The 236,164-nt window shown below is 51.0% G+C and overlaps 6 protein-coding genes and 1 non-coding gene across 10 annotated transcripts in view; 3 read left to right on the forward strand and 4 right to left on the reverse strand.

Annotated features, from left to right (window-relative positions):
- Positions 1-228: 228 nt before the first annotated feature.
- On the forward strand, positions 229-48,706 carry PLA2G4E (phospholipase A2 group IVE). Its single transcript, XM_061158242.1, has 20 exons — positions 229-324; positions 7,437-7,509; positions 13,561-13,697; positions 15,705-15,836; positions 17,148-17,188; positions 22,219-22,261; positions 22,747-22,807; positions 23,689-23,849; positions 32,806-32,889; positions 33,244-33,281; positions 35,354-35,489; positions 36,768-36,904; positions 39,438-39,660; positions 42,195-42,309; positions 42,833-42,970; positions 44,372-44,479; positions 45,020-45,223; positions 46,554-46,720; positions 47,886-48,069; positions 48,489-48,706. The coding sequence occupies exons 1-20, from the start codon at positions 229-231 to the stop codon at positions 48,704-48,706; spliced, it is 2,496 nt and encodes an 831-aa protein (XP_061014225.1).
- A 7,939-nt stretch (positions 48,707-56,645) lies between these two features.
- On the forward strand, positions 56,646-141,566 carry EHD4 (EH domain containing 4). The gene is made up of 6 exons (XM_061157488.1): positions 56,646-57,014; positions 79,423-79,599; positions 89,025-89,122; positions 121,341-121,753; positions 130,165-130,329; positions 137,658-141,566. Exons 1-6 carry the CDS (start codon positions 56,782-56,784, stop codon positions 138,192-138,194), a joined length of 1,623 nt encoding a protein of 540 aa, XP_061013471.1. The 5' UTR covers positions 56,646-56,781; the 3' UTR covers positions 138,195-141,566.
- Positions 121,053-121,184, reverse strand: LOC133067543 (small nucleolar RNA SNORA72). Its single transcript, XR_009695326.1, has one exon. It is a non-coding gene; the product is annotated as a small nucleolar RNA SNORA72 (small nucleolar RNA).
- Positions 141,567-145,912: 4,346 nt separating the features above from the next.
- Positions 145,913-194,540, forward strand: SPTBN5 (spectrin beta, non-erythrocytic 5). Its single transcript, XM_061157489.1, has 69 exons — positions 145,913-146,023; positions 146,232-146,399; positions 147,632-147,748; positions 150,923-150,925; positions 151,859-152,013; positions 152,552-152,780; positions 153,600-154,231; positions 155,705-155,843; positions 155,958-156,190; positions 156,430-156,583; positions 156,671-156,871; positions 156,955-157,161; positions 159,504-159,704; positions 160,380-160,532; positions 163,638-163,768; positions 164,015-164,254; positions 164,544-164,831; positions 165,886-166,126; positions 166,278-166,417; positions 166,597-166,696; positions 167,444-167,614; positions 168,109-168,273; positions 168,729-168,943; positions 169,324-169,507; positions 169,728-169,928; positions 170,444-170,560; positions 171,644-171,801; positions 172,188-172,323; positions 172,540-172,685; positions 173,406-173,520; positions 173,621-173,731; positions 173,931-174,110; positions 175,292-175,495; positions 175,673-175,822; positions 176,031-176,135; positions 176,554-176,721; positions 177,223-177,372; positions 177,517-177,708; positions 177,904-177,999; positions 179,382-179,497; positions 179,582-179,696; positions 180,450-180,563; positions 180,761-180,879; positions 181,122-181,287; positions 181,529-181,717; positions 181,985-182,062; positions 182,330-182,502; positions 184,917-185,007; positions 185,145-185,291; positions 185,906-186,043; positions 186,116-186,378; positions 186,544-186,730; positions 186,953-187,165; positions 187,636-187,832; positions 187,932-188,136; positions 188,373-188,567; positions 189,466-189,621; positions 189,832-190,049; positions 190,190-190,379; positions 190,603-190,779; positions 190,933-191,037; positions 191,366-191,524; positions 191,684-191,755; positions 191,944-192,035; positions 192,169-192,251; positions 193,052-193,090; positions 193,344-193,437; positions 193,570-193,721; positions 194,420-194,540. The coding sequence occupies exons 1-69, from the start codon at positions 145,913-145,915 to the stop codon at positions 194,518-194,520; spliced, it is 11,151 nt and encodes a 3,716-aa protein (XP_061013472.1). The 3' UTR covers positions 194,521-194,540.
- Positions 192,919-205,249, reverse strand: PLA2G4B (phospholipase A2 group IVB). The gene is made up of 20 exons (XM_061157490.1): positions 204,321-205,249; positions 203,051-203,123; positions 202,646-202,782; positions 202,399-202,530; positions 202,034-202,074; positions 201,800-201,842; positions 201,484-201,538; positions 201,027-201,157; positions 200,735-200,818; positions 200,440-200,477; positions 199,509-199,644; positions 198,654-198,790; positions 198,241-198,463; positions 197,983-198,100; positions 197,554-197,691; positions 197,284-197,388; positions 196,967-197,146; positions 196,483-196,649; positions 195,732-195,918; positions 192,919-195,625 (listed from the first exon to the last, which is right to left on the reverse strand). The coding sequence occupies exons 1-20, from the start codon at positions 204,327-204,329 to the stop codon at positions 195,357-195,359; spliced, it is 2,403 nt and encodes an 800-aa protein (XP_061013473.1). The 5' UTR covers positions 204,330-205,249; the 3' UTR covers positions 192,919-195,356.
- Positions 205,250-205,387: 138 nt separating this feature from the next.
- JMJD7 (jumonji domain containing 7) lies at positions 205,388-211,901 on the reverse strand. Of its 2 annotated transcripts, XM_061157491.1 has the most exons (8): positions 211,804-211,901; positions 207,966-208,119; positions 207,637-207,890; positions 207,272-207,328; positions 206,665-206,760; positions 206,387-206,463; positions 206,007-206,166; positions 205,388-205,911 (listed from the first exon to the last, which is right to left on the reverse strand). In XM_061157491.1, exons 1-8 carry the CDS (start codon positions 211,865-211,867, stop codon positions 205,823-205,825), a joined length of 951 nt encoding a protein of 316 aa, XP_061013474.1. In that variant the 5' UTR covers positions 211,868-211,901; the 3' UTR covers positions 205,388-205,822. The 2 variants fall into 2 exon arrangements, with proteins under 2 accessions (XP_061013474.1, XP_061013475.1); XM_061157492.1 differs by lacking the exon at positions 207,272-207,328.
- A 185-nt stretch (positions 211,902-212,086) lies between these two features.
- The window catches only part of MAPKBP1 (mitogen-activated protein kinase binding protein 1), a 50,573-nt gene continuing 26,495 nt past the window's right edge, over positions 212,087-236,164 (reverse strand). Inside the window, exons 1-30 of one of the 3 annotated variants that reach the window (XM_061157515.1) lie at positions 236,034-236,086; positions 235,373-235,462; positions 229,127-229,189; positions 228,840-228,897; positions 227,719-227,889; positions 226,962-227,099; positions 226,510-226,692; positions 225,776-225,936; positions 224,797-224,986; positions 224,095-224,241; positions 223,714-223,889; positions 222,844-222,935; positions 222,455-222,580; positions 221,782-221,852; positions 221,500-221,621; positions 221,164-221,239; positions 220,944-221,055; positions 220,703-220,766; positions 220,363-220,497; positions 220,041-220,177; positions 219,803-219,858; positions 218,542-218,778; positions 217,919-218,085; positions 217,540-217,685; positions 217,236-217,433; positions 216,994-217,078; positions 216,427-216,710; positions 215,618-216,208; positions 215,087-215,172; positions 212,087-214,444 (exon numbers count right to left, since the gene is read on the reverse strand). In XM_061157515.1, coding sequence (XP_061013498.1) covers positions 214,217-214,444; positions 215,087-215,172; positions 215,618-216,208; positions 216,427-216,710; positions 216,994-217,078; positions 217,236-217,433; positions 217,540-217,685; positions 217,919-218,085; positions 218,542-218,778; positions 219,803-219,858; positions 220,041-220,177; positions 220,363-220,497; positions 220,703-220,766; positions 220,944-221,055; positions 221,164-221,239; positions 221,500-221,621; positions 221,782-221,852; positions 222,455-222,580; positions 222,844-222,935; positions 223,714-223,889; positions 224,095-224,241; positions 224,797-224,986; positions 225,776-225,936; positions 226,510-226,692; positions 226,962-227,099; positions 227,719-227,889; positions 228,840-228,897; positions 229,127-229,189; positions 235,373-235,389 — 4,317 coding nt within the window. In that variant the 5' untranslated portion in view covers positions 235,390-235,462; positions 236,034-236,086 and the 3' untranslated portion in view covers positions 212,087-214,216. Of the gene's footprint in view, positions 214,445-215,086; positions 215,173-215,617; positions 216,209-216,426; positions 216,711-216,993; positions 217,079-217,235; positions 217,434-217,539; positions 217,686-217,918; positions 218,086-218,541; positions 218,779-219,802; positions 219,859-220,040; positions 220,178-220,362; positions 220,498-220,702; positions 220,767-220,943; positions 221,056-221,163; positions 221,240-221,499; positions 221,622-221,781; positions 221,853-222,454; positions 222,581-222,843; positions 222,936-223,713; positions 223,890-224,094; positions 224,242-224,796; positions 224,987-225,775; positions 225,937-226,509; positions 226,693-226,961; positions 227,100-227,718; positions 227,890-228,839; positions 228,898-229,126; positions 229,190-235,372; positions 235,463-236,033; positions 236,087-236,164 lie in introns of those variants that run through there. The other 2 variants (XM_061157514.1, XM_061157516.1) reach the window with 2 other exon arrangements.

Genomic DNA, 236,164 nt, shown 5'->3' on the forward strand with positions numbered 1-236,164 from the left:
TGTTCTCCTGGGGGCAGCAGACTGTTGACCCTACCAGTCCCTGCATTTTCAGGATCTGAAGCCCTGAGGGTCCCTTGACACGAAGAGGCCTGGGTCCAGGACTCAACCCGTCTACCAACTTGAGCCCCTCCCAGAGCAATCCAGCCACTGCCGAGAATCCTTTGGAGGGCGGAGCTCTGAGTCAGAGTATAAATTCCCCATCTCACCAGCCAGCTACAGAGCCACATGATGCTCCAGAAGCAGATGCCCGTCTGGGTCTCCCACTACCCGCCAGACTCATGCCAAGAGGACGGGGACAGGCCCGCGGCCACCTGTGCCTTGGAGGTGAGGGAAAAGGGCTGGGTGGGTGGGCCAGGAGCCGAGGGCAGGAGACACACTCAGAGAGGGCTGGGGTCACGGCAGACTCCAGAGACACGGAGCACCTTGGCTAGGGCAGCCCCTGCTTGGCACTGGGGACACAGTCTGGCCCAGCTTCAGATACCCACAAACTTGACAAGATGCATGGGAGTGACTCAGGGCTGTCCTGGGGCCAGCAGCACCCAGGAAGTGCTCAGCATTGCCGGGGATGGGTCACATTTGGCCACTCCTAGCAGCGAGCAGGCTTTCACCCTGTGGACCTGCTGAACTGCCTGCCATGAGTGTGTGGTGTGGTGTCAGGTGAAGACCAGAGCCATTGTCGACCTGTTCCCACTGGCCATGAAGTGCCCCTCCTAGTTTTGTGGTCGAGACCCCTGGGTCCATGTAACAGCTCTCAGGGAGACCCCAGGTTCATGGGTCAAACCTCCAGGGCTCTGGACCAGTTCTGTCTGGGCTTTCCCACCTCATCTCAGACTCCCAGTTTGCTACCAGCATGCCATGGCAAGCACTGTCAGCAGTGGCATCTTCCTGTTGACCTTCCCCCGGCCCACACTAGATCATGGAACAAGATGAACGATGCCCTGGAAGTGTTTTGTCTTGGGGTGGGAGGTGGAGACCCTGCTCAGTCTCCAAGGATCCCAGGAGGGAAGTTCCAGGCTGTGTGGTGCCCAGTGCCCCGGTGACCGGTCCAGGATGGATGTCACCTTCTGGGCTGTTTCTATACAGCCCCTGGGGTGCTCAAAGAACCTCTAGTCCACACGTGCTCCTGTCTCCGTTGTCTCATTGAGCCTCCAGGAGCTTGAGTGAGGAGAAACCTCCACAGAAAGGACAGAGAGCTGCACTCTTCCCTCTCAGGTCCTGGGGGGTCCATAACTCAGAGCTAGGACTTCTTGCCCTAACTCCTCACCTAGTCTGAGTGATAAAAAGGAACGTGGTCTGGGGAGCTGCTCAGACTAGCAGGGAAACATTCTAGGGGCCCATAGAGTCCCCATCCACATGCTCTCCTTTTAGGGAGGGTCCTTGCCTCCTGGAAGCTACCACCAGGCTGTTCTGAACTATGACACAAGTGTTGCAGGAAACTGATGGATACAACCAGCTCTCCAGCAAGGAGGTGGCATCACCAGCCAGCCCTGACCTGAGAAGCCCTGCAGAGGGGAGCTCCCACAGGCTTCCAGGGAGCTGTCTTCCCTCATTAGCACCCAGACCTCGTGGGCTGGTTGGTTAGGGTAGGCTTGATCCTTACTACTTCTGAAATATGGTTGTCATACCCTCCTCCCAACTCTCACCCCTACCTGGGAGCCAGACCCTGGGAGCCAACCTGTAACTAAATATTCTTCTAATGTGTGGTGACAGCTAGTTTTCTGGGGTGTTAGGATAGCCCCCAAATGGGAGCTGAGGATTTTACTCCTGCCTCTGCTGTTAACTACTCTAGTGCATGACCTGGAGCAAGCTATTAACTGAGTTGGTTAATTCGCAGTGAGGGCCAGCCTCCAAGTGGGGGGAATGGGCCCTGCCCTGCAGCCAAGTACATCTACACCTGAGTCCTGGCCCCGCCCCTTCTGGGCTGTATGACCCGGTTTGAGATGCAAGCTCTTTGACCTTGGTCTTCTTCTCTGCAAAGAGGAAGAGTAGTGCCTTCCTCAGAGTCTCGTTGGGGCAGGGGCCCTAGATGAGAACAGATACAGTGCCCCCAGGTGGAGCAGAGCCTGGCACACGAGAGAAGGGTAATGAATTGTGTTCCCAACCTCCCCACCAAAGCCCTGTCTATAAAGTAAGGGGCTGGGAAGGGGTAATATTGGATTGCAAAATAATCAATCCTGAGAGTCAAGGTTTTTTCCACATGAACTGGCAAGATGCCCCTGTCCTTAAGGAGGTTTCAGGAGAAATAGAGTCCTGGCAAAACCAACCCCAAGGACCAAGGCCAGGAGGAGGCTGGAGCCAGGTGTGCCTACAGCCTGAGCCATGGTGTCCCAGAAACCTGCCATCCAGTCCCGTCCCCGCCTCCCCATCCCTACACAGCAGTCCTGGTTGTTAAAGTCTCTAAATACACTTCTCCACTGGTTGCCAAATCGTCCCTGCCTTGAGCTCCAACCTCCTGAGTGCTCTGTGGTCCTTGTCCCTGGACCCTCCAGTGCCCTCATGAGCTGGAGGATTACCATCCATCCCTGATCCTGGGCTGCAGACTAGCTGGTGCTTGGCCAAATCTGCTGTTAAACGTTCACTCTGATACCCAGCTAGCACATCCTATCAGAGGGATGAGCTTGTCCAAGCCCCTGAAGTTCTTACCCGGATCCCATAAGCCACCCCATACACTTGGGTTCCATAAACCCACCCGTTTCTAGTTCCCATAGTCACAGACACTATCCTTTGATCTATCACATCTTTCTAGTGTGTTTCATTAGCTCTGGGACCATGAAGTTTTGCCTATGCCTAGCATCACTCCAATTGAGCTAATTATATCAGGAGCAAAATATGTACACTCACTTTAATCCCAGAAGGTCATTTTTCATAGACTTAATTCCTGGAATCATCTGGCCCTAAGACCTGAGTCCCATGTTCCCGCTGCCTTCCTCCCAGCACGGCCCCTCTGGGCTCTCTCTCACACCCTCAAGGCTCTGTCTCCCTGCTGGCAGATGGATGAGTGCTTTGCAGGGTACTTTGCAACTGGGAGTCTCCTGAAAATTCCTGGGCTAAAGGTGTAAGCTGAGGCTCCAGACCACAAAGCAGCCCTCTGTGGCTGCTAGAAAATGGGAACTTCTCTTAAGAGCTCTTACAGTTCTGACATGCTCTGGTTGTTTGATAAAGGGAGAGATGATGGAATGTGTCAGAAGAATACTGAAAGTAGAAGGACTGCCAGTGTGTGGGGGTTATTTGGGGGCTTTGGGATAACTCAAGGTGAGACAAAAAACCTGCGAGGAAAACAGACTTTCAGAGAAGATTGGGGCAAGCAGCATCTGTCTTCATGTTTGTCGAGGGTCACTTTCAAGTTTAAGGCGACAATATAATCGTAGTTATGAACACAGGCTTAAGAATTAGAGCTAGGGGACTTCCCTGGTGGTCCAGTGGTCCACCAGTGACAAAGCTCATTGGAAGTTTTAACTTCGCCTTCCAATGCAAGGGACATGGCTTCAGTCTCTGGTTGGGAAGCTCAGATCCCACATGCCTCATAGCCAAAAAGCCAAAATATAAAACAGCAGTGGTCCACATCACACACACACACACACAAAAATCAGAACTGGATGCAAACTCAATTTCCTTTGATTCGAGCTGAGTGCCTGAAACAAAGGACTTAGGCTCAGAATCTTCATCTGTAAAGCGAGGCTAATAATAACTGCTTTTGGGGTGCTGTAAGGATTAGCGGTGCTGAATTAGAGTAGAAGAAATGGTCAACTTCGTCGGAAGGTACAGGGTTAGATGACAGCAGACAGCTTTTCCTGGAAGGCAGGGAGACCCCGAGTGAGGTCCTACAGGAAGCTGTGGATGCTCATTCCCTCCCAGGGAAGACACAAGGGAGCTGGGCAGGGCCAAGGACAGCCCCTCCTGGAGGCAGGAAAAGGGCTGTAGTGGCTGAGAGGACCGGGCTCCTGGGTTCAGAGACGTGGGGAGTGACCCCTGCCTGGGCCGAGGCCTTGGCTTGGAGTCTTCTAACTGTGCTCTGAAGAAGTGGGTCAGGCTTTACCGGAGCTGCTCTCCTGGATGAAAGCTGACTCCCGCCTCCTCTCCAGATCAGACCAGGACGCATGCTCTGCCCACGTGAGGACCCGCGTGCCTGGAAGGGGTCTGCCCAAAGGCACAGTCTTATTTCCAGAACCAGAAAAGAAGTGCTATGTGCAGCCTTTGGTCCAAGTGACAAAGCTCAAAAGGCAATCCCATTAGAGCAAGGGATTGACACGAAAATATTCAGTGTTTCAGAGTTAATCTCACAAAAAGAATCCTCAGACCTGTATGTGACTGTCAGTATGGCTTTGTTCAAACTTTGAGGCAGCTTTTGGGGAAAGAGGAGGAAAAGGCCCTAAAGCTGACTTATATGTGGATCTCAGGGACCAAGCAACAGCCTTCCCAGTCATTGTCCTATTGTTCTTGGTTAGAATAAAGCCTCAGGAAATTCCCTAGTGGTCCAGTGGTTAGGATTTTGCCTTCCAGTGCAAGCGGTGCAGGCTCGATCCTTGGTCAGGGAGCTAAAATCCCCCCGTGCCTCCTGGTCAAAAAACCAAAACACAAAACAGAAACAACATTGTAACAAATTCAATAAAAGTCTTTAAAAATGGTCCATATCAAAAAGAGAGAGAGAGAGAGAGAGGACGGGGACATATGTATATCTATGGCTGATTCATGTTGATGTTTGGCAGAAACCAACACAATTCCATAAAGCAGTTATCCTTCAATTAAAAAATAAAAAGAAAAAAAGAACAAATTAAGCCTCAGTAGAGGCTGGAAGGACAGACATCAAAATAGCAGTTCTCATGACAAGAAAAAAAATTTTAATTACCTGTGATGATGGATAACTAAACTTCTTGTGGTAACCATATGACAATTCTAAACACATATATCATCAAATACATTATGTTGTATACCTCAAACTCATGCAATGTTATATGTCAATTATTTAATTTTTAAAAAGACAGCAATACTGCTATTATAAAGGTTTTATGAAATTAGAAACTGTAAGAGAAGTGTCTGGAAAATAGTAATGTTACCAAATGCAAATCTGTGTACCTGATGCATGAATGTGCACCTGATGTGAGGCCAAACAAAACCAAAATGCTGGAGTCTGGAACAGAGAAAGGTTTGTTGCAGGGCCGTGCAAGGAGATGGGTCATGCCTTAAAAACTCCTGAGCTCCCCAAAAGCTTTCAGCAAAGCCCTTTCCTAGGAAAGATGAGGAAGGAGAGTGGTTAGTTGTTGCAAACTTTTTAGTGTCGGATCCTCTTTTTAAATTGGGGCTTACTTGTGTTTCAATGCTGTTAGTCTCTGCCATGCAGAAAAGTGAGTCAGCTGTTCGTATATCTCCCCTCTTTTTTGGATTTCCTTCCCAGTTAGGTCACCACAGAGCAGTGAGTAGAGTTCCCTGTGCTCACAGTAGGTTCTCATCAGTTATCTGTTTTAAACCTAGTAGGGTATATATGTCAACCCCAATTTCCAAATTCATCCCACCCCCTCTGCCCTCCTTGGTGTCCGTACATTTGTTCTCTACGTCTGTGTCTCTATTTCTGCTTTGCAAAATAGAGACCAAAATCTGTACCATTTTCTAGATTCTATATATATGCATAAATATATGATATTTGTTTTTTCTTTCTGACTTCACTCTGTATGACAGTTTCTAGGTCCATCCACATCTCTGCAAATGGCACAATTTCATTCTTTTTTCATGGCCGAGTAATATTCCATTGTATATATGTGCCTTTGTTCTTGAGGTCAGGTCATGGTCAGGTCACAGTGTTCCTGTAAATCTCCACCAAACCAAATGTTATCCTATTGGCTATACCCCAGTACAAAATGTTTTTGGTGTTAAAAACAAATATTATCCTCCATCCTGACAAGAAAGGGCAAGGTCTCAAGGCTCATCTTTTCCTCTCTGAGGTCCGGACTCTGCTAAGAGGTGGAAGCTCCCTAGGCAGGCCAGTTACCCTGCTTGGGAGCATTTGTCCAGCGCCCAGGCTAGGTCCTCCCACAGTGCAAGGCTCAATTGAGGAGGCAGATCTCAGCTGGTGGCCCTCCCAGGGCCAGGTCCCCAGACACCATCCAGGTGACATCACTCAGGGAGCCAGGCACCCAGGACCCAGCTGGGCCTCTGGCTCCTCAGCACACCCAAATGAAGGCAGGTCCCCTGGACTGTGACCGATGGAGAGAGCTACCACCATTAGGGCTTGGAGGGGGGGATCAGGGAGAGGTTTGCTGCTGCTTTAAGGACTGAACCTGACTGTCCCCAGCCCCCAGATCACCCACCGGCCTGAGGCTGGAGGGCCCTGGGGAGAAGGCCATGATCAGCCTGCACTGCACTCTCTGCCCAGGGACCCCTGCAAGGCCAACTAAGGGGGACGTCTCACCGGCCAAGATCAAAGTCTCCTGCTGTACCCACCCTGCCCCTATTAGAGTACGTGTTCAGTAGATTATATTACAAATATTATCTGACAATAGCCAAGGTAGATGAACTACTGTGGACAGTCTGAGTTTAAAATAAAAGTATTTATACATAGTGATCTTCTCTGAGTATTGGCATTTTGGGGACTCTTTTTTTTCTTCACACTCTCATGGTTTCCCCTAAACCCTAATATTATTTTAAACAGGGAAGAATTGCATTTTCTCAAAAGAGTAGAAGGTGACTCTTGTAACATGGAGTGGGTGACTCAGAGTGTAAAGGGTTCCAGTTCAGAGGCCTTTATAAACATCATTGGGTGGGTTGGAGGAGTCTGATGGTGTCTGCCATGGGCACGGGCTGTAAGTTGACAGTAAAAAGACTCGTGTAACGCAGACATGGACAGACTTTCGGACACAGTGAGGGAAGCAGAGAGTGGGATGATTTGAGAGAGTAGCATTGGAACATATACATTACTGTATGTAAAATAGATAGCCGGTAGGAATTTGCCATATGACATAGGGAACCCAAAGGCGGTACTTCATCACAACCCAGAAGGATGGGATGGGGAAGGAGGTTTAAGAGGGAGGGGACATATGTATACCTAGGGATGGTTCATGTTGATATGTGGCAAAAATCATCACAAGATTGTAATTATCCTCCAGTTAAAAAAAAGAAAAAAGACTCCTCTAAGACTTGGTAAAATGCTCAGGAAAAGGGCTTCCAACTCCAAGATCCAAATAGGAAAGACAAGGAAAGAAGAGGCGTGAAACTGTCCTTCCTCTGGGGTGTGTTGGCTCAGAGGACCGAGGACAAGGCCCCTCACCTCCAGAGCCTTGGACTCCCTGGGGACCAGAAGCGTTCTCCAGACTGCAGATGGTCCGAGGGGAGAGGTTACTGGAGTCTGGGCAGTGGGAGCCTGTGCCAGATTGACCTGCTCTCTCCGCCAAGGCCACCTGCCACCACTGCATGAAGAGTGAGTCCCGTGTGCTCTCCTTCCACAGGAGGGGCTGTCTCCATGCCACCTGCTGACAGTGAGGGTCATCCGCATGAAGAACGTCCGACAGGCCGACGTGGGTGAGTCTACCCCCTCCTTCTTCCCTTCCTCCTCTCTACTTCTGGGGCCAGGATGGAGACAGGCCTAGAGGGGAAATGGTCAGGGGTCGCTCTGTGTGTGTGTGTGTGTGTGTGTGTGCATATGTGTATCTCTGTGTGTTCTGTATTCAAGTTGTATTTCAGACTTTGAGGTTTGTATCATTTTTCCAGGCCCCTCCCTGTAGCTGCATCCTTGGCACAAGCAGTTCCTGCAGTCCTCGCTCAGCTATCCACCTCACTGTCTCCTCCCCACTTTCCCCTCCCTGGGACCCTTCCAGGAGTCAGCTTCCCCCACCCTGGGCATGGGTGTAGGGGCTGTTGGGATGGAAGGGAAGGGGAGGCCCTTGGGGACCATGGAGCCAGTCAGCCCCAGTGCTCTTCTCAGGACCTGGATCCCAAATGGGCCCGACAGTGCATGCCAGGGGCCCCAGTTCTGCAGTTCAGCCCGGGGATGTGGTTGACTCGCCAGGGCTCTTTGTGCAGGGTCTTCTTGCTACTTTAATTTCCCTTCCATCCTGGGCCCTGCTGCATTCCCAGGCCACGGGGGCCCAGGGAAGTCTCTGGTTTCAGGAAGAAATGTAGGCATCTGGGTGGGTAGAACAGAAGCCCCTCCCTATGCTGCCCTCATCTCCCCACCATCCAGGGAGGAAGCCTGGCCCTCAAGGAGGAGAAAGCTCTGTGTCAGGGCCCTTGACTGAGGGGGTCCCCACGTACTGGCAACCACACAGGAATGGCCCAAGGGCTTCAGGTTCCCCAAAGCTCCCTTATGTTGCCCTCACCTTGGGCTCGGCTGTGCTGGGAGAGCCGGACACGAGGGGAGGCATCTATATGCAAAGCAATCATGGAGCGGAAATAGAGGGTGGCGGGCTTCCCTGGGGGCTCAGACGGTAAAGAATCCACCTGCAGTGCAACAGACCTGGGTTTGACCCCTGGGTCAGGGAGATCCCCTCAAGAAGGGAATGGCTACCCATTCCAGTGTTCTTGACTGGAGAATTCCAAGGACAGAGGAGCCTGGCAGGCTACCAGTCCATGGGGCTGCAGAAGTGGAACATGACTGAGCACCTAACACTCTCACTTTCTTTAATAGAAGATGGCATTCTGATCTTGTCACCACAGGATTTAAAGGACACTGAAACCTGGGAGTAGCTAAGGAAGGCTGCTTCGAGAGCCTGAGGTCTGAGGGGACAAGCTGTGAGCATCCAGAGGTCTGGGAGCCCAATCTGGGGGAAGGCTCCTCCTGCGTTTCACCCCCAGCACTTGCTGGGGGCCTGCCTGGTGCCAGATGCCACTCATCCTCCCCAACCTGAGGGCAGTGCTGTGGGACCCATTTGTATATGAGGATTAACTGCCTAAAGCAGAATCAGTGTTTGATCCCAGGTCTGGCCTGCTGAGGGGTAGGAAGGACAAGCCAGGAGAAGGAGCCCGGGCTATTCAGAGGATGGATGAGAATCTAATGGCACCCTAGTCCTTGAGGCAGGGACTGTATGACCTCCCGAGGGCTTCTGTGCAGATGGCATAGGAGTGTTGGGGAAAGGCTGACAGCCTGCTGCAAAGCTGTCGCCGCAACACTGCAATGCCAGGATGAGTGCGGAGGTGGGGAAGGGAGGGCCCTACATCCCGGGAGAGAACAAAGGGACCAGGCAGGATTCAGACCCCGTCCCTGGCAGGGTGAGTGTCCAGAGCCCATGTCATCAATTGCAGCCAGCATGGCTCCATTCCCAGGTCAGCCAGGGGGCCAGGGACTTCTTGGGCTTCTTGGGGCCTCCCAGGCCACCAGTAAGTGATGTGAGGAGCCGGAAATGTCCCCTGGATCTGGAGCCTGGTTGCCTCTTGCCTTCATTTCCACGCCAGGGTGGGTCATCAGACACCTCACCCCACACCCCTTGGGGACAAGTCACAACTTTCACATGCCTGCAGTGGCCTCACCTGCCTTGGCTCCTCTTGAGGTGGCTCTGTCCCCGCCCTGCGTGTCATGTGGGCCTCACACTCTTGGGCAGGCCTATACCTGTGCTCTCAGACCCTCCCACCATCCAGGGCCCTTCCTGTTACACCCATCACCTGCGGGCCCCAGGGGTGGAGGTGAGGTAGGGAGCAGGCAGCCAGAGACACGGACTAAGGTCTGGCCCACCACCTCCTCTCTCTCTTCCCACACATGCCTCTGGTACACAGGCTGCCCTTTGGGGGTAGCTGGTCCCCTTTGGAACATGTCTGTGTTTTCCTCATTTCCCTGAGGAACAGAATTGGGGGCAGTCATGGTGTCTGGGGGTGTCAGCCCAGGTCACGCTGTATCTGGTTTCACAGTTGTCATGGGCTGGGTTCTGTTTCTGCCTCGCCTGGGTTGAGACTATCCTGACATCTTGCAGGTCCTGGGTCACCTTCGCCCCAAATCATTTCTCCTGGCTTAGATAAAAAATGAGCTCCTCTCTGGTTCAGTCCTGTAAGAGGCGCCTAAGTTTCTAAGATTTCCAGGAGCCCCAAAGGGATGAGATTCGGGGGTGGATCCCTCATCAAGGAGCTGGGTCAGGGCTGCAAGAGAATTGGCCTGGAAATCTTGCAGCTGTCCAGAGTTTTTATTCCTCTCGGGACAATAAATTAAAATTCAAACCAGCTGCCCAAGAGGTGGGAGGTGGGTGTCTCTAAGGAAGATAATGTTCTTGATATCAGTAGAGATGGTTAAGTCATCTTGGCCACCCACATTCCGGAAAAAGAGATATGTCATTCCGACAACCAAGCCCTTTTTCACTTCATGAGGAACAAAGGTTAGAACCAATGTGTGCTTAGGAAATTCCCCAAAGTTTTCAGAATTGGGTCATCCTTGCTTAAGCACTCTTAATTGCCACTACCTTAGAGTCAGCTCATGATGCCGCAGCTTGTCATCTGGGCTTGGCAGCCTCCCTCCACCATCCTCCCTCCCCAGGATTATCCTCTCTTGGGCTGCACTCCCCTTCCCAACCTTAGGGGGGACAGGCAGAAATTTATGGTTGACATGTGGGTGTCTGACCAATGCTGGCTCTTCCACGAGTTTTTTTTTTTTTTTAATCTTAATTAGAGATTTAAGCCTTAGGTCAAAAATTATGAGACTTCAGTGGATTTGTGTATGTTAGTCATTCAGTCGAGTCCAACTCTGCAACCCCATGGACTGTAAGCTACCAGGCTCATCTGTCGAAGGGATTCTCCAGACAAGAATACTAGAGTGGGTTGCCATTTCCTTCTCCAGGGCATCTTCCCAACCCAGGGATCAAAACTGGGTTTCCTGCAGTGCAGGCAGATTTTTTACCATCTGAGCCACCAGGGAAGCCCAGTGGATTTAATGGGACAATTTTAGGCATTGACTGGTTATAGAAAAGGAATCTTAGAGGAAAAGGGGCCTTTCCAGGGTTTGTGAAATCGTGCTAAGCAAGTGGGTGTAGGGTTGTGGGGTCCCTGCCTGCAGGCTCCCCCTGCATAGGAGACAGGCCAAGAGGAGGGGCCTTGGAGTCCAGGAAAAGTGAAGGGAGGGCCCAGGAGGGCTGAGCAGGTCCCCAGGGAGTCTCCCTCTGAACAGAGCCATTAGACATGCCAACTTATCTATCTATATCTGTGGTGACTCAGCCCAGAATTTCTGGGTTTACTGATGTAGCCCAATAGCGGAAAGTTGGGGTTTTCTCTCATTCATTTAGTCACAAATATCCAGCGGTGCCAACACTGAGCTTCCCGGGGTTCAGGCGGTGGTGGAGACACATGCACCAACCTGTCACTGTGGTACAGACTGTCCAGTGCTCCATCAGGAGAAGAGCAGAAGGCTCTGGGCTATGAGGGGCACCTGGCCCAGACTTGGGGGCTTAGGCAAGGCTTCCAGCCTTCTGTAACCTGAAAGGGTGGAGGCAGGGTAGTGTGAAAGAGGAAGAGGAGGGTGTTCATGGCAAGACGGCATGGCCTTCTGAGACCTACAGGGCACTGGGTTTGGCTGGAGTTTTAGAGTGTGAGTGTGAGCACATGCATGTAAGAGTGTGTGTGTGCATGCATGTGTGAATGCCTCTGTGTGTGTGTGTGTGTGTGTGTGTGTGTTTGCGGACAGGGCGGGGCTGGGATGATAGGGAGAAGGATGTGAGGCTGGGGAAGTGGGAGGGGGTAGCCGTGCTGAGTGGGTGGGACTTCTTGAAAGCAGGGAGCCACTGAAGGATCTTAAACTGTGGAGTGACAGACAGGAAAAGAGCCCTTTGGTTTCTCTAGAGAGAAAAGAAGAGGGTGGGGCAGGACAGAAGACAGGGTTCCCAGTGGAGCAGTGATGAAGAGATGGCAGAGATGAAGATGGCCTGCACCAAGGCAGTGGCCATGCAAGTAGGGAGAAGTGGACAGGCTGGAGAGCACCAAGGAGTTAAATTGACTCAATGTGAGTCTAGTCAGGACACCTGAGTTCACAGTGAGGAGGAACAAGTTGGGCATGGAAGGAATGGTAGGATGATGTCATCATTTTCTTTTGATTCTGCTGTGTTTGGATTAATGATGATTATGACATTTAAAGACAGTGTTATCTCACCTCTATTTGATGGGCGGAAGGCCATGAATTCCAGTTCATTGAATGGTGAAAGATTAGCCTGAAAGATTAACCAGACAGAGGGGATGAAATCAGAAACCAGGGATGCTCATGATGCAAGCCATGGTTATTAGGTCTGACGAAATTCTCAGTGCAGTAACAATGTAGGACTAAGTCAGTCTGGTGGGGAGGGGTCACCCCTGGTTCCATTCTCACAGGACATTATTAGTTATAATTAGGAACTAGTTTGGATCAGTCCTATCAGTACAGAACTCCCATCCCTGCCCTGCTTTATCATCTAGAAGAAGCTTCTCTAACACTGGAAACTGTATTGACTTTTCCCATTCTCTATGTATCTGGTGGGTGTCCTGGGAATTACCCCCAGCAGATTGCCAGAAGAGTGACAAGGGCCATTGTGGAACCTCTTCCTCCCTCCTCCCAGGTGGAATGGTGTCAAGACGCTGGGTTTTCACCCTATTCCTATCTCTGTGCCATTTTTCGCCCTATGCCTGCCACTGCTCCAAAGAGAAAACCCAGGAGACCTTTAACTTTAGGAGAGCCTGTTGGGGTCAGAGCCTTTGTCCTTCTCCCAAGCACACACAGCATCACCACGTTCAGGTTGTTCTTTTGAATGAAAAATAAAGTATGTGGTCTTAGATATGAGGGTTTCTTGGGCCACACAGTCCATGTGGGGAGACCAGTATAGATACAAAGAACCCAGATGGGTGCATCTGAGATGTTCAGTCACGTAAAGTTTGCATTCCCTGTCCCCAGATCCTGCTGAATAGCCTGTTCTGCTCCAGGCTGTCCCCACTGGGCCTTGGGGCTGACTCCCAGCAGATGGTGTCCCTTCTAATCCTTGCTTCTCTGCAGCCCAGAGCTGAGCCTTACTTTGGCTTCCCTGGTGCCCTGGGCTAAGGCAAGAGATAAACTTGACCTCTGGGTGGCTAGTCCTTCAGATCACCCCCTGGCAGAGAGACAACTGCCCAGTGATGTGTGTGTGTATGTTATTTGCTCAGTCGTGTCTGACTCTTTGTGACCCCATCGACTATAGCCCGCCAGGCTCCTCTGTCCATGGGATTCTCTAGGCAAAATACTAGAGTGGGTAGCTATTTCTTTCTCCAGGGGATTCTCCTGATCCAGAGATTGAACCCAGGTCTCCTGCATTGCAAGCAGATCTTTTACTGTTTGAGCCACCACGAAAGCCAAAAAAAACTGCACAGTCACAGCCATACCTTGTCCCAAACCAACAAGAGCCAGGGTGCTTCTGAGAAGAGCCAGAGGCCATCTCCATTCTTAAGAACAGGCAGGGGGGCCTGTGTCCCCTCTGAACCTCTAGCCTGTAGTCCATGACTTTCTCAGGGTTCTGGGACAAAGGTCTCTGGAGAGTTAGGGCCGTGAGTCAAGAGGGGACCTGAACCTGAGACGAGGCCTCACTCTGGCTTCTGCCTCCACACTCTCTCCTCCTCAGACCTGGGTTGGCTCCTCACCCCCTCACCCTTGTCTTCCTCGGACAGTGAGCCTGACAGACTGCTTCGTGAGCCTCTGGCTGCCCACCGCCAGTCAAAAGAGGCTGAGGACTAGGACCATCTCCAACTGCCGAAACCCAGAATGGAATGAAACCTTCAGCTTCCAGATCCAGAGCCAAGTGAAGGTGAGACGTGGGGACAGCACCTGCCCGCCCTGACTGCAGGTCTGTTCCCTCCTTGCCTGCTTGTCCTCTTTGTTCGTGCGGCCTTCTCACGCCTATTTGTCTTTCTTTCTACCGACTTCTTGTCCTATGTCTCCCCACTCACCCACTCCTTTCTTCTGCCTGTCTCATTCTTGTCCCTCTGGGCATACTTATCCTTCTACCGTCTTTCCTATTTCTCTGTCCCTCTCCCTAATTGTCACTGGAACTGTCTCCTGCCCCCAAATAGAGTGTGTTTCCAGAACATACGCCAAGCAGAAGGATACAAAGAGCCAATCTACTCAGTAGGTCCAAGGCCAGTCTAATCCCAAACAGAGGGCTTTCACTGTTGTAAATCCTTTTTGGATGGCTAATTTACTTCTAATGCCTTGGTTGTGTGCTCTTTCATTTGTTGAGTTGCTGATTCACGGTACAGGCCTTCTTCAGATATATGTGACTCTACATGGAGTTCACATCTCCTATGGGAGAGTCCTGTCCTGAACATCCTGAGTTGTGACAGCTGCCCCAGGGTGCCCTTCAGATAAATTTACCCTTATCATGGAGGCATCAAGAGCCAGTCCTGAGGCATCTGAGGCTTGACAGCTCCATCCAGGTTACCACTTTCATATTTTAGGGATGCATCTCCTTTTTTAGCTCATGATATATCCATTTTGTTTTCAAGTAGAGTTTTATATTTATTGTTTTAAAAATGCCTTTTCTATCATATATAATATTTTTGGTGAGAAAGGGGGAGTTTCAGTATGAGCTATGCAATCTTGAAACCAGAATTTGTTTTTTTTTTTTTCTGTAGATCTTTGGAGCCGCTGGGTTGGTTCTAGGTCACACCTGGCTTCCTTTTCTTCTTCTTTTTTTTTTTTTTGGCCACACCATGTGGCATGTAGCATCTTAGCTCCCTGACCACGAATTGAACTCACGCCCCCTGAATTGGGAGCACCAAGTCTTAACCACTGAACCACCAGTGACATCCCTCACCTGGTATCTAGCAATTACAAAGTCAACAGATCCCACTCATTGGGAAGCCCCAGAACCATCTCAGGTCCACTAGATAGGGACCAAAGAGGCAAATCCAGCCCCAACCTACATCTCCCAGGATCCTTGGAACAAGAGGCCTCAGAGGCTAATCCAGAGGCTAATCTTAGTTACCTAAGTCATCTCAGAGTTCAGTCAGATGACAGGGTAAGCTGCTCCACCCTTGACCTTCTGCTTTGAGACCACCCATGAGACCTCACTTAGGGACTGATGAGCCAAAGGATAGAGCTCCAACACTTCACCCCAACCCAATCAAAGCCTCTGTAATCTTTGCCACACCACTCCACCTGGAGTGTGAAAATGTAATGGCGTCCCTGAACTGGGTTTTCTGTACCAAAGGGACTGTCTTCAGCTCCTGGGTCCCAGCACTGGATACATGCTATATCTTGGCAAATATCTTGCTTGCTGTGTCCTTCCATCCTTCCCCCATGTGAAATGAAATCCCTCACACTTCACAGGCCCCTGCCAAGCTTACAAAAGAGCATAATTCCCCAGTAGGAGAATCAGAGAAGAAGGGCAGGAAGGCCTCAGACAGTTGCAAAGGAGGAAATAGACACGTTTCTCCCTTAATCCAGGGCTTCCTTGGTGGCTCAGATGGTAAAGAATCTGCTCGCAATGTGGGAGACCTGGGTTCAGTCCCTGGGTCGGGAAGATCCCCTAGAGAAGGGAATGAATGACTGAATGACGAATTCTCCAGTATTCTTGCCTGGGAAATCACATGGATAGAAGAACCTGGCGGGGTACAGTCCGAAGGGTCAGACACAACTAACACTTTCATTTTTCCCTTTATTCATGTCCCTACAAATGTCCCTCACACCTGAGCTATGCTCGCCCCCATCCCTCAGACCCACCTACTCACCAGGACTGAGGTCAGGCCCCTCATCCTGAGAATGGGTGGTTGTAGCCTCGGTGACCAGACTCACACCCTCCCTTCTCCCCTAGAATGTTCTAGAGCTGAGCGTCTGTGATGAAGACACAGTGACACCTGATGACCATCTCTTGACAGTTCTCTATGACCTCACCAAGCTCTGCTTCCGAAAGAAAACCCATGTGAAGTTCCCGCTCAACACAGAGGTGGGTGTGGGTGCCCTGGCCCTCAGCCTCCTGCCTCGCGAGGGGAAGCTGGTTATTCCTAAGATGATGTTTTACGGGATCTTCTCTCTGTAGCCAAGTGGAGAGAAGATAGTGCTACTGTGCAAATCCCAGCGCTTTGGCTTGCTGGCTGTGCAACCTGTAGATTTAATTCCTCCGAGTTCTATTTCCTTATCTCTTCCGATAATAATATCTACCATACAGGGTCACTGTGAGGCTTAAACGGGAATACATAATTAAGGCACCTAGCACTGTTCAGTGGCTAGGTGGCTCAGTGGTAAAGAATCCACCTGTCAATGCAGGAAATACAGGTTTGATCCCTGGGTTGGGAAGATCCCCTGGAGAAGTAAATGGCAACCCACTCCAGTATTCTTGCCTGAAAAATCCTATGGACAGAGGAGCCTGGTGGGCTACAGTCCATGGGTTTGCATCACAAAGGGTCAGACACAACTGAGCAGCTAAAACAACAACAAGCCCGATTCAGAGTACTAAATGGAGATGTAGTAAATGTTGGTTCCCTTCTTCACTCAGAGCCCTGCTGCTGGGATGGCCCCAGGGGACAAAGGACAGACAAGGCAAATGAGGGCAAATCTGCAGAAAGGCCCAGGATGTTATTGATTCACCCAACAAACATTTGAGTGCCCTATGGGAGAGGGGAGCCTGGTGGGCTGCAGTCCATGGGGTCACAAATAGTCAGACATGACTAAGTGACTAACACACACACACACACACACACACACACACACACAGGGCAGGCACTGTTCCAGGCACCTGGACACTTCAGGGGACGAGCATCCCTGAGCTCGCCTGGCTTGTGCTCCATGGAGGAAATTAAGGTCCCATGAGATCATGACTTCCTGAAGTTACCCAGCAAGAGATGCAAAGCAGAAGATGAAAGCAGGGGCCCCTAGCCTTCAGAGTTGGGCTTGCCGGGGGCAGCATCTCAGCTCTCCCTTGCTCCAAACAGTGAGCCTGTTGGGAAAGCCGGAGAGCGATGGAAGCTGGAGGGAGAAGATGAAAGGCAAAGGGATTTACCTCCTGGGGCTGAGGGTCAGCTCCATATCCTGACCTCCTCTGGGCGGTCAGTGATGTTCATGATAAAAAGACTTGGGGACAGAGAGAGAAAAGGGGGACAAAAAGAGTCAAGAGCAGCTGCCCCCACTCTAAGACAGCAGGACCACCAAATGGGATGGACATGGACATGTCCGCAGGGTCTCCTCGGGTAGCAAGGATCCTGGTTTAGAGAGAAGTGCAGACACAGCTCACAACTGCAGTCTCTTCCTCCCCCTGCAGGGCATGGAGGAGCTGGAAGTGGAGTTCCTGCTGGAGGAGAGGTGAGTAGGACCCAGCCCCCAGGCTTCCACCAAGGTCTGAACCCCAAAGCAGCTTCTGCGCACAGGCATTGCACCTTCTTCCTGCAGTCCCCCCTCTTCCACTTCCACCCCTGACGCCCCTCAAATGCATCGGAATCACTTGGGAATTCCGAAATAGTGTAGGTGCCTGGGCTCCACCCCTTCTCATCCAGGTCTGCTGATGTCAGTGCTGTTTTAAAGATCTAGTACTCTGGCCAATTCATCTGCCTCAGCAGCTAGCTCCCCAGCATTTCTGAGAGTGGCTCCTGGGAAGACTTCCTGTCACCATGAGGATGGGGCTTTCCCGAGGTCAGGCTAAGAAAGACATCAGGACTAAGGTGTCTCCTCCTGGACCCAGAACTGTTAGAACAAACTCCCCCCAAACCTGGGGCTGAAGCAGAAACTGTGCCCCTCTGCAGCCAACTCCAACTCTGGAACCAAGTCAAGGGGAAGCTCAGGGCCAAGGTGTGGGATTATTTCTCATCACTTCCAACTAAGAAAAAGATCCAGGCTCCTAGGGGTATGACTATGCTGTGGACTCACATGGACCTGGGTCACAGAGTTGGAATGTGGGAAGAAGGGGATGAAGACAGAGGAAGGAAGGGAAGGGACAGTGAGGGAGGGCCCCTTCCTGGAGGGGACAAGCCTGCCCTGGGACAGCAGGGTGCCTCGTGATTGGGTGGCTGGCTTCTTAGCCTTGGCAGGACTGAGTCCCCTGGACTTACAATCAGCCCAGGAACAGGGAGACAATGAGAGGCAGGAATTAGAACAGAGGGCTTGTTCCCTCTGTTCCCAACCAGAGAATCCTATGTGTAGGGGGTCTTGGGACTGAAGTGCCTCATTAAAATCAACTTAAAATTAAAATTTAATTTGGCAAGTTAAAATCAAGTTCATTTGTTTCACACTAAAGAAAATCTGAGCTCTCTCCTTTGGTTCTTGGTTTAATAGGACTTTTAGGGGAAAATGCATTCCTTGGGTGAATTAGCAAGTGGAGGAACTACGTCAGAATAAGGGTTGACATGGAGACACAGTCCTTTGGGGCTTAGGTTGATAAGGGAGGCTGTGGACTTCCCTAGACTAACTGTAACCATGAAGCTGTCTCAGATTTGTAACACACGGACATTTCACACTCACTAGGCCCCTCTCTGGCTGAGTCAGAACTATTTGTTAATGCACACATTAAAGCACAGAAGGGAGGAGAGGTCCGTTTTGCTACCAGAACTGTTCACATCTGTTCTAGGTGGCGGGCTCCAGCCTTTTCTTGCAACCTGTTTATCCTTATAACTCTGTGCAGTTGCGTCTGGTTGGACACAAAGAACAGTTATCCTTTAAATGAGAAAAAAAAGGAAACTCTTCTACTCCCTCTATCCTATAAATCTTTATTTCTGGATATTTTATTTAAAATGTATGCCAGTTTTCTCCTTGCCAATTCCTAAGGCTTCTTAAGCCAGCATTTTTCACAACCACTAAGAAGATTCTGCTATCTCCTTATTGGCCCTATATAGGCTCTTTGTCCCCTTTGTGAGAAATCAGTCAAGAATGATATGATTTAGAGAACAGACTTGTGGTTGCCAAGGGTGGCTGGGAGACTGGGGGAGGGTTGGATTGGAAATTTGGGATTTGTCAATGAAAACTAGTATGTTTAGAATGGATAAACAACAAAGTCCTACTGTATAGCTTAGGGAATTAAATATCCTATGATAAACCATAATGGGAAAGTATATGAAAAAGAATAGCATATACTTCAGTATATGGCAAACCACTTTAGCATTCTTGCTTTGAGAACCTCATAAACAGTATGAAAAGGTAAAAAGATATGACACTGAAAGATGAACTCCTCAGGTCAGTAGGTGCCCAGTATGCTACTGGAGAAAAGTGGAGAAAGAATGAAGAGATGGAGCCAAAGTGAAAACAACACCCAGTTGTGGATACAACTGGTGATAGAAGTCAAATCCGATGCTGTAAAGAACAATATTGCATAGGAATCTAGAATGTTAGGTCCATGAATCAAGGTAAATTGGAAGTGGTCAAACAGGAGGTGGTAAGACTGAACATCGACATTTTAGGAATCAGTGAACTAAAGTGGACTGGAATGGGTGACTTTAATTCAGATGACCATTATATCTACTACTGTGGGCAAGAATCCCTTAGAAGAAATGGAGTAGCCCTCATAGTCAACAAATGCAGTACTTGGGTGCAATCTCAAAAACAATAGAATGATCTCTATCTGTTTCCAAGGCAAACCATTCAATACCACAGTAATTCAAGTCTATGCCCCAACCAGTAACACTGAAGAAGCTGAAATTGAACAGTTCTATGAAGACCTACAAGACCTTCTAGAACTAATACCCAAAAAAAGATGTCCTTTTCATCGTGGGGGACTAGAATGCAAAAGTATGAAGTCAAGAGATACCTGGAGTAACAGGCAAGTTTGGCCTTGAAGTACAAAATGGAGCGGGGCAAAGTCTAACAGAGTTTTGCCAAGAGAACACACTAGTCATAGCAAACACCCTCTTCCAACAACACAGCAAACGACTCTACACATAGACATCACCAGATGGTCAATACCGAAATCAGATTGATGATATTCTTTGCAGCCAAAGATGGAGAAGCTCTATACAGAAGCAAAAACAAGAATGGTAGCTGACTGTGGCTCAGATCATGAACTCCTTATTGCCAAATTCAGACTGAAATTGAAGAAAGTAGGGAAAACCACTAGACCATTCACGTATGATCTAAATAAAATCCCTTACGATTATACAGTGGAAATGACAAATAGATGCAGGGGATTAGATCTGATAGACAGAGTGCTTGATGAACTATGGATGGAGGTGCGTGACATTGTACAGGAGACAGTGAACAAGACTATCCCTAAGAAAAATAAATGCAAAAAGGCAAAATGGTTGTCTGAGGAGGCTTACAAATAGCTGAGAAAAGAAGAAAAGTGAAAAGCAAAGGAGAAAAGGAAAGATATACCTATTTGAATGTAGAGTTCCAAAGAATAGCAAGGAGAGATAAGAAAGCCTTCCTCAGTGATCAGTGCAAAGAAATAGAGGAAAACAATAGAATGGGAAAGACTAGAGATCTCCTCAAGAAAATTAGAGATACCAAGGGAACATTTCCTGCAAATATGGGCACAATGAAGGACAGAAATGGTGTGGACCTAACAGAAGCAGAAGATATTAAGAAGAAGTGGCAAGAATACACAGAAGAACTATACAAAGAAGATCTTCATGACCCAGATAACCATGATGGTGTGATCACTCACCTAGAGCCAGACATCCTGGAATGTGAAGTCAAGTGGGCCTTAGGAAGCATCACTACGAACAAAGCTAGTGGAGGTGATGGAATTCCAGCTGAACTTTTTTAAACCCTAAAAGATGATGCTGTGAAAGTGCCTCACTCAATATGTCAGCAAATTTGGAAAACTCAGCAGTGGCCATAGGACTGGAAAAGGTCAGTTTTCATTCCAATCCCAAAGAAAGGCAATGTCGAAGAATGCTCAAACTACCGCACAATTGCAGTCATCTCACACGCTAGCAAAGTAATGCTCAAGATCTCGAAGCCAGGCTTCAACAGTACGTGAACCGTGAACTTCCAGATGTTCAAGCTGGATTTAGAAAAGGCAGAGGAACCAGAGATCAAATTGCCAACATCTGCTGGATCATCAAAAAAACAAGAGAGTTCCAGAAAAACATCTATTTCTGCTTTATTGACTATGCCAAAGCCTTTGACTGTGTGAATAACAACAAATTGTGGAAAATTCTTAAAGAGATGGTATATACCAGACCACCTTACCTGCCTCCTGAGAAATCCATATGCAGGTCAAGAAGCAACAGTTAGAACCGTACATGGAAGAAGGGACTGGTACCAAATTGGGAAAGGAGTATGTCAAGGCTGTGTATTGTCACTCGCTTATTTAACTTCTATGCAGAGTACATCATGAGAAATGCCAGGCTGGATGAAGCACAAGCTGGAATCAAGATTGCTGGGAGAAATATCAATAACTTCAGATATGCAGATGACACCACCCTTATGGCAGAAAGTGAAGAAGAACTAAAGAGCCTCTTGATGAAAGTAAAAGAGGAGAGTGAAAAAGTTGGCTTAAAACTCAGCATTCAAAAAACTAAGATCATGGCATCCAGTCCCATCACTTCATGGCAAATAGATGGGAAAACAGTAGAAACAGTGACAGGCTTTATTTTGGGGGGCTCCAAAGTCACTGCAGATGGTGACTGCAGCCATGAAATTAAAAAACACTCCTTGGAAGAAAAGCTATGACCAACCTAGACAGCATATTAAAAAGCAGAGACATTATTTTGTCAACAAAGCTCTCTCTAGTCAGAGCTATGATTTTTCCAGTAGTCATGTATGGATGTGAGAATTGGACTATAAAGAAAGCTGAGGGCCAAAGAATTAATGCTTTTGAACTGTGGTGTTGGAGAAGACTCTTGAGAGTCCCTTTGACTGCAAGGAGATCCAACCAATTGATCTTAAAGGAAATCAGTCCTGAATATTCATTGGAAGGACTGATGCTGAAGCTGAAACTCCAATCCTTTGGCCACCTGATGTGAAAAACTGACTCGTTGGAAAAGACCCTGATGCTATGAAAATTGAAGGTGGGAGGAGAAGGGGATGACAGAGGATGAGATGGTTGGATGGCATCACCGACTCAATGGACATGAGTTTGAGCAAGCTCTGGAAGTTGATGATGGACAGGATGGAATTGGTGATGATGATGGAGTTGGTGATAGAGTTGGTGATGGACAGGATGGAGTTGGTGATGGCATGCAGCAGTCCATGGGGTTGCAAAGAATTGGACACGACTGAACGACAACTGAACTGATTTGAAAAAGAATATATACATATGTGTGTGTATAACTGAATCACTTTGCTATACAGTGGAAATTAACACAATGTTGTAACTCAGCTATAGTTCAATAAAATAGGTTTTGAAAAAGAAAAAAAAAAGAATGACAAGACTGACCAGGAGTTCTCATTTTGTTTTTCAGCCCCTCTCCACCAGAGAGCCTCATCACGAATGGCGTGCTGGTGGTAACTGTCCTTCCAGTCTCCTGTGGCTCTAGGGCCACCTGTGGCTGCTGCTCTTAGAGAACAGAACTGTGGGAAGGAAAACCAGGCCCAACTGGGACCCTTGCCCCAGAGCCCACTAGGAGGCAGGCTAACTGAAGCCAGACAAAGGGAGCCAGGTCATGGTGGGAGAAAATATCTGGGCCATCACCCCATCTCCCACAACCATGTCCTAAGAACCCCCCAATAAAAGCACCCACTAGCCTGCAGCCTCCTCCCAGAATCAGTCTTGTCCCATTTCCCCCCAACTTCAATCCCTAAAAGCATAAGTTCAGAAGTTAGAAGTTTCCCATAATTAGGCTGTTAGTACAGCCATTTTAATTCAATGCAGCTAAAGCGTCAGGATTCAAGGAGCTCTCTCCCCTCAAGATCAGTCTCTGGGAATGTGTAGCCTGGTAGAGCATCCCAGGCAGCTTGGGCTCAAAATGACCCCCCTTCCTTTGTTTCAGTCTCGACAAATGTCCTGCCTGGAGGTTTGTGCAGAATCCAGGAGGCCAAAGAAGAGGAAAAGTGAGCCCTTCCACCGCTTCTGCCTGCTGGGGGGTGGGAGGGAGGAGCAGTGCTGTTTTCTGACTCTGTCAACATCAGAGTGGCCGCTCCATGGCCGCCCTAAGCTTGATGGGGAACCCAAAGCTAGGCTGAGTCCTCGGGATCATCTTACCCTCAGGGGTCATGAACCCCTGTCCCCCTCCACTGCCCTAAAAGGAGGCTGCTCTTCCAGGCCCCCAGGTGACCCTCAGAGCTTCCCAGCCTGGCCAGCGCCCTGGGCCAGGGATCAAGGGCACAGCACTGCCTATTTGCCCATACTGATCTGCGCTGCAGCCTGTCAGACCGGGGATTCCCTGGGTCTATCGTGGTGGTCAGCACCCAAGGCAGGCAGGGCCCCTCTAGATGCACCGCTTCCTCTCATCAGACTCCAGTTCATAGAGTTCTAGCATCTTATAGCTGACAGAGACCTAACATCCACAACTGCGAGACCCTCCAGTTCAGCGCTCCATCGCATCCCCCCACTCAAGCCCTGCTTGGAAAGAGGAGAGCCTCAGAGCCCCACAGGCGGGGGGTGGGGGGGAGGAAGAGGCTCTACCCCCAACCGGCAGAAAGGGGGCTGCTTCCAGTGCAGTGGAAGGGTGATTTGGGGGCACCTTGCAGAGAAGAAGGAGGATTAGTCCAGAGGACTCAGCATCTCAGATCTCACGCACAAGCCTGGTGAAGTGTAGGTTCCAGGGCCCTGCCCCGCCCTTCAGAACAAGGCCCTGGGGCATTTTAACCAGTGCCTTGGTCATTCTAAACCCCTATCCTGGGTGCCTCCAGCTAGGCCTTTTAGTGGGCCACGTGAGGGTGGGGAGCAAGAGGCTTCCTGGGGGTCTCAGCCCTCTCGTCCTCTCTTCCAGAGAAGGACCTCCTGGTGACAGTGACGGAGTCCTTCGAGCACACCCAGCGCATCTCACCCGGCCTGGAACCCTGTGGCACAAACCTCGCCTACTTCCAGTACCCCAAGCACTTCCAGCCTGAGGTGCACGTGGAGTTGCCCAAGAGCCCGTGGATCTGTGAGGTAGGGGCTGCAGAAGTATGTTGGGGGTGGGGGGCTGGGAGAGGTGTGGGGTATCGGGACTGGGAGAGGTGTGGGACATAGGGGACTGGGAGAGGTGTGGGGTATAGGGGACTGGGAGAGGTGTGGGGTATCGGGGACTGGGAGAGGTGTGGGACATAGGGGACTGGGAGAGGTGTGGGGTATCGGGGACTGGGAGAGGTGTGGGGTATCGGGGACTGGGAGAGGTGTGGGGTATAGGGGACTGGGAGAGGTGTGGGGTATCGGGGACTGGGAGAGGTGTGGGGTATCGGGGACTGGGAGAGGTGTGGGGTATCGGGGACTGGGAGAGGTGTGGGGTATCGGGGACTGGGAGAGGTGTGGGGTATAGGGGACTGGGAGAGGTGTGGGGTATCGGGGACTGGGAGAGGTGTGGGGTATCGGGGACTGGGAGAGGTGTGGGGTATCGGGGACTGGGAGAGGTGTGGGGTATAGGGGACTGGGAGAGGTGTAGGGGGTAGGGGGCTGGGAGAGGTGTGGGGTATAGGGGACTGGGAGAGGTGTGGGGTATCGGGGACTGGGAGAGGTGTGGGGTATCGGGGACTGGGAGAGGTGTGGGGTATCGGGGACTGGGAGAGGTGTGGGGTATCGGGGACTGGGAGAGGTGTGGGATATAGGGGACTGGGAGAGGTGTGGGGTATCGGGGGCTGGGAGAGGTGTGGGGTATAGGGGACTGGGAGAGGTGTAGGGGGTAGGGGGCTGGGAGAGGTGTGGGGTATCGGGGGCTGGGAGAGGTGTGGGGTATCGGGGACTGGGAGAGGGGTGGGGTATAGGGGGCTGGGAGAGGTGTGGGGTATAGGGGACTGGGAGAGGTGTGGGGTATCGGGGACTGGGAGAGGTGTGGGGTATAGGGGACTGGGAGAAGTGTGGGGTATCGGGACTGGGAGAGGTGTGGGATATAGGGGACTGGGAGAGGTGTGGGGTATCGGGGACTGGGAGAGGTGTGGGGTATAGGGGACTGGGAGAGGTGTGGGGTATCGGGACTGGGAGAGGTGTGGGGTAAAGGGGACTGGGAGAGGTGTGGGGTATCGGGGACTGGGAGAGGTGTGGGATATAGGGGACTGGGAGAGGTGTGGGGTATCGGGGACTGGGAGAGGTGTGGGGTATAGGGGACTGGGAGAGGTGTGGGGTATCGGGACTGGGAGAGGTGTGGGGTATAGGGGACTGGGAGAGGTGTGGGGTATCGGGGACTGGGAGAGGTGTGGGGTATCGGGGACTGGGAGAGGTGTGGGGTATCGGGGACTGGGAGAGGTGTGGGGGGTAGGGGGCTGGGAGAGGTGTGGGGTATCGGGGACTGGGAGAGGTGTGGGGTATAGGGGGCTGGGAGAGGTGTGGGGTATCGGGACTGGGAGAGGTGTGGGGTAAAGGGGACTGGGAGAGGTGTGGGGTATCGGGGACTGGGAGAGGTGTGGGATATAGGGGACTGGGAGAGGTGTGGGGTATCGGGGACTGGGAGAGGTGTGGGGTATAGGGGACTGGGAGAGGTGTGGGGTATCGGGACTGGGAGAGGTGTGGGGTATAGGGGACTGGGAGAGGTGTGGGGTATCGGGGACTGGGAGAGGTGTGGGGTATCGGGGACTGGGAGAGGTGTGGGGTATCGGGGACTGGGAGAGGTGTGGGGGGTAGGGGGCTGGGAGAGGTGTGGGGTATCGGGGACTGGGAGAGGTGTGGGGTATCGGGGACTGGGAGAGGTGTGGGGTATCGGGGACTGGGAGAGGTGTGGGACATAGGGGACTGGGAGAGGTGTGGGGTATCGGGGACTGGGAGAGGTGTGGGGTATAGGGGACTGGGAGAGGTGTGGGGTATCGGGACTGGGAGAGGTGTGGGGTATAGGGGACTGGGAGAGGTGTGGGGTATCGGGGACTGGGAGAGGTGTGGGGTATCGGGGACTGGGAGAGGTGTGGGGTATCGGGGACTGGGAGAGGTGTGGGGGGTAGGGGGCTGGGAGAGGTGTGGGGTATCGGGGACTGGGAGAGGTGTGGGGTATCGGGGACTGGGAGAGGTGTGGGGTATCGGGGACTGGGAGAGGTGTGGGGTATAGGGGACTGGGAGAGGTGTGGGGTATCGGGGACTGGGAGAGGTGTGGGGTATAGGGGACTGGGAGAGGTGTGGGGTATCGGGACTGGGAGAGGTGTGGGGTATAGGGGACTGGGAGAGGTGTGGGGTATCGGGGACTGGGAGAGGTGTGGGGTATCGGGGACTGGGAGAGGTGTGGGGTATCGGGGACTGGGAGAGGTGTGGGGGGTAGGGGGCTGGGAGAGGTGTGGGGTATCGGGGACTGGGAGAGGTGTGGGGTATCGGGGACTGGGAGAGGTGTGGGGTATCGGGGACTGGGAGAGGTGTGGGGTATAGGGGACTGGGAGAGGTGTGGGGTATCGGGGACTGGGAGAGGTGTGGGGTATCGGGGACTGGGAGAGGTGTGGGGTATCGGGGACTGGGAGAGGTGTGGGGTATCGGGGACTGGGAGAGGTGTGGGGTATCGGGGACTGGGAGAGGTGTGGGGTATCGGGGACTGGGAGAGGTGTGGGGGGTAGGGGGCTGGGAGAGGTGTGGGGTATCGGGACTGGGAGAGGTGTGGGGTATAGGGGACTGGGAGAGGTGTGGGGTATCGGGGACTGGGAGAGGTGTGGGGTATCGGGGACTGGGAGAGGTGTGGGGTATCGGGGACTGGGAGAGGTGTGGGGGGTAGGGGGCTGGGAGAGGTGTGGGGTATCGGGGACTGGGAGAGGTGTGGGGTATCGGGGACTGGGAGAGGTGTGGGGTATCGGGACTGGGAGAGGTGTGGGGTATCGGGACTGGGAGAGGTGTGGGGTATCGGGGACTGGGAGAGGTGTGGGGTATCGGGACTGGGAGAGGTGTGGGGGGTAGGGGGCTGGGAGAGGTGTGGGGTATCGGGGACTGGGAGAGGTGTGGGGTATCGGGGACTGGGAGAGGTGTGGGGGGTAGGGGGCTGGGAGAGGTGTGGGGTATCGGGGACTGGGAGAGGTGTGGGGTATCGGGGACTGGGAGAGGTGTGGGGTATCGGGGACTGGGAGAGGTGTGGGGTATCGGGACTGGGAGAGGTGTGGGGGGTAGGGGGCTGGGAGAGGTGTGGGGTATCGGGGACTGGGAGAGGTGTGGGGTATCGGGGACTGGGAGAGGTGTGGGGGGTAGGGGGCTGGGAGAGGTGTGGGGTATCGGGGACTGGGAGAGGTGTGGGGTATCGGGGACTGGGAGAGGTGTGGGGTATCGGGGACTGGGAGAGGTGTGGGGGGTAGGGGGCTGGGAGAGGTGTGGGGGGTAGGGGACTGGGAGAGGTGTGGGGGGTAGGGGACTGGGAGAGGTGTGGGGGGTAGGGGGCTGGGAGAGGTGTGGGGGGTAGGGGACTGGGAGAGGTGTGGGGGGTAGGGGACTGGGAGAGGTGTGGGACATAGGGGACTGGGAGAGGTGTGGAGTATCGGGGACTGGGAGAGGTGTGGGGTAGGGGGCTGGGAGAGGTGTGGGGTATCGGGGACTGGGAGAGGTGTGGGACATAGGGGACTGGGAGAGGTGTGGGGTATCGGGGACTGGGAGAGGTGTGGGGGGTAGGGGACTGGGAGAGGTGTGGGGGGTAGGGGACTGGGAGAGGTGTGGGGGGTAGGGGGCTGGGAGAGGTGTGGGGTATCGGGGACTGGGAGAGGTGTGGGGGGTAGGGGACTGGGAGAGGTGTGGGGTATCGGGGACTGGGAGAGGTGTGGGGTATCGGGGACTGGGAGAGGTGTGGGGGGTAGGGGACTGGGAGAGGTGTGGGGGGTAGGGGACTGGGAGAGGTGTGGGGGGTAGGGGGCTGGGAGAGGTGTGGGGTATCGGGGACTGGGAGAGGTGTGGGACATAGGGGACTGGGAGAGGTGTGGGGTATCGGGGACTGGGAGAGGTGTGGGGTATAGGGGACTGGGAGAGGTGTGGGGTAGGGGGCTGGGAGAGGTGTGGGGTATCGGGGACTGGGAGAGGTGTGGGGGGTAGGGGACTGGGAGAGGTGTGGGGGGTAGGGGACTGGGAGAGGTGTGGGGGGTAGGGGACTGGGAGAGGTGTGGGGGGTAGGGGACTGGGAGAGGTGTGGGGGGTAGGGGGCTGGGAGAGGTGTGGGGTATCGGGGACTGGGAGAGGTGTGGGACATAGGGGACTGGGAGAGGTGTGGGGTATCGGGGACTGGGAGAGGTGTGGGGTATAGGGGACTGGGAGAGGTGTGGGGTAGGGGGCTGGGAGAGGTGTGGGGTATCGGGGACTGGGAGAGGTGTGGGGTATCGGGGACTGGGAGAGGTGTGGGGTATCGGGGACTGGGAGAGGTGTGGGGGGTAGGGGACTGGGAGAGGTGTGGGGTATCGGGGACTGGGAGAGGTGTGGGGTATCGGGGACTGGGAGAGGTGTGGGGTATCGGGGACTGGGAGAGGTGTGGGGGGTAGGGGACTGGGAGAGGTGTGGGGTATCGGGGACTGGGAGAGGTGTGGGGTATCGGGGACTGGGAGAGGTGTGGGGGGTAGGGGGCTGGGAGAGGTGTGGGGTATAGGGGACTGGGAGAGGTGTGGGACATAGGGGACTGGGAGAGGTCTGGGGTATCGGGGACTGGGAGAGGTGTGGGGTATCGGGGACTGGGAGAGGTGTGGGACATAGGGGACTGGGAGAGGTGTGGGACATAGGGGACTGGGAGAGGTGTGGGGTATAGGGGACTGGGAGAGGTGTGGGGTATCGGGGACTGGGAGAGGTGTGGGGTATCGGGGACTGGGAGAGGTGTGGGGTATAGGGGACTGGGAGAGGTGTGGGGTATCGGGGACTGGGAGAGGTGTGGGGTATCGGGGACTGGGAGAGGTGTGGGGTATCGGGGACTGGTAGAGGTGTGGGGTATAGGAGACTGGGAGAGGTGTGGGGTATCGGGGACTGGGAGAGGTGTGGGTTATCGGGGACTGGGAGAGGTGTGGGGTGTAGGGGGCTGGGAGAGGTGTGGGGGGTAGGGGGCTGGGAGAGGTGTGGGGGGTAGGGGGCTGGGAGAGGTGTGGGGGGTAGGGGGCTGGGAGAGGGGTGGGGGGTAGGGGGCTGGGAGAGGGGTGGGGGGTAGGGGACTGGGAGAGGTGTAGGGGGTAGGGGACTGGGAGAGGTGTGGGGTATCGGGGACTGGGAGAGGTGTGGGGTATCGGGGACTGGGAGAGGTGTGGGGTGTAGGCGGCTGGGAGAGGTGTGGGGTGTAGGCGGCTGGGAGAGGTGTAGGGGGTAGGGGGCTGGGAGAGGTGTGGGGGGTAGGGGGCTGGGAGAGGGGTGGGGGGTAGGGGACTGGCAGAGGTGTAGGGGGTAGGGGACTGGGAGAGGTGTGGGGTATCGGGGACTGGGAGAGGTGTGGGGTATCGGGGACTGGGAGAGGTGTGGGGTATCGGGGACTGGGAGAGGTGTGGGGTATCGGGGACTGGGAGAGGTGTGGGGTATCGGGGACTGGGAGAGGTGTGGGGTATCGGGGACTGGGAGAGGTGTGGGGTATCGGGGACTGGGAGAGGTGTGGGGGGTAGGGGACTGGGAGAGGTGTGGGGTATCGGGGACTGGGAGAGGTGTGGGGTATCGGGGACTGGGAGAGGTGTGGGACATAGGGGACTGGGAGAGGTGTGGGGTATAGGGGACTGGGAGAGGTGTGGGGTATCGGGGACTGGGAGAGGTGTGGGGTATAGGGGACTGGGAGAGGTGTGGGGTATCGGGGACTGGGAGAGGTGTGGGATATAGGGGACTGGGAGAGGTGTGGGGTATCGGGGACTCGGAGAGGTGTGGGGTATCGGGGACTGGGAGAGGTGTGGGGTATCGGGGACTGGGAGAGGTGTGGGGTATCGGGGACTGGGAGAGGTGTGGGGTATCGGGGACTGGGAGAGGTGTGGGGTATAGGGGACTGGGAGAGGTGTCGGGTATCGGGGACTGGGAGAGGTGTGGGGTATAGGGGACTGGGAGAGGTGTGGGGTATCGGGGACTGGGAGAGGTGTGGGGTATCGGGGACTGGCAGAGGTGTGGGGTATCGGGGACTGGGAGAGGTGTGGGGGGTAGGGGACTGGGAGAGGTGTGGGGTATCAGGGACTGGGAGAGGTGTGGGGTATGGGGACTGGGAGAGGAGTGGGGTATCCGGGACTGGGAGAGGTGTGGGGGGTAGGGGACTGGGAGAGGTGTGGGGTATCAGGGACTGGGAGAGGTGTGGGGTATAGGGGACTGGGAGAGGTGTGGGGTATAGGGGGCTGGGAGAGGTGTGGGGTATAGGGGGCTGGGAGAGGTGTGGGGTATAGGGGACTGGGAGAGGTGTGGGGTATAGGGGACTGGCAGAGGTGTGGGGTATCGGGGACTGGGAGAGGTGTGGGGGGTAGGGGACTGGGAGAGGTGTGGGGTATCAGGGACTGGGAGAGGTGTGGGGTATTGGGGACTGGGAGAGGTGTGGGGTCGGGGACTGGGAGAGGTGTGGGGTATAGGGGACTGGGAGAGGTGTGGGGTATCGGGGACTGGGAGAGGTGTGGGGTATAGGGGACTGGGAGAGGTGTGGGGTATCAGGGACTGGGAGAGGTGTGGGGTATCGGGGACTGGGAGAGGTGTGGGGTATAGGGGACTGGGAGAGGTGTGGGGTATAGGGGACTGGGAGAGGTGTGGGGTATCGGGGACTGGGAGAGGTGTGGGGTATAGGGGACTGGGAGAGGTGTGGGGTATCAGGGACTGGGAGAGGTGTGGGGTATCGGGGACTGGGAGAGGTGTGGGGTATCGGGGACTGGGAGAGGTGTGGGGTATCGGGGCCTGGGAGAGGTGTTGGGTATAGGGGACTGGGAGAGGTGTGGGGTATCGGGGACTGGGAGAGGTGTGGGGTATCGGGGACTGGGAGAGGTGTGGGGTATCAGGGACTGGGAGAGGTGTGGGGTATCGGGGACTGGGAGAGGTGTGGGGTATAGGGGACTGGGAGAGGTGTGGGGTATAGGGGACTGGCAGAGGTGTGGGGTATCGGGGACTGGGAGAGGTGTGGGGTATCGGGGACTGGGAGAGGTGTGGGGTATCGGGGACTGGGAGAGGTGTGGGGGGTAGGGGGCTGGGAGAGGTGTGAGGTGTAGGGGGCTGGGAGAGGTGTAGGGGGTAGGGGGCTGGGAGAGGTGTGGGGGGTAGGGGGCTGGGAGAGGTGTGGGGGGTAGGGGGCTGGGAGAGGTGTAGGGGGTAGGGGGCTGGGAGTGGTGTGGGGTATCGGGGACTGGGAGAGGTGTGGGGTATCGGGGACTGGGAGAGGTGTGGGGTATCGGGGACTGGTGTGGGGTATCGGGGACTGGGAGAGGTGTGGGGTATCGGGGACTGGGAGAGGTGTGGGGGGTAGGGGACTGGGAGAGGTGTGGGGTATCGGGGACTGGGAGAGGTGTGGGGGGTAGGGGGCTGGGAGAGGTGTGGGGTATCGGGGACTGGGAGAGGTGTGGGGGGTAGGGGACTGGGAGAGGTGTGGGGGGTAGGCGACTGGGAGAGGTGTGGGGGGTAGGGGGCTGGGAGAGGTGTAGGGGGTAGGGGGCTGGGAGAGGTGTGGGGGGTAGGGGGCTGGGAGAGGTGTGGGGTATCGGGGACTGGGAGAGGTGTGGGGGGTAGGGGACTGGGAGAGGTGTGGGGTATCGGGGACTGGGAGAGGTGTGGGGGGTAGGGGGCTGGGAGAGGTGTGGGGTATCGGGGACTGGGAGAGGTGTGGGGGGTAGGGGACTGGGAGAGGTGTGGGGGGTAGGGGGCTGGGATAGGTGTAGGGGGTAGGGGGCTGGGAGTGGTGTGGGGTATCGGGGACTGGGAGAGGTGTGGGGTATCGGGGACTGGGAGAGGTGTGGGGGGTAGGGGACTGGGAGAGGTGTGGGGGGTAGGGGACTGGGAGAGGTGTGGGGGGTAGGGGGCTGGGAGAGGTGTGGGGGGTAGGGGGCTGGGAGAGGTGTAGTGGGTAGGGGGCTGGGAGAGGTGTAGGGGGTAGGGGGCTGGGAGAGGTGTGGGGGGTACGGGGCTGGGAGAGGTGTGGGGTATCGGGGACTGGGAGAGGTGTGGGGGGTAGGGGACTGGGAGAGGTGTGGGGGGTAGGGGACTGGGAGAGGTGTGGGGGGTAGGGGGCTGGGAGAGGTGTAGGGGGTAGGGGGCTGGGAGAGGTGTGGGGGGTAGGGGGCTGGGAGAGGTGTGGGGTATAGGGGGCTGGGAGAGGTGTGGGGGGTAGGGGGCTGGGAGAGGTGTAGGGGGTAGGGGGCTGGGAGAGGTGTGGGGTATCGGGGACTGGGAGAGGTGTGGGGGGTAGGGGACTGGGAGAGGTGTGGGATATAGGGGACTGGAGAGGTGTGGGGGGTAGGGGACTGGGAGAGGTGTGGGGGGTAGGGGACTGGGAGAGGTGTGGGATATAGGGGACTGGGAGAGGTGTGGGGGGTAGGGGGCTGGGAGAGGTGTGGGGTATAGGGGGCTGGGAGAGGTGTGGGGTATAGGGGACTGGGAGAGGTGTGGGACATAGGGGACTGGGAGAGGTGTGGGACATAGGGGACTGGGAGAGGTGTGGGGTATTGGGGACTGGGAGAGGTGTGGGATGTAGGGGACTGGGAGAGGTGTGGGGGGTAGGGGACTGGGAGAGGTGTAGGGCGTAGGGGGCTGGGAGAGGTGTGGGGGATAGGGGGCTGGGAGAGGTGTGGGGGATAGGGGGCTGGGAGAGGTGTGGGGTATAGGGGGCTGGGAGAGGTGTGGGGTATAGGGGACTGGGAGAGGTGTGGGGGGGTAGGGGGCTGGGAGAGGTGTGGGAACTAGGGGACTGGGAGAGGTGTGGGATATAGGGGACTGGGAGAGGTGTGGGGGGTAGGGGGCTGGGAGAGGTGTGGGGGGTAGGGGGCTGGGAGAGGTGTGGGGTGTAGGGGACTGGGAGGGGTGGGCAGCGGGAGGAATCCCTTCCCTCACACACCTGCCCTCCTCCCAGCTCTGCTGCTGCACGCGCCAGAAGGACCCTGTGTGCCAGTCGCTCCATTGCCTCCCCGACGGCGAGGCAGTGACCTTGCCTGTGGTGAGCGCCTGGGTCTGGGCAGCAGCCCAGCTTAGTCTGAAGCTCCTGCGACAAGGAGAGGGGGAGAGCCTGGGGGGCCGTGGAGGAGGACGATTCCTGGTGGGGTAGAGGAGTCTTGTGGGGTAGGAGACTGCTGGGCTGCAGTGTGGAGCCAAAGACAGTGTGTGGAGGCTGAGTCCAGGGTGGTGGGGAGGGTCATGTCCAGAAGAGAACACGTGTGTGTACCCACAAGCACACGCATATGTCCGGAGGCAGGTCGGGGTGGACAATGTGGTGAGTCTCTACTTCTTTGGTTGGAAACTCTTGGCTCTAAACTGGTCATCCCTGACAAAATTTTCATCTTTCACTTCCCAGAATGAGAACTGTGAATTACACATGAAGTCTACACCCTGGTAAAGTACCCTCTTTCTGTCTGTCCCTCTGACTCATTTCTCTTTAAGGATGTGGTATCTTCTGGTTTTGACTTGCATTTCAGTGATGGCCAGTGATGTTGAGCATCTTTTCATAGGCTTATAGGCCATTCGTGTATCTTCTTCAGAGAAATATTTATTCAAATCTTTTGCCCATTTTAAAGTGAGCGATTTGCCTTTTATTGTTGACTTGTAAAATTTCTTTGTATATTCTAGATACAAGCCCCTTGTCAGATATTTTTTAGCCTATTTTTTCCTATTCTGAAGATTGTCTTTCACATTCTTCATAGTGTTCTTTGAAGCACAGAAAATTTCAGTTTTGGTGAATTTCAGTGTATGTATGTTTTTCCTTTGTCACCTGTGCTCTTGGTGTCATATTTAAAACACCATTGCCTAATCTAAGGATGAAGATTCACTCCCATGTTTTCTTTTAAGAGTTTTATAGTCTTAGCTCTCACATGTGAGTCTATGATTGATTTTGAGTTAACTTGTATATATGTGAATATATATGTATATATTGTGAAATAGGGGTCCAACTTCACTCTTGGACTCCTGGCATGTGGATATCCATTGTCCCAGCATCATTTGGTGAAAAGATGATTCTTTCCCTTTTGAATTGTCTTGGCACCCTTGTTGAAGATCACGTGACTGTTGCTTCCAGTTACAGTCTGACAGCTATTTTGTCCTCAGTCAAGTTATTAAGCCCCTCTAAGTCTCTCCTTTTTTTTTTCATCTGCAAATTACAGCAATACCAAGGGCACAGTCCATGGTTGGGTTGATTTGAGGATCCAGTGAGATAACACATGTGAGGAAATCAGTGATCTGAGAAGTGGGACAGTCCGAAAATATCAACTAATGTTATTATTATTGCTGTTTGATTATTCATTCCTTGTTGAGACCAAGGGAAAATTTCCTGACAGCTGTGTCTGCAGGCCTGTACTAGACACAGACGGAATGGATGGGACAGTCCCCAGATTCTGCCTTCAAGGAGATATGACCTTGTTAATTACGCAGGTCACTAAGACTCAGGTCAGAAATTGTCAAGGTTCATTAGCCTGGGGACTTGGAGGATGCAAGGGATGTTGGTGGACAGAGGAAGGAGGCTCAGGACCCACACTGCTCCTGGGCTCTGGGAGCCAACAGACCCTTCGAGAAAGTAGCAGGAGGTGAGGCTGGACAGATCAGGTGGGGCTTGGATGCCAGGCCATAAGCCTGGACTTGCTCAGGTCAGGGATATGATAAAAAGAGGACAAGTGTTTGGACATGCTTCTTCGGCCCCACCCGCCTTGCAGACCTGTAGGGGTGACAGGATTACAGCAAGAGTGTGACGGAGGAGTCTTACTCTGGGAGCAGAAAGGAATATGAGCGCCATGAGAACAGGGCCTTGTTTATCCAGCTCAGGAGAGCCCTTATGGTACAGCCTTATTCAGAAGTGTGTGTGTGAGTATGTATGTGTATGCTCAGTCATGTCTGACTCTTTGAAACCCCAAGGACTGCAGTCCTCCAGGCTCCTCTGTCCATGGGATTTCTCAGGCAAGAATACTAGAGTGAGTTACCATTTCCTCCTCCAGGGGATCTTCCTGACCCAGGGATTGAACCCACATCTCTTGGATTTTCTGCATTGGCAGGTTCTTTACCACTGACCACATGGGAAGCCCTTGCCTTATTCAGAGGGATTGGCCAAAAGGGTCTCAAGGACCCTTGTCACCATGTCTGGCCTCAGGCTCTAGAAGGTGCCTGGGGAACGCCTTCCAGCACTTTCCAGAACTCATTGAGAAAGCATAGGGTTCAATGAATATCTAATAGTGTTAAGTACCTGCTCACAGAGCACCAGTTAAGGTTTTGAGTGCTTTACATTTGGTGGCTCATTAAGTGTCGGGAGTCAAGCACGATTAGCCCCATTTTACAGATGAGAAAGCAGAGGCCCAAGGTCACAGAGGTGACACCTGGCAGAACCAGGCCTCAAGCCTAGGTCCAACTGACCCTAAAGCCATGTCTTCTCCATGAAGATGGAATCTACAGGCCTGCTCAGCCAAGGTCCTCTTTCCCCATAGTTCCCAGGCGCTGGACGTGCGGCTGGGCTTCAGCCTGTGCCAGGCAGAACTGGAGTTCCTACAGAAACGAAGGGTGGTGGTGGCCCAGGCGCTGAAGGAGGTGCTGCAGCTGGAGGAGGATCTGCGGGCAGATGAGGTGGGTGAGCGGAGGTCCACTCCAAGTCAAACCTGTCCTTCCAAACAATGCCTGCCAGCTGCGCTCTGCAGTCCCTCCCATGCCCCGGGGCGGCACTGCCTTTCCCGTGGTCCTTAGTGCCAAGGTTCCAGGTGCCCAAGTGAGGGCTGTGCTTCATTACTGTAGGATGTGATTCAGTTGTGCATTCACAGGGGCAGGGAGGGTAGAGTAGAAGGAAAGGAAGGAGCCCAGCAGCTCCTCCCCTGCACTGACCTCCCGAGACAATGAGTGATGTCCTAGCTACACGGGGCCATGTGGCCTCCTTTTCCCAGCCAGGGAAACCTTGAGAGCTCCCCTAGCTCACACATGCCACACACCTCCTCCATAAGCTGTAGGCCCTTCATTCTTTAATTCTCCCTTCTCCCAAACGTGTGTGCATATGCGCACACACACAGAGAATGAACCGCAGTCGGGGACTGAAGAGAAGCAGCTTTCGCGTGGAGGGCCAGCTTCTGTGCACACAGCAGACGACAGTGCCTCTGTGCCCTCTGCAATCTGGTGTGGGCTGAGGCCCACACTCCCCTGAGCAGCAGTCAGCCCTCTGAGACTTCCCCTTCTGAGGCTAACCACTGGTGTGGACAGAGACCTCGTCACTTAGGACAGCTGTGACGGGGCTTCGGCTGACAGTTGTTCTCACAGTCCCCCCTCAAATGAAAACAAAGCGAGTCTTGGTAAAGACCCCACACCTCCCTCTCCCATCTGTAGGGAAACACACCAAGGGCATCTTAAACCTATGTAAGCCTACAGGTGACAACCTTGCTCCTTCCCATATCAAAAATCCATCGATTCCTGCTCCTACACATACTGTTTAATTCTGAGCACATATCATGTGCCGAGCCTGGCCTTGGTGTTCTAACATCAAGTCCCGTTATAGCAGATACTGATTTACAGCCATTAAAGAATCACACACTGGTTGGATTTTTGAGCAAGTCACCCAGCCCTCTGGCCCCAGTTCATCCTCTGTTAACTGAGGGCTAGATTCACAGTGCTAAGAGCTCCTATGTGACTTTCTGATTTACTAAGCCTAACACCAACCATTGGGTTTAGAGCTAAGGTCCAGCTCTAAACCTACCAAGTAGCCTGACACTCTGTGAAAACAGTTTTCAGTTTACTCAATTCCCCCTGCCCCTGCTCTCTATAGCCTGCTTTTCCTCCTCCACTGTTCTTTCTAAGCTCCTGTCACTCCAAGTCTTCTCCTGTGCAGCCTCATCCCAACAGCCTGCTTCCATGTGCCCCCAGGTCCCGCTGATAGCCATCATGGCCACTGGGGGTGGAACAAGATCTATGACCGCCATGTATGGCCACCTGCTGGCGCTGCAGAAGCTGAACATCCTGAACTGCGCCAGCTATATCACCGGCCTATCTGGGGCCACCTGGTAAGGAGCCGGGGACCAGTGTCTGGTGAAGCCCAGAGCAAGCAGCCAACAGGTTGGCCAGGAGGAGGGGGTCTCTGGTGAAGCTCCTCCACCCCAAGATAGAGTGACTCATGACACCTGTCACCACTAACAGCTGCGTGACCTTGGGCATACAGCTTAACTTCTCCGAGTCTCATTTTCTGTAGCTGTAAAGTGGGGATAGTAACAGCTCTGACCTCGTGGGGTTGTTGCGAGATGCTCTCCCAGGACTGGGTACACAAAGGACATGTGTTGGCCATGGCTCCATTTGCTACAGCAGGGGCCCAGGAGTGTGGTGGCCAACAATGAGTGAACCGATGCTGCCACCGACCCCATCCTGCCGGGGAGAGGCAGCTGTCCTCTTTCAGACCGACCGTGCAAGTCTCCTGGGGTGGGTGGAGCTCGCCCCGCTGCTCTGGCTGCCCACATTGCGGCCCAGCCCGCCCGTATGTGCTCCCTCTGCCCCGTGGGCCGCCTTGGGTCCCGGCTCCTCACTCTTGCCGGTGAGCAGTAATGTGAGCCCTCAGCTCTGCCACAGGAGAGGCCAACACGAGGACAGCTTCTCCACAGATGCCTGTGGCGGGGAGCGGGGCATAAAAATGTTTGAATTTCTTTTAAAATCAGGAAAAATAAAAAGAAGCTCTAGGTTGAAGAAAACGTTTTAATAAATAATATTACTATATTTGTCTTTACACAACAGTTATAAAAGGTAATTTTTTTTACTATTTTTTATGGTGGAAGGGGCCCACCAAAGTCATGATGCAGCCCTGGTCTAGGGTGACCCAGGCCTCATGACAGCCCAGAACCTCTCAGCCAAGGTTGTGTCTTATTCTGTGGGAACTAGTAAGCCCCAGAACCTTCCAGGCCCTAAACTGTGCCCCTCATCCTGGAGGACTCTGGGTAGCTTTCATTTGAGTGGACAGATGTGAGGAAAGCTAAGGGTTCCTAGTACACCAGAGGCCCTGAGGCTTCAGCCCAGAGGGGACAGAGGATAGCTGACAATTACCAGCATTGCCTCTACACAGAGTCCCGGGGAGACTGTTTCCCATGAACCTTCTCATTTCTTCTTAGCAAGAAGACTGTGAGGAAGATGTTGCCATTATGCTCATTTTACAGCTGGAGAAAGGAAGGGATTGCCCCAAGGTCACTCAGCTAATGAGTGGTTGAGCTGGGATTTCAACCCAGGTTAGGTCCAGGGCCTACATTCTCAATCCTCACTGATAAACTGCTGCCCATGGGAAGTGAGCTAAGGAGATAGACCTGCTTGCATCGAAGTAGAGGAGTGTCTGCCTCCTCCTGGCCTACCTCTGGATCAGGCAGGAAACCCGGAGGAACCCAGGCCGTGCTGGGGTAGGGGTGGGGTGTCTCCTGGCCTGGGAAAGCGCTGGGAAGGAGTTTTTAAAAAACAAAATCAATCCTTTGCAACATCTTTGAAAGCTTTTTAAAAGTATAAAAGTAACTGCGTGAAATTAATGGAGAACAGGGTACTTTTTTATTGAAGAAATCTCCTGAAGGCAGAGGCCACAGCTCAGACAGTTGGGCAGCTGTGGGCCAGATCCCCATGGGGAGAGGGATCTGGGTGCTGTCCTGACCTAGGCTGAAGAGAGCTGTGTCCGGGCCAAGCAGAGGCAGACAGAGGCAAAGCCCCAGGGCTGGGGGATCTCTATCTTTGTTCTACTCCTCCCCACTGCCCACATAGAAGAAGAAAAAGGGGAAATGAATCTTTAGCTGGCATCATAATTATAGAAATTAATGTGACAGCGTAGGAAGAGTCTAGAACTTGGAATCTGCCAACCCTGGGGTCAGTTGTGCTAGTGGTAAAGAACTTGTCCATCAATGCAGGAGATGTAAGAGATGCAGGTTTGATCCCTGGGTTGGGAAGATCCCCTGGAGGAGGGCATGGCAACCCACTCCAGTATTCTTGCCTGGAGAATCCCATGGACAGAGGAGCCTGGTGGACTATAGTTCACAGGGTTGCAAAGAGTCAGACACAACTGAAGCGACTTAGCACATACAAACCCAAGGCCAAATGTTGGCCCCACCACTCTATGGCCCACCACTTACTTCGGGCCAGGTACTGTCGTCACCATTTTACATTAATTCATGTCATCCTCATAGTAACACTGTGAGGTAGGTACAGTTATCATCATTCTCCCCAAGTCCACACAGATGGGGAAACTGACGTGAGGAGCAAGTAGGTAACTTGCCCAGATCACACAGCTGGTGAGTGGCAGAATCTAGTTTTGAACCCAGGCAGACCTGGGCCCAGAATCCTCACTGTTAAGCAATGTACTTCACCTGGCACAAGACAGGTAGTCAAGAAACGGCAGCAGTTGTGACGCTGAGTAAGAGACTGTTCTCCCCTTCCCCGCCAAGCCTCACCCCCTGTCCTCCAGACTCCTCTCCTGGCAGGTGAGGGTTTCCCATGACCTGCACACCTTCTTTCCTCCCAGAGCCCAGGGTCCAACAGACCAGGCCTGGCTCAGCTCTATCAGCCATGCCTGTCTCTCTCCAGGACCATGGCCACCTTGTACCGTGACCCTGACTGGTCCTCCAAAAACCTGGAGCACGCCATCTTTGAGGCACGGAGGCACGCGGTCAAGGACAAGATGCCTGCCTTGTTCCCAGACCAGCTCCTCAAATTCCAGGAGGAGCTCCAGCAGCGCAGGCAGGAAGGCTACAAGGTCACCTTCACAGACTTCTGGGGCCTGCTGATTGAGGCCTGTCTGGGGGATGAGGTAGGTGCTCAGCTTCCCTGGGGGCCCAACCTGCCCGGGGCTGATGCCCAGCCTTCTGCCTTCATCAGGGCATCGGGAGATGTGTCACAGTGTGAGGGAGTTAGACCTGCGTGTGGGTGCATCCTTGGGCTGTAAGAAGCTTGAGGCATCAGAAAGCATGATGGAGGAAGACGGTGGGATTGTCTTCCCACATCCTTTTAAATATGACAGGCCCTCCCCTGGGGGTGGCTTTGGTGCAACCCTGCAGAGAGGCAGCTTTCCTCTGAGAACCTGTGAGAGAAAATGGGGAGGGAGCTGTCAGACTGTGATACAAGCCTGACCCCAAGTGGAAGAGAGAGGGAAGAAAGGCTGGGTGGAAGCATCCTAGCCCACTATGTGGTCCCTTGGAGAGTCCTGACTCAGAATGGGCCTGACTCAGGATCCCTGCTGCACTCGGTCATGGCCTGGGCCCCTTCTCGTGGCTACCACACAGAGGATGAGCTCAGGGAGGTTCCTTCCAGCTCTGCTACCCAATGATCTGAGCAATGTGTGCTCATGAAGAGAACCTACTTGGACTAAGACCCAGTTGCTATGAGAGCCATGTCTGCCATGGTGGGGCAGTGGGATGCCCATGGGATGCTGTGGACCCAGACATTGCAGTGAGCTCAGCTACCACCTGGACACTTCTGACAGCATGGGCCCCAGGGAGGAACCAATTTTGGCTGTTGCTTGACGCCAAAATAGGGCTTCCCACCTAATTTCTATTCAGGCCTAGGACTGTCTGCCCCATTCCCGAAGGTGTCTGAAGAGTTCTGAATTCAAATAAGAACTTGCCAGAAGGAAGAGGGACAGCAAATTATTTTCTAGTAGACCCCCTCTTCCCTAAAACACAGAAAATTTGAGCAACCAAGGATGGCCCAGATCTCATCTTCAACATTCATTCATTCCCTCATTCATTCTTTCAACAAAATTAAGAACCTCCTGCAACTGGGGCCCTTACAGCTTTCAGTGGATCCCTGCCCCTTTTGATAACCCACCATCTACTCTGTCCCCATGATGGAAAAGGGCAGGCAGAGGCTGAGGGTGTCGGCTTTTGGTTTCCAGCAGGACAGGGTTTGAATTCTAGCTCTGCTCTGTGCTATTCCTTGAATGGGGATTTCATCACTAAGTGGTAGTTAGTATTTCTAACAGTGGTTACTGTCCCATGTGTTGAGGAGGAACGTGCCGAGGCCTTTGACATTAGAAGTCTGAGCATCGTCCAGGGTTTGGTGTGGGAAGGAGCCGAGGTTTCCAGGAAAGCAAGTCTAGGGCTGAAGGGAGGAGGCCTCTGCTCTTCCACTCTGTCCAAGGCAGGGGCCCCTTTCCCTCAGGACCCCTTGACAGTGAGTGTGGACTGGGCTCTTCCCTGAGTCTGCAATGTCTTCTCCTTCCAGGATGGTCAGCTCCGTGGTACCTGCATCTCTGGGCCCAGTTGTGATAGGTATCCTGTTGGCCTTTCAAAGGAGGCTTTCATCAGTCCTTCCAATCAACCCTGAATATTCATTGGAAGGACTGAGGCTGAAGCTGAAGTTCCAATACTTTGGTCACCTGATGCAAAGAGCCGACTCATTGGGAAAGACCCTTATGCTAGGAAAAATTGAAGGCAGGAATAGAAGGGGGTGACAGAGGATGAGATGGTTGGATGGCATTACCGACTCAATGGACATGAGTTTGAACAAACTCTGGGAGATAGTGAAGGACAGGGAAGCCTTGCATGTTGCAGTCCATGGGATCTGAGTGATTGAACAACAGTTGTTTGACCCACACGTGTGTTTACCATCCCATACAGGTTCCATGGTCTTCACACACTTGAACAACCATGGATGTCAGCCACCAGGCAGCTGCTTGGTCTGGGGTTAGAGCCTGGCCTTGTCTACACAGGCTGATTCACTTTGGGAGGTGGCCTATGGTCTAGGAGGATCTGCAGGACACCCACTCTGATCAGACTGCACTGTGCTTTGGGGACTTGGAACTTGACTGCCATCTGGTGCCCAGTTTCCAAGCCTTTTGTTTTTAAAAAAGAAAAGTCTTTTTTTCTTCTCAAACAAATTTGAGATCCCAACATGCAAAGCAGATTTCTTTTTTTTTTTTTTTTTGTAGGCTTTTTTTTTTTTTCTTCAGATTTCTTGTTTTTAATGGAGCTGGTCTAGTTTGAGTGGGGTGGAAGATGATGAGGATGAAAGGGGGCAGTGGTGGCCTCCTCTACCCCTACCCTTTCATTCTGTGGTCCCTGACACATGAGGAGAACCCGGGGACTCTGAGGGTCAGCCTTAAACTGCAGACCCAGTCCCACCGGGTCTGTGTGTCTGGGGTGGTGAACAGCCCAAGGACTAGTGAGCATTCTCCGGGTGCATTTTCAGAGCAGGTTTGGCTGGTGTCAGCTGAGACCTCCACAGAAGCCTGGTGGGCTCAGGAGCCAGGGAATGGGCTGCTGGAGGTCCAGACTGTTCTCTATTTTGCACTGCTTCCAGGCAGCTGGTCGTCTTCTTCCCCTTAACCATTATTTTTCCCCACAGAGAAATGAATGTAAACTGTCAGATCAGCGTGCTGCTTTGTGCCAGGGCCAGAACCCCCTGCCCATCTACCTCACCATCAATGTCAAGGATGATGTAAGCAACCAGGATTTCAGAGGTAACACTGGTGACTAGCAATTTTACAAAGGGGTCCCTTCTCAGCAGGCAAAGGCACTCAGTACCCCCAGCACACACCTCTCCACCACACCTTTGCCAACCTCCGCACCAAAATACTGTGCTGACAGCTGAAGAAGTCCACTTTGCTCCCTGCTTCTGCTCAGATGCATGTAGGGGATGGGTGGTAGGGTCCTGGGGCTTCCCTGAGCAGAGATTTGATGGGACAGAGGAAATAAAAGTCGTCAAGGGAAAGAATTCTAGATATTTCTTAAGCTGCCGGGATGGAGGGACTCTAGGGACCTGCCCTGCTTCCGGGTCCGTTTTTGGTCCTGGTTTATCCTATTTTGAGGAGCAAATGAGCCTGTACAGGTTGCAAAACTGTCTTACCGGCCCTCAGAAGCCTGCCACGGGCGCCCCCTTGTGTCGTGCAGGAGAACTGCGGCCTCCAGGTCCCAGGCTCCTCGAAGCAGGGTGGGCGGGGCCGTCCCGGCAGGAGACTGACATCTGCCCTTCTTCGTGCGCAGAGTGGTTCGAGTTCTCCCCCTACGAGGTGGGCATGCAGAAGTTTGGAGCCTTCATCCCCACAGAGCTCTTCGGCTCCGAGTTCTTCATGGGGCGGCTGATGAAGAGGATCCCAGAGTCGCGGATGTGCTACATGCTAGGTGACTCCTGGCTGGGGGAGGCCCCTGGGATCCCCGCCCCGTGCTGAACAGGCTCGGCCTTGGTTAGAGGACTAACAAACACTCTGTCTCCCCTAGGATCTTGTGCCAGGTGCGGGGGCTAGTGTGGGTTATTCCTTGGACATATGACCCTCCTGGCATCTGTCAGCATCCCCTCATCCCAAGAGAGGCTCCTGACCTACCCTGAGACTAGCCTCCCAGACTGCCCTGATCTGCCTGTGACCCTTTGAGCCCAGAAGGACCTAACAGGGTCCCTGGGTCACTGGGGACCAAAGGGGACTCTCCCAATGTCTTTGTCTCCGTTGTCTCCCTGGTGTCTGTTCAGAACCAGACTGGGAGTGGCAGGCTGAGATGGAAGTTTCTGGAACTTCTGCCCCTTTCCTCCATCTCCATCTCCAGGCAGCAATGTGCCTGTTTCCTGGCGTTGACTCAGCCCCTGGGATCTAAGAGGCCAGACAGGACCTTAGGGTGAAGACAGAGTCTCTGGGGAAGCCTTGCCCAGTTTCACTATGTGCCCAGGTCCTCCAGAAGGCAGGCCCATTGAGTGCATGGGCCTGACTGTGACGTCCACTTATAGAACCATCCCCTTCAGAGCCTGAACTATGTGCATCAAAGGGAGACTGCAGAAAACAGACCCATCTCTACAGCCTCAACAAGAGTTACACCCTTATTTAGGCTGGTTGTCTGCCTCCCCCTCCCTTCCATCTACCCCAAACCCAGCCCTCTTGGAAAGTCCCACTTAAGCCCTGTTTCTTAAGGGAAGTCCGCCCTGAAGCCCGCAGCCCCCAGCAGCCTCTCCTTTCTCTGAACACCTTTGCTATCCAGTATGTGGCTCAGAGGTCTGTAGGTAGGACACTGGGGCATGAACTCTGGTTTCTCATTTATTAGCTGCTCAAAGTTGGCCAATTTACCTAACCTTCCTGAGCTTCAGTTTTCTCATCTGTAAATTGAGCTTAAGAGTAAAACCAACCTTATCAGTTCAGTTCAGTTGTTCAGTTGTGGCTGACTCTTTGCGACCCCATGGACTGCAGCCCTCCAGGCTCCTCTGTCCATGGGGATTCTCCAGGCAAGTATACTGGAGTGGGTTGCTATGCCCTCCTCCAGGGGATCTTTCCAACCCAGGGATCTAATCCATGTCTCCTGAGTTGGCAGGTGGATTCTTTACCCACTGGACCACCTGGGAAGCCCCAACTGCCCTCTCCCAGTTCCAAGAGGAGAGGGGAAAAGAGCTGAGTCACTTATGTCGAGCTGCTCCGCAAGGAGAGGGAAGTCAAAGCCTGTCCCTCTCCCCAAGCATCCTGACTTGGAGAGTCATCAAAGCCAAAGTTCGGGTGGGCCTGGAGGTTCTTGGACAGAGCTGCTCATGACTGGTCCTGCCCCTAGGTTTGTGGAGTAGCATCTTCTCTCTGAACCTGCTTGACGCCTGGAACCTATCCCACACCTCGGAGGAGTTTTTTCACAAGTGGACAAGGGATAGAGTGCATGATATTGGTGGGTGATCTGCCGGCCTCCTCTCTTGGTTGGGAGACATAGGGGTGGGGAGGTGGGTCACAAACTGAGGACCAGACCACCTGCCACATGTTTTACCATCAGGCAGCTAGGACTAAAGAGTCTTCCCTGCCTGGAGAGGCAGGTGACTGTAGGTGGATACACTTGTGCCAGCTCTGGCCTGGCTGGGGCAGGGGGTAAGGGGACGCACCGCGTAGTAGGCTTGGCAGAGCTTCACGGCACCCAGGAAAGCTGAAGAGTATGGGGATATATGAATGCTGTTAAAGGCTGCCCTTCTGGACTCTGTCCTCTCGGGAACACCTCCTTGCCAATCACCCTGGCTCCCTCTCCACTACCTTATTCCTGTTGCATGTCTCTCCCCTGGGTCCTCCTAGCTCTAATGCCAAAGCCTTGAGAACTAAGCAAGAAAGGTGTGCACTGCACTTACAGATGGACCTCTGGGTGCCGGGCACCCAGGCAGTGCTTCACCTGGGAAGCCTGAGGACTCCAGCCCTGTGACCTCCATCTCCCCCTCCCCTGCAGAAGATGAGCCACTCCTGCCTGAAATCCCCAAATGTGATGCCAACGTCCTGGACACCACAGTGGTGACGCCAGCATCCTGGCTGTCCAACACTTTCCGCGACATCCTCACCCACAGGGCCTTTGTCTCCAAGTTCCACAATTTCCTGCTGGGGCTGCAGCCGCATGCCGACTACCTCCAGAACAGCCAGTTCTCCATGTGGAAAGGTATCCCTACCTGCTGCCTCTGTCTGGAGAAAGAAGGAGTGGGTATGGAGGCTGCCGGGGAGAAAGGATGAGAAAACACGTCTGCCCACGTTCATCCGGCCAAGTGGCAGGCTCTCCCCATGGCGTATTCTGAATTTGGTGAAGCTTTGAACAGTGGGTGGAGTAGTGGCCTATTTAATTAATTGAATCTATGCTATATCTCTATATAGCATCTATATAAGAACCCCAGCAGGTAGAAATTGGCCCCATTTTACAGGTGGGGAGTGCATGGGTTCTGACTTTCTACAGCTGTGTTCTGGGGGCCCCTTTTATGTGGGTATGGCCCCCAGAGTTGGGCGGTGATGGCCCAGTGCAAGATCCTCCTAATGGTGAGTGCAGAGCTGGATCTTAAACTGTGGTCTGGCAGCTTCCACTCCAGGCCCCATTCCACCCTGCCAAGGCTCTAAGGTTGATGTTCCACCATCTTTGGTATTTTACTTGGCCATGGTCCGCATATGACTGCTTGAGCCTGCCCTAATAATCTTTGTCCTGTCTGGCGCAGGAAGGGCAGCTGGCTCCTGGTCCACAGTCTGCACTCATTTATAGGATCCTCCTAAGCGCCTGCTCCTCACAAGCTCTGTGGCTGAGGCTTTGTGGGCTTTCTGTGCATGTTCCATAAAAGACTTGCTAAACCCTTTCAGTTCAGTTCAGTTCAGTCACTCAGTTGTGTCCAACTCTTTGCAACCCCATGGATTGCAGCACGCCAGGCTTCCCTGTCCATCACCAACTCCCGGAGCTTGCTCAAACTCATGTCCATTGAGTTGGTGATGCCATCCAATCATCTCATCCTCTGTCATCCCCTTCTCTTCTTGCCTTCAATCTTTCCCAGCATCAGGGTCTTTTCCAATGAGTCAGTTCTTCACATCAGGTGGCCAAAGTATTGGAGCTTCAGCTTCTGCATCAGTCCTTCTGATGAATATTCAAGACTGATTTCCTTTAGGATTGACTGGTTTGATATCATTGCAGTCCAAGGGCCTCTCAAGAGTCTTCTCCAACACCACAGTTCAAAAGCATCAATTCTTCGGCACTCAGCTTTCTTTATGGTCCAACTCTCACATCCATACATGACTACTGGAAAAACCATAGCTTTTTTTCCCTAAAAGCCCATGGATAAGGCTGTTCTTCCTCAGGCCACCCAGTGGGAGCACTGGGACTCACGGGGCACCCTGGAGGAGGGAGGGTGGGAGGCCAGGCTGAAGTAGAGGGGCTCCGGGCAGGGCACCAGGTGCCTTTGACTACCGGCGGAGATCAGGAGGTGAGGAGTGAGGATAACTGGAAGCCTGACTTTCAGACACTGTGCTGGATGGCTTCCCAAACCAGCTGACAACATCTGTGAAACACTTGTGCCTGCTGGACACCGCATTCTTTGTCAACTCCAGCTATGCGCCCCTCCTCAGGCCCGAGAGAAAAGCTGACCTCATCATCCACCTTAATTACTGTGCTGGGTCCCAGACAAAGGTGAGTGCAGCAGAGAAAGGCTCCCGCCCCACTCCCCACAGGCTCCTACACTTAGCATCAGAGTCGCTCAAGCCACTATGCAGGGGGTTAGGTGGAGGTTATGATGCAGGCTAGACATCCAAACCTCAGGGGCAGCCCACTGGCCCTCATGGGATGGGACCCAGGTTTACTAGATTCCCCAAGCTAATTCCAATTGTATTCTTACATTGAAGTATTTCCCATATTTGGAAATTCTTCCAGCTGCAAAGAGAAAAAAAGAGTTTTCAAAAATAACCTTAATAGAGCCCAGTCAATTCTAAAGAATTGTACCACCCCAGGAGTTTGTAATATCCTAGTTTCAAAATGATCACACGATTCCTCCAACCCCAGAGTATGAGCCTCCACGTAATTACACCAAAGAGTTAGGACCAGAGACTTTTTAAAATTTTATTTCCTTTTGAAAATTTCTGGATTTTCAAGGGAAAGACACTGTTTTGGGTCTACCTTAATACAGTCCTATCCTGAGGCCAGGGAAAGGGGCATGTAGACAGATGACAAGGATGACACCAGTGATAATGACTAAAGTTTGTAAACAAAGCTTACTTGATCGTTGTGCCAGCTGTTGGAGGTAGATGGTAACTGCTGTTCTTCCCATGTTATAGGAGAGGGAGGTGACGCACAGAGAGAGTCAGTGGCTTGCTTAAGATCATACAGCTGGTGAACATAGAACAGGGAGTAGAATGAAAGGGATACTGCTCTGAGTTAAAGTCTGCCGTTCTTGTTACATCATGTTTATAAAGACGCCCTTTCAGAGTTCTCTCTGGCCCTGTGGCACTTTGTCAGTTTCAAATCCCATGCATGTCCCGCAGGAGCCTGGCCGGCCGTGGCTGTCATCCTCTCCGGGGGCACCCACATCTCCAGGTCTGTGTTTGGGTGAAGCATCATCAAAAGGGCTTCTGTCCATTTCACTTGGGGCAGGAGCTTGTGGTTGGATACACGCCAACCTACTGCCTCAGGCTCTTCATCCTGACCCAGCTTTGTCCTAAAAATAGCACAGATAGGCAAAGCAGTGGGAGACCTGAGTTGTTAGCTGGGGAAATCAGGAAGCTGGAGCTAAGGACTCTGTGTTTCTGGTCTGCCCTCACCCCTTCTGATACTCACACAGTGTCCTCCTGTGATGTTCTAGCCCATGAAGCAAACCTGTGAGTACTGCGCTGTGCAGAACATCCCCTTCCTCAAATACGAGCTGCAGCAGGAGGAGGAGAACCTCAAGGAGTGCTACCTGCTGGAGAACTCCCAGGAGCCCGACACCCCCGTCGTGACCTTTTTCCCTCTCATCTGCGACACCTTCCAAAATTACAAGGCCCCAGGTAAGCCGCGGTGAGCTCAGGTCCCACCCGCCCCCGACCTTGGACGGCGAGCTCTTAGATGTGTGCGGTCTTCCGAGAGCACTAACAGAGGGAGCCTGGCTTAGCTCCAGTCTGAGCCAACCTTGGCTTTGGTGAGGAAGGACAACCCCCCAGGCCCCAGGCCCCAGCGATGTCCAGTTCCACTCTTGCAGTCATTCACAGCCTGGAGTTGTGCTAATACCATGGCGATCCTGAGATGGGCAAGCTGTGTCCCTGCCCTGGGGGACTGGGAGATGTGTGTGCGCATGTGCGTGTGTGAGTGTGCAACATGTGCCTGATTTCCTCTGAATGTGCTGGGGTGGGCCTTGCAGAGAGGGCCAGAAACAAGCCATTACAAGTTCACACATAAAGGGCTACAGTGATTCCTTCTGCTCCTCCAGGTGTGGAACGAAGCCCCGAGGAGCTGGAGCAGGGCCAGGTTGACATCTACGGTCCCAAAACTCCCTACGCCACCAAGGAGCTGACATACACTGAGGCCGCCTTCGACAAGCTGGTGAAGCTCTCCGAGTATAACATCCTGAATAACAAGGACAAGCTTCTTCAGGCCTTGCGACTGGCGGTAGAGAGGAAACGCCAGAAGAGCCAGTGTCCCCTCTAAAGTCCCAGGGCACCTCACCGATCCTGTGTCTGCTTCTAGCATCAGAGGTGTAGAACCCACCAGGGCTGACCAGCCACACAGCCGGCTCTGCTCTCTAGCATGGCTGGCTTGGGCTTTCTATCAAAAAAATTAAAAAGGAAAGTTGAGAGAGACAGAGATAAAGGAAAATAATAAAGGGATGTATGGGGGCCTTATATCCACTGGAATTTTTTAAAACCTTCCCTGCAGGGACGGGGTTCCAAAAGCCACAGGCGCCCACATACACCTAAAGAATAGATAATAAGAGCATGGCCTGACTTTATATAACAGGCTGGTTCTCCAGTAATCTCGAACTCACAGCGGGAACTCAAAACCCTCCCCTTACTACTCCACTCTGCTTGGGGAATGCACCAGAGGACTTGAGAAGCATTCTGCGTTCTCTGGAAAAATGTTTTTTTTTTAAGTGAAGGCAATTGTATTGTGATATTCATAGACAATTGTATTTTGTGACTTATTTTTATGAAGCCTCATATTAATAGGAAGTGTAATGCTCGAAGATCTAGATGGAACACTAGAGACATTCTGGTCTGTTCAGCAACAAACACGAAAAACTGGTGGGGTCTCAGCAGCCCCTCTGCAGCTGCTCAGAGCCCCAGGGCTGAGGATGCACCCTGTGATCTGTACTGGGCAGCCTTGCTGAGCAGCCAGCTCCAGTGTTATGCCAGGCTGAGTCCATGTCTGTAGCTCAGGCCCCCGAACAAGGATCTGGGATACAGCTCAGCAAGGTCTGGGCAGGTACATCAGGCATCAGGTGAGTGTGGCCGCCACTCACTGACCAGCCTGCTCCCTGAGCATATCCCCATCCTCTTACCACCTCCTGTCTGGTTCCCAGATGGGATTATTTATTTCTGAATTGCATTCCTCTTATTTATTATGTAAGCACCATGGCCAGTGCATCCCAGCTACTGAAGAGACACTCTGAGATAACAAAACTGGAAAGGATCAACCCAGAAAGGACCAGGTTAACCCTGAGGAAGACACTCATCCGTGGAGTTGGTTTCCAGATGAGTCACTGGCAAAGCCCCGGGACACAGAAGCTCACAGTATCCAGGTCTCCAATCAGGCCAGGAACTTAAGTGAAGAAATGTGTAACCTGAGCCATTGAGAAGCCAGGGCCATGGGAGATGTGACCAGAAAGGCGTGTGGCCCCCATGAAGCCCAGCACATCTGGAAGACACGGCCACTATGCTCCCTGAGCAGTCCTTTGGATGTTAGGAGATGCGTGGTGACAGGTGCCAAAATTTACCAGAATCGTCCTCTGATTTATATCCTTGCTACTCAAGGGGGTCCGATTAGAAATGCAGAGTCTCAGGCCACACCCCAGCCATACTGACTCAGAATCTACATTTTAGGAAGATTTTTCACCTCCTCTCCCCTGCCTCCAGGTGATACTTATGCATACTGAATTCTGAGAGAAGTGAATTCAGCTGTACTCTCCCATAAGCCGGAAAGCATGAGTCCATCACCTCCCTCGAGCCCTTGATAAACTGGACCTGGTCCTGCTGACTTGGGACCCCAGCCTCGCCTCCACCAGAGCAGCCAGCTGCCTCCACTCCGCCGTCTTTTCTTTCCATCTGCCAAGACAGGTTCTCCTCAAATTATCAGAGTGAGCCAGAAAACCTGTGTTTATCAAAAGACCTGTGTGTTTATTGTAAGGTGAAGGCAGCCCTGCCTTGGATTCATCAAAATATGTAAAACAAGGTTTATAAAATCATTGTGTTATTTGAACCTGGAATAAACTGGCCTTGTGGGTGAATGCTGTCAACTCACTGGCTTTTCATTCATGATGCTGCAATCTATGCATAACTCCTGCCCTCATCCCTGCCTGGGCTTCCCGCATGTGCTGCCAGAGGCGTGAGAAAGCCATGCGAGCCCTCCTACTTTCAGGGGTCCCTCCTTTCTTGTGGTGGGGTGCCCCTCTGTTGTTATGAAGCTGTGTCAGTGGCCAGCGGAGAACCAGCCCTTGCTGATATGTGCTGTTTGAAGCTCAGATGGTTTTCATGAAGCACTGATGGAGAGGAAAGAAGGGCAGCCAGTATCAGCCAAGCACCTACCCCATACACTACGATCCACGAGCAGCCTCTGCTTCCTAGAAACTTAGATTTGGGTTCAGGAGAAAACATGAAAACATAGTTGATGCTTTTTTATGTTGTCAACAGATGTGAGAAGTTAAATAGTGACTTAGCTTCTGAAACAATGCTGGCGATGTCATAGAGCTGGAGCTAAGGACCACACAAAGGATAAGGACCTGTGTCATCAGCTCCGAGAAGGGTGAGGGCCTAGGGTCCTGGGGAGGACAAGGAGGCTCTCTCCTAAGGTTCCCTGCTCTCCACCTAGAACACATTTTTTTAAATTTTATTTTATTTTTGGGTGCACTGGGTCTTCATTGATGTGCTCGGCTTTTCTCTAGTTGTGGTGCGTGGGCTTCTCGCTGTGGGGGCTTCTCTTGTTGCAGCGCACGGGTTCTAGTCACATGGTCTCAGTAGCTGCAATTCGATTTAATAGAAAAATTAAATAAAACTCCTCTCTCCCCCAGTCTTCCCAAGAGCAGCCATTATTCCACACTGCCATGCAGCCCAGGCACCCTGCCCCACAGATGCTTTCTGCCCCTCTGTCCCCATGAAAACACTTCTCCCCAAGGTCACCAATGTCGTCAGATAACTGCCAGATACGCTGAGCCAAAAGGCACCGGCTCTTTACAGGCCTTATCTTACTCGATTGTTCTCCACATTTGGCCCTGCAGACCACTCACTCCTTCCTGAAACCCTCCCTTCCCGAGACTTCCTTGCCAACAGCAGTTCAGTTCAGTTCCGCTTGCAAATATTTATTGCCTTCCCAACAACGTGCCAGTCACTGCTGTAGGCACTGGGGGACAATAAAAAGGATGAACAATTGACCCCGCACTTCAAGGAGCTTCCTTCTGGTCCCACACAGGAGGCCTACACGGAAACACGGGCTTGCACTACGCAGAGGAAGTTCCATATGAGCTGTGTACACAAGGGGCACACATCAGGGACTGCCAACCCAGCCCTCGAGGAGAGGGGCCTAATGTGCTGGACACCTTCTGTCCTGGATTTATTCCCACTTTCAGATCCCTTCCCTGGCATCCCCTCCCCTCTCTCCTTTAAGTGCTGCTATTACTTGAGGCTCTCTCCTCAGTTCTGCCCCCTTATCACTATACCCTCCTTAAAGCAATCTCATCCACACCCAGAATTTCTACTACTGCTTCTATTTTGAAAACTCTCAAACCTTTATTTCTAGCCAAAGTAATGTCCTGAGTTCTTGATTCATGTATTCAAATTCTGTATCAGTTAACATTGCTTTTGCTACACAATCTAAAGAGGCTTAAAGATCTAAAGATCTAAAAGATCTCTATTTCTAATCAGGAACCCAGGCTCCTTTCAGCTGTTGCTTCTGCCATCCTCAAGTTTTCCTTCTGGTCCAATATGGCTGTTGCATCTCTACCCGCATTCTAGGCAGCAGAAAGGATAAAGGATTTGGAGCATACATCATGTAGCATAATGTTTTCAGGTTTCATCCAGATTGTGGCAAGTGACAGGATTTCTTTCCTTTTTTAAGGCTGAATAACATTTCATTGTATGTATATATACACATTTTGTTTAAATGTTTATCCATTCATCTATCAATCAACACTTAGGTTGCTTTAACCTCTTGACTATTGTGAGTGGAGCTGCTATGAACATGAATGTGCAAATATTTCCTAGAGACCCTACCTTCAATTCTTTTGGATATATACCCAGAAATAGGATTGGTAGATACTATGGTTAGTTCTATCTTTGTTGGAAGAACTGCCATACTGTTTTCCATAGCAATTGCATGGATTCATTTCTGTCATCTGCTTTTTTCCACTTAAAAATATATTCTGAGCATTTTCTCAGGTGATTAATACTCTTCTCATATAACACGATTTTCAGAGACTACATAGGAACCCATCATCTGCTTAACTAGTCTTTTCATGGGAGAACAACTAGTCACAGCTTTTCACTGTTACAATGATACACTGTTAGACATTCCTTAGATAGAGCTTTATATTCATTATTCCTTCAGGATAAAATTCCTGAGAAGTGTGAGCATTTCTAACAATTAGGAAAGGTATAATTGACATATCATAGACTGTGCATAATTAAAGTACACAGTTTGATGAGTTTCAGCAGAGGTGTACTACTGTGAACCATCACAACAGTCAAGGTAATGAGTAAACCCTTCACCCCAACAAGCCTTCTCATGCCCTTTGTATCCTTCCCTTTGCTCCTCCCCTGCTGGGTCATGTGGTAGGTGCATGCTTCACTTTTTAAGAAACTGCCAAACTATTTCCAAAGTGATTGTTACTAGCTTACATTCCACTGACAATGCATGAGAGTTCTAGTTGTTCCACATCCTTACCAACAACTGGTATGATTCAGACATTCTAATAGATGTATAATGGTATCTTGGTGTGGTTTGTTTTTGTTTTTTTTTTAAGTCACTTTTTTTTTGGCCATGTCACATAGCTTGCAGGATCTTAGTTCTCCAACCAGAGACTGAACCCAGGCCATGGCAGTGAAAGCTCAAGTCCTAACCACTGGACTGCCAGGGAACTCCCTGTTTTCTTAATATTAAGCTTTAAGAAGTCTTTATATGTTTTGGATACAAGTCCTTATCAGATATCTGAAAATATAGTCTCCTAGTCTGTGATTTCTTTTCATTTTGTTTACATATCTATCAAAGGTCAGGAGTTCTTAATTTTGATCATCTAATTTATCAATTTTTTTCTTTTATGGATCATTCTTTTAGTATCATCTAAGAAACCTTTTCCTACACAAGTTCACAAAGGTTTTCTGCTTTGTTTTGTTCTTTACATCTACATTTATAATCATTTTGAGATCACTTTTACATATGGTGGAAGGTATAGATCAAAGTTCATCTTTTCACATATGGATGTCCAACTAGCATTATTAGTTGAAAAGACTTTCCTTATCCATTGAATTGCATTTGCACTGTGTCAAAAGGCAATTAACCAGTATGTGTGGGTCTATTTTTAGACTCTATTTGTTCTTTTGATATATTAGTCTATCTTTATACCAATATCATGTTGCCTTGATTTCTGTATCTTTACAATGAGTTTTGAAATTAGATAGTGTAAGTGTTCCAACTTTTTTTTTTTTCCAAATTGTTCTGGCTATTTTAGATTCTTTGCATTGACATGTGAATTTAGAATCAACTTGTCAATTAACAAAAATAAAAACATGCTAGGATTGAACTGAATATGTTTATAAGTTTGAAGAAAATTGACATCTTAATATTGAGTCTTCTGATCCACAAGCATATATACATACCCACAAGTATATATTTCCATTTATTTAGACCTTCTTTGTTTCTCTCAGAAATGCTCTGTAGCTATCCGTGTATAGACCTTGTATATTTTAATCAGATTTACCCCTAAGTATTTAATATATTTAATACATTGCAAATTATATTGATTTTTTACTTCATTGTCCAATTATTCATTGCTAGTGTATAAAAATAGAGGTTTTTGTCTTATACCTAGCAATCCTGCTAAACTCATTAGTTCTACTAGCTTTTTTGGTGAAGTAAGTGTGTGAAAGTCTGTTGTATCCAACTGTTTGCGACCCCATGGACTATACAGTCTGTGGAATTCTCCAGGCCAGAATACTGGAGTGGGTAGCCTTTCCCTTCTCCAGGGAATTTTCCCAACCCAGGGATCGAACCCAGGTCTCCTGCATTGCTGGCGGATTCTTTACTAGCTGAGCCACAAGGGAAGCCCCAGCTTTTTTGGTAGATTCCTTAGAATTTTCTAAATAGATGGTCATATTTTCTGCAAATAAAGATGGTTTTACTTTTTCCTATCCCATCTAGATACCTTTTCTTTTACTTGCCTTATTGTACTGACTAGAATCTTAGTAGGATGCTAAATGGGCTTCCCTGGTAGCTCAGCTGGTAAAGAATCTGCCCGAAATGCAGGAGACCTGGGTTCAACCCCTGGGTTGGGAAGATCCCCTGGAGGAGAGGGTCTGATAATCCATTACAGTATTCTTGCCTGGAGAAGCCGCATGGACAGAGGAGCCTGGAGGGCTGCAGTCCATAGAGTTGCAGAGTGAGACAAGACAGAGCAGCTAAGCACAGGCACAGCACAGGATGTTAAATAGAAGTGGTAAAAGCAGACATCTTTGCCCCGTTTCTGATCTTAGAAGGAAAGCACACACAGTCATTTCATCTTAAGTTTGATGTTGAGAAGCAGAAGTCTTGAATGTGCATTTTCAAGATTTTTGGTAAGTATGGACTCCAGAAAAGTGCCAATTTATACCATCTCCAGCAATGTATGAGAAGGTACCTTTTCCTACACCCTGGCTAACATTAGACATCATCTTAGAAAAAGAAGTCTGTAATTCTTAATGTTACCTGTTCATTTTAAATTTATTTGATTGTTAATGGAGATCAGCATCATTTAGTTTATTGGCCAACTATATTAGTTTTTCTAGTTGTCTATGTCCTTTGCTCATTGGTCTAATTGAGTATTTTCTTTCTTAATAATTTCATATAGATTTTTAAGGTTTTAATTCCTTAATTAAATATATATTATATAATATGTCTTTAATATTTTACCCTATTTATCTTTTGACCTTTACTTTGGCTTATGGATTTTTTTTTAATGTGGACTGTTTCAAAAGTCTTCATTGACTTTGTTACAATATTGCTTCTCTTGCACTGAAACCATTGAGACGTTCTAAAACTGTAATGTAGGACACCGAAAGTGATGGCTGATTATTTCTCCCTATCTCAGTTTAGATGCATCCTTCAGTTCAGTTCAGTTCAGTCACTCAGTAGCATCTGACTCTTTGCAACCCTATGGACTGCAGCACGCCAGGCTTCCCTGTCCATCCAACTCCCCAAGCTTGCTCAAACTCAGGTCCACTGAGTCGGTGATGCCATCCAACCATCTCCTCTGTCGTCCCCTTCTCCTCCTGCCCCCAATCCCTCCCAGCATCAGGGTCTTTTCCAATGAGTCAACTCTTCACATGAGGTGGCCAAAGTATTGGAGTTTCAGCTTCAACATCAGTCCTTCCAATGAACACCCAGGACTGATCTCCTTTAGGACTGACTGGTTTGATCTCCTTGCAGTCCAAGGGACTCTCTAGAGTCTTCTCCAATGATGTATTCTCATCATCTGAAAAAGACACTGTTACAGGCTAACAGTAACTCTTTTTATGTCAATATGTGGCAATGAGGTTGTAATAATGAGGATAACTAAACCTTCAAATTTACAGAAAATCACATGAATTAAACTAAGGGCAAAAAGCCTTCACTCGATCCAGAAGTAAGTGGAGGCAGCCTGGAGAAACATTTACCCAAGTAGACTGAAGTCTACCATCCCAACTTCAAATTTGGTCAATTACGTCCTTGAGTCAGGGTTTCGTCACAGATAAAGTCAGAGTAATAATAAGCTGCCAGTAGGTAGAAAGAACCCGCCTGTTAACCTTTTTAACTTTTGTCCCCAGCATCGTAGGGCTGGGATGAAAAAAACATCCCAGGAGACTAAGCAGCTTCCAGTGGCGCGCGGGTGTGTGTTTCTTTGCCAGCTCAGATTTGCCCGGAAATCTACGCCACCTGGCTAAAGGTGGGGCGCGGGCTACCAACCACACCCCGCCGCTCGGTTCGCCGGTCTGCACTGGCAAGTTGGAGAAACACCCTCTTCTTCGCCCAGTCCTCCAGAAAGACTCCGTCATCAATAATTCATTAAGACGCTTGTCTCCATTGGCTGGCGCCTCCACTCGCGCCGGCAGCGGTCCAATGAGAAAGGACTTGAGAGAGCCCTTCTGAATAATGAACACACTCCCGTGACGTGGAGGCCGGAGACTGGCTGAGATGGCGCGAGGCGGGGCCAGCTCGGGCGGCGGCGAGGGCTGTTGGGGCTGCTCAGTGCCAACTGGGGAGGGTCGAGCCCGGAGTGGGGTCGGAGCTCGGGACCGGCACTGAGAGGGCGAACGCGGGGCACAGACGAGCGGGCCGGCGGCAGGATGTTCAGCTGGTTAGGGCGGCAGGCGGGCGGGCGCGGAGGCACGGGCGCGGACCCGGTGCAGACGGTGACGGGTGGCCTGCGCTCGCTCTACCAGCGCAAGGTGCTGCCGCTGGAAGAGGCGTATCGCTTCCACGAGTTCCACTCGCCAGCGCTGGAGGACGCCGACTTTGAGAACAAGCCCATGATCCTGCTGGTGGGCCAGTACAGCACCGGCAAGACCACCTTCATCAGGTAACCCTCCCCGCCCCCTCCGCCCTCCTGCCTGCCCACCTGTCCCCGTCACCTAGGTGGAGGCGGTCCTCCTCCCCACGTGCGCGCCTGTTGTCACCAGCCTCCCGCCGGCTTCCTGCAGCGCCCCCTTCTCCTTCGAGGAATCCCCTCTCTGCCGCTTTCTCCGGCATCGGCGCGGCCTCAGGTTCCCCGTCCGAGCGCGGTGCCCGGGTGTCTGAAGCCCCGCCCCGGGACCGGCCGCCGAAGTGAGGGCAGGCTCTCCCTACGCGGCCTAGAGGGTCCTCAGAACGGCCCCCCGCCCCTTCTCTGCGTACTACGAGCCCTCCTTCCTTGCGTTTGGAAAGGCACTCCTCTGGCTGGCTTTATCTTGTCACCCTAGCCTGGGAGCCCCGGGATGGGAGGAAAAGCAAGGCTATAATAAGCACCTTCTTGACGAGCGAGTGAGACCAAGGGCTGGAAATGGGGACAAAAGTGTGGGGTATCAGAATGGATTATTGAGTCAAGTTGGAAAGTTAAGCCCTAGCACAGTGCCCGGCGTATAACTGCTTACTGAAAGAATGGCAACAGTAGACGGTATTGCCCACGCCCCCTCCCATTGCGGCCCTGCATCCCGCCCCCAACACTGGGTTCAGGGGGACGGGGCAGAGAGGCCGCCTTCATTCAGCTGGTGCACAGCCTCTCTTTATCCTGCCATAGGAAGTTAGCTGTGTGTAGCCGCCGAACCAGCCAGCGCCCAGTGGAGCTCAGGGGGAGTGTCATATTACTACTGGTTAGTTTCCATTTCTTAGGTGGGTCATTCCCTTCTCCGTCACCCTTGACAACTGAAAATATTTGTCATGCTTGCCGCGTCTCCAAAAGCAAACAATTACTGTGGATGCCTTGACATTCAAATCATATAGGTCCCTCGGAAGTGGTTTTTAATGGGAAATAATTTACATTGTAACAGATTGCTTTTTGAAGAGGCTATTTTACTTTTAAAGCAGCTGGCATATTAAGACTCTCTATGGTTAGGAGACTTGTTTTCCTGGCTTAAACTGTGTGTCCATTGAAACAAAGTGATCATTTTAGGTTTTGGGCCAGGGTTTTGGAAATCCTTAAGTTTCTTCATCATTGATGATCAACAGGTGTTCAGAAAACTGCTTCTATATTTGGATACATGCCATTTCTATTAAGTAGTGGCCTCTTTTTCTGGGTTCCAGTGACCTAAATAGTTCCTACAAATAGAGTAGTTGTCACTACAGAAAATATGTTCAATCCAAACCTGCAGGTACATGATGAATTAATTCAGCAAAGCTGATACACTATATTGAAATATAGTTCTCAAAAGTAAGTTGAATGTAAAGGAGGATGGAAGAAAATAATTTTAAATTGCTTTATTTGGTGCTTATTAGTAAGCTGAAAATAGTATTAAATACCTAAGACACTCAAAATGAACCTAGAAATATCACTTAAACTGTACCTTGAAAGATGTTATAAAACACACTTCAGGGCTCAGTAATACTAACCAATTTAAGTATATAGGGCTGTGAAGCATTATGTAGCACAAGAGTAGGAGGTAGACCTTTTGAAATATACAGATGAAGGATAAGAAGGTAAGCATTGTTATAATTAAAATAGTCTCAGCATTGGTGATGGCCTGTTCAGAGCACCCTGGGTAGTTCCTCCCATCTGTCCTTGCCTTGAGAGCTTTATTATGTGCTTAGGGAGCCTCTGTTAATACTGTGTCAGCCTGAATATGATTTGGTCCTCTCTCTGCTCCCACAGCCTGGATAATAAGCAAACCTAAGGAAGGAGAACAAACCCACAGAAACATGTATCCATCTTTTTTTCAGCTTACTGTTTTTCTGTTTCATCATTTGGGGGAACTTTGTGGAATAGCTCAGCATAGTTTGAAGGATTTGGTAACTCTATCCAGGGACTTCCCAGGTGGCTCAGTGGTAAAGAATTCACCTGCCAAGCAGAAGACGCGGGTTCAATCCCTGGGTCACTCCAGTATTCTTACCTGGGAAATCCCATGGACAGAGGAGCTGGGTAGGTTACAGTCCATAGGGTCGCAGAGTCAGACACGACTTAGCGACTAAACAATGACTCCATCCAAATGAACCACTTCTCAGGAGGCCCTGGAGCCCCCACGTGCAACACCACAGTGAGAGAGGAGTCATCCTATCAGGAAGTCACTTGCTCTTGAGACCTTCCCTGGCCTAAGTGACTTGGTTGTTAGGCACCAGACACAAAAGTGGACCTGTGAGGGCGGAAGAAACTCAGGGTATACCAGAAGGTTGGTGAGGCACCAGAGACCTGAGTTTGATTTCAGAGTGGGGCTAGGAGGAAAAGATTCAGCTTCTGGAAGGAAAGACCCAAGCAAAGGGCAGCTGCCCTCTAGAGTCCTACACTGTACTGGGAGCTGGAAGTGTTGACCCAGGTGCTGACCATCCTGGAACCTGCCTGCATCTGTGGCTGTCTGTTCTCTGAGGCTGGTTGGTGCCTGGGTGTTTTGTTTCTAGCCAGTAAGCATTGGAAGCTCATAATTGGCTATAGGATGCACCTGTCTGCATAGTCAGAGATTCTTATCCACCTGGCTTCCTGCAGAGGTCACTGGTTACACAGAGCCTACACTAATATGGAGGGAAACTTCTCTCCTTGTGAAGTCACTCAGCAAAGCCTTTGATATACATTCCACCTTTGATGAAACCTTACTCTTCCTTCCTTTTGTCCCATAACTGGGAAGAATTAAGAGCCCCATTGAAACACGGTGAGCCAGGACTTTCACCAGGAGTGAGGCATTTTAAGTGTGTGCTGTGTTCTAATTAAAAGGTCTCCTAGGGGCTTCCCTAGTGGTCCAGTGGTTAAGACTGTGCACTTCCACTACAGGGGGTGTGGGTTCGATCTCTGGTGAGGGAACTAAGATCCTGCTTGCCATGAAGATGGGCCAAAAAAAAAAAAAAAACCTCCTAAATAGAGTGGATGGAGAGTCTTGAGTGTCAAGAAGCTCTGCTTGCTATGGAAGATGACCATGAGGGGCCCAAGTGCAAGGAAGAGGAGAGATAGGAGAGTTTTAATAGACTTTCCTCACATGGGTCACAAAGCTGGCCCAGAACTTCAGGAGATGTTTGTCAAAGTCCTTTTGGGATGGAAGCAAAACAGTCTATTGTCTCATTGACAGTTTTATTTCTCAGAAGACTGAGGATGCAATGGGAGGAACTGGTGGTGCTCTGCCTCTGGGCAGCAAGAAAGAATTGGCCAAAGGAGAAGAAGAGATGGGCATGGGAAAAGTGGCCAAGTCATGGTAGACTGTTTAACAGCCAATGAAGGCTGAATATTGGGCTCAGCCAGACTTGTGTCCAAAACCTGAGGAAAACAGATTTCAGAGATTCCCCCAGAAAATCCCTGGGTCCAGATGCTTTGAGGGAAGACATTTCCCGTGAGAGAATGTGAGGTTCACCAAAAATCAATTCAAGCCACACAATTGCAACTTCTGATTTTTAAGAGCTCCACTTTCTCCTTCCTACACTCTTGTCCTGTTCTCTCAAAAAAAAATTATTCTAATGAGGAAAAAGAAGGAAGTCACTATAGGTTTTTAAAGGGTAGAGAATAAGGCAATAAGGCAAGAAAAATGGATAGAAGGCATGTAGATTGGAAAGAAGTAAAAACATCTCTATTCACAGAGAACATGATCTTGTATATAGAAAAAATCCTAAGGATTAGGAAAAGCCTTCAAGAACTCTTAAAACAAGTTCACTAAGCTGTCAGGATACATGATTAATATACAAAATCAGTTATATTTCTATTCACTATCAATGAACAATCTGAAAATGAAATTAAGAAAACAATTCCATTTATAATAGCACCTTAAAAAATAAAATACTTTAGGAATAAATTTAACAAAAGTAATGCAAAACTGTAAAACTTTGAAAGAAATTAAAAAACTTTAAAAAAAGGAAAGACATTCCATGTTCATGGGTTGAATGACAGTGTATTTTTTACTTATTTATTTATTGGCTGTGCTGGGTCTTTGATATTGTTCAAGGGCTTTCTCTAGTTATGGTTCGAGGGATTCTCACTGCAGTGGCCTCTTGTCTGGAGGCATGGACTCTAGAGCTCATGAGCTTCAGTATTTGTGGTGTATGGGCTTAGTTGCCCTACAGCATGTGGAATATTCCTGCACCAGAAATCAAACCTGTGTCCCCTGCATTGGCAGGCAGATTCTTAACCACTGGACCACTAGAGGAGCTCCGTCAATATTTTTAGAATGGCAGTAATACTCCAAGTGGTCTTTAGAGTCACTGTAATCCCTAGCAAAATCCCAACTGCCTTCTTTGTAGAAACTGACAAGCTGATCCTAAAAATTCATGTGGATTTGTAAGGGGTCCAGAATAGCCAAAACAATCTTGGGGGAAAAAACAACAATATTCAATTTCTCATACTTCTGATTTCAAAACTCACCACAAAGCTACAGGAAACAGGACAGTGTGATACTAGTGTGACAATAAGGAGAGACATATAAGTCAATTGAATAGAATTGAGAATTCAGAAATAAGCCAATACATGTTTGATAAATTTGTTTTTACAAGGTTCTAAGACAATTCAGTGGGGGGAAATATACTTTTCAACAAATGATAGTGGGACAATTGGATATCCACATTGCAAGAAGAATAGAAAGTGACTTCTAATGGGTACAGGGTTTCCTTTTTGGGTGATAAAAATGTTCTGAAATTAGATAGAGGTATTTAGTTGTACAACTTTGTGAGGATTCTAAAAACCACAGAATTGTGCCCTTTAAAAGGGTGAGTTTTATGGTATATGAATTATATCTCAATAAAAACATGAAACAATTCAGTCTTTCAGTATTAAGCATCCTATGATTTAATTTCCATAAATTCTACAATTAGTGCCCATCAAGTAATTTCTGCATCTGTGTGCAATAATTTAAAATGAAAATGGATGCCAGAAAGAAAACAAAAAACAAAAAGTGGAAATAAGCTAAAAGAAAACCAAGGACAAAAGGAACCAAGTAGACCTGAGAAAAAGCAGTGTACAAATAGCTACCGTGCAATTCCTATTTGTTTTTTTCTTTGTATATCCTTGTCAGTGTATAAACGTTCATTCTTCATAATGCTCAGTTTAGTAAAATCACGGTGTGATGTTTTCCTATAAAATACTTGATAAAGCAGTTATGTTTTAAACCTTTAAATATTAAATATAGCATTAATAGGGAAAAGGGGGGCAGGGTTTCCATGGACAAGGATGAAAACAAGGTTGGTGGATAGCACAAAGCATTAAGAAGCTGAAGTTAGGGGGCTGAGACAATATGCCCCCTCAGACAATTTTAAAAAAATGCCTCAGACAGTTAAAAAAAAAAAAAAAAAAAGGCCTTTTTAGGTATGATCAGAACAAGAAAAAAGAATCAGGAAGCGATAGGCTCAAGCCTGGGACTCTTGTTGGAACGTCAACAAAAAGCAGAACTACTCAGCTATTATTTTGCTTCCTCCTTTTCTCTCAAAGAAAGTGCTCCAGAGATGGTAGAAGGGAGCCCACGCGTGTTTGAGAGGGACTCAAACCAGACAACGAGGAGCTCTCTAGGGCCTGCCACAGGCAAGACCCAGGAAATACCCAGATGGATAGATGGATGGGAGGTCCTTGTAGGAAGAGCTTGCAGTTGTGCTCAAAGAAAACTGTGTTCTGTGATTTGTAAGAAATAATGAAGAATATGAAAAGTATCAGAAAGTTGGAAGCAGGCAAATGTTCCGGTTTTCTAAAAAGGGAAGAAATAGATCTTAAGGACAAAGCTCTACTCTGTTCCTTTGATAAGCTCTAGACTCAGCTATTAAAGAGAAGTGAAGATACTCAGTAGAAGGCAGGCTGGTTCACCCATTAAAAAAGAAAAATTCCTTTAGGGAAGTACTGGGGGCCCAGTTGGGTGGTTCTTACCTTCATTCAAGTGCTAGATCCCAAAAATCATAGTCTTTTGTGCCAGATACCATGCCTTTTGCAGTTCATTCTGAAATACTGAAATATTTAATTTTCACTGTATAGACTGTATTTACCGTATACAGTGTAAGCTCATACCTACACAGCCTAGTGTTCCTTTCCTCAGATAGTATTGATATCAGGGGTGGGCCCAGCTATCACAGACTGTGGAAAAGAATCGAGCCCTCAGGGCTCTGGGTGACAAGAGCTGTGACGCAAAGCATAGGGTGGGCTGGGACACTTCACGCGGGTTTGGAGATTGGAAGAGGCATCTGGGGATACAACTTGGAAGCCAAACCCTGCGGAAAGAGCAAAAATTCACAGCCCCAAGGAGATAGGGAAGTGAAAGTGAGAAAGTATCCATGGTGAGGCCCAAGTTTGGTTAACCAGGTGGGTGATGGAGCTGTCCACTGAGGCAAGGAAGAATAGGGGCATACTTATAAGTTTAGGTTTAAGCCTGTGCATAAGTGGACACCCAGGTGTAGAGTCCAAGAGAGGTCGGACATGTGGGTCTGGAATGAGAGGAAGAGGACCTTGGGGAGGTGCTGGGGAAAATATCACCACAGAGGTGGAGGTGATGCTAGGGAAAGATGGTGGTTCAGAGCCATCTTGGGACTCTCTTGGTTGCAAGTGACAGCAACTCAACTTAAAAAGCCTTAAGTAAAAAGATACACTTTTTCTCTTGAAATTAATTGGACCAGAGTGTGCTGGCTTCAGACCCAGCCTGGGACCCCATGGTCCCAGGACTTGGTCTCTCAGCTCTGCTGTCTTCTCACATTGGCTTCCTTCTCAGGCACTTACTCATGGGGCAGGCAGACCCTCTCCAATTCCAGACTCACGTTCTGCCAACTCAGCAACCCCAGTGGGAAAGAAGAGAACCCCTCCCCCCATAGTTTGAGCAACAAGTCTCAAGTTTGAGTTTCATTGGCTCGAGTTTCATTGGATCGGCTTTGGCCATCTGCCCATCCTTGAGCCAGCCCCTCAAGCTGGGGGGAATGAGTATCCGTGTCTGGAGTGGGGTGATCAGCCCCCACACCACATGGCTTGATGGTGGGGAGAGGTGACTCCTCAAAATACAATTATTGAAACGGGGAAATGGATGCTAGACAGGTGAAACAGCAGGTGGTCCCCACAAAAGCCAGGGAAAGAGAGGGAGTGGTCAGCAGCGTCAGCTGCCTTGAAGAAACAGAACCAGTGGATTAGCGATCAGAAGCCAGGGTGACCTTGACAAGAGTCAGTAAGTGGTGCTGATGGAAGCCAGGTGACAGTGGGTTGAAGAATGAGTGGGAGGTGAAGCATCAAATATAGAAAACTCTCAGCAGCTGGGCACTGAAGGCAAGGAACCATGCCCTGGTCACAGGCATTCTGGAGGTTTGGTTAATGATCATGATCCTCCAGAGTCAGAAGTTGATAGAAGGGGTGTGTGGAGGGGGAGCAGCTGGTGGTTCAGAAGCCCAGGCGGAGGCAGGACTTGGAGCAAGGGTTCTGAGGGATGGGGCTGGTGCAGGACAGGTTGAGTGTGGCGTTGGCGGCAGCAGTCCCTGCTTGGGCGATGCTGTCTGTTGGCCTCTTGTCCACTGATTACATTATCTACCTGACAAAGGGCAGCAGTCCCCGAGGATTAGAAGTGACATCTAGACACTTACTTCTAAACGACATTCAAAACACATTTCAAAACCTTGGAGAATTTTGAACTAGAAAGTTGTGGGTCCTGAATCTGTCTGGGGGTCAGAATCCCCAGAAGACCTTCTGAAACAGATTCCAGGGGCTCACCCCAGACCTTGTGAAGTGGAACCTCTGTGGGTCAGACTGAAAAAATCTGTTTTTATTATTATAAACTACCTCTCATGATGATTTTTAGGCAGCCTCTCCCAAGAAATGTTTGGGAACTATTGCTGGATGAATGTTCAGTTGGTGAAATCTATGACACTGGAACCATCAAGCCTGAAGAGAGGCTCACTCTGGTGGACCTTCCATGGCATGTGGTCCAAACTCTGTTCACATTTTTAACAGATGACATAGATGAAGACATAGAAGTCATGATTATAAAACTGGGGATTATGCAATAAATGCAATTTAATAAACAGCGTTTTTCACTTAAGATGATATAATGAACTGTTTCTTATATTATTAAGTCATCTTCAAAAATAGCTAATGTCTACATCATATTCTGTTGTACAGCTTGGAACGTTGTTTTTAATTTTTCCCCATTTTTTAAATTGAAACAATTTGTTTACAGTGTTGTGTTAATTTCTGCTGTAGAGCAAAGTGATTCAGTTATAACGCACACATTCTTTTTATATTCCTTTCCATTATGGTTTATCATAGGATACTGAATATGGTTCTCTGTGCTATACAGTAGGACCTTGTTGTTTATCCATTTCGTATGTAATAGCTTACATCTGCTAACCCCAACCTCCCACTCCATTCTTTCTCCAACCCCTTCCCCCTTGGCAACCACAAGTCTCTTCTCTACGTCTGCAAGTCTGTTTCTGTTTTGTACATAGATTCATTTGTGTTGTATTATAGATTCCACTTATGATATCATATGGTATTTTTCTTTCTTTGACTTAGTATGATCATCTCTAGTTGCATCCATGTTGCTGCAAATGGCATGATTTCATTTTTATGGCTGAGTAGTATTCCATTCTATATACGTACCACATCCTCTCCTCCATTCATCTGCCGATGGACATTTAGGTTGTTAACGTATCTTGGCTATTATGAATAGTGCTGCTATGAGCATAGGGGTGTGTGTATCTTTTTGAGTTATAGTTTTGTCCAGGTATATGCCCAGGAGTAGAATTGCTGGATCATATGATAATTCTATTTTTATTTATCTGAGGAACCTTCATACTGTTTTCCAAAGTGGCTGTATGAACTTCAGTTTCAGTTCAGTTCAGTTGCTCAGTTGTGTCCGACTCTTTGCGACCCCATGAACAGCAGCGCGCCAGGCCTCCCTATCCATCACCAACTCCCAGAGTTTACTCACACTCACGTGCATTGAATCGGTGATGCCATCCAACCATCTCATCCTCTGTCGTCCCCTTCTCCTCCTGCCCCCAATCCCTCCCAGCATCAGGGTCCTTTCCAATGAGTCAGTCCTGCGCATCAGGTGGCCAAAGTATTGGGGTTTCAGGTTCAACATCAGTCCTTCCAATGAGCACTCAGGACTGATTTCCTTTAAGATCAACTGGTTGGATCTCCTTGCAGTCCAAAGGACTCTTAAGAGTCTTCTCAAAAGCATCAGTTCTTCGACCCTCAACTTTCTTTATAGTCCAACTCTCATATCTATACATGACTACTGGAAAAACCATAGCCTTGACTAGATGAACCTTTGTTGGCAAAAGTATGTCTCTGCTTTTTAATATGCTGTCTAGGTTGGTCATAACTTTCCTTCCAAGGAATAAGCGTCTTTTAATTTCATGGGTGCAATCACCATCTTCAGTGATTTTGGAGCCCCCCAAAAATAAAGTCAGCTGCTGTTTCCTCATCTATTTGCCATGAAGTGATGGGGCTGGATGCCATGATCTTAGTTTTCTGAATGTTGAGCTTTAAGCCAACTTTTTCACTCTCCTCTTTCACTTTCATCAAGAGGGTCTTTAGTTCTTCTTCACTGTCTGCCATAAGGGTGGTGTCACCTGCATATCTGAAGTTATTGATATTTCTCCCTGCAATCTTGATACAAGCTTGTGCTTCATCCAGCCCAGCGTTTCTCATGATGTACTTCGCATATAAGTTAAATAAGCAGGATAACAATATACAGCCTTGACGTACTCTTTTTCCTATTTGGAAACAGCCTGTTGTTCTATGCCCAGTTCTAACTGTTGCTTCCTGACCTGCATACAGATTTCTCAAGAGGCAGGTCAGGTGGTCTGGTATTCCCATCTCTTTCAGAATTTTTCACAGTTTATTGTGATCCACACAGTCAAAGGCTTTAGCATAGTCAATAAAGCAGAAACAGATGTTTTTCTGGAACTCTCTCGCTTTTTTGATGATCCCGCAGATGTTGGCAATTTGATCTCTGGTTCCTCTGCCTTTTCTAAAACCAGCTTGAACGTCTGGAAGTTCACGGTTCACATATTGCTGAAACCTGGCTTGGAGAATTTTGAGCATTGCTTTACTAGCTTGTGAGATGAGTGCAATTGTGCGGTAGTTTGAACATTCTTTGGGATTGCCTTTCTTTAGGACTGGAATGCAAACTGACCTTTTCCAGTCCTGTGGCCACTGCTGAGTTTTCCAAATTTGCTGACATATTGAATGCAGCACTTTCACAGCATCATCTTTTAGGATTTGAAATAGCTCAACTGGAATTCCATCACATCCACTAGCTTGCTTTGTAGTGATGCTTCCTAAGGCCCACTTGACTTCACTTTCCAGGATGTCTGGCTCTAGGTGAGTGATCACACCATCATGATTATCTGGGTTGTGAAGATCTTCTTTGTACAGTTCTGTGTATTCTTGCCACCTCTTCTTAATATCTTCTGCTTCTGTTAGGTCCATACCATTTCTGTCCTTTATTGAGCTCATCTTTGCATGAAATGTTCCCTTGGTATCTCTAATTTTCTTGAAGAGATCTCTAGTCTTTCCCATTCTATTGTTTTCCTCTATTTCTTTGCACTGATCACTGAGGAAGGCTTTCTTATCTCTCCTTGCTATTCTTTGGAACTCTACATTCAAATGGGAATATCCTTCCTTTTCTCCTTTGTTTTTTGCTTCTCTTCTTTTCACAGCTATCCCACTAATAGTATTTGTATTCCCTCCAGCATTTATTTGTAGACAGCACTTATTTTTAATGATGGACATTTTGACTGGTGTGAATTGGTACCTCATTGTGGTTTTAATTTCCTTTTCTCTAATAGTTAGCGATGTTGAGCATATTTTCATGTGCCCACTGGCCATTTGTTTGTTTTCTTAGGAGAAATGTCTATTTTTTTATTGGGTTGGGTATTTTGTTGTTGGTGAGTTGTATGAGCTGTCTGTATATTTTGGAGATTAAGCCCTTGTCAGTCACATTATTTGCAAATATTTCTTCCCTTTCCATAGGTTGTCTTTCCATATTTTTGTTGTTGTTGTTCATTTGGTTGTTTTTGTTTTTTATAGTTTCCTTTGGCTATGCAAATCTTGTAAGTTTGATTAAGTCCCACTTGTTTATTTTTGTTTTTATTTCTATTGCCTAAGAAAACATTGGTCTGAATTATGTCAGACACTGTTTTGCCTATACCCATTTCTAGGAGTTTTATGATATCATGTCTGATGTTTAGATCTTTAAGCCATTTTGAGTTTATTTTTGTGCATGTTGTAAATCAGCTTCATTGATTTACATGCATTTGTCCATCTTTCCCAGCACCACTTCCTGAAGAGACTGTCAAAGATTAATTGACTATAGGTGTGTGGGTTTGTGTGCTCTCTGTTCTGTCCCGTGATCTGTGTGGCTGTTTTTGTTCCACCAGTGTTTTGATTACTGTGGCTTTGTAGTATTGTCTGAGATATGGGAGAGTTCCCTCAGGATTGCTTTGGCAATTCTGGGTCTTTTATGGTGCCATGGGGGGCTTCCCAGGTGACTCAATGGTAAAGAATCTGCCTGCCAAGCAGGAGACACATGTTCAATCCCTGGGTCAGGAAGATCCCCTGGAGAAAGAAATGGCAACCCACTCTAGTATTCTTGCCTGGGAAATCCCATGAGCAGGGGAGCCTGGTGGGCTATAGTCCGTGGGGTCACAAAAGAGTTGGACACAACTTTGCAACTAAACAACAACAAATAAATTTTGGGATTATTTGTTCTAGTTCTGTGAAAAATCTCATGGGTAATTTGATATGGATTGTATTAAATCTGTAGATTGCTTTGGGTAGTATGGCCATTTTAACAATGCTAATTCTTCTAAGAGCGTGATACTATCTTTCCATTTCTTTGAATCCTTTTTAATTTCTTGTATTAATGTTTTATAGTTCTCAACATATAATTCTTTACCTGTTTAGTCAGGTTTATTCCTAGGTGCGTATGTGTGTGTGTGTGTGTGTGTGTGTGTGTATGCATACTTCCTTTCTGATATTTCATTGTTAGTGTAAAGAAATGCAGTCAGTTTCTGAATGCTAACCTTTTATCCTGCTACTTTGCTGAATTCATTTATTAGAGCAGTAGTTTTTGTGTGGAGTCCTTAGGACTTTCTATATATAATATCATGTCATCTGCACATAGTGACAATTTTACCTGTTCTCTTCCAATTTGGATGTGTTTTATTTCTTTTTCTTGTCTGATTGCTGTAGCTGGGACTGCCAATACTATGTTGAACAGACATGAAAGTGGGCATTCTTGTCTTGTTCCAGATTTTATTGGAAAGATTCTTAGCTTGTTATCATTGAATATCATATTGGTTGTAAGTTTATCAAAAATGGGTTTTATTATGTTGAGGTGTAGTCCCTCTTTACCCACTTTGGTGAGAGTTTTTATCATGAATTGATGTTGAATTTGCAAAAAACAATTTGTCAAATGCTTTTTCTGTATATATTGAGATGATCATGTGGTTTTTTACTTTTATTAATGTGATGTATTACATTGATTGATTTGTGTATGTTGAACCATTCTTGTGAACTTGGGATGAATCCTACTTGGTCATGGTGTATGACCTTTCTTTATGTGTTGTTGGATTCAGTTTTCTAGTATTTTGTTGAGAATTTTTACATCTATGTTCATCAAAGACTTTGGCCTGTAATTTTCTTTTATGGTGGTATTTTTGTCTGGTTTTACTATCAGGGTGTTATGGCTTCATAGAATGTCTTTGTGAGTGTTCTCTAGTCTTCAGTCTTTTGGAAGAGCTTTGAGAAGAATCAATGTAAGTTCTTTGTTTATTTGGTAGAACTCACTTGTGAAGCTATCTGGTCTTGGACTTTTGTAGCGAGTTTATTTTAGAATCTATTTGGTCTATTTAAATTATCTGTTTCTTCTTGATTGGGTTTTGGTGGGCTGTATGTTTCTATAAAGTTGTCCATTTCTTTTAGGTTATTGAATTTGTTGGCGTATAATTGTTCATAGTATTCTTTTACGTTTTTTGTATTTCTGTGGTATTAGTTGAGATTTCTCCTTTTTCGTTTCTTATTTTATTTGGGTTCTCTCTCTCTCCTTGGTAAGTCTGGCCAGAGACTTGTCAATTTTGTTTACCCTTTTTGATTTATTGATTTTTTGTTCTTTTTTTAATTTCTATTTTATTTTTTTCTTCCCATTGTTTATTATTTCCTCCTCCTGCTGACTTTAGGTTTTGTTTGTTCTTCTCTGTCTGGTTCTTTTAAAGTGTTAGGTTAAGTTGTTTATTTGAGATTTTTCTTGTTTTTTGAAGAAAGGCTATATTGCTATGAACTGTCTACTAAGAACTGCTTTTGCAGTGTCCCATTGATTTTGTATAGCTGTGTTTTGTCATTTGTCTCAGGTATTTTTTAATTTCCTTTTTGATTTCTTTGTTGACACCTTGTTTTCTTAGTAGCATGTTGTTTAGTCTCCATTTATTGTTTGTTTCTCATTTTCCCGTGGTTAATTTCTAGTTCATGTTGTTGTGGTCAGAGAAGATGCTTGAAATCATTTCTGTACTCTTAAGTTATTTGTGGTTAGTTCTGTGCCTTAGTATGTGGTCAGTCCTAAAGAATGTTCCATGTGCACTTGAAAAGAATGTGTATTGTGTTCTGGGGGAGATATAATGTCCTAAAAATATGTTTAGTCTAACTGTATCACTTAGAATCTCTTTGCTTTATTGATTTTCTGTCTAGAAGATCTGTCCATTGATGTGAGTGGGGTGTTACAGTCTACTATTATTGTATTCTTATCAATTTCTCCCTTTGTGTCTGTTAGTATTTGTTTTATATATTTGGGTGCTCCTATATTAGGTACATATATGTTAATAAGTGTAAAATCCTCTTCTTGTATTAATCTTTTTATCGTTAAATAGTCTTTCTTTATCTTTCTTTATAGTCTTTGCTTTAAAGTATATTTTGTCTGATATTAGTATTGTAACTCCTGCTTTCTTGTCATTTCTGTTTGTATGAAATTTCTTTTTCCATCCTGTCACTTTAAATCTATGTGTGTCCTTTGTCCTAAAGTGGGTCTCTTGTAGGCAGTGTTTGTAGGCCCTTGTTTTTTATTTAGTCTACCATTCCATGTCTTTTGATTGGAGCATTCTGTTCATTGGCGTTGAAGGTAATTTTTGATGCGTATGTATTTATTCTCATTTTTAAACCTTCTTTTCCAGTTGATTTCTTGTTTCTTCTTTGTTCCTTTCTTTTTTTTCTTTTTGTGGTTTGATTTCCTTTTATGCTTCTGTTCTCTTTAGTTTTTGTGAATCTATCTTATATTTTTGATTTGTGGTTGTCCTGTTTTTCAAGTATATTAACCCTTTCCTATATCTGCTTGCTTTAGATTGATAGTCATATAGGCTCAAACATGTTCTAAAAAGAAAATCTGTTTTCTCTTTCTCTCCTCCCCCACATTTTATGATGTTGATCCCCTTTTGTACATCTTCATGTTTATCTTTTTGCTATTACTTGTGTTTATCATTGCTTCTACAAATAGTTTTTTTTTTTCTCTTTTTGATCTGAATACTGGCTAATTTAAGTGATTTACTTTCCAATTGTGATTTCCTCCTTCCTATATCTTTCTGCTTCTTTTCTAGTTAGAGAAGACCTTCCAATATTTCTTTTAGGACAGGTTTAGTATTGCTATATTCTTTTAGTTTTTGCTTGTCTGGGAGATTCTTTGTTTCTCCTCCTATTCTAAATTATTGTCTTGCTGGGTAGAGTAGTCTAGGTTGCAGATTTTTCCCTTTCAAGACTTTGAATATATTTTTCCACTTTCTGGCCTGCAGTGTTTCTATAGAGAAATCAGCTGATAGCCTTATGGGGGTTCCCTTGTAATTAACTTTTCTTTCTCTCTTGCTGCCTTTAGAATTCTCTATCTTTAATTTTTGCCATTGTTAATATAATATGTTTTAGTGTAGGTCTGTTTGGGTTTGTCTTGCTTGGGACCTCTGTGCTTTCTGTATCTGGACATCTGTTTCCTTCTTTAGGTTTGGGAAGTTTTCAGCCATGATTTCTTCAAATACATTTGCAATCCCCCTTTCTCTTTCTTCTCCTTCTGAATTCCTATCATGTGCAGACTAGCCCCCTTTATGTTATCCCATAGGTCTCTTATAGTGCTTTCAGTTTTTTTTCATCTGGCTTTCTGTCTGCTCTTTTGATTGAGTAATTTCTGTTATTCTATCTTCCAGATCACTTATTTGGTCTTCTGCATTATTCATTCTGCTGCTCAGTGCCTTTAGCTCAGCTTTTGTCTCAGAAAATTAATTATTTAATTTTTCTTGTCATCTCCTTGTAGTTTCTAGGTCCTTTGTACAGCAATCGTCATTTCTTAATTCCTTAAGAAATTTGAAGATAGCTGTTCTTAATTCCTTAAGTATTTTCATTATTTCTTTTTTGAACCCAGTGTCTACTAGACTGAAGAAGTCTGTTTTATTGTGTGTTCCTACAGGGGCATTCTCCTGGTCTTTAAAAACTTATTGACCAGAGACATACTAATATGTCTTTTGTTACCCGAACATTATTGACCAGAGATGTTTCAGTGTTCACATAACAAATCACTGGCCACAGGCATTAGTTTCTGGAGAAATCCTCTGGTCAGTAGTGTATTAACTGGGAGTGGTTCCTCTGCTTCTTCATTGTGCTTATATTTCTCTTACTCCATGAGTTTAGGAGAAGCAGTTATTTTCCGTAGTCTTGGAGGGCTATTTATATGAGGGAGCATCCCTGCATAACTTGTGTGGGTTTAATATATTTTTGGTGTGAGGACTGTTTTTGGTTTGGGTGCTTGCCTTCCCTTTCCTTGGCATGTGTTGGCTGTTATCCCCTTGACAGGGAGTGTAGATGCAGATGTGGGCCCTCCTCGTGGAAGCATGTTTGATTCCAGTAGACTTCCTTTCCCTTTTTTCTCCTTTCCTTCCTTTCCCTTTCCCACCCTCCTTCCAGAGCAGCATGGAAGGTGGAGAGGAATAGTTCCAGATTATGGCACAGACTAGATATCAGCGTGCTTTCAGCACATCCCAACCCCAAGGAATTTAAATTCCACTCATAGCTGGGAAAATAGAGTTGTAAAAGGCTTTACCTAGCAAATTCCAGATTCTTGGTCCAACAGGCCATTCCAGTTTCTTGCTCCACTCTCTTAGTAGGTAGATTAGTTACAAGGGTGATGTCATCTGAACAAGCAGTCTTGGTAATAATAAGTCAATGCTTTAGTTAAGGCAAAGACAGAAATGAAATGAAAACTTAGGTTTCACACTTAAGGAAGACATAGAGTTTTAAAATGGAAGTGAAAAAAAAATTTAAAAATAAATAAATAAAAATTAAAAAAAAAATAAAATGGAAGTGAAGTCTGGCCTGACTTAGTTTTTCAGTAACTCAAAGAAGATTAAATATTTAAAGTTATCTTGTAATAACCTTTCATGAAGTATTAAGGGCCACAAAAAAAAAGCTGGGCGCTGAAGAATTGATGGTTTTGAACTGTGGTGTTGGAGAAGATTCTTGAGAGTCCCTTGGACTGCAAGGAGATCAAACCAGTCCACCGTAAAGGAAATCAGTCCTGGATATTTGTTGAAAGGGCTGAAGCTGAAGCTCCAATACTTTGGCCACCTGATGTGAAGAACTGACTCACTGGAAAAAACCCTGATGCTGGGAAAGATTGAAGGCAGGAGGAGAAAGGGGTGACAGAGGATGAGATGGTTGGATGGCATCACCAACTTGATGGACACGAGTTTGGGCAAGCTCTTGGAGTTGGTGATGGACAGGGAAGCCTGGCGTGCTGCAGTCAATGGGGTTGCAAAGAGTCAGACACAACTGAGTGACTGAACTGAGCTTAATGAAGTATAATATGTAAAAATACTAAGTCACTATGCTGTACACGTGAAACTGATATAATGTTGTAAATCGGCTATACTTTAATAAAAATAAATAAATAGGCTAAAATTGTTTTGGGGAAAGACCCTAATGTTGGGAAAGATTGAGGGCAGGAGAAGAAGGGGGCAACAGAGGATGAGATAGTTGGATGGCATCATTGATACAATGGACCTGAATTTGAGCAGACTCCTGGAGATCGTGAAGGACTGGGAAGTCTGACATACTGTAGTCCATGAGGCCGCAAACAGTTGGACATGACTTAGAAACTGAACAACAACAGCAAAATTTTTAAGTGGATATTTGCCCAGAGATACTTATCTCAGCTTTATTTATTTGAAGTATAGTTAAGTTACAATGTTGTGTTACTTGCTACTGTACAGCAGTGATTCCCATATATATTTATATGTGTATGTGTACATGTTCAGTTGCATCTGACTCTCTGTGACCCCGTGGTCTGCAGCCCTCCAGGCTTCTCTGTCCATGGAAATTTCCAGGCAAGAATACTGAAGTGAGTTGCCATTTCCTTCTCTAGGGGATCTTCTCAACCAGAGGATCAAACCTGCATCTCCTGCATTGACAGGAGGATTCTTGACCACTGAGCCACCTGGGAAGACCTTATGTATATGTGTGTGTGTGTGAGTGTGCACACGCATGCACATGCACATGTGCACACGCAAATTCTTTTTAAGATTCTTTTCCATTATATGTTTTTATACGCCACTGACTATAGTTATCTGTGGTGTACCATAGCACCTGTTGTTTATGTATTTATATATAGCAGTATGTATCTGTTAATCCCAAGCTCCTGATTTACCCTCCCCCCTACCCTTTCCTTTTGGTAACTGTAAGTTTGTTTTCTATCAACATTATTTATAATAGCAAGAAATAAGAAGTTGTTTCAATACACAACTCTAAGGAAATGGCAAACTAAATTGATACATACTCACCTCAGAATAGTATGCAGCCATTAAAAATTTTTTCTTCCAATTTTTAATGGCATGAGGAATAACTAATGGTGAAAAGTCTAGATGCAAAGTTTAAATGCTTTGATCTCAATTTTATAATGAAAAATAATACTTGCAGAAAATGATGGGATGGAAATATATCAAAATGTTAAGAATTAATCATTATCCTATATTAATGTTCTGTGAAAGCTGCTTAGCTTGTCATAAACACAGTTTTTTTTCTTCTATAAGCTAGGGATAAAAATACCTCCTGCAGCAACAATGAGGGTGAAGTGATAAAGCCTATGTGTAAATTGCCTTATAAACTGTACGACGTAATTTCATCCATTGTTTGGTGGTATCGTAAGCAGTGGTGGTGGTAGAACTCATTGCTAGGAAATAATTATATATTCTGTACCATTTTAATAAGAGTTTTATGATAATGTTTGATTCTTCTCCCATTTCCATTTCTTGGTATTAAAAATGAAGATAGACAAAGGAAATTGCTTTAAAAGCATCATTTCTAGATTTAGGACAAATCAGAGTTGAAAAACAAACTTTTTCTTTTCAGTCCCTCTCCTAGTGAAATGGTGGATCAGGTATTATCAATAGAAAATACACTGTGTAAAACCCTCCAACACGTTAAAAATTGTTATGCATTTTAACTCACAGACCTGGATTTAGAAATCAGGAAATAAAACTGTTTCTCTGCTGAACTCAAAAGCCGTACTTCATATATGGTTTAAAACCTTAGTAATACTGAAAGGAACAATTGTTGGAGTTAAATGCGCTTTTGAAAAATGTCCCAGACACAGCAATGAATTGAGCCTCAAAACTCTCTGCACAGATGCCAATGTATGCACAAACATTTTAAAATCTTGTTTAGCATGACACAGGCCATTTCTCTAGAATTTGGCTTGAGAATGAAAATGTAATGCTCATGGGACTTCCTTGGTGGTCCAGTGGCTAAGACTCTGAGCTCCCAATTCAGGGGACCCAGGTTCAATCCCTGATCAGAGAACTAGATCCCATGTGCTGCAACTCAGAGCCGGTGTAGCCAAATAAGCAAGTAAATAATATCAATAATAATGTTCATAAAACACCCCAAATATATGTGCCTTGTTGCTTTTTGGAGTGCTTACTCAATGATTAAATACCAACTAAAAAGTCTTAGATTTGTGTATTTGTTATGATTCACAGAACCCATTCCTACAAATGTGCCTGTTGGAGACTTCTAGCCTCTCAAGTCTGATTTAAGACAGGTAGTGCTCTCATAGGACCAATAAGAAATCCTAGGTTCTAATCAACTATTAAATCTATTTGAGCCTTTGTTTTCTCATCTGTAAAATGGGGGGAGGGGCATAAAAATAGTACCTACCCCATAAGGAACTTACAATGAAATAAGGTTACATTCATATAAAGACTTTAGTACATAACAAGTTCTCAAACATTAGGTGTTTTTACTAAAATGATGAATGCCTTTTCCACTATTCCAAGCCCAAGTGTTTCAGACAAAACCCAGACAGAATGCATGGGTGAATACTCAGGGGAGATGGAGTTTGTGGCTCGAATTTTAGATATCTGTCATTGAATAATGTGCCTTTTTTAGTTTATTTGCTTATTTTTTAGTTATTCTTAAGCCCATCTTTGAGAAGATGGTGCTTGGGGATGTTGAGGGACTTTTTATTGTCTTGAAGATGTTTTTCTTCCCCGTGTCACAAATAACAATTTTTTCTATGAAGTCAAAGAGAAATTGTCAAACCTCAGCAATGGAAGAAGAAAGACACTGTCTACCTATATCCTTGCATGAAAACTACTCCTTGACACAGGTTGAGCAGGGTGCCAGGAGCCAGTTGGACAAGGCTGAACCATGACCCTCAGCAGACAGGGACAAAGTGATATCAGGTCTCCTGCCTGTCTTCCCCACCACCCCTTCTATCAGCTGCTTGGAATCCAAATGTCTATCTTGTTTTTCGTTGATGACTTGGCTGGAGATTCCTAGAGCAGTTACCTCTAGAGCTGGCAGCCCTCTTTGAGAACACAGGAAAAGGAGAGCGAGGTGGAACTGGGGACAAAACCCAGCCCAGCGCACAGGATGCCCATGCAGGGGGCTGTGGTAGAGTCTTTTCTGTAGTCTTCCTGTGGCCTCTTGTTCCTTTGAATTCTTGCTGTGGCAGAAAACACCACAAAGCCCCTTAAACTTGTAGCTTGGGAATGCCTCTGTGGTGTTCAAAAAAAAAGTGTCACAGTTTTCAGCCTCGTGCGTGTGGCTGGATGGGTAACTTGTCTCGGTGCATCACACCTCAGGGTCTGCTCAAATTTTTCCTTTCAAGGCTGCTGGGTTTGAACCTCATCTCCTCATTCATGTACTAAGTACTACAGTATTTACTACTGAAAAAAGAGCCATGTGTAAGTGGACCTGCGCAGCTCAAACCCATGTAATTCAAGGGTTGACTGTACTTCATAAATGCTGGGTGCTATTATCTGATTTTTTTCACATTTATTCTAAATTTAAGGGATGTATTTAAATGATGTATCTATTCTGGTGCTCCACAAGTTCATGGAAATGTTGAAACTTTGATGTAAAAAAAATTAATCAATGAAATATTTCAAGTACAGTCTGATGAGAGTGCTAAACAATTTCAGTTTTGTTTACAAAGAAAACATGAGTCTAAAGGGTGACTTAATTCCTTATTCTTAGAAAAATGGCAGGATGGTGTTGGATGTTTGGTAGTTCCCTTCTTTCCCTCTATCCCTGGGGATAAAATCACAGGTTCTGGACCTCAATTTGATCAAGACATTTTAGAAACAAAATGATTTAGGACCAAGTAGACTGTGAGATATAGGAATGGGGAGCTGGAAAATGTTGTACGGGTTTCTGCCCTTAAGCCTCCTCCCAGGGGGAAGGGTCATCTCCCTTGCAGGGCAGGGACACAGCTCTGTTACCTCAAGCAGGGACTCTCTTTCACTGTCCCCGCCCCTGGTCCCCATTCACTGTCCCTGCCAAGTGTCCTCTGAAGGTGTTGTGTTTCTACTTGTTGCTTGATAATGAGTAAAAAGTATTCCAAAACCTTCCTCCTTTATGTTCTCCTTGGTTGCAAAGGAAGGAGGGAGTGGTCCCCACCCCTACCCCCACCATTCCATATATGATAAACACACCTAAATGTGTTCCTCCATCATGGAAAGGAAGTCTTGGTGGGGAGGAAGGGAGGGGCTCTGTATGGCTGCCGCTGAATGATGTGCTGGTGGGGGTGGGGAGGAACCGTACTGGGACACAACCATTTCCCACAGAAAGTGCACTTTCCCCATCACTCTACCTCTGGCTCCCTTGCTCCACCCCAGCCATGTCACTCTAGCACAGGGATCCCCAGCCTCCAATATCTAATGCCTGATGATCCGAGGTGCAGCTAATGTACTAATCATAGAAATAAAGTGTGATAAATGTAATGCACTTGAATCATCCCAAAACCATCCTCCCTCCCCACCACCTTCCATGGAAAAATTGTCTTCCACGAAATTGCTTTCTGGTGCCAAAAAGGTTGGAGACTGCTGCTGTAGCACACCAATTTGTCTCCTCAGCCCCTGAAGGAGACCTCTCAATGGCATCTGCCAAGGCTGCAGTATACTGGTTAAACTGCATGCGGGTGCCTGGGCAACAGTGTATGTGAGGGTAAAATCCAGCTTAGAGTTCTGCTCACTAAGCTGTGAGCCGTGGTGCAGGGCTGGGTCTGCCTAAAGGAAGGGGCATCTTTTTCCAATTTGCACAGAGAGCTAGGACTGATACCTAATCCGGATACCTAATCCGAGCCCTCCTCTTATCAGCCTCTGGGTTGCTACTGAATTCTTTAGAGATTGTCTTCCATGGTTACCACCTCCAGGATCCCATGGGAGCTGTAAAATACTCAAGAGAGGATGTGGGGCCACATTGATTGCCAGGGACCAGGAAGGAGGTGGTTCCTTATTTCATTTGCTGCATTGGGTGCCCTCTGTGGGCAGGCGTGGTGCTGGGTGCTGGGAATGTATTAATATTAATACATCCAGCCATAGACATGGGCTTGCCTTCAAGACCCACGTACAGAGAAGTGCAGCATCCATAGTAATGGCTGCAGGCGCAGGGTGCCCAGGGCCCACAGAGCAGGTGACCCCAACATGCTCGAGGGACAGGAACACTTCCCTAAAGGAGGTGGACCTGAGCAGGGTCTTCCAGGATGCATAGGAGCTGACTGGGTCCTCTTCTCTGGAGTAGTAGCTATTGTGCCAATGGAACCTGACCGGAAATTGCTATGCCGAGCTAAGGTCCACTTTGAGAAGCCCAGCAAGTCTGCAGCACATCTGCCTCTATCACTAGGCTCCTTACACTGGAGAGAAAGTAGGTCTGCAGATTTTAAACTTTGAAAATTCATTATTTGCAAAAGAGTACAATGCCAATCATTCTGTTTTTCCTTGGGGGTTATATTCTGGGTTTTTAAATGATTATGTTCCAAGTTAGTGGCCCCAGCAAGCTTTTTAGCCCACTGCTGTGTCACACCATGCTAAGTTTGTTTTCTTTTTTTTCCCTCCTCTCTCAGATACTTACTGGAGCAAGACTTCCCAGGCATGAGGATTGGGCCAGAGCCCACCACTGACTCCTTCATCGCTGTGATGTATGGGGAAACCGAGGGCAACACCCCAGGGAACGCTTTAGTCGTGGACCCCAAAAAGCCCTTTCGAAAGCTTGGTCGCTTTGGAAATGCCTTCCTCAATCGGTAAGGACCGGCAGACTGCCATCTTTGGACCAGTTGTTTAAAGCTGTTCTTTGAATCCTTGTCAGTTATGTGTAAAAGTTCAAAACCAGAAAAACAGAATATGTGTATTCTGAAAGAGAGAAGTTATAAGAAAATACGCTTATCATATTCAAATATTGGGGAGATTCTCTTAGGAAGTGATCATTTATACCTACCCTGGGTGGCTTCAGAGGGCAGAGCCAAGGCCCAGGATTGGACATTACAGGGCCGCACAGTATAAGGAACAAATTTCTAATAATCTGAACCTCACGGGAAAGGATCAGGTTGCCTTGTGGGGTAGTGAGCTGCCTGTGCTGGCCACATTACATGGTGGCTGGATGGCTAACTCTCAGGCATTGTGTGCCAGGACCTCCTACACAGAGAACTAAGCCCAGAGGGCCACTGACGTTCTCCTGACACCCAGATTTAATCCTGGTTATTCCAGGACCAGTCACCCCACCTCGCTGGGTGTCTCTTTGGCTTCTCAGTCCCGTGCTTTGAGCTGCATCCTCATTCATTAGAGCCAGGCAGGGGAAACAGAGGCAGAACAGCCCAACATTACGTTTGTTGCATGGTCATTATTTCGCAGAGGTGAGGTTGTAGGATAGCTGAGGCTCTGTCTGGATTGCAGCAGTGTTGTATTTGTACTGCCTTTCTCCAGAGTTCCCAAGACGCAGTGAGGTCCAGGACCGAGGACAAGCCAGCGGGTTCTCTGGGACACAGCTCTGCACTTTCAGGCACCATCTGCTCCTACCACCCCCTCCTTCTTCCTTTTTGTCACTCCAAGCCTATTTTTTTAAAACCCGTTTCTCTTTCTTCTTTCTTGAGTTCCCCTCACTCCCCCATTTCCCTCTTTTATGAGTCTACCACCTGAGTCTCTTTAGTTGCAGGGAGTGGGCTATGGGAGGTTCAGAACCAGGGAGTGGTCTTCCAAACGCCTTTAGGGAGACATGGAACTAGAGATGACAGATGAAAGACTTGAAACTACACTTCTGCTTTTTAGATTAAAAAAAAAAAAGCGGAAAAGATCCTCCCAGCTGACAGCTGTTCTCCCAGAGGCTGAGAGTTGCGCCTGATTGCACAACTCCAGGGAGTGCCATTCACAAGGACCATGGAATGAATGATGTGCCAGAGTGCTGTGCGGTGGCTCTGCCAAGAGTGGCCCAGGCAACCTCCACAGGTGCCCTCTGTGAAAAACTCAACTCTCTGGGGATCGGTACTCTCCCCTAAGAGCTAATTTATGCTCCCAGAGCAAATCGAAGAAGGCGTCCAAGTGGCAGCAAGAGAACTTGGCAGCAGATTAAATAGAAATATACAGATGATGTAGATGGAGTCACAGAGAAATTCCATCTTGTTGCTGACGGTGACTGACAGAACACTCTCCAGATGATTTTTTCCACTTTAAGAGTTTCTCCTCTAGAAGAAGAACGCTTCTCAACCCCAGAGCAACCTTGCTTGGCACCACCCTGTCTCCTTGTAGGAAAAGTAGGGGTTGAGCCGTGGAGGGAGAACCCCAGGGGTCTCTCAGGACGAGTGGATCACAGCTGCGGGGGAGTGGGACTAGAAGCTCCCCCAGCAGGGCCTCCCAGGGGCCATGGTCTCGGGGCAGGCAACAGCCAGGTTTCCTGTCCCAGAACTGGCCCTGGAAGATTCCAGAGGCCCTGACAAGTGCGGGGCACAGGATCCTTCTCCGTGAAAGTCTACCTGGAATCCTTTGGTTCCATTGCTACTGTCCTTAGTCTTACTCTCTTTTTGCCTGACAAAGACTTAAGAAAGAAATAAGCTGCCACCTTTTTCAAATTCCCATTTTATAAAGTCTCTATTCACAAGGGAAAAACAAGGGAGAATGGCTGTTGGCTTTATTTTGGCAGATGATTTACTTCCCTAACATATTTATTTTTTCTCAAATCACAAGTGTATAGCAGATGAGTATGGAAAAGAAGCTTTCAGGAAAGATTCTGAATGACAAGATTCTTTATCTCAGAATTTAAAACTTGCTGAACATAATCCACCCATCAAGTGTTAATTGAATTCAGAATACACAGAAAAAGAATAGCGAATAATTATATGGCATTTACTATCTGTCTAAACTTTACTGGTGAATTAGCTCTAAATTCTCACAAAAATCCTGTGACATAGCTGCGGCTATTTTCCCCAATGTAAAGAGAAGAAATTGAGACATAGAGGCCCATTTAGCTTCCACGGGGCCACTTGACTGATAAGTGGCAGTTCTGGGATTGGAACCCAAGCCGTCTGGCCGAGGCCTGCTAGTGACCACTGTGCTCAGCAGCCAAACGGGAGGACATTGATCCGAGAATCACTGTCTTCTCTCCTCTATCTAACATTCAAGGCTGTCCTTTATATAGCCCACCAACAATGATAACGATTATAATAACAATGTCCCAAATGTGTTGTTCAGTCACTAAGTTGTGTCCGACTCTTTGCAACCCCTTGGACTGCAGCACGCCAGGCTTTCCTGTCCTTCACTATCTCTCAGAGTTTGCTCAGACTCATGTCCATTAAGTCGGTGATGCCATCCAACCATCTCATCCTCTGTTGCCTCCTTCTCCTCCAGCTTCAATCTTTCCCAGCACTGGGGTCGTTTCCAATCAGTTGGGTCTTTGCATCAGGTGGCCAAAGTATTGGAGCTTCAACATCAGTCCTTCCAATGAATATTCAGGGACCCAAAATCATTGATTAATAATTTCACATACACCTTCTTTTCATGGCTAATAAAATGGATGATACTGGGGCCATTTTACAGGTGAGAAAATTGAGAGTAAAGAAGTAAAATGACTTGCTCAAGAAAAGGCAGAGACAGGGCTAGAATTCAGGTTCCCTCTTCCCTTTTGTCTACCACCCTGCACCTCACAAAACACCAGCAAAGACGAGTTTCTGTCCTTCTAGCCACCTGGTGGCTATGTATACATGAGGCTCACATGTCAGGGATGTGTGTGTATGCTCAGCCACTCAGTTGTGTCCAACTCTGGACTATAACCCACCAGGCACTTCTGTTATTGGGATTGTCCCAGCAAGAATATTGGAGTGGGTTGCCATTTCCTCCTCCAGGGGATCTTCCTGAACCAGGAATTGAACCCGAGTCTCTTGCATCTCTTGCATTGGCAGGCAGATTCTTTATCACTGAGTTACCTGAGAAACCTGTCATGGATGTACCCCCTGGAAATTAATAGTGTATTTAAGAGTAAATAGCCTGATTAAGTTGTATGTATACATGACAGTGCTGCTATTTTACCTAGTACTGGCATAAAGAAGAGAGTCACTTAGTATGGTGTGCTCAGACTGTATACATAATTATAGCATCCCTTTGGGAACAGCAGCAGGCATGGCTCTAAAGGCAGGCAAACTTATTTTTACTTAGCATACTTTATGGGAACTAGGTAAAAAACCAGACTTCACAGAAAATAGATTCGGTTGTCTGCTATGAAGAACTTTCACCCCCTACTTCACTGAGCAACCACTGATTCCACCACCTCCACAGGATAGGTCTCATTATTCTGGCCCTCCCATTACAGGGCTTGGGCATCTGCCCCTTGGGGCATCTTTAAAAGAGTTTGGTTCTTTGTAAGATGGTACCAGCCTGGAAGCATTAAGCAAACCAGTGGAACTGAGCCTCAATCTCTAATGCTGGTTTCTAGGAAAGTTTTCAGTGGGCTTCTGAGAAATGAAGACAAATTCCCCCAAAGACAGTTTTGAATTATAGAAATGTCATACTTGAATGGATCCCCAGGTGGTGCAGTGGTAAAGAATCCACTTGCAATGCAGGAGACACAAGAGCCGAGGGTTCTATCCCTGGGTCAGGAAGATCCCCTGGAGGAGGAGATGGCAACCCACTGCAGTAATCTTGCCTGGAAAATCCCACGGACAGAGGAGCCCCGTGGGCTACAGTCCATGGGGTGGCAAAGAGTTGGACACGACTAAGCACAAGCACACATACTTGAACAATGAAAAGAAGTTGCATCTAGAACAAAGAGTTCTAAAATACCTTAATGAGACATTCTGAGACTTCACCATTCTGCTTTACTTTAGAAGAAAATTCCACAGGCAAGCGTGTCTCGGAGTTGCTCCAAGGGAGTGTGGTTCTTTAGGTTTCAAAGTCTGTTGTCACATCACAGTCTGTTCCACATCACGGAGGAGGGGACACCTCAACAGCACATTGAGGGCACAAGTCCTGGGAGACATGGCATGTTTTGGTTAGTTGAAGAAAGGGCAGGAGTTGGTGAGTTGGTCTCTGACCTTTCTTCCTACATTTGGATTAGTTATTTTATTTTCCCTCAATCTACTTTTCAGAAAATGGTGGTCTTTTTTTTTTTTTTTTTAATCCAGATAGCTACAGGCATCATTTTCTGTTTAGGAGCTAGTGTAATTTTAAACTGTCACATTCCACAGAAGAAGTTCCTAATCTCATTTACTTCTCCAGTTTCTCATTCTAAAATAACTCATCACTGGCCCTAAGGGATTGAAATTTTGAAACTTCCGTCTAAGTTGAAGGAATCTGAACAGTACTTCCAGTGCTCCTGTTATTTTAGCCAGGCCTGATGGGGGTGACAGTGTGATCAAAACACAAAAAACAGCCAGTCTTGAATTTGCAAAATGGCTTAGCAATAATAGAACACATATGTGTCTTTTTGTACTTATACTCTGTTTGTTACCTCTGTGCTTTTGATTAAGTGAGACATCATTAAATGGACTTTTTAAAGACTATGAATATTGCACGGTCACTTAGTACTGCTGGGAATTTTTTTTAAAAGCTGACTTAATACAAGTAAACAGCATCGGTCCAGACACATGCTGACTCCACCAGATAATTTAGCTGCAGAGATTAAGGAAAATAGGCTCTTGCCAAGAATCACTCTCGATTCATTAGCAAAACTGTGTGTGTTGTTTTTTTTTAAGCTGAGAGAGTAACTGGTTTGGGGAGCAGGGTTTTGTTTTGTTTTGGGTGGTGTGTTTTTCCCTAATAAACTCTCTGAAGCCCATCCTATTAACCTTTATCCTCAGGATTTGCGATGGCTCTTACGTCATTAAGCCATTGTTCTTTACCGGCCGCTGCCTGCACAGCCCTGGTCCTGTCATCCCAGAAAACCAGTTTTCCCCCCTGTGGTGGTTGGGAGAGGGAGACCTGATATAGAAAAGGCCACGTGGGGGTTGAGCTGCATGGGATTGCCCATGTTCAACCATCTTTTACTCTCAAAAGTGGTAATTCCATAAGACTCGACCAAAGGGGTAACCACAGGCTTTTTATAGTCTGGTTGTGAAATTAAATTCCTCCTGGGCAGTGGAAGTTTAGATCAGGCCTTTGTGGTAGGACCATGTGATAATAATTTCTCCATGTTAGTTGTCAAGGCCTTTTTGCACTCTGGGTGCTATTCACTGCCAATTTAGGAAGTATTTCATCTCTCTGATTTTGCTCTTATCAGTAAAGTGAGCCTGGGCAGGAACAGTGTCCTACTCTCTTCCATGGTAAACCTAGGTGAACCTAAAGGACTGCCTGGGAGTCCTCAGGCCAACAGAGTTGCTCAGACCTGACTGAGGTCACAGGGTGAGTGAGAAAAAAGAGGTTAAGAACCGGATCTTTTGCCTCCCAGTCACTGCTCCACCCTCCACTAGTAAATTGAGGGCAAGTCCCACAAAAGGGGCCTCTTTGGTGGAGTTCCAGGGCTGTGGCACATCACTTCTCTGTTCTAGGATGCTGCCCTCTGTGTGATAAAAGATACACAGTGCTGACTCAAATGCATGAAATGGCAACAGCAGCCTAACTGCCAGGTCTACATCCTAGCTCTGTCAGCTACCAGCTATGTGACTTGGCAAGTTATGGCATGTGACCCCTCTGTGCCCCTGCTGGGGAGGAAAAAATTTTCCTCTACCCTTCTAGGTTCATCTGGCTGGTCTAAGAATTAAGTTGACTTAAGACAGGTTAACAGGAGAAAATCAAACAAAACTTTAATTATGTATATACATGAGAGAGACCCAGGAAAACGGAGTAACTCCCCCAAATGGCTGAAGCCCTTCCCTTTCTAAATACCATCTCCAGTTAAAGACAGAGGAGAATGTTGGAGGCAGTGGTTTGGAATCTCATGGGGAAGAGGAAGGCAGTTGACATGGAGCTGGAAAAACAAATGTTTGGTAAACAAATGTTTGCTGGCCTGTGCAGAGACAATGGGACACAGTGAGGAGTTTTAATAAATAAAACTGTGCAAGGTTCCTATCGCCTCACCTCGTTGATACTATATTTATCTCTGGTGACAGCTCCCTTCCTGGAACAGATTCTCTGTCTGCTTTCCCTAGGCAGTTAGAAGGGAGGTCAGAGATGCTTCCTGAGTTCAGGGGGCCTTAAAAATAATTAGCCTAAATTAATCTTCATGCCAGTGAGACATATTTTTGGGGTGGCCGCATTTGCCCCCTTTGACCCTAGTCTTGTCCTTTGTAAAATGGAGATGTACAGCCCCACTGCTGAGGGTTGTGGCCAGGATTGAGTGAGTTAATGTGAGTTCATGGAAAGTACTCAGGACAGTGCCTGGCACATAGTAAGTGGTCAGTGATGTTTGTGCCATTTGATGATTGCTGCGGCTACTGGGTATCGCTGCACTGGAAATGGAATCGCTATTAAGCTACTGCCTGGCTCTTTTAAAATGCTGATCACTGGATTGGAATGTTAGTGTTTGGAGGCAACTTTTAAGAACCAGAACCCCCCTTCTGTGCTGTCTTACAGTGTGACCAGACTCTTAGCCCCTGGCCTGAGACCTTACAGCTGGGCCAATCCTTTATGCACCCCGTCTTTACTGCCACTCAGCCTTCCTTGGTTGAAGGGGTGACAGCCAATGGGGGTCCTGTAGGTTTGATCCCTTCCTTCTCTCCTTTTATCAGAAAATAAGATAGACCAACCCTGGATGAGGGACATACTTCATAAAGCTTATGTGAGGCTCTTGGGATTAACTGGCTGCATGTTTCACATGAAATGTACAAGACAAGGCAAGTCCGGAAGAAGTAGGAAATCCATCCCAGGACAGCAAATCCTGTGCTTGGAAACATTTCAGGAGACACATATCAGTGGGAAAGGCCTGACCCAAGGCTGGCTGTGTTATACCCGATAAATAACCCACGTTTCACCTTCCTTTCATGTTCCATGAAAGGAAGACCAGATTGTTCTAGCAGCATTGCATTAGGGTTTTTTCTGATTATAGTATAACTATTTAAGAAAACATGAATATAGTTCTAGCCCTTAGAGTGTGGGCTGTGCTCCCACATGAGGGTCTTGAAAGCTAATTTGTGCTCTGTGCTCCTTGGCCCACCTCCCCAAGCTGCCCCCCAGTGCATACTGGGCAGGGCTATGCAAAGTTCAACTTTGCACATTCAACCCTCGTCACCCTATTTGGGGTGCCCCTGGAGAGCACCCTCCTCCTCCTCTTCCCCTACCTCTTCTTTTCCACCCCCTCTTGTCTGCAGTCATCCTTCCTGGCCCCGGGCCTGCTTTCTTACATGTTGTGTGGTGATGTCACCACATCCGACTGTCTTGTTTTGTGGCTCACACGTTTTGGCTCTGCTGTTGCATCAGGAGGCATGTGAGTTGTTAAAGCTTTGTCTCTGCACTGCATAGAGGGCCTGGTGGTTTATAAATTTTGAATCCCTCTGTTAACTTCACATGAGAATCCAGGGCTTTTGTGTTTTGGGAAAATTGATATTTAGTGTGAGCTTGTGGTCTGGGAAAAAGGTTAACCTCTCACAGAAGTACTTTTTGCGAAATAGTTTTATATGTCCAGTGTTCTTAGCATCACCAGGTGTCTTGAGCTATCTGATAAAAAGGATGGGACTGTGATAAGAGACCAGATTACCCACAAGAAATTCGGTCTACCACAGATATGCTCAGAATTCTGTTTCTACCCGAGTTCTAGAGACACAAATATGGCATTTTTTTCTCTGTGAACTTAGAGAAGTTAGTGATCCCAGTGCACTTTACTCTCACAGATCTGTCTGAGTGTTGGACAGTGGGGTTTATAAAAGTGGAGGGACAGGAGAAAATCAGAAATGAGGGGCTTCACATAAATGAAATTGACCCCTTGTTTTTTTAATGTTATGAAGTTTTTATTTTAGGGGTTAAGTTCAACTCAACTGACATCAGAAATATTAGGCTGCAGTCCTCAGCCAGCCACCCATTAGAGGCATGGCCTCACATGTCATAACTGCACTGTACTTCAACATTTCCAGCTGTAAAATGATCATAGTCATCATTCTGACATCTTCCTGGGCTAACTTGAAAAAGTGGGAAAGAGTGTCTGAGAAACTTGTCCTGAGCACCTTGAACAAAAGTTCACTTGCTGTGTCAGTGATCCCATCTCATGCTCAGGGCTCCCGACCCTGAGCTGTGAGGGGGCTGTGCTGTCCACACTTGGGCTGGGACGGCTGGGCAGGCCTCCCTCTCGTGCATTCCCAGCATGTTTACATGCTGAGTAATCCCACCAGTTCCACTGAATGGAAGAATTGAGTTTTCCCCAAGGATTTTCGAGCCTTCTGCCTACACAGACCCTGAAGTTAGCCATTTACAATACAGGAAAAGGAGAGACACTCTGCAGTTTCTGGCTTAAAACATACACAATTCCTAACAGAGATCCCCCTGGGTTGCCTGGAGTGGAAGTAACAGAGCATTTCCCTCTGGTGCTCTGGAGTTACACAGTGTCAAAGCTAAAAGAGCCTCTCCAGCCTCTGGCAAGTGTCTGTATTTGCATGTGATGAAACTGAGGCCCAGTTCCCTGGGGAAGCCCTTGTCCAGGGTCCAAGCAGGTTATTGGCCTGAACCCAGGTCTGCTGACCCTCAGGCTGTGGTTTTCCTGCCATTTCACTCTGCTTCCAAGGCCTACACCAGGGCAGCTGATTGGAAGCATGGCAGAGGGATTGGGATGAGGAGGAGGAGGTGGTATCAGGGAGGTGATGGACAACGAAGGCAGCTTGGAGATGCCTGGCCAGGGCCCTGCTGACAGCTGCCCTTTTGTCTGTTCTTAGCACACCAAAGCACCTGGAGGATTTGGGGTGTTGCCCATTGGAGCTTGCCACACCCTGAGCCTGGAGCCATAGCATGGGCCCTGGGGCACCAGTACCCAGGGTGCCCTAGTACCTCTGCTGGCACACTGGGGAATGGGCACGGACTGGACAAGGCTCAGGACACTCCAGCCGAGTGAGGCAGTGACCCTGAAGGAAGCATGGGATTCCCTGGGAGGAGAAGCCCAGGACGCTTGTCTGAAGAGCAGCATAGAGGAGAGACAGGTGGGGCTGAGGGACTTTGCCATCACACTGACTCCAAAGAGAGGAGAGGCCAGGAGAGGCCAAGGAGATATGAGATTAGAGCAATCTGCAATAAACAGGCTCTGATCCCAACTTTGATTCCTTTCTTCCAGATTTATGTGCTCCCAGCTGCCCAATGAGGTCCTGAAGAGCATCAGCATAATCGACAGCCCTGGCATCCTGTCTGGAGAGAAACAGCGCATCAGCCGAGGTCAGTGCTTGCCCCGCCCATCCAAGTCCCCCCACCCCCACCCCCACCCCCAGGGCTGACTAAGTCTCTCTGTGATGTCAGCAGAGGATTTTTGCCCCTATTTAATTCCTTTAAGTATTGTCATCTTCTGTTAGTACCTGCCTCACATAAATCTTCAGACTTTAAGAGGAGGCCTGTCACTTGCTAACCACTCACTTGGACACATAACAAGAAATAAAGGTGGCCAACCAGTCACCCCAAGGGAGAGAGCCCTCCCTGCTGCTCTACTTCCCCAGAATACTGGCACACCTTCTACCCCAGTTGCCTCCGCAGCAGCCTTCCATTGAATGAGGCTTTATTGGTATTAGTATATATTTGGCACCAGACGCTGTAATGCACACTGGGGATGTGGAAAAAACAGATGCAGTTTCTGGCCTGGAGGATCTTGTCTTCTAATGAGGAAGATGGATATTAGTTATTTTATCACAGAAATAAATAGAAAACAAGAGTCGGAATAATCATTCTATGATGGGAATTGTCTGTCAGGCTGTAAGGGGGATATCTGGCCTTGGGTTGTTGGGAAAGGCTCTCCAGAGGAGACATTGGAGCTGGAACCCAGGGGATGAATTGGAATCACCTAAGGGAAGCTCTGGGCTTCCCAGGTGGTGCTAGCGGTAAACCTGCCTGCCCGTGCAGGAGACATAAGAGGCATGGGTTCGATCTGTGGGTTGGAAAGATCCCTTGGAGGAGGGCATGGCAACCTACTCCAGTATTCTTGCCTGGAGAATACTGTGGACAGAGGAGCCTGGTGGACTACAGTCCATAGGGTCACACAGAGTCAGACACAACGAAAGTTACTTAGCACGTACATGGATGGGAAAGGAGAGATGGTGAGGCATTCAAAGGAAATCTGTAAGGAAATCTGTGAAAGACAGAAAATGCTTGTAAAGAACAGTGACATCTGGGCTTCTTCAACCTTCACAATGAAAGGCTAAGGCAATACTGTTTCCAGACCCATGCACTGTGCTTCAACCAGTGAGCCTGTGGTTTCCCCCACCCTCCTAGTGAAGGGGCTGTCAAGAGCAGATCAGAAAACCATTTACTTACAGAGAGGAAATTCCTGACAGGGAGAGCACTAGGGTAGACTCCTGTGGTCCCAGAGGCAGGTCCAGAGGGCTTGTGCTGGCCTCTGAAACTAAGGGCAGTTCCTGGAGGCTTTGCTGGGAGGGAGAAGCCAGAGTGGATTAGTTCCTGCTGTCACTCCTCACTGGTAATTCTTCACAGCCCCTTGAACAGGACTCGCAGGATTATGGCCAGACAGTGCACTCCCCCAGCATTCCTGGAACAGAAGTGCAGTACACCAGCCCTGGGACACACCCGGGAGCCAGAAAGCAAGGGTCCTGTGACAGGGGTCAAGAAAGAGCATCCCATGTCTGTCAGCCCTCCCTTCTCATGGCATTTGAGAAATGCTGATTTTGCAGTCTCTGACTGCCTTGCTGTGCCTTCATCCATGTGTTCAGGGACTTGGTGGGCCATTAGGCTTCCCCAAGGCCTCCAAGAACATTGTACTTACAGAAAAGACCACAAATAACCATTATTATTTGTTTTCTCCAGCTCCTTAGAGACTTTTTTCTGTGTGTGTACAAACATACTGTTTTAATAGAAATGTGATTACCGTGCACATTTCTTACAACTTGACTTTTTAAAAAAACATGTTTATTTATTTGCCTGCATCATATCTTATTTGCATCATGTGGGACTTTTCATTGCAGGGTGTGGGCTCTCTAGTTGTGGCATGGGGGCTTCTCTCTAGTTGTGGTGCATAGGCTCCACAGCATATGGGCTCTGGTGCTCGAGCTTAGTTGCCCCACAACCTATGGGATCTTAGTTTACCTGCCAGGGATCAAACCTACGTCCCTGCATTGGAAAGTGGATTCTTAACCACTGGACCACCAGGGACATCCTATACAACTTGATTTTTGGTTGTTGGTCCTAAATTTTAGGACCTCTGGATTTTAGCTTCAGCCCTATCTATTCCTTGTTATTGGTAGGCCTCTGACCAATACTAATCATCTATATTCTTCAGGGTTTCTCCCTGGCTTAGTGATTCTAAGTGTCTTTCAACCTGTAGCTCCTTCAGAGAAATTAGCATGGTGTGATATGCTCAGGATGCCTTGAAGACAGTTTTTTTCAGCACTTTATAATAACTGACTCATATCCTAGTCTGACTTACTGTGACAAGTCCTTACTCACATCCTATGCCCAGAAATAGCACATATGGTTCCAGCCAGTCGGCCAGTCCCTGCCACCCTGACAGACAGCAGCTAGTACCATACCGTGCTGTGGCATTGTTGCTGGTTGGGGTCACTTAGTTGACAGTTTCAACATATTAACCCCAAAGAATGTGTGCTGTTTTAAAGCTGCTTCAGCTTTAACTATTGCAAATAGTGCTGCATTTTCGCACGTGTTCCTATCTGCTGCTGTCTCTCCAGCTCGTAGATCACAGCCCCACCTTTGCCAGTCCTCTGTGTCAACATTGGATCAGCCTCAGAAACAATCTGTGACCCCGCAGAATGTTTGAAACATCCACCATTGACCTTACTAGTGGGGCTTTGCCTCCCCGACGGATGTTTCATCTGTGAAAGAGAAAGGGGTGACTGTCGCGCCTCCTCCCTGTCCCTTGGTGTGATTGATTGATTAACCTTTGGCAGGCAGAGTCTCATCAAGCAGGTCCCTCTTACACACGTAGTGTCTCCTCAAAGTGTATATTCATAATAGCAGTATGAGAACAGCCACCAGAGGTTGAACCCTTGCTGTGTGTCTGCGCGGTGCTCTTCACTGAGGATTTGCTAAGCTAAACCTGCATACAGTCATGCACAGACAGGAGCCCAGCCCTAACCAGGAAACCACTCACCCTCACTTCTCTGGGGATGCTGAGCCTAACAGAGTTTGTAAGAATTCCTTCCCTAGTGGCTGGGCAGGTGGGCGACCAGGCTTGACAGCTGGGGAGTGGACAAAGCAAAAGCTATTAAGGCACCACTTTTGAAGAACAGGCTGGGGGTATGTATGCTTCAGGCAGTGGCTGCAGGCTGACACTACTGTGTGGACCCCATCCACCCTCTAGCCTGCAGGCTGTGCAGCCCCAGATGGGCACATTCTGGGCAGACCATGCAGTTGCAGGAGGAGGTAATGAGCATGGGGTGACTGCAGAGCACCCCCAGGAAGACCTACTGACTGCATCACACTCAGAATTCTGCCATCAGCATGGAATGAGGCAGATGGTGGGTGGGGCAGTGGAACATAGTGTTGCTTTGCTGGTGGTCAAACAGAGAAAGAGTGACCTAAGCTGGGGAGCAGACTTCATCATCACTGGTGGTCCTCAGGTGCCCCCAGGGCATAGCCCAGTCACCCCAGAGTTCTGGGAACCAGATGACCTAGTGCGGATATATCTCCAGGAAGGAGTCCTGAACCTGGGGTTTAGTCATGTGCCTCCCCTCCCCTGTGGCTCCCTTCTTCCTTGTTCATTCTTCTCTCTTGTGCCATCATAAACCTGCATCCTTTCTACTCTGTTGAGTAAAGAGAGCAAGTGTGATTACTAGGAGGACATGGCATTTCATGGTCATTGCTCTTCTCTTGGCCAAAGTCAGAGGTGACCAGAAAAACAGTTGACATTTCTACATGATGATTCATATTTTGGGGTGTTTTATTTGAGGCAAACTTGGCAAATCCACTCTTATGCTAGAAGTGATCTTTACCAATTGGAATGTGTCCCAGCACAGCCTTCTCATCAGCAGAATATTAACATGGACCCTAGAAGTCAGGTCCTGCTCTATGACCCAGAGTAAAACAAGAATGCAAGGTCTGCCTTGGGGGAAATAAATATCTAGATCTCTGCCTTGTTAGCTCTATAAATAAAACCCACTAGAGTAATTGGTTTTGGAGCAATTTTTAGAATACTACTTATGACTGTGATGTTTCTCAGTTTAATTATAGTTAACAAAAAATCTTCAGGAAAAAAAGGGTGAACTTAGGTACTAACCTGTAGCTTTCTTGTCTGACATAGAGAATTTTCATCAAGCAGGAATTAAAATATTCTGCAATCAATGTGATACACTATATTAACAATTTGAAAGATAAAAACCATATGTTCATCTCAATAGATGCAGAAAAAGCCTTTGACAAAATTCAGCACCCATTTATGATTAAAACTCTTCAAAAAATTGGCATAGAAGGAACCTACCTCAACATAGTAAAGGCCATATATGATAAGCCTACAGCAAACATTATTGTCAATGGTGAAAAATCGAAAGCATTCCCCCTAAGATCAGGAACAAGACAGGGGTGTCCACTTTTACCACTCTTATCTAACATAGTTCTGGATGTCCTAGCTACAGCAATCAGAGAAGAAAAATAATAAAAGGAATCCAGATCAGAAAAGAAGAATTAAAGCTCTCACTGTTTGCAGATGACATGATACTGTACATAGAAAACCCTAAAGATAGTATCAGATAATTACTAGGTTGTGAATTTCGCAAGTTGCAGGATACAAAATCAATACACTGAAATCACTTGCATTTCTATATACTAACAATGAAAAATCAGAAAGAGAAATTAAGGAATTGATCCCATTCACCATTACAACAAAAAGAATTAAATATCTAGAAATAAACTTACCTAAGGAGACAAAAGAACTGTACACAGAAAATTATAAGACACTAATGGAAAAAATCAAAAGATGACATAAGCAGATGGAGAGAGATTCCTGGGTAGGAAAAATCAATATTGTGAAAATGACTATACTACCAAATGCAATCTACAGATTCAATGAGATCCCTATCAAATTACCAATGGCATTTTTCACAGAACTAGAACAAGAAATTTCACAATTCATATGGAAACACAAAAGACCCTGAATAGCCAAAGCAGTCCTGAGAAAGAAGAATGGAGATGGAGGAATCAACCTTTCTGACTTCAGATTATACTACAAAGCTACAGTCATCAAGACAGTATGGTACTGGCACAAAAACAGACATATAGACCAATGGAACAAGACAGAAAGCCCAGAAATAAACCCATGCCTATGGGTACCTTATTTTTGACAATGGAGGCAAGAATATACAGTGGGGAAAAGACAGTCTCTTCAGTAAATGGTGCTGGGAAAACTGGTCAGCTATGTGTAAAAGAATGACATTAGAACACTTCCTAACACTATACACAAAGATAAACTCAAAATGGATTAAAGACTTAAATGTAAGACCAGAAACTATAAAACTCTTAGAGGAAAACCTAGGCAGAACACTCGATGACATAAATCAAAGCAAGATTCTCTATGACCCACCTCCTAGAGTAACAGAAATAAAAACAAAAGTAAACAAGTGGGGCACCTGATTAAACTTAAAAGCTTTTGCACAGAAAAAGAAACTATAAGCAAGGTGAAAAGACAGCTCTCAGAATGGGAGAAAATAATAGCAAATGAAACTGACAAAGGATTAATTTCCAAAATATACAAGCAGCTCATACAACTCAATGCCAGAAAAACAAACAACCTACTCAAGAAATGGGGAAAAGACCAAAACAGACATTTCTCCAAAGAAGACATGTAGATGGCTAGCAAACACATGAAAAGATGCTCAATATCACTCATTATTAGAGAAATGGAAATCAAAACTATAATGAGATATCACCTCACACTGGTCAGAATGGCCATCATCAGTCTACAAACAATAAATGCTGGAGAGGGTATGGAGAAAAGGGTATGTTCTTGCACTCTTGGTGAGAATGTAAATTGATACAGCCACTATGGAAGATGGTATGGAGATTTATTAAAAAGCTAGGAATAAAACCACCATATGACCCAGCAATCCCACTCCTAGCCATAGACCCTGAGGAAAGCAAAACTGAAAAAGACACATGTATCCCATTGTTCATTTCAGCACTGTTTACAATAGCTAGAACATGGAAGCAAACTAGATGTCCATTGACAGATGAATGGATAAAGAAGTTGTGGTACATATATACAATGGACTGTTACTCAGCCATAAAAATGAATGCATTTGAATCAGTTCTAATGAGGTGGATGAACCTAGAACTTATTATACAGAGTGAAGTGAGTCAGAAAGAGAAAGATAAATATCGTATTCTAACGCATATATGTGGAATCTAGAAAAATGGTACTGAAGAATTTATTTACAGGGCAGCAATGGAGAGATCCAAGTAGTCCATCCTAAAGGAAATCAGTCCTGAATATTCATTATAAGGAAGTTGAAGCTGAAACGCCAATACTTTGGCCACCTGATGCGAAGAACTGACTCATTTGAAAAGACCCTGACTCTAGGAAAGATTGAAGGTGGGAAGAAGAGGACGACAGAAGATGAGATGGTTGGATGGCATTACCAACTCAATGGACATGAGTATGATAAGCTCTGGGAGTTGGTGATGGACAAGGAGGCCTGGCATGCTGCGGTCCATGGGATTGCAAAGAGTCTGACATGACTGAGTGACTGAACTGAACTGAATGGAGAAACAGACAGACTTATGGACATGGGGAGAGGGGAGGAGAGGGTGAGATGTATGGAAAGAGTAACATGGAAACTTACATTACCATAAGTAAAATAAAGAGCCAATGGGAATTTGCTATATGACTCAGAAAACTGAAACAGGGACTCAGTATCAATCTAGAGGGGTGGGATGGAGCAGGAGATGGGAGGGAGTTTCAAAAGGGAGGGGATATATGTATACCTATGGCTGATTCATGTTGAGGTTTGACAGAAAACAATAAAATTCTGTAAAGCAATTATCCTTCAATAAAAAAATAAATATTCTGATGTATAATAATAATTTTATTCTACTGAAGTAATAGCTACCTGAAATTTTCTACAATTTTTCTAAAATTCTTAAGATTTTCTAAGTTCTTTTCTTGAAGCGGGTGGGTGAAATCTGACCAGGTTCACTCCTGAGACTATCCATTGCCTTGAAGATGGCATCCAGATTTTTGATTCTATGTGATGAGAAAAGAGCATTTATCCACACATCCTTTTCTTCATTCCCAATCTCTTGTTATTCCAGCTCCTGAACTGTTTGCTTGCTAAAGTACTGTCTATGTCGTGCCAAACCTAAACATCATCTAGAATTTATTTTTGGACCTGGCATGAACACAAGTGTGTTCCCAACTGCATGGTACAGACCTCTGGGTTCTGGCTCTAATCATGATGTCCCTGTCTGATGAGGAGAAGACTGGGAAAATTCTAAAGTGGCCGCTGGTATGCTTGTTCATCTGTTTACACATAAGTATTTGGAAGGTGCTGTTTTAGCAGCGAGTAATTGTGGTTTCTGAGAGTGTGGGGTTTTGTATAGCCTTCAACAGACTGACTTTGATAACAAAAATAGTACAATTTTCCCTTTTAAAAAATGTAAATAACTCTAGAAGAAGGGGGAAAAAACTCTTGATCTGAATTTTCCAGCAGAAAACAGATCTGCCAGCAGGTCGGACCTAGGATGTAGAACCAGCAGCTTGTCAAATGAAAGTCTGAGGGCCTCGTCTAATGTTTAATCCCTTCTCTCTATAAGTCTTTCTCATTATAAGTCAGTGAATAGAACTGAGAAGACAGTGAAAATTAGAAGGGCAGAAAATGTCCTGCTAGTAAAAGCAATCAATGATGATGATTCATGAAACAGAAGAGATATGACCACGCTTCAAATAACATAACAGGCAACAACATTACCTTCACAATCGTTGAGTAATGTCTTAATATTTATGCATAGACATCCTTAAGTCTTCCTGATTTTGGCAGTATAGTAAGGAAAGACTTCAAGAATTAAAAAAAGGCCTCTGAAGACTAACAGGTACACGTGAGCAGGCTGCCAACACAGCGGAGGTACACAAACATAATAGCACGAAAGAATTGACAGAATGTGAAATAGGGCATGGAAATCTAGCCAGTAATTATTAAAGCTGCTGAAAAAATAGTGATGATGAAAACAAACTGTAATCAGGGAAGTCCATTTTTTGAACTTGAAAGACAAAAGACCAGATTCTGAAGGCTGCCCGAGACAGGGGAAAGAACGTTTAGAGATGTCCTGATAAGAATGACGTCTGTGTAGTCATCTGGGTGACTTACTGAACGCTACTTTGTTAGTGTTAAAATCAAGGTCATTGCAGTCTTCAGTTACTAGGGAGTTGCTTTTTGTCCTAACATAGTGTGACCAGGAAATATGCAAGGGAGGAGAGTTTTTAATACTGGCATAGATAAAGTCAAAAAGAAGACGAAGATTTTAGGCTAATTCCCACTGTGCTTGTGGGGTGGGTGTGTCTTTCTGTCTGAGTGTTTGTTTTATCTAAATGTGCTAAATCAAAGTAAACAAATTTGGTTAAAAATGTAAAAAAAAAAAAGAATGACGTCTGCTCTCTGGCTTTGGGAACAGGGAGCATAAGAGCAGAAAACACACACTACACGGAGGAATGAGTCTTCTCCCTTAAAAGAGCAACAAGACTTGGAGCGAGATGTTAGCCAGGTCTGACCGAGCAAAGATCCTTCTAAGAAGCACCTGGAGAGCTGAGAGCTGGATGCTGACGAGGCCAGCGGCTCCCAGGGTGGGACAGAGGCAGCAAGTGCAGCCTGTCCTTCAAGTAGACCGCACAACCCAAGGCGGAACTTCATGGAGAGTTTCTGAGGGGGCCTGCTAATGACTGCCAAATACCCTCTAAGAGAAGTTCAGGCCTTACTTGTATAATGTTATAAATAAGCGTAGAAATAATAATTAAATAAAGGGGGAGGCAAGGGAGTACCCGTCTCCTTCGTTCTGTTCACCACACAATACAGACACGGCTCAGGATCGTGCCAGCATCTCAGACCTGATCACCTGAGCTCACTGGACATGTGACCATCATTATAGGTGCAGCTCGTGTCCCCACCTTCCCATCCTGTAGTTCTTACAGGGATTTTTTTTTTTTTTTACCCTGGTTTTGTTGAGATAGAATTGACATATGTCATTATATAAACTTGAAGAGTACCACATAATGATTTGACTTACATATGTCATGAAATGGTTACCACAATAGATTTATTGAGAATCTGTCATCTTATATAGATACATTAAAGAAATAGAAAAATTTTTTCCTTGTGATAACTTTTAACTTTCATTTATAGCATATAGCAAAGTTAATTATCTCTACTATGTTGTACATGAATCCCTCCCTAGTAGTTATTTATCTTACACTTGGAAGTTTTTTCGGTAGTCATGTATGGATGTGAGAGTTGGACTATAAAGAAAGCTGAGTGCAGAAGAATTGATGCTTTTGAACTGTGGTGTTGGAGAAGACTCTTGAGAGTCCCTTGGACAGCAAGGCGATCCAACCAGTCCATCCTAAAGGAAATCAATCCTGAATATTCATTGGAAGGACTGATGCTGAAGCTGAAACTCTTTTGGCCACCTGATGCAAAGAACGGACTCATTGGAAAAGACCCTGACACTGGGAAAGATTGAAGGTGGGAAGAGAAGGGGATGACAGAGGATGAAATGGTTGGATGGCATTACCAACTCAATGGACATGAGTTTGAGTAAACTCCGGGAGTTGGTGATGGACAGGGAGGCCTGGCGTGCTGTGGTCCAGGGAGATGCAAAGAGTCGGACATGACTGAGCAACTGAACTGACTGGAAGTTTTTACCTTTTGACTGCCTTTATCTAATTCCCTCTCCTCCCACCCTGGTACAGGGTTTCTTGAATTTTTTGTTGTGTTTCTGGGGTTTTGGCTTTATGACTATTCCAACTCTGTTAACTCCTCTCCCTGTCCCCTGTGTGGCTCCTCCCAGCTCTAGGGCATCCCCAGGCTTCATCAGCATGCCTTTACACCTTCACCCTTGGAACCAGAAGTTGAGTGATTAGGACTCAAGGTGGAGCCTTGAGGTACTCCAAACAGAGACCACCCTCTACATTGACAGTGTTTCATTAATGAACAAGTTCAGTCAAAATGCAGTGAGCTCCTCTGTGTCTGGTACTGAGCTGGGAACTGGGAGCATAAAGAGGAACAAGGTACCAGGTACCACCCCTGCCCTGGAATTGCTTCAGCCTAGTGTGGTCATCCAGCCAGTCACTGATGTTCCTGAATTGTTCTAAAAGAAAGGTGTCACCTATATAGACAGTTATTCTTCGTTGAACAAACTCCTGGCAAACAAAAACCCTGAAGAAGATGGTCATGGTCACCGCTCTTACCGAATTTACATTCTGATGGGAGAGTAAGACAAGAAGAGCAGGTAAACAAAGTCATTATAAATAGTGGTGAGTGCCCGGAAGGAAACAGATAAGACATTGAGCTCAATGCGATGGGGGTGAGGTGGGAGAGCTACAGTCTCAGAAGGTTGGGAGGCCTAGTGGCTGAAAGTTCAGAAGGTGCCAGCCTTGCACAGTGGGGCAGGTCAAGGTTTTGCAGTTTTTGTCTGACCATGTTGTCCATTCAGGTATTTTACACCTGTTGTATAAAGGAGCTATAAAATAGGAAGAAAATAGACTTTCAAGCATCAGATAGTCACACATGGATTTCAATTCCTGCATATCCATGTTTTTTCCTGAGGTTTTGTTTATAACCTACATTACTCAGTCTGTAAACCTAGAATCAAACAAATTGCTTTCCTAGGTCCACTCAAGGGATTGAAGTCCCTGTAAGCTTCCCTGTGTCCTTTAGCAGAAAGCGCGTGGGCAGGAGACTTCCTGGGTTCCAGTTTAGCTCAGCCATTTATCAACCATGCAGCCATGGAAAAGTTGTCTCTCTGGGAAATGAGGGTAATAACAGTACCTACTATTGTGCTATGCTGGTATAACTGAGTTAAAACCTAGAAAGCAGAATATAATACCCAGCCTAGTACATAGTAAATGCTCAATAAATGCTAGCTGTTACTATTACTTTCATCATCTCAATGTATTGTTGTTGAAGGCCAAAGAGTTTTCAAAAGCTGCATTTAATCATCCTTTTGTGTTGGTTGATATTGGTTTCTTGCCTCTTAAAGTCTTTTGTCTCAGAATAGGGGTAATTTTTGTCAAGTTATTTGAAATGCAGAGTTTGTTCAGGGACTGAATATACTATTTTTGACTGTTTCTAACTTTTCCCCATGTATCTATATCATTTTATTGATAATTAGCTTTTAAAATTTGAAATCATCTCTCTCTGAAAGTAGAAAAGGGACAACATCAATTGATTGTCTGGTTCAAAAAAAATATTTAGTGGAAAAAGAATTTTTAAATAATGAACAGATACTGTGTGTGTGATCTTTTTGGCACTCCTTTATTTTAGAAGTGATGGTATAAAAATGAATGAATAATATAAGGGGCATGCTAGAGATCAGATGGCTCAGTGGTAAAGAATCTGCCTGCCAGTGCAGGAGACGCAAGAGACATGGGTTCTATTCCTGGGTCAGGGATGATCCCCTGGAGAAGGAAATGGCAACCCACTCCAGTATTCTGGCCTGGGAAATCCCATGGACAGCGGAGCCTGGCGGGCTACAGTCACAGAGTCAGACACAGCTGACCAACTGAGCGCACACACACACACACAGAGACTATACATTCAACACACATTTATGTTGATTCCTACTGAGTGCCAAGCACTGTCCTGGATGCCAAGATTCAAAATGAATGAGACACAGGCTCCAGTCCATGTTCTCACACTTGGCTGCAATAAATGGACCTGTGTACAAGCCACTCTAACCCTGTGCCTTACAGGAATTCTGGTCAAGAAGCGGGGCATGGGAAGTAGCTGTCAGCAAAGCTGCGAAGAAAAAAGGCTCTTCTTCCCCATTTTAAAAAATTTTTGCATTCTCTCTATCTCTCTCTCTAAACAATTCAGTGGGTTTTATGTGTCTGTGTGTGTGGTATATTTACTGAGTTGTACAACTATCACCACAGTGAATTGTAGGACATTTTCATCATCCCAAAAAGAAACCTTGACTTTGTTAGCAATCATTGTCCATTTTTCTCCCTGCAGACCCTGGCAACCACCAGTCTACTTTCTGTCTCCAGATTTGCATCCTCTGAACGTTTCGTATAAATGGAATCATACAGCATATGGCCCTCGTGTCTGGCTTTGTTCACATAGCATAATGTTTTCAAGGTTCATCTGTGTTGAACAGTGCCTCATTCCTTTTTATGGTTAAATAGTGTTCCACCGTATGGCTGTACCACATTTTATCATTCAGGAGTTGATGGGCATTTGGGCTTTTCCCACATTTGGGGCTATTTTGAATAATGCTGCCATGATCATTCATGTATGAGTGTTTGTGAAAACATACATTCTTTTTTTTTTTTTCCATGTTCTTTTTTTATATATATTTTTTAATATATATTTATTTTAGTTGGAGGCTAATTACTTTACAGTATTGTAGTGGTTTTGCCATACATTGACATGAATCTACCACAGGTGTACATGTGTTCCCCATTCTGAACCCCCCTCCCACCTCCCTCCCCATACCATCTCTCTGGGTCATCCCAGTGCACCAGCCCCGAGCACCCTGTCTCATTCTCTTGGGTATAAACCTAGAAGCAGAATCACCTAATCATATAGTAACTCAGTAGTTAGTGTTTTGAAAAACTGCCAGGTTGTTTTCCAAAGTGACTGAGTCATTTTCTGTTTCTATCAGTAGTGTATGAAGGTTCCAGTTTCTCCACATCCTCATCAACACTATCATTTTGCTTAGAGCCATCCTTGTAGGTATGAAGTGGTATTTCACTGTGTTTGAATTTGCAATTCATGGCAACCCACTCCAGTATTCTTGCCAGGAGAATCCCATGGACAGAGGAGCCTGGCGGGCTACAGTCCATGAGGTCACAGAGTTGGACACCACTGAGTGACTAACACAACTGTATGGCCTATGTACTAGTCAAATATATGATTTGCAAACATTCTGTCTCATTTTCTGGATTGGCTTTTCACTTTGTTTATGGTATAGTCTGAGACATTCAAGTTTATAATTTTAATGAAGTCTAATTTACCTATTTAAATTTTTACTGCTTGAGCTTTTGCCCTAACCCAAACTCATGAAAAGTTACTCCTATATTTTTCTAAGAGGTTTATAATTTTAGCACTTATGATAAGTCACTATTCCATTTTAAGTTAATTTTTGTATATGGTGTGAGGTCGGGGTCAAGCTTGATTTTCACGCGTGTACATATCTAGTTGTCCTGGCATCATTTGTTGGAAAGATGATACTTTCCGCCATTGAATTGTCTTGGCATCATTATTGAAAATCTATTGGCTATAAATGTGGAGGTTTATTTCTGGACTCTTAATTCTATTTCATTGATCCATATGTCTGACTTTATGAAGCAGCTCTTCTTGATCATATGGACTCCAGGTGAGTTCACCAACCAGCAAAATCGGGGCCTTTCAGGATGGGTTGAGGATAAAGTGAGGTGATGTGGCACTCTTACCACAGTACCTATCTGGTGCACAATCAATGGACAGATAACCTGTCTGCCCTTACTGTTGTTATGTCCTTCCAGACAGCAGGAAGAGGCTGTAAGAACGGGAAGATGTCTGAGCTCAGGGCCCTTTAAAGTAATGTGAGTTGTGCGTGTGGTAGAGTGTGTGTGTCTGGTGGCTGGGTTTATCCTGGAGGCTGAATGGAAACACTGAGGGGTATGCGGTAGAGGATGACATGGAAGAGAATTCTGTAGAGTAGAACATAGGCCCACAGGCTCAGATCGTGAAGCCATTTTCATATTTAGAGCTTGAGCTCAATGACTTGTCTCTGAGCTTTGTTGGAATTTGGCAACAATAGAAAAGTGTGCATCCCCAGGGCCTGGGGCTGACCACTGATAATTTGTTGGCAGATCCTGTTTTCTGGCCAGAGCTGAGGCCAGTCTGAGGTTGGGTTGTGAAGTCCTGGACATCATTTGTTTCTTGGGCCTCCAGCAGGAAATCCTGGTTTCTTTTTGTTTGGGGGAAGTTTGCTGACAAACACATTCGGGGCTCCGTTTCCGCCGGTGCCACGGGAAATTCCACACTACGCGTGTGGCTGCCTCTGCCCCTAAAGTGAGCACGTCATCGCCGTGACTCAGAATGGCATTCGCCAAGCCCAGCAAGATATTTTTACTTTTTGTCGATATTTTAAATGCATACTTGATCTTGAGAAAGGGATACTTTTAGCCAAACTTTAAACCTACCTAGGTGTTTAAATGAAAAACAACTTTTTTTTTTTTAGTGGAGATTGGGTACTTCTCTTCACACAGAGAGCAACTCATGATCATAAAATATTTCATAGACCTTGGGACACAGAGATTAATCAGAGAAAAGATTTGCTCCTTACTCTTGTGAGTAGTGATAATAGCTGACACATGGTGCATTGTTAAGTATTTTCCATATTTTTTAAACTCATTTGCTGCTCGAAAAAGTTCTGTGAGATAGGAACTGTTATCCGCTTCTATAGGAGAGAAGACTGAGGCACACAGAGGTTAAGACCACAGTTTAACAGCAAATGTGGTAACTGGTCTCAAAAGATGCCTTTTGCTCCCACCACTGCCAACCAATACCTTCCCACCTGTGCCTTCCAGTATTCATGCCCCTGAATCTGGAATGACCTCTGGCTCACTTTGTGATCAGTAGAATTCAGCGGAAGTGATGCTTTATGACCTCCTAAGTCGTAAGAAGCCCTGAAGTTTCCACCTAGAGCTCTTGGCATGTGTGTTCTGGAGAAGCCAACCACTAAGAAATCCAGCTGCCTTGAGACCACCACACTGTGTGGGAAGCCCAAGCTAGTCACACGGGTGGCCAAGAGGCTCAGACTGCCTCCAACTGGCCCAGCTGAGATGGGAGCAAAGCCGTTGTGAATGACCAGTCCAGCTGAGCCTTCTGGTCGTCAGCCCCAGCTGCTGTCTGACTTTCACCTCATGACAAACTCCAATCGAGACCACCCAGCCAAGCCCAGTCAACCCTCAGATGGGCTGTTAACCATAGAGGCCAATGACATAAACTGGGAAACACACCTGCCAGTCTGTCTGTCTGTCTCACACACACTGAGAAGACAGCACTGGGGGAGGGTACCACATGGGGCATGTTCCCATGTAATCGGCACATCCCCCCACACACACCAAACCTCCTGGGTTTTTTTCCTTTAGTGTTTTTTGATCGTAGCCTTTAGGAAATATAGTACACACTGCCCTGCGTTCTCATCCAAGGGACAGTGGGAAGGGGAAGAGGCTTCCTTATGTGGAATGTCCACCCTGCTCCATGCTCTGCTAGGCCCTCTTGGCCCACCGTGTCCCCACGTACCATGTGTCAGGTGGCTTCGTCTTACCAGCACCAAGATAGAACCTGCCGCTGCTTCCTGAAGCATAGAGGGTAGAGAGGGGGGTTGGCGTAGATGGATGGCAGATAAAATGCAGAACAAATGGAGGTGACATGAAGACTTGAAGGAAGCAATTGCAGAGTCTCACAGCAGAGGTGGTCCTACTTTAGATGGGTAGTGAGGGGAGGTGTCTCTGAGGAGGGAGCATTTTGGCTCGGACCCACAGAACGGAGGGACTAGCCCGGCGGAGAGTTGGGAGAAGGGGACTGCAGGCAAAGACCAAATGGAGCTGGAGCCGGCAGGTCAGGGAAGGCTGGAGGCTAGGGAGTGGCCTGGAGGCATAAGCAGTGCGGTTGGAGGGCCTGCTGGTAGAAGCTGCTGGCCTTAGGGAAGCATGTAGATTTTATTTTGAGAACAGAAGGATTATCTCTTTCAGCCTTCTCTGAGTGCCCGGAAGAATCCCTGTGAACGGCCAGCGGCTCTCGTCCCCAGCAGTCACAGGCCAGCCTGGCTCTGCCACTTGGTTTCTGTGGCTTTGTTCGGCTGGTTTGCTCTTCTCTCGATGCCAGGCTGGTCCTTTCGTTTCTTCTGTCACACCCAGGTGCCCTCTGCCCTCTGCCCCACTTCTGCCATGTAAATGATGCACTGAAGCCTAGAGCTGTGATTCTAAGGCTCCAGGGAACTTGTTAAGAGACTATTTCCCAGCCTCAAGTACAACTGGGGGCATCTGATGTGGGACCCAAAAAACCTGCATGTCCAGGCCTTCTGGTATAGGAGGTCCCCGTTTTGAGGATTCTGGGGTATCACTGAGCCTGCCGCCTCCTATATGCTTTGCTGATCAATAAGTCCTGTCCGACTGTGACCCCTTGGACTGTAGCCCGAAAGGCTCCTCTGTCCATGGGATTGCCCAGGCAAGAATACTGGAGTGGGTTGCCATTTCCTTCTCCAGGGGATCCTCCCAACCCAAGGATCAAATCCGTGAGTTTGCTGCCTTGCAGGCAGATTCTGTACCACTGAGTCACTTGGGAAGCCCCTCCTTTGTGCTTTGCCACCCCCAAACCAAGTGAATAGTCACAAGCTTGGAAAACCTACCAAAATGGACTTGAGCTCTGTTCCACATCTCTGTCACCAGTGTGAAAGGACAGGGCTGAGGATGCAAAAGGTGCGGGGTGGTCTCTGGGTGGGGTGAGAGGCAGCACAGCACTGGGCAAGGCTTTGTGACCAACCAGCATCCTCCCAGGTGAGGACTTAGGGAGCAGAGGTAGCTTTACTTCCCAGTGATCACCAGGTCACTGGGTGACTCTTGGCTCATGAGCATCTGATAGGAACTCTGGCCTAACGCTGCTGTCCTCTGCCTGCTCCTTTACTCCACGTAGGAGCACCCCTAAACTATCCCAGACTTCTATGGAAGTTAAAATTTTTAGGAACCTCCAGAGAAAACTTTGTTGTTGTTCAGTCACTCATTCGTGTCTGACTCTTTGCTACCCCACAGACTGCAGCACACCAGGCTTCCCTGTCCTTCACCATCTCCCGGAGTTTGCTCAAACTCATGTCCATTGAATCAGTGATGCCATCCAACCATTTCATCCTCTGTCACCCCCTTCTCCTCCTATCCTCAGTCTTTCCCAGCATCAGGATCTTTTCCAGTGAGTCAGCTCTTCACATCAGGTGGCCAAAGTATTGGAGCTGCAGCTTTAGCATCAGTCCTTCCAATGAATATTCAGGATTGATTTCCTTTAGGATTGACTGGTCTGATCTCCTTGCTATCCAGGGGACTCTCAAGAGTCTTCTCCAACAGTTCAAAAGCATCAATTCTTCAGCACTCAGCCTTCTTTATGGTCCAACTCTCAACATCTATACATGACTACTGGAAAAACCACAGCTTTGACTAGACGGACCTTTGTCGGCAAAGTGATGTCTCTACTTTTTAATATGCTGGCTAGGTTTGTCATAGCTTTTCTTCCAAGGAGCAAGCATCTTTTAATTTCATGGCTGCAATCACTGTCTGCAGTGATTTTGGAGCCCAAGAAAATAAAGTCTCTCACTGTTCCCATTTTTTCCCCCTTTATTTGCCATGAAGTGATGAGGCCAGATGCCATGATCTTAGTTTTTTGAATGTTGAGTTTTAAGTCAGCTTTTTCACTCTCCTCTTTCATCTTCATCAAGAGGCTCTTTAGCTGATTTTCAGTTTCTGCCATTAGGGTGATGTCATCTGCCTATCTAGAAAAAAAAAACAGATTTTTTAAAGACTTATTTGTATTTTCAAATATTCAGTAACATCGCTGCTATAATAGGGACATTCTTGTTATACAGACTTCATCCCTAATGTTATGTGTGGCAAAAGGTCTCTCCCCTGTCACTGTGTCCCTATGGGGGCTGGAGAGTAGGAGAGGTAGATTGTAATTGCAGGATTCTAAGCGGAAAAGCAGTAAACACCAGCCTGGGACTTTTTCCATTTCCCTGGCTCTGGCACTGACCAGCTGGGTGACCTGGGCATGTTATTCTATCTTTGTGAGACTTAGTTTCCTGCTCTATAAAATGGGAGAAGTGCTTTCCCTCACAGAGTTAGAACTGAATAATCATGCAAATACTCAAGTGCTCCATAGGCATTAGCTCTGAAGCATGTAGTGGAAACGCACTGAAAATAGTGGTGCTTTCAGGGAGTCTTTGTTTTCATTGCTGTGGGCTCTGGACGAGACTGACTTGAGCTCACATCCCAGCACCCCACCTCACTGTGGGACCCTCTGAGCCTCAGTTTATACCTGTGTAAAGTGAGGAACCCCCCCACTCCAGTTGTTTAAAGATGAAGTGACATAACATGTACAAGCCATTTGATAAAGAGTGGTGTTGAAGAACTGGTGGTCTTGTTCATTTCATGGAACTGGAGTGGTCCCCAAAAGACCCACCAGAATCCCTGGTCAGCTGGGTGGTGGCTGAGTCCTGGGACTTAGGCAGACAAGTACCTTGCGCTTCCAGGGACCTGAAAAAGGAGGGGAAGGGTAAAGGAAACATTGGGACTTGACAGTAGAGCTGTGGAAGGAGTGCGAGGAGAATGTAGCTGCGCATGATGTTGGGGAACCTACTGCAGAGAGTGATCGGAGGGGTGTCCTCTTGTGGTGAGGGCCCCAGCTCTTGTCACTCTTCCAATTCTTTCTGTCATAATCCCCTTTCTGGTATCTGGGGACATTTCCCACATGTGCCATGATACAGTTTCCTATGGAAACTGCCAATTCACCTGGATTCTTTTTTGTCTCTTTCTCAAAACCATCCTGTTTGAATCCAAATCATGATTAAAAGCACAGGTCAGACCATTTATTCCACATGTCGCCTTTCTGAAGCACTCTTCGGAAGTACCACCATTCTGTGCAGATATGTGTACATGTTGGGATGAAAAAGTCAATTTACAAAAAGTTAAATGGTGAAGAACATCTGTCGCAGCCACATCCCCAGGTCCTCTCCTAGAAAGAGGAGCCGCAGCCTCTTCCTCTGAGTGGGAGGGTCCTTTGCTCACTGTTCCACCCTAAGACTTTTCTACTTAGTGAATCTTGGAGCACATCCATGTTGGAGCCTTAGAGCCATGTCCTTCATATTCCATCATAGAGCTGTGCCAGAATTAATAGCTGGTGTCCTTTGGATTGATGGCATTGAGGCTGTTTCTAATCTTTCACTGTTACACACAGTGCCACAGAATACAGACAGCTTTGCGTATAGAGTGCAAGTATATACAGTCTGTGCAATCTTGGAACTGTAAGATACACTCCCAGCAGTGGCATTACTGAATCAAAAGGAACTGTGGTCTTTTTACTGTGTTAACTGCTGCCCAAATGCCTCTCTAGAAGGTGTGCCTGTTTACATTGTGGCCAACAATTACAAAAGTGCCTGCTTCCACACATCCTCCCCAGTTTAGGGCAATACCAATTTTTGTTTTCATCTTCGCTTTATCTTTGCATTGTCTGCTAGGTGGATGGCATATTTCATATTTACAAATTTTCTCAAAGAAGTTCCTTTCTGGAAATATTTGACCATTTTGAAATACTGTTGATAACTATTAAATACACGAACTCTGATTTAATAAAATAGGTGTATCTTCCTGGTGGCTCAGATAGTAAAGAATCTGCCTGCAGTGTGGGAGACCCAGGTTAGATCCCTGGGCTGGGAAAATCCCTTGGATAAGGAAAAGGCAACTCATTCCAGTATTCTTGCCTGGAGAATTCCATGGACAGAGGAGCCTGGCGGGCTACAGTCCATGGGGTCACAAAGAGTCAGACATGACTGAGCCACTAACAGTACTACTAATATGGTCCCCACTGGCTTGCTCTGTCTTTCTATCTGTGACATAAATCCAGAAATAACTATAATGGTTTGGCTTTTGGCGTGGGTTATCTGATAGCTTAGTTGCTGGAGCTGTTCTTCATGACTGGCTGTTGTCCAAATGTTCACAGAACACTCACTCAACGCTGGGAATGTTTAAAAGGAACAGGGCAGGGCAGGGGTTGAGGGGAGAGGTCACACTGCAAGTCATTTGTTGATCCAAAGTTGTCACCCCCTGGGTTTAACATTTCTCTGTGGAAAATTATGACGTGAAGAAACATTGTCTCTTTGTCCTTCTGAACCACAGAAATGACAAGATGCATTATCAAGGTGGAAGTCTTGTAAATATTTGGCCTCATCATCCTTGGGTGGAGTCTGTATACCATTGGCATTTTGCCTCAAGAAAACCCAGGACAAGTACAAACTGCCTGATTTATAGACATATTGTGCGAGACCTTCTCACCTGAGGTACACAAAGCCCACTTGAGGATGAGGAAGGGACAGCTTCCGTGTGCGTGACACTCAATTCCTGAATTCTATTAATTATAGTATTAGAAGGTTGAACCTGATGACTTCTTCAGTATCCTTGAAAATCTCAAATTCTGTGACTTTTCTTCTGTTAATTTATTTCAGCCTAGAGGTGTTTGGAATTAAATGACAAATTACTCTTGAAGGGCAACTAACTGCCGCTATGGAAACATGCAAGGACCTTCAAATCAGCCCCACAATGCCACAGCACATGAGTCCGGTGAAATGAATGTAATAACATGAAACACGTTACTTGTTCATCTTATCCCCGAGAGTTAGTCACTGTAACCTCACTGTAACCTAACCTAACCCACTGTAGAGTCACTAACCCCTTATCCCCGAGGTTAGTCCTGTAACCATCCAGATGGTTTCACATTCTTATGCTGATACTAGAACTTGATGCTACCTTCTATACAGGCAGTAAATTGATTTTCCTGAGAATCTGATTTTTTGTTTCAGAAAAGCTTAATATTCAGAACCATCATATATATCTTTATGATTTGAAGGAATCCATATTGAGCATCTGACCCATCTGATAGATACAGAAACTGATGGCAGGCACAGTGAAGCAGCTGAACCAAGCTCCAAGACATGTAGATTTTTCTTAATAGATTTTCACCAATTTCTCTCTCCAGCAAAGAGCCTCCAATGGCATGCACTACTGCTGTCTTTCCCTAGGGCTCAGATCTGCTTCTTAACCTAATTTTTAACCTGGAATGGAAAGTGAAATATGAAACCCAATTTTCCCTTTGATTTGGTCACATGACCAGGAGAAGCCTCGTTCGCTGTGCTGACAGTTCAAGTGGAGCATTTCTCTGTTTCCTGTCCACCCATGTGCTGTGATTCCATGATGTCTGGGATCTTTGGGGTCACACAGCACTGTCTGCCTCATCGTTATCTTTACAACATCCTCCATAGGAAGGAGAGACAGGCTGTGGGGCTAGCTTGTTTATTTTAAGAGGAAACAGGCACAAAAAATAAATTCACAAGGTATTGGACTAAATCCCAAAGGGAGAGGAGTGGGGGATAAACAACACCAAGCCCATCTCAGGACATGCTCAGTCCTTGGTCCACTATTAATTTAAATAGTGGTGCGTTTAGTGGCCAGACCAGGCACAGGGAGGTCAAGAACTCTATAACTATGGGGCTGTTCTTGTAGCCAATTAACATTCTCCAAGAGGTGACCATTAACATCTGAAAACTGAGGGGGATACACATTGAACCTCCTCAAAAAGCTGACTGCTATATGCAGATGTAGGGGCTCCACTGACGGCTCAGTGGTAAAGAACCCGCCTGCCAGTGCAGAAGACGCAGGAGCCTCAGGTTCAGTCCTTGGTTTGGGAAGTTCCCCTGGAGCAGGAAATGGCTATCCACTCCAGTATTCTTGCCTGGAGAATCCCATGGACAGAGGAGCCTGGCGGGCTGCAGTCCATGGGGTTGCAGAGAGTTGGAAATGATAGCACAGCACAAGCATGCAGATGTAGATGCTGCAGCGTTCATCTTCTTGGAGAGTCTTGTTGGATCCAGGGAGGGGTTTAATATCAGCTCCCCCAACACCCAGCAGGAGCCTGGACCCGCCCACACCCCTTCACCCCTATCCCACCCAGCCTAACTGTGTGTCTGGTCAGCTGGGAGGAGGAGGAAGCCCGCTAGAGAAAAGAAGCGAGGTGGGGAGGGCAGCAGCAGCAGTGTCTTGTCTCTACTCACTTCACACCAGTGTGTCCCCGCTGCTTCACCCCAGTGAAGCGGGGCTGCCTTTGCTCACAGGGAATTGTGTATTTACAAAGGCATCACTTCACTCCCCGGGTTTCCTGAGATGGCGATAAGCTGGAAAGTGCTAGAAATCCAGACCCTAGTTTTGTAAACACCAGTACAGAAGGAAGGGAACACCCTCCTAAATGATATTGCTAGCCCAGTCATATATGAACCAGTAATTTTGTCCATGTTTATTTTTTTCTTATTACAAAAATAATATATTTTCATCACAAAACCCTTAAAAACTACTTTTTAGAAGACCAAAAAGACCAAAAACCACCTTTAATCCCACCATTCTGGTGTATACACGGTGCAGTGGGTATAATTGCAGGCTTTGGGATTGGCATCCCTGGGTTTGAATTCTGGCACCCCTGGGAGATAGCTATATGACACTGGGTAAGTTGTTTAACCTCTCTGACTCTCTATATCCTTACCTGTAAACATGAACACATTAGTTGCTCAGTCGTGTCTGAGTGTGACCCCATGAACAGGCTCCTCTGTCCATGGGATTTTTCAGGTAAGAATACTGCAGTGGGCTGCCATTCCCTCCTCTGGGGATCTTCCCAACCCAAGAATCAAACCAAGGTCTCTTGCATAGTAGGCAAATTCTTCACCATGTGAGCTACCAGAGAAGCCCCTGTAAAAGGGAGATAATAATAGTACATGCTTCACCGGGTTGCTGTGAGGATTACGGGGGATGATATTCATGTGAAGCTCTCCTGACAGTGCAGGAATGTTGAGAGAGCTCAGTAAATATTTTTTGCAATTCTTTATTTATAGCAGTCACTCTGCATCTAACCCCAGTAACGTTTTCAGAAACAGCCTTTTCCAGTTGTGAAGTAAACTCGTCCTGAAAACAATACAAGGACTCTTTGCACATGTTTAATTGAAGGAGCTGTATTGTTAACTGAAGTGACTATTTTTAAAAATATATATTTAATACTTGAGTGACCCCTTAGATAACTGATGTTTATTTTGAGATGATTTGTACTCCCTATAATTAGTAACAGCCCTTTTTTAAGACACTCACAGCACTATTTAAGCAACTATACCCTTGGACTTGCTAAAAATTGTTATACTTCTTATTTAAGGCAATATACTTCATTAAACCAAATTTATTTTATTTTACTGTGGTAAGAACACTTACCATGTGATCTACCCTCTTAAATTTTTAGGTGTACAGTATTGTTAACTACAGACAGGGTTGTATAGCAATTCTCTAGAATGTACTCATCTTTCCTTGTGGCTCAGCTGGTAAAGAATCCGCCTGCAGTGCAGGAGATCTGGGTTCAATGCTTAGGTTGGGAAGATCCTCTGGAGAAGGGAAAGGCTACCCACTCCAGTATTCTGGCCTGGAGAATTCCATGGACTGTATATAGTCCATGGGGTTGCCTAGAATCGGAACCAACTGAGCAGCTTTCACTTTTGCTAGGCAATAACTGAAGCTTTATGCCCTTTGCTTAGCAGTTTCCCCTCACCCAGCCCCTGGCAGTCACCAGTCCACGCTATGATTCCAAGTCTGACTGTTTTAAAGTGAAATAATGCAGTATCTGTCCTTCTGTGACTGGCTTATTTCCCTTGGTATAATGTTCTCAGGGTTCACCCTTGTCACATATATATTCCGGTGTATATACACACGGCATTTTCTTTATTCATTCATCTGCCAATGGGTTTTTAGGTTGTTTGCACATCTTAGCTACTGGGGATTATGCTGCAGTAAATATGAGAGTGCTAACATCTCTTTAAGATCCCAGTTTTAAATTCTTCTGGATGGATACCCAGGAGTAGGATTGCAGGATCATACGATAGTTTTGGGTTTAATTTTGGGGGGAATAAATGGATCCCCTGGAGAAGGACGTGGTGACCCACTTCAGTATTCTTGTCTGAAGAGTGCCATGGACAGAGGACCCCAGTGGGCCACAGTCCATGGGGTCCCAAAGAGTAAGACCTGACTGAAGCGACTTAGCACAAACTAGATTTACTGAGCACCTACTCTGTTCAGTGGTGGATCCTGGGTGTACAGTGGTGAACAGATGAGGGGTGAAGTTTCCCTTCAGGGTTTCTGTCACATAATCACCAAATAAATACATCATTATAGAGAGTCAGTGCTCCAAAAGAAAAACCACTGGTGCTGGAAGAATAGACCACAGGGGAATGGTTTTAGGTAGTGTTAGGTGTGCTGCAGTGGGCTTTTGGTCTCCAGACATGATGATGACAGTCTCATCTAGAGCACGGGCTGTGGCAGAGAACAGACCCTCTAGGGAGGCAGGGACATGCTGCTCTGCTTGGGTGGGGGAAGCCTCCTGGGGACATGGGTAGATGGAGACGGGAGAGAGGGAAGGTGCTCCAGGCGGAAGGGAAGGTCTGGGCAGAGTCCTGGGACTTGGCCGGCTGCTCAGGGGGCCTTATCCACCCCAAGAGTGGCACTAGTGGCAAGGGCAGAGAGAACCATTATCTTGCATTCTTTCATTGACACACATCTTTTTTTTTTTTTTTTTTTCATTTATTTTTATTAGTTGGAGGCTAATTACTTTACAATATTGTAGTGGTTTTTGTCATACATTGACATGAATCAGCCATGAATTTACATGTGTTCCCCATCCCGATCCCCCTGCCACACATCTTGATTAAAACTCACGTAATAGAAAACTTGGCTTTGGGAAGTAACTGAAGCATTTTTTTCTGTTGTGCTATTAAAAATAATCAGTCAAATTTGCTTCCTTGGGGTCCCCGCCCTGTGTTTACCTGAGCCTGGGGCCACTGTCCTGACCTCAGATGCCATTTCCTGGTGAGGCTTTTCAGCAAGGACGGAGACCACGGCCTCCACAGGGCTGTGACGGAAGCCCCCTGATTGGGTGGAAAGGGCCCCTTCCTTCCTGTCTCCTCCTTGTTCCCAGAACGTGGAACCAGGAATGCCAAGCTGGGATCTTCCACAGGACAAAATCTCTTTCCAAGCTCTGAAAGCCATATAGCTGTGGGGTCCTTTTACAAAAAGAGAAGCTGTACTTTTAAACAATTGAGCTGATTACAGCTCTGTTTTGTTCCAGACTGTTACAAGTTCCATTGGAACGTCTTGCAGAATTGAAATGTCTGTCATCTCCACATCTCCTCTAGGCGCCTGATTTTAGTTCAGGTTCCACTACCTTCTAGTTTTGTAACCTTGGGCAGGTGTCTTACATCATTAAGCCTCGGTTTCTACATCTGTGGATGTGCTCAATCATGTCCAATTCTTGCAACTCTATAGTCCCCATAGACTATAGCCCTTCAGGCTCCTCTGGAATTTTCCAGGCAAGAGTACTGGAGTGGGTTGCCGTTTCATCCTCCAGGGGATCTTCCTGACCCAGGGATCAAACCTGCGTCTCTTGCATCTTCTTCATTGGCAGGTGATTCTTTACTAACTGCACCACCTGGGAAGCCCCTATATATAATTGACTCATAACATATTTAAAATATATTGAGTACCGTGGGTACAGTTCTATTATTATATTGAATTTTATGCTCTCCACACACACTCATACATGTGCACGTATATACCCTACACCCACAGGCATGCTCGCCTGGGGGTGTGCACACACAGGCCCAGACCTACGTGTGCCCTGGTCCTTATTGCATTCTGTGCAGCTGGAACCGATTCTCATAAACTCAGAGCATTCTCGTCCCTGGTCTGTCACAGTGAAAGACTTTAAGCACCTTGGCCATGGGGCAAGACACTGTGAAATCCACAACTCTCAAAGTTTCAGTGGACAAGCCAAATTTTACATTAACCTTTGTGGGTAAGACTGTTGGAACTATTGCTAAATCCAACTCCGTACATGGCCAGATTCTTGACATAGTTCCCTTGAACAGATTTCAACTTCCTGGTCCACTCAGCAGTGTGTGGAGATGAATATCTTCAAGCAAGTTCAGCAACCTTGGATTTTTTTCCTTTTTTCCCTTCCCCCTTTCTTTCTCCTTTTCTTTCTTCTTTCCAGCCTTCTGTCCATCCTTTCTTTTTCTTTCTTATTTGTTTTTACTTTTTAAGTCAGTTTTATTGAAGTACAGTACATTACAATGCACTCACTCTAATTGTACAGCTTGCTGAGTTTTGATGAATTTGCAGATTTACTCATGTACTCGTGTTTCTTGTGTAACCACCACCATCTTCTAGAAACAGAAACTTTAGATCACCCTGAGAAGTTCCTTCTTTGCTTTTGGCACTCTGTGGTCAGTCCCAGTCCCATCTTCAGTCCCAGGCAACCCCTCATCTGCTCTCTGTCACTGGACCTTAGCTTTGTCTGTTCTAGAATTTAGCGTAAATGGAATCGTACAGTTACGTGTTCTTTAATGCCTGGCTTCTCCCACTTGGCATGTTTCTGAGATTCATCCGTGTGGCTGCATGCGTCAGTAGCCCATCCATTTATCACTGAATAGTATTCCACTGTTTAGCCACCCACCCACCAAAGGACATGTGGATTATTTCCAGTTTGGGGCCATTCTGGGGAAAGCTAGCAGCCTCAATTTTATGGCAGCATGTCCCTCAGCAGCAATTCCAAGCACATCCTAGGAACTTGATAATTATTTATTAATCCATTAAAAAAATTTTTGTCTTTGATATGTCTTACTAATTCCAGGATGTTTAGTGTGCTTTTGATTTCCAAAGAGACATGTTTGAGAAATTGTTTAAGGCAGGGAAGTTTAGGGGAATTCCCTGGCAATCCAATGGTTAGGATTCTGCACTTTCACTGCACAGGGCCTAGGTTTCATCCCTGGTCAGGGAACTAAGATTCTGCAAGCCATATGGTGTGGCCAAAAAATAAAAAGGGAATACTGAATGTTTTCCCACAGAATACATCAGGAAGCACTCCTGAGGGCTGTGTTGGCAAGCACCCTTCTGGGCTGGAGGGGCAGGATAGGGAGGCCCCCACCCTCAGACATTCCCAGACCAGGTGGGAGGTGCCTGTGAAGTAATTCCATGCAGTTCTTTGGGGGGTGGGGGGGATGGCAGCTAGGAGTGCCCCTCAGGAGCCCAGGAGGGCTGGAGGGCACAGTTGGGTCTCTAAGGCAGAGTCTGAGCTGTTGTGTTTCCACTCAAAAGTGGGCACCAGCTGGACAGTGCTGTCCAGACCAAAGGCAGTGAGCTCAGAGCATAAGGACACCCTGGAGGCCAAACAAAACAGCAGCTGAGGGCATGCTCAGTCTGAGGGCCACTGGCCCTCAGCGTTGTTTTAAGGGGTAATGTTGTCACAGACCTACTTAGTCTAGCGTGGCTCACTCTAGGGGTGACAGGTCCCTGACCGCCCTCTGTGACAGAACCTCTGGGGGAGTTCATTGCTGTCCCCCTGCTGAGCATGAAGGTTTGCCCTGAGCTGTCCTGGCCAGCACAGGTGTGCACAGGACTTCGCTAAGCCAAGGAGGATCCTGCAGCCGGAATCATTGCCTTGTTTTAGGAGTAACCCAGGGTCTTTGAGGGGCTTCTCATGTAGCACTAGTGGTTAAAACCCGCCTGCCAGTGGAGAAGACATAAGAGGACACAGGTTCAGTCCCTGGGTTGGGAAGAACCCCCGGAGGAATGGATGGCAACCCACTCCAGTCCATAGGGTTGGACTTGACAGAAGTGAATTGGCATGCGGGGTCTTTAAGGCCAACATGGCAGAACTCCCTCTGTTTCACAAGCAAGGAAAGAAAGTTCGCTGGCTCTATTAATAAAATACAAGCAGTCTCTGCTCAATCAGTATACTCTATCAGCTATCTTCTGAGCACTGATTCTCTCACGTGGCTTGAGCATCACTGCATTGTCACCTTTACCCAATTTAATTAGGGAAATTTGTTTTCTCCATGGCTGCAGGCTGTACTTCACCCCAGCCAGAAATCTTTCAGCAAATCTTTTATTTTGCCCCCACCAGGCACTGGGAATTGGATTCAAGGTTTTTTTAAATAACCAGGTCATAACATTTTAGAGAACTTTCCAGCTTCCAAGATGATTCTAAATGCTTCACCTATGTACTCCACAGCCCCGTGAAGTATATGGATACCATTATTAGCCCCATTTTACAGATGAGAAAATGAGACACAGAGAGAGAAAGCAGCATGCCCCAGGTCACAAAATTAGTAAGTGACAGAGGTAGGATTAGAATCCCAGGCAGCCTGAGTGCAGAGCCCACACTTTTGATAATCACTGACTTGTGCCACTGTGAGGAAGATGTGGTCCCTACGGTTAAAGAATTTGTTATCTATTGACAGAACCCTGAACATCCGTCGGGTTATAATCCACTGTGTAAAGTCATTTGATAGGAGAACAAGCAAAGGGCTCTGGGAGCCCAGAAGAGGGAGGAAGGGATCAACAGTTATTGTTTAGTGGGCACAGTTGCAGTTTGGGAAGGTGAAAAAAGAGTTCTGGAGATGGATGGTTGTGATGTTTCACAAGAATATGAATGCACTTAATGCCACTGAACTGTACACTTAAAAATGGTAAAATAATGATAACAACTGCATGTGAGGAAAAAATTGAGCAGACCAACTTCTCCCAGCTTTGACAATTCTTTGCTTTCTTCTGAGACAGTGATTTTTTTTCACCTTTGATTGTGTTGCCTAACCTGTGACAAGCCATTCTTTTACACCTCTTAATGACAAGCAAAGCAGTTCTACCTACCCATGCGGCTTAATCCTTACCAAGCTTTTCATCATGACTTTAAAACAAAAGAATACAGACATTCAGCTGTTCCTCCAGAGGTGAGTACTGGCTTCACTTTAGCACACTTAGATCTGGCAGCTCTGTTCCCAGTAACTTTTTATTTCACTGAAGCATTGAAATGAAGTCTTTTTTAAAATAACTTTTAGGAACCCAAGTTAAAGTTGAAACACACATGTTACTGTAGAGGCCAACCAATCAACCCAGGTGGCCCATGGAGGAAGAGAGATGTGTCTGCATGGCTGAATTTACACGGTGCTCTCATACAGAGGAGGTGACAGCTATGGGTGTGGCAAGTTTCTTTTGGCATTGGTTGTAAAAGCATCCATAGTTTGGAAATATTCAAATGTGGGGATAGATTATTTACCAATTATGGTCCTTGGTAGCAAACCAAAGAAGCTGACTAACTTGAGCAGAAAAAGAGTTTTTCAGAAAATCAGGCTGTTCACAGAATGGATAGGAAGACAGAGAGCTGGGCTCAGAAACTAGGTTAGGAAGCCCCTATCACCGTCTAAATTCAGCCATCTCTGCCATAAATAAATTCTCATTTTCCCTGTGTCTTTGTGTCATTCCCTTAAGATTCAACACCATCCTCTGGTAGGAGAGGATTACATGCATGCTAAGTCACCTCACTCGTGTCCAACTCTTTGCAACTCCATGGATCATAGCCCACCAGGCTCCTCTGTCCATGGGGATTCTCCAGGCAAGAGTACTGGAGTGGGTTGCCGTGCCCTCCACCAGGGGATCTTCTCAACCCAGGGATTGAACCCGTGTCTCTTGCATCTCCTGCATTGGCAGGCGTGTTCTTTATCAGTAGCACCACCTGGGAAGCCCAGGAGATGATTGTCTGATTCTAAATCACCTATCTGTACCCCAGCCTGCTAACGAGTGGTACAAGAGACTGTCCACCACACCTTCAGCATCTGTGGTACCCAAGGAACCCATGCTAACCCCCATCCAACAGGAAGAGCATTCAGCAAAGGACAACTGGTGTCCTCCCCAGTGTGCATGCCGGACACAGCCTTTTCTTCAATCTGTTTATGAACCTTCAGTTACCAAATGAGAGAGGCATTGGGTCGGAGAGACAAGTTTATCCTCCCTGTTGGAAAAGTAAATCCACACACAGGGCCTTCAGTGAGTGGCTTCAGAACGTCGTCCCGGCCCCCAGGGAACAGCGCCGTCTTTCATTAGCTGAGCATCTCCTACCCAGGATCTGGGCTTTATGGTGCACAGGCCAGTCTCGAATGACAGAACCCACATTACCTTAGGAGGAGGTTTGCTCTAGCCTCATAGGGACAGAATCAAGTGAAATCTTAACTCAGAATCTTCATACCCTACTCTATGACCTGTTCCATAGGTCTTTGATTTTCCTCTGATCTAAACTGGCTGCTGACAGCAATGAAAAACTCTAGCCCACATTCTGGGAACCGCCTTTGGTCTCCTTTCCCCCAGGGAATCAGGGAGCCCCTCAGTGAGACGGAAAAGAGAAGTGAAAGGCCTGAGCTGGCAGCATACGCACATGCGCGGTGACATAAAGCCCTGCATCCAGGGTCTGTGGTTTCCTCTGGGGCGGAGGTTGAGGACGGGGCTTGGGGAGGGGGTCATGGGGGGCTTCAGCACTTTCATGAACGTTTTCTTTATTTAAATGTATGTTTTTATTTTTTTAAGTTTTGGCTGTGCTGGATCTTCACTGTGGCACATAGGGCTTTCTCTAGCTGTGGTGCGTGGGCTCCGTAGTTGCAGCTCATGAGGTTTTCTCGTGAGGTTCTCTAGTTGTGGCCCCTGGGCTTAATTGCCCTGTGGCATGTAGGATTTTAGTTCCCCGACTAGGGATTGAACCCCGCTCCCTTGCATGAGAAGGCGGATTGCCAACCACTGGACTACCAGGGAAGTCCCTGTTTAAATGTATCTGAATCCAGTTTGCTTGCTCAGTTACTCCTCTTACACCTGTTCTTCAATTCATGGAAACTTTAGTCCATGGACCCCCTTTATTTCTGTCTAATAGCTCATCCTCCTTTAGGCACTCATCTACTTTAGATTCCTCACTTCCTCCATCCCCAGAATCAGCCAGCATCCGCAATCTCATGTAACATGTTTGTATTCAAGCTGTAGTACATATCCATAGGTTGTTGAGTGGTGCTTTGTTTTTTAACATTGTAAGTGAATGTTATGATGCTATACATGTCCTTTTGAAACTGATTTTTTTGTGTGTGAGATTTGCCTGTGTTGACAAGTGAAAATCTAGTTCACCCTCATTGCTATGTGATATTTTGTTATTTAAATAAACTACACTTCAATTTTTCTTTTAAGTATTTGAAGCTAAGAAGGTCAAGTGAAAATTTCTTAAAGGTACAAGGTGGGTATGTCAATGTTCATCACATTATTTTCTAGACTATTATATGTGTTTGGAAGTTTTCCAGATCTAAAAAAAAGAGGCAAGAGCGTGAAAAGTAGGATCAGGAAATAGCCCTTTTGGGTTCTGATTGCACTGCTTTGAGGCTTGATTCTAGAGCTAATCAGACTTGAGAATAAAAATAAGCCCGGGAGACTGGCCCCTTCTGTTTGCTTCTCATGGGACTTGCCTCCCTGGGAAATGCTCAAAAGCCTTGACCACAAGCCGAGAGGAGTGTTGATTTGGGTGTGATTTGGAGTGTGTTGGTACACAGCCAAAGTAAAATAAACAGAATTGTCATGGGTCTGGTCATTTTTAGAAAGAAATTGGCAAGAGACCATTTCATGGAATGGCTGTGAAACACAATTTTAAAAATATTTACAACATACTTAAGATATAAATAGTCCAAATGATAAATATAGGTCACAGTTTTGGCCAGGTCAACCTTTGATCTCCTTAACACTCTTAAAAATTTAGATAGATGGAAATTTCTCTTTTGTGGTACTTCCTGCACACTCCATGAGACTTCAGGTGGCCACTAGGTTTCTTCCTTCTCCAGCCCTGGTACTTTCAGAAAAGTGAGACTTTGGTAGAAATTGAGAGCTTTTGACCCCAAGGCCTGTATTTTTTCAGGGCCATTACTCAATTTTGCCATTAAACTAAAAGATGGTACTAGGTGAAACAAGAGACTCCTGGGGGCTAAAAGAAACTACAGATGTGGAAGCAAGCATTGCCCAATCAGAGTGACCACAATATCCCGTTACTGCCCATGCAAGGACTTCCAGCATCCCCAGTGTTAACTTGATGCATCCAGCCCAGAGGGCCCCATTTGAAACAATTTTCTTTCTTTTTTTTTTTTTTTTTTAATTTTTACAACTCATTTAATGGCAACTGGTATTCATCAAACTAGCAATGGTTATTTTCAAAAATTATCACACTAGCTGTGCTACCATTTCTCAAGGTTGATCAGGTACCTAGAGTCACAGACAATTCCCACACAAGATAAGTCATGTAAATCAGACTTGGTTTATCACCAGCATTTATAAAACCAGACCTAGGCAAAGAACTAGGTCTGGGGACACATGCATGGTCTTAATATAGCGAATGTTTAGCCTGCCCTGATTATTACAAAATCAGAACAGCGAGAATATTCACAGGAAACAATTTTCATATCATGAGTCCTCCCCTTCCTCCAGCTTGAAGACGGGGCACTCTCCTTGGCAGCTGCTGGAGACCCGGGTGGTTCTGAGCCCGCTGCCAGCACGTCCCCTGCAGCAGGCGGCCACACTGACCTGCCCCTTCCCTCCCCACAGGGTATGACTTCTGTCAGGTCCTTCAGTGGTTCGCTGAGCGGGTGGACAGGATTATCCTGCTCTTCGATGCTCACAAACTGGACATCTCGGATGAGTTCTCAGAGGCCATCAAGGCCTTCCGGGGCCAGGACGACAAGATCCGTGTGGTGCTGAACAAGGCCGACCAAGTGGACACGCAACAGCTGATGCGAGTCTACGGGGCCCTCATGTGGTCCCTGGGCAAGGTCATCAACACGCCTGAGGTGCTACGCGTCTACATCGGCTCCTTCTGGACGCAGCCCCTGCAGAACACTGACAACCGAAGGCTCTTCGAGGCCGAGGCCCAGGACCTGTTCAGAGACATCCAGAGCCTTCCCCAGAAGGCGGCAGTGCGCAAACTCAACGACCTCATCAAGCGAGCGCGGCTGGCCAAGGTAAGCTGGAGACCCCCAGCAGCAGCCTGGGCAGGGACTCTTCCCACACACACCTCTGTAAGGGAAAATAGGCGGAGGTTCTACTCCAGGAGCCTCAGGGAACAGGACGTGGAAGGGCCTTGAAGCAAGCCTGACAGTCAGTATCTTCTTTAGATTCTGGCTCCTCCCTCTGTGATCTTGGGCAAATGACTCCTTTCCAAGCCTGACTCAACCTATAAAATGGAACTAGTAAGAGCACATCCCAGGATGCTTGGGAGGGTTTAGTGTGACCTGGCTTGCAGAGTGCTTGACGTAGCACCCGGCACTCGGGGAAATGCGTGCACTCACCACCTGGATGCTGCTGCTATATTAGGATGGTAGGAAGGTGACCCGCCGGACCAGAGAGAGGTGGCATTGGTGGGACCAGTGGGGTGCTGAGGTACCAGCACTTGTCACCCTGTGCCTAAGGCATAGAGCCCTGTGTCACACGAGGGCGCAGAGAGGCCACAGGAGGTTGGCTTGGCCCAGCCCACCAACTATGTCATTTCGAGTGGGGGCACACCATATCCCCATTCTGGGCTGTGGTTCCCACTCTCCAACCTCACGGCTGAGCCTTTTAGCAGCCCCAGGAGCCTGTGCCTGCAGCTGCTGGGCCACCCTCAAGTGTTACCAGCATAGTCTGTTTTGCTGTGCCTCTGAAGAGAGGGGAGCATGTGACTCCTCTAAGAAAAAGTACAGAAAAAAAAAAATGGTTCTTTAAAACCTATCTGTACATTTCATAAAATGATATTCCTCTAACACCACAAGTGCCTCCAGAGTTTATCTAGTCCCAGTGATCATCAGACTTGCTCAGGAGCTTTAAACAATGTAAGTTACCAAGCCCTGCCCCAGAGCCTCTGATTGGGGGTAGAGTGTGTGTGTGTGTGTGTGTGTGTGTGTCTGTCTGTCTTTGTGTCTGTGTGTGTGTAAAGCTCCCCGGGTGATTCTGATGATCAGTCAAGTTTGGGAACCAGAGGTCTTTAGTGACAAAGGACGAAAGACAGCCCTCCTGGCTTCCAGTCTAGCCTTCTGCTTTGGCCTTGTCCCTTCTGCTAGAAGCAGTCCTGGGCCCGCCTCTCCAGATCCCTGGTCAGGAGGCCTCATTTTTCCTTCAGCTTCTGATGGCAGAGAACCTGCGTCTCCCCACTTCCTCTTGCTGCACCACGAGTGGCTTTGCTCTGGTCTGGGGGCCCACAGGCCAGCCGTCTAGAGTCGACCATTACTTTGCCTGCTTTAGTCAACAGCACGCTAGGCCAGGGCTGGGCAGCCTAGTCAGGTGAAGGAGGGGGCGCCAGACTCCCCTCTTCAGAATGATGAGCTGTGAGTGCCAAGGTGTAGACACTGTGCTCTGAGAAGGGACCTGGCTGGGGTGGGCAGCGGGGAGGGCTCCACTGAGGCTGACCGACGTGCAGGTGACCAGCTGTCCAGCCCCTCTTCACTGCCTGCATGCTGGTGTGCTGCAGGGCAGCATCCCTCCTGGCTGCGACCCCGCCCATCATCCCTGGACCTGCTCTTTCCTCCCGCTCCCCCCAAGGCTTTTTCACACCCTCCACCCTTGTGGTTCTGCTGATCTGCAGCCACCTGTGCTCCTGAGTCACAGCTCTTTATCTTTTCTTCTGGTACAAGCTGCTTCCTTCCCGGAACAGCCACTTTTGTTCCAGTTCTGCAAGGTTTGTAAATCCACTAATTTGCAGCTCTCCTGAGATGATTTCCCTCCCTGGCTCAGTGGCAGGAAGTCTGTTTTTGCCCAGTTAGTGACCCCCTGGCATGTGGTCTTTCTCTTTTCTGGCTGATATAACTGAACTCCACCTTCAGGGTGTGTAATACCCAAAATGATTGTATAACCAAGGCTGGTAAATGATGTCATAGCCTTTGCAGATTTCAAGATCTTTTAAACTATTTTTAAATGCCCATGGACTTTTTTTTTTTTTAATTTACCAGGCATTGCTGAGGGCCTGGTAACTCAAGATGCAGCTATGTTTGATCATATAAATAAATACAAGGCAAAAGGCTCACTGGGGGTGCCAAGCGCATGGGATTTTGCTGCCATCCTGGCACCTTGGGCCCTGTGAAGAGGCCGGCGTGGCCTGGGTTTAGAGGCACAGAATACGGCTGTGTGTACTGACACGGGAATAATGGAAGCCCTTGTGTAGAGGCGGGGGGTGGGGGCAGGGGGCAGTCAAATTGCTGAGCTTACTTCTAGGAAAAAAGCTTGTCTTTTTTTTTTTTTTTTTTGTCTTCCTAAGAATAGTATCTGGCTTGTTCCTTTTCATAAAGGAAAATGTTTGAAGTACGGATGTTTCCAGCCTGAGCTGTGCCAGTGTGTTCCTGGGGCGGCACCAGGCTGGCAGGGGGGCAGGAAACCGTCTCAGGCAGAGAAGAAGCTAAACTCAGCACAATAGCCTTGACCACTAACCAGTGCCATCCACTTCATACACCGTCTGCAGTTTTATGTTCATTTGTGAACTTGTTGCTGAAATGGACAAGGGGTCACCTGAGCTTTACTCCTTGAAGTGTTCCTGTTTCATAAAAATGCTCTTGGGTTTTGATATATTCATCTCTCTTTCTCCTGATCCAGTTTTCCTTTGGCAGGCCAACCTTGACTGAAGGTCTGTAATGTTCTAGAAGCCCCACGATTTGCATTGCATGTGTTGTTTTATCTGATCCTGCCCACAGTATGCAAAGCTGGACATTCATTTCTCATACAAGGGAAATAAAGCTCAGAAAGGTGACCTTACTTACCCAAGACTTCCCAGCCTGGAGTTATAGATTCAAACTCCAGTGGGCCTGAACCCCTGGTCCAGAAAGCATTCACCTGAAGTGCAGCATGGACAGCATCTGTTGGTCTTTACCATGCCCTTGCTTTCTGCATTAATCTGTCATTCTGATTATTCTATAATATTCTCCATCCACATAAACCCTACAAAGTTTAGAAGTTTGTCAAGCTGTGATTTTGAAAGCATGCGAAGGATAAGTTTCCAGATATCACCTGGCAGGTGTCAGATCTGCATTGGTATATTGTTGTTTAGTTGCTAAGTTGTGTCCGACTCTTTTGTGACCCCATGGACTGTAGCCTGCCAGTCTCCTCTGTCCATGGGGTTTCCTAGGCAAGAATACTGGAGTGAGTTGCCATTTCCTTCTCCAGGGCCTCTTCCCAGGGATTGAACCTGCGTCTCCTGCATTACAGGCAGATTCTTTACCACTGAGCCACCAGGGAAGCTCTGAGTTGGTGGGTGGAATGTGTCTATTTATAGACCACCATAATTAGGTAGAATTTGTGGCCCATCCAGAAATAAAAGCCAGAAATGGCATTATTAATGTCCTGCTGAGTTCTGCAATAATCAAAGTATCATAAATATGACATTTTCCATAATATGAAAAATGGCACTCTTAACTAAAGATCTCTTGAAATTTAATGATTTCCCTACTTTTTTCTATTTACATTTTTCCCCCAGTCCTTTATTTCAAGGAACAGGAAATCTTTAGAGTGGGTTTTTTGGTTAGCCTCGAAGAGTATATATCTTATGATATCAGTAGACATCTTTCTTTGAAGACTGTTCATAATCTCAGATGCTAGTCAAGTTTCATTTCATGATTTTTTAGAGTAATCTGTTTGGAGAAAGCCCCCACCAGAGGTTTAGAAAATAAGAATTTACTTTTATTCAGTATCATTAAAATAGCCAAGTTAAATAAAGTTCAGGGATTTTCCTGGTGATCCAGTAGTTAAGACTGCCTTCCAATGGAGGGGGTGCAGGTTCGATCCCTGGCTGGGGAGGTAAGATCCCCCGTGCCTGGCAACCAAAAACCAAGCATAAAAGAGAAACAATATCATAACAAATTCAATAAAGACTTGAAAAAATTGGTCACTGTAAAAAAAATTTTTTTTAATGAAATAAGGTTCAAACTCCAAATCATAGTAGTTTGTGGGATAAATGCACAAAGGTAAAAAGCAAGGCAAGTTTACTCTAGCACCCCACCTTTTATAAATACACTGCTCATGAATAGGAAAGGTTTCCACCCACTTGGAGACCTTTGTTCAGTAAAAAAATGAGTCAACATTTGAGGAAGGAACAAACTAAAAATGAGAAAGGAAAGGAGAGGTCAGTGATTTGGTGCATTTAGTATAGTTCTGTGGAATTTAGTTTCATCTTCAAAGCGTGTTCTCCTCTTCATCATGTGTGGCCTGGAGGACTGAGCTTTCCAGCCTGATGTACCGCCCATTCCTTCTGGGGGAGAAATTAGACATTTTGAAATTCGCCACGTGGACCCGAGCTGAGTTATGTAAGAGTCATTCTACAATGGCTGGTAGCTCTCTCTTTGATGCATAGTCTTCCAGGCAGTGTTTAAAAATAGCTCAGTCAGCAGCCTCAAGCTACTGGGGGTGTGTCAGTAGCTTGAGTCCACATACACAGGGGAGCCTATCTCTTTGAAGACTGACTCAGATGACTGGGTGGGCCCCTCGCATCCCCTTTAAGGCTCTTCAGAATCACATCTGCTATTGGTCCCGGCTTTGATTTCAACAGAATAAGGAACACAAGTGGGAGCCAATCAGCTGCATCTTGAAGCCTCACACTTACTTCATCATGGGTTCATCTTCTGGGTCTTCAGTTTATGAACTGAAGTTTTTATATCATAATAAACCCACTTTTAAAATGTGCTAATCCTCAGAGGTTAAATGTTCTATGCAGGTTTCCAGCTGGGCCTGCAAAGGTGCAGATCTCCATCAGGTAATATTAAACCTGGGCAACCCTGAGGTTGTCCAGTGCAGAACCATGTTTCCCAGCCTGACTGACTCCACATCGCTCACCAGTGTCCAGATTCCATGGGCCTTTCCATTCCTACTGTCCATGTGTAGTGCAGGCTTCCCACATTCACTGCTGTGATTGCCCTCCAAGCCCACGGTAGATATAGCCAGTATCACTCTGTGTACATGCTTCTCAGCATTGGATATACAAACACTTGTCACTGGACATAGTTCATGAGATTGTGGCAGAGTATAGATGTGAACTATAAATCCATGTTCATTTAATTCATCTTTTTCTGCTCATTATTAGCCCAGAAAAAAAAACTGACATTTTGAGCCATTTGACTTACCCTTGGTCATCACCATTTGATGAGTAGGGACTTTTCCAGTTTTATACAAGTGAAAGAGTGAATTGGACAAGATAAAAATGTTCAGAAGTTCAACAGGGCTCAGTGCCATTTGCTTGTGAATAAAGAACTTGGAACCCAGATTAATCATGTTACTATTTAAATATGGAGAGTTTATTCATTGTTCAGTAAGGACTAATTAGCCACAAGCCGCCTCTGGTGTTACTACCACTCCAGCTACAAGTGTCTGGTCATTGGTCAATTAACATTTTTACTCCTCTTTCTAGTGGACAACATGCTTTCAAATACATGCTCTCTCTTGATTCTCATAACCACAAACCTGTGAGGTAAGGGTTGTCAGCTTTGGTTTGTGGGTGAGCAAGCTGAGGCCAGGGAGGGGACAGCTCACCCCGATTTGTCCAGTGAGCGAGTGGGCAGCAGTGGCAGGGCCTGACCCAGCCTCCCAAAACAAGGTCCCATCCTGCCCACCTCCGCTTTATCCTATTCCTCTTCCTCTTGATTAATTTTCTCTTATTATAAACAGCAAAGAGTCAGACTGTGTCTACCTCCTTCTGAGGACCCCCTCCAGGTCTGGCCCTCGGTCCTGCATTATTTGGGGACACACCTTTGGACACATTAGGGCAGGAGGGAGCTTTTCAAGTTGAGTGGGGATTTCAGCCACCCTGACTGCCCCTTGTTTACGACGGGCTCTTAGAAACTCACAAGACTCAGTCCTACTGGAAGACTGCAGTCTTTACTCACATCTTGTGCCATAATGCATCCATTTCTTTGAGTCTGGGGAGAGAAGAGTATGTGATCTTTCCAAAGCTTCCCTGTGAGTTAGGAACAATCAGAAGCCAAGCCTCAAAATTGTTCCATTGGACATAGTTCAGTGTGAATTCCGGATTTCAGCAGCATCAGTATAATTTTTCATTCACACCCACAAAAAGTAATTAACAAAAAGTTAATTCTGTAAGGTAGGGGATGAGGCAGGTGAATGCTAGTGCCAGCTTGGCATCTCCTAACTAGTTGTATGACCTTGAGTCATATGAATTTCCTGGAACCAGGATTTCAATCAAAGGAACCCCTTCTAGATTTAGTACTCTGTGATTCTAAGGATTGTAATTTACCTCCTAACATGATAATCTCCTTAAAGACAGGGCCCATGCATTGAATCTGACCCCGGGTTATTGTCTTAGGATGCCCAGGGAAAGGCAGAAGCGGACGACCATGCTGAGGCAGGACAACAGGAGACTTCCCCAGAATAGGCCGTTAGAACTTCCTGGAAGTGGAGGTTGAGGCTGAGAGCAGCATGTAGCATGAGCAGGTCACCTGAGGGTCATGACTCAGGTAATGCCCGACAGGTGGGAGGAGGAGGGCCCTGAGACCTGGCATCCAAGGGAGCCCATTATCCAGCAGCCTTAGACATCAGCAGTGAGCACCACGAGGGCAGAGATGGGGAGCGGCGCCGGGGGCAGGGAGAGCTGTGGCAGGGGCATATCACCTGCAGCCCAGCCCAGGGAACACAGGCCCCTGGGAATCAGGTGGTGTTCAAGAACAAGGTGCCATTCCCACGGACTGGGTGGAGAGTCAGCCTTGCCTGGACAGGGCCCTGGCAGCTGCCTCAGATGTGGGCTCTGGGAAGGAGTCTTGGAAAGACGCCCTTGTGGATAGGAGGCTGAGCGGGGCGGGGGTACTTGCTGCTTCAGCTGGGAAGAACCTCCAAAGCAGGGCAGGTGGAGAGAGGGGTCCACAGGTCCAGTCCAGAGGTTCCAGGAGGGCCAAGGCCAAGGAAATAATGCAAGGACAGCTGGTGACAGCTCATTCTTCCCAGTGGAATTTGACAACCCCTCCAAGTCCTTTGGAACTACACATGGCCCTCCCCCACCCCATCCAAACCAAGCCAGGTATTCACTAATCCAGCCAAGGAAATTACCTGTCTTACAAGTTTTAATACTTATTCATCATATCTTCAGGAATGCAGTTAAAGCCCATCATTCTAAACAAAAGGATTCCCAAACCTTGGATTTCCCTAGTTATCTTGAAGAACTGTGTGAATATTTTAAGTTGTTTTAATTTGAAAAGTAAGTAAGTTTACCAGTGACAGGAAGGTTTAAAAGCATCTCTCCCAGTCTATTGTTGCTGCTGTTGTTGTTCAGTTGCTAAGTTGTGTCCAACTCTTTATGACCCCGTGGACTACAGCACTCCAAGCTTCCCTGTCTTCCACTGTCTCCCGGCATTTGTTCAGATTCACGTCCGTTGAGTCGGTGATGCTCTCCAACCATCTGTCCCAGTCATACTTGCAGAAATAGCCAGGCAGCACAGGATGTGTTTATGTTAAAATGACCTTTATACAGGAGGAGAAGTTAGCGTTGTCTGGTCCAAGCATGTCAGCATCTGCACTGTGCACTTACTTTAATGTTCAAATCTTAGCAAAATGTTTTTGGCTGTGCCTGGTGTATATCCATACACAGAGGCCCTCAACTGAGCCTTGGAATGTATCTGCTTACCCCCTCTATTCAATTTCCATTCTTCCACAAGATTATAGTAGGCATCTGTTTTCTTTAATAGAATTTTCCATAGCTACATAGTCATTTTCTTTTTGTAATCACTGCCTTGTTTCTCATCTCATTTATTTTCTTGGCTTCTAAATTACTCTGTAGAATTCTAGATATACAAAGAGAACCTTTGTTATGAGCGTTTCTTAACATCCTAAAGTTGGAAATCAGTAGAAGGGTGGAGATTTTAGGGAAGGAGGTGACGCAAGCCAAGCAGAGCCCTCCCATCAGGATTCACCACCCTTTGCGTAACAGTGCCAGGCCAGCTAACCCTAAGTGACCAAGGTTTCTGGGGCTCCCCCCTCATGTATTAGGTCTCCCTCTCCCACAGGGCACTTCTGTTTTCTGGCCTGGTCCTAGGCAGCTGGTCTTGTGCGGAACTGACCTCAGTGATCTTGAGATCTAAACTGTCTAAGGGGAGGTTATGGGGGTCCTCATCTCACTGTTCACTGGGCACAAATTTCCGTGCAGATCAGCCATTTCTATCAGCCTCAGCTTCATTACCTGGTGCTCCTGTACACCAGCCCTGGTGAACCTTTCTCTTAGGTCTTCTTAGCTTAGTCACCAGAACCAGGCTCTTTCCCACCGAGCACCCCCATCCCTTTCCACCAGGTTTTTGCCCTCCTCCTGTCCCAAGGACCATAACCCTTGGGGTGCCTGTTATGTGTTACGATGCATGAAGATGCCATCTTGTTTACATCTCTGTTTTAAATGACACGTCCTCACTGACGTATACCCCTTCAGGTACATGCCTATATCATCAGCTTCCTGAAGAAGGAGATGCCAAGTATGTTTGGAAAAGAAAACAAGAAGAGAGAACTTATCAGCAGGTTGCCAGAAATCTACATTCAGCTGCAGCGAGAATACCACATCTCTGCAGGGGACTTCCCCAAGGTCAAGGCCATGCAGGTACGGAGGCCCATCACAGCATCACCGGTGGGGTTGGAGGGGCAATGCCACCTTGTCCCGCTGGTTGCTGGGTATACATGTGGGTTTCATGGTTTAGAATGTAGGAGAACGCAGTGTTTTCATCTTCCTAGTAATCCATGATTATAGGCGCCTGTGAATAAAGCAGAAATTGCCTGCCTCCTGAAACATTTAAACAAAAAGGGGAAACATTTCAAGAAGTAAATTAAGCTTGCTTGAAAAAATCCTCTGAATAGCTTCCTTAGGCTGTGTTCAAGGTTGTTTTAGCACTGAGGTGATAGCTGTTTTATTAGAATCCCAGAACCTTTAGAGAATTAGAGCTGAGCGTGACCTTGGAGGTCAGTTCCAGGGGCCTCCTCAAACCAGCTCTCCCCAGCACTGCCCCACGTGATTATGTGCTTGGGCAGTGTTGCCGCTGCAGGCTCAGGAGCCCAGCGAGAAGCCATGGTGGGCTGTGGCCGTGGCTGGAGTCCACTGGGGACAGTGAGCTGTGCTCACTGAAGGTTTCACTGAAAGGCCAGCTTCAGGCAGCCTTTGTCCTAATTTCAGAGTCTCACTGAGTTGTGTCTGGGCAGGCCCAGATGGCCCCAAATGGATGCTACCACCCTGGCCTGACCAATATGTCCACCTTCTGGCGGTGGTGTTAGGTAACCACTGATTTCAACACTGACCTTGTCCTCCCCACCTGTGAGGGGGGAGGCCAGTGAGGCCGCCCCACCTGGCTCCTCAGAGAGCTGGACCATCTCGTTGTCCGGTACAAGGACCCATCTGCACTGGAGGCCACAGTCCCCTCTGGAAAGCAGGCAACACAGTTCAGATTCCTGCAGCCACCAGCCAGTAGTAACTGGAACAAGTGAGGCAGGCAGGCCAAGCGAAAGGAAACCGTGCCATCCACCTCTTATTTTCTCACATTTGGTAGGAATGTGGGTTCTGAGGAATATGTCTCTACTGAGCAGAAGACAGTTCTGCAAGTGCGATGAGAATCCGTGGGGCCCATGGCGGGGGCAGATTGGGGAACACCTACTCCTTCCTCAGTGGGGAGGCCCTGTCCTCCCCAGTGGTCGCTGCCCTATGAGAGTGCAGACCTGAATGGTTCATGAAAAGCTGGAGATCTGGATTTGTATGTAAAGTCCCCTGGTTTTCAAATTTTGGCTCTGAATTTGAAAGAACACTATCTGGGCCAAAGAGAGCTTGCAGCACACTGGCCGCCCCCTGGAGACTCTGGGCCTCTGAGCCTCTGGCCAGCCTGCAGGGAGGAAGGGACATGGAGGAGGAAGAATCAGTAGTGGAGGCAAGATCAGGCCTCAGGAGGGGCAGCGTCAGTCCTGAGGGGTTTGTTAATGTTAACTCTCTATCTATAACTGCTGCTGCTAAGTCACTTCAGTCGTGTCCGACTCTGTGCGACCCCATCCCTGGGATTCTCCAGGCGAGGACAGTGGAGTGGGTTGCCATTTCCTTCTCCAAAGCATAACAGTGAAGGAAATGGCAACCCACTAAGTACACGCTAAATCTGGAGTGGGTTACACTTACTGTTGCAATGCCTGGGATTAAGGTGAATGCATCTGGTATATAAGGTCTGGTCAAATATGGTTTAGTCAGCTTAAAAAATAAATAGAAATATATATATATATATATATTTTAGAAGTGAAATTGATACTCCTGTACTGAGACGATGGTTTGGATTTTTTTTTTTTTTTTTTTTCTGGTCACAAGACGGATAATTTGAGGGCTCCTGGGGCCTCTTCCTGAGCAGGTGCTGCTTTAACTGGATTATGCCCTGCACCCCATGACCAAACTGAAGGACAACTGTTCCCTTGCGTCCTTCAGATATTTTGGAAGGGAAATCGGTTTCTTGACTGAAATGGTAGCTGTGAATAAATACGCTGTGCGCACAATGGCCTAATGGGGCATCCGTGTTTCCTTGTCTCCTGAGGCTCCTGCAATGCTCCACCCACAAAGCACTGCTCCCGAGACCTGAGGTCTCCCTGCCAGGCCCCCCTGCCTGTCCCCGGGAAACTTCCGTACAGAGCAAGCGAACTCTGCGACCAGAGCTGCTCCTGAGCGTGCTCGCCTGGGCCTGGCCAGTCAGAGGGCCCCAGGCCCCTCTGAGCTGGTCACCAGGGGCAGTCCCTCACCTCGGGTCTTGGTGGCCCATGTAGCTGGGTGACAGTGGAAGGGCCCGAACCTTCCCTGAGAACCCTGTGGTCAGCCCCACCCCAGGCGCTTTAGCACCATCACTGGACACCTGGGTGCCCCGTCACCTGTGTTCTTTTATGCATTCACCTAAGAAAAGCAACTAAGTCTACTATGTCTGATCACTGTTCTAGGCCCCTGGAATAAACCAGTGAATAAACAGCATAAAATTAAAAAAAAAAAAACCTCTGTCCCCCCTACAGAGGTCCAGTCTGGGTTACAGCCTGTGCTGCTGTGGCTGTGACCAGCAGTGACGTTTTGACAGCAAAGCCCTTTGTTGGGCCGTGTGCTCCTTGTTACAAAATAAGTGTCATTGAGCTTTGGTATAATAAATTTATTCAGTGTCTTATTTAGTGCCTCCCATAGAAGGCTTTTACTCCATGAAGCCAGTGACCTGTGTCCTTTTTTTGGCCATATCCCCAGCTCCTGGGGTGTTGCAAGCACTCGATGAATATGTGTTGAGTGAGTTAATAAGTTAGTGTATGTTTGTTTATATTGTAACAGGCTTTAGGGTATTGAGTTTCTCAGACCCTGATCTAGACCTGACTCTCACAGGGCTTATAGACCAATGGTTTCTGAAGCAGACTCCTGGAAGGTGGCCAAGGATTCTTCCTTGGGAAGCCAGCCAGGCCTTGATCACATCACCCCAGTCCTTCAGGGAATCCCCGAGAAGCAAGGCAGGCCTGGAGCCCCGAGAGCATGCTTACTATAGAAGCTAGTTTGCTGTCACCCAGGAAGCTCTGAGGGTCCAGGTGTGGGTCAGGGCATCTGAGCATCTATCTTTCCAGTCACAGGCAGTAAGCCTTCCCATGTATGGGACAGTGCAGGGGCAGAAGGTTGGAGATGATAATGGCCTTGGCACATCCCAGGGTCTCGCAGAGAGCTGACGAGGGCCAGCTTTAAGTCTCTGCTCTCCCTGTGCTCTCATGGACCAAGCTAGACAGGGTATCTCTTCTCCGTAGCCAAGAGCTGATTGTATTTTGCAGGCTTTTGCCTGGTGGTGGGGGAGGCTGGTGACCCGCAATGCACCGGCCTGTGTCCACCCTACACCCACTGGGGAGGGAATCTGATTTGCTGCACCAGCCTGTCCATCTGTGCTGCAGAATGAAGGGAGCGGTTGCAGGGCCACCTTGGTGGGTGGCACAGTTATCCCTGGAGAACTGGGCCCCCACAGCAGATGAGTTGGCAGCATTTCAACAGCAGAGGGCAGCAGAGCCATCCCCATCTGCCCCAACCCTCCCAGGGCTTTCCAAAATGCTTCTGGTACATGCTGGGAGTGGGTACGCAGGGGAGAGCCCAGCAAAAGCTGGGCTGGAACTGATCTTTGTCTCTTGGGAGGGAGTTCCAGGATCCCAGGCTTCGTGGCTTAGATGGATACAATTGTTGATGGGTAAATCTTTATAAATTCCCCACTGTATGTTCATCCCAGTAACAAGTCTTGGAGCTACCCTGGGGAGGGCAGGGATGGCGTAGTTTAACTTGGACCCCACCCCATCCCCGGCCAGGACTGGGCAGGCGGGTACCACGCACATGAGCATAGAGCTTACTTCCTGTGTGCCCTCCAGGGCGGGAATGGCTGCTGCTGCTGCTTCCTGTCCACCTCTGCAAATATGTGGCCATTTCCCCTGGCATGTTTTCCAGAGATTTGCAGCCTGAATCCACGTCCCCTGCAGGCGGGTGGAAAGTTTGGGCGGGCACCACCCTCATTCGTCCGCTTGGCCAGACACAGAGGCTCTGTGTGTGCCCAGAGCTCAGGCTCATTCATGAGGAAATAGGGTAGGTGTTCGTGCACTCAGGGGAATCCAGACTTGTTTACCCCAGCAGCACTGGGATTTTTGTGTAGGCTGCCTGCTTTCTCTTCTCAGTCCCCTTGGCTGACCAACCGAAATGCCAGCAGCTGGAGCCCAAAGTGTTGGCAGCATTATTTGCTGCTGATGTTAGGGTGACATGCAGGTGACTATGGTCTGTCAGTGAGGGTGGAGGACATGAAAACTGGAAGGTAGCTTAGAAACCAGACCTGTGCTGACCCGCTGCTCTGAGCTGAGCACAGGTCACTGGCCGGGTGTCAGCCCAGCCCAGCCTGCTCTGACAGCTACAGGGTGTGCTGCTGAGAAGAGTGTTGGAGGCACCTCTCCTGAGATCGCCAGGTCTGTCCTCTCTACCGTCTGAAGCTCAGGACTCCACTTCTGAATAACAGCACAGAATGTCTGCCCTTCCAACATACCCTCGACACCCCAATTTTGATTCACCACTGAAAACAACCTGAGTGTCCAGCTACATGGGACAGGGTAAAGGAGGAAGGACCCAGCTATACAGTTCACTATCATGTTGCTATTAAGAATAAGGTTGTTTATTTTGTATATAGCGATATTATTCCCTTTCTCCTAATTTATCCCTCTCCCTTTTTCTCCCTCGATAACCAGAAGTTTGTTTTCTATATCTTGAGTCTGTTTCTGTTTTGCAAATGAATTCACTTGTATTATTTTTTAGATTTCACATATAAGTGATCTCATATGATATTTATATTTCTCTTAGTTCATTTAGTATGATAATTTCTAGGTCCATGCTTGTTGCCACTAATAACAATATTTCATTCTTTTTTGTGGCTGAGTAATAATACGTTTTTGTTGTAGATAACAGGGAACTACATTCAATATCTTATAACAACCTATAATGGAAAAGAATCTGGAAAAGGTTATGTGTATATAAAATCAAATCACTTTGTTGTACAATAACACAATATTGTAAGTCAACCATAGTTCAACTTTGAAAATTAAATCAGATAAAATTTAAAATTTTTAAAAAGGTTGTATAAAATTGATATCATAAAAAGCTATGATGCATTTTTTCTTTAAAATACAGGTTGTTAAATAGTTTTGTCTTATTTCAACTAAAGAGTGTGTGTGTGTGTGTGTTTATTAAAATGGCTATAAATGTATCCCCCCCATGTTAGCAAAGGTGATTGCTGGGTGATGGTATTATAAGTGATATAAGATTTTTTTGCTTACTAGTTTTTCCCTAGTTATTTACAATGAAAGTGTGGTATTTATGGTGACACAAAGTTGCATTTTTTTTCTAACTGCCTGTCCCATGACTTCTGTCCAGAACAGTCAGGTCCGAGGGGTATGTATGTGAAAGCTCTTGCCCTCGGGAGTCTCCCTGCCCCATGTCCACAAAACCATACCCCTGAATGGCGCCTCCAAGGCCCTGTGGGATTGTCCAAACAGAAATACTTCACATAGAGCCGAAATAAAAACCGCCATATCTGGAATTCTTTGCATTTATTTGGCAAAACTACTGTTGAAGACATCTTCACTAGATTTTTCAGGCCCCTTTTAAAAATCCCCTGAGTGACTCTCACAGTTCAGGACCAGAGAGGATTTGTCTCTTGTGATAACCAGATGGTTTCTCCCCTCCAACAGCCAAGGGGTATGATCCCTCTGCCCCAGCCAGGGCAGCTGAGGAACATAGCCTTTCACAGCCTTCATTGTCTGATGTGATAGTTCCTTCCCTCTTTCTTTCAGTTTCTTGGCTTTTCCCTTTGTTAATGACTTTATTCTATTTTATGTTATCATTGTTTCACTGTAAACTAAGTTAAGCCCTTTTTGGAATATGAGTTCCCTGAAGGCAGAGACTGTGGCTTTTCATATTTATATTCCTGAACAGGGCCTGGCGTGTAACAAATGGTCAATAAATGTTGGATTAGATGGATGAATGGATGGATGGATGGATGGATGGATGGAAGGAAGGTGAATAACCAAGGAAAACCAAGGCAGGAAGGACTATTTCTACAAAGCCATTCACAGAACCTCTGTGGCATCTACAGTCGGTTCCCATCCTGGCCACATCCACTCGGGCCGTCTCCAGACCCTGTGGTCTATCTGCTCCACCCAGCTCTCCTGGGAGATGGAGCTGAGACTCACCCTCATCCCACTAATACCTCTCAGCTCTGTTGACTGCATTTGTACTTGCCCTTCCCGTCCCTGGTGGCTCAGATGGTAAAGAACCTGCCTGCAATGCAGGAGACCTGGGTTCAATCCCTGGGTCAGGAAGATCCTCTGGAGAAGGGAATGGCAACCCACTCCAATATTCTTGCCTGGAGAATCCCATGGATAGAGGATCCTGGCGGGCTACAGCCCATGGGGTCGCAAAGCATCAGACACAACTGAGTGACTAACACTATCCCTCCTCCTCCTATAATGGAAAAGAATCTGGAAAAGGTTATGTGTATATAAAATCAAATCACTTTGTTGTACAATAACACAATATTGTAAGTCAACCATAGTTCAACTTTGAAAATTAAATCAGATAAAATTTAAAATTTTTAAAAAGGTTGTATAAAATTGATATCATAAAAAGCTATGATGCATTTTTTCTTTAAAATACAGGTTGTTAAATAGTTTTGTCTTATTTCAACTAAAGAGTGTGTGTGTGTGTGTGTTTATTAAAATGGCTATAAATGTATCCCCCCCATGTTAGCAAAGGTGATTGCTGGGTGATTGCTCCTCCTCTCTCTCTTACCAGTTTCAACTTTTACGTATTTGTACCGTAAAGTACATTTTTTTAGCTGGTCACCATAATCTTTCAGTAATCATTTTTACTTAAATAAGTTCTACAGACAGCTCTATCACAGCTTCACGTTACAGCACTAAGAGGCTAGCCGAGTGGGAGGAGGCCTGGGCTCTGGTCTTGACTCCACCACTGCACACACCCCTTGTGCTCTCTGTAGGTTACTAATACCTGCCCTTCCTCTCAGCATTGTTGTAAAGATCAACTGAACTATGTAAAGTATGTGAAATTCTTTAAAAGCTAAAATACTAAATCTCTAGAGTGCTTAAAAAAGGTAGGGTGAAGGAATTTTGTCTCAAAGCCCTAGGGGTTCACTGTCCCTCATGCTCTTGCCAGCCTAGGTCAGCTACTGCAGGAAAACATTGCCTCTTGTTCCAAAAGCAACTCCTGGTGAGTTCAGATATGGGAACCATACCAAAGAGAGAGCTCTGGACAGCCCAGAGTATGGGCTTCCGGCTTTAAGGGATGATTTGTCCCTCCAGCCACCCGTCTCCTGTTTGCTTCCTGCAGGAGGGCTTTAACCAAGTCTGTGGTTTCTCCTTTTCCAGGAAAAGCTTGAGAACTACGACTTCACCAAGTTCCACTCGCTGAAGCCCAAGCTGATCGAGGCCGTGGACAACATGCTCACCAACAAGATCTCGTCACTGATGAACCTCATTAGCCAGGAGGAGATGAGCATGCCCCCGCCACTCGTGCAGGGCGGCGCCTTCGACGGCACGGCCGAGAGCCCCTTCAACCAGGGCTATGGGGAGGGCGCCAAGGAGGGTGCCGATGAGGAGGAGTGGGTCGTGGCCAAAGACAAGCCCGTCTATGACGAGCTCTTCTACACCCTGTCGCCCATCAACGGAAAGATATCAGGCATCAACGCCAAGAAGGAGATGGTGACCTCCAAGCTGCCCAACAGCGTCCTGGGCAAGATCTGGAAGCTGGCTGACTGTGACGGCGATGGCATGCTGGATGAGGAGGAGTTCGCGCTGGCCAAGCACCTCATAAAGATCAAGCTCAGCGGCTACGAGCTGCCCAGCAGCCTGCCCCCCCATCTTGTGCCGCCCTCCCACAGGAAGTCCTTGTCCAAGGCCGACTAAGGGGCAGATGACACACAGGGAAGGCAATGTGGGGCGGGAATCATGGGAGCCTGGGCCTGAGGCCCACCCTGTCACCAACTCACTGAGTGACCCTGGGTGAGACACTGCCTGCCCTGTGCCTCAGTTTCCCCATCTGTAGAATGGGAAGGGCAGACACTGGACCCTAGATCAGGTCCTTTTACCTTAAAATTCCCTGAGTTTCTATTAAAATATTGGGGAGAGGGAATGGATATGAAGTTTGAAGGGTTGAGAACAAAGGGAGATTCCAGGAATGCTTCCAGGAAGTCCTTGGAAGCCTGGAGAAACTCGGACATGGAATCCCAGGAACCACAGGGAGTGAGCCAGGGGCACTGCTAGGCCCCGCTGGACTGTTCATTGTTATGAGCCCGGCTCTCCCTCAGAGAGCACCGGGAGGCAGCAGAGACCAGCTTATTTATTTTGTTCCCTGCTTTATTTAGAGTGGAAAAAAAAAAAAACACCAGAGGTTTCTGTTCTCTCCAAACTATCTACCAAAGAGAAGAGGGCTGTCCCGGCTTTGAGGGGAGGACACACCTTGTCTGCATGTTCCCTTCCCTCTGCTGGCCCGTGGAGCAGGCAGCCAGGCCACAGGGAGTGTCCCCCACAGCATCCACTGGCCGGCCTTCCCGGGGCTCTCCCAACCCCAAAGCCTTCCCAGCAAAGTTATATTTGGTTAGGAATTTGGAACTCACAACCTTTACTAACCCCTGGCGAGATTTCTAGTATTCTAGTCACATTGAAATCTGAAGATGAGCTTTTCTTGTCTGTCCAATAGTTTGTAGCTAAGACTATCATTTAAACTAGAGGAAGAAAAGAGGCGGCTTTCCCCAGTCCTCAGTTAGCATGGTCACATGTCTCTAAGGCTCCTTGGTCGATGGCAGGATTTAAATTCAGCAAAAACATGGCTTGGTGCATGCGCTGTCCTGGCCCTGTGGACACAAAGGGAATGAGGGGCCAGCCCACCCTCACTGGCTATCAGGTAGAAGAAGTCAGTCTACTAGTGTTAGAAACTATTTTTATAACAAGAAAATGGGCATTTTTATCATGTCCAGTTTTTTAAATACAGTTTCTGTATAAAGGATAAAAACCTTTATGCAGAAACAAGATGGAATCTCTCATATAAAGCCTTTTCTTCAGAATCTGTGTGGTTCATACCACGGATGCCTCATGAGGCAGGGTTTGGGCACTTTGCTGTACATCAGCTCCTGAGTGTTCTCTCTCCCAGGGGCCCTGTGTGAACCTCTCTGGACCACTCACCCAAATGCCTGTGACCAGTGGAGATCAGCCTCTATGTGGGCTCCAGCTGTGGGATGCAGGTGGCTTTCCATCACCATTACTTATGCAATAAGAGAGACATGGTATTTCATCACTGTTGTGATGGCCACATGGCCTGGAACCCTGCCGGCACCAAAATGAAGGAAACCCAAACAGTCCCGCCCAAGTCTTCCCAAAGCCACATTTTTTTCCCCTGATGTCATCAAGGGCAGAACTGCAGATTTAAAGACATTTATTTATTTAGAGAAACATTTTCCCAGATCCCAGCCCTCACTCTCCCTAGCTTACTTTCTCAATAATTTAACTTTAAGAGAAGTAAATACATAACATGGTTTTAGTCTTAATGAGCACTTTTAAATTAATTAGACACACAGAGACATTTGTGATTCCAGGACTGTAATCTGAGCAGATGGTTCTGCGAACACCTGAGGACCACCCAGGCATGTGAGCACAGTTGATCCAGCAAAGGACAAGACTGAGAGAGAAGGAGAGAGAGTTCATTTGTCCAGAGGTTTGGAGATGCCAGAGTTAGCTGATTTCCACTCAGATTGATCTTGCCATGTTCAGCTGTCATATATAAAGATAAATATATACACATATGTCCCATGAGTACATATTTTTGACACTTGCTAATGTGTGTATATGTAGATTTTGTCTATATACTGACATAGAGGAATATTGTTTTAGAGGAGCCGGAGAGGAGGTTTCTGATGCTATGAGGATAGAAACACCTCATGGGTGATCCCTACCCCACCACCCCATGACCTCTGGCAGGAGATCATCTATCAGCTAAATGCTGAGAAAAAATGAAGAGAAAGGAATTTGCATGTCCATTTTTGTTAATATCTTCTCTTAAAAACTGAAGTCACCCATTGTGAAAAGTTGACTGGAAAGAAAAACCCTGGAAACCATTAGGGATGGCGGCCAAGCGAGGACCCTTATCTCTCCAGGACCTGCACAGAGTTCCTTGAGTCTGGATCCAAAACACCCGTTACCCCCTGACCCTGTGCAGCAGGGCTGGTAACACAGAGCCCTCAGGATCTGGACACCTTGGCCGACTGTGCTGTCCTCCCAGGACCACCCGACTGTCCAAGAACCCCCCTCCCTAGAGCACTCATGGATGGCTGGGGGTTGGAAGCAGCTGAACTCTTAAAACTGTCCATGCTGTCCATGCCTCCACAGAAGAAAACCTAAGGATCTCGAGTCTGTTTGTGTACAGCTCATGATCACAGAGTACAGCTCTGTGGCCACACGCTGATGTCCAGCCTGCTTGGCGTCCTACATGGATTCTTTCCTCGCCACATGCTTGGCTGGCCCGGGGTGGGGCCACGCTTCCGTGGGGAGGGCTGTGCATTTCAATTGACTTTTGCTTCTCTGGGGCTGAACTGGCTTCTCTGGATCACTTGTCATCGTGCAACAGTAACGCCTGGATTGGGGGCTGTGGCTCCTCCCACAGAGCGGTGGGCCTTAAGTAGTTGGATTCTTACTCCATATCATGGGACTGGTGTCCAGGTGGGTCAGAGAGCATGTGAGAAGAAGCCAAATGCCTTGTGCTCTCCCCCAACCCCCACCCCGCTTACAGCCCACAGGAAAGGCCTCAGCAGAGCCCTGGCCCCGCTGCTCCGACCACGGTCCTTCACTGTGTCCACTGGGTCTCAATAGCCACCCCTGTAACACACTGGGAATGTCTTGTACTGGAGTTCACCATGTAGGATGGGGTTTAACCACCAGAGTCATGGCTTGACAGCCACCACCGGGACCTTTCCACTTTGCAGCTCTGCTCCTTCCGGATGCCCAGAGCAATGCCATGGACAGATTGCCTTGGAGATAAGGAAAGCGTTTAAAGAGGCACTGTTTATTTCCTCCATGGAATGTGACAGAAGAGTAACTTTCTTAGGACAGATAACCACTGAGTTTTTTTCCAGGTAAACATGGGCTGAATTTAAGTGTACCAGGTGACATGTTAATTAGCCAAAAAATGCTATTAATACACAATGCTTCTATTTTTTTGTAATCTTGTTTCAAAACGTCAAAAAAAAAAAAAAAGTCTACTGATCAATAAACTACTGAAAAAAATCACTTTTTCCCATTGGCTCTGGTTTTTCAATGACTGTGTACCAGTTGTCTTGGGAACAAAGCAGGCATCCCTTGGAACCATTCTGAAACAAGGCAGAGGCGTTAAGGGATGGGCGTGCCCCTTGGCACACCATCCCTGTGACGCTGTCTCTTTCTGCATGTTCTCTAGGTGGGAGATAGGGGCTTCTTCAGCAGGAGAGCAGCTCCATCTGATGTGGGCCGAGGCCAAGTCTGGGAGCAGGCACTGAAGGAGGTTTATGCCCCGACCAAGAGTGACTGGAAGCCAAGACTGGAAGGGACCATTGAGGAGACTCTTCTGAGGCTGGGGATGGGGCATCACTGAGCACTCACAGGAGATGGCCTCTCTGGCGCTGAGGCTGGCCGGACACCTGAGGCTGCCATGGTGCTGGGATACAACCCCTGGCTGGCTGGCGCTGCTCCTACCTCTCGCCATGCCTTGCAGGTGCAGAGCTCCCATAGTAGACATCTGGAGTTTTCACACTGGCTCCCACCTACCCTTTTAGTGATCCAGACCTGGAATTTCCTTTGGCAGGCCACTCTCTACTTCCCCACCGTCAAACTGAATTGTGAAGTTTGGGGAGACAGATCCCACTCCTTTCCAGGATGGATCCTGCTTGGCTGAGCCAATTAGAGTACTTCATCCACCTGGTCACAGAAATGGTTCAGAAATTGACATGGGATTATGAAAGGTCCCTCAGACTTCTGTTCCAACTCTCAGGAAGATGTTCTCTCTTTTCTAAACCATGCAGTTCAAAGAAGTGAGCCTACTGGTACAACAATATAAATAGCTTTGAGAGAAGTGCCCAGGGGTGCTGGAGGATTTAGGCTGGCAGCAACTACCCCATGGAGCATGACGATGAAGGAGGCATTGAGAAAGGCAAAGGAAATCCAAACCTGTGGTGGCATCATTTGAGCTGCCGGATCAAACCTCACCTAAAGTCCTCCTGCCAGACTTTCCAGTTACATGGACCAATATGTTCTGTTTATATTGTTTAAACCCATTTGACTTGAAACTTCAGTTACTTGCAGCATAAACATTCCAAATTTGTATGACCAACAGGATTCTCACCAGGGGTTGCAGTCAGTCACAGCCTAGGAGAAGCTGGTCCTGGTATCATGTATAGTGTGCTTTATTACTATTATTATTTATTATTATTATTATTTTATGAACTTGGGGAAAAAGAAGAGCAGTTTCCTGACAACCTACCCAACAACCTCAAGTACAACCACCTCTGTTGAGATATGTGTGCAAAGGGCGAAGCAGCTCCATCCTGTCCTCTGGGGCTCACATCACATGGGATGCCTGGGCCAAGGCTCTTGATGGGAGGTGAAACAAACTTACAGAAGTAGGAGGAAGGGGGACTTCCTAGAAGGAAAGGATTTCTTTTTTAATATCAAAAATTATAGTTGTACAATATTGAGAAATATAGAACAAAATACAATTATTGGAGAAGAATTGCTCTACAATATTGTGTTGGCCTTTGCCACACATCAACCCAAATCAGTCACAGGTATACATGTCTCCTCCCTCCTGAAACCCATCCCATCTCCCACCCCATCCCACCCCTCTAGGTTGAGCTGCATTAAGCTCCCTGTTTTACACAGCAAATTCTCACTTGCTCTCTGTTTTACACGTGGTAATGTATGTGTTTTTATGCTAGTGTCTCGATTCGTCCCACACTCTCCTTCCCCTACTGTGTCTACAAATCTGTTCTCTATGTCTGCATCTCCCTTGCTGCCCTGCAAACAGGTTCATCAGTACCATCTTTCTAGATTCCATATGCATGCATTAATATTTAATATTTGTTTTTTCTCTTTCTGACTTACTTCACTTTGTATAATAGACTCTAAGTTCATCCACCTCATTAGGACTGACTCGGATGCGTTCTTTTTACAGCTGAGTAATATTGTATGTATGTACTACAATTTCTGTATCCTTTCATCTGTTGGTGGGCGTCTAGGTTCCTTCCATGTCCTTGCTATTGTAAAAAGTGCCGCATCAAACATTGGAGTACATATGTCTCTCAATTATGATTTTCTCAGAGTGTATGCCCAGCAGTGGGGTTGTTAGGTCACATGGTAGTTCTATTCCTAGTTTTTTAAGGAATCTCCATACTGTTCTCTATAGTGGCTGTGTCAACTTACATTCCCACCAGCAGTGCAAGAGGGGTCTCTTTTCTCCACATCCTCTCCAGCATTTATTGTTTGTAGATTTTTTTTAATGATAGCCATTCTGACAGGTGTGGCAGTGATTCCCCATTGTAGTTTTGATTTGCATTTCTCTAATGATGAGTGATGCTGAGCATCTTTTCATGGGTTTGTTGGCTATAGGAAAGGTTTTTAACTGGGGCTGATATGAGACTGTGGATGATGGGGTGCAGAAGAGACATTCTAAGCTGAGAGAAGAACTGATGCTCAGATGTGAGCAGGTAGCTCTGGTCCCCACCTGGCAGTGGGGAGTCTTGCTCTGTGAAGGCATGGTAGGCTGGGCGTAGGCTGACAGGGAGACAGGGTGCTGAGTTGGGGACAGTGATGAGGACCTGCAGGGGCAGTGGGAGTAATCGGGTGGGGGGTGCCCTGTGGAGTGCCCGTTGGTGGGGCACAGCAGTGACGGCTGTTGGTGCCTGACTGGACCTGGGGCTGCGGGCAAGGAGGAAGCTCAGGTTCATCCCAAGTGCCGGGAAGCCAATCAGTGTCAGGAGGGACCTCCCAGGGAGAGGACAACAGGGGCGGGGGCTCCTCTGGGATACAGGGGATCTGTCCCCCACCCGAGGGCAGCATGCCCCTCACTCCCAGCCACAGGCTGAAATTCAGGTGTAATGGATCCCACCCAGTTCTGAAGGGCAGGCTCTGGCCACTGCCCCTCTCACTGGCCTGGACTGTGAGGGATGCCTCCCTCAGGATGGTTGCTGGGCTTTGGGGTGGATGAACCTAGGTACACAGCCTAGTCCCGTGACTGTAAGCAAACAGTCCTGTGAAGCCCCCTGAATTAGAACTTGCGCTCCTTGTGTCGTGCAGTCCACGGTTGCAGCGGGGGATGGTGGGGTTGGAGAGAGAGGCTGGTTGGCTCCCACACAGCCCTGCTTCCGAGCCTCGGGCCCAGCTGGAGCACAGGTGCTGGGGCCCCAAAGAGTGAACACCATATCTCTGACTGTGGAGGAGATTCTTTCATTCCCACAGGCAGGCTTTGCGGGTGTGGGTTACCCCTTTTCAGGGGGAGCCCCCTTCAGAAAGTGGCCCCCAGGTGGAAGGGACCCTATCATGCAGCCCTAGTCTGGGTTGGGTGTGTTTCCATCAAGCCTGGAAAGCCCAGCCCTGATCCAGTGCTTCCGTGTGGTCTATGGTGAGTCCCCCCAGGAGAGGGTGTGAGGGCTGTAGCCCCACGGGCTCACTCCCATCTCCAGCCCTGCAGGTGCTCCCAAAGAGACCCTGCTGGGGTGCAGAAGAGCAGCCTCAGCCTGGGGTGTGGGTGCAGAGGCTCTGACCAGAGGCTCTTGAACCCAGACTGCAGCTCCCCCATGGAGCTCCCACCCAAAGCCAACTCGAGACCATCCTGTGGGCCTCTGTGTCTTGGGCACCAGGACTCCACCCGATACTGAAGGCCTTGGCAGCAGGGAGATGATGAAGGAGTAGACCCTGGAGCATCAATCTGGAGCATTCTTGAGCCGCCTCCTCCAGGCCCGGGCCACGCCCTATGGCAGGTGGGAGGACAATGCCAGCTGTGTGCCCTCACCCTGCCTCGCTGGCCCAAGAGGAGGGCCATGGCGCTACCCCAGCCTCAGCCTCAGCCTCTCTTGATGTCTCTCCCTCCCCGCCCAGCCCCTGCTATCTGCCATCTCCAACCGTCCAGCTAGGTCTCCTCTCAGGACATCAACAAGGTGAGCGGTTTCTTTTTTCCTTCCACCTGCCCTATTCATCCCGAGCAGCAACAGCCGAATGTTGTGGCCCAGGGGAAACCTCTGGCAGCAGGAGCTCTAGAAGAAGAATCTGGAAAAGGGGTGGGCCACTCAAGTGTGGGGCACCAGCCAGGAGCCTAAGACCTTACCTGGCTAGATCCCAAGCTACAACCACCCACCACATGTGGGGCAATCTGGCAGGGAGGGGTCCTCTGTTCCAGGGAGTCATCAGAATCCACCTTCCTCCCCCAGCCTCCAGGCCCCTAATGTCTCCAGCTTAGGGAAATATCCAGTGGCTCCTCATCTCCAAAGGGCTCCGGGCCTGCTGGCCAGTGAGCCCCACAACCCCCAGAAGTTCCTTGGCGCTACAGGACACCTGAAGCAGGAGTCCAGCCGCAGACCCCAGGCTGGCTTTCCCGGTCCAGTCCCACCATGGACTCTGCGTACGAGATGGGCCACATCCGCAAGCTGCAGGCACGGCACATACAGATGCAGGAGAAGACCTTCACCAAGTGGATCAACAATATCTTCCAGCACGCCCAGGTGAGTGCAGCTGGGCCCACCCCACAGCTGCCTCCACTGTGCCCCCAGCTCCCCGGCACGTGGACCCAGGGGGCCGACTGAGCCCAGCTGGCTAAGGCCAGTGCTCCTTCCTCCAGGCTGGTGCTCTAGTTTTCACCACCCAGGTCCTGGTATGGAGCAGACAGGAGAGGCTGGGCTGACCCTGTGCCTGTTCCTTATCACCTCCCAGGTGGGCATCAAGATCCAGAACCTGTGCACAGAGCTGGCTGACGGCACCCACCTGCTGCGGCTGCTGGAGCTCATCTCAGGGGAGGCCCTGCCACCCCCCAACCGGGGCCGCATGCGCGTCCATTTTCTGGAGAACAGCAGCCGAGCTCTGGCCTTCCTCAGGGCCAAGGTGGGCACTGGGGAGAGGGCTCCTGGGCGTGGTGCTAGGGTGGGCAGTGGGGACAGGCTGGATGACCGGATCATCTTTCCTGGGCTGGCCACAGGGCCAAGCAGAGGGTCTGGAGCTGGAATCCAGGAGGAGCAGCTGGGATACAGAGTCCAGGAAGCAAAGCCCTACTTTGCAGAGTTCACCCGGCTTAGAGGGCACCCACCCGGCTGGAGCTGGAACAACCATTGTCCCCAGTGGGCGGGAATGAAATCTGCCTTTGCCTACAATGAGAGATTGTGGAGTCTAAGTTGAAACATTCAGTACACTCTTAACCTTCTCTTTTCATAAAAGAGGAAAATATTTTCCAGGCAAGGCCCATGAGCAGCTGGTCAGCAGATCTTGGATGTGGGGGTCAGACACAGGGGAAGAGCCTCAGACACTACTGAGCCAGGCAGGGAAGGGAGGTGGTGTAGGGCTGCCTGGGAGAAGCTGAACAAGACAGCCGGGAGGGACCTCTGCAAACAGGAGGGATCCTGAGAGGAAGGGACAGCCCCAGAGAAGTCATCTCTAAAAGGAGAGGAGAGCTCCAGAAACAGGGATCCTCATGGCCCGTGTCAGGGGGCTGTGCAGGGGTCATTTATATTGAGAAGCAGGAATTGGGAAGCCTGGGGGCTCTTGGCTTCAGGTACTGGAGCATGAGACGGTTGAGCCTGGAGGATGTGAAATTTCAGCTGAAACTGGCTGGGCTGACCCTGAGTCCTGGGATGTGGGTCACAGGCAGCCCCTTGGGAGCCTAGCGTGCTAGAGGGAGGCCAGGAAGGTGAGAGGCCAGAGCAAGGGATGGAGCACTGTGGTCCCTAGACTTATGGAAGAACAGAAAGCTTCCAGCCACACAATGCAAGCCCACACTACTTGGTCCCAGGGCTCACAATGGCCTGTGAGCCAATCACCTCCTCTCTAGAACCTCGGAAAGGTGCAAGTCCTGTAGCCCTTGTCAGAAGCTACTCAGTACCCTTCAAGCTCAGAGACATAATGTGTCACAGATATGTAGCCTATGAAGGTGACAGCCTTGTCTCCACTATCGCTTGGAAAGCCTGGGCTTGCCTGGCCTTGGGCCTGCCGGCTTCTCCCCTGGGGACCTCCTGGGTCAGGACAGACAGAACCCCTCCCATCCGGCAGCCAACCCTTTGGTTACTATGAGTCTTCTCTAGTACATGGGCTTTGTGGCTGAGATCAGAAAAATATGCCCACAGGTGCCAATACCCCTCATTGGGCCAGAGAACATCGTGGATGGAGACCAGACGCTCATCCTGGGACTCATCTGGGTCATCATTCTGCGTTTCCAGATTTCCCACATCTGCCTGGACAGGGTATGTCTCAGCCCCCACGCCCAGTTGCCCAGCCCAGCCCAGCCCTGGCCTCCCCTCAGGGCCCTGGGGACAGAGCAGTTCCACCTGACAGTTAGGATGCCCACAGCGGATCCTCGGCATCCATACAACTTCTATTCACTCTTCAATTGCAGGCAAAGGATTCAGAGTGTCAGAGAGGTTGTAATATGCTGAAGTAAGAGCTATTAATGGATTTATGGGCTTCAAGTTGGGTCTGGGACAAGTCATTTACTAGTGAAGGGGGTCAAGGTGCCTGCCCACCACCTGCCTTTCACTACTAATTTATTGTTTTCTACTTGCCATTGAATCCCTGTAACTTTCATTACTCCATAATGTACTATTGGGAGAAATAAAACATACAGGGAAAGCCCCAGCCCTGAAGGTTTCCAAATCCTCAGGATCCTGAAAACCAAAGAGATGGTTCCTCATCTTCCTCCATTCTACAACTGGGTCAGGAAGAGTGAACACATAAAAGTCCTTATATAAATATTCATAGTTTCATGGTTTGCAAAACCCCACCAAAAACTCAATTACAGTAGGTTAGGAAAACCAACTTAGAGCATGAAATCTTAAAGAAAAGAAGCCACAGATTTGGCTCAAATCCAGGAGGACCCTTGACACTCTTGATGGGATTGTGACCCCCAGGAGAGCAGGGGCCTTGCCTGCCTGCATCCCCAGGGCCTAGCACCCATTTGGCTAATGAGTGGATGGATCAACTTCTAGCTGACCTCAAGCCCTTCCAGGAAGCCACGCTCCCCTCCCCACCCCCCTAAGCCAGTTCCAAGTGCCCCTGTCACCCCTTCCCTCAGGGGCAGCAGGTCTACATTGTCCCCTGACTGGCCACCAACTGGCCAGCTGGCTCTCTCGTCTGCAGCCAGCTCAGGCCCTTCTCCCTGCGAAACTCAGATGTGTCTGGGACCAGGCTGACCCCATGCCCATACATGCTCACCCCCAGAATCACTCCTGGCTCATGTCTGCCAGCCTAACCCAGCTGCTCAGGGTTTCTGGGCTGGCCTGGCTCTGGCAGAGCCCAGCTCCAGGCCCTAAACTCCTTCCCCTCCCCCCTTGCACTGCTACATACTAGTCCCTTCTATCCAAGCTCCCAGGCTCAGAGGACGGGGAAGGGAATATAACCTGCTGTGCTTTGATATTCTGAGCTTTGTGGGGTTTTTTGGAGTATAGTTGCTTTACAAGGTTGTATTATAGTATATTGTACAGTGAAGCAGCTATATGTATACATATATCCCCTCTTTTTTGGATTTCCTTCCCATTTAGGTCACCACAGAGCAGTGAGTAGAGTTCCCTGTGCTCACAGTAGGTTCTCATCAGTTATCTGTCTTATACATAAGAGCGTATATATGTCAATCCCAATCTCCCAAGACATTCTGAGTTTATAAACAGAAATTGGTGGAAGAATTGGAAGACGGGAGTTCAGTTCAGTCACTCAGTCATGTCTGACTCCTTGCATCCCCCTGGACTGCAGCATGCCAGGCCTCCCTGTCCATCACCAACTCCCAGAGCTTGCACAAACTCATGTCCATCGAGTCGGTGATGCCATCCAGTCATCTCATCCTCTGTCGTCCCCTTCTCCTCCTGCCCTCAATCTTTCCCAGCATCAGGGTCTTTTCAAATGAGTCAGCTCTTCGCATGAGGTGGCCAAAGTACTGGGGCTTCAGCTTCAGCATCAGTCCCTCCAATGAACACCCAGGACTGATCTCCTTTAGGAGGGACTGGTTGGATCTCCTTGCAGTCCAAGGGACTCTCAAGAGTCTTCTCCAACACCGCAATTCAAAAGCATCAATTCTTTGGCCCTCAGCTTTCTTTATAGTCCAACTCTCACATCCATACGTGACCACTGGAAAAACCATAGCCTTGACTAGACGGACCTTTGTTGACAAAGTAATGTCTCTGCTTTTTAATATGCTGTCTAGGTTGTATTATTCCTTCCTTCCAAGGAGTAAGTGTCTTTTAATTTCATGGCTGAAATCACCATCTGCAGTGATTTTGGAGCCCCAAAAAGTAAAGTCTGCCACTGTTTCCACTGTTTCCCCATCTATTTGCCATGAAGTGATGGGACCAGATGCGATGATCTTAGGTTTCTGAATGTTGAGCTTTAAGTCAATGTTCCACTCTCCTCTTTCACTTTCATCAAGAGGGTCTTTAGTTCTCTTTCACTTTCTGCCATAAGGGTGGTGTCATCTGCATATCTGAGGTTATTGATACTTCTCCCTGCAATCTTGATTCCAGCTTGTGCTTCTTCCAGCCTGGCGTTTCTCATGATGTACTCTGCGTGTAAGTTAAATAAGCAGGGTAACAATATACAGCCTTGACATACTCCTTTTCCTATTTGGAACCAATCTGTTGTTCTATGTCCAGTTCTAACTGTTGCTTCCTGACCTGCATACAGGTTTCTCAAGAGGCAGATCAGGTAGTCTGGTATATCCCATCTCTTTCAGAATTTTCCACAGTTTATTGTGATCCACACAGTCAAAGGCTTTGGCATAGTCAATAAAGCAGAAATAGATGTTTTTCTGGAACTCTCTTGCTTTTTTGATGATCCAGCAGATGTTGGCAATTTGATCTCTGGTTCCTCTGCCTTTTCTAAAAGCAGCTTAAACATCTGGAAGTTTATGGTTCACATATTGCTGAAACCTGGCTTGGAGAATTTTAAGCATTACTTTACTAGCGTGTGAGATGAGTGCAATGGTGCGGTGGTTTGAGCATTCTTTGGCATTGCCTTTCTTTGGGATTGGAATGAAGACTGACCTTTTCCAGTCCTGTGGCCACTGCTGAGTTTTCCAAATTTGCTGACATATTGAGTGCAGCACTTTCACAGCATCATCTTTTAGGATTTGAAAGAGCTCAACTGGAATTCCATCAGCTCCACTAGCTTTGTTCATAGTGATGCTTCCTAAGGCCCACTTGACTTCACATTCCAGGATGTCTGGCTCTAGTTGAGTGATGAAGAAGGGAGAAAAGGAGAGAAAAAAAGGAGATGGGGATTCCAGGGTGTGAGGTGCAAGGGAGGGGGTGGAGGGAAGGGGAGGACCATTGAGGTCAGGACAGGGACAAGAACAGAAGACAGGGAAAGAAATGGAGCCCAGAAGGAGGAGGGAAAGAAGCACTGAGTAAAAGAGGGATGGGATGGGGGCGCAGGAGGTGAGGGGGAATGTGCGGAAACCGAAAGCAGCAGAATAAAAGAGATTATCAAGGAGACAGAAACCAGTTGAAGATGGTCATTTCCCAGTCTGAAGAAGCCATTGTGTGAGGGAGGCCTTGTGAGGCAGACAGATGGGCTCCGCATGTCAGAGGTTTCTAGGTCAAGAGAGACCCTCCCCTAATAGCCGGGGAACCCCGGGCAGTTTCCTGACCCCTCATATTGCACCTCCTGTGCTTCCTTAGAATGTAACTGCTAACAGTGCCTACGTCTGGGGGTTGTGCCAGGTGGAGAGCCACATGTGCGGGCCTGGTGCCTGGTTGGCAGAAAGCCCATGGTGACCTGGAGCCGGTCTAATGAAGCCCAGACTCAATTCCGTGTGGCCCAGGGTTGGTTAGCACAGTGCCTGGCCCAGCCGAAAGGCTGGAGAGGGATTTCCCTAACAGTCCTGTGGCTGGGGCTCTGCCCTCCCAGTGCAGGGGTCATAGGTTCGATCCCCGGTCAGGGAACTAGATCCCATATGATGCAACTAAGAATTCACATGCTATAACTAAAGATCCCAAGTGCCACAACTGAGACCTGGCACAGCCAAATAAATAAATATTAAAAAAGAAAGGAAGGCCGAGAGAAATGGGAGCTACTGTGGCTGTTGTCACCAATTGTGACTCAAAACCAGCTGCTCAGAGGTGACAACTTTCAGACTGCCCCACTTCTTTGTAAGGACAGTCTTTCTCTCGCACTCCCAATCCCTGCCCAGCACGAGTAACAGCAAATGCAGTCAGATGCTCTGAAGGACAGGCCGTCCACACCGCCTCCAGGTGGGGGAGCAGGATCGCACTGTGCCCAGCCTGCTTCTCCCACAACCTGCGGGCTCTGCAGCCCACCCCCCTCCGCATCCCACCCCTGCACGGTGACCCACTGTCCTGTCCTTCCAGGAGTTTGGTGTCAGCGCAGCCCTGCTGTCTGCCAAGGAAGCTCTGCTGGTCTGGTGCCAGCGGAAGACTGCCGGCTATGCCAACATCAACATCACGGACTTCTCCCGCAGCTGGAGTGACGGGCTCAGCTTCAGTGCCCTCATCCATGCCCACAGGTGGGCGTATGGGAGGGGACCCAGCACCTCCTGCCCTGGCTGGCCTGAGGCAGGCCTCTGCTTCCTTCTCAGAGGCCTTCTACCCACTGAGCTAACTTCTCCAGGACTTGGGTCCTCAACCCACCCATTATCCCATATCCTTCTGGCCCCTTACACTGGGCTCAGAGTTAGAGACACTGACCCTGAGCTCCTGGTCTGTGACACCCCTCCCCCCTTCCATAGAACTAGCCAGGTTTGCCTTTGACCCCTGCCTTCTTCTACTCTCTGTGTCCCTGATTCTCTTTTCAGTCCTCTTTCTGGTAAGCACCTGTCCCTTTTGGAACCCGCCCCCCCCCCCCCCCCCCCCGCTACCCAGGAGGCTGAGCCCCAAGCAAAATTAACCCTCCCCTCTCCCAGTCCTATTCCTTCAACCAGGGCCTTAGATCATCATCAGGGGGAAGTTAGTGCCCAGCAAGGTGGGAATGACACTCTTAACAAGTCCACATAAAGCTGAGCAGTCCCTAACTCTGGTGAAGAGCTCTGCCTGCTCTCTGCCCAGGCCAGACCTGCTTGACTACAGCTCCCTGCGTCCCGACCGCCCGCTGCACAACCTCCGCTGTGCTTTCCACGTAGCTGAGCAGGAGCTGGGCATTGCTCAGCTGCTGGATCCCGAGGACGTGGCAGCCCTACAGCCCGACGAGCGCTCCATCATGACCTACGTCTCCCTCTATTACCACCACTTCTCCCGCCTGCACCAGGAGCAGACCGTCCAGAGGAGACTCGTGAAGGTTGGGGACAGAGAGGGAAGGTGGCATTGCAGAGAGGTGGGGCAAACATAGGCTCCGGAGTCAGCACACCCTGTGACCTTTCCTCCCTGTGTGACCTTGGCCACATCATCCAAGCTTCCTGTGCTTCATCTGTAAAATGGGAATGATGATGCCTGGGTAACGCAATTAATTCTGGGTAACAGAACGCTGCTGGGAGTGTTCAAGGGAGCATGAGCAGACTTCCTGGCATACAGGGAAGCCGGGTGAGCAACGCCTCTCCCTGCCCCTCCCCCTCCCTTTCGGCTCTTAGGTTGTTAAGCTCCTAATGGGATTAAAAGGCACAGAGAGCTGGACTCTGCAAGGACAAACACGGGGCAGCTCTGCTGGGCCAAGTCCATGTTTCTGGGGGGCTTTCTTACCCTCTGGGCACGATGGCAGAGGCTGAGGCCTGGGAGGGCTGTTCTCAGGGTTGGTGTCTCAGCTGGGAGTGGGGAAGGTGATCCAGGCCAAAGGTGCTGAGTTGCTTTAGGGGTGTGGGGGCCTCAGGGAGGGAGAGAAGAGCACCTCCAGTGTTGAGGCCAAACGGGGTAAAATAAGATAGAGGAAGGCAAGACGGGAGCCCCACTCCCGGGTCTGAGTGTGGAATGGAAACAGACCTTGCTTCTCTGGGGGCTGGGAGCACCCCCACTTTAGCGTATCCTCACCTAAGAGCAGGAGCTACTGTGCACTTGGGCAAGCCTGGCTGGCACTCAGCACCCAAAAGGGGAAGGCCGCCAGGACCTGGAAGCCAGGGTGTGCCCCCCAGGTGCTGGTCTGAGCCCTTCCCATGCCCCCCACCAGATCCTGCATCAGCTGCGGGAGTCAGAGGCACTGCAGACCCAGTACGAGGAACTGGTGGCCGACCTGCTGTGCTGGATTGCAGAGAAGCAGGTGCAGCTGGAGGCGCGGGATTTCCCAGACAACCTGCCGGCCATGCGCCAGCTACTGGTGGCCTTTGCCTCCTTCCGCACCCAGGAGAAGCCACCGAGACTGCAGCAGCGAGGGGCCACGGAGGCCCGGCTCTTTCGGCTGCAGACAGCCCTCCGAGCCCAGAACCGCAGGCCCTTCCTGCCACCCGAGGGCCTGGGCCCTGTGGAGCTGTCCCGGCGCTGGGCAAGCCTGGAGCGGGCGGAGGCCTCACGGAGCCGGGCCCTGCAGCAGAGGCTCCTACAACTAGAGCGGTTGGAAACCCTGGCCCGGCGTTTCCAGCGTAAGGCAGCCCTCCGGGAGAGCTTCCTGACAGACACAGAGCAGGTGCTGGACCGGGCCGCAGCCCCGCCGGCCAGCCTGGCCATGGTGGACGCGGCCGCCCAGAGGCTGGGCATGCTGGAGGCCAGTATCCTGCCCCAGGAGGGGCGCTTCCAGGCCCTGGCCGAGATCGCGGCCATCCTCCAGCAGGAGCGTTACCACGGCGGGACAGAGGTGGCCAGCAGGTGAGCCCCGGGCATGGGACAGTCTTCAAAACAGGCTAAGGCCTTCCTACCATGAGGAGGTGGGGGTGATTATGGATTTGGGGCTCCCTTTTAAAAGATCTATCTCTTGGGAATTCCCTGGCAGTCCAGTGTTTAGGACTTGGCGCTTTTACTGTCAGAGCCCAGATTCGATCCCCAGTCAGAGAACTAAGATCTTGCAAGATGCGTGGCACAGCATAAATAAATGAATAAAAAGATCTAGCTCCCACTGATGCCTGAAACTCCAACCTCTGTAATTGATCCCTTTGGTAAAGCACTATTCTTTCTAGATAGCCTCTTATTAATTTATTCACTAAAACTAAGCATTTATTGAGTGTCTGTTATGTCCTAAGTACTGTTCTAGGTGTTGGAGATTTAGCAGTGAAAAGGGCAAACAAAAATCCCTCCCCTCATAGAGCTTACATGCTACTAAGGAAAACAGAAGTATATACAGTCTGTGAGACAGTGATTTTAAAAGATAATAAAGCAGAATAGGGGAATATGAGGTGCCAATGTGGGCAGAGGGAGTTATACTGAGTGGTCAGAGGAGGTTTACTTTTGAGCAGACCACTGACTCAATGGACATGAGCTTGGGTAAACTCTGGGGGTTGGTGATAGACAGAGAGGCCTGGCATGCTGCAGGTCCAGGGGGCCGCAAACAGTCGGACACGACTGAGCGACTGAACTGAACTGAAAGACCAGAAAGAAGTGAGAAACCATACAGATATGATGACGGACTATACTAGGGCAATGTCCCAAAGGGGCACATGGAAAATAACATGGAAGCCAAGTGAACAGGTTGTAGTTGAGGTCAGGGAGGTATGGAGGCCAGGGGTGGTGGCAGAAATCCCGCCAGACCCTGCAGGACACAGTAAAGACTTGGTTTTTACTCAGCAGAAGATAGGAAATCATGGCAGGACTTGAGCAGACGAGTGACACGATCTAACTTTTATTTTACAGTGATCATTCTGGATGCCACGACAGGAGTAGACTGAAGGGACAAAGGCAGAAGCAGAGAGAACAGTCAGGAAGCTACTGCAGTAATCACTTAGAATAATAGAGAAGTGGAGGTGATGAGAAATGGAGGGGTTCTGAATTTATTTTGAGTCCAGGGGAATTCGCAAACAGATGAGAAGTGGGATGTGAGAAAATGAGTCATCCAGTTCCTGGCCAGGGCACTGGGAAGGATGGAGTTGCGGTCACCGGTAATGAGGACTGGAAGGAAGGCTTGGGTGTCAGAGGAGGCCTGAACCTCCCAGACTCTCCCTTCAGTTTTTCTGCCTGTTTCTAAAAGGCAGGGACGCTGCCCCTCCCACTCCAGGGTAGGATGCTCACAGCCCCAGCCACAGTACTCAGGTTCCTCCAGTACAGACAAGCCCACCAACCACCCACTGTGGACCCCAAGCTTCCCTGCCATGGCCCAATAGACACCACCCTTATTCTTACATCCCCCAGGCAGCTGGAGATCACCCGGCGCTGGGAGCGGCTCCTTCAGCGGCTCCAAGGGCAGAGGAAGCAGATAGCAGGCATGCAGGCTGTGCTGAGCCTGCTGCGGGAGGTGGAGGCTGCCTCCAACCAGCTCAACGAGCTGCAGGTGGGCCCTGGACCAGTGAACCCCTCGGAGAACATAGCAGCATGCGCCAGTCCTGGCACTCACAGCGACCCAGCACTCTGGGATGTTAATGACCACTCATCTGTCCCTGGCCAGGTGCTGGTCAGCTCCACGGCCTATGGGCAGAAGCTGACAGAGGTAGAGGGGCTGCTGCAGAGGCATGACCTGCTGGAGGCCCAGATCTCAGTCCTTGGAGCCCATGTGAGCCATCTGGCCCACCAGACGATGAAGCTGGACTCTTCCACGGGCACTGCTGTGGAGGTGCTGCAGGCCAAGGCCAGGGCGCTGGCCCAGCTCTACCAGAGCCTCATGTCTCTTGCCAGGTCCCGGTGAGAGCCCACCCAAACTCCTCTACCCTCTCCACAACTTTTCTGTAATCCAAATTACCTCCTGCCCAGGTTTAAACATGCTGTCTGGAGACTTCCTCTGCCCTGACCCTAGTCTCCTCTGTTGAGTGATCCAGGGACAGGAGAAGTCCTGTCTAAGGGGAGGTATCTGGCCTGGTGGGGAATCCCTCCCTAAGCCCCATCACTGCCTGATTCCCTCTGTGGCCCTTGCCGTCCCTCAGGCGGGCCTCGCTGGAGCAGACCCTGCAGCAGGCAGAGCTCCTGCACAGCTGTGAGGAGGAGGAAGCCTGGTTGAGGGAGCACGGACAGCTGGTGGAGGAGGCGTCCATGGGCCCGGATCTCAGCCAGATCGCAGCGGCCCTGCAGAAACACAAGGTGCCCTCTCTCTTGCATTCTGCCTCTTCCCCTCTCCCTGCCATCCATCCCTTCCCTCACCCAGCTCCCTCCTCTGTGCTTCTCCAGGCCCTGGAAGCCGAGCTCCATCGCCACCAGGCCGTGTGCGCTGATCTTGTGCAGAGGGGACGCAAACTGGGAGCCTGCGGGCCCCCGATGCGGCCAGGTCCCTGGGAGCGGGCCGAGGTGGTGCAGGGCATGTGGCAGCGGCTCTGGGCCCGGATGGATGAGCAGGGCATGAGGCTGCAGGCAGCCCTGCTTGTCCAGCAGGTAGCAGGGCAGCAGGAGCTGGGTAGCCAGGCAGGGAGTGCAGGGTCAGCCCATGTGTGCCCAGCCTGCCCTCCTCCTCACAGTACTTCATGGACGTGGCGGAGGCGGACTCGTGGCTTCAGGAGCAGCGGTCTACACTGGAGAGTGCATCCTTTGGACAGGACCAGGTGGCCACCGAGGCTCTACTGCGGCAACACCTGCGTCTGGAACGCTCTGTGCGCACCTTCGGGACCGAACTGCATCGATTAGACGAGCAGGCACGGGTGGCCACAGCCCAGGCAGCACTCCTGGTACGTAGAGACAGGACAGGGACCCAAACCCACGGGCCCCCGACACCAAATGCTCACTGCACCCTTGACCACACAGAGGGTGGAAATGAGATGGCCTTTGTGGCCCCTGACGTGCCTTCCCCTGGGGTTGGAGGTGCCCACTCCTTCTCAGCATCATCTCCCCTGCTGTCCTAGCCCAGAGGTAGTAGAGTACTGTCTGCCCATGGTGGAGGACATCAGAGGGCAGTTTGGCATTGCTCACTTCGCCCACAAGTTCCCAGGCAATGAGCAGTTTCCTCCAGCAATGTCCTGTTACTTTGACCACCGGGCCTAAGGTGTCCTTTCGCCCTTCAGCCCTATTCGGCTCTCCTGACTAGGCCTTTTTAGGCTTTGGGTGGCCAAATCACTACCCCAGACTGCTTTCTGAACCCCCTCCCTCAGTTTATCAAGCCTCCAGTTTAAAAAAGAAAAAAAAAACCACATACCTACATGTTGGGCAGGATGGTTCAGGCCTCTGAGGGTATGCAGTTTCTTTCAAGAAGCTGTACATGTAGCTCAGGATGTGTAAATCACAGCCCTCAGGTCCTACACTCACGTTTGGTCCGTCTACCCTCATCCCACGACTGAAGCGACTTAGCATGCGTGCAACCCTCATGCCAAGGAAGCTCCACGTCCCTGCAGACCTGCAGCACAGGTCCTCGTGTCTTGGAAGGGGTCCTGGTGGCATAGTTGGTACTGGTCACCAAGACCAGACTACCAGAAGTCTGAAAGTTCTGTGGTTCTAACTTAGCTGAGGTCGAGCTATCTCTTTTCCTTTGCATTTGTTCCCTGGACCATATAATCAATAATTTTTGAAAATAGAACCACAACGTGTTAGCAGTTGTCTGGTCCAGCGCCCTCTCTTTACAGATGAGGTAACCAAGGTTCACAGAGGCCAAGTTACTGCCCTCACACCTGCTGAAGTGGTTGCCCAGCTCCTGTCCAGGACTGTCTCCCCATTCCCTCCCTGTGTGACTATACTGTGTAACTCTTGGCGCTTGCATTATATTAACACGTGCTGCTTTTGGTATTGCTTTCCTTCTATACTATGTGGCCACCTTCTCCAGTCTGAGTTGTTTAAATGAATGACGGGAGATGCCTTATCCTTCTTTTGTGGCCTCTACTGCCCAGCCAACCTTGGCATTGATAGAAGGCTTAGTTATAATCTCTGGCATTTTCAGACCCTTTCTTTGCCCAGTGGTGGTGGGGAGGTACAGAGATGTCCCCTCTCCTGTGGGTGGGGAGTCACTTTGGCAGCTAAGTAGAGCCTTCCCTCCTCCATACAGAGGGAACCCCCAGAAGGCTGGAGCAGAACTGATGGAGATGTCACCAGGAGACCTGAGGATGGGACCCAAATTTTAGCACTGCAGGGCAGCCAACCACCATGCCCTCAGGTCAAAACAAGCTTCATCTACAGAGGTATAAGGCCAAGACCTCACGTGGGCACCTTAACAGAGCATCAGGAATCTGTGTGGCTCTTGGGAGCATCCAAAGACTGAGGGGAAGAAGTTAAGGAGAGGAGGAAAGATATGAAGCTGCCTGAAATTCTGAGTCTTCCTTTGTTCCCCTCCCTCTCCAGTCTTTCTCTGTGCCTCTTCCTTTTCCTCAACCCCTGAGTGGCCAGCCTGGCTGCTGCTGCTGCTGCAGTGTCTGACCCTGCCCAGGGCCAGAGACACAGAGGGACAGAGACCCCCCCATCTGGAAGGCCAGCCTGGGCTCCCCCCCCCCCCATCCCTCTATGCCCTAGCTCCTGCCACCAGCGCCACTTTGCCTCCCCCTCTGCAAATGCTGTTCCCCCAGCCAGGCTCACCCTGCCCTTGAAATCTTTCCCGACCCCAGCCTGTTCTGGCCGTCCTCCACTCCCTGGGCCACCATAGTATTCATTTCACACAATGTGCATTCTGCTTATCCTTGCACAGTCCTAGGAAGTGTCCTAGGTCTGTGGGCATAAGGCCTTCAGGAGCTCAGGAAGCTCTGGCCCTCATCCTCTGGCCTGCAGGGCTCCTGGCACAGGTCTGAGTAATGAATAATCTCCCCTGCCCATCCCCAGAGGCCAGCTCCTGGCTCAAGAAGAGGCACAGGGCCAGTGCGGCCCTGAGGACCTGTGTTCCCACAGGACTGCACTTCACCCAGCTCCCGGGAGAGGCCCGGCTGCCCCCACGCCAGACGGACCCTGACACCCCAGGGGGCTGCCAGGCCACAGTGCCCCTCAGTCACATCCTGGGGCCGGAAGCTCAGGTACAGCTGCTGGCCCACCCTGCCAAGCCTTCTGCTGCTTGCTGGGAGCCCTTCCAGACACGCTGACCTCTGTCCTGTGGGCACAGGTGGTGTCTGCCCTGAGCTCTCCGAAGATAAGCCCGAGAAACCCAGGGGCCTGGCATGAAGTTTCCTGCCACTCTGGTCTGTGGGGCACCCAGAAGATGGCCCTCCCAGATGAGCCTGACCCTGACTTTGACCCCAACACCATCCTCCAGACACAGGACCGCTTGAGCCAGGACTATGAGGACCTGCGGGCCCAGGCAGAGGTAACACTCCTTGTTCATGGAACATTCACTCCTTCAGTCTGGATCCTGGGCCATGAGCCCAGGGACAGAGCAGTGACAGGACGTGTTCCCTGCCCTTGAGGAGCTTGGGTCAGGGCAGAGAAGATGTGAAACAAGTCATTAGACGGATCTGGGTGCAATGGGAGTGTGAAGGGGAGGCCAGGTGAGGGCGAGGAATCAGGGGAGGCATCTCTGAGGGGTGGACATTTAGGTGGAGACTTGAACAGTGAGAAGCTGGGAGCAGGTGAGTCAGGGGCGTGGCAGGGGGAGATGGTGGGGAAGAGTGTTCTAAGCAGGACCCGGGCAAAGGCAGGAAAGAGGCCCAGTGGAGGAGCAAGGGCCAGGGTGCCTGGAGCACAGCAGGGAGGCTTGGGAGCAGCTAGAGGAGAGCCTGCAGAGGAAGGGGCAGGGAGCAGGGCCAGACCCAGGAGAAGCGCAGATTGTACCCAAGAGCGCAGGGTGTGAGTAGGATGAGAGCAATGTGCATGCTCTGCTGGGCCCTCTGCCAGAGAGGGTGGAGGGCCCAGCAGTGGGACAGGGACTGTTTCTGCGCCTGGCCGTGGACTCTGCGGGTTGGGAGGTGATGGGGGACCTGCTCTCAGCGCCCCATGGCAGGCACTGGCCCTCAGCCCAGCCTCTGGGCTGGCCTCTCCTCAGCGCCGCAGGGCTCAGCTGGAGGAGGCGGTGGCCCTGTTTGGCTTCTATGGCTCATGTGGGGAGCTGCAGTCCTGGCTGACCAAACAGACGACGCTGTTGCAAACGCTGCAGCCCAAGGCCAACAACTTGGAAGTCATGCAGCTCAAGTATGAGGTACCTTGCTGCTGAGGGGGTCTTGCCTGCTTGGCCCTGCTGCCTCGGGTGATTCCTGTCCTGCCCCCTCCTCACTCCTCCTGCCTCTCCCTTATTCACTCCTGTGCCCCAGTGAACTCCATGTCAGCTGTGGTCCTGTCTGGGAGGAGGGAGAGGAGGATTTGGCCTTGAATTTTTTTTTTTAATGGAGGTATAATTAGCATATAACACTGTATTTTTTCAGGTATAAATAGATGTCATATATCGCAAAATGACCACACTGTAAATCTAGTAACATCCATCAGCACACATGCACAGTAACAAAAGTTTTATTTTATAACTATAATGTGTACCATTCACCCATCTCACCCACTCCCCATGCCTCCCCTATGGGAACCACCAATCTATTCTCTGAATCTATGAGCTTGGGTTTTTTTTTTTTAATCACATATATAAGTAGGATCATATGGTATTCGTGTTTCTCCATCTAACTTATTTCACTTAGCATGATGCCGTCAGGGTCCATCCACGTCATCCTGAATGGCAAGATTTCAATTATTTCTTGTGGCTGAATAATACTTCAGTGCTCACATGTGTGTGTGTGTGTGTGTGTGTGTGTGTGTGTGTGTGTGTGTATTATGTTTTCTTTGTTCTTTCATCCACTGTTGGACACTTAGGTTGTCTCCACATCTTGGTTTGTGTAAATAATGCTGCAATGAACATGAAGGTGTATATATTTTTTGGAGTTAGTGTTGTTTTCCTCAGATAAATACCCAGAAGTGGAATGGCTGGATCACGTGGTAGTTCTATTTTCCATTTTTTGAGGAACATCCACACTGTTTCCCATAGTGGCTGTACTAATTTACATTCACATAAGCAGTGCACAGGGGTTCCCTTTTCTCCACATCCTCACCAATGCTTATTTATTGTCTTTTTGATAATAGCCTTTCTAATAAGTATAAGGTGATATCTCATTGTGGTTTTAATTTCCATTTCCCTTATGATGGTGATAAGTATCTTTGCGTGTAACTCTTGACCATCTGTATGTTTGCTCATTTTTAAATTGTATTATTTGGCTTTTTGCTATTAAAATGTGTAAGCTCTCTGTATATTTTGGATATTAACCTTCTATCAAATGTACGATTTGCAAATATTTTCTTCCATTCTCCATAGGTTGCCTTTTCATTTTGTTGATGGTTTCCTTTGCTGGGCAGAAGCTTTTTAGCCACTTGTTTATTTTGTTTTTGTCCCTTTGGTTTTGGTGTCAAATCAAAAAAAAAAAATCATTACCAGACCAGTGTCATGGAGCTTAGCCTACTGTGTTTTCTTCGAGGAGCTTTATGATTTCAGGTCTTACATTCAAGTCTTTAATCCATTTTGTGTTAATTTTTATGTGTCGTATTAGAAAGTGTTCCAGTTTCATTCTTTTGCAGGCAACTGTCAAGTTTCCCCAACACTATTTTTTAAGAGACTGTCCTTTCCCCAGTGTATAGTCTTTATAATCGATAGCTCCTTGGTCATAAAATTAATTGACCATATATGCATGGGTTTGTTTCTGGGCTATCTGTTCCATTGATCTATATGTCTGTTTTTATCCCAGTTCTATACTGTTTTGATTTACTATGTCTTTGTTAAAGAGTTTGAAATCAAGGAGCATAACACCTCCAAGTTTTTTCTTTCTCAAGATTGCTTTGGTTGGTTGAGATCTTTTATTGTCCCATACAAATTTTAGTCTTCCAATCCTTGAACACAAAATATCTTTCTATTTATTTGTGTCTTCTTTGATTTTTTTTCATCAATGTCTTATAGTTTTCAATGAACAGATCTTTTACCTCCTTGGTTAAATTTATTCTTGCACTGCACTGCTGCTGCTGCTGCTGCTAAGTCACATCAGTCGTGTCCGACTCTGTGTGACCCCACGGACGGCTGCCCACCAGGCTCCCGTCCCTGGGATTCTCCAGGCAAGAACACTGGAGTGGGCTGCCATTTCCTTCTCCAATGCATGAAAGTGAAAAGTGAAAGTGAAGTCAGTCAGTCGTATCTGACTCTTCGCGACCCCATGGACTGTAGCCTACCAGGCTCCTCCGTCCATGGGATTTTCCAGGCAAGAGTACTGGAGTGGGGTGCCATTGCCTTCTCCAGGGGATCTTTCCAACCCAGGGGTCAAGTCCACATCTCTTATGTCTCCTGCATTGGCAGGTGGGTTCTTTACCACTAGCGCCACCTGGGAAGCCCAAAATTTATTCCTAGATATTTTATTCTTTGGGGGTTAATTGCAAATTTAACTTCTATACACTAATAATGAACTATCAGAAAGAGAAATGAAGAGAACAGTCCCATTTTCCATTGCATTTCCAAAGAATAAAGTAAAAAAATTTATTCCTAGCTATTTTATTCTTTGGGATGCAATTGCAAATGGGATTCTTCATTTCTCTTTCTGATAGTTCCTTATTAGTATATAGAAATTGAACATATTTCTGTACATTGATTTTTGTATCCCACAACCTTACTGAATTCATTTATTCTAACAGTTTTTTGGTGGAATCTTTTTTAAAATTGTATTTATTTATTTTTGGCTGTGCTGGGTCTTTGCTGCTGCTCAGGCTTTTCTCTAGTGATGGCGAGTGAGATCTACTCTCTAGTCGTGGTGCTCAGGCTTCTCATCAGAGTGCCTTCTCTTTTGTTACCAAGTATGGGCTCCAGGGCATGTGGGCTTCAGTAGTTATGCACGTGGGCTCAATTGTGGCTCCCGGACCCTAGAGAACAGGCTCAATGGTTGTGGCACATGGGCTTAGTTGCCCCATTGGCATATGGGATCTTCCCCCAGGAGACATGGGATTGAACCCGTGTCTCCTGCATAACCACATGATTCTTTAGGGTTTTCTATATATAAAATCTTGTCATCTGCAAATAATGACACTTTTACTTCTTCCTTTCCAATTTGGATGTCTGGTCTTGAATTTTTAAAGGGCCCTCCCAGCCCTTTAAGGACACAGACCCCTGTCCTTCCAGAGGGATGCAGCTCAAACATCTCTGTAGCAGTGCATATCTGAGGTCATTCTTAGTATTAAGGGGACTGTAGGAAGACAAAAGGCCCCCTCCAGGCCTGGAATCTCCTTTCCCCAGAACTTCCTCACTGCCCTGGCTGTGGGAAGAGGCCTCTGGACTGAGGTTAACAGCTCCGCTGAGCAGCTGAAGCAGAGGTGTCCTGGAAATTCCCCCCAAATCCAGCTACAGCAGGAGGAACTGAGCCAGAGGTGAGAATGAAGAGGGAGTGCTGCTGAGAGGAGAAGGTTGGCTAATGCCTAGGCCTGAGTACTTGCTTACCTGACTCCTGAGATGCCAGGAAGAAAGACTAGAGGCATCAGGGATGGAAAGAGAGGGTATGGGGATGGCTGGCCAGCCAGCTCTTGTCACACAAGCCTTAGCCAAGGCCCCAGGATGGATGGAGAGGTGTCCCTGTGACATGACATCCCTGAGACAACCCTGTTCCCTCGGCCCAGGTGGGAGCAGCTGGAGACCCTGAAGAAAGAGAAGGAAACGCAGCTGGCATGCACAACGCACGCGTGCAGTTTTCTGCAAGAGTGTGGATCCACACGGGTCCAGCTGCAAAACCTGATACTCCAGCTGGAAACCCTGGAGCTGGGGAACTCAGAGGATGGCCACCATGTTCTGCTAGTGGGCCAGCAGAAGATGCTGGTGCTGGAGAAAGACATTTGCCACCTGCAAAGGGCGGCTAGCAAGTATGACTGGGATTCACACAGCAATGCCCTGAGCAGGGCTCTGGAATGGGGAGGAGGACAGAAACTGAGGTGGGAGGATGGGTGGGGTATGCCATTGGAAGGGCAGGGCACAGATTGGGAAACGGTGTGAGAACATGCTCATGGTGAACCAGAGAGCCACCCATGCTCACTGCCCCTCCACTGAGGGCGAGGGGGCAGTTCAGAGTTGCCACCACTTGCCCTAGGGAGCATACGCCTGGGCCCAGGGCCAGGGGCGGGGCACTGACTGGGCGGTGGGTCCTGTCCACAGGGTTGAGGAGATGGGCCCCGCAGACAGCCCGTCCCTGCAGGGACAAGTGAAGACGCTGCAGGGGCTGCTGGAGCAAGTGCGGGAGCAAGTGGCCCAGCGGGCCCAGGCCCAGGCCCAGGCCCAGACCCACCGGAGCTTCCTGCAGGAGAGCCAGCGGCTGCTGCTATGGGCGGACAGCATCCAGGCCAAGCTCCACAGTGAGGAGGAGGCAGTAGATGTGGCCTCAGCCCAGCGGCTGCTGGGGAATCACCGAGACCTGCTGGAAGAGATCCACCTGCATCAGGAGAGGTCAGGATGAGAGGGCAGGTGGGGCACACGTTAGGCTGGCCCTGGCCTGTGGGGACGGGGCACCAGAAAGGGACAGATGGGGAGCAGTGTGTCAGCAGGGGTGTGGTCCAGGCTGGTGTCCATCCTGGCACCTGAGGCAGGTTTACAAAGACGCGGGTGAAACCAAAGACTGGGTCAGACATCTTGCATATGTTGGGGAGGGACCCCAGGCAGAGTCTGAGCCTCCTAGAATGTTCTGTCCTGTCCAGGCCTGCCACACCCCATGCAGGGGAGCCTAGTGAACTGCTGTCAGGGTGGCTGAGCCACCTAACCTATTCTGGGTAATACAGACCCCACAGGCCCCTGGAGCAAAAAAAAAAAAAAAAAAAATGGCTCAGCCTCTTGCCCCCCAGGACTAAGACAACACCCTCCTCAGTATGGAGATTCCTCCCCCTCGTCCTGCGGGGGTGGGTGCAGTCTGCAGCCTGTGCCACATATGAAGGAGCCTAACAGGTGGCCCGGTGGACCCTGAAATCCAGCCCAACCCCTGCTAACTGGATTCCACCACCCACTTGAGGGCTGCACCAGCTCGGAGAAGTGGAGCCTTTTCCTTACTTACACGAAGGTGTCACCTGTTCTCAAACTGTGAGCTTGGGGGGCACATCCAGCAGAGGGGTGGCTGCCTTTCCTAAAGCTTCACCCAGGCTTGCGGTGATCCCACAGTCAGGTATGTAGACGGTCTGAATGATTTTTTCTGGGTGCACTGCCCAGCCATCCGCTGGCCTGGGCATCGCCATCAGCATGGCCAGCTGGAGCAAGGTATGACATGCAGGGAGCACGGGAACTAGTGAGTCCCAAGTCCTGGGCTGGGCTTCTTACGTTTGCTGTCTCACCAGTGGCCCAGGGCATAGCTCTCCCACAAGATGAGTGGATCCCTGGGGCTTACCCACCTCAGACCCCTGCCAGTTACCCTCACCTCAGAGCTCCCAGATGAATGAACTGTGGAGGCCAGAGGGGAAGAAGTTTGGCCCAGGGAGCAGACAGGGTTTGACCCTCTGCCTGTCGTCCTGGACAGGCTGCAGCAGCTGGGGACAAAGGGCCAGCCCATGGCAGCCTCGGGCTCCCCAGACTTCCGAGAGGTGGCTAGTGCCCTGAGGCTCCTGGGCCACCAAAGCCAGGAGTTGAAGGCCGCCTGGGAGCAAAGACAGCAGCAACTGCAGGAGGGGCTGGAATTGCAGAAGTTTGTTCGAGACGTGGATGGTTTCACTGCCTCCTGTGCCAACCATGAGGCCTTCCTACGGCTGGACGGCCTCCAGGTACGGAGCTGGGGGTGTGCAGCTGGGATGCGCCTTCCCCAGGAAGTAGGAGCCTGAAGCCAGGCTGGGCGCGGGGCCCCTGGGTTGGCAGTGGGTGAGATGGTGCTGACCACTCCCCTCTTCTCAGCTTGACCCATCTCTGTGTCTCCAGGAGGGCGTGGTAGAGACCCAGAGACTGCTGCAGCAGCACCAGGAGCGTGGACAGCTGCTGGAAGCCCTTGGCTCTAGAGCAGAGGATCTACGGGCGCGTGGCGAAAAGCTGGCTCAGAGCCAACACCCCGCTGCATACAAGTGAGCCTGGGCCTGTCTGGGCAGGGCCTACATAGCCCATTACCCTGAGGCTGGGAGAGTGCCCGGGGAGCGGGGGGACAGCGGGGTGAACCCTGGGCTGTGGTGGGTCCGACCTTTGTGGTGGGCCTCAGGCAGAGTGGAGCCTCCGCCTACCTTCCCCAATTCCATCTGCCCTCCAGGGTCAGAGAGCAGCTTCAGAGCATCCAGGCGCGGTGGACCAGGGTCCAGGGGAGGAGTGAGCAGAGAAGGAGGCAGCTGCTAGCCTCCCTCCAGCTCCAGGTGAGGGGCTGCCCCCCGCCCCCCGCCACAGTGCATGAGACCATCCTGGGAGGAATGCCTCAGAGTCTGCTGCTGAACTACAGCTGTGCGCTGTGCGGGGCACTGCACGGTTTACAAAGCACTTTCCCACGCATTTACTGACCCTCCCAGCACCTCTTGTGAGATGGGTATTATGACTCTGATTTTTCCAGTTGAGGAAAACCAAGGCTCAGGCCACTCTGCTCAGAGACAGGGCTGGACCCAAAGCCTAGGCCCCTCCCTCGGCCAGCTGCTCCCCAGCCCCAGCATTTCTGGCCATGCTTCAGGCTCTTGCATGGGCCCTGGGCTCCAGCTGCCAAGCTTGACTCTGTTGGATGTCTGTTCTGCCCACGATGGGGGCTCAAAGCCGGGCTAATCCACAGGCCTCCTGGACACAGAGGGCCATCCATGATCTGATGTGCTGAATCAGGGGGCACCTGGCCAGACACCCCTCCTCTCTGGGCACTGGGCACTGTGAGGCCAGACCCTGATTCTCCCTGATTCTCTGGCTTCTTTCTGCTGCTTTCCCTGAAACATTTTTCTCCCCATCTCTCTTTCCTTGTTCCCACTTTGGAGCAGTAACCCCTGCCCCGCACCTCTCCTGCACCCTAGGATTGGTTCCGCATCCTGCTCTTCCCCTTGGGGCACCCTCAGACCCCTCTTCCACGAGGTCCTCATACCAGCCTCACCCCGCTCTGTAATAACCACCCTCCCCTGGTTCCCGGGCAGGAGTGGAAGCAGGATGTGGTGGAGTTGCTGCTGTGGATGCAGGAGAAGGGGCGGATGTTGGTGGACGAGCCATCCCGAGACCCCAGCAACATCCTGAGGAAACTCAGGCGGCACGAGGCAGCCACGCGTGAGCTGGCGGCCACCCAGGGGCATGTGGAGGGCCTGCAGCAGGTGAGGGACGCTGGGCCCAGGGTGCGGGGTCTGCTCGGCTTCATGTTTCCACTACACAGCACATTCTCATGGAGCACAGTCACTGCAGGAAGAAAGGATCTCAGTCTCCAGGGCATTAGCATCCCCTAGCTTCCTCCTTCATTCAGCAGGCATCCTCAGTATTAGCATGCAAACCAGCCCAGAGAGCTTTTCTCGTCCCTTCCCCTCAAGTCTAAGAGGCAGCCCCAGAGCCTGCTGCCTCCACCTGGACACAGTCCTCCCACCAGCTGTCCAGTGCCTGCTCACCCCACACTATTTCCAGGCATCAGAGGACAGCCCTCCCTCCAGTGCCCACAGATCTGGGGCCACGCAAACAGCTAGAGGAGTCCTTGCGGCCTGTGGAGTGCAGTTTGCAACCAGTCACTCCCACTGCTGCCCCCTGGACCCAGCCCACCACAGCCACTCCCAGTATCAGCAGCTCAACCAGATGCCCCAGGCCTTTGTGTCCACTGCAGGTCGGGAGAGAGCTGCTGGGCAGCAGGCCCCATGCCCAGGAGGACGTGCAAGCCAGGCTTCAGGACCTAAGTAGCAAGTGGGAAGAGTTGAGACGCAAGATGGCAGAGCGTGGGAAGCAGCTCCAGCAGGCTCGGCAGCAGGACCAGCTCCTGCGGCTGCTACAGGTGGGTCCAAGAGAGAGGAAGACCCAGGAGGGAGCCCGAGGCTGGGCTGAGTAGACAGGAGAGGGAGTGGGGAGAGGAGGAGTTGGGGCGCCCTGCTGATTCTGGAGCAGCCCTGGAAAGTCCTGCAGCCTTTGGAGGTCTCTAGCCTGTGGCCCATTGACCCCGGCTACCCACCGTTGGCCAATCCAGGACTGCTCCCTGTGTGCCCGGGCGTGCTCAACATGACTTGAGTCTCCCTGAGAGGCAGAAGTGAGAGAGGATGGGGACACTCATGAGGTTCTGGGAGAAGGATTGGGCACCGCAGGTTGGAGGTGGACAGTGGCGGGGACAGAGGTCCCCAAACGGTCCTTGGTGAATCTGGCGTGCTGCTAGCCCTGCAGCCTTAGCATCCAAGAAGGGCCACTTGCCAGTCTGCACATGGGCAGCCTAAGGCAGCGCCCTGTATCCCTCCCCAGGAAGCCAAGGAGAAGATGGAGCGGCTAGAGGGGACCCTGCAGAGGGCAGAAATGGGGCAGGACCTGGGCTCCAGCCGGGGGCTGCAGAAGCAGCACTGCCAGCTGGAGGCCGAGAGCCAGGCGCTGGCCAGCAGGATGGCTACCCTTGTCCCCGAGGCCCATCAGGTGGTCAGTTCCCAGGCCATCGTGGAGGAGACCGAAAAATACCTCCAGAGGTACTCAGCTGCTTGTCCCACCTCCACCCCACTGTGTGTAACTGCCACCATATGAACCTGAGGGCATTTCAGCCAGTGGCCCAGCAGGGCAGCACCTCAAGGCCCTGAGGTTGTCCGTGCCTTCTTCCCTTATGAGTGGAGTCACTTCTGAGGTAGGAGAGTCAGAGACCCCAGCCAGGCATCCTAAGCTCCCCACAGTCTGAAGCCAGGGAGGTCATCCGGGTGGGAGTTTGGGCCCTGGGCCTTTCCAGCTGCCTCCCCATCTTCAGGTGATGTTCCCTGGTCCCTGCCTCTTCCTTTGTGGGCCCCTGACTGGGATGAGGAAAGCGCTGAGCAACGGACCTCGCCTGTTCCCAGCCTTTCTGTCTCTGTCCACCCAGGTTCAAGGCCCTGCAGGGACATCTGGCCACCCGGCGATGGCAGCTGCAGGCCTCAGTTGAGCTGTACCACTTCCACCACCTGAGCGACGCAGAGCTCACGTGGGTGGCAGAGCATATGCCTGTGCCCATCCCCAGTTCTGCTAAGTACCCAGATGGTGCCCACCGCCTTCTCCACAAGCACGAGGTAATGGTCCCTGTTTCCTCCCAGGATCCCTGACAGCCTTTCCCAGAGCCCGGATGCCCTCCTCCATGACTCAGGAGTCCTGATTTCCAAGTCTCTGCCCCCAGCCCTTCTCTGCCTGCAAGTCATCCTGGGCCCTGGAGCCGCGTCCACGGCTCTGTTCTGGGCCCCCTGTGGCTGAGGAGTGCCCTGAGGCGGCAGCCCTTCCACTGTTCTGTGGCAGGAGCTCCGGGCGGAGGTGGGAGCCCACCAGGGACAAGTGCAACGGGTGCTGGGTTCCGGGCGACACCTCGCAGCCTCCGGGCACCCCCAGGCCCAGCACATCGTGCAGCGGTGCCAGGAGCTGGAAGGCCGCTGGGCGGATCTGGAACAGGCGTGTGAGGCCCAGGCCCGGCACCTGCAGCAGGCTGTTGCCCTCCAGCAGGTATGATGCAGAGGCCACAGGGTCAGGTTGCTGCCGCTGCTAAGTCACTTCAGTCGTGTCCAACTCTGGGCGACCCCACAGACAGCAGCCCACCAGGCTCCCCCATCCCTGGGATTCTCCAGGCAAGAACACTGGAGTGGGTTGCCATTTCCTTCTCCGATGCATGAAAGTGAAAGTGAAGTCGCTCAGTTGTGTCCGACTCCTAGCGACCCCATGGACTGCAGCCTACTAGGCTCCTCTGTCAGTGGGATTTTCCAGGCAAGAGTACTGGAGTGGGTTGCCATTGCCTTCTCCACACAGGGTCAGGGGAAGTAGATAAAGTTGGGCAGCCTCTTCGGGTGAGGTCTGTGGGACCTGGAGCTCTCAGGGAGCTGGGTCAGTGGTGAGAACTCAGGGCCTAGAGCTGCCTGGTCTCCATGGGAACAGAAGCCTTTTTTCTGCCTGTGTGATGTCCCCAAGGGGTGATGGAGGGTCCATCTGGAAATGTCAAGGTGAGATGACTCCATTCTTGCCAGTGTTTCCTGGACACATCAGAGCTGGAGGACTGGGTGGAAGAGAAGTGGCCACTGGTGAGCAGCCAGGACTATGGTGGGGATGAGACAGCCACCGTCAGGCTCATTAAGAAGCACCAGGTAGTGTGTGCTGAGCTTCCCTGCTGTGGTCTGGACTGGGGTGATGACAGGCCATGAGGAACGGGTCTATCACACGCCCAAAGGGCACATCCTGCTTCTCCGAGGCAGAGCCCTGCTCTTTCTTCCTGAAGACTGTTCAGCCCTTCCCCCCAACCACCACCACTCCCCCCGCCCAAACCCTGCAGTGGCCCCTGTTCACCCCCAGTTGTCCCCCCTTTTCAGACACCACCCCTTTGAAGAGCCCACCCCCTTCTTGCATCTCCATAGTGGCTCACACTCCTGTGGCCTCAGGATTTCTCTGCCTTCTCTTCTAGCTTCTTTTCCTCCCCCTGGCACTTTCCTGCTGTCTTGGGGGTCACCTGTTCCAGCCATCCCCACATCTTCCACAGGCTTCTCCTTCCCACACTTTGAATATCACCCTTTGAGTTAACCATCCCTGAAACCTACGCCATCAGCATCCCCAATTAAAGTAAGAGAGGCCTGGAACACCCTCAATCCTTCCTGGAATCTGACTCTCAGAACCACATGTGAGCCCTGAATCCCGAGCAATCCTGGTTTCTGTTACCACTGAAGTGTCCACCTGTCTGGGCTTTTTGTCTACCTATCCCTAGTGGTCAGTGTTTGAGGGTCCTGTGACTGAGGGCTTTAGGGGGGGCCACTTCTAAGGGGTGTGCCCATAGCCAAAGCCTCATGGAGCTTTCATGTCCTGGGCATCCTGGGCTGCTCACTTGACTCCATCTGTTTTCATACTGGGAGACTGGGACCCAGTACCTGCCTCCCGTGGCCTCTCTTCGTTGGTCCAGAGGACCCAGTGTTCACTGTCCTCCTAAATAGTGAGCCCTCTGCAGGCACAGACTGTGTTTTCACTTTCTTGGAGCAATAAGAACTCCCATCACTGTTGGGTAGATGAGTGATCGGTGTGTGAGTAAGCAGATGGGTCAGGGTGGGTGGATGGGTGAGTGGGTGGATAGGTGAGTGGAAGGAGGAATAGGATGGGTGTGTGATCAGTGGGTTGAATGGTCAGGAGGGTGGGTAGATGGATAGATGAATAAATCACCCAGCCTGAGCCTTGTGTCCTGGCAGGCCCTGCAACAGGAGCTGGCTCGTTATTGGAGCTCCGTGGAGGAGGTTGGCCGGAGAGCTCAAACCCTCACTGGCCCGGAGGCCCCTGCACAGCTGGGTGTGGTGCAGAAGAGGCTCCGGGAGCGGCTGCAGGCCCTGCAGGAGCTGGCGGCCACACGGTGAGGGGCGCTGTACCTCTCCCCAGGCTTAGGTGACCTGGCCACGGTTGTTTCCATACCTTAACTCTGATTGGAAGGAGCTCGTGACCCCAGGTCCACAGAGCTGATAGACGGCTCCTTGCTGTGTATTGCTCCCTTCCTTTCATAAATTCTTCAGTGAGTGCCTGCTGGGCAGGAACTTGGGTCGCCAGCTCCCCATTTCCTCCCCCTACCCTCACCTGCCCTACTCTGGCCTTCTTATGTTTACTTCTCCCCGAATCCCCAGCCTCAAGCTTAGGCAGGAAACATGAATAACCTCCTCCTTCAGGCCACCCACTTTGGCTGGGTCAGCTGTCCTCAGGTGTGTGGGCAACTAACTTCGGGGAAACCATGGGCTACCCCCACAGGGACCGGGAGCTGGAGGGGACCCTGAATCTGCACGAGTTCATGAGGGAGGCTGAGAATCTGCAGGGCTGGCTGGCTAGCCGGAAGCAAGTGGCTGGAGGAGGAGAGAGCCTTGGGGAGGACTATGAGAATGTCCTGGTGAGAAGAGGCTGGGGGCAGGGGCGTGCTGGGCTGTGTGTAGAAGGGGGCCCTGGGTTATGAGTCCTGGCTGAGGACAGGCCTTCTGAGTAGTGGGGGCAGGAGCTGCAGCCATCCAACCCATCGCCCAGATGTCAGTGAGGGGCCTCGCTCCCCGGGCTGCTTGCTGTCTTGCCAGCTGGGGCCACCCTATCACCTCTTCCCGTCTCTCCTCAGCACCTCTGCACCAAATTTGTCAAGTTTCAGCACAAAGTAGAGATGGGTGGCCAGTGGGTGGCAACCTGCCGGCAGCTGGCAGAGAACCTGCTGGAACGAGGGCACAGAGCAGCCCCCAGGGCCCATCAGATGCAACAGGATCTGCAGTGAGTGCCAGGCGGACCCAGGGCATGGGCTCGGGGAAGGGTGCTGAGCAGACGGGTCCCGGGGGACTTAGGCCGCATGTGCCCAGGGCCACACTTGCTCTGTCTGCCCTGGTGGGGAGGACTGCTTTCACGGATGCCAAGCCTGCCTGGGGGGCTGTGCCACGGGTGACTGTGGGCTGTGAAGGGAAGTGACGAGGGGTGTGCTGGTCAGAGAGCCCTGCCCAGACCCCCAGGGGCACTTTTCCAAACCTTTGGCTCTCAGGACTTGGAGGGGCTGTGGGAAGACTGCCTGGCTCCCCACGGGCTGGTTTGAATCCTCCTCCAACCTGTGAGATTTGAGGCAGGGTCGTCCCAGGTCATAACCCCTAGCCCGACCCAGCCCTAGGAGCTCAGGGAGAGTTTGCTGAGTACATCAGGAGTGCAAAAGAGAAATTACAGTCTGATTGACTTATTGAGACTTGAAGGCACAAGACATAAGGAGTATCAAAGAGCTCAGAAATTAGTAAAGTGTTGAGTGTGACAACAGCAGAGGACTGAATTCAAAGCAAAGGCAGAAAGCGAGGCTCCCGGGCCGTGACCAGACAGGAGGGAGGGTTTGGAAGTGATGTTGTGGACCAGTCCTGGATAAAGTGCAGAGAGGAGGAGGGCTAACCAGCCTGGCAAGGGGTGAAATGAGGCGCTAAATCAATGGCTGATCTGCTACCCATCTCCCGTGAGCAGGGCTGCCTGGTCGGAGCTGTGGGAGCTGACCCAGGCCCGAGGCCGCCTGCTCCGAGATGCCGAGACCACTCTCAAGGTTCACCGAGACATGTTGGAAGCCCTCACCCAGGTCCAGGTGTGAGCCAGGGATGGGGGGAGGTTTCTTTCTAGAAGTGGATCCTGCCTCAGCATCCCACCCTCCATTCCTGATCCCCTCGGCTGTCTCCTTTCCTCAGGAGAAAACCACCAGCCTCCCCTGTGATGTGGCCCAGGACCTGCGTGGGCTGGAGGCCCAGCTGAGGAGACATGAGGGGCTGGAACGTGAACTCATGGGCACTGAGCAGCAGGTGAGCCCAGGTCTGGGGCCTCTCCCCCTCGGGGCCCCTCAGGCCTGCCCGTCTGCTCTGCAGCTTTCCCCCACTCTCGGAGCTGCCAGTCAGGCCTACTGTGCACCAAAGGCAGGGCCCCAGGGGGAGCTGTGGGACAGGGCAGGCCCTTCAGCCTCTAGGACATGACCCTTCCCTCTTATCCCCACCCTGCCCCCAGCTGCAGGAGCTGCTAGAGACAGGAAGCGAGGTGCAGAGGCTGGGGCCCAGGCCGCAGGCCCATGCGGTACAGCAGAGGCAGCAGGCCCTGGTGCAGGCCTGGGAGACCCTGAAGCTGCGAGCAGAGCAGCGCCGGGCCCAGCTGGAGCGGGCATGGCTTCTGGCCCGCTTCCACGTGGCGGTGAGGGTTCTTCCTTCCCCAGGGCTTTGTGTGTGTGTATGTGTGTGTGATGCTATGAGTGTGCATACATTAATGAGGCCCTCCAGCTCTGGAGGCAAAACAGGTGTGAACACATGCTGTAGTCCGCCTCAGCCTGTCAGAGGGCTTAGTACGGGGGTGCAACAGTTGACTCCTTAGTTTTGGGTTGACACCAGCTCGTGTGTGACAGTGCAGTCAGGACACAGTGTACCAGCCAGAGCTCAGGAGGAAAAACAGTCCAGGAAAGCCCTTAACTAGAGACCCAAATGTCCTAGACAGTGACCTCTGGATCAGCCAGTGTCTCTTGTAACATCTGTGTTGCGCTTTCTGCTAGGAGCTGTGGGTGGGGAGAGGGGGTGATACAGAGCCTATGTAAGATGGAATCACTGCCATCAGGGAGCTTGTCTAGCTGGGAGACGAGCCTTGGGAGTCAGATTGACAGAGGGCTCTGGCCTTGGGCTGTCCTGGTACCTGGTAGACTGGGAGACTCAAACTGTAACACAGTAAAAAGGCTTGAGTTTAGAGACCCACCTCTGCCACTTTCTAGCAGCGTGGGCTTGAGCAAGGCACTGACCCCAGCTTGTTACCCCTGTGTGTGAGTGCCTGGAGGTTACAATCTCCTGCACGCTTGTTGTGCCATTTCCCCTGCTTCATCTGTGTACTGAGCTGTCAGGACTAGGATCTAAGGCCCCTCCAGCTCTAACTTGTGTTTGTATGCAAATCAACAGAAGACCGTTTATAAATATGAAACCAGAGATTCAGAGGATAAGGCAGGCAGTGAGATGTCAGGGGACAGGGGAGTCTCCACAAGGGAAGGAAGGCCTTGGCGCTTGAACATAGAAGATTGGAAGGGATGGAAGAAAGGAAAAGAACTTCTAAGCAAGAAGGGCAGTGAAAACCCAGGGTGGAGAGAAGTGCCAGGCAGGGCAGGGGGAGGCTGGCTTGGCCCTTGTGTAAGTTTAGTGACCTGGGAGGATTGGGTTGGATGACAGCGGAGGATCCAGGTGACCACAGGCCTCACGAGCCTCATCTGAGGTCTGGCCCGGGACAGCTCGGGCTGCTCCAGTGCGTGTGTGAGTGGATCCAGGCGGGCTGTGGTTGTGTCTCAGAGCCCAGTTCTCTGCCGCCCAGCCCAGCTCTCCCTCCATCTCCCTGGGATCCAGGTACGGGACTACACCTCCTGGGCGGCCAGCGTGTGGCAGGAGCTGCAAGTGGAGGCGAGCTCCCAGGGGCCCAGGAGTGGCCCACTGGAGCTCAGCACCCACCAACAACTTCGGGCCGTGCTGGAGGCCCGGGAGGAGCGGTACCAGCAGGCTGCCCAGCTGGGCCAGCAGGCGCTTCTGGCTGCAGGGACATGCATCAAGGAGGTAGGCCCCCTTTCCCGGTGCCACCCCCCAGCCTCCGTGAACCAAGCCTGCACCTGATCCCTGTGGCCTACCCCACTGTGCCACACCAGTCGCTCCTCAGAGGCTTCCCCTGGGGACCCACGTCTGTCCCGTGCAGGCAGCTCTCTGGAGCGCAGGCTCCCGTGTGCCCATCCTCAGGTCCGGGACAGGCTGCAAGACCTGCGGGACAAGCGGGAGCGGGTGTTCCAGGCCTGGGAGCAGAAGCAGGAGAGGCTCCAGGCCGTGGGCCGGGAGCAGCTCTTCCTCAGGAAGTGTGGCCGCCTGGACGAGATCCTCAAGGCCCGGGAGGCAAGTGCCCTCACCCCGGAGCCTCCCTAGTTCCTCTTCGCTCCTCTCCCCGGCTCATTCTCTTGCTTCCTGGGACACTGGCTCTTGCCCTGATGTGGAGCTCAGAGGCTGTGTCCTGCCTCAGCCCAGATGGCTAGAAATGGGGGCGGGGGCTGACACTCTGGACCATCCCTGGTAGCCTCTCTGACTTCTCCATGGACTGAAGCAGGTCCTCCTGAAAACCGGTGCCCTGGGGAGCTCGGTTGAAGAGGTGGAGCAGTTGATCCACAAGCATGAGACCTTCCAGAAGGTGCTGGCTGCACAGGAGGAGAAGGTAATGGATTCAGGGAGTCAGAGGTGGGATGGGGGCAGCCTGGGAATTTGGAGAGTTCCAAGTGGGGGATGTGGGGGGCTTGGTGTGTACCCATAGTAACGCTGATGTACGGGGGTGGCCTGGGCGGCTAGGAGCCCCTGGTCAGAGCTGACTGAGCAGAGTGGGATGTGTGGCTCAGGAGCAGGGCCTGGGACAGGGTGGACCACACTGCGGGCACACAGGGCCCACGTGGCTCCGTATCACATGGTCACAGGGGAGCCAAGGGGGACAGTCTGGTGAAAGCCAGGGCTGGTTCTGGCTTGCTGGGAGGACCAGCCAGCCCTAGGCCATGCAGTGCGAGAGCAGGTCTTCCCTGTGGGCCAGCCTCTGAGTGGAAGAGCAGCAGGCTTTGCTCCCTGACCCCTGACCCTGCCCACAGGAGACAGCTCTGTGTGAGCAAGTGAAGATGCTCGGGGGCCCCAGGGCACAGGACCTGCTTTGCACAGTGCTGGAGCGCCGGGCTCGGGTGAAGGAACTGGTGGAGAGTCGGCAACATGCCTTGCACACCTCCCTGCTGATGGCTGCCTTCGTCAGGGCCGCCACCCAGGTCAGAGACCACCCCAGCCCAGTGCCATCCACTTGGGCCACATCTCCCAGTTCCAGATGATGTCCACCTTTGCAGATTATTCAGGCCTCACCACAGCCCTGTGATGAGGACACTGAAGTTTGGAGAGTTAAATGGCTTTCTGAGAGGCCATGCTGGAGCCCAGACATTTGATTCGAAGACCCTGTGTGTGGAGACCCCACTGCTTCCTAAGCTTTCACAGACCCAGGGAAAAGAGAGGCGCTGCGAGGGAGCAGAGCGGTCCAGGGTCCTGGGGCCAACGAGCCTCACCTCCAAAATGAGGTCCCACCCATGGTCCCTACCCAGCCCCTTCCTGTGGCTGGGGGACCAGCTGAGCCCAGACTGCTGGGTCTTATTTACCAGGCACTGCCCAGCCCTCCCCTCAGGCCAGCAGTCCACTCTCTGGGCACAGCTGAGGGCAAGCATGTGGGACATCTCTGTGGACCATCAGCATTGTGAGACTCATGTCCCCACCCCCACCAGGCCGAGGACTGGATCCAGGAGCGACTCCAGCAGCTGAAGGCGCCAGTCCCTCCTGGGGACCTGAAAGCTAAGTTGAGACACCTGCAGAAACACCAGGCCTTCGAGGCCGAGGTCCAGGCCCGGGAGGAGATGATAAGCTCTGTTGTCAAGGTAACAGTCAGTCCCTCAGCCCCCACCCTGCCCCACAGTGAGGACTCCAGGGTGGCCAAGGGGAAAGGTCTGAGGCAGGGGGAGCCTGTGATGGAGAAAAAGCAGGAGGAAGAGTGACGATCAGCATCTCCCCTCTCTCCCCAGGAGGGCGAGGCTCTCCTAGCACAGAGCCACCCTCTGGAGGGAGAGATCTCTCAGAGGCTGCGGGAGCTGCAGGAGCACTGGGAGAAGTTGAGGCAGGCAGTGGCTCTCCGGGGCAAGGACCTGGAGGACAAGCGGAACATCCTGGAGTTCCTGCAGAGAGCGGATGCTGCAGAGGCCTGGATCCAGGAGATGGTGAGACCCTGCTGGGCAGGGACAGAGCTGGCAGTGGGGCTGTGGGGCTGGCAGATGGAGGAGGGGTCCCCGGCAGGAAGTTCCCCAAGTCACCACCTGCCCCAGCACTGCCCCTAGCAGCTGGGTGCCTGGGGGCTAGGTACCCCCAGGGCTGGGTGCTCAGAGTACAGCCTTCCCAACCCATGGCCCCCACAGGAGGTGATGGTGAATGTCAGCAACCTGGGCCAGGACCTTGAGCACTGCCAGCAGCTCCACAGGCAGCTCCGCAAGCTCCGAGGAGTCTGGGCCAGGGTAAGGTGCCCTGCATCAGGAAATAGTGACCAAGTGTGGGCTCTGGAGCCAGAGGTGGGCCCTTGTGTCAGCTCTCTGCTTAACGACCTGCGCTTGCTTAGGCAGGCTCCCTCACCTTGCCGAGTCTTAGTTTCTTCATCTTTAAACTTCATCTCTCATAGGTAAGAGAGCACATATGAATGGTGATGGTTACAGGAGTCTATACATATGATAAAACTGCCTGGAGTGATACTTTTCCACACATACACAGATGTGTGCAAGTAAAAACTGCTGAACTCTGAATAAAATCTGTAGTGTAGTTAACAGGTATACCAGTCAATGCCCTGATTTTCATATTGCACTGTAGTTGCATAAGCCGTTACCATCGGGGGAAGCCGGGGGAAGGGTACCTGGGCCTTCATTATACACTGGTGCAAATTCTTGTGCACCTATGATTATTTCCAAAAAAATTTTTTTAATGAATGCATGTATGGTTGGATATAATAGCTAATCAATAAACTGCAGTGGCTCAGAACCCTCATTCAACATCTCCTCACCAACCCCCTCATACCCACCACCAAAATCAGTTTCTCTTAGGTGGTGTAGAAATTAGCCAAGTGTATTCACAGTCACGTATTAAGAGCCCAGACTTGCTAACCTCACCCCCTGAATGAAGTATATGACTTTGTAAAAGGCTTTAGTGCTTCAATCTAAGAGCCTTTACTAGTAGGATTTCACAGCCACTGCTATTCCAGAAGCTTTAGTAGAAAGAGTGCTAGATAGACTTGAGGAGCTGGGCTTGAGTCCTGGCTCTGCCATAAATTCACCATGTTGGTCTCTGAGCTCTGCTTTGGCTTCTGTGAGAGAACCCCCCTTCCCTTCTCACCTCACATGAGACACCTCTTGGGAAGCGCTTAGGAAATGTAGACAAACGCAAGGAGCTTTTCCTGGGGCAGGACACCTGCAGCCTTCCCACTCTCGAGGATCCTCTCCCCTTGTGGCCATGAGCTCCACACAATGGCATTCTCAGCCCGGTGACTCCCAAGGACAGGGACACCCTAACCTAAGGAGGCTGGTGCTCACTGTTTCATTCAGTCCCTTACTTGGCTTTTCTTACCTGAGAAGATGCATTTTCACTTTAAAAGCTTCTGTTCACCAATGCATGCCTGCCCTCCGGCTCCCTCCTGGTCCCGGAGGGCTTCCCCTGGGCTCCCTGCCCCAGGAGTATCTTACTCAAGGCACCTGGCATGGGGTGGGATGACCACGCAGAGGAAGCAGCTACCACCAAACACGCCATTCCTCAAGCTCTCTTGGGCCCAAGCAGACACTCCAAGTAGAGACTGCAGCACGAAGAAGGGACTCAGAGCTGGTGCCATCAATGCCCGCATCCTATGCCCCCACAGGACACGGTGAATGATGCCCGCATCAGGAGCATCACTGACTTCTCACCGCAGCTCAATACGCAGGACACTGAGCAACTCAAGACCATCTGGCAGCGGCAACAGCAGCTCAACAACAGGCCAGTCCCAGAGCCAGAAGCAGTGGGGCTGGGAGAGGGGGCTGAGGGTCCACCCCAGACTCAGCCTTACACCCTCTCCCTCAGGTGGAACAGTTTCCATGGCAACCTGCTCAGATACCAGCAGCAGCTAGAAGCAGCCCTGGAGATACACGGGTTGTCCCAAAAGCTTGATGACATCACTCAGCAGGTCAGGGAGAAGGTAAGCAGTGGAGGAGCTGACGCAGCCAGGGAACAGTGCCTCCCACCCCTGGCCCACCTCTCCTCTTCAGCTGGGTACTTGGAGGCAGGTCCCACCAGGGGGCCATCAGTGGGTCTGCCAGGGGCTCTTAGAGTCAACTCTGGACCTAGAAGCCCCCATTTGCTTCCCGGAGGCTGGTCCTACATGCTTCCTTTCTCCCCCAGAAGCACTGTGAGTCCAGAGGCCGGAGCAACCCCTCCTCCCCATGTGTCTTCTGTAGTCCCTGAGCAAAGCCAGAACCCACGGGAGGTTTGCTGGGCTTTGTGTCAGCCGACACATGGGAGACACTGGCAGAGGCGAGAGAGTTGTACGCAGCCTGGGAAGCACCCTGTTAAGAAGGTGGTACCCTGTTCTGGGCATGCAGAGAGCTCTGTTCTTACTGCCCGTCTGGTTCCTATACAACCAGGCTGTTCCATCTCGGTTCCCTGCAAAGGCATGAGGGTCAAGTGAGAGCGCGTGTGGAGGCTCCACACCATAGAGGTTCTTGCCGCTGGGGAACCTCCAGACCGAAGTGTCTTCTGGGAATCTTCCTCCTTCACAGCAGGAGGGACATCTGGTCAGGGCCAGCGGCCTGCTTCAGCCCATGCAAGGCACTGAGAAGGGAATCAGGCTGGCCACTTGCTTGCCACACAGAAACCCCGTGGCCAGCGACCCCTCTGCCATGAAGGAGGAGCTGGAGCAAAGGCTGACAGTAACGACCCCCTTCCTCCCCAGGCCGCCCTGGTCCAGGCCCTGGACTGTGGGAAAGATCTGGACAATGTGCAGAGGCTGAAGCAGAAACACAAGGAGCTGGAGCAGGAAATGGGCCTCCTCCAGGCCCAGGTGGAGGTGTGCAGCTGGGGAGTTGGGGAGTGAGCCCAGGCCCAGCGTACAGCATCCAAAGGACCTTGGGTACCCATGGGTGGGTGGTGGGGGGGAGCTGTCAGGACCTCAAGAGACAGCCAGGTCGTCTCAGTTGCAGGCTGGGCTCTCCTGAGCGCCCCCTGCCTCCTGGTCCCAGCCCCTGACCCTGGCTTCCCACACAGCCACTAGAACGTGAAGCTGGTCGAGTCTGCCAGAGAAGCCCTGAGGTGGCCCACGGCCTCGGCCACCAGCAGCAGGAGATGATGGACAGCTGGCAGCAGCTCCAGAGCAGGATCCAGAAGTGGTACAAACCCCGGGTCTCTTTCCCTCACCACTCTCTCTGAGCCAGCCCCCGCAGCGTCTCAATCCCCAGCCTTCCCCTAAGAGTCTTTCTCTGTCGTTAATAACGATCGGTATCACCAGCCTATTAATTCCCAACCCCTGTGCCTTTCTTTGGCTGAAGGGATTCGGGGACAGAAGGCAGTGGCAGGCACAGGGGCAAAAGGGCTGGAGGCTCTGTGACTAGCTGATGAATCCTGTGAGCAGGAAGGAGTCGCTGGATGCCTTGCACGAAGCTCAGGAGCTGCAGGCAGTGCTTCGGGAACTGCTGGTCTGGGCCCAGAGGCTTCGAGCTCAGCTGGACTCCCGGAGAAGCCCTGGCAGCCTTGCAGAGGTCCAACGCATGTTGGAGGAACACCAGGAACTCAAAGTGAGCAGCCCATGCAAAGACCTTGGGGCCTTTCCCGGATCTCATCTCCTCTCTGGCCTCCTCCCCCTTATTGTGACCACAATTTTGTCTTGGGTTCTTTCTGTGTCAGCTGCCTCTGCCTTTCCCCTTGTCCATCCTGCCCCCTCAGTTGTCTTCCCCACCTCTCCTCCTTCCCCTTGGCCCTCTTCCCTCCCACTCAGGGAGCCTCAGCCTCTGGGATCTGAGCCCAGTCCTCTTACAGGCTGAGCTGGACTCCCAAACAGACAGCATCAGCCTGGCCCGAAGCACTGGGCAGCGACTGCTTGCTGCAGGGCACCCATCCACCCCCAACATCCGCCAGGCCCTGGCTGGTTTTAATCAGGAGCTGAGCAGCCTGGAAGGGGCCTGGCATGAGCACCAGCTCCACCTACAGCAGGCCCTGGAACTACAGGTAGGCAGCCTCCATCCCACCCCCACCACTGGTGCCTGTGCTAAACCCACTGCCCCTGGTCAAAGCCAAAGCTAGAGAGGCTGTTGTGCCAGGGGCCTTCCCCACCACCCACCACTCATCTCACCCACTGCAAACCTTGTCTGCTGTGACCCCTTCTGTGGAGCCAGGCCCCAGTCCTGGTTTCCCACTGGGCCACCAACAGAGTCACTCTTCCTACCATGACTGGACCCTCTGCTCACTTTCTCCTGCCTTTTCCTTTCTCGACAGCGGGTTCTGAGCTCTGTGGAGCAGATGGAGAGTTGGCTCTGCAGCCTGGAAGCCTGCCCAGCCAGTGAGGGTCTGGGGGTAGGTGCCCAGCAGGAGTGAGGGAGGGTTTGCCAGAGCAGCATTAGGGATCAAACCAGCCAGTGCTGCCTGAGATTTCCAGTCCAAGGGCAGCTCCCAGCCCTCAAGCCCTGGAAATTCTAACACTTGACCCCTATCCCTCATACCTTTCCTGGTTGAGAATCTAAAGTCAGATATAGCCTGGAGGGATTGGGGGGATGTGTTTGATAGGAAAGCAGGTAGCTGGGGACTGGGAGGGGCAGGCCTGTAGACAGTATCGCCTCCCAGGACTCTTTGGCCAATGTGGAGACCCTGCTGTGGAAGCAGAGGGTGCGTGAGCAGGACCTGGAGGCTCAGGCGGAGAAGATGAGTGCGCTGGAAGCCACCACCCGCAGCCTGTTCCAGGGCGGACACCCCGAGGCCCAGGGTGTGCTGAGCCGGTGCCAGGCCATGCTCCTGAGGTACCTCTGGCTCAGGCTGAGGGGCTGTGGTTGGTGGGCTGGCACAGGCATCAGGCTCTTCCCCTGCCCTTCTCCCCTTAGTCTGGGCTCCCCTAGCCTTTACCAAGGGCTGAATTCAGATGCCAGGGCCCCATTGTCCCGACCCTGCGGTGTGTCAACCTGTTATGGAATCAGACAGCACACGGTCAGTCCACCGAGATAAAGGTGACTTCTACAAAGAAGCACATGCTTGAGAAACTGAGAGAGAGACAACCTCATGAAGAGGCCATCCGGAGCACAGTAGTGAGCCAGACACTGCTGGGTTTCTGTGCAGCCCACTTTCGGTGGGTCTTGGGGCCCATTCCTTATTAGTCCCCTGTCTACAGTGAGGGGATAACAATACCTGCCTCTCAGGGTTGTGGTCAGGATGGAGAAGGGACCCTTGATGTCCTGGCACAGTGCCTGGCACGCAGGCAGGTTGGCAGATTTCTTATGCCTGTTTAACTGAAGCCCACTTGGCTATGAGTCTCCAATCTCTGCTTCTTTTCCTCATAAGAGCCTATGTGGTTCAGCAGCCTGTCCAGCCCCTCAGACTTTAGACCAAGGCAGATTTGGAAAAAGCTGGATCCCAGATCAGCAGGGGCCTCCATCCTTCCCAAAGAGCCCACTAGGGCCCACAGTGTTGTGGCTCCTGGGCTGGTGCCCTATCCTCTCCTCTCCCCTGCACATGGACCTCACCTGGGTACCCAAGGTCTTTGACTGACAGATGGAAAATATTGGTTTGCTGGTCTCTGTCAACACTCCCTCCCCCTAGTCCCCTTGGATGGTTCCCGGCAGGCCCAGCTGCACCCCCCGGGACAGTGCCACCCAAACCCCCTCCCTTTAAGTCTCCTGGCATCCTCTAGGGGGCTGTTTTCATTCCACCAAAACTTTCTGCATCTCTCCTATTCCCCTTACACCTTTTGGCAACCCCAGCAGGAAGAGACAAGGGTTCACATTCACACCAGCATGGGGACTCTGCTGGTGGGAGGTGTGTATGGACCCTGGTGGGGTGACTTGAGGTATTAGAACTTCTTTTCCTATCTCTTTAATAGATCTCATTCCTAACTGCTATTTTTGTTCATATGGTAATAGACTTACTATATTGGTCCAGAGGTATATACATATATAAATCAGTATGTATATGTGTGTGTGTGTATATATATCTATACACACACACACATGCACATACAATACCAAAAATTCTTACTAATAGCAGTATATGATCAAAAAGTGGTTTAGACACTGAAATAGTTTGCGAGGCTGCCGTAACAAAATACCACAGACTAGTGGCCTAAACAGCAGAAATTTAGTTCTATTTCCAGAGGCCAGAAATCCAAGATTAAGATACTGGCAGCACTGGTTTCTCCTGAGGCCTTCCTTGTCATCACACACTCTGCACATGTCTGTGTCCTAATCTCCTCTTATAAGGACACCAGTCATATTGGGGCCCACGCTAATGACCTTGTATAATTTAATTATTTCTTTAAAGGCCTTTCTTCAAAAGCAGTCATATTCTGATGTACTGGGGATTAGGACTTCACCATAGGAGTCTGGAGGACACGATTCAGCTCATAACAGGCACTAATAAGGGGAAGTAGAGTGTGTCTAAATTATAAAGGAAACCCCAGATTCAGGGTAAATTGATACACAAGAAAGGCTGTCCTGGTATGGAAGCAACCTGAATGTCCATCAACAGATGAATGAATCAAGAAGATGTGGTACATATATACAGCAGAATATTACTCTGCCACAAAAATGAATGAAACTGGGTCATAAGATATTACTCGGCCATAAAAAGTAATAAAACTGGATGAACCTAGAGTCAGAGTGAAGTAAGTCAGAAAGAGAAAAACAAATATCGTGTATAAATGCATACTTATGAACCTATTTGCAGGGCAGGAATAGACACACAGACATAGAGAATAGCCTTGTGGACATGGGGAGGGAAGGGGAGGCTGGGACAAACTGAGAGAGTAGCGTTGACACATACGTATACTACGATGTGTAAAGCAGATGGCTAACAGGAAGCTTCCGTATAGCACCGGGAGCTCAGCTCAGTGCTCTGTGACGACCTAGCAGGGTGGGGCTGGGGAATGGGAAGGAGGCTCAAGAGGGAGGGGATATATGCATACACATGTATACACACATACACATGTATACATACATACACATGTATACATACAGCGTTCATGTACAGCAGAAACTAACACAACATTGTAAAGCTATTATCCTCCAATTTTAAAAAAGCAGTTTTTAAAAAATGGGGAAAAGGGCTGTCTTGAACTGGAAGGGCACACTTGTGCGCGTGTGTGTGCATGCGTGCACACACACACGTGTCGCAGCTCCGGGTCCCAGCAAGCAGGCCTGAGATCCCTGAGACCCTCGTTCTGCAGGAAAGAGGCACTCCTGGAGCGAGCCAGGACCCGTTGCCGCCAGCTGGAGGAGCTCAGGCAACTGCAGTCTTTCCTGCAGGACTCCTGTGAGGTAGGCCACGGTGGGGAGCAGCTGTGATGGGGGGAAGGGGCTGCCTCAGGGGAAAGCCACACTTCTTCAGGGCAGCCCAGGGGTTAGAGAGAAGGAGAGCCCTAAGCAGCAGAGTCTCGTCCTCCCTGTGCGCCCAGATGGCTGCCTGGCTGAGGGAGAAGAACCTGGTGGCCCTGGAAGAGGGCTGGTGGGACCCAGTGGAGCTGCAGGCCCAGTTGCAGCAACAACAGAATCTCCAGGCGGAAGTGGACCCCCGTGCACACCGCCAGCAGAGGCTGCAGATGGTGAGGCCCTGGGCGCCGGGGACCGGCTACAGGCCAGAGAAGGAGCTGGCCCCACAGAGCCCTGGCAGCTGGCCCTGAGTCACAGCTGGGTGGCCAGCCTTTGATACACTGTATACAGATGCCATGCAAGGCACCAACGGGTAGTGAGACACAGTGGCTTACCTGGGGCCCCCCTCTCCAAAAATATTGCCTTTTCAAGAATTTTAAGGGTAGTGTTTTGGCATGATAGTTTTAAAAACTCTTGGAAAGATGTCAGAGGACAGAGAGTCAAGGCACAGCCAGCAGTCCTATGGGTATAGGAGTCGAAGCGTAGCACCTTTTAAATTTACCCTCTTCCACCTACAAAGGGCATGCCCTGATCCCAGACTGTCTCCCTCTGATATAAAGTGCCCTACCAAGTATCTGAAATGTTTGATCCCATTTAAACAAAATACCCATGATTATCACCATTATATGGATAAGGAAAATGAGCTCAGAGAGGTTAAGGAATTTGCCTGAGATCACACAGCTAGCACGCAGACTCTGAAGCAGTGGGATGGTGGCTGAAGGCAATCCCAGTGCCCTGAGACCAGTAGTCCTGAGTCCACGAGGCGTGTTCTATGTTGTGGCTGTAGGAGGGGCAGAGGCTGCTGCAGGATGGCCACTCGGCCTCAGAGACCATCCAGGAGCGGCTACAGGAGCTGAGAAAGCTCTGGGAAGAGCTGCAGGCCCAGTGCCAGAGGAGGGCAGCCAAGCTACAGGAGGCCCGTGAGGTGAGGCTGTGTGGTGGGGCGGGCTGGGTACAGCTCTCGGCCTCTCCTCCTCACACTCTCATTCTGCCCCAGGCCCTGCGTCTGCGACGGAGTGTGGAGGAACTGGAGAGCTGGCTGGAGCCTGTGGAGCTCAAGCTGAGAGTCCCCATCGGGGGCCCGGACCAGCCTGGGCTGGATGAGCTCCTGGGGGCTCAGGGGGAGCTGGAGGCAGCAGTGGACAGGAAGGTCGGGCAGGCGCAGGCCCTGCTGGGCCAGGCCCAGGCCCAGGCCTGTGTCCAGGAAAGCCACTGCCTGGCCCGAGATGTGGAAGAGCAGGCCCAGCGGCTGCTTCAGAGGTAACCCCCTGCCCCTCCTCCCTGTCCCCCAGCTCAGCTCCTCAGGGCCTGCCCAGCCCATGGCGAGGGACACAGAGCGGGTGAGCAGTGTGTGGGTCACAGTCTGGCCCCCGATCCTGACAACCAGCATCCCGCCTGCCGCGGGTCCACCCTCCACCGCTGCAGGTTCGAGAGCCTGCGGGTGCCCCTGCGGGAGCGCAGGACAGCCCTGGAGGCCCGCAGCCTGCTGCTGCAGTTCTTCAGGGATGCTGACGAGGAGATGGCCTGGGTGCAGCAGAAGCTGCTCCTGGTAGCTGCCCGGGACTGTGGCCAGAGCCCGAGTGCCCTGAGGCGCCTGCAGGAGAAGCACCAGGTGTGGGCCTAGCGGGGCAGGCGGGGCTGTCCACAGTCGCCTCTGGTTCTGCGAGCTTCTGCCTCCGGGAGGTTCTGTGGGTCCTAGGATTCTTTGTTGGTCAGGAGGCAGGGTTCTGTCTGGGGGAATCTGTGGGGTCCCACTGGGCTTCAGACATGACTCCCAGGTCCCCCAAGGAGCACCCAGGAGCATGTCCCATGCCACCTTCCTCTGACTCCACAGAGCCTGGAGAGTGAGATGAGCAGCCACGAGGCTCTAACCCGGGCGGTGGTGGGCACAGGGCGCAAGCTGGTGCAGGCTGGCCACTTTGCTGCCCGCGATGTGGCTGCCCGCGTGCAGCAGCTGGAGGACGCCATGGGCCGCCTGCGGGCAGAGGCTGCACAGAGGCGTCAGCGGCTACAGCAGGCTCAGGAGGCCCAGTCCTTCCTGACGGAGGTAAGGGGTGCTGCGCGGCACGAGAGGGTGGGCATGAGGAACCCAGAGTGTAGGCAGGCCTGGGAGGTCACCCGCAGGTGGGGCCCCAGGATCTCTGTGCATTTTCTGTCGCCTCCACTACGTGGTCTCCTGACCCCGAGGTCTTCCTTCAGCATGTTTCCCAGAAAATGAGCCCACTGGCTTTGGTTTGGTTTGGTTTTGCTGTTTTGTCTAAGCCAGCGATTCTCAATCAAGGCTCTACATCTGCATCACCTGGAACTTTTAAGCAGTGCTGACACTCAGCTCCATTCCAGACCAAATCAGAATCTTACGGGGTGAGAGAGAGGCAGAGCAAGTTGTTCAAGCTCTCTGGTGATTCTCACCAGCCAGGTTGGGAACCACTCACTGCTATAATTCTTGAGGCCATGAACTCAAAGATGTGAGTCCTAGAGGGCACTGCCTAGGGAAAACTGTGCTCTTTGTTACCCCAGCTCCTGGAGGCAGAATCCTGGCTGGAAGAACGGGGCTGTGGCCTGGACATCGAGGATATGGGTCAGAGTGCCGAGGCCACACAGGCCTTCCTGCGGCAGCTGGAGGCCACCAGGAGGGACCTGGAGGGATTCACCACGCACATTGAGAGGCTGCAGCAGACAGCAGCCCTCCTTGAGAGTGGGCAGAACCCAGAAAGGTGCGCTGGAGCCAGGCCCAGGAGGGAGGAGCAGGGAGGGGCCCCTCTAAGGAGGTGCAAGGCCTAAGAGCTCCAGGGGGGTTATCTTTCCTGCTGCAGCCCCAAGGTGCTTGCCCAGATGCATGCAGTAAGGGACACCCACTCAGGGCTGCTGCAGAGAGCAGAGGGCAGGGGGCAAGGCCTGAGGGAGCAGCTGCAGCTCCACCAGCTGGAGCGGGAAGCCCTGCTCCTGGATGCCTGGCTGGCCAGCAAGGTGGCCACTGCTGAGTCCCAGGACTACGGGCAGGACCTAGAGGCTGTCAAGGTGAGTCACTCCTGAGCGAACCTGGAAGAGAGGAGATTGAGTGGCTCGCAAGGGCAGAGTGGCGTTGGGGGGCACATGGGAAGTGAGGGGTCTCTGGGCTCTGGGAGGACCCCCTGCAGTTCTAAGGGCAGGGCCAAGGGATATCAGAAGTGGCAGATACTGCCAAGTCCTTCGTCAGCTTTGAGGGCTGCTGGACACCACCTCCAGAATGACCTCCCTGGTCCTGTATCCTGCAGCTGCTGGAAGAGAAGTTCGATGCTTTCAGAAAGGATGTCCAGAACCTGGGGCAGGCTAGGGTGCAGGCCCTGAGGGAGCGGGCAGGCTCCCTGGAACGGGCAGCACCCAGGTGCTCTCCCCAGATTCAAGCACAGAGGAGTCGCATTGAGGCCTCTTGGGAGAGGTTGGATCAGGCGGTGAAAGCCCACACACAGGTAGGTGCCCCTCGGCCCGGTCGGGGCAGACAAGGGGTAGGGACATCTGTGCCTTCTTCCTGGGCCAGGGCCAGGCGGCCACGCCAGGTGTGTGTGTATATGTCTGTGTGGGGAAGGAGGTGGCTGCCTCTAACTCTGTGTGTGCGCGCATGCATGTGTGCATGCCTCTAACTCCTAGTGGCAAGCAGATCAAGTCTCAGTCTTCCACCTCCAGCCCTCTCTGAGTTTCTCCACTGATTTGGTTCTTCCTGGTATAGTTCACACCTCCAAGGAGAAATAGGAAGCCTGTCTGGTCAGCTCTTGACCCCCTCTAAGCTCCCTCAAGCGCAGTCTTCAGGTTTATTAAGACACAGACTAACTGCGCAAGATTTTGCCACCACTTCCCTCTCCTCATCTAAACGTTCTGAGCGGATTTGGGTGCCAAGGAAATCTCAGTGCTCCTCCACGACCTTCACTCTCAGCCACAGCTGGTGATTTCTAGGGAGGCATCCCAGGTCCCCAAGGCCCTGACAGAGCCCACATCCTAGCGATGCTGTCACTCAGGATCCTGGCTGGGCAGACTCCTAAGGCAACCCTCTTCATCTCAGCCAGATCCCCCAAACCACCCTCCTCCCCACCGTGGACTCATTCCCACCTGATTCCTAGTCCCCTGTCCCCGCACCTGGCTCATGAACTGGGCACTGACGACCCTGTCCCCACAGAACGCCCCCAGGGCCCTAACCCATCATCAGTAACGTCATGCACTCATTGATCAGGGGCCATATTGGGACATTTTCTGTACCCGGGGTTAATGAATGCATCACCAAGCCCCATGGACCTCCATGTTTCAAAAGTGGCCCAGGCCACGTCTCTAGGGAGAGAGGACCCTGGTGAGAGCAGGCCCTCCTTCTCCTCCCAGAACCTAGCTGCCACCCGTGAGGTCCGAAGCTTGGAGCAGGCGGCAGCTGAGCTCCAGGGCCATATGCAAGAGAAGGCCACCCTGGTGGCTAGAGATGCCTGCGACCTTAGCCTGTTAACAGTGCAGACTCTGCAGCAACAGCACAGATGTCTAGAGGTAAGGGTCAACCCCCGGGGCTTGCCCACCTGTCCTCTTTCCCTGCATAGGGGGACCCCAGAGTTGGGAAGGGAAGGGAGAGCCTCCTTGCCTAGGTCAGGGAGCTGTCCATCTGGAAGCAGAGCCTGACTCCTCAGGATGGCTGCTTCCTGAAGAGAAGTGGGCATCGGGTTGTGGGGGGATGAGGCTGATTCTGTGTTCTGGTGGCAGAGGGAACTGGCAGCGATGGAGAAGGAGGTGGCACGGGTGCAGACGGAGGCCTGCCGGCTGGGCCAGCTCCACCCTGCAGCTCAGGAGGGCCTGGCCAAGCAGCTGGCCGGGGTGCAGGAGGCCTGGGCCACCCTGAATGCAAAGGTTTATGAACGAGATCGGCAGCTGGAGGAGGCTGCCCAGGGCCACGCCTTCCTCAGACGATGTCGGGAATTGCTGTAGGTGGCATCCGGTCGTTGGCTCAACTCTGCCCTGCAGGGTGGGAGTCACCCGGTCCCCCAGTGCAGCTCATGCCCTGCCCGCCACCCCCAGTCTGCACCCCTGGCCCTGACAACAGCTTCCCCTCCTCACCCTGCAGAGCATGGGCCGCAGAGAAGCAGGCCCTGGTGTCCTTGGAGGAGCTGGCTGGGAATATAGCTCGGGCCGAGGGGCTCCTGGCATTGCATGAGGAGCTGGGGAGAGAAATCAAGGAGTACAGCCTTCAAGCCCAGAACATACAGCGGGAAGGGCAGCGGCTGGTGGACAGTGGCCACTGCATGTCCCTGGAGGTGCGAGCACAGCAGCAAGTCTGGGGCTGAGCTGGGCACTCAGCCCCATTACCCCAGGCCTCAGAATCCCCGAGCAGGAGGAGAAGGCCAGGCAGTGGGCAGAGAGAGGGGGACAGAGACCGGGAGGGTCTGGACCTCATGGTCTTCCCTCGACACTTCTGCTGGGCACTCCAGCCTGGCCCCACCCTGTGGGCATCTCACCCACGACACCCTCTCCCACCAGGTAACTGGGTGTCTGCAGGATCTGGACAGGCAGCTGCGGGCACTCAGAGAGGCCTGGGCCCTGCGCCGGGAACGCTATGAGGAGAGCTGGCATCTACAGAAGCTGCGGCAAGAGCTGGACCAGGCTGAGGCCTGGCTGGCCTGCCGGGAGGGCCTCCTGCTGGACCCCAACTGTGGAGTGAGCCAATGCCCTGCCCCTTAGCTGGCCATGCCCGCGCCGTCTAGCAGCTACAGCCTGCTCTTCCTCTCCCTGGCCCCCAGGGCCGGTTTTGAGGGAACAGCTCTCTTCACCCCCACGGGCGGGGCCTCACCCTGGCTTGCTTCTCCCCAGCACTCCGTGTCTGATGTGGAGCTGCTGCTCTGCAGACACAAGGACTTCGAGAAGCTGCTGGCCTCCCAGGAAGAGAAGTTTGCCCGACTGCAGCAGGAGGCAGCGGTGAGCAGAGGCTGGGGTGAGGGGGCACCGGGAGACAGGGGTGTCCTGTCTCAGCCTGAGGGTTGGGCTCCCCCAGGCACTGAACCAGCATTTGACCCTTGGGGAAAGCCCTGTTCTTTCCCTTGCCAGCTGCAGGGTCCTGTCACCCCACATCTGGGTGGGCTGGGGCACAGTGTGGACTGGGACAAGAGAGGGGTCTTCTGAGCTTGAAGAGATGAAGAACAGTGAGGAGACAGGCGCTCTCTCTGGGTGGGAGGGATGTGGGGAGAGGCTGGGGCGTGGACCCCCAGAGCCTGGTCTGACTCATCTGGCTGCTCCCCTCCCCAAGGTGGACCAGAAGCAGCAAGTGAAGGGGCTGAAACCCTCGGGAAGCTGGTGGCCCAGAGCACAGCTGACTGAGACGGGGGACCCGCAGCCATCTGTCCCCATTGGGTCTTGCATACGCTTCACCACCGTCTCCCTGGAGTGCACAGCGGGGACCCTGGGGGTAAGGAGTCCATAGGTTGAGCCAGCACTGCAACACCAGGGGTTCTGTCTCCAGGGATGAGAAGGTCGGAGGCGGTTAGGTGCCTCACCCACTTTCCAGAGAGGGCCCCGTTGTCTGTGCTGGTCTTGATGTTTCCCAGGCCCCTTGTTGCATTTTCAGGATGCAAAGGGTGCCCCCACCACGGAGGGAATTTTGGAACTTAAGCAGCAGCTCCTGCCTGGGAGGAGGCAGGTGAGTACCCGGAGATTGCTTCCGCAGCAGCTGCTCTGTAAGAGCCACGCAAGGGCTCAGAGGGCCCTGGGCGACAGCTGAGCCTGCTCCAGGAGGAGGGTAGGTGGGTGGGTGGGTGGGTGGGCAGAAGACAAAGAAGGGCCCCCAGGGAAAAGCGGAAAGGGTAACATTCCCCCACCCCCCGTCAGGATACGGCTTCTATAGCCTCCATCGACCTCACAGGAACGCAGCATGAGAAGCTGGGAGATCACCATGATGGAAAACACACTTTTTCCTTAAGGTGAGGGCCCTGTCGGGGGAGAGACCCTGGGCCTGGGACAGGCTCGGCCTCCGGCAGCAGCTGAAGGGGCTGGAGGCAGGGGTCCCCACACATGCAGGAGGCAGAGTTTGACGCATTACTGTCTGGGTGGCAGGCTGGCTGCGGGAGAGACCCTGTCTGCGGCGCCACCTGCAGGGCAGACTGGGAGCTGGCGGGGCGCCCTGAGCAGCTGGGCAGGTAGGTCCAGGGGAAGCGGGGGAGAGGAGCGGGGGGCCCTGGTTTCCTGGGCCCCCAGCTGCTGGTGTTTAGTGCATCCTTGGATGTTTAACATCTAACCTCTATGCCTGAGAGGTAAGTGGGAGTGCCTTTTTTCTTAATTTGAGGCCCAGAGAGGGTAAGCAACTTGCCAGAGATGACATAATTAGAAGCGGGGCCAGGATTGATCCCCTGATGGCCTCCTGGTTCTGTTCCACCCACTGTGGAGTCGGACTTCCGGAGAACCCTTCCCTCAAGGATCCTCACAGGCTTCCCCATGCTCTTCTCTGACACCGGTCTTTTCTGCCCCAGTCTTCCTACAGCTCTGAACGCACCTCCCTTGGGGTGTCTTGTAGACAGGGGCCAGGCCCAGTTCTACTCTTGGAAGGGCTCAGAGAGCACCCTTTGGACCAGAAATCTATTGTCATGGTGGTCTGACAGGCTCCACAAGGAGGGGTTGCTTAGGGGCCTCACTTCAGACTCCTTCCGGGTTCCTGGCTCTGTTCCACTGGGATCTCCCTGAGGCCGTCCTTCCAGAATTCCAAAGGCACCTGAGTTTCTCCAGGATAAGCCATTCTGAACCCATTGGCATTCAGTCTTCCAGGAGGCTGGATGCACTGGGGAGCCTGCCCCTGAGCCCTGGGCCTGGGCCGCACCTCCACGTGGGCAAGGCTTGGTGTATGCCAAGCCTCCAGAAGCAGGCGTCTCTTAGGCTGTCTGGGCTGCTCTAACTAATCGACCACAGACTGGGTAGGTTGTGAACAGACATTTATTTCTCACAGCTCTGGAGGCTGAGAAGTCCAAGATCATGGTGCTAGCAGGTGAGAGAGGTTTCAGGAGGCACCTTCTCGCTGGCTTTTTACAGTGGAAGGGGCATAAATACTCTCTGGGTCTCTCTTTAAGGGTTCTACCCTCAAGAACACAGCTCCTCCTCCAGGCCCCTCCTCTCAGCCCTGTCACCTTGAGTTGGGACTTCAGGCCACAGCAAGAAGGAAGGGGCAGGTGTGGAGGCTGCTGCCACAGATGTCCTAGCACCCAGGCCAGGCTGACCACCGTTCCCCCTTTGCTCTGCAGCCCCCAGTCTGAGTCCAGAGCTCCAAGCCAGACCCTCGGGCTTCCTGGCCGAGCGCAGTGCTGAGAGGGTACCCGGCATGCCGGCTCCACTCAGGTAGGCCTCCTGGATCTGTAAGTGGGAGTCCTGAGGTCCTGGGACTTAAACTATGCTGCCTGGGTGCGGGGCCACCCCCACCCACTCTCAGTAGTGGCAAGAGTCTACACCTGAGGCTCCCTGTCCCCACAGATTCCACGGCGGTCCCCCGCCCGCCTGGCTGCAGGGGATGCGAGTGTGCGCCTACAGCTGCCCGCAGCCCACGGGGCTCCCACAGACGGCTGGCCCCGCACAGCAAACTGCAGAAGGCTCCCGCCGCCAGTCCTGCTCAGGCCAGATCCATGGTGAGTGAACCTGGCTTCCCTCTGCACATGCCAGGAAGCCTGCCTGACACCCACACCGCCTCCCTCCCTCTCCAAGATGCAGTGGCCAGACCCCTCCTGCACTCTTTCCCTGCCTCCATCCTCCCTGGTTTTCCCCAGTCCAAGGACCTGCAAGCAGGGAGGGGAGGAGCCTTACTGTCCTAGAGAGGCTGGGAGTCAGGATGTCACCCAGACACACGCCCACGGACCAGACATACACACACAGACACAGTACACAGACCCTACAACGCGGCCTTGTGCCTGAGGGATCACTCACATCATGACAGGGGTGGCAGCCACAATTGTGGTATCTGGATAATTACCCACTCCTGCAGGGCCTACAGGTTCCCATGTAGGATTCAGATGATGTGCTGCTGAGTCAACAGGCCTGGTCCAGGACACAGTGGCTTCTACAGTGATCAGGGCACAGCCATTTTTCCTGGTCTGTGCCTCCAGTCACACGCCCAGGGCAGACAGATGCAGTGAGCTGGATCATGGGAACCAGTCATCCCCCTTTCACCCCGCACATCCTGGTCCCTCCTCACTCCCAGGATCCAAATCTCACATCAACATGAGGAACAGGTGAGGTATTCCAAAGGAGGCCTGGGGCACCAGTACTTGGAAAAGATTCCAGGGCGGCTAGGCCCTAAATTCACTCCACCTCTCTGTTCTCCTGACAGGTCCGGGCCTTGAAGAAAATGCAGAGGTGGCACCAAACTTCAGGGCTACAAGCGAGGACACCCTCGAGGGAACCAGGAGACCCAGCTATCCGGCCCCTTAGGACCAACTTCTGGAATAACTGGTTCCTCATCCGGAGATGGGCCCCACCAAGGTCAGAGCCTGCTGAAGTCACACCCTTAGCACTGTCTACCTGGCTCATCTGGTCCCACGTCTGGCTGCCCCTACTGTGGGACAGGAAGCAGCCCTTCGACTGAGTCCCTGGGTGAGGAGGACGGGGTGCTGGCTGGCATTACCTGTGAGTCATCTGGGCAGGGCCAGGGCTGCAGCAGCAATATGGCCTCCTCTCTGCTTGAAGAGTGAGCTTGGGTGGAGCAGACATGGCCATGAGCTCACAGCCTGCTCTGCAAGGGAAGCCCAAGCTGACCTGCCCGCTCTGCAAGGCGCCTCGGGAGAGGTTTTGTTTTCTACACCCATCCTTACCACGCCTAACCAAGAGGGGGAATGACCTGTCCCTTTTTGGCGGCAGTACCAGTAACCTGTCACACCTCACGTTTGTATGTGTCTCTGTGCTAGGTAAAGTGCTCTATTTCACCCTGTACAGCTACTCGAGGTAGCAAGGAAGCAAAAGGACACACAGGTCATGGGGCTCCGTGTGCTTACACAAATATGGCCCACACTGCCCAGAACCTCTGAATCTTCTTTGGCCACATCCTGCAGACCAGGCCATAGCCCCTGTTTAAAACCCTCCACCTACCCCAGGGTGTCCACAGCAGGGGTGCTGGTGAATTCAGTGTCTGGATAGTGCCAGGCAGTGCACCCTGGTGACCCCCTCGGAGGGCTGGAGACCACAATTGGGCTGTCCAAACCGCTAGAGGTTCTGGAAGCTGGTGACCACCCCAACTCAACCAGAGCAGCAAGGCGTCCAAGAAGTGAGCCTTAAAGAGAGTCGGGGGCCGTGGGGCCGGATGTGGCTCCTTCCCGCCCATCACTGGGGCGGTGCTGTGTGCGCTGCCTCCGCCTCTGCACGGCCTCACGCAGGGCCTCCAGCAGCCGCTCCTGGTTGTTGCAAATGTTGTACTGCGTCAGGCGGAGCAGCTTGTCCACATCCTCCAGGCTGTAGGTTACCTTCGAGTAGTGGTAGGGGGAGTCGGATGCAGATAAGTTCACCTCCCCAGCTGCCTGCTCCTCAGCTGTCCGCCGGACCCCTGTGGGGAGAGTGCAGCCCGGCCATGGGGGATGCCCGCTGGGGGGTGGAGAGCGGGCTTGGGGGTCACATGGGGGGAGACACAGAGGAGGGAGGTTTTGGCTCACCAGGGGCAGAGTGGTCCCTGAAGGAGGCGTTGACCAGAGGGAAGTGCAGCACGGCAGGGATGTCGGGGCGGGCAGGGTCCAAGAAGAGGTGGCACTCTTGGGGCTGGCGCTGCTCCTCGGGGCTGGGCGAGATGGGCGGGAACGGGATGCCCTGTTCCTGGCAGAACCGACCCAGAAGCTGCAGCTGCTGCAGGGTAGACAAAGGTGGGCTCAGCAGGAAGGCCCCATGGGCTCCCAGTGTCCTCCACACTGGACTGACTACAAGTAGAGGTCTGCTAAGACATCAAGTCAGACACTAGTGAACCCAACAGGCCAGGGATCAATGCTCTAAACTGAGCAGCCCTTCTGCAGCAGCTCCTTTGGGCTCAATGAAGCTGGGCTGCTAACAACCCCCAGGTTCTGCCCCTGGGAGGCAAAAATCCTTCCTAGAACCCACATAGAAAACTCTAAACAAAGAGTCTCAAAGATCCAGGACCCAACAGGGGTGCAGACACAACAAAGGAGACCCAAATAGGAAATACATTTTAAAACCTTGCCAGCTTCCCCATCACTCCATCTTCCTGAGCAGAGTAAGTTCCCCGGGGAGAAAGTTCATAGAATCCACAGCCTTTCATTCATGCGGTATTGTGGTCACAAAGGGAAGCTGGCCCAGAAACCGGACTCCAAAGCAGGTCTCTCCGGAGTCAAGATGTCAGACCACCTGAGGTCAGGCCTAGGGTTGCCCCACCTCCCAACCCTGCCCACAGCCCACCTGGAAGGCTCCATGGAGATTGTAATCTAGCGACAGGATGAGGTCCACGTCCCGTGTGGGTGGCAGGAGGGGTGGGCAGCTGGTATTGACAAGGTAGCCAACATCCAGCAAGCAAAGGTAGGGCTCTGCAGGTGTCAGCTCGTTGGGGAGGCCGTCCAGCTTGGTAGCTGGAAAGGTTGGGGGATCGTGTGGAGAGCAACTGTCACTGGTGCTAACGGCACCAGCCCGTTGCTGCTAGGAGGAGGAAGAGCCTCTGTCTCCTGCTCTCTGCTGCCAAAGCAGAGCCTCAAGTCCCGAGGTCCCACAGATGGGCGCTGACCCCAGCATAAGGAGAGGAAGAGTGGCTCTCGCTCCAAGGAAGCCAGAGAACTGAGCTCAGAGGGCGTGGGGCCGAGGGACTGGAGAGAGTGGATGTCTGATCAGGAACCCAAGGCTCAGATGGCCATGGGAAGATCTGGGAGAGCAGGGGGAGAAGAGCAGGTACCTTTCCAGGCAGAAAAGTGAGGATGCTGAAAATAGTCCTTGTGGAAGGAGAAGCCACGTAGGAAATTGTGGGTGGCCTGGGCAAGTGGACGCCGCGTCAGAAGGTCAGTGAAAACCTCTGCTATCCTGCCAGCCACCGTGGGAGGCTCTTGTATCTTCAGAAGGGGGACCTGCTCCTTGTCTGCAGTCAAGAAGAGGGTACAAGGGGACTCTCAGACCTTTATTCCAGCCTCTGCAGACTCACAAAGGTCTGAGAGCCACCCCCACATTCCCCACAAGCTGCCTCTCCCATCCTGGTGAAAGAACCCAGGCACCTACCCAGGCTGGCCCGAGCTTGTGCCCAGCGGTCCCAGAACTGGCTGGGCTCGGATGACCAGTACAGGCTGTCCTGGAGGTTGGCTGCATACAGGTTGCTCCAGATACCTGAGCGGGAGACCCAAGAGGAAGAGAGTCCCCCACCTCACTGCAACCTGACCCTTCCCACCACCCACCCAGGGCCAGGACATGACTGAGCCGAGAGAGTCGACCCCACCATCTTGCCCATTCTCCCCAAGTCCCCAACTTCTCCCACCCTGCAGACCCCCTCACCTTCCAGGAAACAGATGCGGGACTCAGGAAGCTGTTTTGTCAGGCGCCCCATGAAGAACTCAGAGCCAAAGAGCTCGGGGGGGATGAAGGCGCCGTACTTGGGAAAGCCGACCTCGTAGGGGGAGAACTCACACCACTCTGTGAAGAGCCACACGCCCTCACGGAGGGGCCTGGAAGGAACCTGAGGACTCTCAGGCCCAACATGCCCACCACGGGCCCCGCGTCAGGCAGCCTTATGACCAGGAGGCTCAGCTCTGTTGCTGGCACCCTGAGTGAGGACCCACGGCCCCGGCCTCCGTCCCAAAGCCTGAGTGACTCTGGTGGAATGACAGGCTCTTGGCCCAGCAGAGGGGGGTGTAACGACCACCTTCACACACAGGCTGGGCTGCCTCTCACTTGGCCAACTGTGAGAGCTCCAGCACTACTCACCCCCAAATTCAAAGGTGGTCAGATTCTGTTCCTTGGTGTTGAGAGCACAGTAGATGGGCAGGGGGTTCTGGCCTCGACTCAGGGCCTCCCGCTGGTCTGAGAGCTTGTGGTCATGAGGCTGGGGGAAGGGAATGAGAACTTAATGCCTGGTCTCCTGGGGCCTCGCCTGCCCTCTACTGCCCAGAGCTGCTCCCCATCTCCAGACCATGCCCTGGTTTTGGCCACCCCACCCTGCCCTGCCCCTACCCCTCCCCACACCTCATCATGTAGCAGCGCCTCATTGATGAGGGCCCACAGGTTGGTGAAGCAGGTCGGGTGGCCCAGGCGGGCACGCTCAGCCAGCTCCTGCTGGTACCGCAGTAGCTGCCTGGGGGCTAGCACGCCCAGCTTGCTCTTGGTCACCTGGGTCTTCAGTGACTCGATGGGCCCTGCCAGGTCCTTCTGAGACCACTCTGGATCCTCGTAGAGGTTGGCCAAAGCCCTGGGAAAAGCCAAAGTCGGAGGGATTGTCACCGGAACCCCACTGCAGCAGCCGGAAAGACACCTTCCACAGTCCCCGGAGCACCTTTCCAAATGGGTCAGAGAGGCCCGTGGAGTTTGATAGAACCTTACCACCCCCGCTCCTGCCATAGCCCAGCTAGCCACCTGTAGGCTCCAGCACTCAAGCTTACCAAGTGGAGCCCGAGGCCCCCGTGATGTAGGAGACACAATCCAAGAGGCCAAGCGCCTTTAGGCCAGCCAGCTGCCCATACAGTGAGGTCATGGCCCGGATACCACCACCGGTGGCCATAATAGCAACCACTGGGATCTAGAAGAGAAGACAACGGGGCTCAAAGAGGCCCTAGCGAGAGGGAAGGGTCAAGCCACAGGAAGAGGCGGTAGCAATCCAAGGGACCACTCGGCTCACCCACAGCTCAGCCTGGTCAAGATCTAATTGGAGCTCCTGGGACCAGTTCTAGTCAGACCTGCTGAAGAGGCTCTAGTCGGAAGTAGGCTTGCAAGGGTCAGGCCTGTCTGGTTTTAAGAACTCAGAAAAAATGGACAGGTTCCAGGCTTCATCTCCACACCTAACCCCTAAGGAGTCTGGTGATTACTTTCTTGTAGCCCCAGTGTCACCCCAAAAGTCTCCCACATAGCTACTCCGCTCCCTCTTTCAGGAAGAGGTCATTTCCCTGGGAGCGGCCCCAGTCTGCCCTGAACCTCCAGGGACGGCCCCAGGCCAGCAGGGGGCCCCCAGGCTGTACACCTCACTGGTCAGTCACCCGGAGCCCAGCCTCAACACCTGGACCAGGCCGAGGACCAAGAACAACAAGAAGGCAGGTTAGCCCAGTGGGGAAGCTCAGAGGCTCCTGGTGACTCAGGCCATGCTCTGCATTTCATGCAGTCAAGCTCCTGACAACATCAAATGCAGGAGGCAGAGCAGGCTTGGCACCAGTGCTGGTCTGGTTAGGGCACATCCGGTGCCGGCATCCAGCACTGGGCTCTGGGCCCAAAGACACGCCCCTAGTCCCACACAGTCCCCAGACCTCATCTTCCCGCAGGTCTCCATCCAGCTGCAGGGCCTGCTGCAGGGCCTTGGCCACCACCTGCTTCCTCCTGCTCAGGAAGGCCTGCTCCTCAGCGCAGGGCCCGCAGCCCAGCCGCACAGCCAATTCCCTGGGTCTGGTGGGAAGGAAGGGAACATGAAGCAGCTCCTGGGCTCATCAGAGAACGAAGCTGGGCCTGTCCTGGAAAGCTCACCACCATCCTTCTCACCTCTCTTCTCCCCAACCCTCGCCCCACCTCTGGTGTCCTGACTGACGGGTGATGTGTGGATGTGAGGGGAGAAGGCGACCCCAGACCCTGGTGGGGACATCCTTGGGGAAGCAACACTGCAGAGTCACAGACCAGGAAAGCGGTGGGACCCAACACCATCAATCTGCTTCCACCTCTCAGCCCCTCTCCCTCACCCACCCAGAAATGGCTCCAGAAGGGGCAGAAATGACGTTCCCTCCTCTCCCTGGTGGGAGCTGGCCTCTCAGGCCTGCAGATGGCCAGTGCGGGTGACTCTGCCCATCTCCTGCAGCTCAGCTGAGGCCCGCCCACAACAGCTGCCCCACAACGGGCGTGACCACCCTTCTCTGGGCTTTCTTGCCCACTCTGCGCCTCTAACCACTCTCCTGGCTTCCATCTGCTTTCCCAGCCAAGCATTTATCAAGTGCCTCCCAGGCGCCAGGCACCAAGCTAGGTACACACCCCTCTGGCGGAATCAGAAATGAGCGTAAAAAGTCAGCAAGAGCCGTCATCGGCCAAACCTCCCACACCTCACATGCCACAATGGGAGCAAACCCCTGAGCCTCTGAGAGAACTGTCAGTGGCCTGTCCCGCTAGGGGCTGCCTGTGTCCCCTCACTCCTCCAGGCTGAGTGCCCGGCAGCTGTCCCCCGTGACTTTTCCCAGTGCCCAGGTGGCCTCTCACCCTTCTTCATTTTTCAGCTCCACTTTCATCAGGGGCTCCTGAAAACCATGAACACTCCAGTCATGAAGATGGGCCACCCCACTGCCCTCATCCCAGCCCCATTCACATCCTATGATGGCCCAATGCTCCCTTGGGCCCCAGCCATCCCCATAGGGGCCAGGCCTGAGGACCCCTCTCCCCTAGCCTGGCCCTTGTCCAGGGCGGGGGCCAAGGACAGGAGCTGCTACAGCAGGACAGGTCTTCAAGGCCTGGGCCCACAATGTGCATCTGGCTTTCTTCCTCCGGCGACCAGTACCTGGGATGTAGGGAAGACGAGTCGCACCACTTGGCCAGAAGGCAGGGCCCTCAGGGGCACCTTCAGCTGCTCCTGGGGGGCATCCTGCAGGGAGGATGAAGAGGACCTAAGACTCTCTACCCTTCCGTCCCAGCAAGGCCTCACAGATTGCCCTAGGGGTGACCCAGAAACAGCAGGAAGGGGACAGGAGGCCGAGGTCGCCCCACACCTCTCAGGGTGCCTGGCTGCCGGGGGAGCCGGGAGAAGCTGGGGGTGAGCACAGAGATGGCACCCAGGCTGAAGCGGGCACTACCTGCAGGTGAATACTCAGCTCCTGCTCCCAGCAGGCCGGCCAATGGAAGCGGAAGGAGCCGGCGCCCACGGAAGCCTCCTGTGGACCCTCACAGGACCCAGGAACCACAAGCTGAACTCTGCTCTCTGACTCTGGAAGCAGGAACCAGAGCAGAGAGGCTGGGAATGTGATCTTAGCCCACAGAGGCCCCTGTCTCACTTAAGAGGTCTGGAGTGGGGGTGGGGGCACGTCTCTCCCCCTACTGAGATGGTGGTCTGGCCCAGAGCTAGGCTGGGAGACGGGCCCCATTGCAGCCCTCTGAGGACTGAGAGGAAAAGCCCAGTGGGGATGCATCCCCTGCCCCCTGCTCCTGACTGAGAGTTGGGGGCGACAAATACAAGATCCGCTCAGAAAGGGGATGACAAAGGCTGAGAGCCAGGGAGCTATCCCGGTGGGCCCCAGAAGGTCAGGGACTCACCCTGCAGGTCCCCTGCCTTCTCCAGTCGAACATGCAAGCAGGAGAGCTCCCGGGCCTGGGTGTGAAGAGAGCCCCTCAGACTCGAGCCCCTCCCCTGTAGAGACCCCACCCCCTCCCAGGACTCTGGTTCTTGCTCTTTGACACATTTTCACTTTGGCCCTGAGTCACAAATATTTGCTTGGGGTGCGATCCTCTTGAGCTGAAATCCTAGGGCCCCCCAGTAGCTGCACCCAACCCCTGCTGTGGGCCTGAGCTTCAGGCCTGGGAGGAAGGCAAGCAGACGATATGGTGGGGTAGGCGGGTGTTCTAGACTCACCACTAGGATGCCATTGCTGAAGAGGCACTCAGCACCATCAGTCCTGGAAAGAGCCCCCAGTGACCCTCAGCAAGAATCCACATTCCCAGGTTCTCACTCCTCAAGGAGATCTGGGCTTTCCTCCTCCACCCCAGACACCTCCCAGGAAAGGGGTGTCAGCTCTGGGTGTGCTGGGCTCTGTCCTTCCCAGAAGGAATCACTCCCACCTGGGAACTGCCCCACAGCCCGACTCACAGATTCTGCAGCCGAAATTCAACTTCCAGGCGCTCCTCACCCTGGAGGGAGAAAGAAGCAAGTTAGAAACTGAGGGGAGAGAGAGAAAAAGTGTGTGTGTGTGTAAATCCCCCAGATACCTGGACTGCTATGGCCCCAGTAGTGAGGAGAATTACTGCCCACCCTCCCTGGACTGCTCCAAGAACCCTGCCCTTGGCTTAGGGGCCAAGACAGAGGCGGGGACAAGACTGCCCAGTAGCTCCTGGCTGACAGAGCCTCTGGGACTCCTGGATCACTCACTGGAGAAGAGAGCTGTGTACCTGGCGACCCTCCGAAGCAGCCCCTCCCTGGGCCAAGGCCCTCCATGGCCCCGCACACAGCCTTACCTGAGGGCTCAGTGAGAAGCTCTCACGCCGGGACTCCCCAGCCCGCAAGGTCCCCACGTCAAACAGCACTGACAACACAGGGTCATCCGTGGTCAGAAGGTCCTGGTCAAAGACTCTAAGATGCACGATGTTCTGAAAGGGAAGTAGAGTCAGGGGGCTGCAGGAAGAGGGGGTGAGGCAGGGAACAAGAGGCTGGGAGGCAACACTGGGGGGACAGCGAGCGGGGCCAGGACTGACACCCATCCACCTTGATCTGGCTATGGATTCGGAAGTGGAAGCTTTGATTCCAGACGGGGTTTCTGCAGTTCTTGACTGTGCGCGTCTGCAGCTGGTGGCTGGAGGCCGTGGGCAGCCATAGGGTCACGTAGCAGTCAGAGGCAGTCACTGCGGGCAGGAAGCAAGGGTGGCAGCCGAGAGTCCCTCCCAGCCCAGCCGCCCAAGGCCCACATCCTTCCATCACTGGCAGCCCCAGAAGACCCAGAGAACGGGGCTGGTCAGGAGGCAGGGGCCTGACCTCAACATTCCATCCACTGCCTCCTCTCCGCACCCTCTCAAGGAGCCCCACACACACCCAGCCTACTTGTGTCTCTCCCCACCGCCCTGGCTGGCTCTGAAGTTGCAAAACCACTGCCTCCCCGGGCCCAGCACTCACCGATGTCCTTGGAGGGCAGGCCACGAGCCTGCAGGACACGAATGGTGAGTAAGCAGGTCCCAGGCACCTTTGCCTGCAAAGGATGGAGAGAAAAACAGGCTTACAGCCAGCTGGTGGGCCCAAAAGGGAGGCTGGGGTGACACCTTGAGGCCTAAAAGGCCTTGAACCAAAAGGATCTTGAACCAAGATCAAGACATCTTGAACCAAAAGGATCAGCCCTGCCTAGCCCCAGGCCCATCCTCCCCCCCACCAGAGTCCTGAGCCAAAAGGAGGCTACAGTATCTCCCGATGACGCCTGCCAACACTTACACAACACTCTGCACCGGCTCTGGTCCAAGGGCTTGATGCAGCCTAACTCGATTTAATCACACAGCCATTCTGTGCGTGGGGACTACTTATTATGACCAAACCCACAAGGAAATAGAAGTGCTTGCCTGAGATCGGGGCCAGGACTAGACCAGGCTAGCTCAACTTGTGCTCTCAGCCCCCACACTTCCCGGTACAGTACCCTTCTTTCCACCCCACATCCCCGGCTCCCCTTTACTAAGCAGTCTTGAGTTTCATCTTGGGTAGCAGGGGCCCCAGGGTGGCAGAGGTGTGGACGTAAGGCTACGGAGGGAAGAAAAGAGGTATGGTGGGCCTCTGCCTGGCCTTGGTCCCCCTAATGAAGCTGTTCCCATACTCCCCATCACTGGCCAGAAATTCTGGAAATGGGCTCTCCACTGGTCTAAGGACAGCAGTGATCAGCTCACCCACAGGCTGACTGGTCCTCCAGGTCCTACAAGGTCAGGCTAAAGATGGTCCCCAGGTGACTCCATCCAGACCCACAACCCTGGATCTGGGGATCGGACACCCTGTGTTAATCCATTCTTCCTCTGACCTTCAGCCCTGCCTCACAAGGGCCTCGATGTAGAGTCCAGGGGCAGAGCTGGAGAAGCTCATCCTTCACTGTCAACCCGGGGGCCACCACACCCCCAAGCAACTGAGTCAGAAGCAATGCCAGAGCAGCCGCTGCCTCTGGGGCCCCAGGACGGCAGCTGGGAGCCTGAGTTCTCAGGGCCTGAATCTACCATGCCAAGGAGCTCTGCCTGGAGCCCATCTCTAGGGCAGGAAGAACACTGAATGATCCTTCATCCCAAGACCCTGCCTCTTCCCTGGCTTCTGCTCCCCACCACCGGTCCAAGGCCGGCAAACACCTGGAGAAGCCCACCACTCCCTAAAGAAACAGCGCTAACCAGGCTGCAGGAACCAGTGCCCTACTGGGTCTTACCAGAGCCATGAGGCAGCGTCCTCGGGAGGAAGGAGTGATGGCAGTGTCTGCAAGACTGAGGACTGTCACGCTTTATCACCCAGAGACAGCGATGTCCCAGCGAGGCCCAAGCTCCTCCCCTGTTCCTCCCAGCCACCTCTGCTCCACCCAAGCCCCACACCCACTCCTGGACCAGCCACCTGTCCAGGAAATGAGACACCTTAAACCTACACGGAGCCACTGATACCCTCATGATGGGGGCTCAACACACCTGAACACCCATTCTCTCCAGCCAGCGCCATCTGGGCCTCGCCCCAGCCCTGCTCTCCCTGCCTGGACCGTGACGAGGGCCCCCAGGAGACCTGGCTGTCAGAGGCTGAGCAGGAGGCTGGAGGTGGGGTGGGGGGTGCAGGAGAGACTGCTAAGGTCTGGAAAGTGGGGAGCAGGCCCCAGGGCAGCGGCAGACCTAAGAGCTGTGTCCCCCGTCACAGGTCTTTTCCCACCTTCCTGCTGCCGGTGTGACAGAACCACCTGGTCTTGACAGGAGCGTTGGCCAATCTGAGAGGAGCGCCCCATGCCCCAGCATAACCAGGCAGGGCTGTGGCTTGTTCTATGAACAAGCCCTTCAAAGCTGCGTGCCAGGGACTTCCTGGCAGTCCAGTGGTTGAGACTCCATGCTTCCACTGCAGGGTCACATGGTCATTCCTGGTCAGGGAACCAAGATCCTACATACTGGGCAGCCAAAACATAAAATGTGCTCGTTGTGAGAGAAACAACGGTGACCCCCAGGACACCAGACCCCACATGCTGTCCTAGAGCTGGAGGAGAACTAACAGGGCCAGAGTGAAGCTAGGAAGAGCTTTGCGGGCTCTGGGCCCATGAGCTCCGCGCCACTGTTACAGCCAGGCTGGGGTTGGCCTGAATGCCCCAGAGAGGCTGTGACGGCTATGGTGGACAGAGGGGTCTTGCCCACAGGCCCCAGCCTAGGCCCAGCCCTCGCCCCAACTACCATCACTCCAAAATGTTCACCTGTACCTTCCAGCCCTCGGCAGACCACGGAAGGCAACTGCGAGGGAGTCTCAGCACACTTGAGTCACAGATGCCTTTTATTGAACACTTCCTCCGTGCCAGGCCTCTGCCATCCTCACAGATAGCACCCCCAGCACCCCGTGAGGTAGGAACCATCATTATCTCTGTTTTACAGACAGGACACCACTGTTCTGAGGCAGTAAGTGGCACAGGTCATGGGTCATGGCGCTGATGAGAGGTGGTGCCCAAGCCCCTTCCTCTTCCAGAACAGGATGCTGCCTCACCTGGGCACCAGCTTCCTGGGCGCTCACACCCAGACCTGCCCGGCACCTCCTGGTGCTCCAGGCCACCTCCCAAGCCTCTGGAGCTGACCCTAAGCCCCACTGGGCTGACAGCCAGCACCTCTGACTCCAGGCTGCCTCTAGAGTTGACCGGCCTGGGAGAGGTGTGGCCTTTTCCACGGGTAGTTCTTGATGATGATCACCAGGGCTTGGTCAGTTGAGGCCGGAGACCTTACTGAGGGAGTCGAGCAGCTGGAAGTAACTGTACTTAAGGTCATACTCCATGTCATACCAGAAATTCACTGTAGGGAAAAACAGAAATCGGAGCACAAGGGTCCCCCTTCTGACAGACTTTCCACTTCCCCACCCACCCCCAAGGGCCTGGGCCGCCCCTTACCAGCAATGCAGCCATGGGACTGCTGGACGTGGTGGAACCACAGAGCCGGCAGGTAGAGCATCTCACCCGCCCGCACTGTGCAGCGAAGTGCCTGGGCCTGGCAGTAACTGGGGTACCGGGCCAGATCTGGAGCCAGGGGGTCCAGGGGGATCCACGGCACCTGGGGACACGGCAGACTCCAGGGAGCAGGCCCAAAGCCCCCAGGCTCTGAACTCTGTCCCTGGAGGTAAACGCCCCGGACCCCCCCTGCCCAGCACTGGGAAACCCAGATGGAGGGATTCTTCAGCAAGGCGCCACCTCCCCATCTCTCTGGTGCCTGTTCCTCAGGGTCCAGGCTCCTTGCCTCCCCCTCTCCCGGGGCCCAGGAACAAGGCAGACACCTTCTCCATGGCCTCTTCATCCACCATCTTGAATGAGCCCTCTTCGGTTAGCTGGTAGGTTGCCTGTGTGTACAGCTCTGAAACCAGAGGGAGAAAGTCTGAGGATCCTCAAAAGGCCTGGAGTGTGCCCACCACTCCCTCATGTTCCCTGAATGCAGGGGCACGGGGGCCAGGGGTCCCAGGGCAGTGGAGATGCTGTGTCCCCAGCCCACCCAGGGCTCCCCACTGCCCTCCCTCCACCATGCGGCTGGGGACCCCTCCCAGGCTGTATCCCCTACCATAGGGGATGAAGGGCCGGTCACTGGGTGGATGCAGCAGGAAGTGTTTCTCTCCCGAGACCACACAGTAGAGGTTCTCATAATGGTCCTTATGCACTGCCAACACAGAGGGCCCAGTGGGCAGGGCCATGAGGAGCAGGCCACAGACGATTGCACTTGGGGCCCTGCACCCCAAGAAAGCTTATGACGTGACAGAGAGCACAGAGTCATAGCAGGCTCAAGAGGATGCCACGACGGGAGTCTGGCAGGCCTTCAGGCATCTCAGATCTCTGCTTACCAAGGGACTAGACACTCTCCAGGCCCTGGGCTCATCTTCACCACGAGAGAAAATCACACAAACAGGGTTATTGTGAGTCTACCCTGACTCAGCTGGCCTTCAGCGCTTTCTAGGGACCTAACAGAGGCAGTATCCCCCAGGTCCAAGGCCGTGGGCATCTCCACCCACCTGAGCTGTCAGGGAAGGCCCTCTGATGGATCTGAGCCCCAGAATCCCAGAAGAAATTTTAAAGATCAGGCAGTCCAATTTCCATCCAAGGTCAGCCTTCCACTCTGCACCTCACCTTCCTCCCCACAACCTCCTCCCCTGCTCTGCACTCCCAACGCCTACATGATGTCACTGCAGCTGCCTCTCCCAGCCAGAAGTTCACAGCATCAGGCATCTTCCCTGTGGGTCAGAGGGCGAGTTAGGAGAGGGCAGGCTGGGAGTCACCACCAGTGATGTTGCGTGGGGAGCAGTGGGGTCCCAGGGGAAGAGCGGGGAGAAGGGGCAGAGGTAGGCAGGCATGACAAGGGGCCTCTGTCCCCTGGGGCAGGTGAAAGAGCAGCAGTCTTCAGTGATTGATCAAAATGAAGTCAAGGCCTAGGGATCTGTGGGGCCAAGAATGTGGGCTGCCATCACCAAGGGGAGAGAAACAGCAAGGAGGCTGCTCCCACCTTCCTGTCTCCTCCCCACGGGGCCCCGCCTCCACTCACCCAGCGCCTCAGAGGCCCAGGGCACATGGGGCTCCACATCAGGCAGCAGCTGGGGCAGCTGGGTGGGCAGGTTGGAGCACTGCTTCTGCACGTAGAGAACCCCAGGGTGCTGGGCTCGGCCCTCCAGTACGTCCAGCACGTGGCTCAGGGGCAGGCGGCGCTCAGCAGGCATCACAAAGCGGTCCCCTCGCACGGCATCCGCGTAGCCATCTGGGGTCACTGCCACACTCACCTCTGTGGAGCCCACGGTGGCCCTGGAGGAATGGACATTCAGCCCAGCCCTGGAGGCCCCAGAGCACCGCCCACACCCTCCCCAGGGCAGCCCCCACCTGAGGTAGGGGAGGGACCACTTCCGGAGGGCTGGCCAGTGCTGCAGGGCGTTTCGGATGATGCAGGGCCTGTTGGGGCAGACCCAGTCCCGGTAGAAGTGGAGGGGACTGGGGGGCTCATCCAGGTGGGGAACAGCAAGAGGCACGCTGAGCTCTAAGAGAGAGAGAATTGGGGGAGGGGATGAAACCAACAGAACCCAGTGGCCGCCCCACTGCCCACGTAAGAGATGCCCACTCTAGCAGGCCACTGTGCCACCGATCAAGGCCTATCGGAGACCAAGGGACCCTGGACAGCCAGGAATAGAAGAATGAGGAGGGAAATTTAAGTAAGAAAGTGTGAAACACCCATAAACACACCAGTACGTCCACAGGGCCCAACCCCAATGCTCCACGGGGCCATGTCCGGCTCTGCTCAGGGGACCCCTGGCCTTCCCACTGTGGAATAGCCAACTTCCTGGCATCCATTAGGAAAGGCAGCTATGGAGGCGGCACTGGGAGCTCCACAGTGAGTAGAGCTGAGGCCCCAAGGCCAGCGCTGCTATGAGTGGGCCGAGGATCTCTGGGAAGCACCTAAAATGTGCTCAGCCCTTGCCTTGGCATCATGGAAGTATTAAGGGATGATCCGAGCACCATCTCAAGAAGCTTACAACCTAACTGGGGAGACAAGCTGCTACATGAAACCATCAGGGGAAGAGTAAGGGCTGAACTGTCTGCTCTGTCTTACCGAACAGCATCACCAAGCTCAGACACCCAAGACTGCCATGTGTGTGTGGGCAGACTGCGGTGCACCACCTGCTCCAGTCACACACACAATAACGGCCCTCTGTCACCCTTAACAAAAATCTCTTTTGACTCTTCCTTCTCCCTCACTCCTGGCATCCTATTGATTATCTCTAACTGCTATTGATTCTACTACCTATGTCTCTCAAGCCACACCACACACCCCTTTCCTCTGCTGGCATCCACAAAGTTAGCTCATTTGGGTCCTCAAAGGTCACTTTGGTGAGGCTTTCCTTCCTGGCCACTATTTTTAAAATTGTAACCTGCCCTCAATATCCTTATACCCCTGTTTTTGTTTTGTTTTTTATGTATATCATTTATCACCATCTTACACACTATATATTTAACTTATCCCAAATATTGATCAGTTTTTCTTGCTAGAATGTTTGCTCCATGAGGACATGGACGCTTGTCTTATTCACTGATGTATCCCCAGTACCTGGCATAGTACCTGGCTCACAATAGGTGCTCAAAGTATCTGCTTAATGGTTGAATGTAAGTCTCCAACATCTTCCGGCTGGATGATTGCTGCAGTGAACTAACTGGTTTCCTTGGCTGAATTCCACTCCTTCTCAAAAAAAAAAAAAATCCCTCATCCAGGTCCCCATCATCTTCCTAAAATACAATCTCATCTGGTCACACCCTAGTAAAAAGTCCTTTGATGGCTAACCACTACTCCTGATGAAACACAGTCAGCCTCGGCACATATTCAAGGTGCTCTGTGATGAGACCCAACCTACTTTTCCAGTCCGGCTTCCTTCCGTCTGGGGCCTGCCCCTCAGCACACACCCTCCTCAGGGGGTGCCCAACTTTGTTTTTGCTGCTCACACAGGCATGCCTTCCTCCTGGCTTTCACACACAGCGTGAGGCTTCGCTGTGTTATTTTCATCCCTGCGGTCTAGCCTGAATGTCTTCGTCCCCAGTGGGCGTTATGACACGCTCTCCCAACAGCCACTGCACTCATTTTCACCTCTGGGCTCACGCTCTCTCTCACGACCGCCTCTCCACACCGGTCATCCGGGCCTTGCAAACAGCTGGAAAGTGAAATGGTGTTAGATCAAAAATGGAAACTGAGTAGGAAGACCCTGGGGGACCCAGGAAAACTTGAAAAGGAAGTGTGCTTACTCCACCGGCTCGAAAAGCAAGATTGAACGTGCCGGGCAGATATGGGAACAAGGGGGAGGAATCTGGCAATGGTCTCCCCAGTCATGCCAGCCCATCCAAGCAGTCACTTTGTGGGGCTCAATAAATCTCCCTGTTCTGTTCTGAAGTATGGTTGATTTACATAGCCACTTGTGTTATTTCTTTTTCAGCCATGCCATGTGGCATGAGGGATATTTCCCCAACCAGGGACTGAACCCATGCCCCCTGCACTGGGAGTGGAGCACTGGACTACCAGTGAAGTCCCAATAAATCTCCCTATTACTCTCACTAGAATTCTTAAATTATGTGGAAACTGCCTTTTTTTTTTTTTTTAAACCCTTTGTATTTCCTGCAATTATTTCAGTTTCACTTTTTCACCATGTAAAGTTCCTTTAAAGAATGGCCAGTATTCTCTCCTGAGGTTTCAAAGGGAGAATTTCATAAAGGACCCAAACAATTCCTTCGGTCTGACAATTCTTCTGCTAGGAATTTAACCAACAAAAACACATGTGCACAGACTCTGCTCCAGCCACACCGGCCTCCTCACTGATCCCTGAACACACCTGGCACACTCGCACCTTACAGCATCTGACCCACATGCCCTTGCTTAGATTCTCTTCTCTCAGGTCTGCTTGCTCACCCGCTCCCCTCCTTCTTCAAGCCAGTGCTCAAATGTCGCCTTGTCAGAGGCCCACCCTGACTTTCTTATTTCAACTTGTAATCTGCCCGACTGCCACATCCTGAGTCTCCTCTCTCTGCTTTACTTTTTCACCCCACACGACTTATCATCTCACCCATTTTTCCGTACTGTACGGTTTACTCATCTAATGTGCCTACAGTTAACCGTCCCCTCACTTACAGTGTAAGCTCTGTGAGGGCAGAGATCTGTTTTAGTGATGTATCCTAAACATACTGAACAGAGTCTGGCACACTGCAGTGCTTACTAAATATCTGTTAAACAAATACTCAAAATATTGATTGCTATATTAAAAACAACAGATTGAAAATGACCTATATGCCTGCCAAGAGGGGGTTAATTAAGCAAATTACAGCAGTAGTACACAGATGTGGGAAAGACTGAAGCAGATTTAGATGGACCTAAAAGATTTAGGGAACCAGAAGAGTGTGCTTAACAAGCTACCATTTGTATAAAAAGGGAGATATCCGTCATAGGCGTGTGTGTGTGTGTGTGTGGATATTAATAACAGTACTGCTGGAAGGAAGCCACCTGGAATGGGAAGGAAGGACACTTACTTTACAGAAGTCTGCTGGTTTTTAAACAACGTGCCCATGTTACTACTCAGTGACAAGACATTGCTTAAAAATAGAAAGAGTAAAGGGAGAGAATGAGAGGGAAAAAATAAAAACCAAGCAAGGGAAAAGCCAGGGATCTCTAGTTACAGCCGCCTCCAATCCTCCTGAAACTCTGCAGCGCTCCTGGCTTGGAGGCGTCTCCTCCTTAAGAAAGAGATCCAGCAGGGGTTCGCAGAGGGAGAAACTTCAAAGACTTCAAAACTGAGAAGGGTGGAAAAGGCAACAACAGAAAGCCCCCAACTACTCGGTGCCGGCTGACGGTGGGAAACAGAACAGGGCCAGAGTCAAGACTGGACCGGGCCTTGGGAATAGGTGAAGAGTCACCCCAGGAAGCCACGAAGGTGTGGGAACACGGAAGGAGGGGAGCTGAGGACCCACCCAGGGGGCTGGGGGGTCGGGGTTGCGGAAGAAGATTGATGACAGGGGCCATCCACGTGCACGAGGTTCCAAGCTCCTTGAGGACAAGAAACAGGGTGCACCCTGGTATCAGCGACCCAGGAAGGACCAGGGCGCACCCGGCTCTGGAACCCGGTTCCCGGCAAGCCCAAGGCCCCTCCCGCATCTTGAGGTTGTTTGGCAGTCAACAAGCCAGCCCACTCACCCCTTGCCGCAGCCGGGAATTCTCGTAACTCCCTCCGCACAGCGTCCAAAGCCGCCTCCGCCATGACGCCGCCGCCGCCCCCGAGGCCCCGCCCCTCCTTCCTCAAGACTCCGCCCCAGCTCTGAGGCCCCGCCCTTCCCTGCGGCCTCACGCCGGAGCTCGGGCTGCGCGCCCGAGGCCGCCTAGTCGTGCCGCCCCGCAGCTGCAGTCGGAGCCGCCAACTGCCCCCCCCGCCCCGCGACCACAGATTCTGTTGCCCGCCCAACTCGCTGACAACCCAGAGTTAGCAAATGATTGTGTTTATTGACGAGTTCATACATCAATACAAACGGACATGTTAAAAACAGCCTCTGCCCTGTGAGACCTGGGGATGTTGGGGAAGCGCCATGGCCTGGGCAAAGTATAAAAGTTATAAATAAGGGGCTTTCAAAAACTGGGTCAGGGCAGATCTGAACGGGGGCGGCAGTTGCCGGTGGCCTCAGACATGCAGAAGGGGACGGGCGCCGACCACATCCCCCCACGCTGGGCGGGGGTGGGTAATCAAAAGGGTGGCCACCTTCCCACAAACCTCGGCAGGAGTGTCGCTTCATCCTCGTGAGGGATAGACTGGCTGAGGGTGGCCAGGAACCCAGCCCCGAGGGCCAGGCCTGAGCCCCACTTGCAGTGGACTGCGGCTGGTGTGCTGGTTAGGGGTACATGGGGAGCGGATTTCTAACTATGACAAGGGCAGCTGCGGCCTCTTGGGGTCCACACTCAGCTCTGAGAGTTCCTGGGCCAGGATTTCTTGGCAGCTTGGCCATGCAGGTGGTGGTAGTAGAAAAGAGTAAGGGTGAAATAGGGTTCACCTGTTCAGGTGATTAATGCAAGCAGAGCTGGGCACCCTTGAGAATCCACCTTCAAGCCTCCACCCACAGAGCCAGCAGAGCCCATAGGGACACACTTTCCAGCCGGGAGCTGCAGCAGAGCTGCCCTGACTTACCTGAGGCAGTGAAAGCAGCAGGGCCTAGAGACACGTTCTTCACCCCAACTCTTCCACAGCTGCTTCTGTACTTGGTCCTACTCTACTTGCCCTCTGTGCCCTGGCTCCCTGCCCTCACCCCTAACACTACCCTCCTAACTCTATCCCCTCACCTCTACCACTTACCTGGCCCACCTACCACCTTGCCAGTGTGTCTCTTGGCCCTGCTGCAGCCCCATGGGCCTCCCTCTCTTCAACCTCCAGCATCCAGCACACCTGGTGCCCAGCACCGCCCTTGAGGAGGCTCCTTCTACCCAAAACAGATACTCTGGGCCATTACACATCAGCTAGGCTGTGAAACCAGGAATCCAGAATCCAGGCTTAGCATGTTCTATCCCTTTTCATATTCTTGATAGGAGCCAGGGTGATGAAGCCAGGGCAGGATGTGAAAGGAAAGCAGGCACACATCAGCCAGCCAAGTGGTCTAGCAGTGAACAATGTGTGTATGTGCATGTGTGTGTGCATTTGTGTAGATTTCTTCTGTGGCCAAGGTCCTTAGAAGGTGGGCCGGCGCCCTGTAAACTACGAGGGAAGTTCCAACACAGGCTTCTGACTGAGCATCACTCAGGATGCAGGGAGAAGGTGGCCTCAGCTTCAGCAGCCTGTTGGGGACCAGGGCTGAAGAACAGGGAAGGCCAAGGGGCTGAGGATAGGAGGCCAGGGCTTGATGTTTGCCCAGCAGAGGGCTTTACTGTCCTGCAGCAACATCCCACAGCTGGCTCCACAAGTTCCGGCCAGGAGAGAAAGGGGGCACGGGAAGAGACAATGCTAGGCCCCCCTGGAAGGGGGAATGGGAGTGGAATGTGGGGGCTCAGGCCTTGACACCAACTCAAGCCTCCTGATGGCTGGGCGGGCTCCAGAGGGCCAGAGGGCTCTGCCTTTCTGAACTGCCAACAAGTGGGAAAAACAGACAACCCCCGCTCTGGCAACCAGGGGAGTAAGCTGGTGTGGGAGGGGCATGGAGGTAGAGGTGAAGTTCCGCCGTTGGCCAGAGGGCAAGGACACCAGATCACCTCTCACCTCTACCTGCCCTGGATACCCTGTGTGTGCTCCACCCCAGGGAGCTGATCCCTGCAGTAATTTCAAATGGCTTCTAAGAAGGGAGGGCAGGCTGTCCTCCGACTCCTCACAGCACCAAGATGACAAAGACCAAGATCTGCCCCTGCGTGAGCCACCAGATGGCTGTGGAGGCAGGAGTTCCAAGAGAGTGAGGCAACAGTCAGGGAAATAAATTAATAAATACAGGGGTCCCGTGAGGAACAGCTGCGAAAGCCATGGCCCCTCTGAGCATGGATCCCTGCTCTCCACTCCAAGCATCCTCGCAGGTTTTGGTGAGTGGAGGAGAGATGCAGTTTGAAAGGGGGGTAGCATTCACTGGGGACAGGCTTCTGGAACTCAGAGTCTGCGTTCCATGCGCCGCTCCACAGCTCGAAGCAGCAGCTCTGAGTATTGCTCCAGCAGGGCCTGTGTCTGCTCGGCCCCCACAGCCCCAGGGCTCCCGCCCGGGCTGGCCAACACCGCCCCGGCCAGGGCCTCCAGCTCCTGCCGCACTGAAGAGAAGGTGTTTCTGAGGAGTTGGGTGATGCGACTTTGTTCCACCGAGGGTGTCTTACAGTTGGCCACCTGCAACGGGACCCCTGAAGTGAGTTGGAGGAACAGTGGGGTGGGGATTGTCAACGGATGCAGAAAGGGGAGGGGCCCCGACTGTGTCTAGCCTGCCCCCAAGAAGGGACTGCATGCCCTGCTGGGTGTGGCCAGGAGTTCCACACGCCAAGATCAGCAAGTATGACCAGAGGCTAGGGGATGGAGGCAGACCCTGGGGGTAACTATCAGATGTGGCACCATCTACATCTCGTTAGCAATTCCTCTTTCAAATCTCGGCCCCTGTAAGACCGTCCCCTATGTTCAGAATGGCCAAATCGTTTCTGAATATGAAAAGGGATACTATTAATAATTATACTTGGACAACAGGCATAAGCTGGATGGTCCTAAGCAAACTAGGACATGAGGGCTCTCTACACCATCCCCTCCTGTCTGAGGATGTCTCCTCCAGCTGTTAGCCAAAAATGACTGATGTGTACTCAAGTTCAAAAGGCCTGGCCTGGTCCGTAACCCACTCACCTACTCAGAGTTCTTAACTGTTCCACCCACTCGTCAGTGGAAGAGCCTTAGCATTATGTGCTAGATACTCAACCACCACTCCTGACATGCTCTGTCATCCTGCTGGGCAGACAGGGAGAGGGGAAGAGGGGTACCAACACATACCAAGTGGTAGAGCTGCACGGCCTGGCGCACACTGCCCTGGAGCTCGGCCACGAGCTGCTCGCACTGCTCCAGGCTCACTGCTGGTTCTGGAAGGGACAGACGCGGCTCAGCAAGGCCCACAAGAGTTGTCATTTCCAACCTGTCCACCCAGGGGCCGCTCAGAGCAAGAGAGGCCTACCCCACCACAACCCCCAACCCTGTCCAGCACCACATGCCCTGAGTCCCTTCCTCTGGCCTCCTTCCTTCTCAACACTCTCCCAATACCACACTGGAAACACGGTCCAGAGGAGAGGGCCAGCTCCAGCCCCAGGGGCTAGAGGGCACTGAAGGGGAAGTGGGTCATAGAGAGGTCATAAAGGTTAGGCAGAGTATCTCACCATCAGGGGTGTAACTTATGGACCGAAACAGGAGCACACAGGATGAGAAACGCCAGAGGCTGGACCCACAGAAATGAGATGGAGCCAAAGAGCGGCCAACAAGACGGGAGAGAGAGGATGGGGTGGGAGATGAGAGCTGGGGAGCGGTGCACACCTGAGTCCCGGCTCAGGGTTGCCCCTGGCCTGGCACATTCCACAGGGCTGGGAGTCTTCTCTAGGGGTTGCACGTTCGCAGGGCCTCGGAGGAGGCTGCCGACTGGCAGTTGCTGGGCACGGGGGCTGTTGGGCCCAGGCTGAGCCTGGCACTCTGTCCTAGGCTTGGGAGTGGCACCCTCCCCTGAACAGGCCCGCCTCTCAGCTGTACTGTGAGCCTTTCCTAGCCCCGCTGGGCAGCTGGGCTGTTCTGCCTCACCAGGGGCCCGGCCCTTGGTAGCAGGTGAGAAGGTGGCCAAGGTGGGACGATCAGGCAGTGGCTTCGGGATATCCAGGACCAGGTGAGCCCGGCTGGGCAGGGCCAGCTTGTTGAGTGGTGAAATGCGGATGGGAGCAGGAGCTTGATGTTCAGCAGCCAGACCCAAGTTTTCCCCAACAGAGATGCTGCGGGCAATCTTGGCCATGGAACTGGTGGTGGGGCTCTGGTACGAGTGGGGCCGAGACAGACGGCGATCAGCTTGGGGCAAGGAGCGCAGGCACCCCTGGGCCTCCCTCTCCTGTGAGAGCAACAGGCCTGGTGGAGGGGCCTCATCTGCAGAGAAGACAGAGACACAACAGGTCAGGGGGTGAGGAAGACATCCCGGGTGTTAAGGCTCAGCTCCCTAGGAGCTGCTGCGCCCTCACACCCCCACTAACGGACACCGACTGGAAGCCCAGTGACACGTCAGGGCTCCGTGAGGCCACCTTCCTCTGGCATGCCCAGGGTCTCCACACACCCAACCCCTGGAGCTGAGCCCCCGGGTGCCTCACCCTGTGGTACCAGACTCTGCACCGACTGGGCTTTCTGGAGTCCACCTCTGGGGCCGGCTGCAGCCACTCTCTTGGGGGACCAGCCACTGTCCGGGCTGAGACGGCGTCGCGGCAGTAGCACAGGGACTGCCTGCTGGGGGCCAGGGTTTCCAGGGGAAGGCTCCGCCTCTGGGGGTGCTCCTGGAGGACTGGCACCAATGCCTCTTGGCTGCTCACCAGAAGCCTGCAGCCCCTGGGCCAGTCTTGACGTCACTGCCAGGCTTGAGGAAGATGGGGACGGTTCCCTAGGAAGGAAATGTGGAAGAAGGCCCAGAGAAGGCTCAGGGCTGCTCCCTGACAAGGCAGGGAGCAGGTCTCACAGCACTGAGGGGCGCTGGGAGAGAAGGGCAGGCACCAAGTCAGCCAGCACAAAGCTGGAAGGCGCAGTACTGCTGGGCAAGGAAGATTGAGCCTTGGAGAGGAGAGGGCTCAGGCCGCCCTGGGGCAGGACAGGCCCTACTGGGAGCACTGCGAGGTCAGGAGAGCTTGGGCTCCTTGTAGGAAAGCAAGCTGCTGTGGGGAGAGTACCTGAGTGGGGGGCTCTGCACTTGCAACAGGAATCGTGAAGAGATGCTCCGAGACTCTGTCCGCTCTGGCACCCGGACTGGGCCCCCTGCCAGGGTGACAGAAACCGTGACTTGAAGCAAGCCCTGGCTCCAGACTCTGCCTCCCCTAGAAGGCCACCCCGGGCGTGGCCTGCCTTTGGACCCTCCCTCTCTGCTGGGCAAGGAGGAAAGAAGGGAGGATTGCAATGACCAATCTGACCACACCTGGAGCAGCCCCGTTGGCCAGAGTCTCGAAGTGTTGTTTTAGAAACTGCTCCTGGTCCGGAGTATGGGGGCTGCCCTCCTGCACCTCATAGGGGCCAGTGCCCCCCTCGTCTTCCTCTTCTTCCTCATCACCCTCGGCTGGCTCTTCAAGGTCTGAGGAAATGCCGTCCACACTCAGGGGCTCCGTGCTCTCAGAGTCTGGATGTGGAGGAGGGGGAGGGAAGCATCACGCTGCACCCATCTGTTGCCAGAGCCTCCGCTCCCACCGGCATGCTCCTGGCCCTCCCTGGGGCCGCAGCCTCACCTTCATTGGGGTGCTCAGGGCTGGAAAGGCGGCTGCTGCTGAAGTCCACAGAGCACGCACTGTCAGGACTGTGCTTCTCTGAGCCCCTGCCGTCTGCATACACTCTTCCCAGGGTCCCTCGGCTCGGTGCCTGCACCTGGAACTCACTGCCAGAGAGGCCAGCAGGGGAAGGAAGAGGCGGTGAGCAATGGTGAGCAGCAGCCCCATGGACTCCTGCCTTCCCCCTGCCCCAGCAGCAGGACTGGAGATGAGGCAGGGGTGCAGTGGTGGGCAAGCTGAGTGCCTGGAGCCAGACCCCACCCAAGTACAGAACACTGGGAGGGAAGGGAAGACGTGGGAGAGGGGTATGCATGGCCCCAGAAGTCTGCGGGATCCTTGCCTGGTATCCAGGGTGGGGCTGTCACCCGGCTCCGGATAGACAATACCATCTTCGATGGGTGCAGGCTCCAGATCTTGGGCAAAGAGCCCTTCCTCTTGGGACAACAATCGGATGATGTGGGGGCAGGAACAGGGTTGGGAAGCCTGAGGCCGGGGGAGCTTTTCATTCTGGAAACACACACAGCGGCATCACTAAGGTTGCTGATGTGAGCAAGGGTCTGGGAGAGGAGGTGCAGGGGAGCAAGGATTCAGTGGGCACCAACTCTGGGGGAAGCTCCGACTCTGAGAACAGATACCAAAAAGCCAGGCTGGGTTCCAACCAGTGTTCTTGAGCCTCTGGAAGAACCACATTAGCACTCTGGGCTGCCAACCTCCAGCCACTACTTTGTATCATGAGCCTTCCAGGGAACCCCACCCAGGACAAAGGTGACCCCTTGCCTTTCCACCCAAGGGGAAGAGTGAGGCACAGCCTCACCAGCCCCACCTGACTCTGCAGGTCAGGTTACCCATGCCCCCCAGGGGCAGAGCAACCACCGAGGGATGAACGCTCAGGCACCGCTGTTGGCACCAGGCTGGCTGAGCCAGCTTGGAGATCTGTAGGCTGCTGGGAGAAAGCGGGCTTACCTGGCTCACACTTGAGGTCTCAGGGGCCTGCTGACTGTGCTTCCCAGGACCTGAAGGGGTCATGGCCGGAGAGTCCTGGTGAGGGCCCCGAGGTCCTGGGGCCAGTGTCTCCAGCTGCCTCAGGTCCAGCATAGAGCGAACACTCAGCTCCACGCCTGGCTGAGCCCAGCGCCCCCTCCTTCTGGGTCCTTGGTTGGTGGCAGGAGCTGGGTCCAGGAACTCCTCCATCTCCTGTGCCTGGTATGGGGTGGGGGTGGGAGGAGTAACAGTAACAGTCACACAACAGTATCATCAAACACTCAGCCATCGCCTAGTGTGTGCCAGGCACTTTACATGTATTAGCTCACTTAATTCTCACAACCACCTTATGAGGTAGGTACTGAAGGGAAAGTGAAGCATACAGGGCTTTGGTAACTTGTCCAAGTTCCACAGGCAATCTGCCTGCAGGTTCCAGCTCAGGTAGCCCGGCTCCAGAGTGCGTGCTCTCAGCTTCACTCCGTGTGCTGTCCTAGACGACCTTCCAGTCTGTCTTCACCAGTGTCATGGACACCTCAGACCTGGGAGTCTCTAAAAGGCCCCCACTCAGAGGACAGCCCCAGGTCCATACACAGCACCAAGGACAAACCAAGAGTCCAGGCTTGAGGCCCATGGCCTGGTCAGAAGGCGCCAGACCCCACACCACCATCATCCCACGAAGCTGCTGCTGACAGTGAAAGGTGCTGATGCTTGAAACCCTGACGTGGAACAAGGGAGAGCTGAGCCGCCTCTGAAAGCCTCTCTCCTCCTCCTGGTCACCCGGAAGTCACCATTCAGTTATTGGTCCTCTTAAGGCCTTTGCCCCCTAACTATTCTGGAAGTTCTGAGCTTACCTCCTAACCTTCTCTAGTACTACAGTTTCTCCAGATTTCATTCTTTGGCTCTTTGACTTTCTTGAAATTTCCTTCTAACTGTTCGGCTCTGACCCTTTTCTAGTCCCCAGCTCCACCGGTTCTTCGCTCACATTTGCTCCCAGGGCCCCAGGTGGCTGAACAAGTGGAGTGCTGCCCCTAGCGGTGGCTGACCGATGTAGGCCACCTCCCCTGCTGGCCTCACCTGGGCTTCACCCCTCACCCAGAACCATCCCTCGGGCTTCCTTGAACACAGGGGGCGGGCACCTGGGCAGATCCGACGCCCAGATGCCTCGCCAGGTGTAGAGAGCCCTGCTTCCACCATCCTTCACCCCTGGTAACCTTGGAAGAACATTTTAACGATGATGACTCACCCGACTCATCTCCCAGTGGGACAGGCTTCGGGGCAGGGCTGGGCTGGGCACCGAGGCTAGACAGAGACAGGCATTCAGAGAGCATGGCTCCCACCCACTCACTCTGAAGTGCCAGCCCCTACCAGCCCACACCCTTCAAAGCCTCAACTCCCTGCTCTCACCCCCCAGTCCCACTGAGGGTACACCCAGTCACTGCCCAACCGGTGCCTGCCTGGCCCCACCGAAGACTCGCACAGACCTGGCTCTTTCTTGGTGCCCGTGGCAAGGACGGGCAGGGCTGGAAGCTCCTCCTCTTCAGTGCCCTCGTCTTCTCCCTCCTTGTCGCTGTCTGAGGAGAGAGCTGGTCCGGGAGACAGCATCGAGGGGGCCTCGGGCCTGCATCCAAGACAAGGAAGGTCACGGGGAGAGGAGACTCGGTGGGTGGAGAGGTCAGCGTCGTGGCTCTTCGAGTAAGGGACAGGTACGGGGAGACAGAGCTGCTGAGCGGCAGGCCCATAGCGAGGAGGAGCAGCAGCCCGGAGGCCCACCCGCCGGCATCCACACCCACACTCTGATCTCACCGGTTGGGTCCAGCGGCCCTCTGGGGAGAGGACGATCCTTGCTGCTTGCCCCCGCGCTGGCGCTGGCGCAGCTCGGCCAGTCGCTGCCTCATGCTGATGGTCATCTCCGAGCTCAGGCGCCACACAAATACGCAGCTGGGGTGGAGCCACACAGCTGGGTGAGGGGCAGGGGGGCTGCAGGGGGGCAGCACCGCTAGCGCCCCTCCTCCCCGGGCTGGCAGGGAGACCAGAGCCACCCTCCAGGGCCGGGCCTGTTCAGCCCTACTTCCCAAGACATCACTGATGTGGAGAGGGGGGACTGACACAGGAAGAATCTCAGGGAAGCTGGCTTCTTGCTCACCTGTCCCCTGATACAGAGATGAGATGTTTGCAGTCATTACTAAACTTCATGCCAGTGACAATCTCTGTGAAGAACAAATATGGCCGATGAGCCCCCCGCCCGAAGTCCCAGCCAGATGTCTTCTCAACAGTGGAGGTCGGGGGTTGGCTGGAGGGGAGGGACAGACAGCTCTGCTGGGACCCAGAAAAGGCCAGGGAGAAACGAGAAGGTTCCCGTGGGAGAGTAGCAGGGCTATACTCACCTGAGTGGCCAAACATGGTAGCCACGCACTCGCCTGAGGAAAAGTCAAAAATGGAGAGGTTCTTGTCGGAGCAGCTGGTAGCGATGTAGATCCCTGAGGGGTCCGTCTGCACCTGAGGAGTGGACACACAGCTGGATGAGGCCAGGAAGCTGGGTCCCTCTCCACCCAGCACCCTCCGCCCCCATTCTCTGGCCCGGCACCCATCCCACTGAGCCCTCACCTTAATCAGAGTGCCGTCCTCACCCTGCGACCCTTTGAACAGTTTCTTCTGCTTCCCACTGCTGATGTTAAAGATCCTGTGAAGACACACACTCATCACGTGAGCAGGCACTCACGGTCGCTTGGGGGGCAGCACAGCCAGCGTTCACCCCCAGTTCTGTTCTCTCTGGAAGCCACTCCCCAACACCAAAGGGGCCGCCACCTCTTAGGTGAGGCAAAGTCCTCATTCTGTGGGCTCAAGGGGCACAGAGTCCTGGACAAGAAGATAGACACCCGAGAGCTGATGCCCTCAGGCCTGAAGGAGAGCGGTCAGATGGTCTGAGAAAGGGATGCCCACCGAATATTCCGATCCTGGCAGCCGATGGCTGTGTACTTCCAGCTGGGCTCCACATCCATGTCGTAGAGGGTCGTCTTCCGCACCACGTGGTGTGTCCGCGTAAACTGCACTCCATCTCCAGACTGCAGGGGTGGAGACCCCACGCCCAAATGCCTCACCAGGCCCAAGGAGCCTTGCTTTTGCTTCCCCTCACCTCTTGTAACCTCAGGGAGGGGAATGGTAGTGACCCCACCCCTCATCCCCAAACCCACTGCCCCATTCAGGGACGCTTGGTCACCTCACCTTCTGTGCAGTGCGGAAGTAGATGCTCTTGTCTGCTCCACAGCTGATCATGCGGACTTGCCCATCGCTGGCTGTAGAGGCAGGGGGACGAGCTGTTCCCACTGCTCTCACCACAGTAGGTCCAGTCTGCCCTGTGCCCCCCTCAACACTTTCCCTCTGTGAGCTACTCGACACAGCTGGGACCACCCATTAAATCAGGATGAAGTGAAAAGTGAAAGTGCTATTCGCTCAGTCATGTCTGACTCTTTGTGACTCCATGGACTGTAGCCCACCAGGCTTTTCTGTCCATAGGATTTTTCAGGCAAGAATACTGGAGTAGGTTGCCATTCCCTTCTCCAGGGGATCTTCCTGACCCAGGGATGGAACCTGGGTCCCTGCATTGCAAGCAGATTCCTTACCGTCTGAGTCCCAGAGAAGCCCTATATCAGGATGCTTCTCTTCATACCCGGGCCCTCCTTTCTCCTCATCCTCAGCAAGCCTGGTTGATAAGGATTCCCTGGACTAAGGGTCTATATTTCACCTGTCTTCCCATCCAGCCCCAAGCCAGCCAGCTGCTGTCCCACACTCCCCGTGACTGGCACCCCTTCTAATGGAGGCAGAACACAGGGGGCAGTAGGGAGCAGGGGGTGTCAGTGGTAGGTGGCAGAATGTATCCCAATTGCCCTGCCACTACCTGCAAACTTCACAGCAGTGATGGAGGATGAATGCTCGTCCAGTGTCTGCTGTAGGCTGTACTCCCGTCCAGCATCCAACACGTGGATCAGCCGGTCCCGGCTCGCTGACGCTAGGAGCTTCAGACCTGGGGTTGGAAGAAGTCCATCAGCTCATGCATGCCCAGAGCACGCCCCTATCTGGGCCAAGCTAACAAGAACTGAGCCCCATATCCCTAAGCCAAGCCAACCATGGAGATGGGGCAGAGCTGCCCTCCTCTCAATCTGCAAAGACACCAAATGATTCAAAGGATTTTCAGTCCCACATCCAACAGCCAGGATCGATGTAAGCGGCACTAGCAGGACTAGAGGAGCCTAAGCCTCTGGCATGGGTACCAGACATCCTCTTTACCTGTGTTCGGCTTAGAGTACTCCAGGCACAGGATTTCCGAGTCATGGGCCTCCACCTTCAGCATCTCATTTAGGGACTGCAGTTCGTGCACCCTGCAGAGATGAGAGGCGGGAGGAGGTCACTGCCGGGCTGCAGGAAGACAGATTCACTCTGCTTTCTCTGTTACATCCTCTCTCCTGACCTTTTTTAAAATTTATTTTTGAACTTTCAGGTTAGAGAAAAGTTGAAATAAGTACAGAGAGTTTCCATATTCCCCTTACCCAGCTTTCCCTAATGTGATCATCTTACATAACAACAGTCCACTTACCAGAACGAGGAAGTTTACATCGGTACAATACTAGGATCTAAAGGTTCTACTTGAATTCCACCAGTTTTCCCACAATGTCCTCTTTCTGGATCTACGATCCTATCCAGAGTCCAACTGCATTGAGTTATTATTTCTCCTGAGTTTCCTGTCTGTAACAGTTCTTCAGTCTTTGCTTCCCTTTCATAATCTGGACACTTGGGAAGAGTACTGATTAGTGCAGGTGCTTGGTCATATGTACCTCAATTTGAGCTAGTCTGATGTTTTCTCATGATGGGACCGAGCTTCTAAAATTTTGGCAAGAATACCACAGAAAAACTGCTATGTCCAATGTAGAGCATTGTATTATGGGGTTTATGATGTTGATATGAGAATGTAAGCCTGATTACTTGATTAGAATGGTTTCTGCTGGGTTTCTTGACTATAATTATCTTTCCCTTGTATATGAATATCTTTTCTCCAATCTTTTTGAGCCAAGCTTTTCAAAAGCTCTATCCTTGGGGACCTAACTCCCCCCAATCCACACCACCAGAGGCAGGTGGTATCCATGCCAGAGCTGGCTTTACCTGAGAGTGCCCACGCGGTCCCCTGAAGCGAGATGCTGTCCGTTGGGACTGATACACACAGAACGAATGCCCACGCGGGGATCCATCAGGGACCCATCAGCTTTGTCTCCCCCGGGCAGCTCAGTGTCCAGCAGGGCCTGAGTGTTCCCATCCACATAGATGATCTTAATGAGGTCCTGGTGGAGCAGGTCAGGAGAAGTGGGTAAGACAGGTCTGATCAGTACAGGGGCAAGAGGAGAGGAATGCTGGACAAGACAAAGCCCTGACTTGCAGAGGAAGGCGACATAAGAACTCAGAGGTCAAGTCTGGGGACCCAGTTCCTGAGAAGGAGCGTGAAGGCAAGGGAACACAGGCGCTCGGCACGGAGGGGCCCAGGCTCACATTGCTGAGGATGTTCCGGTGCAGCGTGGAGCCATGCACCCCGGAGCTCTCTGTGTTCCACAGGCGGATGGTGTTGTCGGAGGAACAGGTGATAAAGGAACTGGGGGGCAGGCAGGCCTGGTTACTGTCCTTGACTTCGGGGTAGACCTGAAGGGGCAGAGGGTACAAAGTTGGAGCTCCAGGTAGGCAGCAGTCGCTTGCCAGCCTACGGAGACAGAAGGGAATGAGACTAAGGAGCTGTTGTTGGCCAAGGCTGAGCCCAGAGTCACGTGGTAAGCAAACTGCAACTATTAGATATTCTTCAAATCACTGAGGGAAAGAAAGCACATTCACCAAACAGTAGGTACTCTTCTATGCTTACTATGAGACACTCCACTCACAGTTTTTCACTTAATTCTTAAAACAATTAGATGAATTAGGTACATCATTGTACCACTAAGGAAACGAGACTCAGGTAAGTTCAGTAACTTGTTCAAGATAATCCAGCCCAGGACAAGGCAGAGCTGAGGATGGACAGGGGCCCATTGGAAGAAGCCTGAGACGTTTAAGCACTAAAATTCAAGATCGATCCCCAGGACCCATCTGAGGCTATGTGGATACACAGAGCTGCTGCTGAAGAAAGGAGGAGGGAGCAGGAACACAGTGTTCTGCTTGGGGATCCTCACTCTCCATCCTCCAATGTGTCCAAGCCAGGTCACCTACCTCCACACTCCAGACGCAGGAAGAATGATACAGAGCCGAATACACCTTGCCCACTTTCTTGGGGTCCCTCACATCCCAAACATAAATGCTGTGGTCGTTGTACACACAAGACAGCCACTGATTAGTAGGATCGAAGGTCAAGGCGATGGTGTCTGGATATCTGGCATTGGCCGCTCCAGAGAAGAGGCGACTATGGGGAAGAAGACAGTGCAAAGCGGTGAGTGAGGAGCTGTGGAAATGAGGGAATGAAAACAGAAGCCAAGCCACAAAGCAAGGAGCAGAGCATGGGAGCCCTCTCCAGACCCACAGGTTTGGAACCAGCTGCTTGAGAGGAAAGCACTGCTCTGACAGCTCTCGGCTGGGAGCCGCCCCAGCACAAGCTGCTGGACCACATGCTCTCCTGACAAGCACGGGCCAGGTCTCAAAACACCAATGGCAGACAAGGTGCCTGCGGCCACAATGGAGCAAAACAAAAACAAGACCACTCTGCAGTGGTTCTGAGACAGATAAAAACAAGATCACTGCACCAGCCACAGAGAAGATTGATCATCACCCTTTCCCATCTTTCGGGACTGACTGCTATTCCTTTACTGATCAGTTACAGCTTTAGCATCACACCTTTCCTTCTACCTTTCAGACAAAAATTATTAAATGTCCAATTGTGGAATTGCCCCCGTCCCCCCTGCCCCGCCATATCCTCACAGCATCCAGCCGAAGCAAAACTTCAGTCCCTGGAACCAGTCCTAAAATCATTGAATGCAAACCCAAATCTGACACTAAGCCCCTCCTGACGCCTGCACATAGAGATACTCCATGGTCCCCCACGATGTTCCATGTACTCATACAGTCAAATGTGTGTTTCTGCAGAGACGTTCCTGTAATCTTTGGGGTGCTGACACCTTCACCTTGAAGCAGAGGCAAAGAAGGCTGCGTGCAGAACCAAGTTCTGAAATGGAGGCAGGGGTCCCGCACAGCTCACCTGGCCTCCGTGACACTGGCGATGTCTGTCCCCAGGGCGTGGGGCCGGGGCAGGGTGCTGAGGAAGTGCAGGTTGGAGGGGTTGAAGAGGCGCACGGTGCCATCAGCGCAGCCACAGAAGATGTAGTCCTGGCTCACGGAGATGCAGTGGGCCACGGTGGTCTGCAGGCAGAGGGGCTCGGCTCAGCATGGGCCACCCCCTCAACCCCTCCTCAACAGTCACCTGCCTAGAGGAGACACCCACCAAGGCAGGGGCGAGGGGAAAGCGGCCCAGCTGCACAGGCCTGAGCCCCTCAGCTGTTACCTAGAGACACCCGCCCTCCAGCAGCAGGTGGCCAGAGGGCCCACAGCCACGTGCGGACTGGGGATGGGAGCCTGGGAGCCTTGGAAGGCACCAGTGGTTTTGGCCAAGAGGACAAAACAGGAAAAGCCCAGCAAAGAGAAAGGAACAGCATGAAAAAGAGGGGAAGAGTCTAGCACCACTTACTGTGAAGCTGTCTGTGTTCTGAGCAGAAGAGGAAAGCAAGGGAAAGAAAGACAGAAAGAGAGAGCAGAGAGGAGGCAGTTACACCCGTCTGCATGGGCTGGAACCCGGCCAAGTGCTGGCCTCAAGCTTCCTCCTCCTGGGGACCCCTCCCGCGTGCAGGCCCCGCCCCTGAGGCAGAGCCATGGGCAGCAGCTCTGCCCTGGGCGAAGACCCGGGCAGCCCCCACCCAGCTGGACAGAGGTACTTACTCTCAGCTCCACCCACTTGTCCAGAAGCCTCCGGTCACTGAACTCACACAGCAGCCCTGAGGACGTGATGCAGAAGGTGCTGTCTGCCTTCTTCCCTCTGCCACAGGCCACGTCAGTGAACAGGTTGTTCCGCAGCTCGCCCAGCAGCCCTGAGCGGCCCAGCAGGGGCACAGTGGCGTTAACCTGCGGAGACACACCGCTGTTGCCCACCCATCCGCCCTTCAGCCACCCAGAGACTCGGCCTGGGGAGAGGGTTCCAAGAGACACAGCAAGTCCACCCACCGCCTGCCCTTTGAGACTATCCCTAGGCGCAAGCAGCACCTGATTCATCCAGAACTTTTGGGTGGCTGGTGAGCAAGCAGAGAAGGGGCCCACGGGAGCAGCCAAGGAGTCTCCTGCGGTGGGTGAGCAGACCCTGGCCCTGGAGGCTATTTCCAGCCTCAGCACCTCACCTTTGAGGTCTTGCTGTCATCAAGGTACCAGAATTTGATATGCCGGTTACCAGCAGTGACAAAGTAGCTGCAATCTTCAGAGAAGGACACCGCGGTGACCCGACTGGACACCTTATTGGAGGCCACCACGATATTTTTCTGGAGAGAAAGTCAAAGGAAGAATCAAAGTTCTGCCTCTTGGAGTGAAGAAGAAAGAGGCTCAGAAGATAGAGGAGGATAAGATAGGATTTGTACTTTAAAATGTTTCTTTCTAGGATTTGGACTTCTTGGTGGCTCAGGTGGTTAAGAATCTGCCTGCCATGCAGGAGACCCAGATTCGATCCCTGGGTCAGGAAGTTCCCCTGGAGAATGGAATGGCAACCCACTCCAGTATTCTTGCCTGGACAATTCCATGAACAGAGGAGCCTGGCAGGCTACAGTCCATGTGGTTGCAAAAACTCGGACACAACCGAGCAACTAACACTTTCTTTCACTTTTCAGGATTTACTGGTCAGAAAAAGAAGGGAGGAAGGAGAATCCTTTTCCAGAGGAGCTGAAGACATTCATTTCCTCCGGAGGCCCTTGGAGGCATAAAGCTAGCCTCTTTCTACCAACACACTTGGCTACACAGTTCCCCTTTTCTGCTTCAGGTCATTTTCTAGAATGTAACTGAGCAGCAGAGTGGAATGAAGGGACTCAAGTCAATAGTTTCCTGACTCCTCAACTGGCCCTTGGACCCCCCTGGGGGTGCTAGGCCAGCCCGGCCGGGGCCACTCACCTTCCAGGCCCAGACGTTGACGATCATGTCATGCTGGTAGCCCACAGAGACGATGTACTTGGCGCTCGGGGAGAAGGCCACACAAGCCACACCATACTTGTGCTCCTGCAGCTCAGCCACCTGGCTGTGCTCTGCCACATCCCAAACGCGCACGGCAGGCATGTGCCCACTCTGCGGGGAGGCAGGAACGGGCGATGAGGGCCAGAGGCACAGCCTCCCCAGCCTTTAAGGGTGGGGGCCCTACCTCTCCAGTGACTGGGCACAGTCTCTCTAAGGATCCCCTGGCCAAGGGCAGAGTGCTACACAGGCGAAGGTATAGAGGAAACATGATATATATCTCAGGATAACAACCATTATCAGAGAGAAAATGCTTCCAGGCTCAGTTCAGTATCTCCGGGTGAGGGTCTGCACCTCTGTCTTTGTTCAAAGTTCCTAGAGTGATGCCGATGGGCAGTCAGGGTTGAGGACCACTACCACCCATGCCTATTTCTGCCCCTACTGCCTCCCTGTAAGAGACTGAGAGGGACAGGTGTCCCACATGTGCCCAGCAGGGGGCCCCCTGGCATAAGGAATATCTTAACGCAGAGGTTTTCACAGTGTGCTTCCTAAACCAGCAGAATCAGTGAGATCTGAGAACTAGTTAGAAAATGCAAATTTTGGGGTCCCTTCCCAGGACCACAGAACCAGAAACTCTGGGAGCAGGTCCAGCAATGTGTGCTTTAACAAGCGCTCAGCTGACTGATGCCCACTAAGGCTTCAAAATCACTGTTTCATGGTGCAACCAAAACTGGGATTTGACACCGGTTCAGGACTTCCCTGGTGGCTCAGATAGTAAAGCATCTGTCTACAATGCAGGAGACCTGGGTTCAATCCCTGGGTCGGGAAGATTCCCTGGAGAAGGAAATGGTAACCCACTCCAGTACTCTTGCCTAGAAAATCCCATGGACGGAGGAGCCTGGTGTCCATGGGGTCGCAAAGAGTCAGACACAACTGAGCGACTTCACTTTCACTTTCAGGACGCCAGAGTGGCAGCAGCCCTAACCAGGCCCAGGGCTGAAGTCCTCTGCTGTGGCCAGGCCACCTGCCCTCTTCAGAGTTCTGCAGCCCCCTTCCTCACTCACCTCTCCAGTGACCAAATACTTGCCATCAGGAGAGAAGGCAAGGGCGGTGATGGTTTTCCTGCAAGAAATGAGGTGGGCTCAAAGGGGCACTGGCAGCCCGGTCTAAGCCTGGCTCACTCACAGCCCCCTCAAGAGGCAAGACCAGCAGACAACCAGCGGTACAGGTGGCATTTCCCTGGCCGGCCCGGGGGCCCAGCCACATCCCCATCCCCAGAGCCACAGAGACCCCAGACAGCGCCTTCTCACAGCTCCCGAGAGATGCTCCCCGAGGGCCCAGACCCACTTACCTGGAACTGTTGAGGATGTGGTGCTGTTTGTGTTTCCGGGGATTGAACAGCACAACCACACACCTGGGGAGATGAGGAAGGCAGCCCAGCTTCAGCACCAAACCGAGGCACCCCCAGGAGCGCCAGTCCCCAGGCCAGGGAGCTGCGGCGACCGGCTCACAGGGGCATCACTAGCCACAGAGGGCAACTGACTGCTTTCTCCTGGAAACTTGTTCTTCCTGCTTCCTTTCCCACCCACAAGGGCCCACTTCCCAGCCTCATGAGGTGGAAGGGCTCCCTGCGAGATGGCTCGCCATGTGCCCCAGCACCAGCACCATCTCTGCCACAGGGCAGCAGGGACCCAGGCCCTCCCAGAGCCTCGCAAGCCCAGGAAGGGGGCGGAAGGGGAGAACTCACGCGATCTGGGCAAAGCAGGCTACAGGCGCACACACAGCCAGTGTGGCTTGGAGTCACATGTGTGTCAAGTACTTGTGCTCTCAGGAGTGAGGCCTCTCATGTGTGTGTCCACGTGTATACTTGGCAAGAGCCAACCCCACCCCTGCCCCGGCACACACACCCCCTCGGTGCATCAGGTGATGGAGCAGGTAGGAGGCAGGGACCAGAACTGCCAGGAGGTTTGATAAGACTAGAGGGAGGGGCAGAGACAGCCTGGGAGGGCCTGGGAAGCCCAGCCCTGAGGATCCCTGGCCCTAAGGAGCCTGAGAAGGACCCTCCAGACTGCCAGAAGACAATGGAAGAAGGCTGGGAGCACCCTCTCCAGCCAGAGGGCAAGGTTGGATGGAACTGGGCTCTGACTGACTTTCCAGGTAGCAGGAGTTGGGAGCAAGAAGCAGGAAGCCATAGCCAGCAATGCACTCCCTTAGGCTCCCAGCTGTCGGCAGGCTGGGCCTCACCGCCCTTCTGCTCATGGCTGCATCAGAACTGTGACTAGCTGATGGAGCAGGTGTGGAGCCTGCTGCCCCAGGTGAGGGGAGGGGAGAGATGGTTCAGACACAGCCTTGATTAGTGGGAAAGCACTGCAGCCCCCATACCTAAAACCCACCACTTGCTAGGAACTCAAAACCAAAGTGAGTACAAGTTGCTAATGACGGCTCTGCATCTCAGGCTCAATAAATGACTTTAATATACAAATTCCACAGGTAATTTCTGGGGACACTGGGATCTCTGAGGGACACCTGCTATGCCCAGAACTGCCAGGCTGACTGACAGCCTTGGAATTCCTGAGTCACAACATCTTTTCCTCTAACCTATCCCCAAATCCCTTCTCAATGCTCTTTCTTCTCCCTCCATCTTCTAATCTTTGCTTCTTTTTCCTCATTACTTTCTCCTCTCTTTATACCAACTTCCAGTCTTCCACTTCCCTTCTAGAATACCATGTCAGGAGGGTTTTTTAAAACTTGACCAAAATCACATGGCTTCAGAAACTCTGTGCCCCCATCACTCTCCTTCCCCTATCCCAACATACACACACACACACACAAAGGGAAACTTTGTCCCCATCACTCTCCTTCCCCCATCCCAACACACACACACACACACACACACACACACACACGTCCAGCTTCTGTTAGGGGCAATCCAGGATGCAGGGGGTCTAATTCCTCTCAAACAGGTAAGATTCATAGAACCTCAGAGCCAGAAGGAAGGATGGAAGGAATTAAATGCAATGTGCTGGGTAACTTTAAAGATCATCTGGTCCAACTCTCCCAAGCTTTGAAGTGAGGAAACTAGGCTCAGAAACCTAGTTTCTGCTAGAGAGTAGGTCTCGCGGTGTCCTGTGCTCCCTACATCAAACACTGTGTCTGTTTGATCTGACTGTGTCACCCCTGCTGAACATCCCTGGGGAGCTTCTAAGATGCAAGCCCTTAAATAAGGGCTGTGTGACGGCCCTGGGTGGTGTAGCCCCTGCCCCACTCCACCCTCACCCATCCGCGCGCTGTGCTCCTCCCACCCCATGCCTTTGCTAGAGCCCCTTCCTGTCTAGAGCACTCCCCCCGCCTTTCCCAACTGATCAACACTTAACCTCTTTCACATCTCAGGTCAGATGGCCTCGGTATATGCTCTCACAACACAGCAGTACCAGTCTTTTGTGACATTTATCACAACTGCAATTTAACATTTTTTTTTACATTTTAAAATGCATTTTATTGAAGTATAGTTGATTTACAATGTTGCGTTAATTTCTGAACAGCAGTGATTCAGTTTTATATATACACACATTCTTTTTCATATTCTTTCCCATTACAGTTTATCACAGGACATTGAGTCCAGCTACCTGTGCTACACAGTAGGACACTGATTACAGACTGCCTCCACCACCAGACTGTGTCTTTCATGAGGGTGGGAACTGTGCCTGGTTTTGCTCACTGCTGTGTCTCCTGTGCCTAGCAGAGTCTGTTAGGTTTAGTTGTTCAAAACCATTTACTGAATGGATGAATGCTCCCCTGGTCCCCTAGCTTGGTCAACTGGGGTATCCGTAGGCCCGACTCTCCTCCCTCTCCCTAGCATGCCCACCTGTCTCCTATGGGAGGAGACACCGAAGATCTCTGGATCCTCAGAGCAGTGAGGGGCAGTGGGGAGATGGTAAGCTCTGGAGTCAGACACCAGGGTTGGAGTCCTTGTTCTGTTATGAATAGCTTTGTGCCCCTGGGTAAGTCACAAGCTATTTCATAATCTGTTTAAAAGGAGCCTCTAAGATCAAGTTATCAGGACTTCTGTATAGGATCAAATAATTTTTTGGACACGTAGTGGGACCAAACAAATGGCAGATCTTACTATTCCTCCTCCTGGAGCACAGACAAGAAGCCAAAAGAGACTCCAGGCAGTGGGGAATGAGGTGGTCAGGGGCTATGTGTCAGGTATCTCCATCAGAAAAACAGGGGTAAGTCCTGTTAGGATCTGAGTAATGGTAAACACTTTAAAGGAAGCTTTATTTATTTCTGGGAAGGCAGCCAAGGAAAGAGAACTGGGTTAAGCTTGGGGAAAGAAAGTATCTACATCTTCATCCATTTAGGAGACGATAACCTTGGGAGGAAGCAAGGAAGGGATGGGGGGAATGCTGAGGGAGACTATCCCCAGGCACTAGGACAGCAGCACAGAAACAGAAGGGAGGCGAAACCACCCGTCTAAGTTAGGAAGCACCACGCGAGGGTTTCAATGAACTCTCAACACAATGGCGTTCCACCTCCTTCAGTAACTGGTCTGCTCTTCACACCGCGGGCCCAACAAGAAGAGTTACCATTTATCCAGCAGGTTCTGTGTAGTGGACACTCTGCTAAGCACCTGAGAGATCTGGTCTTAGCTTATCCTCACAACAAGTTTTGTGGTTGGTACAATTATCCCCACTTCACGGTGGAGAAACGAGTCCGGAGGCCTTTTCAAGGCATCTCAGCGAAAGCAAAACAGTCAGGATTTCAGGAGCTGTGCTCTAAGGAAAGCAGAGTGGAGTAAGTGAGAGAAGAGAAAACTGAAATTGAAGAGGAGAGACAAGCCGAGAAAGCACACCGACCTCATGCACAGGGCGCTAGGGCAGAAGCCTCTGAGAAGAGGGAGAGAATACTGGGGCGCTGGGAGGGAAAAGGGATTCTGGCTACAGAATTCCGGGAAATCGTAATGGGGCACATGAAAATTATAGCAGTTATAGGTCAAAGTTCATAGGTCTAAATATTTAGATTTTAATATTTTATTCAGTGTATGAAAAATTATAACCCCTCAAGCCTGACACCATTAGCAAAGCCCAGCAAGTTTTCAGGAAAGCTGACATTTTCTAAGGCTAAGGAGGGCTCCACAGGCTTGTCCTCTCTGGTGACAGCTTCCAGTCTGAATGGTTCTGGGTTACCTAGCTTTCAGATCAGCTCCAGATAAATCACGGCAGAGGGCTTCGGCCGAGAGCAGATCTGACTTGAATTGGATCAATACAGATTCTGACACATTCCACATTCAGAAAAAGCAGGTGATGCAGGCGCCTTCAAACCCAAAGCAGCATGGTGACCTTTCAAGGGCAGTGCATTAGACAGCTTAACACACTCTCCAGTCACTGCACATAAGTCTTGAGCCTTGCTGGACCGTAGCGTCTTTTGTTTCCTCCTTCCCTGGGTTTGACTGACTCCACGGTGGTGGGAGGGAGAGCAGCGTGTGTGCATAAACAGACAATGTGGACAGAGGATGACAAGCTATGAGGCAAACTTTCCCTTCTCTAACACCTCCCAACCACCCAGCACAGCCTGGAAAAGTCTCTGAGTGGCATGGGAGAGTTAAGCCAAGGAGGGAAACACACAGGGACTGGCCCTTAAGCTGAAATTTTTACTTCTAATTATTCAAATTCGGGGACCTTCCAACAAAGAGAAAGAGCTGGAAAGAGACCAATCCACGGTCACAGCTCCACTTGTGAGGACAGTAATGCAGATTGTGAAGGGAAGGCACGACTTGGCAAAGACCTCCAAGGTTTCCCCGTGCCCACCTTGCTGAGGTCCTCCCAACAGAAGACACCTCAAAAACACTGATGTGAGAGCCTCCTCAGTCTTCTCTGAGCTTTGAACAAGTTTCTCAGTCTGCTAGGACTGAGATGGGCAGGGTGCCGTTTGCACCAGCCTTTGGCCTTTGGCCTCCACATCCCTTGAGCCTGGCCAGCACAACAGGCAGTCATCGGCACGTGCCCGAGCAGCAAGGCTGGCTGCCGTCCTCCATCTGACAGGGCTGGGCCGGCCCAACCGGCTGGGTCCCGTCCTCAGAACCCCAGGGTGCAGGTGCAGGGAGAGTGCTCCCCCTCGCAGGGAGGCGGCGAGGCCTCAGTCCCTCTGGGCCTCAGGCCAGGAGTCACCAGGTGCCGGGCCTGCTGCCCAGGGACTTCTCTGAACCCGAAGGGTCAAGCCCTCGACTGCCCCCCTCCCCAGACAAGCCCAGGCCTGCTGTCGTCACCAAGAGCCCAGCGTTCCCACAGGATCCGCCTGCTACAACTCTCCATCCTCCAGAAGGCAGAAACAAATGAACCCTGGGATGAGCAAGGAATGCAGAAGAGGCACACACAGGGAGAACAGAGAAGGTCTGAGCTGTGATCCTGCACCTAAACTTTCCTCTTTCAGACCGAGTAAAATCAGAAGGTGACTCACAGAGGCACACCAAAGGTCCTCAAGCCTTGCTCACACATCACCCTGTGTCTCTTTTGAACACTATAACCCCACAACCCAACATTTCCGATTCCCTCTCACTGCCTATTGCTTATACTTTTTCCAAAGCACACATCAACTTGTAATATTCCATGTAATATTCTTTTGGGGAGGCAACAGGATCTATCTTTACCACGAGACTGCCAGTTCTGTGACAGTGATACTTGCTTACTTTGTTTACTGTTAAATCCCAAAGGCCTAGAAAACTGACACTCCATAAATATTTGTGAATAAATCTTTAAGTCATTAGCTACCAGATCTCAAAACCCTAACTCCCAAAAAACCTCCTGAGTAGCAGACCCTGGGGCAGGTCCACAGTTCTCCCAAACTTCAGGTTTCTAGGACTCACTGATGCTGGAGGGTAGTGTGATAATGGAAAGAATAGGAAAACTGGGGTCAGGCAGACCTGTCTGCTAACATACTGTGTGATCTTGGGCATATTTCTTCACTTTCTCTGAACCTCAGTTTCCTCATCTATAAGACAAGAGTAATAATATCTATGTCTCACAATTGTTGTGAGAACTGAAGCAAAGAACATGCAAAATAACCAGCAGGGCGCTCCTAGCCATCTTCTTGACAGGTTCCCTAGGGCATCAATAACAAGGAAATGGCTATCCAGGGGTCAGCAGTGGCAACAGGAACCCCAACTACAGTCTCCCATCCAGGGCCCTCCTCCAGGTGTGGAATTACAAATTGTCCCTCCAGATTCACTCCCAAAGGGGAAATCTTATGGCTTTAATTATTCTAAGAGATGATGAGTCTAGGATGTTGCCTAGGGCATCCTTGATTATAGTCCTCTTTAGATACCTGGCATCCAATACCTTCCAAATAAGTAACCCTCCTAGGCCAGACCATGAGATCCATTGGTCACTGCTTCCGAGATGCTCTATGAGACCCACCCGCCATCCACTCAAAGGAATGGGAAAAGAAAATTGGTGATAATAACCCAGTAAATCACATGGTACATGTCTCTCCGCCCAGGGGACTCTGAACATATTCCCTTCCAGGACAAGAAGCAGATCTCACAGGACTCATGAGTCAAGTCCAAAAGGCAGGGTCTGAGCCCCTTCCTCTCACTCACCAGGGTCTAGCCACCATGGCTGCTGTTTAGCTACTCGAACAAGTGAATCGATGCCTCCTTTCTTGGGACCTTTGTAGTTGAGGTCTCCACCTGAAAGTGCAGATCTTCACACAGGGATTCCTCTTTGTCACCCAGACAACAGCTCAAAGGCTGGCTCCCACTGAGCCCTGACCAGCCGATCTTCAAGTAGCCCCACTCCCACCCAGCTCCAGGGTAGTCACTTACTGTCCTTTCTGTCACTCCTTCAGAACACTGACCACTCTCTGATATTATCGTGCTCATTTGTTTGTTTGCATGCTTACTGTCTGCTCACCCCACCTTAAACCCCGCAGGAGCAGTGGCACTGCTGTCTGATTCACTGCTCTATACCCTGCAGCTGGAAGAGTATACAGATTAGCTTTTCAGCAAGTATCTGCCACACACGAGTGACGGTATGGATGAACAAGGTCTTCTGGGAAGAACTACAGGGCCCAGTTTCGGGAGTCAGATCTGCTGGGAAGCCAGGAGAAAAGGCATGGAGGGGACTGGTGCCTACGGGTGGCCTCGCACATGACTCACAGCCATCAGGGCCCCGAGTCCAGGCGCCCTCTTTCCTTAGCTCCACCCAGTCTGTCCACCACTCCACACACTCCCTGGCAACCACCCCACACCCAGTGTTTACCACAGAGAGGAAGAAGGTAGCAGCGTGCTCCTTCGGCTCAGCTGCCACTAGAACACAGGCCAGGAGGAGATTCTGCGGCTTCACATGCAGTCCAAAGCCCTGGAGCTGGGTCTCTCAGCGTAGATTCCAAC

Source organism: Dama dama, chromosome 12 (assembly GCF_033118175.1).
Source record: "Dama dama isolate Ldn47 chromosome 12, ASM3311817v1, whole genome shotgun sequence".
Classification (NCBI taxonomy): domain Eukaryota; kingdom Metazoa; phylum Chordata; class Mammalia; order Artiodactyla; family Cervidae; genus Dama; species Dama dama.

What these genes read in the sequence shown, in the direction of transcription:
- EHD4 (XM_061157488.1), top strand. Translation starts at nt 56,782, where the DNA reads ATGTTCAGCTGGTTAGGGCGGCAGGCGGGCGGGCGCGGAGGCACGGGC. An exon ending in AGCGAGCGCGGCTGGCCAAG is followed by an intron (nt 121,754 to 130,164) that starts GTAAGCTGGAGA and finishes ATACCCCTTCAG; the next exon opens with GTACATGCCTATATCATCAG. An exon ending in CCAAGGTCAAGGCCATGCAG is followed by an intron (nt 130,330 to 137,657) that starts GTACGGAGGCCC and finishes CTCCTTTTCCAG; the next exon opens with GAAAAGCTTGAGAACTACGA.
- JMJD7 (XM_061157491.1), bottom strand. Translation starts at nt 211,867, where the DNA reads ATGGCGGAGGCGGCTTTGGACGCTGTGCGGAGGGAGTTACGAGAATTC. An exon ending in ATTCCCGGCTGCGGCAAGGG is followed by an intron (nt 208,120 to 211,803) that starts GTGAGTGGGCTG and finishes TCTCTCTCTTAG; the next exon opens with AGCTCAGCGTGCCTCTTGCT. An exon ending in ATGAAGAGGCCATGGAGAAG is followed by an intron (nt 206,167 to 206,386) that starts GTGTCTGCCTTG and finishes CCGTGTCCCCAG; the next exon opens with GTGCCGTGGATCCCCCTGGA.
- SPTBN5 (XM_061157489.1), top strand. Translation starts at nt 145,913, where the DNA reads ATGGACTCTGCGTACGAGATGGGCCACATCCGCAAGCTGCAGGCACGG. An exon ending in TACGGCTGGACGGCCTCCAG is followed by an intron (nt 166,127 to 166,277) that starts GTACGGAGCTGG and finishes CTGTGTCTCCAG; the next exon opens with GAGGGCGTGGTAGAGACCCA. An exon ending in CAACACCCCGCTGCATACAA is followed by an intron (nt 166,418 to 166,596) that starts GTGAGCCTGGGC and finishes TCTGCCCTCCAG; the next exon opens with GGTCAGAGAGCAGCTTCAGA.
- PLA2G4E (XM_061158242.1), top strand. Translation starts at nt 229, where the DNA reads ATGCTCCAGAAGCAGATGCCCGTCTGGGTCTCCCACTACCCGCCAGAC. An exon ending in CGTCCGACAGGCCGACGTGG is followed by an intron (nt 7,510 to 13,560) that starts GTGAGTCTACCC and finishes TTCCTCGGACAG; the next exon opens with TGAGCCTGACAGACTGCTTC. An exon ending in GCGGATGTGCTACATGCTAG is followed by an intron (nt 42,971 to 44,371) that starts GTGACTCCTGGC and finishes TCCTGCCCCTAG; the next exon opens with GTTTGTGGAGTAGCATCTTC.
- PLA2G4B (XM_061157490.1), bottom strand. An exon ending in TCAGCAATGGCATCCTAGTG is followed by an intron (nt 201,539 to 201,799) that starts GTGAGTCTAGAA and finishes CTTCACACCCAG; the next exon opens with GCCCGGGAGCTCTCCTGCTT. An exon ending in AGGCGCTGCTACATGATGAG is followed by an intron (nt 198,101 to 198,240) that starts GTGTGGGGAGGG and finishes CCCTTCCCCCAG; the next exon opens with CCTCATGACCACAAGCTCTC.